The 288,358-nt window shown below is 39.3% G+C and overlaps 5 protein-coding genes and 1 long non-coding RNA gene across 7 annotated transcripts; 2 read left to right on the forward strand and 4 right to left on the reverse strand.

Moving 5' to 3' along the window:
• Positions 1 to 4,547: 4,547 nt before the first annotated feature.
• tob1 (transducer of ERBB2, 1) lies at positions 4,548 to 8,222 on the forward strand. The gene is made up of 2 exons (XM_004071497.3): positions 4,548 to 4,894; positions 6,038 to 8,222. Exon 2 carries the CDS (start codon positions 6,259 to 6,261, stop codon positions 7,279 to 7,281), a length of 1,023 nt encoding a protein of 340 aa, XP_004071545.1. The 5' UTR covers positions 4,548 to 4,894; positions 6,038 to 6,258; the 3' UTR covers positions 7,282 to 8,222.
• A 1,436-nt stretch (positions 8,223 to 9,658) lies between these two features.
• LOC110015486 lies at positions 9,659 to 10,112 on the reverse strand. Its single transcript, XR_002290694.1, has 2 exons — positions 10,009 to 10,112; positions 9,659 to 9,718 (listed from the first exon to the last, which is right to left on the reverse strand). It is a non-coding gene; the product is annotated as an uncharacterized LOC110015486 (long non-coding RNA).
• Positions 10,113 to 41,081: 30,969 nt separating this feature from the next.
• On the reverse strand, positions 41,082 to 45,246 carry wfikkn2 (WAP, follistatin/kazal, immunoglobulin, kunitz and netrin domain containing 2). The gene is made up of 3 exons (XM_004071714.4): positions 44,754 to 45,246; positions 43,924 to 44,240; positions 41,082 to 43,408 (listed from the first exon to the last, which is right to left on the reverse strand). The coding sequence occupies exons 1-3, from the start codon at positions 44,967 to 44,969 to the stop codon at positions 42,208 to 42,210; spliced, it is 1,734 nt and encodes a 577-aa protein (XP_004071762.1). The 5' UTR covers positions 44,970 to 45,246; the 3' UTR covers positions 41,082 to 42,207.
• Positions 45,247 to 49,863: 4,617 nt separating this feature from the next.
• On the reverse strand, positions 49,864 to 56,158 carry ankrd40 (ankyrin repeat domain 40). The gene is made up of 5 exons (XM_004071715.4): positions 55,592 to 56,158; positions 54,844 to 54,992; positions 52,504 to 53,136; positions 52,094 to 52,275; positions 49,864 to 51,919 (listed from the first exon to the last, which is right to left on the reverse strand). Exons 1-5 carry the CDS (start codon positions 55,723 to 55,725, stop codon positions 51,776 to 51,778), a joined length of 1,242 nt encoding a protein of 413 aa, XP_004071763.1. The 5' UTR covers positions 55,726 to 56,158; the 3' UTR covers positions 49,864 to 51,775.
• A 1,957-nt stretch (positions 56,159 to 58,115) lies between these two features.
• Positions 58,116 to 63,964, forward strand: luc7l3 (LUC7 like 3 pre-mRNA splicing factor). Of its 2 annotated transcripts, none has more exons than XM_011478290.3 (11): positions 58,116 to 58,345; positions 58,907 to 58,973; positions 59,058 to 59,097; positions 59,172 to 59,316; positions 59,475 to 59,549; positions 59,778 to 59,882; positions 60,108 to 60,269; positions 60,422 to 60,777; positions 60,883 to 61,061; positions 61,499 to 61,660; positions 63,288 to 63,964. In XM_011478290.3, exons 1-11 carry the CDS (start codon positions 58,247 to 58,249, stop codon positions 63,335 to 63,337), a joined length of 1,440 nt encoding a protein of 479 aa, XP_011476592.1. In that variant the 5' UTR covers positions 58,116 to 58,246; the 3' UTR covers positions 63,338 to 63,964. The 2 variants fall into 2 exon arrangements, with proteins under 2 accessions (XP_011476592.1, XP_004071546.1); XM_004071498.4 differs by having other exon boundaries at positions 58,118 to 58,345; positions 61,499 to 61,713.
• Positions 63,965 to 84,653: 20,689 nt separating this feature from the next.
• Positions 84,654 to 200,217, reverse strand: LOC101169039 (voltage-dependent T-type calcium channel subunit alpha-1I). Its single transcript, XM_023957619.1, has 35 exons — positions 200,106 to 200,217; positions 193,357 to 193,490; positions 186,716 to 186,813; positions 177,875 to 178,034; positions 171,593 to 171,941; positions 171,428 to 171,520; positions 167,536 to 167,860; positions 166,923 to 167,305; positions 157,855 to 158,006; positions 157,565 to 157,750; positions 156,099 to 156,216; positions 155,793 to 155,948; positions 155,538 to 155,628; positions 154,568 to 154,722; positions 152,501 to 153,205; positions 151,911 to 152,011; positions 147,960 to 148,083; positions 147,686 to 147,754; positions 145,271 to 145,449; positions 142,615 to 142,741; positions 141,857 to 141,982; positions 141,659 to 141,748; positions 141,301 to 141,493; positions 140,320 to 140,471; positions 139,418 to 139,527; positions 137,310 to 137,443; positions 137,057 to 137,127; positions 128,471 to 128,549; positions 126,883 to 127,004; positions 124,278 to 124,724; positions 118,342 to 118,491; positions 98,215 to 98,349; positions 89,054 to 89,270; positions 88,050 to 88,249; positions 84,654 to 87,833 (listed from the first exon to the last, which is right to left on the reverse strand). The coding sequence occupies exons 1-35, from the start codon at positions 200,193 to 200,195 to the stop codon at positions 87,105 to 87,107; spliced, it is 6,750 nt and encodes a 2,249-aa protein (XP_023813387.1). The 5' UTR covers positions 200,196 to 200,217; the 3' UTR covers positions 84,654 to 87,104.
• Positions 200,218 to 288,358: the final 88,141 nt, after the last annotated feature.

Below are 288,358 nucleotides of genomic sequence, written 5' to 3' on the forward strand. Positions count from 1 at the left end.
CATGCTGCGTGACTCACCGCTGGCCACTGGTGCATGATGTCTGATAGGCAGCCCCAGCTGACAAGCTGTTCGAAAGCTAAAAGAAAATGAAATTGTGTCATCTTTTGCCTACATCCTAGATGTTTGTGATTTGCAAAGAGATGCCACACTAAGTGGGTGACTTTTGCAGGAGTTCAAGCTATGAAATAAGAAGATGTTTTCCGATGCATTCAAACTAATGCTGATCAATCATGAGCTCTGATTTCTGTCGCTCCTTTCATTCCTTCTTTACGTTCCTCTTGTTGAGCTTCAGTATTCTTTTTGCAAAGCGAAGAGGCTGAACCTGAGATCAAAATATTGTACCTGTTGGCTGGAGGTGTACTGTCACAGATCCAAAAGGACATACGTTTTCTACTACATTTACACCGGGTGATGCACATTCAAGAACGCACTAAATGGGCATTCTTCAGCAGGCTTTTAGCATATGGTGTTCAAACCGGACTGTCGCTGCCTGCTACTAGCGCATTTATCTACAATTGGAAGAAGCTTGGCGCAAAATGTCAAAGTGGTGCAAACCTGGCAAATCTTACTCCAGGCTTTTTCTTTCACAGCTCTATTCCGAAATACGAAAGACTTGGTGTTACATAATCTCGGGCGGGCAAAACCCGCAACTATTAATATCTCCTCCATGATCATGTTTACAACGGTTAGCACATCTGTGTTTTGAAAAGGACACTGCCCACAAGTCACTACCATATCTGAGTCTCCAATTGGTCAAAGGTATGCGTTTTTATGATTGAGTGAATTTGCAGTCAAAAGTTCTGCTGGTTGAACTCCCAGTGCGTGATTAATGAATGCCTAATTTGTACGTAGAGGTCCCGACCATACTTCAAAAAATTGCATAGCGGCGCTTCAACGTGAGAATTGCGGAAGCCTGAAACAAGAATTTACTTGCATTTGCATCGAATTTTCCTTGCAAGTGGTCACTTGAACGCACTTTGCTGATGGCCATGTGGACGCAGCCTTACAGTGCAGCTTAGTTCACTACCAAGGATTATTTTTTCCATGTTTGTTTTTTTTTTTCCAACAAAAAATGTCACAAGAATGCATGTTTTGCATTATAAAAAAATTGAATCAATGTCATATTTAATCAATTCTTTAAAGACTAATATTTACTAAAACTCCCCACGGGGAGAGTGGCTCTATTGTTGCTCTGTGGGAAAATTTAGATTCTGAAATTCATCTCAGTTTAATTTTGGCTCCATGAAATGGGGGGAAAAAAGACTCCAGCCCGACCCCCCCGTTTTAACCCGCAGTCTTCGTCTCAATTTGACTCCTGGGTTGCTTGTCTCGCCCACCACCTCATTTGCTCTTCAAAGGGGAAAGCAAAGCATCTGTCTATTACGAGGAGCCCAGGGCGCTCTGCAGAGCTGTGTTAAGTAATAACAACCAGTGACGTCAAAGGCTTTCCGTCTGAGCTCGAGAGGGGAGGGCAACCAGGCAGGGGGAAAGAAAAGGGAAAGGAAGGAGGCAAAGCAGACATGGAAGTGTTGTATACAACGGAAGAGGGATCTTGTCTGTTTAGGTGCCATTTGTTCGTTTTCATGTAGTATGTGATGATGTATAAATCCAGCACATCCAGAGCAAAGAATCAATTGATTGCTTTGAGACGGAGTTTGAGCTTGACAGCTCAGAGCAAAACAAACGTTTTTGCAAATATTTAACATATTTCTTAAAAAGTGTGAAGGAAAAAAAAGGTAATTTAGCATAATAAAAATATAAATCTAAGACCAGTTGTTGATAGAGAAAATATTTTTTTTATTCTTTGACTTCTGGGTGAGATTACAAAGGTGAGGGTTTTTTAAAGATGTGTTTAAAGGATGTGATGTCTGAACAGCATGATTTCATTTCCTCTTTAAGGTGTTAGCAGTTTAAAAAAAATCCTCAAATGAACTCAAACACTTTGTAAATGACTTTTTACCTTGTTTCTGGCTCTGCCCACACTTGCATCACTGGAAACAGACTAAAGGCACTGACGGAGGGGAGGGAGATTAGATATATTTAGGTGTTACACTTCTTCATAAGCAGAAGTGACAGAGGCTGTAGTGTAGTGGATGCATTAGGCTTTAATCATTAGAGGATTACACCCTAAGACAATATAGCAGTCTTAGCATGCCTCATTATGGCTGCCGACCTTGCTCTGTCAGGTGACGGCTGTTTATTACTAGTGCAAAGAGGTTTAAGACAGCTTGAGTTTCACAAAATGAGTAGGAAGGAAGTGGAGTGTTTACATCCAGAAACAGAAAACAACACATAGGTGGTGTCTGAATTCCCTCCCTAACAACTAAAAAACTATGTAGTGCCCTGGATTTTCACAGCAATTTGGACACCATTCTCACTATTATTTTTTATAACATGTCACTGATTTCATTAAGTTAAAACCTAAAAAGTATGAACATTTTACCAAGATTATTTATGAGCCCACTCTTCCAAAGATAAAAACTTGCATGGTTTATAAATATTTAACCAAAACACTTTATTTCACATGAAAAATCATTTAACATGCAATGCATTGTGGTCTATATTCGCCAATCTAGTGAGCATTGTTGCACACTATTGACTGTATAAGAGAACTGGACTGAGCAAGTTTGCCATCACCCGTAGAAAATTAGGTCGATTCAGTCGCCATTTTTTTGCGATGCGGACGTTAACATGTTGGAACCAGATGAAAGCGGACTTGGGAGATTCTGTCAATAAAAATGTTTTGAATATTCAATGCGAGACCACCTACTTTTATTGAGGGCATCTAATTGACCAATTTATAGCTTGAATAACTTGCAATAAAGAAAAAATATGGAAATAAAATTAGCAAGATTGGTTAAGAAATGTTACTCTGACTGATATAATGATTGAGTAATATTTGGCTTATTGGGACCAGTGGGTACTTGGAACCTGAGGATGGAGGGATCCCTCAGTCCAGTTTCCTTATACAGTCAATGATGCACACTGGCTTTTTTACCGATACTTTTGGGAAATTTTTAGGGCACTAGATTTTGGAATTGTAGATTGTGTTGAAATTTTTTAACAACTCACTACAGTGCACTATAAAGTCTGCCATTTTGTAGTGCTGTCAGAATCTATCGATACTCACTAGATTGGTGAGTGTAGACCTCAATGTTTTGCGTTTGAAGAATTTTTGTGAAATAATATGTGTTTTTTTAAAACCCTCCACATTTTCATCTTCAGAACACAGTGGATTCATAAATAGTCTTCGTAAAATGTTCCTATTTATTAGGTTTTTACTTTGTGAAGGCCTTGACGTCATGTTCGCTGTTAAAAAAAAAAAGTAGTGAGCATATAGTCCAAACTGCTCTTACACTCCAGAGAACTAGATAGGCCCGCACAATATTGTTTTTTTAATAGTTAGGGAGTAGGAAGGGAATTCGGACATAGAAAAGCCATAGAAATTCACTATAGTGCACTCAATTGTGAGTAGTTAAAGAACTCAGACTCAATTATATATACTTTTAATTGATCCTAAAAATTCACTCGCAGAGTGAATATCTAAGGGTCCAATGTTAAGATATGGTGTGTCTTTTGTGTTTGATCCATACAAAGAAGGCCTTTGCACACACTTATACAACAAGCACATGACTCCACTCAAGTCAAAGTCCACTCTGTCCCTTCCATACAAGACAGACTGCTGTTTTCCATTACGGAGTTGTCTATGAAAGTAGCATTCCTCCCTTTTAACTGCTCGACTGTGTTTCGTCTACAATATTAGCCCCTCACCATAAACAATAAAAACACTTCTATGTGTGTGTGTGTGTGTGTGTGTGTGTGTGTGTGTGTGATGCATTACTGCAGCCCCCGAGCACCGAGTTGGTGTCATTAGCATAGTTTGATGTGTTAGTGCACTTTAAGCTGGGCGACAGCGTGCGTTTACCAGAGCGATGACGTGCGCTGCCTGCATCAGCACCTTGGATACGGATACACCAGTAGGACTCCTGCCCCGTTTTCGACCAATCAGCGCTTGTGTTTTCTAGATAGCACACGGCACCACCCACACTGCTGCCAGCTGTATTGTTCCGCTGCAGGGAATCTCCTTTCAGGCATTAAACCTGTATTCATCCCCATTCCTGCTGCGTTTCAAGCCAAAATGAAATAAATAAATAAATAAAGAAAGAACTTTCAGGGAACACTACCGTTATTGAAACAGGAATAAGTTAATTTAATTCATGTGATTAAAAAAACACATAAACTGTCCATGTCCAAAGCTCATTGACTAGTATTTATACTATTATATATAACGGTTTGTCAAGTTTCAGGTAGGAATAAAAAATGTATCAAAACTACATTATTTCCTTCGCATTATCAGTTTATTTATACCCTTTTCGTTGTCAGTAAAGACCTATGTTATCTCTGACGCAAACCCTGTGCATGAGAGTCCCTCCCATTTCTTGGAATCAAATGTCCTGATTGACAGCCTGATGAGCCAATGAACGCTCGAAAAATGCCGGGTTCCGAGGGAGGGACTTCTCGAACAGGCCAATAGCGTTCGCCAGTATTGTTTTGACCTCTGAAACCGCATCACCGCCTCCCTCGTGCCCATGGCGGAGGAAATCTATAAATAAAGGCAACGCAACACAAGAAGGGGACGAAGTTGCGAAACTCCCGTGTAGGAGGGAGCTGCTCTGCAAGCCTGCTGAAAGAGGACTTTAAACACGCAAAATAACCTTAAGAACAGAAACCGAAGCAAACCGTAAACGCCAATCCTCCGAAACCTACATTTACTGGAATATTTTTTGTAAAACTGATAATATATCCTATGTAAAGAAAGTATTTATACTTTATTCCTATTTGCACTAACCAACGGTACTTCAGAACTACTGAGAATCTTTATTTTTTACGAAAAGTAAGTATGCCCGACTTCTTTTTCCCGTCTTGTAGTGTCTGCATTTATGTTTGCTGTCGTTTTATAGCCGTGTTCGCACTTTCTAAGCTGATTTGCTGCGTCAGTCCTGTGGAAGTTAGGGAGGGGTGTACGTGCAGAGACGGTCGGTGTTTGCTATTCGGGTGTTATATTTTCATGGAAAAACGGCACCGGCTGTACAAAAAGGGCAATTAATCCCCCATTTTTGACCTTTCTCAACCCCGAAAAGCGACATATTTTGGTAGTTTTTCTCCGCTAGAGCAACTGGCACAACGATGGCGCAAGATTATATCAATCAACGACAATAAATTCATTTTGCTGTCACACGGTTTTGACGTCACCACCAAGTCGTATATTTTTTTGTCTTTCTATTTTTAGGAGCTCTAATAATCGAAATGGCTCCTAAAATAGTTTCCTTCAAGCTAGTCGTGAGTCGAGTAGAAATGGGTTCCACCTCCTCATTGAAAATAGTTCCCTTCAGAGTAAAATGACCGTTTAGAATGTTCTAGATTTTGGTCTCTGAGCCTATCAACAGGTCATTGACAGGCTTTTATCAGATCAGGTCGCGTGCCGTGGATGTCCGTGAACGTTTGCACATCATTTTTTTCCACCAAACATATGCTCCAGAGGAAAGGATGTCACCCCCCCCCACTCCCCTTGAAACCACTAAACATGGGTGTCGACACAGTTTGCCAAGTCTTATTTGGACATTGTTTTCAGTGTGGGGAAGCTCTAGCCTAATGAGATCTCTACACACAGAACCAGTCCCGTGACAGAGGTTTAGGAGCTCTGAAATCCAGATCGTTTCCTCACTAACTTGGCTTCCAGCGGGTATTATTGACTAGGCGTTAACTTAGCTACGTTGACTGTAAATAAATGCACGGTCCTCACCGTACTTTGTCTCCATTCTGCTTTCTGGGGCCACTCTAGCTTATTATGTAAGAAGATTCCCAGCTCTAGTGAAAGATGGATCTGTGCTCTACTATGTCTGCATACCGATCAGCCATAAACAGATTTTGATTTCTTTATTATATTTTGTCCTCGTTTTTGGTCATTTCAGATACTTATTTGGTGGATAAGTTGTCTTTCCTCGAGTATTTATCCCCTTTCTTTGTTTTTTTGCAGGAAAAAAAGTACTAAACACCCTGTGGAGGGACACCACTGCATCACAAAACCAGCACTTTTTGATTTTCCAACCTGTTTCACCCACGTCCCGGTCGCTTTTGCCACCCTGCCTGGAGCACGTCTGTGTTGCCAAACACGGATAAACAAAGCAGACCCGGTGGACACGTTCAAGGTCAGAAGAAGCTAATCTTCACACATCTGGTACACTTCAGCAGTCCGCTATGCAGCTTGAAATCCAAGTAGCTCTCAACTTCATCATCTCGTACCTGTACAATAAGCTGCCCAGGAGGCGGGTCAACATCTTCGGCGAGGAGCTTGAGAGGCAGCTGAAGCAGAAATATGAAGGACACTGGTACCCAGACAAGCCATACAAAGGCTCAGGATTCCGATGCATCCACGTGGGGGAGAAGGTAGACCCTGTGGTGGAGAAAGCAGCCAAAGAGAGCGGGCTAGAGATCGAGGATGTTCGCAATAACCTGCCCCAGGACCTCAGCGTGTGGATTGACCCCTATGAGGTGTCCTATCAGATTGGAGAGAAGGGGCCCATCAAAGTATTGTATGTCGATGACAGCAACGAAAGTGGAGCCAACAATGGAGGGCTCGATCTGGACAAGGAGATCAAGAACAGTTTCAACCCTGAAGCGCAGGTCTTCATGCCCATCAGTGAACCTGCCAACGGTGCCTCTCCGGGCTCCAGCTCTCCTTCTCCCCCATTTGGCCACTCGGCGGCAGTCAGCCCCACCTTCATGCCCCGCTCCACTCAGCCTTTAACCTTCACTACAGCCACTTTCGCAGCTACCAAGTTTGGCTCCACAAAGATGAAGAGCAGTGGACGCAGCAGCAACAACAACGGCGGCAGCAACGCTGGGAACAAAGCGGCCCGTACCTCTCCCACCAACCTGGGCCTGAATGTGAACAGTCTCCTCAAACAGAAAGCCATCTCCACCTCCATGCACTCGCTGTACGGGCTGGGCCTTGGCCCACAGCAGCACCCAAAGCCCTCCGCCTTGTCCCCGAATGCCAAGGAGTTCGTGTTCCCTCCCCTGCAGGGCCAGGGTAGCCAGAGTGCTCTGTTCCCAGGAGACAGCTCGCTCAGCCTCAGCCCGCTGCAGTACAGCAATGCCTTCGATATGTTTGCGGCCTACGGTGGCCTTAACGACAAGTCCCTCATGGATGGCTTGAATTTCAGCTTGAGCAACATGCAGTATTCTAACCAGCAATTCCAGCCAGTCATGGCCAACTAGTACGCGTAAAAGTACTACTTAAGCTACTTCATGCAGAAATGACCAGAGATAATGTGATGGGGGGGTAGCAAAACAGATGCACATTTTCAAAAAAAAAAACAACTTAAAAAAGTGTAAACAAAAAAACAGAATGTCAAAGTAAAAGATAAAAAAAAAAGACTTGTAAACCTGTAAGATCTCAGTTTCGAGTCACAGCATGAGCCCGAGGGAGAATTTCTTCGCCCCCTTGAGTTATAATGTTTTCTTTTTTTTCTTTCTTTCTTTAAACAATGAAGCTTGTAGTACAAGATGTCCAAGCTTGGTTACCTAAACTTACGAATGCATCGTTGTCATTTCTTTTGCCAACCAAGCACAAAATATTTTTTTTATGTAACTGTTTTAAGATATATATATTAAAAAAAAAGAAGAAAAAAAAGAGAGACATCATCACAAGTCATGGCCTCTTTCAGTATTTAAAACATAACTGGACATCGCCAATTTTGTCAAAAAATTGGCAGAAATAAGTGGGATTTCCTGGTCTTTTTCTAATTGTATAATTTAATTTAGTACAAGAGTTTGTAAAATATCAGAGTATCTATTGTTTCTACGACATGGTATTGCATTTATATCTTTTTACTACTCCAGTGATCTGTGATGGCTGCAGCAACTTTATGTTTTTCTTTTTTTTTTATTAAAAAAATATACAAAAAAAACCTGAATTCATCTGTTTAAAAAAAATAAATAAAAAAACAAAACAAAAACATGGACTACCCTGAAGATTGTGTACAGAATATTCCGTAGTGGTGGGATTTAAGAATATTTGCTTTTTTTTGAAAACATAAGAGTTGTATTTTCTGTTAAGAGTTTAAAGATTTTTGCTATATAATGGACAAAATGTAATCGTATATTAATTTTGTACCTACATTGTGCAATACTTGATAAAAGCAAACGGTATAACAAAAGTATTGAGTCAGTGTCTTACACTTTATTAAGTTAGTTTTAAAACCAAAAGCTTGGAGAGAGAAAAAACAAAACGCTTTATTTTGGTGGTGTTTGGGAGGAAGTGAAGACCAAGCCCTTTCCTTCTTGGGGCTGAACATGTCCAGACAAAACTCCAGCTCCTTTCCCTAAAGTCATGAATCCGGTTATTCCTTTTTAATCATCAATTTCGTACATTATGTTCTTGGCTAACATCCATTCACCTCTCCTCAATGCTGGGGTTCATGAATATAAAAGCTATAGATCACAGCTGATCCATAGGAATTTAAACTAATACCAGATAATAGTATATCTCAGCACAGTTTATTTTCTGTGCTTGTGATGAAGATTTACTGGTCTCAGCAGCTTAACACTCCATAAGAGTGCTTACCAATCTGTTGCAACTATTAAACAGACATTATTTCTCTTGCTCAGTGGGAGTTGGTTTACGGTGTGAGCCCCGTGAGCTTAGAGCCGGGCCCCCTGGTTTTACAGGTTGGTGAGCCTGGCAGTAGCAGGTTCTGGAAGGCACATAAACCTCCAAGGAGCCCGCTTACATGATCCCAGTGCGTTGTACGCAGCTGGAACAGAATGAGGGCAGTTCAAGTGTTAAATAACGGTGTTGATCACTGTGTGACAGAAGGCCAAGCTGACTGCTTGCATTTCACCTAGTGTCCCAGACCACGAGGTCTGTTAACAAATAACTGGAAGGACTGTTTTTTTTATGTGGACGGCAGAATTTGATCCACAACTTTTCATTTAGAACTATAAAGTAGCTGGAGTGAAACCAAGAGGCTGCAGTTTTGTATTCTGCTTTTATTTTCTTAACAGAAAAGGAAAGAAAGCAGATTAGTTACATATACATTACATAATAAATAGGTATAATGAACATAATTGAGTTGGTTCAATGACCTACAAGTGCTGACAGCTGTGAAAAGTTTTAAACAATTTTTAAATAATATTTGACTATAATCTGATGATTCCCCTAAAAGTTGAGGCTAGTTTGGTCTCACTGCTGTTGACGAGAGGCGTTTGGACGTCGGGTCGCTGTCACCCTGACCCCTGCTGCCAAATTTGGGCCCCGCCGGAGCTGGCTCATCACGGCTCGTCTGTCCCACCGTTCCCTGACGCGCTCGGGGCTTGATACGACTGAGTAAAGTTCACGGCGTGTGCCGATAGCGGGACGGGGTGGGGAGGAGAATGTTTGTTTATGCTTCTCCGTGACTCTGTGTTTGTGCGCACGTAGGCCTCTGAAGGAAAGGCTGCGGGGAACGGGTCACCCTGAAATACCCCTCCAGTGGGTGACGGTTTTGCTGTAAATCACATGTGGGACTCCCTGTGTGGGGAATGAGGGGGGGGGGGGGGGGGGGCAGAAAGGAGACCCTCGCCCCCCCACCATATCAACTGCTCCATTTTTTTCCAGGCTGTCACTCCACACATGCTGTGACTTATCAGGAGGTTGACACCAGGGAGGTCACTTCTGCCAGAAGGGAGAGAACAGTCAGCAAACCCACTTTAACTTTATTTATAAGCAGTTACATTCATTTTACTGTTCAAACAAACACCAAGATGAGTGTTTTGAGACACAAATTGAGAAGAATTTACTAGAATAAAACATATTTTAATAATTTCACCTCTATTTTCTTAAACACATGATTTGAAGGCATAAAAAAAGGAGAAAACACAAGAAAAGATCAGGTTGGAGCAAAAAAAAAGAAACAGCAATAAAAGAGGTTTTAAAAAGACCACTGAAACGTGGCCCGAGCTCACCCCCACCTCGCCTTGGCTGTCATAAAAACAGGTGGAGCTCAGCTTGCCTCCCTGCCAGCCAACCAGGCCGTATGGTAATGTCACCTTCCTCAGCAGAAAACAGTTATTGGCTCTGCCCCAGTCCAACCTCACATCTATTTCGGGAAGCTGATTGAGCAACGATAAGCTGGAAGATACTGAGCTTTTCTCTGACTATTAGCTCACCACGCCTTATCTGTGCCCCGCAGAGGCAAGCTGAGGCCCCAACCCAGAGAACCTATCCACCTTTATTTCCCATTCAGCCTTAAGCAAACCATTGTTTACATCTTTTCTAGTTTCCAAATGATCCATCCCTGGTGTTCTCGTTTGTCTGTCCTCCATCTGCTCCTTTCTGCAGAGGAAAACCAAAAATCTAAAAAAAATAAAAAGAAAACTACATCCTTCTTAACTGCTGTTCTTTAGTTTCTGATGTCACACCTCTCCCTTTTTTGTCAGCAGCTCGGTAAAAGATAACCCCAACAGTTCAGGGGTAAGACAGGATAATTGTAGTCCATGTGTAATAAATAGTAATCTCAAAAAAAAAAAAAAAAATCAGCATTTCCAGATATAGATATAAAACCAAGGATCAGAACCTCCATACTTTTCTTATCAGTTACTTACTTGCACACCTGGGTTCAGCACCGGTTGCCACACGCTTGTAGTTTTCAGCCCCACCCAGATATACTCAGCCTTCACAGCTGTGTAACATTTTCACAGCTGTGTAACATTCACTTTGGGGGGAAAAAAACCCAAAAACGAAACAATCCCTTTATCAACTAGAATTATCTTCTTTCTTCTTAGAATTTTCTTCTGAATTTTTGTGATGCACGTTCCTCCACAAATGTAAAAAAAGAAATAAATAAGCATAACGTGTGTCACGATATGCATGTACATGAAGTTGATTGCAGGGATCAAAGGTGGTTTTAAGGGGAGGAAGGGTGTAGAATCCATCGAAAAATACACATTTAAAAGATTAATAAAGAGAAGAAGACATAGCCAGCTTTGTGCAAACACCAGCTTGTTTCTGTGCTGGAGCGAAGAGGGAATTTATGAAATCTGAAGGCAAAAAAATTATTTCCTATAGATTTAAATCAAGAGATTATAGAGAATCTATATCAGAAAACTGAAAGAATCTTGCAGATTTGGAAACCTCAAAGAGTAAAAATGGAAACGCAAACAAAAATGTCCCTCAGGAAAAAGCTTTTTCTGACTTAGTACCAAAAAGTCTGAAAATCCTGCTTTTGAAGCATGCCCACTTAAGAGTTGGGTTAGATTTACTCAGCATATGGGTCTGCTTTGGACAGCTTTAATGAAAAATATTTACTCAAGCTAAAGAGAAAAAGAAAGCAGGGATAACTGGCCAGCCTCCAGTCATGCCTCAACTCATGAGGCCTGCACTTTGTTCCCTTAGTTTCCATATTTGGGTTGCGCAAGAGTTGAATATTTTTCCAACACAGTTGTAGGCCCAGGTTCTTAATAGAAGCTTTTTTTTAACCCCCTCTCTGTTGATTCAAATGCATAATGAAGGAAGTGTTTGCAAACACACCTTAGATTCATGCCGACCCCTGGGGCAAAGAAATGCAGAGAAAAAGGCACCTGTGTGCCGTTCGCCTGCACCAACGCAGAGACAAGGCTGTAAATGGATGCTTCTGTGTCTGACGGGCAACCTGTTGGGGTGTGAGAGGGGCAGAGGAACCTCTAAATGAAAGGGATTTCGCTGCTGCTGAGCATTAAAGGAGTTGATCGACAAATCGACAAGTGTCAGCAGGTAATAAACCTCCAGGTAAATTCTCTTTTTTTTTCTGCAAGGCAGTTAAAGTTAGAATAACAAAAGCTGAAATGAAAATCATAGGGAAAAATGTCAGCAGCTGGAACAGCATTGCTGGACTTAAAGTTGAGGAATTTCAACTATCTCAATAATAGGGCTGTCTGGGACGCTCATGTGCAAGTTTACTCTCACTGCCGTAAAGCTACTTTCTAAAAAGAAATAGTTACTTTTGAAAAAATTGTTTCTATTGTGGCCAAGAGTTTAAATGATGACTGAAGCCACTTTTTTTTTTTACTCAGAGTCAAAACACTCGTTTACAACTGTTAACATGTGTCTTTGAAGAAAAACAGGTAGATGTTTAATGTCTGGAACTTAAGTTGCAGCATCGATGGAAACAAACCGGTTGAAAGACTTTCAATGATTAAAAAGAGGTGGGGCCGTTCATTTCATAACTAACAGTACCTCGTGGATTCTCTAAAAAAGATAAAACCAATAAAAAAAAAAGAAATGAACAACCAGTCAGAAACCTGCTTAATAAAATGCAAACGTCTGACTGAGCTTTGCAGGCCTTTCTGCAGAAGGAAAGTCGCTGTTACTGCACCACATAGGAATGAAAAGTGGCTCTTACAGATTTAAAAGTTAACCAACTAAAACAGTGAAAAGAACAAATAAAAAATAAAAATAAGTATTCTTTAATAAAAGTAGCATTATTCAGAAGCAGGTAAAGAAGGTAAAGAAACCATACACTCATACATGTGACAGTAGGAACCACAACTACTACTTTCCCCATTGAGTCACTCTCAAGTTGAAGTTTCAACCATGAAACCATTAAATAATCCGTTATCTCGCTTTAATCTTATTTTGCCTTTTGGCTTACACTTTATCATTAGAGTACATGCAGACATTAAATATGTGCTGATGTCCCAGGATGATGATGATGATGATTATGATATTTTATTTCGGGCATATACTTTAAAAAGAAAAAAATAGGACAAAAATGAAAAATATATGCAAAATGATCCGAAAGACATAAAATAATTTTGACTGCTTTAAGATTCTAATGTGTGGAACAAAGAATATTGTCAAAAAAACAAAGAAATAAAAAGTTAACTGAGTAAAAGCGCATTAATAATAGGTTTTAAAAGGCTGGGTTGTCAATTAAATATGCATTTCCTTTTCTTAAGCACTTTATGTATAAATTTGTACATTTTTTCTTAACTATTTTAATGTACATAGTGTTTCTAGTCAACGGCAACTGTTTTTTAAATATTTTGATCTGCATTTATACTTTAGTTTTGAATAAACGAGTATTAATAGAGTGAAGAAAGTGGGAAATCATCACTGGATGCTCAGAAATGTTAAACATTGAAAGTGTAAAGCCAAAAGCAATCCTTCAAAAGTATTCCTTCGATATTCATTGTTACGTGTCTTTGCAGCTACGTCTGAAGAGCTCTGCTGCCAAGAGGCAGACTTGCTGCCATGTTTGAAGTTTGTAGTAAATGATACACATTTTAAAAATTCAGTTATCCCAAAGCGAGTTCTATATTTTTGTTTGTGTAAATGAATTTGATCCCTTTGGTTGTTTTTGGTTTTTACCTATTCTATTTTCCTCCACAGAGAGGAAAACTGGCTGTCATATGACACACATCAAAGTGAGCTGCAGAAAACTCATACCAGATCATATTTAGCCATCAGAGGAGAAATTTGTCAAATGGTTTGACCCGTCAGGTAAAGTATCTCCAAGTCATATCCAAAAAGTATTTTTACTGCCTGCAGCTGTGGTTAAAGTCAAAAACAGCTGTGAAACAGATGCTTTGACTCCCTCATCTTTAAAAAATCTATGTTAATATGTATTTTATTTGTTTAATCATCCTTGTTTTTTTAGGCTTCTCTACAATCCTAACTAGTGTTCACTGAAAATGTACACATTGCAAAGATGTATTTAGTCAGCCACAAAATGCGCAATTTCTCCCACTTAAAAAAAACGAGAGGCCTGTAGTTTTCATCATAGGTATACCTCAACTATAAGAGAAAAAATGAGAATTTCGGATTCTTATAGAATTTATTTGTGAATTATGCTGGAAATTAAGTATTTGGTCACCTACAAACAAACAAGATTTCTGGTTCTCCACCATAATTTACAAATACATTTAAAAAAAATAAAGCAATGTGATTTTCTGTATTTTTTTCTTATTTTGTGTCTCATATTTAAGGTTTACCTTTGAAAATTACAGGCCTCTCTCATCTTTTTAAGCGGGAGAACTTCCACATTGGTGGCTGACTAAAAACCTTTTTGCCCCACTGTATTTTAAAAACAGAGATTCGTTAAAAATGTCAGTCTTCCACCTCCACCAGCATCCTCAGGCGCATTTGCTCAAGCAAGGACTTGGGAATGTGGCACACACCTGTCAGCCAAGAATATTCCACACAGAAACACTAATAGGCCCAGAGTTTGCAGTAATGGTAGAGATTCTTCCATCCATCCTGCTCTGTTTTGGTTTGCATTGCCAGGAAAGGAGAGTTTTCTCCCCACTAGAAAAAAAATGACTTACTTGGAAGCAAAGGTTTTACAACTATGAAGGGAAATTTACCAAATAAAAACCCTAAAATGTGATATTGAAATAATTTTAAGTAATGTAGAACCATGATCAATTACTTAGAAAAAAGGCAACCGTTAAAAACAAGCGATGGGTTAGAAATGGTGTAATAGCAAAAAGATCCACCCATTAAACTTCATTTAGCAAGGTTTTTGTTTGAGTTGTGGGCGGGACCATTAATGGAGAGTAACCCCGCCCTCTCCTCCAGAGCAGAGAGCTTGTGGCCCGCCCCAGTGTATTTTCTACGTCACAAAATTAATCTTTTTTAAACTTCACAGTGATTTGAGTAAAGAAATACTCAGAAATGCAATTTAAGCTTAGTTTTCTTTATTTATGTCCTGTATTATCCAAAAAAAGTCACAAAAACCATCAAGCATTACCTCAAAATTATGATTTTTTTGATATATAGTTTTAGCTAATGTGAACTAATGAAGAACATGGAGCTTGTTGACCTACTGTATGAAGAAAGGCATCATGTCATCCGAATATCCATCACAGGAAGTCCAGCTCATGCATCACTCCCTCCTCACATGCTTAGCTGCTGAGACAAAGAGGTTGGGTGGATTTCTGTGTGTTTATTTGTTCTTATTGCTAAGCTTTAAGTTATCGTACTCGTGATTTTACGCCTTTCTGTAGGGTCATGAACATTATGTCAGGTTCCCCGTCTAACTCTTTAGGAAAGCCTGCGTCCCAAAATGTCAACAATAGCTGGTTGTCTTCTAACAACTGAAGTAAATGGACCTGATATCCATCTTTGAATAGCCCACACCTTGTTTACACCGTGGTGTTTGATCTGTGGACACAATGCAGGCAGACTTGGTGATGTCGCCTCTCCCCCACACAGAACAAATATGTTGTAAGTTAATTCTTCTGTGTGGGTTGCATGTGTGCGAGTTTGTGAAGGAGGTGTCACTGGGACCTCAGTGGGTGGCGTTGCATAAGAGCGTTGGTGCTCAAGTGAGGTTTGACAGAGAATTAGATGGGTGGAGTTTTGTTGGTGCTGTTGGTGCGTCTCCCTTCTCCTCTCTGTGTCACGGTGCAGCATCAACATGGAACTCAGCACGCGGTGATGTGAGTCATCTGCGTGGAGATTTGTGTGGACATTACGCCTTGGGGCAGCATGTGAACCTGATTACAGATTACATGGACAAGCTGAAAAAAGTTTGGAAAAAAAAGCAAAGATAGAAGTTTGATAACTGTTGTCTTTTAGAGGAAGTTTAACTGAAGAATTGTGAAATTATGTTGAGGTTTTGGACTGTTGCAACTCAACTTGCTGTGTGATTCAGCTCTAAAACATTTGTTAAGATGTGAAAAACAACAAGAAAGTTGCTTAACTGCACAGGTCAAGTTAGTTAAGTGTAGAGTTTCTGCTTTTTTTAAAATGATTCAATCTTGATTTAGATTGGGATCTGTAGAGGGAGCAAAGGGCAGGGAGAGGAACATTTACTGATGTGGAGGTTTGCTCTGGAAAGGAGAGGATTGAAGGTCAGCCGCATTAAGATACAGCATCTGTGTTTAACTAAAGTCATCAAGTGGGAGGGTGAGGTAACAGAGATCAGAGATGAAGAAGGTGGAGGACTTAAGCACTAGTGAGTCCAGAGCAACAGACGGTGGAAAAAAAGGTGGAGAGGTGTGTGGAAGCTAGTTGAAACAAGTGGAGGAAGGTTTCAGGTGTGATGTGTGACCATAGAGTGTCTATAAGTATGAAATAAGGGGGAAAAAAGTCTGATGGAAGAACAGCCGTGTTGTGGACAGTGACTTTAGAACAGGGGGGTCAGAATTGAGGCCTCAAGGGCCGGTGTCCTACATGTTTTCCAACCAAACGGCCATTGAAGCTCGCTATTGGCTAAACACACCTGATCTAGGTAATGAAGCAGATAAGGCTGGATTAAAAAAAAACAAACAAACAGCAAAATGCCAAAGCCTGAAGTTGGACACCTCTGCTCTAAAAGGTTGTTGAGGTTGGAGCTACAAGGAAAGAGGCCTTGAGAAAGACCAAAGATGAGGATTATGAATGTAGTGAAGGACGATGTGTGGGTGGTTGGTGTGAGCAGGAAGGATGCTGAGGTTTGGGTTAGATGGATGATTTGCTATGGCAACCCCTATGTTCACACCGGGAAACGCGCGTTCAAGTGATCACTTCCAATAAAAAGTGTATGTAATTGCGTGTATGTGCGCCATTTGGGGTTTCTGCGTTCAAAAGTCTTGCTGATTTTAAGATTTTAAGTCTGTTTTCGGGCTCCACATGCAAAACATTATACATGCGTTGAAAGTTAAAGCAGTTGAACTCTGACCCATCAGTGACTCTGATTTGGTAATGACGTGTGGATGGCGTCCTTTTCAATTCACAGAAGTGCCAACTGTTTAAAAATTGATCATGAAGGATAAACTAATAAGTGTGACACCAGTATGACACCAAGTCTTTTATATATTGTAATAGAACTGTGAAAGAAAAACCCTGGAGCAAGATTTACAAGATTTGCACCGCTTTGACATTTTGCACCAAACCTCTTCCATCTTTTGCTACATGTGCTAGTATCGAGCAGCAGTGGTCCAGTGTGAACACCATGTGCTAAAAGCGCGCTCAAAAACGCCTTTTTAAGCGCATTTTTGAGTGTGCATCACATGCACAGTGTGAAAAAAAGGTTCAGATGTTGGTTTGGCTGATTTTCTTCAGCCTAGAGAGCATTGGGGTCATTTTAAAACCCAAGATGACCATGAAAGTTTAAAAATGAAGAGACATTTAACTGCTGGGTTAGTGGTTGGGGTACTGATCTGTTTCAAGACCAACTCAATGATGGTGAATTTAATCTTCTTAAGCCAAACTGCCACAAAGGTACTTTTAAAAATCTCTTTGCCTCATGCTTGTGAGATGACTGCTATAATGAGCCGTTGTCCGTTTTCTGCCAAATCCTTTGAAAACGTCCCCTTTGACAGAGACTAAATATATATTGGAAAGCTACTTTATGTTCCAAGTGATAGCCTGGTTCAAAGAGAGCATCTTTGCTTACCATGGCTGTGGAGATGCACATTACACTTTTAAAGCACATGGACTTCATTACACAGCAGTTCATGTGTTCCCGAAGATTCAAAATGTCTGACTTTCAAAGATTTTCCTTTAAAACTATAGATGAGTGGCAGATGAGTGAGTCTTCATTTAACTTAAAACAAATACCTTTCAGAATCAAATGTTTTCTCCCTCAGTTTACTGTTGAGCAGTTAATACAGATCCAGAAAGATGGGGAATTTTATTTTCTCCCTTCTGAGTCATTAGCACAGGAGGCTGGAGCCGCTTATTATAATGAATCTATTTGACTTCATTTATGAAACTATATATAACATTGGGGGGACGATAGGAGTTTCAACTTAAAAGCTAACGTGTTGGAAATGCAGTTCTTGAGAGTCCCAGAATGCAACGCCCCAGATATTCCTGGTAAAAGTTATGTTCAGCATCATGTTTTTTATACTTTAGAGGGGAAATGCCATTCAAAACAAAACAATGTATCAACCAGGTGAAACAATTTACTACAGAATTTCATTGAAATTCAACTTAGTTTCTCATGTCAGCCACTAACAGTGGATTTAGATTTATAGCAGTATGTGCTTACTGCAAACTATTAACAGGACCCTCAAAGTGAGCCAATATTCAAATAAAATCTCTTAACTTACAGCAGGTGTTTCTCAGTGTGAGCTCACTTTCCATGAAACACATTTCAGGGGACCACAACCAGTTTTTTGTTTAAATTCTTCTGAGAATAGCAGGTTACTGCTTTGGTGTTGATATCAATACTACGTGTGTTTTGGACTGAAGTCAGGTGAATCTTGGCAAAATAAAATCACCTGCACCCTCTGAAGATCTGAAAATCTGAAGGTTGAGAATAAAGACAAATCTGCTTGTTTCTAAATGGCCACATAGTGTCAGAAAGGGTGCATTTTTATTGGACTCATAGCCCAAAAGTTTTTATTCGTTTATGTCTTTTGATTGTCTCTAAAGCTACATACACAACGGTCATCTGAGGAGCGTTCAAGAACGTGCGTTTAGCGCATTCTTGAATGCGGGTATAGCCCATGATGTTTAAACTGGACAAGCAAGGAGGGGTTTCTTCCTCTTTTTCGTTTTCTACAGTTGGTGCAAAATGTCAAAGCGGTGCAAATCTGGCAAGTTGGGCACAAAACGGAAACAGTTTGGTTCGTTGCTAGCATCCTTGCAATGGTGGCTATGGATCACCAACATCTCAACGAGGGGCCTCAGTTTAACTGTATTTGAAATACAAACACAGACGTCGTCAGGCTTTTGTTGTATTTGATTTCACCAGTCAATACGAAATCGGAGACCCTGATTGGTCAAAGTTCGACCTTGTTTTGCTTGCAACGCATGTTCAATGGCATTGCTATTGAACGTAAAACTCTTGCATGAATACAAGAGTTTTGAACAAAGCCCGAAACACACATTTACGAGATTTAGATAGATTTTTATTAGTAGAGGCCACTTGAATGCCCATTGGGTGAGTACGTAGGGTGGTGGGTATGTAGCATGGGCTATGCAGAATCCTCACGGTACCCCTCACAAAAGAGGGCCAAATTCCAAATGCCCAAATACAGCACAAAACCTGGAAGGAGGCGACCTTGTGGATCAACAAAACAAAATCAAGTCGAGAAAACAGTTAAGGCTCCTGCAGCCAAACAGAGGTGAGGGGTCAACATGGTGAATTACTCCTCAGGAACAGACAGCATGAAAAAGCAGTTCAGACGACTCTATCCAGGGACTGGATGCATAAAGGGAAGCAATCTTGATGATGCTCCTCCTGGACGGGAAACATGACCTTGGGGGATAAACAGCAACCCTCCTCAGGAACAGACACATGAAGAGGAGCGGCTCTGGTGTCACTCCATACTAGCAAACACAGGAACAGGACAGGGAACATTGAGGAGGAGCGGTCTCAGAGACCTTCCTTAGAAAAGGACACATGAAGTTGAGTGGTCCCAGTGACCCCCCAAAGGAACAAGAAACTTAAAAGAAGGCCCCAGCAATCAAAACCCAAGTATAATGGATGAACATGGAATGGCATGACTCAATGGCTGCAGGAAAACCAATCTGAAATGGCATGGTGTCAACTGTAATGGCCGAGTTTTCTACCACTGCAGCAAAATTTCTCCTACTGTGTCCAAAGTGGTCAGGTTATTCTGTCAGAAAATGGTGCAGCTGATAAATTTAAATGTTCTGATAATTTAAACCATGAATACTCGGCTGCTGGGTGTGAATTAAAAAGTGATACTGCACAGTGATAATGCACACCTAAAAAAGAAGTTCTGGTCCCATAGCTTAAATGTTCTATATAACTGCGCTGGCTTCTTTAAAACAAACTTTTGTTTCATCATCTGGACAAAAACGAAAGAGGTGAACTTTCTCTGTGAACTGATGCTTCATTTAACCCATCATGACAATCAGCGTATATCGCTTTCTTTGCTGCTGCAGTCGAGGTTGTTGCTGGCTCAGCCGGCTAAGCGGCGCTTTGTCATGTTTCTCATGTTCAACATCTCAGCAATTGGGAATGCCTCCACCAGGGCCGAACCTACAGTCTCCCCCTGGGCCAGACATGCCCATGTCAACAACAAACAAACACCTACCTCATCTCATTCATCACTGAAAAAGCTCACACCTGTATCTTTTGTTTGGTCTAATTCCACTCCCGCTCCAGAAACCAAACCAAAGACACAACCGGTATGGACTGATATTAAATAAAGAATACATTTTATGTTTATTGCTGGTTATTGGTTGCAAGTTAAATTTAAGAGCATTTTGATATGTGTTTGAAATGTTCAGTTTATTGAAATGTTCAATTGAAACTCTGATTCATGTCTTTAAAGGTTTTCAACCTATCATGTTTATCATCTATCAGACAACTACCTGCCAAAATAAACAGAAGGGCAAAGCAAAGTAGACAAGTGATTGAGTTGATTACATGTCATTTAGAAAACAAGGTCTATCGAGTCGGACAGGAGCTGGAGGAGACCAAATGATTCGACAATGTCATTGTGACAACGCACCACGTAACAAATAATCTGCTTTTTATTAAAACAGCGTCCCAAACCAAAAAAATAAGAAGAATAAAGTACTAAGACATGGTTGAATGTTTATTTCTCACATGACCAAAACCAGCAGCACAACTGGAAAACCAAAATATAGCATAGAGTCCTCACAGTGAACACCTTAAAAAAAACAACTTTAGTACATTTAAGTATCCCCCCTAAGATACCTTAAAGACGTTACTCAGAGATTTATTGCATCCAGTTATAAATGTCAGCATATCATTTAAATGCAGTAATGATCACCCTTAGATCCTCTGAGGTGAGAAAACTGACACTTTAAAATCCTTAATCAGCAACTTTACCACAGAAAAACCTCAGGTAATTTCTGGTTGACCAACCTTGCCTAAAAATGAAATCGGTTTAGCTCTTAGCTGGACCGTGGAGACGACTTCTGCCTTGTGATTTCTGGGGTAGTGTGTGCACCAAAAACAACTTTGTGTTGTGATGAGCTTTTCTCTGATGATTTGAACCTGTCTGTCTTGTTATTTTCCACGTATCCCCATCACATGGTGTGATGTTAAACTGAGAAATGACACAATAACATAGTGGAGCTGCATGTGGGAGAAGGTTGAGACTTTTTTTTTTTTTTTTTTTCCAGTCAAGGAAGATTAAACACTCTGGGACAGAGAGGAGCTTCCGATTGGCAACCTCCACTTAATCTTTGCTTTGGTACAGAAATCCAGAGTGATAGCATTAGAAACTTTTGCACTGATAGGAGCGGATAACTTTTCCAACGTCTCTTACAAGGCTGCTGGATGTTTGCTTAGAAAAGCTTATTCCTCAGACACTCTCATTGCTCCTGTGTGCTGCAATGGGCTCTATGTTTCTCTGCTGATTTATTGAGCATCTCCCACTCAGGCTTTTCCTTTCTCCAGCTGATAGCAGAGCACAGTAGGCCTTTAAAACATCCATCCCATCTGGTGATAGAGTGCCTATTGCGCTGTCAGCCATCGCAGAAGATTACTGCGAGGTTTCTGACGGGGAAGGAGGAAGCGTGGATAAGCTGCAGAAGGGTCCGGCCAGGCCGTGTCATTGCGTATCGCTAAAATATAATCTGCTGTTGACAGAATAAATACAAATCAGCTGGAAACATATTGTAATGTCGTGTCACTACATTTGGGAAAATACTTTTTATCTAATTCAAAATATCCTGTGATGTTTTTCTGCCAAAAATGTGGGGCAGGGGACACTTTAGGGCGAAGCAGCAAAGTGATACCTTGGTGGAAAAATAAAATATAGAACAGATGGCTATCTTCTGTGTGCAGTATTGAAACTGGAGCCAACTGGTGGATGCTTTCCAAATGTTCTGAAAAACAGGAGGTGAGCTGAGATCCTGCTGTGTAATGATACTTACAAAAGCAGTGTGCTAGTAAATCCACTGTGATTTGGAGTATATTTGTTATTGTGTAAATCCACTTTTAAGTTTTCCATTATTATTTTAATATGTATTTTATAAGAACAGGAGAAATGACAAGAAAATGACCATTTCTCCACAAAACACCAACAAAGTGAAGAAAAAAAGCAACAAAAAATGTAAAATGTACTCAGATTTTTAAAATAAATCAACTACAACAAAATTTTAAACAATGAAATATATAAATTGATTTTTTTTTAAGTGGAAATTTGCTCAAATTGATTTGCAAAACCGAATCCTTCAAAACAGTTTTGGTCCCAACTAGTTGATTTAGAACAGGTGCCTGCAAACTTTAACAGTAAAAGAGCCATTTGAGGCTGTTTTTTTCCTAATAGGAGCCACAAAGTCTTCTTTCACCCTTTAGGTGAAATCGACACTGCTTTGCATTCATTAAATTGTTACTTTTATAAAAAAAAAAAAAAAAAATCTTTTTTTGCTTGAATGAAAACAGAAATATAAATAGAAACTTGCAGTTTGTCAAAATGTGAAATACATTTTGACTTCTGACTGAAGTTCTTATGAATTCCTTTTAAAATAAAAGACTTCCTGTGCAAATGTTCTCCTTTCCGTTTCCCTCAGGTCTACTTTGGTGAGTCATCATGTCTTTTCCTACTTACTACTGCTGTCAACATGAACATAAATAGGAATTAATTGATTTTTGATCCAGTAGAAACATTATTTAAAATGAGCAATTCCTCTCTGACCATTGTTCTGCAGTATAAGGGGGTATGTGCTTTAAACTCATCAAATAAACTGAGCAATCAGAAAAAAGTCAAACTTTTGCTTAGTATTTAAAAATGTGTGCATCCTGGAAGAAGCATAACGCAAACAAGACCTCTTGATGTCAGCAGGGATGGATGGAAAAACCTTTACGTAGTTCATCTGACTTCTAGGTCCATCAGTCATATGTTTATAAACGAATCTAAATTAAATCAATGCTTATTTAGTAACTCTTACTTTTAAAAATTACTATCATTTTATTTTCTTTTGCCGCATGCGACTCCGGAGCCTCGGGTGGCAGAAGACGCCTGATTTAGAAGCTTGTAACGCAGCAACAGGACCACGCCCAAGCTGAAAAAAGGTATTCTCCAACCAGGACCTTCCAACATAAAAAAAAGGTTGACTCTTACCAAGAACTACAAACAAACATGTGAGGCTTTGGGACTGCGCCAAAAAGTGTCTAATTTTGCGCAACTACCATGCTAGTACACAACGAAGCAACTGTGCTATCGCCATGTTTGCATGCTCAAACTGAACAAACAGCTGAGCTACACTGGCTCTCTCCTGCAGCTCTGCTTTAGTGGATTCAAAGGCTGAGGATTACCCTCCTTCCTGTGTTTTATTCTGCATGCACTTATGCCAGCTTCCCCCACCTCAGTGCATCACAGACAGAATAACAGACACAAATAGTAAGTAGTTCCTCCTTGAGCAAAGTGTGTAAAGAGGGCTTGTGTGAACACACCTGTCTGTTTCTGTGCCAAAACTTTGTCTGCAGCCTGACAGACACTTCCAAATGACTCCTGTGAGCCTTTGTGGTAAACATCTTGTGAGAACTTCAGTCTCTGGAGTCATGATTTGTATAATCACACACCCACACAAGGGTTAAGATTCGTATTTTTTAAAGTACTATGATCTGACACACTTTATAATAACACCTGAGCCCTCACTTTAGAACCTTACCAGTGCAGTTATTAACCCTTTTTTCAAGAATGACACTTCCACTTCCTCCCACGTCTCTGTGAAAAGCGTGTTTCGGTGTTTGCTCGCTGATTTACATGGGTGTACCCTGTTGAAATTGCACAAACATGAGTGTTAAATACACAAACAGACGCCTGGCAACCCCCCCAGGGCTCAGGGATGCATCTGTGTTGCAAGCTTTTCCCCAGGAATCAGTTTGATTTAAAGCATTTCTTGGCTGTTCTCCCTTCCAGCTGCTGCCAACAGCAGCATGGGCAGCTAGCTGAGACGAATGGGATGGGAGCTGTAGATAGTTGGAGGGCGGAGGGCAATAAGAGCCAATGACAGTGAACCCGGAGTAGTTAATAAAAAATTGAGCCACTGCATGAAGTTCATAAAAAAGTGGCTGAATGGACAAAGAAAAAAAATGCGGAAAAAGGGACTGAAAAGTTTTCACAGTGCAGCAGAGTGACGAGAACCAAGTAAAAGAATAGGCATAGGTGTACTGACAGTGAAATATCAGGAAAGAAAAATGTAATGAAACTTAAATAGGACTTTTGAAGACTTAATCCAATGAATATTGTGTTTTTGGTGTTTTTAACATGTTCTTGTGAATTTTTTCTGACAATGGATGACACATATAAAGTAAATTAAGCTCAAAATTGCATTTCTAAGTTTTTCCTTATTCAAATTGTTTTGAATCAGAAGCAGACAAAAAATAGCTGTTAGAAAAGATCGTATTTGCCACGTAGATGAACATAAGATCCCTGCTTTAGAAATGGCTAATTCTTTCATTTGTTCAATAATGTCTACTTTATTTGGAATGTTGTCTGAGAAAGCAACAATAAGCATTTCTCACATTTTTGCAGAAGCATTTTTTTCTGGGGGGGGGAGTCGATCCCCTCTTTTTCTTTCATAATGTGCTGTATTTAAGATCAGTAGTTTTGCACAACAGCAAAACCTAAACCTCTCTGGATTACAGATTATGCTTTTTAACCCTTAAAAGACATTATTACCATGCTACTGCATTCAGTTTCTTTCAAAACATTCATGCACATGCACAAAAAACCTAAATTGCTGTTAGATTCTCGATTGTTTAGATTTAAAGTTGCTTCATTTTGGTCACGGAAGCAGTTCAGAGTTTTGCTTTTTGCACAATTTCTTTGTAAGTCAGTTTTGCATCAACCTTAATTTTAAGAATGTTGCAGAAAAGGATGTTTGGGTATGAATGAATGTAAGAAAATACACCAATTGAAAGATTATTTTTGTTATCATTTCACAATAAACTAGTGGACAAAATGTTACAAAAATCCCACACATATATTTGTTACCGTAACAAAAAGTCATTTGCTTTCCGTTCAAAGCTTGCTGTATGGTTTAGATGTTTGTGAAAAAACTTGAAAAACTTTTAAAGACAAAGACTGAGTCTGTTATATACAGGTTCTCTCCAATCTAAATGTAGTTATCAAGCTAAAAAAAATGAAACAATTCAGTTCCTTTTACTGATCAGACTTCTAGCTTGGAGAAAAAAAAAACATTTTAAAAAGTTGCAGTTCACAAACACCCAATCCCTCAATGATGGCAGAATGCAGTTATAAATGACCTTTGCCGTGCACACACACACACACACACACTCTTACACAATTTGCCAAAGTGAGTCAGGAAAGTTAGCGTCCTCTGTGGGCAAACAGGTACGCGTGGGCTGACAGTTGAAAGCACAGCAATATAACAGCATGTGACAGGTTGCAGAGTCAGAGAAGCAAGAACCAGCCCAGTCCCCAGCAGGAAGGCACTCTTTAATGAAGCCAGTAGCTGTGTTTTCTCAGGGGAGAAGCAGTTATTAGCATAAACCTGCCAGGGTTTCTGCTATGCTGCAGGTATGGGAAGAAAAAGGGGGAAAAGGACTGAAATGCAGGTGAAAATTCCACAATGACAAGACAACATTATTATTAGAGATGTTCATTTTTTATGTTGTGCTGCATAGATGTTGATGTTATTCCAGTAATGGCTGCAACTGCATTTCAGCAGCGCAACATAAGGTTCCAAACAGTACAAAACTCTTTTCAGGTCAGAAATGTGAATATAGCGTTGTACTCCTGCCAGAAGCTGCTGCTTCATCACCAACCCTGCAATTGAAACTCCCGTTGTGTTCACATTGGCTTGACAGCTCCACACAATGGACACAGTAATGACTCACGTCACAAACACACACACACACACACGCACACACACACACACACACACACACACACACAGACGATCAGAGAAAATATACTGACTTAAGACCACAAGGTTTCAGAGAACCACAGCATAAAGATCATCATTTAGACTCTGCCTTCCCCTCCAGAGGAAGCTGCAGGCGCTGATTATGTGCTGTTCGTCTGCGCGTCATATGGGCTTTTATGTGTGGGACCAGAAAGAATTTACACATGAAAATTCCAGGGTTTGGAAATAGAGAATGCCTAAATTAAATCTAGTAGATTTTGAGAATAAGACTCAGGAGTAAAACAGAAAGAAATCCCAGTAAATTTGTTCATTTCAGACTATTTAACATTACTGCACTTCATAATAAGTTGTTACCAATAACTATGTCTTCATTGTTATTACTATTACTTGATAGCTTCTTATTTTCTTAGCCTTTCAAGCCTCTTTCCAAAACAGACAAGCTGTTTCAGCAGGGGTAAACTTTAGCTATAAAATCTTTCCAAGTTTGGGATCATTTTGTTTTACATTCATAAAGTTTTTCAACTTTATAGTTAATGTTAATTATTCTTTCAAATGATAATGTAATAACTTTGATTCAATTGAAAATGTGAAAAACTCATATGCACTTAGAGCAGGGGTCTCCTTTAACATCAAATAGCCATTTGGGTCCATTTCCTACTGATAACAACCCGATAAGAGCCACAAAGTCTTACTTTATTCTTCAGAAAAACAAGACAGGACTTGTATTTTACTCTACTATTGTGTGAATGTTTTTTTTTTTTTTGCATGATCAAAGCATAACAATAAAGAGAAAACATGATTTTCTTTCAAAATATGACATAGTTTATACATTTGGACAGTGGTTCACATTGCTTCCTTTCAAAATAAAAGACACCCTGTCTGGTATAGGACCATCTCAATGCAGTAAATGTGTCAGTGTAATGTCAGCAGTGATTTAAAAATACGTTTATTTTACTGTTTGTGGTGCACATCAGTCAGAAATCTGTAAATCTAACTAACCAAATTTAAATCAGAGCTAGTTGAGTGACTCTTAAAGTAATTTTCGAATATGTAACACTTAAAATCCTTGAATTTGTTGGCCTTTATCTGGTTTATCATAAGTTTGTTTGTACTCACTGATCTCCAACTGATTTTCTGTGGTACATGCCAAACAAAACAATCGACTTGTGATAAGTACTGTCTTTCAGATGTTTGTGAATGATTTGAAAACAGTTTTAGTTACTTTGTTCTTTACTACTTACTTATTTTTTACCTTGAAAGCTTTTTTTTAATGAACCAGAGATCGACAATGGAGGAGTAAAGGAGCCACATGAGGCTCTAGGGCCCCAAATTGCACGGTCCAGTTGGAGTACTGTGGCCGACACACAGCCCAGCTGGGCGTGGATTGGTTCATTCCCTCCCTTTGGTCTGCTTTGCCGCTTGTCTGCATTTGATCATCTTTTGATCCAACGTAAAAACGTTTTTTTTGGTTGGCGAGGACCCAGATGCAGGGAAAGAGGCTCAGACTTGAGTCAAAAAGTCCAATGATTTATAGAAAAAAACTTTACCAGAAAAAAAAGCAAAACTAAGTGAGCAAGCTGAACTGACATACACAGGGTGAGCATACAAAACGAGCAGACAATGAATACAGAAAACAGTCAACTAAAATTGGGAGCAAGCTGAATCCGCTAAGTGCAGTCAGCTATGCTCTCCTGTGCAGAGATCAGGTGAGGGTGTAGACAGTCAGCCTGCACAGAAAGAAAAGGTGAAATGCCAACAAAAAGCAAACAAACACATGCAGAACATAACTTGTTCCCAGTCAAATTTAAATAAGAATGTAACGGTTTTTTGCCAAAATAAAAAAAAACCTGTGTTGTTTTCTTAGAAAAGGCTCCTGCAGAGCAGCAATATCTCATTAGAAATTCTCCTCTGAGTTGTAGGCGGGACTGTTGGCGGGGACCAACCCCGCCTCCCCTTTCCCTAGCCATTACTAAGACTTGTCAGATACCATTACCGGTGCAACAAAAATGGTGAGCAATATTGGAACCATCCAGCAGTATAGTTTTGAGCCGGATGACAGCTCAGACGAGGAAAGCAAAGACGTACATGGATCTATTTGTCTAAAGTGGATGCATTAGAATGGAGCATAGCAGGTTGCTCAAGATCTGCCCAGCATATCTTCTACATCACTAATAAGTTCTTCTTTAATCAGCGTTTTGCATCTGTTCCTGACTCACGACAATTAGAATGAAGAAATACTCAGAAATGTAATTTTGAGGTTAATTATCTTCAAATAATTCCTCTGTCATCAGAAAAAAAGCCACAAGAACATGTTAAAATCACCAAAATCACAATTTTCATCAAAGTGGGTCTTTAAGCTGCTGCTTTCAACGCACCAGGGTTCACTTGTAAATGAACCTTTACACATCTTACACATCTCAATACCTCTTCGCTTACAGGTTCTGCTGTTTAGTCTGAGAAAAAGATCAGTATTTTCAAAATGAAGATACATGAGGAACATGGCACATTCATCTTTCAGGAAGGCACTCTACGATGACAACTTTGTTATTTTAAATTCACTTGTCCCTTTCTAAAAACATCATCAAAGTGTTTATGGTGCTGATAAGTTACAGATTAAGTTGCAGGAGCTACAGATCTCCTGGGATTCATTCTGCTATAGACCCCAAATTCTACAGTGCTGTTTGTTTATAAATGAACATTCTTTTGGGGCAACATAGCAAAGTGTTCAGCCATAACAAAAGATGCTAATAAAGCCAAAGGAGAAAGGCCTGCCAGATGAAAGTCATCAGACAAATAGTTTCTGTGAAAGGCTTTCAGATGAAATGCAGATCTCCAGTGTAATGAGACTGAGAGCCTGAGGAATTCACTCCTAAAGGGATATTGATTTCAGCGCGTATGGAGTCACACAGTTTGACTCACAGTTAATAGAGGTCTTGATTATAAATTATAGTGGTGTTCAGGAGGCTAAAGCAATGAACAAATTTAGCTTCTGCTGTCCAAAGGAAACTATTTAAGGCACTTCTTCGTTTCCCTGGAAATAGTGATGTCTACAGTTCTAAAAGCCTTTATTTGTAATTTAAGTTCTCAGTTGTGCCAAAGGGACTAAATGACACAAGAGCTACTGACGGTTTGGAAAAACACATGAAAACCCACAAGTGCTGATGTAGATATCCCCCCGATGTGGATGCATACTTACTGGATCACATTTGAACTAAAGGTATTTGTGACTTTTAGACCGATACATGACTCAATAGGGAAAAAAAACTGTTTTCCTCCCACTCCTGGCCTTTTGGGAAGAAGTTAGGTTAGGTTAAAAGAAAATCTACATGTTAGAAAAGAAGGAGTTTGTTTAGTTTTACGAGTGTGCTACTTTTTGTTCCCTCTTTAGATGGTTCGTACCATTTTTTGTGTGGCAGAATTAAACTAGAATCTTGGATTTCTCTATTTTCTTCTTATGTGTTTTGTTTTTGTCCCACTTGTCAGTAATGACACTCTGTGCCAGTTTATGAAAGTTGCTTTCACAACCACTCATTCTTTTTCTCCTTTCGTTCCTGTCAGTTTGACACTCGTTCCCACCAAGTGCCATCCATAAGATAAGAACTAAAATAGACAAAAAGACTAGATGAACTATAAAAAGAGGAGACTGATGCAGTGTAGAATAAAGACATGAGTCAACGGTACTATTTCTAGAGAAAATTGACAGACCCCATTGTGGGCCTTTTTCTACCATATTAATCTGGTTGTGTAATGCAAACTGTGACCCAATCTACCTTTCATAAATCTATCCCCAAACCTGTGTTGAGTTTACTGCTGATGCTTGGGAAAGCAGCCACAGGGCCTGTAGCAGATTTCCCGAGGCATTGCACAACATTCCTCTGAAAAGCAGGTCAAGCTCATTTGAGACCTACCACACCTACACTCTCACAGATACACTCCCCAGGTCCCAGATGAGAGATCTGATTCCAGCTACTGATATTTCAGGAGAGCCTGTGCTCTACCAAAGATAGCGCACACATCATTGGATATCTTATTGTCGCAGAAGGTGCTACTGTGGCCCAGAATACAAATAGAAGCAGGAAAAGAGTTACTTTGCTCTGGTTTATTTTTTTTTTGTGGCACACATGTGCTCTGCTCTTTTCCTCCTGGATTACAGTTACTCTTTCTTCTTCAGTGTTAATCTTTTTAGTGGATCTACTCTAATTCCCACCATGGTCACAAAGTGCGTCTTCTGTGACGCACTTTGTAAATATGTCAATGTAGAAACGTAAAAGAAAAAAAAAGATTTGAAAAAAGGTTTTGGCTTCCTTTTTAAAAAAAACAATGTCACTTGCCTTGTGTTTTCCAGACAAAAAATTAAATGTCTGGATTCTTTTTTAATTATTGTTTCATTTAGCTTAAAATAGGTTCATAAAAACAGAAAATCTTTAATTTTTAAAAAGACCAAGCATACAATTTATGAATGAAAGTTATCAAAATCTGTTTTATTTTGAATTTGCAAAGTTTTCAAAAATAATTAGGCAATAAGAGACAGTAATAATACTCTAGTACAATACTTACCAACATGTAAGTGTACAAGACACATGTATATCTTTCTATTTATATTTGATTATTAATTAATATACACAATTTTTCTTATGTAATTTTTTTAATCGTCAAATGGACAAAAATGCAAAGCTCTTTTGTCTAATTTGATTTAACTTCATAATGAATTCCTAGTACATTGGCAGAAAATGGTTGTGTCTTGACCTCTGATTACTTTTTCTTTTATTTTGAAAGTCCAGTGGTTCTGGTTTGGGGAATGCCCAAATTGTCACACCTTCATTTGCTTTTAAAAGTGGCTGCAGTGGTCTTAACCACCTAGAATACCCTGAAAGTCTTGTTTTGAGGTGGTGTTCTCTGAAAAAAACAACAGATCAAGATTAAATAAATAATTCTGATAGTTCAATATTGTATCCTATATATATAAAGCAAAGTGCTCCCTGTTATTGTTAGCATTAAAAACAATTATTTTGTTGTTTAACCCTTTAACATCGAAGATGTTGCTGGTGATGCCTAAATAAAAGATGCTCTTTGCACACTGTAAGTTTTCGTCCGCTGACATGATCAACATGAATCAGCTGATTCTGAAGAAACGTAAAGTGTTGCATAACAGCCCAAAGCCGGTTTTTCTCTGCGTTTGAATCAGATTTGTTTCTGAATCGGATCAGATTGACGTAGAGGCTGCTTTTCTCCGCTTCAGAATCTACAGGAATTACGCTAACTGCATAAACGATTATAAAGTTGCAATAAAAGAATCTAAACACTGGAGCTAAAATTTTGGTGTATAAGAGTCAATGCATGTGAGTATGGGTCAGAATAATATGATCTGGATAGCTTGGCTTTGCTTTGTTGTCCAAAAGGACCCAATAAATTAAGTAAGAGAAAGAGTTAGCTGTGTGCTAAATATTACCATCCCTCTTTCTAAATGCCTCGAAACATTTATTTCTATTATTGCTAAGCTCCGTTCGGGTTGTATACCAGTTGTCTTGATGCTCCAACAGTAAAACAGCCTTTTAAAAAGGGGTTTACATGCTGCAGCCAAGAAGCTCAGATTTTCAGCTTCCTGCCTCTACTTCAGTTTTCACAAGACACAAGAGTTTTGTCAGTGAGTCGGTGACAAAGATCTGCAGAGCATCAATCTTTCCAAAATCAACCCTTTGGTTTTGGGGAAACTATACTTCCGGCGTGCTGATTGGTTGGCCACAGGTCTCTGTGTGCCCTATCCTATGAGACTTTCTGCATTCTTACTGTCAATCGCCCCCCCCCCCCCCCCCCCCCCCCCCCCTCAAAATGACATCCTCTGGTGCCAAGTGTTGGTGATTCAGCTGACTCACAAGCATGTGGGCTGCCAGCTACTGTTGCTCCCTCCAACGCACATGCTCAAACACAGATGTTCCAAACACAAGCAGTTAGAGAAAAAAAGATATAGCTCAGAGCCTCGAGACTATACTACGCTTTAATCATTTAAATTCATTCGGCTGACCGTGTAAAATGGATTTATTTAAACATTTATCATAACTTACCCCTTCAGGGTTTATTCCTTTTACTTTTCTGATTCTCTAATTTGCATGGAGGCTCTAAAATAACAATTTCCTCCCCAGAGAGCACCAGACGGAGTCATTCCTCCAATTACAACGTAAACAAAGTAAACACTAGGGCATGGAAACATAGGCATAGAGCTTCCCGACAGGCAAACCATCTCCCCCTGTAACATATCACATGCATGCAATAACACACACCTTACATTTGCATTTGTCTAATATAACAACAGGAAACACAACTCTTCTCCTCTTTCCTTCAACAATTACAACTGTGTTGTCTGACGTTGGAGAGAAAGGTTGGTTTAAATACTTATAATGACTAATGTGAGGTGTGCAATAAGCAGTTCTATGAAGGAAGTTGGCAGAGCTAATGAATGGTGTGCACGCTGTGTTTAGTTGATACCCTGGTATCAAGTACGGATTGATCCGTGGGATGTCGGTGGCTGGGCCTCATTAGCTCCAAGGGACAAGGTTGTCAACTTGATACCACACACACTCCCTGCATGTGACCTAAGTCCCTGTGAGTGGGTGTGTATGGGTAGGAATAAATCGTTATTTTTATGCAGAAGCACATATTTAGTCTGAGGTGGAGCAAGGTCATTTATGCGTGTGCTCAGATGCCTTCCATATATTTTGGTGATAGTTTACTGAAGTCACTGGAAGCTGCATGTCATCTCTTGTACAGCAATAATAAAAAAATGTGTTTTTTATCTTTCTCCCATTCGTGTATTAGCTATAACTGATCATCTCTGACGCAATATCTTATGCTTAAAACTTGTATACGTGATTGCGAAAGTTTAGAACGCCAGGCGCTCTTTGAATTACCTTAAATCGTTTGCACAATTAATGTAATTTAGCTTTTAAAAACCTTTGAATTGATGTGAACAAACGGTCAAAGCCTTACAGTACTTAGAAGAGTGTCAACTCTTTAACCCTTACTACCTTATGAGGTCAAGGAGTTGCTGGAGCCTATACCAGTTACTGTTGGGCGAAGGAGGGGTACACCCTGAACAGTTTGCCAATTTATCGCTGGATGCAAAGTTTGACTTTTTAACTTAAAATTTAGACTCCAGTGGTCACTTGAGGAACTGCGGCATTTGAGACTTTTGGATTAGCTTTATATTCAGGATTAAAAGGTAAGGGTTTGCTCATTCATAATGAATACAGCATCAATTTCCAGAAAAAAAAGCATTTTTTTTTTTTTTACTTTACTCGCATTCTTTTGTTACCACACTACAAACTTTGGGATTTTAATTGCAGTGTGTCAACAAGTTTAAAGCAAATCCCAAATAAAGCCTTCCATTACACACTGCGTCCCAACTCTACCGACTGGCCTGCCGAAACCTCTGGTGCCCCTCCCTCCTAGCGCACAAACACACACCCGTCCCACCTCACCTCCCCACTGACCAAATACCCACTCCGTCAGGCTATAATCAGAGTTGCAGAGGTAAGCAGAGTGAAAGCACAGGAAAGACAGTGGGGGCCAATGTTTGACCCCCCATTCAGTGCAGTCAGAGGGCCGGACCGGGCCCCGAAAGCTCAGATTACACCCCACATAATGAGAGGCCTGGGTCAGCAGGCTGTGCCTCTCTGTCTCTGTATCTGTCACATAGAAACACAGGCAAACCCGCAGTAGTATCATTGTTGAACTCCTGCGCCGTTCCGTTCCCCTCTCTGGTTTCTGCACCGACAACTGCCAGCAAAGCTGCTTTATACGAGCCTGTGTGGCCACACACGTATGTTTGACAGGTGTCATTCAGACCAACAGATTATGGAGAAATTGAACATTTGCAGCCAAATCTTCAAAAAAACAAGTAAATGTTTGATTTTTTAACCTAACTCTGTGATATCAAAAATCATTAGCTACAACATCTCGTTTGTGTTGCTCTCATAAAAACTGGATTTTTTTTTCATTTTGTGTTGCCTCCATATTGAGAAAAATGTGCACTTATAAAAATGAAACAGTAAACTTTTATATTATATTACTAGAAATTGTTTTTTTAACACCATTTTGTCATTGGAGTTAGAGCTCAGTTTTCTGTTTATAAAATGACCATTACCGCTTGTTATAGAATTTGTCAAGGAAACAAGATTTATTGTTATTTGGAATACAGTGAACAGTTTGTCCTCCCTCAGCTGTGGTGAGTAAAGCATACTGAAGCAGAGCTTTTTCTGGAAGCTCCGTGTGTGGAGAGCTGGGGACAAAGCCTGGCTCCTTCGCAAACACATGCATTCACAGCAGCACACACAGCCTCACATGTGGGTCCACATTGTGTTGATTCCTGCACGCTGCATCCAAAGTGCAGCAAAACTGAGCGTTTTTCATCTTTTGGCCTTTTTCTGTACACTAAAGGGGGGCTTGCTATTGTGTTTGCTTGCAAATAAAGTAATATTACATGATTGTGGATGTTTTTATTTTGAGCACATTCAGAAGTTTCCCCCTCAGGAGTCTGTGTGCATGTAAGGAATAAAAGGAAGGAGTGAGGTCACAGACTTTTGGCACAAAGGCTCACAACCCAAGGTCTACTGGAGTACAAGCAGCCTTTGTCCAAACCCTGTGTGGAGTGCTCTGTGCTGCATTACAATGAGTCCAAGAGGGAGTGGGGATGTGGAGGAGGAAGAGGAGCAAGGGACGTTCGTGGTCCTGACTGATTAGCAGGAAAAAGTTTCACCTCCGACGACACCCGAAGCACCCAGTGTGTCCTCAACTTCAGGAATTCATTTTTATGACTCAACACTTAGCATCTTTGTGCAATTTTCCGCTTATCTATCATTTGTCCTTTGCATGCAAGTAGGAACTGAAAATATATTCAGATTCCAGCCTCCTTCATAGTCTGCAGGAAGACTATTGTTGAGCAGGAGGTCAGTGACATGCACCCAGACGTTTGGCACACGTGTTATGATATGAGATAATGCAGATACCCCTTACAACAAACAATAGAAATCAACCAGAAAACAGCTCAAACTGTGGATGCATCACAGAAAGGTTAGAAAAACTAAATGAAAATGGTAAAAAAAGAATTATTTATTGAATGCTGCTCTAAGCATGCAACCTTCTGTTCTCAAGGCAGGAACTTTAGCTGCAGGATTCTTTGAAAAAAAAAGCAACAAAAAATGTAACAAAATAAAATAAAAACAGCGGAGTCTTTCAAACAACAGTTATGTCAAAAACCACCAATTTTTAGTTTTTAAGTTACCCTTGCTATGTTTAGCATTAAAAGGCATTAATGCATTTGATTGCTGCGTTTGATCATTGCTGCAGAGGAAACCTTTCACAGAAAACACATGCCATCTGCTGCCTCAAATAGAGCTGTTACTCACATAAACAGCCAAAAAAAAAGTAGAAGAGATTAGTCTAGGCGCCCACAAAAGCTTTATGTATATATTATTTTAGCTTTTATGGTCACTTTTGCCATTCCAAATGCTCAGCAAGATGAACAAGCATCATTTTATGACATATTTTCTGTAACCGGAGGTGGAAACTAATAGAAAAGGGATTTAGGCTTCTGCTTGATGTTACCTAATGTGTTTGCTATAAAGCCTGCTTGGTAAAAGGCAAAAAAAGAGGGAATTAGAACCATTAAGGGGAAAAAATGAAAGTAGTAGTCATCCCTTCAAAGGACACACATAAACAGCTTTTAAACTTGGGGCCTCACATGCAATGACTGATTTTATTTTTGCTTTTTATGACCAAAGACACTAGTTAGTTGAACATTTGACAGTTTTTCAGGATAACAGGTGAGAAATGTTGTCTACTTTGAGGTTAATAAGTGCCAGTCAGCTCCACCCGACACCTAAAGCTTTTCCTATTTGTTCTTCCTATTCCCCTTACTTCCCATTCTTTCTCCCTGTCCCTGTTTCACCTCACATGCACACATAAACGCACGCGTTGCTGGCTGGCTTCATACCCTTCTATCAGTATCCCGACCAGCTGAGAGGTCAAATGTCAGGCGTCATGTGATCCGGATTTTTGATTTACACTAAAATGCTTCCTAAGCTGCTCAGGACCAAAACCGTGGGGTCATGGGATGTGCCAAACACGCTAGCACAATGCACTCACACAGAGACACCCTAGCCTTGATTAGAAGTGAGCTGCACGTGAGGATTTCAGCTGACACTAAGCGCATTTGCCCACAAGCATACGCAAGTGTTCTCATTAATGTGTACAGGCTGGAAAGACTCGTGTGGAAAAAGTTCATTTATTTTGCTCTTCACGTGTTGATCACTAATCACCCACGCTCTACACAACCTGGAAAAGGGTAATAATTCAACCCCGCGGCCCAGTTTCCGTTCCACACCGGCAGCTTTTGTGTCCAAACAAGAGCTCTGCTTCCTTACTCTGAGAAATGTTTTCTAGTTTGTGTTCCAGTGGGAGGCGAGACCACGGCTTTCCTGAGATTCAAACACAGTGGGAAACTTTGGATGACAGACGCTAAAAGCGCCAATTAATATTCATCCTCTCTTAGGGTAGAGAGGCTTAGACCATGGGGAAGGAAGCTGACGGCAGTCCAAAAATAGTTCAGCGGTACTCCAATGTTCCTCCGTCTCTAAAAAGCGCAGGCAATACCTTTAAAGGAGTGTACACTTATGTAATCCGTCTCTGGAAATAGGGTCAGACTCCTTAGTCTTTAAATAATCAAAGTGCACGCCACTAATTGCGCAACGTCCCACCTTAAAGCAAAGCTGGCTCTAAAACAGAGTTCAATAATCTGTTTTTTAAAAATGTAAATTTGCCTTTGAAAAAAAAAGTGTATTAACAAAAGGTCATGTTGGGAATGTCATTTTTAAAAAGGGTTTCCAATAGCATTTACTATCGGGAACGTTATTGCATAACTTCCGCTCATTAAAAAAAATACTTATGAACACTGGAGAAAATGTGGATTTCAGGACTTTTTTTGTGATTATAAAAGCAACAAAACCATGAAAAATACATGTTTTAAAAACATCTATCCAAATTATTAAAATTCCTGCAAGAGAAAAAAAAAGTTCTGGGGAAAACAACATTGAAATGAACAAATAACACCTGGAAGAGTTTTTGTTGGCACTAATGACAGAAAGGAGAGTTGGTGTGAACAAAAAAACACACACGAAAAGAAAAACACCCAGAAAAAAACTAAAAGAGTTTCTAAATAGTCAATAAGTTTAAATATGGCAAGCAATAGATTTGTTTGTTTCATCTGACCTAAAGCTGTCCAAAGAATCTGTTTTTCTTTTTCTTTTTATTTGCCTCCTATTTCTACCCGTTCACCAGGAGCAAACAAAGTGGCTCAAGAGTTATTTGAGAGTGGATCTTTGTATCTTCACGGTGTTCCCTTTAAAGGCTGATGACTCTCTGAGGAAACTATTTCACATGCACATTTCAACCCATGGCACTCCGTGTCAAGCCAGGGTCTCAGTGAGAGTCTAATTATGTAAGGGCCAACTCTGGTCACATGTTACAAAGGCTAAAACGGTATATGCAGGGATGGCTTCCAAGTGCAAAAACAGGGTTTTTTAAATGGAAAAATGCTTTTCTACTTCTTTTAGTTTCTATTGATCTTCGGAATTTTCCATATTACAGGCATTTAAAATCAAATATTATTTAAAATCCCATCTATACATCTGATCTGACATTCATGTGTGCAAAAAGGTTCAATAATTGTTGTCAGTTTTCAATTTAATAAAACACTATTACAATATTAATACACTTTTTCTGCATTCTGCTTGATCCAAAAAAGGTTCTAGAGTGTCTTTTTACACTTTTACATAGAAATATTATTAATAGATTTACATCTTGCAAAGAAATGACATGATTAGACACACTGGCATAGTCACAGCACACAAGCAGCATTTCTTTTGCCCTTATGTAAAGTTCACCTGGCTCAAAACAGTGGTGTTTGGAGAAAGTATCAACTTAAAAACAACAGACCCCTCCATCATGAGAGGTGATAGTCGAGCACTCCCCCTAGTGTCTGCAGAGTTCTTGCAGCTTTTCAGCTGGGACGTGCATCCACGGGTCCCTCTGGTGCCACAGCAACAGGGGCTGTGAAGCCACTGCAGCAGCAAGCAGAGGATTATTTACAGACTAAAGTTCTCCTGCAGATGAGCTCAGGAAATTGAACCAAAACGTTGTACTTCTAGTGTAGAATTGGGTCTTTATGTCATCAGAGCACCTTCTTATTTTTCTTTTTTAGATAATATAATTCAAATTCTGCATTAAAATAAGCTTTACTCTACTTTTTTATTTGATGTGTGAAAACTGTCCATGTTTATCAGGTTTTCTCACAATTTAAGTGATTCCTTCTAATGAATATTCTTTTGACATTTTTTTAAGCATCACTGTTGAAGTAAAACTTCTGGGTTTTTTTTCTGTTGTAAGACATCTTAAGTGACAAATGTCGAGCAGCAGGATTGCTCTGGACAGTGCTTAGAGGCTTCCTCCATCTCTCCCCTCACATGGGATCAGCCTCATCCACAGTCAGGCTGATCTGGGCCGCTATCATGCTGGGTCACGCTGGGACAACCGTCCTTGTCCCAAAAAGAAACAATGTGAAATTCCCAAACAACTCTTTGTGATGCTAGCTCAGGATCAGAACATTTTGTCCCAAGCATCCCTGTTATCTCAGCCCCCTCCTTCTTTCTCCTTGTCGCTCCTCCCACTTATCTCCCTCTCACCAGCTCTATTTCCTCCCCTCCTCTCTCCGTTTTTCCTCTCGCTCTGCTGTCAGGTTTTTTTCCCCCCTTTTTTGTCTTTTTTTTTTTTGCTCTCTATCATTATCTATCATTACTGACCGCAAAAGAGACAAATATTGAATTTCCTTTTTGTAGCTGGCGCATCCGCCGATTGGCCTTTGTGCTACTTAAACTCTGGATTTCCATGCCAGTCGAGATAAAAAAGGAATGCATGTGTGTGCACCAGCAAGTGTGACGTGAATCAAAACCAGACTGGTGGTGTGACATGGAATTAAAGAGGCAGACTCGGCAGCAGTGCCTCACCGCTCACATAACTGAAAGCCTCACGTCTTGTTTCAGTAGAAAACAGGCAGGAGGAAAATGTTGGCTGGTAGAAACAAACATGGAGACCTGCTGATGTACCTTAGTTGGAAAAGAAAGCATTAAGTGACTGTATATGTATATATATTTATATTTTATAGGGTCATTTTTCTTATTGTACGTGTATGTGGCAAGCAGCAGGCAGAGTCTCCCTATCTGATAGAAAAGATCTGTCTGTCTGACATCAATCTATCTTGACTTAGTGAGACAGGAAATGAGACAGTGTCCCAGTTTCTCCTCTCCACACTGAGCAGCTACTAAATTTAGGAAAATAAGCAGGAACCGGAAAAGTCCACCACAGCACTTTCTTCACGCTCTCCTTTTTTCCCTCGTCTTCCTCACCACTATTCCTTTTCCGAGCTGCTGCTCATTAAACCAGCAGCTGAGATCAGAGAGTTTGAAAACTTTGTGAAACAAAAGTTATGAGGACAATAAAGATCCAAGGAGAATAAAACATTTTTGTTTTATTTTTCAAGACAATTGACTCGACTATAACAGTTTATGTCAGCTCATAAATATAAGCCCTCTTTAACTTGAGAATTAAAAGCAAAAAAGGAAATGTTGTTGCTTCAGATTCACATACCCACTTTGATTAACAATGTGTTTTAAACACATTTTTGTGGCACACATAATAAAAATTAAGGTTAGAAAAAAAGGATTTCTGAGTCTTTCTTTTTTTAAATCATCACAAAAAAATGCTGTTTGGAAAAAGATTGCATTTGTGACGTACCTTTAACCTTTAGCAAAAAAAATATTTCAACATAAAAAAGTAGGAATTTTTTAGCACAACCTTCACAGTTTTTAAGGTGCTACATTTGGCATTTTCGACCATGAATTATGGAGTAAGACTGTGTATGGAGTTTTCTGAATGGAATCATTTCTACTGCAGTTGGTTGCACAACAATGCATAGCATTTTGCAGTTCTCAGGGAGAAGACTCTGACCTTGGAGCTTTTTTATAAATCCAGATGGTGGCTTACACCACACATCTGAGACGGCTCCCTCTGCTGCGCGGCTATAAAAAGAAGCAGTTTGGTTCCAACTTGACCTTTTGTTCCTTTTTTTATCATTTTTACCAAAAGTAGTTTGTTGGATTTTGTTTTAATATATTAAAAAATCAGCAAAACAAACAAACTAGCAAAAAAGCAAAGCTAAGAGTCAAGATCACCACTAAACAGTTGTCTTTGAACAGATTAGTTAGGGGTGTTTTAGGCTAAAATTGGATTTTGGTGAGGCCAACATGTGATAAGTGCACAGACCAGCTGCTAACACAATGTACATCTACTCTGCTTGGATGATGAATACACAAAGTGCATGCAGAAGCTGCTTTGTTTCATATTATTCTTTGTACAAAGACTTTTATATCTAAGAGCCTGAAAGAGACCAGCTGTCCTATTAAAAGCTGCAAATCTGTTTGTGTTTATGTGTATAATAGCTTTTTTATAACCATTGCATTAGGCACATTGAACAATATACCATCTGGCAAACAGCTGACTGGACCTCACAAAAATCTGCAGCGCCGTGTTCATCTGTTTTCAGAGGTATTCTGCTGCCATCTACTGGATGAGTTTATGTATTGCACAACACGATAAAAACCATTTACTGTCATGACTCCCGTCATATTCACATTATAGTGCTGATGATTTATTTCAAAGCCTTGTTAGGTTTGCCTTATTGCACCTTTCCTTTTTTATGTCTATCTTGCAAATTTATTCTTAAAAGTAAACTTTTATAGAAGTTGGCATGTTGGGATTTGCTCTAAAATAAAATATTTTTACCCATAAATGTAAAAAAGGCTCAATCCCTTCTAAAGATCACTAACTTTTCCGGTTAGCGCACCATGCTCCCACTACTTTCTGCTTATTATTATCCCCGTCTGTCTGCTGGAGGTCTTCAGGTGAACGACATCAGCAGCTGACTGTGATGTGTAAGAACATCAGTGAGGCTGTGTGGCCCTCAGTCTGGAGTCCAGCCAGTCACTTAACACTTGTCAACAGTTTCTGATGAAAGTGACCTTTTCCTTTGCGGCCTCTTTTTCATTAGGAGGGTCAGAGGTTGCGGCTCAAGGCTCGTTGTCTGTCAGTCCACGAGGGCAAACGGTTCAAGAAGCAGGGGATGTGAGGACAAAGAGGGGGAAGGGGGAAAACATTTGACGGCTGCAAACCTTTTTTCTTTTTTTTTTGTGTATGCTCAGCTGGATCTCAAGGCAAATTATTAAAACGCAGCTTCAGCGTCCACCCAATTTGATTAATATTAAGGTTGGATTTGATTCAAGACTCCAGAGTGGCCCACACTAATAACATGCTGATTAAAACTTGGAGCTCTCTGCTGGCGTGCTCATTTAACGGGCTGCCACCCTCTCGTTCCTGTTTAACTTTTTACTTCCCTTCCTTTCAACTTTCTGTTTTCTATTATGTCTGCTGAAACAGATGTGGAGCGAGTCAAAGACAGAGGATCAGCCAGCATCCCTCTCCTCCTCCTCCTCCTCCTCATCCCCTTCACCCCGGCCTCTCGCAGATGAAAGGGGCCGCGCAAGGCCAGTGGACGGCCGGTGGGGTGTGTGCTATGCGAGGGCCCCAGACCCAGACACAACACAACCCACAGCTCTGCGGGCCACCACAGCTGGGCTGGAATGTGACCTGCTTCAGAATTTAATGCCAGACAAGGCCCTGTGTGTGTGAATTACAAGTCCAAAAGGAGGGCGATGTCAACGAGAGAACAAGCGCGCTCTGACTGTCGGAGCTTTTTGACAAATTGCAGAAAGGCCTTGGGGCTGTTTCCTCCATCTCGGCGAAACAGATAGAAATGGACGAGCGTGGAGCTTTTCTGATCCTCTTTATTCATCAAATGATATATAAGGCAAAAAAGAAAAGGCATTAAAAAATGTATATGAATTCGATTTTTACTACCTTTATCCACCATCCTAAAAATAAAAATGACAAATCAAGTAAAAATAAATATGAACCAGTTAACATAACATATTTCGTTTCTGTAAATGAAAACAGATTCCACAAAAAAGTAGAACCAAGGAGCTTATTTGATTCTGGCGGATAAACTGAGGCTTCGTATGGCGTTACTGTGAGCGCAGCTGCTCAGGACAACAGATACATGATAGTAAACGAACTAACACTACTAAAATAGGCATTTAAGTTTTATTATGAATATCTAAACGTCAACATATAAGGCCTTTAGTAGGCTTTTGGAAAAAGTGTTTTTCTGAGATGTGTGTCTTGCAGGTGAGGTCACAGGATCTTGCTGGGATCGTAAAAATTCCGCGTCGTCGCTGACTTTTGAGAGTCTACTGAACTGAGGAGAAATCTTTCAGGAAGTCGCAGGTTTTCTTCTGGATCACCTCCCGCAGCTTCCTAACCCTGCGAGTACTGGAAGAACCCACGAAGCTGTCGGGCTGCAGGACGGCCATTCCGTTGTGAACATCCCCCATGATGATCAGCTGCCCATCCGTTACCGTGACGTTGGGACAGGGGCAGTTCCAGTCCACGTTCAGGAGAGTCACCTCCAGCGGCTCTTTGCCGAAGAACCTCAGTCCCATCTTCTCGTCCTTTAAGATTTCCTCCACCGTCACTAGAGCGTGGCCGGACTCTTGCTCCTCCGTCAGCTCCGTCACACGCCCCAGGATCACAAAGTCGCTCTTGCAGAAGCTGGCCACCATCTTGCCTCGAGGTTTGCACGTCTTGCAGTTGTGGTTCTTCGGGAACGGGCACATCTGTTCGCAGGCCTCTTTGGACTCAAAGTTGTTCTCATTGCCGCCGCAGCCTCCGTACACAAAGGACTGGCACTTCTTGAGGGTGCTGCTGTACGCCCAGCGGGGCTCGTAGGCCTTGCACGGCCCCTGAAGGCTGGGGAGGCTGCAGGGAGCTGCCAGCTCTCCTCCACACGCCAGCATGCAGGCTTCATATGTGTCGAAGTGGTTTTGGTTTTTGTTGCACTGGCTGTACGTGAAAGTGAAGCAGTTGTTCCTCTTTGGTTCGTAGTACCAGCTGATGCTCTCCTCTCCGCAGTCGTCGATGTCCGGACTCTTCAGGCACTCTGCAGCCGGAAACGGCAGGCTGGTATTAGTCCCCTCCGCATGTTGGCCTTTCGAGTCTCTCTTAACCACCATCAGGGGAAAGTGCGACGACATACTTCCGCCAACGTTTTTGGCTGTGCAGGTATAGATCCCAGCGTCCTGAATTTGGGCGTTGTATATAACCAACTGGCCGATGTTGGTGACAACAACGTTCCCCTGGACATGATTGGGCTTCATTATGATGTTATCTTTGCCTTTCAGCTGCTTTTCCCAGGTGATTTCCGGTTGGGGCTTTCCAGACACCTCGCACAGGAAGCTCGCCGTCTCGCCTACGAAAACCGTCTGTCTGGTGGGTCCGTTGTGTATGAGAGGCAGCTGAATGTCAGTTGGTAAAGTGGTCTGGAGGGCAGTCGTGGGTCGTAAGGTGGTCTCCATTGGCACTGGGCTGGTGTGCGGCCAAGTCAGGTGATACCTGTACGAGCGCCAAATAGGATCTAGTTAATATCAGATTTGACTTTATCAAAAATGATGACACCTCACTAATTATTTTCTTAACTTGTAAGCTACGTTCAAACCGCCCTGGGCAACGTGCATTCATGTGGCAAAAGTCTTCAGCGTAAAAAACTCTCTAGCTACACAAATTTTTACGATGGTCATTGAACGCGCAGATCTAACTTTGACCTATCAGGGACTCAGATTTGGTGGTGACAAATGGAGGATGTCACGGACGTGCCAACCATTTAAAAATTGATCATAATAATTGCGTTTTTTCCCGGTTTGACATTTCGCACCAAGTCTCTTCCAACTTTAGGTGGTGGACATGCGCTAGTAAACAGAAAAGAAAGAAGAAGAAGAGGAAGACCCTCCCTGTTTGTCGAGTGTGAACACGCATCACAGTCCTGGTGTGAACGTAACTGTAGAGTTAATGCAAGAGAACTTTACCTCTTAAAAAAATTAAAAAAATGTCCAAAATACTTAACATGTTACCTGCAGGTGACCTCAGAGATTGCGATACCCTTGGAACAGGCCTCTGCGTCCATGTAGCATTTGTTATAATAAGTCATGCCATCAGAGGCACAGGTGAAGTGGGGTTCCCGCTCGCAGCGGTCTCTGCACTTACAAACGGGCTGCCCATCCCAGATGTCACACTCCGAGCCTTGCTGGCTGCACATGAACTTGTCGCAGGTGGCGCCCATTGGCATTCCAATGGGGCCCTTGTTGCCCTTGATGTCTATGTAGCGAGCAGCCACACAGCTTTTGTTACCACACACATTAGCGCAGCACTTCTCGAACGTCTCGCAGTCCTAAAGTTAGAAAAAGATTGTTGGAATTATGGTTCAGTAATATTAGCAGAATAAAACTGCAGGTTTCTGCTTTGGTTAATTTCGAGCAATCGAAAAAATTCATACATGCAATTCATTTTTTTGAATCTCCAACACAATTGGAGCTGTTTTTGCTCATCTAAAAATTCATATAAACTCTGAAAAGTCACTTAAAATAATCTAAAGTAAAAGGTCTTTAAAAATATGTCCAATAGATTTTATTTTCTTAATTTCCGGCTGTCATAAAAGTAAATAAATGTTAAAACAATGAGCATAAATACTAAATATTTACCCTTTTATGTGATTTTGTAACTTGTGTAAAATATGGACATGAATATAGTAAAAATATACGTCAGATGACTTCGAATTTCTTTTAAAAGTACATAAAAATGTTGTTTTTTTAAGTTTCATACTTCTACCAAGACCTTCCAGATGCAGACTGGCGTTTTCAGGTCTCCGCGTGCGTCAGGTTCAGCCTCCGACAGGTGAACTCACCTGGTCTGCCTCGCACTCGCGCATGCAGGTACTCATGGCATCCACCCACAGGTTGGGGTTCAGGTCATTGGGGCACATCCCTGCATGAGAGTACACCACCTTTGCCACCGACATCATGGGTAACGCTCTCACGCGGCAGCTGCTCGTGCACAGGAGTACAGTGTAACACTGTCCAACGAGGAACCAGATCCATCGGGGGAACAGCATCCACCACATGTCGGCAAAGACCCGAAATGTCCCCCCCGCCCCCCAAAAAAATATAATATCCAGAGGGATTGGCACGATTTAAAAGTTTCCAAAACAAATCCTTCAAAATGTTCTGCTCGGGACCCGCAACTTGGATCAGAAGAAAATGCGCGAGTGCGCGTTCTGTGGAGCTCTCCAGGTTAAGAAGAGTTTGGCGCTGCGGAGCGCAAACCCCCTCCAGGTCTGGCTACATGAATTACAGTGACCTGTCTGTTCGGTCAGCAGATCCCAGCTGAGTTACAGTCTTGATCAACTTAATTAAAAAAAAAAAAAAAGTTAGAGGGAGGGAGGTTTGCAGCAGGCGCTGCTTCAGGAAAGACTGAATGACACCTGTGCGTTCAGCCGCATTAACCCTTAACGCGTTAGAATCTGCGCGTGAGATGTTGTAGAGCCATTGTAGAGTCAATAAAAGTAAATGTTTCAACTTAAACCTGACTTCAAATGTTTAAAAATCCTCACATTAAGACAAATGAAACCTAAAAAGTTTTACACTCCCCCCCCCCACATATTCAAGCTTTCATTACAAATAAAGATTGTATACCATGGCCGATTATTATTATTTAACTTTATGTTCTAAATTAGATATGTAGATTAGAATTTTGTTTGAAATGTATTTTATTTCGAAAAAAGTGGAATTTTCCCTGTTTAATTGGAACATGTCCAGCAGATGGCGCCAAATCCCACGAATTCAGTATTTATTTAATTTCTGCACTAAAGAAACTTTGAGTTCTGTGTTTCAAAAATGTGGCTTTTTAAGTAATCCATCGTCAAAGAAATCTAATAAAATGTCACAGTTTGAATATACTTATTTAATTATTTATGAAATAATTGTGCATTTTATTAAAAGGCACATCTTTTTACTTTGTTCTGCGCTAAAGTAGCCAGGCTTAAATTTACTGTTACAGCAGAAAAGTCGGGTTTTAGGACAGTTCTGTTGGATTATTGACACGCACGTCTCGGATAATAAAGACACCTTGAAATAATACTGAGAAAATGGTGCATTCCAACTAAAGGCGGGTCCAGGAAGTGCTGCAGAGAAAGCAATAATGTGGTGGTGATGCTGTCTCAGGTATAAGACTAAGAGGGGGGAAAGGAAAAAAATGACTTTTTATGCAATCTCTCTCTCTCCATTTATATATATATATATATATATAAATACAAGGAGAGTCCCTGCAGAGTTTAATGAGGCCCAGAACTCCTCAGGCCCTGCAGTCTGGCCTGCTGCCTGTGAGGGCTCCCACTTACATTCACACAGGCAGTCCCAAACCACACAAAGATGTGCACATCCAGGATCAATTATTATTATGAGGTCATTTGATGTAGCAATCCGTTTTTAGCAAAGTGGAGGTGTGTGCACACGTACACGTTTAAATGAATTTGTGCAAAGTGAATCAAACGATGTTTGCACTGTCTGCTCACCCCCTCCTCTCAGCCTCCACCCCCCCAACCTTCACCCTCAAGACCCTGCATTCCCAGCATAGTCGGCACTGGGGGCTGCAGGGTGTCACATATTGGATAAAGCCACACAGAGGACCTCACGTGGAGTGCTTCAACCGCTCCATGAGCCTCCAGCATTTGTGTCGTCTGCAAGGAAACCACCTTGACTTTGACCTTCTCTCTACACTGTCAACATGTTTGTTAGCCTCTGAAAGTTGTGATCAGCCCATCTGAAGTGGGTTTAATATAATAAATAGGATGCCTGAGGTTAGAACTGCTCCTTAACATTTGTTTATGTTTCACAGAGAAGCTTTTTATACTCAAAGCATTAAAAAATTGCTCTTTACATAGTTTATTTTTATATTTGTCAATATGATAAAGACTTTACCTTGATCTGAGATGGAGTTTGAGTTTTTAATGCAGCCTCAGGTTAAACACACCCAATCCAAGGCTGCAGCAACAAAGTTAATGTATAAACATGTTCAAAATCAGATTTTTATTGGTTTATATTTCGGTAAAATGTCAGCTTTTGGAGACTGATCTTCGTGCAATAAGCTCGGAACTTGTAATAACTGATAACTTCTCCATGTGAAGACAGACAGATTCTGATCTCTGACCTGCAGCTGGTAAGGAAAGGAACAGGTTTTTAATAATTTCACAATCCAGAGAGTCAGTGTAGATTCCCACAGTGGATAAAAGCATTCCTAAAATTCTTCAGTTGGTCTCAAGGATTTTGTCACTTTTTTCATTTGTCTGTTGTAACAGAAGGATTTGTTGACTTGTGCTCTCTGACACGTCCTCTGGTGGAGCTGGACCTGCAGAAAGTCATGTTTAATGTATATTCAAACTTTTTTTGGACCGATTTTTGAGTAGATGGATAAACATGTTTGTGCAGAAGTCAGAATGTTGCAGCTTTTAATGCAGAAGGAGAGATAACATCTGTGTATGTGGCGTCTACAGTGACATCAGCTTCAGACTCCTGGTCTGAAACGTTCTGTTACACCTTTAACCCTTGTGCTATCCTAGGCACTTTAACATTGGGAGTTGGGTCACCTAGACCCATTAGACAGTGCTCTGAACCTTTTTTCTTCAATGATTTGTGATCTTCACTGGTGTCCATGGATTACATGAAATCTTTCCACCTTTATCCACCTTTGTCATGGTAGGGAGAACACGTCAACGTAAGGGTGGGGTCATCTAAGATAGCACAAGGGTTAATGTTTGGTTGGGGTCAGAATCATCATTTATTCACTTTAAAATTGAAAATTGCAACCAGACTTGAGCAGCTCGAGACAGTCAGATGACGGAAAGTGGGGGCGAGCTTACACCGTCCCAACACTCCCTTCCAAAACTCAGAGGTGAATCTCTAAAGCAGTGTTTTTCAACCAGTGTGCCGCGGCACACTAGTGTGCCGTGGGAGATGGTCAAGTGTACCGTGGAAAATTGCCCTCATTAACTGATCTAAAAACATTTCCCATCTCCAGGATTTCAGCTCTGTGTTCATCCAAACAGGCCCTGATAAAACACTGAGGAGTTAGGAATATAAAAGATCGTAAAAAACGTTTTCTTTGCATTTATTTTATTTTTATTAAAGACATTTTGATAAGAATGACCGTGCCGCGATTCAGCTGCAGCTCCGGTGTATTTGGGAAAAGTCCCGTCCCTTTAACTGTCTCCACCAATCATTCTTGAAGGCTTAATCACATGTCATCAGTCTGACCAATCAGAAGTGCTTAAAGTCTTCACTTCCTTGTCCCGATTTAGCTCGTAAAGTCACTCAGTTCTAACAAAAATACCAGCTAAAGCTCGTCTTTTGCGCTGTAGCTTTCCACAGAATCCGGTATCAGACCGTGGAACAAGTGAACAAAACAATGAAGCTCCGAAAACCGATCTCCGGCCGTTTTATGCACTACATCTCCCATGATGCATTGGGTTGTGAGAGTGACAGGGCACAAGGAGATCTGTCGTTAAACGTCTTGAAACCAACGAACACACATCAAACTATTTTTAAATCTTCTAATTTAACTTTTATTGAATCTTTTAGAGAAAAAAAACAGCTGCAGTTTCCAGCTTTTTCTGCAACAATTATCTCAAAAATGCATGTGAGATTGTGGAGGGAGGGGCTGTAGATCAATACAGACTATGAGTTTCTCCTTTTTTTAAATTTTTGGATGCTGGTGTGCCGCGGGATTTTTTTTAAGGTTAAAGTGTGCCGTGGCTCAGAAAAGGTTGAAAAACACTGCTCTAAAGAACTACTGCCGCTCTGAAAGAAACTAAAGAAAGCGCGTTTATTTATTTAGCCTAAAAACTGCTAAATTAAAAGACCACTAGGAACACTTTCGGAATTGATCAAAAGACGATCGGATTGGGTCTTCGAGGCCAGTTTCTTTGCCCTCAGCTCTACTCAAACTTTGTTCCCAAAAGACCCATCTCTGCTTTAGTTGATAATTGAATTCAGAACAGCTAACAAACTAGCTAGACATGTTACAAAAGGATTTCCTTGATTAGAGAAGAGGCTGGCAGATGTGAGCATGCGGGTTCTTCTGAACCTTCAGGGCTGAATCTGCATTTAACATCAGCCAACAATGGCTCCTCTGAAAGTCCCGTCCTTATTCCTGACACTTCAGACTAAGATGAATCCCTGAGCTTCAGTAGATGTACGACAGGTGTGCCCAAGTGTCCATGAGTTACACTTTTTTTTCAAAAAAACACGCCGACAGCATTCTGCGCAGATGATGCAGTATTTGTGGTGTCCAGATGGCAGCGTCTCCACATCTGGCTTGTACATATTTGTATAACTGAGGATTTTGCCAAAACATTAGCACCCACGTTACTGCAGCATAGTCATTGTTTGTCTTCTTTACGCAAGATGGAGAACAAAACAAATTCTCATGTTAGGTAAGTTCATTACAGAATGTACAACAGTGGTTTGTTGTGCAACTGCAGGTGAAAGGTCAGCAGAGAGGTTGGAGTCCAAACTGCAGCTGGAGGCTGCAACAGCAGCATTCTGTTGAATCTTTTGAAATATTAGCTGATGTCTGAGGTTCTGACTCGCCATACAGACTGCTGTCTTTACAGAGTCCGATTCCTCAGCCTATGGGTTAAGCAACTCAAGACAAAATATATCTATATATATTTACTTTATTAGAATAATTCTGTGCATTGAATCATCCAGATTCTCAGTTTCTGTCATTCCCCTCCATTTATTCAAATACTGCTCACTTTGACCGGAACTCCATAAAGAAACGGTTCATGCAACAATTCAAGATAAAAAGCCGCCCATAGTCAAACGTATGACAGTCAAAACGGATGACGACTCTTGACTTGACATTTCTGAAGGGTTTAAAGCAGCAGGAGCAAATATTATCAACATTTTTATGTATCCATCTTGAATTGCTGTCTTAATAGATGGATGTAACAAAACAGATAAGTTTAAATGAAGAACTTTTATTTTTGAGTCAACGATGATAGATTACAAAAGCTCAATTCCATCTGGTCTTTTATTGATGCCTCAAATGACTGCAGTAGACTTGTGCTCGTGGGCTCCCTCTTGTGGCTGAACCATGAAACTCAATTTAGTCCATTGGAGAGATCCAGAAAATATGACGTCACTTCCCTTTATAGACTGTTTAGATATTTATTATGGTGTAATTGATTAACATTGGTAGACGTTAGGATGTTTTGATCATACAACTAAAGAAAAAGAAAACAAAAGTTAATGTATTGTACTTTATCAAACAACATAAAACAACTTCAAGTGTTTTTTTTTCTTCTACAGTATACAGAACCTGCTTCATATAAAAATATCAAACTCTGAATGCATAGGTTAATTTCAACTCCATGATGCAATTTCTGCAATAACTAGCAACCCACAAATCTCTTTACAGAAACACAAAGATCCCCACCACCCCAAAAAAAGCTAACAAATTACAAACATGCAGCTGTTGTCGCCCGCCGGGCACGAAACTGTTTGATTTCTTTGACTCCACATCGTCCAACTTTCTTGAGGGAATTCCTCCCCAACAAACGCAGCACAGCTTCCAGCAAGTGTTTCATGTGGTTGGAAAGGAGGAAAATAAGCACTCTGTGGTCCTGATCTGCTGGAACACTTCCATCGCATTGCACTTCAATGATAAGACCTCCAAACTTTCAGAATCGCCGCTGAGCCCCTGCACTATAAAGACGTTCAAAATAATAAACCTAACATGTTAAAAATACTCAAAATGATGAAAAAAAATCAAACAAGAAGTAAACACTTGTTAGATGCTGATTGTAGGGCATGTGCAACATCTCTGAGGGGAGGGAGCCCCCGCTTCATGCTTTCACCTGGCTGTGGCGGTCCACCTTCACCACGCCGTCGCTGACCGTTAGTGTCAAATCCCCAGCATCCCATCTTCTGAATTCCAACAAGGCTAAGGTCCATGAAACAGCTTTGGGAATTCAAAGAAAAGACCGGAATGTCTTCAAACGTTGGACGAACAGAAAAAAAATCTTTTTAGAGTTATATTCTTTTTTTCGGGCGTGGGGGGGGTGTAAAAGCTTTACTAAACTCCGTTTTGGTTTCCATTCTAAATAAATGAATGAACGGCAACTAAAGTTTCAGCATGTTTCACACAGAACCTCTGCTGTCATCTGATCGCCTCTCAATCATTAATATGAATAAACTCTAAATTTATGAGTAAATACTTTACAACTGATTTAACATAACACACTGCAGACTGAGGGTCTGTATTTGTTCTTTATCGTGCCCATCTGTGTAGGAGTGATGTGATCAGCCAGTAAAAGATCCCAAAAGCTCAAATGAGAGACAAATTTCACCTTAAGAGCAGAACTCTCTGCAAGACACTAAAGGTTTCTGCCAAGAGCACATAGAAAAGTGTCGTTGGAACTGCAGCTGCTACTGCCAATCCTTCCCATCATCCTCTGCTTCTACATCTTCAAAAAGTCTGTATAAGGCGATTGCAAAAGTCCTAATTGAGTCCAGCCTACAAGGAAGACAAGCCAACCCCCCCCCCCCCCCCCCACATACACACACACCCCAATTGACCCACTAGATCCTTGGCACAAAGTGCAGTGGGAAGAGAGTGATAAAGAGAACGGAGGGCATATGCTTTCACACATAATGGAGGGCGCCATGCATCAGTAGTCGCTTGGAGCTGGTTGGATACATGAGAGCAGCAGGAGGGCCGGTGGAGGACAGGAAGAGGGCAACAGCTACAGTGGACAAACAGATGCCGATCGGTTCAGAATCAGGGACGGACGCAGGCAGCAGGTTCAGGTTGCTTATGGGTGGCTACAGAAGCCCATCAGAAGACCTCAGGAAAGGGGGGGTTGCAGCTTTAGTAGGTGAGCCGGGAGGCCTTCATGTTGTAGCAGGGTCTGTCTGTCAGACTCCCACCAGAAGAAAAGAGGGACAAACTCTCGCCTTTTTCCAGCACGATTTCCAGCTCCTGAAAGTCCTGCAGCCGAGCCACATCTTTGTCCTGGAAAGAAAAACCACGAGCAAATAAAAAAAACTGTCTTTATTTGGGAAAATGTCACTTTGTTCAATTTCATTCTAATTCTAAATTGTACATTTTAGAGGCGTGAAGCAGCTCAAGACACAAAAATCTGGTCTTATGAGCATGCAACTCTATAGAAGAAAGCCTACACTTCACCTTTCTCAGCATGGTGTTGGGGAGCTTGCGGATCTTCTCCACGTGCTCCGGACTGATGTCTAACTCCCGACAGCAGACTCTGAGAAGGGAGCGGTACGTGAGCTCCTGTCGGTCCAGCTCCACCTCAATGAAGTCGTTCTCTCTGGCGCTGGGGTTCTGGATCCGAACTTTCAGTACCAACTCTGCAGATCAGAAGGAGAGTCATGCCACTGAAAGCTCTTTTGAGGAAGCACTATGATAGAGGCACAGATTCTTCTTCGGCTGGTCTGTTTGACATTCAAAAGAATGCTGTGAAGCTGGGACGGGGAGCGCTGCTTCACGCACCGCGCTTTCTTGGTTTAACTAAGTGGATGGATCAAATCAAAACCACCGCTGTCTTTGATTTTCTTCAGAAAAGCAGAGGAACCCACCTTGTACGTTAACAGGGAAGGTGCTGGTGAAGAAGAACGGCTGGAAGGCTGGCATGGGCCCGCTGGCCTGGTTGTAGCTCAGCTGCTGTGGGACAGACGGTTGTCGGTTCAGGTTCTGGTTAGAGCTGGCCACCTGGGCTTGAACCTGACTGCTGCCGCCGCTGCCTGCCAAATTGGGGCACGGCGAGGCCAGTGGAGAGGAACACATGGTTCCGTTGTGGGCGACGGCGCTGGAGTAGTCGGCGTGATTAACCAGGTGAGGCTCAACGGACAGGTCCATGGGCACGGTGCAGTTAACCACCGTGTGGCTGTGAGGCGAGGACGCAGTGGGTGACGCGCCATTTTGCTCGTGCACTGGAATGAATTCACTAGCTTGACTGTGGTTGACGGTGGGTTTTGCTGGAGAGGAGCTTTCAGAGAGCAGACTGTGAGACGTCTGGATCCCGTCTGCTGGAGGAGGAGAGGCGGAGTCGCTCTGTGCGTCTTCAGCAGAGCCGTTCTGAACGTTGTGCTGTCCGAGGATGAGCTCAGACTTGCTGTCCATCTTGGAATACATGAAGGGTGGATTGGACAGGTAATTAGGGATGATTGCTAACTCCGGCTCCTTGAGTTCAGGCACGTCTTCCCCCTCAACTGTGGCAACAAACAAAAAGTCCTTTTAGGTTTACAGAAATGCAGCAGTCTTGTGTGCAGTTGCAATATCAGTTTTTTCCAAGTGTAAAAAGTTTTGTGGCTGCAACGAATTATTGAGCATCTATGAAAAAACGATTTTAAATGTTTAAAAAGTTTTGGCCACTTGCAAAATTGCATTTATAACAATAATAATTTTTCCAACACTGCAGACTAAATTTAACTGAATCTCACCTTATTCTCAGTAGGTTGAGTTGTGAACATCAACCTTTGTGTTGATTTATTTTGTTAATCAAAACCTGGAATTTTTACAGTTTTGCTCCAATTAACACAAAACTACAAACTAGTTTGGTGGTTGCAGGCAGGGAAGGGGAATTTGTTACGGTGTGCGCTCCTGATGGTTTACACGGTTTCTCCGGACGGCGTAGCAGCATTTCCGCCTTCTGTGGTCCGGAAGCCTCGGACCGCAGTCCGTCTGGCTGCAGTCCGAAGCTTCATCCGGACTAGCTTCGTGTTTGGACGGAGCGCACACCATAACAAAGCCCCCTCCCCGGCCTGCAAACACCAAGCAAGTCCGGAGGAGGCTTCGGACCGCGGTCAGTCTGCGCAGTCCTGAGAAACCGTGTAAACAATCATGTGAATTTGTGGTTCCAGTGTTGTCAAGACAAAATAAAGGCTGATGTTATTCCCACAAATTTACATCCAAGAGACACATCGCGGCATCGCCCGCAAGGAGTTTAAGTTCATCACAGCTAAATGTTGTTGTTGGCACATCTTAGCCTAATGCTAACCTTTCTTCCCGGTCCTTGTAGCCAAGAATAAAGCACTGGCCGCATGAGCGAACAGGTCCTTAATAATAATCGTAACAATAGTTAAAGAACATTTAGAAATCATCTCCTGCTGTTTCCCGCTAATTTTGCCGTCTGAGGACAGCTGCAGCCTCCCTCTAGCACAGATTTTGCCATGCTGAACTTTAGCTGGTAGGACCAACAACGCAGTAGAACAGCGAGCACTGAAGCCATCGCCCCAGCGTTTTAAGTGACAGAATAAGCGATGTAGAAGAAGAAAATGAAAAAGCGGTTTGGCGGATTGCTTTTTCATTTTATAATTTTGAGTCAACAAATGCAGCTTCATTTTGAAAATGAAAACGCATTTCTAGTATTGACTTTTATTTTTAATTATGGTTTTAATAATGAAAATTGTAAGAAAAAAAACGTATGAATGAAGAAATACAACATTTTTGCAGAGCTGGTACACCGATTGGAAAGAAAGGTGCTGACTGGTTGATCTGCAAAACTCGCGTCAAAAGTATGAGGACGTAACTTGAGCGTGAAGAATTTTGTGAACCAAACACAAGATTAAGACTTTTCTGAGCACCTGGAAAATATTTTTACAAGTGGAAAAATTAGATTTCTACAGGTTTACCTTTTTTTTTTAAATATATATATGTACATAAATGTTGTGGACTTGCAAATATTTTTGCAACTAACTGAAGTTTTTCCTTCCACATGTAAATATCATTTATACATGTAGATATCATTTTACTGCTGAAAAATACTATAGAAAGACAAACCCTATAGCTCAACTTTGGAGTGTATTAACCAAAGACAAATGTATTCTATAAGATACAATTTTTTAACTGACGTCTCATCTGTCACAGAGTGGATATCATATCCTGGGGAATAAAAAAAGTAATTAGAAGAACTTTACCGCCTAACAGTCGCTTGATCTCTGGTTTGGATGTTAGTTGAGACGCCAGCTCATCTTTAGCCGTGAGGACTTCTTTGTCTGCCCCACAACTTAGTAAATAGGTCACTACATGCTTATGGTTCCTCTTGCAAGCCCAGTGCAGGCATGTCCTAAAGAAAACAATGAAAGAAAAAGCATTTAGACATGAGATGTGGCCCATAGCATAAACATATTTTCACTTGAAAGACCCACTCCAAAGAAAATCGTGTTAATTGTGTTTTTGACGTTTTTGTTGCACCACTAATGTTAGGTGTGGGCTGTAAGCTAAAGGGAGAAAGTGTAAACAAAGGGATGATGGGATATCAGCAGAGGTGATTTTTTTCTAATTTCCGCTCTGCAGAAACTATGGCCTAGAGCACAACAGGTTTTTGGATTTTGCCTATAAATCATAATTAAAAGACCACTCTGAACTTTTTTACAAAAGATTGAAATATAACTGGAGTGGGACTTAAGGAACACTGATTATAAAGACAACAATTCTGGAAGTTAGAGTCCTGGACAATCAGACAGAAGCTGATAGTGAAAACACAATTTGATAAGCAAAGGAAAAAGTCGCAATGTTGGCGGTTTAACAAGCTCTGCTTTGTGTAATAGGATAACAGTGAGCATTTTTAATCCTCGTTACATCAAGGACACGTGATAATTGCTGATCGTAAAACAACACTGGGGACTCATTTTTGGTCAGATTAAACATTTTCGTAATACTTACCATCCATTGATTTCGTTTTGGGAATTGACGTTTACTCCACTCTCCACTAACGAGCGCACTTCGTCCAGATCCCCGATAGCAGATGCTTCTCTCAGCCTCTCTTGTAATTCTTTATCCAACGAAGTCGTGGACATTTTGCCACAAAACACTAGCGATGTTAGATCATATGGTGCAAAACCGCCGTGCTATTTACATCAATTGTCAAAACACAATCCACGACCGATTTAACAAGTGATTGCACACAGCTCGGGCTGAACAGACTCTCCAGCTAACTGTAGCTACCCCGGCTAACCTTACCTACTGGCTAGCTTGAGGAGGTGTTAGCTTGTAGCTTCAGCTAACGTAACTTCGTCGTGGCCGCCATTTAACGGGGAAACAGCTACTTTTCTCCTTTGTATTTATGTATGCTGCTGGTTGACGCCACAGAAGCGCTGTCGTCACCCTGAACACTCGTTCAGTCCTAAAACTGTGGTGACAGTCAGAGGTCTGCCGGTGTAAAACGCCACCGTCTCACTAGGGGGGGAACGTTAAGATGTGACAACTGCGCACAAATGTTCGTTCCCATGGTAGCGGTTACTTCACGCAATAACCTTCCGTGTTTTACTTTTTAATTAATACCAAACTTAACGTCAGATTCTTTGTTTTTGCCCTCAGCGTCACGAATAAAATGATAAATTTAGTGCGAACTTCCAAGCATGGTAACAGGTGCAACACTGCTGTCAGTCTCGGCTTGTGTATGATTGTATCGTAAAAATAATTATAGTTTCTACACGTTATTTGGGAATTGTTTCTTGATAAAATATAAAATAATAATTTGACTAGTATTTAACAACAAATGTAAAATTCAATTTTAAATGATGGATGGAAATATTAGAGCCCTTGGCTGACTAAATAATGGGGTTGAAAACAAAGTAAGTATAATATTATGAATGCATATATTCACAGCTGAAAATAATACATGTATATAATTAAAATAAACATCATAGTTTACAAAATAATTACGATTAAAATAATTTCATGGAAAAAGTAAATATGAAAAAGTTAAGCTGAAGCCAAATAAAGCAAATTTAAAAAAATAAATAAAACTTAAATCATTGTTCAAGAAAATGAGAGAAACGTGCTCTAAATAAGCCTAAATAGTTAAACATAACTTTAAGAATTTTTGCAAAACAAACCGGAAACTGCTGCCGAACAGGTTAGCGTTTCTACAAAATTTTCAATTCCCTCAAAAATGTAAACCCTTTTAATAATGATATTTTTTAAATACCAGAAGCCAAAGAAAAGTATATGGTTAAAGTAAATTAAATATATTTAAAAATAAATAAAACAAAAATGCAACACCTAGCTAAAAACACATTTATTTTCCACCCGACAACTGAAAAAACCTGTTTGCACTGAATTGCTAAACGTTTGATTTGACATTACTAGTTGAAAGTATTCTAAAGTTATAGCTCCTAATTAGCACACAGTTTGCCCTTTAATGGCTCGTTTTAAATTCTTACCAAAAGAAAAACTGCAGGAGAAGCCAAACTTTTCGAGACTAGAATTTCCTGAAATACCTTGTGGGGGGCAGAAAATTAAATTATAAAAAAATTATATATTATTTTTTTTGCCTGGGGAAAAAAACACGGGGAAATCAGAAGAACTACCAGGCTAATTTCACTTCTAACATTGATTGGAAAAAAGTCTGGTCTTTACCACAAAAATACTTCTTAACAAATAAAGTCAAAGAAATCTCTTTTAAACTCCTACACAGATTTTATCCAGCAAAGCATTATTTAACTAAATTTAAGGCTGACATAAACACCAGTTGTACTTTCTGCCAGAAACAACCTGAAACCTGCTCTCATTTATTCTGGTCTTGTGAATTTACATACAGATTTTGGAAAAACATTCACAAATTTATCACCGATTCTATTTTTGCTGACATACAACTTTATTATAAAAACATACTTTTTGGTTTTCATAGCGTTGATGTCAAAGACCGTGATGCTTTCTTTTGTGTAAACATGGTATTATTTATCGCTAAATTTCATATACACAAAAGAAAATTTTCCAATAAAAAACCGGATTTCTTTGTGTTCAAACTGGAACTGCAGCGTTATTTAAACTTAATTTCTGCTTCAAAAAATACAAAAGCTCAAAAAACAATTAGCATCTGTAAATCTTTTGGACTGCTGACATAGATTTACTCTCGCATTTTCTCTTTTCTCTTTTCTCTTTTTTTTTTTTGTTTCTTTTTATTTCTTATTCCCTTTTGTGTTTATTATTAATAATTAGTATTTTTTAAAGAATGCAACATGTTTGTTCTGTATTCAGAATTCTATTGTACATTATATGTGCATAATTGTTGTATTTTCTTGTTTTGTATGTTGCAATTGTTCAATAAAAAAAAAAAAAAAAAAAAAAAAAAAAAAACAGGCTTCCCTGCTCTCCTCCTGTTAGCGGTGCTCTTGTCGCAGATTTTATTCTAATCGTAAAGTGAAGCAAAACGAAGAAGAAATAAGCGACAAGTACTTCCGGTTCAGGTGGCGCTTTGATTATTGTCAAGAGTCTGCCATTTTGATCAGGTGTACTTTGCGCAGTATATGCCGTGGAAGTGATTCTTATTATTCACCTCAAGGTTCCGAACAAAGTTTCTATTATTTGAGGAAAATGCTGTCAGCCGCCCAGTTACTCGACGAGTTAATGGGCCGAGACAGAAACTTGGCCCCTGACGAGAAGCGGGCCAACGTGCGATGGGACGACGAGAGCGTAAGTTAGCCTGTTAGCTAACTTTAGCCTAGATATTGAGTTTGATAAGGTTACACAGTTGAGATAGGATGTGAGCACTGAACTTATTATTTTTTAACATTTGAGTCAAATATATTGCACAATCCTTCAATGAAAGCGTTAGACTCGGCGAGGATTTGGCAACATTGGCGGGAACTTTGGTCGCGTGGTGACCCGACGTAGCCTCATTTTTGCTAATCGCTCCTAGCGGATCAAAGATGAAGTTTATTTCCCCGTTATGAAGATCAGACCGGATTTAATGTTAGCTACATTAGGCTAGCATGTGTTAAGAGTAAACTAGGTTTACTTTGATGTACATAATTCAGGAGGACGGAGAGATTTTTTTTTTTTTTTTTTGCGAATGGTTGGCTCTTTATTTGTAATCTTATTGCACAACATTGGTTTGTTGTTGCAGAGTCCCTATAAAAGACGTATAAACAGTGAATTTATTTTTTATGATTATTTCTGATTGAACTCATTAAAAATGTGTAATATCATTATCCCATTAAATGTAAAAAGTGCTCACACTATTTTTTATCATAGGTTTGCCGATACTATCTGTGCGGCTTCTGTCCAGCTGAGTTGTTCACGAACACTCGTTCTGATTTGGGTATGTCTACAATTTACATATTAACCTCTCCCCCACTCATATATTAACTGTTAGGTTAACAGTATGTTTGTCTTCCTCCTCTAGGACCCTGTGAGAAGATCCATGATGAAAATCTTAGAAAGACGTAAGCTGGAAGCTTTTAGTCGCCATCTTTCTGCAAGCTCATCTTTCTCTAAACGACTGATTGTGATGTTCCAGGTATGAGAAAAGTTCTCGGTTCCAGAAAGAGGGCTACGAAAGAGACTTTCTGCGGTATCTACAGTCCCTTTTGGCGGAAGTGGAGCGGCGGATTCGTAGAGGGCACGCTCGCCTCGCACTTTCCCAAGCTCAGCAGAATTCTGGGGTTGGTGCTTTATTTATTTATTTATTCTTAATAAAAAAATATGCAGTTTACATGCTTGTTCCTTATTCTAATTTCCTGCATTGTGCTGGAGCTTCAATCACCAGCTTAGCAGGATTTTTACTTTTATTGTTATTTATTTATTTTTTTCATTTCTGCAGGGACCTGGTCCGACAGGGAAGAATGAAGAGAAGATCCAGGTTCTAACGGAAAAGATTGAGGACTTGGTTGTTCAGGTTAGACAGTAAAGAATGAAAGTATGCTTTTAGTATGACCATTAATAAAAATATAGAAAATTGGAAAATGTACATAATGGGTTGTTGCACCTTTTAGTGTAGAGTTGCAGCAATTAGGATAATAAAAAATACTGATTATTATGTTAAAACGTGTTTTTCTTATGCATTATTTTTCACTATTTAGCTATTTTGCTGCTAAGCTGTGTCTGTTTCTGCACGTTTCTGCAGATCGAGGAACTTGGGTCTGAGGGTCGCGTGGAGGAGGCTCAAGGAATGATGAAACTGGTGGAGCAGCTGAAGGATGAGAGGGAGATGCTCAACTCCACCCCTTCAGTGAGTCATGAAGGAGGGGTTGTCCTACAGTGTGCAAACATACATTTTTGCTTCCATTTAAAAAGTGAATGCAGTTGACCTATGAAGACTAAGACTGGTTAAAAAAGAAAGAATATTGTTCGTTCACAATCTAAGTTGATTCCAAAAGAAAGCTTTCGACATCTAAACATGTGGGGAGAAAAGATAACTAAAAAATATATATATATTTCTCTATATTCCCTGCAGACCATTGAAAGCTTTGCAGCTCAGGAGAAACAGATGGAGGTGTGTGAGGTGTGTGGAGCCTTTCTCATCGTGGGTGATGCTCAGTCTAGAGTTGATGACCATTTAATGGGCAAACAGCATATGGGCTATGCCAAGATCAAATCCACCGTGGAGGAGTTAAAGGTAACAGGATCACATGATTAAATCAAAGCTGAAGACAAAACAATGAAGATGTCTTCTTTTTTTTTTTTTTTTTTTTTTTTAAGAAAAGTGTTTTTAGTTTTTTAAGTTTTCTTGCAAGGACTAAAGTGTAAGAGGCTCTTCTTGGTGTACAGGAGAAACTGCGGCGTCGCTCTGAGGAACCTCAGGGGGAAAATCCGGCCGTCAAGCGGGACAGAGAAGACCGTGAGCGTGAGAGGGAGGAGCGGGAGAAGAAGCGCAAGGAAGAGGAAGAGAAGGAGAAGGAAAGAGAAAAAGAGAAGGAACGGGAGCGGGAGAGAGAGCGGGAGCGTGAGAAGGAAAGGGACCGGGAGAGGGAGAGGGAGCGAGACCGCGAGAGGGATCGGAGATCCCGCCGGAGCCACTCGCACAGCCGCCACTCCAGCCGCACGTCGGATAGGAAACGGAGCAGATCGCGTGATCGCCGGAGATCAAGGAGCAGAGATAAGGACAGGGAACGCAAGCGTAGCAGGTATGCTCCAAGTTTTGGAACTTTGCACCTGAAAATGTTTAAGCAGACTACAGTAATGCTTAAATTGACTGAACTCTCCTAACGTCTTACTTCGTTGTATTGCAGGAGCCGGGACAGAGAAAGGAAGCGCAGCCGTGACCGCTCGGACAGAAAACGCCGCTCCCGCAGTCGTGACAGGAGGAGGTCTCGCAGCCCCGAGCGCAAGTCTCACCATCGGCGCAGCCGCAGCCGGGACAGAGACAGAGACAGAGGAAAAGAAAAAGAGCACTCATCAAAAGACAAAGGTATGGGGTACTCTACTCGTTAAAGACCCTCTCTGGTCATCCTTTGATCTATTGATGCGTTCCCACTGGTCTTTTATTCAGGATTATGCCATTTTTTTTAGGCAATATAAAAAACAGTGGTTTTCTGGGACATGTTTCTGTAGAGCACTAGTAGTTCATTAGAAATTCACGGGCCAGACTTTTTGTATGGAGCAACCTCGTCTTCCTTCCCCTCACAGTTGCAGATGAGGTTGTGCCCCCCCAGTATATATTTAAACGGAACAAAAATGCTGTTTTTCAAATAGCATTTTTGTCGTCTGCTACCGAGTCACAACGATTGAATAAAAAATACTTAAAATGCCATTTTATCTGAATTTTCTTTATATATTTCCTCCATCAGAAAAATGCAAACCTGAGTGTGATTGATGTAGACCTAAATTCATGTGATGTTTTGTCAGATCGTAAGGGGACAGAGGAGAAGAGCAGTTCTAAGAAAGACAAGCATGCTGACAGTGATGCAGCTGCCGTCAAGCCTTCATCAGAGGTGGAACCCATGCAGAGCGAACCAGCTTCCTCCTCCCCTCTGCTTAACGGCCAGCAAGAGCTCCTCCAATCTGAAGGTGACACTCAGTCCAATTAAAACTGATCTGATAGGACCTCAGATCAGGCTCAGGTAAGTGCGGCTTCCTCAGCACTTCCCCCTGGCTCTCAACCCACCTTCACGCTTTCCTTCCCCCCCCCCCTCCCCCTTTCCTTTTCCCTCCTCGTCACCCTCCCTCTTCACTCCTGTTTTTCAGTTCAATTCTTATCATTTTCTTTTTTATAATTGTCTTATGTACTGTATGCAAATATCTTTATCCTGTTTTTGATTAGTGCATCGTAAGTATGCACTGAAGATGAAGGACTAGGCCCGATGATTGAGAAGGATGTAGAAAACATTCACAGAAAGCCAAGAGGGAAAGACCAGTGTAGCCCTGAGCAAACATGCCCAGAGGTACCCCCTTATTTTGTCTCGGTTTTTATTCTTTTGGTCCGTATCATTGTATATTCCACTTTTTTTTTCTTTTTGCTTTTGGACGTAACGGCAAACAAAGTAATTCAAGCTTCCCTGCCTGCATTGACGTGTCTTTATGTCATTTTTCTCACTGTGAAACAGGAAGACGTAGTAACTGCTGTTTTAAAGTCGCACAGCCTTCCAGCCAGGCAGCAGCTGTAGTCTGTCTGCTTTGTACACTTTGCATATTTTGGGAGAATGTTTTTTCTTCTCCTCTAACAGTAACCCACTCCAGGCTTTGTCTAAAGGTGTACGCCGCAGACAAGTTAGTAACAACGTCACAACTGCCATGGATGTGTTGTCCAGCTTCCTGTGCCTGATAATGCCATGCACTGTTTTTTTGTTTTTGTTTTTTTTGTGGGGTTGGGAGGGGAGCCTTATGCCGCTAACTAACTGGAGGGTAGGGCTTATGGAATGAATTGCAGCTGACTTCCATACCTCACACAGCGTTGGTGTTGTGAGCGAGACCACATGAGAAAAGGGCAAATTAAAAATCATGGATACTCTGACTGTCAAACTGTGCAGGTACTCACCCCAGGTACTCCTTTCTCTACCCACATCCATTTCTGAATGCTGTTGCTTGTCAGAGAACACATGCTCTAGAACTTGGATATATCTGGATTGTTTAATTGTCTTGCTGCGGTTTTTTTTTCAGTATTGTGTATTTCTTTGGGGCGGAGGTTGTTAGATTTAATTATTAAAGACTTCCCACCTGATATACTCCTGCCAACAGCTGAAACTGTTACTGACCTGCTGTTTTCTTAGCCTTATTAGTTTTTTTATGTATCTGATGTAAATTCCTCTTGAAGCTATGATCTTAAAATCTTTATTAATCCACTTAAAGGTAAATGAAAAAGTAAATATTCCAGTTTCAACTGTAAGAAAGCCTGGTGTGTAAATGAGAAATTGGTTAGCACACAGTACACTTTCACTTTGGCAAAGGGAATATCAATTAGTTTGGCCCACTAATTCAAATATTTTGATCAAGATATTAGGTCACAAGCTTTAAACTTAAAAAAAAAAAAAAAAAGGAAGTAAAAGAATCCTTAAATGATAGGCGGTGTCTGTATGCTCCACATCCTGGTCAGTTGTTTTATTCTAAATGACGTGTGTGGTGTTGTATTGTTGCTCAGCTGTCAGCAGTTTGGGGGTCTTTGCTAACACGCCTCTCTGTGACCGTTTCTGTCCCACAGGGGAAGGCGGTGGAGGAAGACACGGAAGAGCATCCTCATCCTCACCCTGAACCTGACACATCGCTGCTTAAAAACAAGGTGAACCACAAACGTGTAGTGGCTTATTTAAGAAATCAGCATAAAGTACATGTGTTAAGGAGCGAAGCAATATGTTTTGGTTGTTTTCTTTATCTTTTCGCTGCCTGTATCTGTTTCGGCTGGATGAGGGTAGCCGTGGTTCATCTGCTTTTTCATCAAATTCATTGATTTAGATGGCAGCCAGACATCACCTAAATACCAAAATTAAAAAAGCTCCTTTTGGGTTTTTCTTTTATTTTGAAAATCTTTACACATCCTCCATGTTTCTTGGTATTTAGTACAATTGAAATCTAAAATGAATACAGTGCTTGTGATTTGTGTTAATTTGTCAGGTTCCTGACCTCATTTTTATTATCTTTTTTTTTTTTTTTAAGTCGGTTAAAAGCGTATGTACAATGTAAAGACCCTTGATAGGGAGCGTTTCTTTGCTCTTCCACCTAGATCTCACGTGGAATGCTCTTGTCCCATAACTGTAAAAATATTCTCACTTATTTTTGATCAAATGAGAAGTTTTGAAGATGCAACATTTGTTTCTTTTTTTGCCTTCCTTTTTATGTCCATGTTGTAATGTTAAATAAAAATGTTAAACCAAAATAAAAGTCTTTTTCTTTGTGTGAAGCAAAACTTCCTTCTATACAGTGTTAGGATATTTGTTGCTGCTGCTCTGGGAAGAAGTTATAGACCCTCTTCAATCATCTTTACGTCTGTTTTAAAAGCATTCAATTATGCAGTTATGATTATGGCGTTTGTAGCCAAAATAGACACAAAGTCATTTTCTAGGACATAGTTCTTGCAGATCGGCAGTAGTTCATTAGAAATTTGCCTGAGTTATGGGTGGGATTGTTAGTGCAGAGAGACCCCGCCCCGTTACTAAAAGCAGGGAGCTTGTGGCCTGTCCAGCATATTTTCTACGACACAAATAAGCGCTTTTTTTTCAAATGCAATTTAGAGCATAACCTTCTCTTTATATGTCCTCCATCAGAAAAAGTCACAGACACAAAGGTTTATTTACAAACATTAGAAATAACCATATAATTACCAATATTTATACACCTTCCTCAAAAACAGTTTTATTCTTATTCTGACTCTAAAATAAACTATTTGTTATTCTAAAATCTGCCATATTAAAATTTTACTGATATAAAGTTTTCACATGCTTGAAATTGACCTGGTAAGTTATAAACTCCAAATTTCAAAATAAAGCTCATTGTTAATGTGTAGATTTAATAATTGTATTACATAATAAATCCGAAGTCTTATAATACTTGAACAGTAGGGGGCAGTATAGACCAATAAACTTGATATACTCTGCTGTGCAGTGAAGGGAGTCAAGGCGATGCGTTTTTTTATTTTTCTAAGAGAATTAAACTACAGCACACGGTGTGTAAAATAAAAAACTTCTATTTGCAGAAAAAGGAAGTAGATGTGTAAATAAATGGCAAGAAGATCACATGCACCATTTTATACAAAGAAAACAGGAGGTGGACCCTTGCCTGGTGCTGAAGAAATTAGTTTGAAAGGAAATCATTTTCACGTACCCACTTAATGTGAATGTAGGTTAAAGCACAAGCGATTCAGGCCAACGAGGCAATTTGTTGGTGCTAATAACTGCCCTTTAAGTATCTGCTTATGGCACTTGTCACTCAAGTGCTGATGGATGGTCATTTTTCCCCCTTAAGGTTTGCACTGAGCCTTCAAGGAAAGTGAGCTGTTTGCAACATATGGAGTGACAATATTTTCATGGTGTAGTCGGCATTCACAGGACAGCTCCTGAAAAAGCAAAAAATGTTTTTTAAAAAGGCATCTTTTTGTTTTTTTAATGTTGGGGAACCATTCTGAGCCTTATTCTTAAGGTCCCTAACCCTGTAATGACCCAGTTGTTAACTCAACTAACTCTTAAAAGTGCAGAGGTGGCAACAACACCTGGAAATCTGTCGGATCTTAAATCTGCTGTTAAAAGACCTGCTGATAAACAGGAATCGGAACGGACTCAATTTGTTTCCATTTCTTTCTCGTTATAACAGAAAACATTAACCATTAATGCAAGTTCAGTTCAATTATTTAAGATGCACTCAGGAACCGAAGTTACCTTATTGGTCCAACAAAGCTTCCCAGGGATTTGGAAACCTGTCCATGCAGCTTTAGCTGCATTCAGCTACCATTATTTTTACTATTATTATTTTTAATGGCTCTGGGTCAGACAGAGCAAGACTGGGTCATTACAGGATAAAAATAATGTGACAAAACTACTGGCTTTCACCTCTAGCCTGCAACTTTAGTAAAAGGCTTTATTTATTATTATTTTTTTCTACAAAAAGACATTTTAAAATAATACATAAAAAAGGTCAATTTTGAGCAGTTTTTTCTCCCTTGTCTTTATTATCTGCTTTTGTGCTGATAACAGTGGGGCGACTATTGATATTTTCACAAACCCCATCTTTCTGTCTAATTTACATGAAAAGGGAAGGCATTCATTGCACACTCATCCTATTAGAGCACAACACCTGCGCCTCTTTGACGCGGTGTCAAGTGCAGTACTCTATTACACAAAGCTTTGCAAACAAGTCTGATTTATAAATTTGTTGCACTCCCCAGTACTGCCCTAAAGGGTAAGAAAAAAATGTACAAACACAAGTTTCAGCAATCAAATTTCTTAAAACAGGCTTTGGGGGTTGTTAATAACAAATGCTTTTTGATCATATCACAGAAAGAAATCTGCTGCTTCTGTCAAATTTTTAGTTGTTTAGATCAGGGAAACTCTTCCTGAGATACACAGGATTGGTTGCAGATTCAAAGCACAAAGTGTTTTCCACTACAGGTAAGGATTGTCTGTTTTGCTGAAATAAATGCAGAGTTTTCCTGTTGGCTGCACTGCTCTGTCTGCCTTCAGGATTTCATTTCACATCGTCTTTGTTACTCCCTCTGCAGAGGGACACAACAGGACTGGGCTGAGAAGTAACAGCCCAGCAGCTTTGCTTTTTTCGTTTCTTTTCTGACCATCTCCTCCTCGGTGCTTTCTGTTTTTATTCCCCGCTTGCTTCCTGCAGTGTTAGCAGTTCTGGCACTGGATGAGCCATTCAGAGCCAGGTAGGCAGCTGGTGAGAGTGCTCAGTCCTCCCACCTGGGCATCAAAGTCGTTTGCTGGGTGAAAGACTGAGCCTGAACCTGGTCCTTGTTGAAACAAGGGTCAATCAAAATGGCACAATACAAAAAATATAATAATGGGAACTCACATTGCATTGCATGTTTTGAGTACAGTACCACAAGCTCTGCGTCAACGATCCATTTCTGGATATAGTTTTTAATAAATGTGAGACGGAGGAAGCTGACAGGGGTGGATGTATTTTCATTCCAACTGTTTTTAAGGACAAATCGGTGGAATTGATGTGTTGGAGCAATATGTCTCCCTATACATAGCACACTGAGATTCAGGGCTACACCAAATCATCCCTTAACCTTGTCTCCATGGCAACAGCTAAGGCTGACCTTGCCTAATTTGTGCCATAAAACTTGACAGTTATGCACAACACAGAATCCTCTCCAGGTGGAATAAAAGGTAATTCTGCACGCAGAGCTGACACGACTCCTCTCCTTTCAAACTGGGATGAGATCCGCTGCAGCTCAGCAAATGGCAGTCAGCAAGTCTGACTAATGGAAAGCAATGGAGGTAATTTACAGAACTGTATGTGCAGATAAATATAAACCATTTTCAAAGCTAAAGCTCTTCTTCTTCATAATCTTTGTCAGCCAGCACTGATCATCATCCAGAAGATTCATCAGCATTTTTCTACTCATTCTCTCTTATTTACATTGCATTTAATTGCTATTTTTCCTTTAAATTACAACCGACAATCATAAGCGCAAGTTTTTAACAAGAGAAAACACCTTTATCTAAAGTTAATCTAAAAGCAAAAAAGCAAGTTTTACTGGAGACAGGAGGCAGCTCTAAGTATTTAGATTTTAATTCCTACTTTAGGACAAGTTGATCTGATGAGCGAACCTGGTCGAAAAAGATAACGAGTCAAAACAAGTAAGAAGCAATTTTAAAACTAAATAAGGGTAAGATAAAGGAAGTTCAATGACTTGGATTCAAATAATCAAGTTGTTTGGAGATTATAAAATAACATCTAAATAGGCCTACATATTTCCTGTTTTTTAATTATTTGAATCTAAATCTGGGTCATTCTTAGCCTTTGTTTGTGACTTAGTATTAAATATAAGAATAAATAAATAAATGTTGTCCGTCATGTCCTCCTTTCCTTGCTGATGGTGCTCCCCTCAGAGCCGTCTATTTTTTTTATTTATAATTATGATTAATTAGGCTCATCATTACAGCACATGGTCAGCTGGAAACTCCCACTGTGCTTTAGTTCAAACAGGAAGCAGACTACCCCCCCCCCCTTCCATGGCCGCCATTGTTGATTTTGTGTTATGGATTAGAGGGAGGGCCCTGGGTATTTGCTGCACCCCTGGAGACGCTGCACGGCCTGTAGCGCTGGGGAATACAAAGAAATAGCGTGATAACAAGATAAAAGCCATGTGTTGAACTTCAAAGGGGAACGGCTGCTTGAATGAATGCTGAGTGAGACACAATCTGAGCCTTGAAGAAAAACATAAAAAATAAAAACCTGCATGGAAACTGGGGGCAGTGTGGATGCTGTGATGTAGAAAATGAAAAAAAATTAACTCTGTTATATATGAAAATGAGATGAAATACCACTGCTCCCTCTGTTATTTCTACACTAACATGGATTTTTTAAAGACCCACTCCAATGTGGGGCTGAAGGCTAGTGGGAGAGATCGTACATAAAGGGATGATGGGAAATGAGTAGGGGCTTACCCCAAATTTACACTGGTCCTTCTGTGGTGCGTCTCAGTTGCTTTGCATGTGTGGGGAGTCCGTCTCACAACCGTCAGTTTGTTTTTCACTGAGTTCTTGTAAAATGCATGTTTTTGTCATGAATGATGTTATGTTTTTGTACTTTCAAAAATTCTATTTTGACGTACATGGATGCTGGTGTTATTTGTGGTGTTAACCTAGGTTATCGAGTGGGCATGTCTCCATCCATCCATCCATCCATCCATCCATCCATCCATCCATCCATCCATCCATCCATCCATCCATCCATCCATCCATCCATCCATCCATCCATCCATCCATCCATCCATCCATCCATCCATCTTCTTCCACTTATCTGGGACTGGCTCGGGGGTTCAGCAGTCTAAGCAAAGATGGCCAGACTTCCCTCTCCCCAACCACTTCCTCCAACTCCTCTAGGGGAACCCCGAGGCGTTCCCAGGCCACCCAAGAGATGCAGTCTCTCCAGCGTGTCCTGGGTCTTCCCTGGGGGTCTTCCCAGCACATCACCATAAATGTAATAAATCTATAAAAATACATTTTATAAAGGTTTTATTTTGAAACTGAGAGCCCATTTCCCGTTTCTCTGGCTTTTTACTGTGACATTCATGGGTCAACGGAGAGGAAATGGAACTCCTGCGTAAAACTTCTGCTGCAGTACGGAGAAACAGATGTCAGAGGTAGACTTAACTGTTTTGTGTTAACGCAATGGAGACCAGTGTCAATCAGCCTTTGCTACACACCAACAGTCCCACCCACAACTCAGAGTCAAATTTCTGAATGAACTACTGCTGCTCTGCAGAAACTATGTTCTAGAAAACAACACGGGTATCTTGATTTGAGGTTAAAACAGCACAATCCTAATTAAACGACTAATGGAAAGCCTTTGACAATGGATCGGAGTAGGACTTTACAGAGCCAAAGAACCTTTGACCTCATTGCATTTTTCATTGGCTTCTCAATCGCATGTGTTCTTTGAGCTATTTTGCATTACTTATGTAAACCATGGGTCTTGGCAAGCAAGGTGCTGCCTTTGCAATATATTTTTACATTAGCTATCGATCTCTGCTGTGCTCCACTAAAGTACAGTAGGTGTGTTTCCTGGAAGGCAGCTCTGCCTATGACAGGCGAAAGCCAATATTCGTATCTGTACAAACGCCAGTGGCAAATCTCAGTTTGCTCTCCTTGACAAATGTTCAAAGACACACAGACTTCAGGCACAGCTTTGGGGAGGTATTTGAAGAAACCTCTGTGCTGGCTGGCGTTTAATTGATCCAACCCTTCGAAGCATTTTTGGATCAAACGTAGATGAGATGCTACAGCTTTGTTAAGGAAGGTCTGACAAGCTAGATTATTATGCTAATTGGGTCTCAGAGCAGTGGCTCCTAAAATGCCTCAGAGTTTAAGCGTCTGCAAGCAGAAACCAGTGAGACAATGCATGCCTGGGAGTGCTATCATCACTGCCACTGCTCAGCGGCAAACACTTGTCAGGTGGCATTACTCTGATGTACAGTATTTCTCTGCACCTGTGTGTCTCAGACTAGGTGGGTTGTGGTGCCTGTGTTTGTATGAATGCGCGCTTTCACTCATTTTCCTGTAATCACCTTGTGTGCGGTGAGTAATGAAGCGCTGTCTGTCTGGTGGATGCTGTTTAATCATGCAAATCCGCGCTGCGCTCGTTCCCTGCAAGGATATTGCAGCCAGCGCCGGGCAGCGAGCGGCGCCGACCTCCTCCTGGCTGATTTACTCTGCCCTCTTCACACCTCCCTGGCGAATGATACCACAGCGTTAATGTTGAGGATGACAGGGAAGCGGAGAGACACAGAAGGGCAGAGGAGTGTGGCGGCGGCGGTGGCGTGGAAGATATGAAACACAAACACACAAACTGAGAGAGAAACAGAGATTTCCAGCAGCGGGGAGTATAGAAGCTGATTCAGGCGGTACATTTCCATCCATTTTGCATCGTCACTGAGTGTATCACACAATCTGTTTTGGAAATCAATTTGTGAGTCACTCATGTGTTTCTTGCTTCCAGTGCAGCAAACAGTAGAAAGATCCGCAGCAAATGCCAAGACAGATTTCATCTTCTCTTTTGTTTTAGCAACAATTTTTTGGATTACTGCGTGAATGCAGGTGATCAGCTGACTTGCATGCGGCTGGACAAAAAACCCAGCTGAAGAAGAATGTGTTTCCACCGCTGCTGTTTTCTATGGGAATTGATTGTTTGGGTTGCTGTTGTGAACCATTGACTCGGTTGTGTCAAAATGTGAGGACTTGCGCATTATGGGATCCTGAAGAAGATGAGTGCTGACATTTAAACCAGTGAGCACTGATGTGAAAAATTCAGGAGCAACTGACACACACCTGATTCGCACCTGAAAAATCCTGCAGAAGCAGTCAGTCCATGCAGATGCACACAATGACATACACAATTCCACACAGCACTTGAGTAAACCGCACTGTAGACGTGAGTACTGAAGAGCTGAACGAAAGTGGAAGAAGGACAAGCTACAGGTGTCACTACAGATGTTAAAGGACAGCTGGCGTCATTATCATACTGTAAAAGAGGCAAAGAGGGAACATCTGTCAAATGCTTTCCTGTTATGGGGTCCCGCAGGGTTCAGTCCTTGGGCCTCTGCTATTCTCCCTTCACTTACTCCCCCTGGGTTCCATTCTTAGAAAGCACAACTGTGCTTTTCATTGCAATGCGGATGATACCCAGATATACAGTATGTGCCAATGACCAAGAAGGATGCCCATGAATTAAGACCCTGGATGGCTCTCAACTTTCTACACTTCAATGAGGAAAAGACTGAGGTGATTGTCTTCAGTCCCTGTGGCAACATTAATAACATAAATAAATAAAGTTGACTTGACTGTACAGAAAATGTACTTAGCTCAGTTTTTCTTCGGCAACGTCAGATCATGTTTTGGTGTTTCTATCATTTCTATCATTTGTCACAGCATTCTGCTGCCTCCATTGTAGAATTGAAGGGGTATTATGGATCCTCGTGGAACAGAAAACATGGTTTCAGTAACAATAGGTTTATATTTAGTTGAAAATAAAGTTAATTATTATTGCACTGAATAAGACACTGCAAACTGCACAAATAGACTTGTCTGCCATGAATTCAAAAGCTTGTTTTTACTGATGCTGTTAAGCTTGAACAGTTGAGCAGATTTAGTTCTGAATGAGCGGAAAATGTGAAAATTTTTTCACAAATGGAATTGGTTTGATTCGTTTTTGTGCAGCAAAACAAACCCTTTGGAAGTTTGGAGGTCCCTTTTTTTTGTTTTTTTCCTGATTGAAAATACCCAAAAAAAAGAGGAAATTTTCAGACATTTCGGACAAAGAGCAGGTAAGATCTCTGCAAAGGTTTCAGATGAACGTTGTCAGTTATAAAAATTATACATGTGAAAAACAAGCTCTTTTTTTAGGGAAGTAGGACATGCATGTGTGTGATGTTATTGGACCTGTTTACTGCTTGTCGTGTCAATATTGGTTTTGTGTGGGTAGTGATGCCTTCAACAGCCTTTTAGATGAGTTTCATCCAGCCACTTTGAAATGCTGTATGATGGAATAAAAGAACCTGCATGACAATTCAAGTTAATTGATTAACTGGGTTGTTGTTGTTCACATTTTGGCACTTCCCTTCAGGGGTTGCCATGGCAGTAACAATAAAGGGTCTGGTTTAACCCACACTGGATGAAGCTGACTGCAGCCCCTGGGAACTGAACCTTGATTTTGCATGCCAATCCTGCACTTAACACATTGAGCTATCCAGCTGCTCTATTGAATAATCAGCTTATTTTAGGTAATTAAAATGTTTCAGTCAAAAGAAACGGCAAAAACAAGCACAACAAACAAAAGAATAAAAGAAATTGGAAAATGTTATTTAAATGGGCAAAAATAAAATCTGCCAAATGGGTAAGAAAGATGTCTTACCATGAATGCTCATGTTAAGAAACTTAAGCTAAGATTTTTAAATGTTCTTGATTACATTTTTTTCTTGCAAGACAGAATATAAAACTTTATTGTTTCAAACAAGGGTTGTTTTACTTTTTTAAGATTCTGTTTTTGCAGTGCAGGCATCAGATCTTTCAAATTGGGTAAAGAAGAAAGTACACTCCAGTTTTGTGATCATCGCATACAACCATTTTACCACAATTTTTTACATTTCAATTGGGTTTAGAATTTGTTGGATTTATTTTCTGCGGACATTTTTCTCACCCTACTGGAAATAAACAGTTTACTCGCCAAATTGTCTTTTTACTTGTGCTGATTAGTTCATCTGCAGTCAGACTGTCACCGAACTGCTCAGATTTACTTCAATTAAATGAAACCAAGACCTCTGTTTTCTTCTTCATCAGGATTCACATTTTTATTCAAAGCAGAGAAAGTCATTCTGCTGTGGACCAAACAGCGCATTGTGAAAGTCCTCTTCAATTTGAATAAAAAATAATCATGAAAGATGACATATTTTCTTTTCATTTTTTCCCCGCCCCCTTAATTTCTACTATTAATCATTTGCACTTGATGTCAGAGTTGATGGTAAAGGTCTCCCAGTAGTAAGTGTGGTATCGCATTACTAAAAGTAGTTATTTATACCTCTGGCTGATGTCTAATACTGCTGACATGCTAACCACATCTCATCATGGCTTATAACACCAAAATAACAATGCCAGCAGTGGTATTACCATCCCTCCATGCTGTCACTTTCTGTGTTTCCAAGCATGAGCTGTGACTAATAAAATATACAAAACAAATTTTATTGTTTTTTAGATGAGTGTTTACCGTATGTGTGAGAGTGTGAACATCTGTTGCAAATGGAAAGCACTGTATCAGCAAGTGGATAAGACTCCCCCAGGGATGGGAGGAGGGTCACACTACATTGGCCACTCTTGTAAAACTATTAAACCAGGCAAATTAGCCCATAGTGTCACTTTGGACCATGCCATAATAAAAGAGATGGCCCAAAGCCGATCTGTCACCCTGCCACGCGTAGATAAGCATGAGGCTATTTAAAAGGCTAAATTGGATTTTATATGGAATGGAATACATTTAGATCAAAGTGAAGTACGTCTAATTGGCTTTTTTTTACGGCAGAGGTAAATTTGTGATTGTCTTATTTATTTTGCCACCATGTTCCAAGATGCTGCAGACAAAAAGAAGGTAATTCTAATAATAATACTGGATTCAGAACCTCAGTTTTTCTAAATGTTCAAAGCCACATTTTAACAGGATCTGGTATAAACTGTTGAAAACTTTTGGGAATATGCCATCATTGTTTTGATGAGCATAATCCACTTAAATATGTCTAGTGACTAGCTGAGAAGGTGCAAAAATGTGCATGTGAGTGTGTGACCCTGCAACAGAATAGGGACTTGTTTGGGGTCTACCCCACTTACACCCAACAGTAGATTTGTCAATTATTTTTTTCTCATTCAATCATAATTATGGATATTTCCTGATTTTTTTTTTTTTTGTTGGTAACTAACAAACACCTTGCTTTAACAAAACATTCTGGGTTTTTATTTAAATTTTAGTTGTTACGATAAGACTATTGAGATTTTTAATTTTCTTAACCCTTGTGCTATCCTAGGCACTTTAACGTTGGGAGTTGGGTCATCTAGACCCACTAGACAGTGCGCTGAACCTTTTTTCTTCAGTGATTTGTGATCTTCACTGGTGTCCATGGATTACATGAAATCTTTCCACCTTTATCCACCTTTTTCATGGTAGGGAGAACACGTCAATGTAAGGGTGGGGTCATCTAAGATAGCACAAGTGTTAAACAACTTTGCTTTATGCGGCCAAATGAATAACTTCCATGGAAATCAGAAATCAGAGCAGCTTAACCATCAGTATTCCTATTTTATTTCCAGAATCAAAAGCCTTGGACTGTAGGTACCACAACAAACAAAATACAGCACCTCAAACAAACCTGCTTCAATATAAAAAAAGAAAAGCTTTTAATGAATTTATGACTCAATCCAAAAGCATGTCAACAACTGCACAAACAACATAAAAACAGTGTAAAAATGGGCTGAATTCATGTTATATGACTGATCCTCGTGCCTCGATATCAGTCATTCAATAAATTCCTCTCCTTGTAGCAGTTCCGCTTTAGATCTTTCCTGTTTTTGTCCCCCTGTGCCAGTTTAAATCCGCCCCTTGTCTGCCTTTATCTAGCATCAGCATCAAAGCCGCACACATCAAAAGTTTTCCACATTCATTCATTTCAATGCCCTTTCCACCTCACTCACGCCCCTAAGACTAAATAAAATACAAGTGTACATGCAATATTATGCCATGGTCCGGTTGAATACTCGATTCTGATTGGCTGCTGGGTATGCATTAAAACCTGATAACCGCACAGTGAAAAAAGAAGTTCCGGTCAGCTAGCTTCAATGTTTTGTATCACTGCGCCGGCTTCTTTAAAACAACCTTTTGCTTCATCATCTGGACAAAAACAAGTGGTAAGACATGAACTTTCTCTCTGAACTGATGCTTTATCCAACCCATCGGGACGATCAGCATATATATATTCCCGAATCTTGACTGCAGCGGTGGTGCTGCGCGACGCGGACTATATGTCACGTGATGCGGCGGACGTTTCAGGCTTCCACGGCGTGCGTTAAAAAGTAATAACTGCACACTTCGTCGGCCATTAACCGTTAGGGATCATATTGTTATGAAACTTAGAAGTCTTAGGGATCTATTATTGAAAATGCCTAATATATCTTTTAGGTAAAGCTCATTGAGAGCGAAAGCTTCGTTAAATGGGAAAACCTTTAATCAAAAGTAATGACATACTATTTAAAACCACTAAACATTTAAACAGATAAACTCCAATTTGAAGTCTAGTTATTGGAAGTTCTGCTCTTCGTAGGCCTGCATTGATACTGCACACCATTACGCACGATCTGCACTAACTCTTCGAACAATAAATGCATGCATACAGATTTTCTGACACAAAATAATTGTCAGTGATTGTCCGATTAAGAGGTCAAGATGAGATGCTTTTCAGAGCACAGCTGCCATCAGTCTGCACACAGTAGACAGTTTGAATCTGTGACAGATTTTGAAAGACAGATTAGGCTGATTATGATGTTGTGACTTGAGGAATGGTGGTTGTCTCCTGCAAAAGCTGTCAGTGCTGGTGAAGTGTTGGACCAAAGGCAGAGTGTCGGAGAAATGAGTGCCATTAAAGTTCATGCAGACTAAGTGGCTACAACTTTTATCTATCATCTCTTCCCAACTTTTTTGTGAATTGGTTTTTATTTATCAACTATAATGCATTTCCAAAGACAAACTCAAGTCTGCAACTTTTCTGTTCAGACATTGGTCCTTCAATTCGAATCCCCATTGTGTGATTAAGAATTTGATCTGGTTCATTTTTTCAATTTCTCATTATTTTCTTTGACACAATGATAAAAGGAAAAATCTGCATGCACACATTTGCTTTTCTGTCTTGTTCATTTTGCTCAAAGCTAAAAAAAAAAAAGTAGAATTTACAAAAAAAAACTGGTTAAACATACTTGTTAAATGAGGAAGTGTTGTCTGCTCGCCCTCTCCCTGTTTGTTATATTTACTTACAGCCAGTGTGATAGCAGGAATTAAAGTGGCGAACATACCAGACATTGTAGTTGTGGATAAAGAACGGAGGAAGGCCGTTGTGGTGGATGTGGATGTGGCTGTACCAAGTGACGGAAACATTATTGTCTAAAAGATTTGTGTATTTTCCTAAAATACTTGTCTCGGTTTCCTATGTCGGAGAGTCCTGCGCTTATTTGATTTTTAGTTTTCTGGTAGTGGCACTCGGCAGCAACTGGGGAAACCATAATGCAAAATTGGGTCCAAATCCCGACCCCTAGTTAGTGACCCCTACTCTATAGTATACTTGCTATGGTTTTACTCAAGTATACTTAGTAAAATACACTTCAAATGTACTACTTTTTGCTAGGTGTATGCTCAACTGCTGAACTGCACAAGTTACAAGCAATTTCCCAAATCTAAACAAATGCTACTTCCTGCTTTCCTGTTAGTTGTTTGTTGCCACCTTCTGGTGAGGAGGTGTCCCTGCAGTTTCTTCCATGAATTCTCCAAAGTTACATTTTTAAAATCTTTTTACTTGCTTTCAGATCAAATCAATGGATCAATAAGGCTTTCCTCAGATTGACTGAAACCTTGTTATAATTTTCTAAACAAGATTGCCAGGATCAGTACACATAGACTTTAGTCAGATATATAGATTTTTGCATGGAATAACCAGTCACTGCTTGTACTTAAAAACTGAGCATTTGTTGACAAAACATTTTTGCTTTTGCATGACTGATCTTTGGGTGTTTAACTTCACTTCTCTCTGGTAAATAAAGTGTTGGCCATCTTTTTTATTTTAAATCTGCCCTCTAACTTCTGAACTGCATCAATACAATATTTTTTATTCTGTTCATGATTCCTTGAAAGCTTTTTTCCCCCTCTTGTTGGATCCAGGCTCATTCATCTTGCTTCGTGTTCTTTAAACCCTCTTCACTGCAGCTTTGTGTCCCTGTCTCTGCCTCTAACTGTATATATTTCAGTCAGCAGCCCTGCGTGTCAGAGATATTGTCACTGTGTATGAACACACACCTGCATGTGGCAAGAACAAATGACAACATTTGTTACAACAGGAGCTCTTCGTGCGGTCTTGATCCAAGGCTTAACAAAAGAGAAGAGCACTTGACAATCAGCAGGTGCTCAGGATCCCATTTGCAGCACAGGTGGCTTTAAGTCGCTTTCTTTGCACACTTTTGCACTCACAACTTCACACACATACACAACCCTCCATATACACAAAACTATTGGAGTTGCCAATCAGCCACTTGACCATGCATGCTAAGCAGAACAACTAAGTGCTGGTATTTGATGAGAGGAATGAATAAAATATGTTTTGGAATGCAAATTGGAATAAAATTAAATTAAAGGACGTTATCATCCTTAAAGAGACTACTGCAAAAAACGACTATTAGTGATTTTTTTGCCACTAAATAAACATTTTATTTGCAAAACATAATATCCAAAAACAAATATACACACTCCCAGCTTTCCTGAATGCAGGAAACGCATTCAATTTCCCTCTGTTGTGGAATTCCTGAGGGTAAAAACCAGCCGTGATTTCGATCACTTACAGTTTCCGGTTGAATTTCCATTGTGTTTTTGCAGTTTGTTTTTCATTTGAGTTATCTGTCATGGTTGCATGATGCAGCTTGTTGTGCCCAACCATAACCTGATGTGTGCAGCTTCTCATGGTTACTTTCTGCAGACGTTCATGCAGGCACTTGTGAGAGCCTTGATGTAAAAAGGCAGACAGGTGGAAAAGCCGTCAAACGCAAACACCTCAAGATTAAATCCGTTTGTTTTCTTGTAATCTCCACCCAGTGGTTTCTCCTAAGTCTACAACAGACATTGGGTGGATGTTTATCAGTGCAACTATGTTAAGTCATTCCTTAAACCAAAAACAAAAAAACTGATAAGAAATCTCTACGTTGACAGCATTTTGCTTTGGAGAATTTCTTTGAACTGTCGACTATTTTTCCAACCATTTTTTTTCCAATATGTTACCTTAATGATGTGGACTAATGATGGATCTAGTCTTTCTACAATGTTTCAGTTTTTTTGTGCATTTTGCAAACTAGCAAGACAAATATTTGTCATTTGTCCTGTATTCTGCTCCTGCTTGCATGCTGCAGGTACAGCTTCCTCTGGCATCATCAACGAGAAGACTTTCTCCCACCCAAACACACATTTTTAAAGCGGGACTTCAGTCTAAAAGCAACTCAACTGCAGCAAATCATTGCACTTTATGAGAAGTGACACCTTCCGCTGACGAAAAAAGCTCTCTGCTGCTCCTGTAATCCTCTTATGAACAGTCGCTGAACCTGCTCTGGGAACTGAGAAAAGTTTAGGTTTCTGATATGTTGCATTTTATACATTTTTGATTCTTATTCCATTTGTTATTAAAGTACACTGGATTTTTTAGTTGTTTTGTTTAAGTAAATCACAATATTCTGTGTTTCAAAAACAATTTTTTCACCTAGAAATACTTATTTCCCACAAGTCACTCCCAATGTGTGGTTATTCATTTGATGTCATACTTTTTTCTGTTCATTTGTCTCTGTCTTCCAGTTTTTTTTTTAAATGTGGGTTTGATCCTTCACTCAGCTGCAAATGGGAAAAGTTCAAAAAACATTTTCCAGACATCCAGCAATAATTTCCAAATCAAATTTGGATTCGTGTACGCTTTCACTCCAAGACACAACTGCTCTACGTCACTTTAATAAAGCAATACAATGCTTGTAATTAATTCCTGCTTTCTTTAAACAAGCAGCACACCAGGTTTTCAAAGAACAAGTCAATTATCCGTCATTTGGAAGGCGCAGCCAGGCTGAAAGTGGCAGTGTCAGGGCTGGTCTCGGTCCCATCGTTTCAGTTGTCACAGCTTCTCTTTCTCAGCTAATGGCTTTAGTTGCAGAGGGAAAAAGCAAACATGGGAAAGAGAGTGAGAAGAGGGGGAAAATGCAAGCTGTTAAGGGACAAGCCTCAACCATTAGCACTGACAGGCGTGCTCCCTTGGAGAGAGGGATGCTGAGTGCAGCAAGGGAGCACATTTCTTTAGTTAGTTTATGTGAAGCCGAGGATGGGAAGAAAAAGCAAAGGCTGATGCAAATTATACAGAAGTTATGGAGCTGTCTGTCAAGTGCAGACGACGACAGCGGCAAATATAGTGTAAGACTTAAGAAATAAAAGATGTTAAAAGAAGAAAACTGGAAGCTATAAATGCTTTTATAAGCCTTTTACAATCCTTTTTGAATTTCAGTCATTTTTTATCCATTCTTCTGTTGAGCTATACTCTCATCCCACCTTATCAGACTTTTTCTCCCGAGCATGAGATGCTATCAGTGGATCAGGACAACTCCCTGGGCAGTTGGCCTTGACAGCTGACAAGTGCTGATTTCCACACGCCAGCTTGATGTACGAGTACTTCTCTGTGAGGAAGGTCTCAGAAGTGCTCTGTGGGCATAAGGCTTATGGGGCCATCATTATAGAAATACAACCTAAAAAAACAAGTGAAGAAAGGTGAGACATTCTGTCAATAATATTCACACATAGCAACAGGTTTAACCACATGACGCCTATTGATGCAATTATGCATCAAACCACTTTGGCTCCAGAATTACCTTCATTTAGCAACTATGTGAAAGCAAAACCCTTTCTTTCTTGGCTGGTAATTAATTTAGGCGACACGGGGTTAAAAATTGGTTTGTTGGTGATTTATTTAAAAAGGTCTAATGACCACAGGTTTAAGGGTTTCCTGTGGCCCAATATGATTACTCTCATGATGTCTTTTCATTTTTCCCTCTGTCTGGAGGGACTCATCTGACAGAAATCCTTAAATAGAACACAAATATTTGTGTTTTACAGGTACACTTCATCTAAAATAACACTTTTTGTGATAAATCAAAATCTATAAGATACACAGGTTAAGGTGGAGATGTAATCAAATGGTTTCCGAGGGAGGTAAAAAAAAAAAAGGCTTGTTTTGAAGGAGGCTGGATGTCTCAGGGGCTCTGTGCGTTGCTGCAGGAGGTAATCAATCTCATTCTGACCTTTGGAGTTTATGTTGCAAGAGGGCGCTTCAAGAGCACGCTCGTCTCCCACGGAAACTAAAGTTAAAGGCCTAAATGACAGGACACATTCTTTTAAGACCTTGTAAATGAACAAGATGTTCACAAATCAAGCCCACCCCTGTTTGTGCATATTTCCCCCACTCGCTGCACACACCTCAAACCTCCTGCGGTGACATTTGAAGGACAGGGGCCTGGAGGGAGAGCTGGATCTGAGAGGTCTGATGAGGTAGAAGGGCTGGTTGGTTGAGGGGTGTGAGGTAAACAACACCTCTGAGTTCAGCTTGCATGTTTAATGTGCTCCCTCGCTCTGACGGATCCGCTGAGCAGTGCTGCCGATGACAAGCTGTCTGAAGAGGCGGCCCGCTCCTGCAGCATCTCATCACCTCTCACACTGTGGGTTGGCTTTTTTCTATCAAGCCATCCATGTCATCTTTAGACACTTCCTGCTCCAATCCCTGTCCTGTCTCTTTGGTGTATCCTCCTCTCCATAAACTCTTTTGACTCACCCTCTTTATTCAGCTCACGTGTTTCCACAATCCTTTAATGCAAACCACAATCATGAAAACTATAGATTCTATCTATCTATCTATCTATCTATCTATCTATCTATCTATCTATCTATCTATCTATCTATCTATCTATCTATCTATCTATCTATCTATCTATCTATCTATCTATCTATCTATCTATCTATCTATCTATATACACTTTATATAAGAAGTGTCTGTTAACATGTAATTTTTGCATGTATAATATAATATAATATAATTTAATATAATTTATATAAAACATGCTTCATAGGTTAATTGGGTACTCTAAATTGTCCCTAGGTGTGTATGTGAGTGCATGTCGTCAGACTGGTGACCTGTCCTGGATGTCCCCTGCCTTTGCCCAAAAGTGGCCGGGATAGCCTACGGCAGCCCCGTGACCCCGAAAGGGACAAAACAGTTTAAAAAGATGAATGAATAATATACCCCGTAATAGTACTTTGCATGATTTAGACCTTTTTTTTTCATACTGATTAAACACAGCCCTTTACCTTTGTAGATTAGAGTACATGCGTTAATATATTCATAGTTGAAAACTATAGATATTGACATTTGTGAATTATACACCCAAAAGACTAGTTTATGTCACTGGGTGTATAAAACAACTGGACCGAGCGAGTGTGATGCCACCCATAGATAAGGGTTTACTTCCGGTTCCAACAAAATAACTTCATTTCAGTCTCCATTTTTTCTGGCTAAGGACGTTGCCCTGTTGGAACCAGAAATTATTGGTCCAAGTCAGTCTGAGTCAACATTTCCATGGTTACCACTCTTGCCAACCAGTAGTGAGTTTATTGGAAGGCCACACCCCTTCTACAATCTAACGCCTTAACGTGAGACTGTATACTTTTATTGAGGCATCTGAAGGGGCAGTTTAAAATTTGATAACTCTCACTGAACAAAAAAAATATCATTAATAAAAATTAGGATTAGCAAGAACATTTTTAAAAAGATAACAAAAATGGTTATTCTGACAGATAAACTGACTTAATTAATTGTATATCTCAAGAGAGGTCTATGGGGTATCAGCTATTTGGGACCATGGTGTGCTTCCTGTTTGGAACACGGGGAGGAAAGGGTCATTCAGTCCTGTTCTGATATACAGTCAATAGTTAAGACCAAAGATAAGGAAAATCCATTTAAAACAAACCCAATATCTTAAATGTTGTTGTAAGCTAGGAGGCAATGTGATGATTCACATGTTAATTAGAGTCAACTACTATATTTAACCGGAAATGTCTAAGCTAAATGTGTCTGAAAAATCACTGAATACACTGTTTTATACCCAAACATCAGTGTAGTATCAGCCTGACCTGACCATATGCTTTCTATTCTACCCCATGTGGCGCAGGACGACAAATTGATTAAACCTTGTGATATCCTATGATCCCACCCTTACATTGATGTGTTATCCCTACCATGACAAAGGTGGATAAAGGTGAGAGGATTTCATGTAATCCATGGACACCATGTGAAGATCACATATCATTAAAGAAAAAAGGTTCAGCGCACTGTGTCTTGTGGGGTCTAGATGACCCAACTCCCAAAGACTAGGATAGCACAAGGTTTACGATAATTCTCTGCACAGAGGCATCTGCAGCAGAGTGGAAAGACATGCAAAATCTCCCCATAGTTTTCTAAAGATGATACTTTGGAGTCTATCTCTTTATTTTGTCTTTTAATGTTGCTGCTAGAATCACACTTTTCTACTGTGGAGCTGCTGAACTCAGAAACAAAACGAATAAAACAAACTGTGAGATAGAAATTAATTATTTGATGTACTTACAATTCCTCCATTTTAAAAATAAGACCAACTAGATATTCTGAATTCATCAAAGGCACACTTTGCTCACACACACAGTTTATGTAGTCTTGCATTAGATGCATGCAGCTTTCTGTAATGTACAGACAAAAATCCAGCAGCCATATTTTCATACATCAAGTGTAAAGATCACAACTTTATAACTATATTTTACGATAATTTATATTTGTTTAACCCTTTCACACCGGAGCTTCTTTACATTCTGTCGAACACCACAGGGGACTGCTACCTTTATTATTAAAATAAACATTTGGGTCAGTTTCCTACTGATCAAAACTGTCAAGTCTTATTTCACCCTTTCTAATACTTTGATACTGCTTTAGATTTGTTGTTACTTTTGAAATATGTATACATTCTGTTTCTATTTTTGGAATGAGACATCCTTTGCCACATATGATCATCCCACTGAGATATTGTCCTCCCACGAATAGTATTAAACAATGTAAGTCAAAAATGGCATTTTCTCTTCTTATATCATAGGTTTAGTTTGGTGGGCTGTCATCCTTTTCCTTAATTACTACTGCTGTTTACCTGAACATGACTTCACTGGTTTATTTATGATTAAATAGAAATAGTACCCTAAATAAAGAATGTACACGTTATTTTCTCAGCAACTCTCTTAATTTAGCTAATGAACATTAATGTATATATAGGATTAAACATTTAATTTAAACTTGTAACAAAAAAGAGCAATTACAGAAGATTAAGGTTGTTACCAAAGTTTTGATAGTATTTGAAATCTCAGCAAAATGCTTACGGAATGCAAGGACGTCAGCAGTGGTTTAAAAAAACGTAACAGTTTATCTTACTGTAGGAGCATCTCAGGCATGTGTAAACCTAATTCATAGAAATCAAACATTGCTTTTTAAATCCTTTTTTAGTGGTCAGGACTACTATTATTTCGTCTTTCTTTGCCCAGAGAGACACAATGGAGAGGTAAAGGAGCCACATCTAATGCTGCATTCTTATCGGCCTTGGCATGAACTTTCACTGTGAAGTCTATGTAAAAGGGTGTATATGTGCGTTTCAGGCTTCTGCATTTGAAACTCTCAACCTCACGCTTCACTGCAAAAGTTGTTAAGTCCATTTACCAGCTGAACTTTGACCCATTAGGTACTTAGATTTGGTAGTGACGTATGGTTAAGCGTCTTTTTCAAAACACGGAACAGTGAATTGTTTGAAAATTGACAACGAAAGAGCAATTAATAATTCTGCTTTGGCAAATCTGAATTTCTTCCCTGCCCCTCTGACTCCTGCCTATTGCTCTAGTTTGTAGGGACATTTTAAGTTGTAGTGGTGTCCAAATAAATCTTTTTTGTAAGGTAGAGCCATAGGGACATCGGTTTGGCTATTCTTTCGCCTGTAGGGTGACCCACATCGCGTTTGTGCACGAAGGAGAAAGACAATTCTTCACATGCTGTGAGGCACTGAAGTTTACATTTAAATATAAGTATTCTTGTAAATCAACATGACTCTTAAATAAGTATTTGTTTTTGCACGACTTTTTAAAGTTATAAAACCAATGTCATGTATTTGGCAGCTACTCAAAAATGTAGATGACCGCGACTATTGATGACATCATCAAGCGGTAGTAAAATCTGAATTTCAATAAACCATTTTTTCCATATCCATATTAGGATACTTAAATGTATTCATATAATGGATAAATGTAAGTATAGGCAAAAGCTGTAGGGTTACAGAAGCAATTCAGATTAATATATCAGAACAAAGCTGTGAAAGAAAAAGCCTGGAGCAAGATTTACGACATTTGTACCACTTGGACATTTCGCACTGAGCCTGAGTGAACAACATATGCTAAAAGCGAGTTCAAGATTTCCTGTTTAGCGCGTTCTTGAACGTGCATCACATGCCCGGTGTGTACATAGCATTACTCTTCAACCATTTACGAATTAATGAAATTCCAGTGGATACTGATATTGTGCTGATATGCAACACTTTACAGTATTGAAGTGTTAATGTAAGAAACGCAATTCAGCTGATTCTGTCGCGGAGTACAGAGGCTTTGGGCTGTTATGCAACACTTCACATCAGTAATGTGTTGTATGTTGATGCAAAGCCGTTATGAAAAGCCGCTTTTCTCCGCGTCAGAATGAGCTGATTTCCGTTGATCGCGCAAACAGTTGAGGAGTATGTGATAGAGTGTGAGTTATTTAGGTGTTGCTGGCGACATTTCTGATGTTAAAGAGTTAAATCGCTTGACCTACATTCAATATCTTTTAGTTTTTTGAACATTTTCCAGTTGGAACTATTTTCCTTTGTTACCACTCGCTGAGTAGGCAGATTTGCCATCTGGATAAGAGGAGGCTTGGATAAGTAGCAGAAGGCAACAGATTCTCTTGTATTCAGAGGAGATAAAAACCACATCGACATCATTTACTTAGGGCATACACTTAGAACATTTATTGCTGTGTTGTCAGGCTTTAACCTTTGATGCTATATTCATTGACACAAGGATTTGTCTCAGAAAGATAGAAAGGTATATCTTTGAAGCTAAAACAGCCCTTGGTTGCTTCGTGTTTTTCCTCTTCAATCCTAAACCTCAGCAATCCTCACTGACAAACAAGACACTTCAGGAAAAGACAACTTCTTCAACTCACTCGTACAGACACACGCACACACACACACACACACACTCGCACACACACACAGCTGCCTCACTCACACATATCAAACACTGCAATAAAACATTGTCATAAAAGTGATTTTGCATGATCAACGAGGTCAAACCCTCAGATTTTCTCACATCATCTCACTCTTTTCTGAGAAATTAATGTTGAGAAATAATCTAAACACTAAGGATGCAACAGTCTAATTATGGGAATCAGGCTTAAAGATGGGCATCTCCCTCTTAGATGGCGTAAGTCATCAAGCGGCGAAGCCAAAATAAGTTTACATTTAAAACAATATTGTGTTGCTACAACATAGTGTATGTTTTGGGCTAGAAAATAAATTTAAGGTTTCATTTTTTTCTTTTAAAAAAGCATTCTGTATTGCAATCCCACAACCATGCTTAAAGAACACTAAAGTGCCCATTATCGATATGTATGATGATGTGAGAATTAAAATAAAGCTTTCATTGAGATGTTTCGTCGCAGCTCATGGTTTTCAGCCAGGGGGACCACAAGCAAACAAAGTTATTTGTGCACATCCAGATGCGTAAGCTGTGTCCCCATGTTGTGAATGAATATGGCTGCTCCCATTTATCTTTGACTCCAACATCTTGGAAAAATAAAAGGTCCATGAGGAACGGGTGTTCCCACTGAGAAATGTGCTGCAGGGAACGGTGACTTCGGCGCACAAAAGGTCAGTTTGAAGTTTTTTTGCTTTGTTGTTTTGTATAGTCCACCTTTTAAAAATGTTAAAAAACTGGAAGCCACTGGCAGACAAAAAGTCCCAGACGACAGGTTAAAGACACTGCATGGGTTGAGACAAATAAGGACAACACTTGCACGTGCCTAATCTCTTTTCTACAAAAATATTTGAATAGGAATCACATGGTTATCACCCAACATTGACATCTTGATACACCTCTTTATATAGATAAAAAAAAATCTTGGTTAAATGCAATCCCATCATGCAGTCAAGGTCCCCTTGTGATTTTTGTCCATTCATCTGTAATCCTTGAGGATGTAGAGAAGGAGTCGAGTCAAAAGAAGTGTGCTTGAAGTCTCACTGTTTGTGAGTGATGTTTTGGTGCACGGTGCACACATTGCTGTGCCCTATGAAAGGGTTTATTTATCTCCATTCAACCTGCCTCTCTTTCACACTTATTTCCTTGCGTTCATGAGCAAGAGATCCTCAAGATAGAAAGAAAAATAACCAATTTCACGATTCACTCCATGCAGAATCATCCCTCCACTGTCAATCAATTTCTTTTAATTTTCTGCTCCTGCTGAAGACAGGGTTGACAGATGCACAAAGTCAATACCTATCTCCTGTTTCAAAACACTGATGTATGGGTCAGTGGTGAGAATGATTTTATTCATGCTCTGGATACCCGAGAAAGTGCTGTCTTACACAGTCACAAGCGACGGGGACACATTCCGCAGATCTCCTCCACCTCGTGTTTTGCTCTGATCACAGCAGAAGTCCTTTGCCAAAATGAGTAGGACTTATTGTTTCCGTCTGCCAGAACAGATGGACATTATATCCGCTTTCTGCTTTTCGATCCAAAGGACAAAAAAAAAAAAAAAAAAAAACTTCCTTCCTCTCTCCCAGCCTCCCTTCCACCTTGATATATTCTGCCATTGCAGATCCTCCGCCCACTAACTTTCTGTCCTGCCTCTGAGACACAACAAATCAAAACAATCCCGATCGGCACAAATAGACCGTGTCAAGTTTGGGTGCTTCTGTTCTGTCATTTCAGCCTCGTTGAACTCGGCCCTTTACAAACTAAAGTCGACCAACGTTAAGACTCTTTGTTTTGTCTTTGTCGGGTAGACTTCTGTCGACTCCCTGATAAGACTGAGCTTCCTGATTTTCCTGTATGAGCAGAGCCTACCACATAACGTGTTCCATAGCTACAACCCCAAGAGGATAGAGGGACCTCTTCTTAGCCCTTGGACCTTCAATCTGCAGGGTGATTTGTCTCCATAAAACTGTAACTAAGACCACAGCCCAACATAGCATAAACAGAGCACAGGCATGTCATAAATGTACATAAAGAGACTGAAGAGGAGAGTTAAGGGTTCGCTTTTGGGATGCGGATCATCGTGTGTCATCAAATATCTGCTTTGCTGAAGAAGCAGAGAGACTGAGATGGGCAGCAGTGGATTTCGTTCCAAGGAATGGAAAGACAAGGAAAGATTGATCATCAGGTTTCATCTATTTTTTCGACAGGGCCCCAAGGTTGTTTGGCTTGAGCTCTTTCCTTTCAAACCCTGCTCTCTATCTTCCGTTTCCCCTCCTCCTTCTCCTCTTCTTGTATCGACTAATACCCCCGTCCAGGGGTTGGCCAAAAAACCCTGGGGGTCCATAAGCTCAAGGCCGATAATCTCCTTGCGGTTCTCCCTGCTTCGGGAAGACAACATCATCCCCCCCTTGTCCAAGCTGCCTGTGCTGTTGCACTTCTTCACGGCCCCTCCCTGATACACAAGGGAGCTGGGCGACAGCAGTGAAGTCAGTGACAAGCTGCTTAGCGCCTCTGACAAGTGTTCACTGTTACCAGCTTGGCTTGAGCCACAACCCCCGATAGATGACCCAATGCCTATGCCGAGATCCTCATCTGAGGGGTCAATAGAGTCATCACGGGTGTATCCCGGGCTAGTGCTGCCTCTCCCGCTGCTTTGGCTCCGCTGGTGACCTTTAGTGGCCAGTAGGGTGACAGTGGATGATGGTTTCAGCTTTGGGCTCATGGTCTGAAGTGGAGAGAAGATCGAAGTTCTGTCTTCATGGGGTGCGACTGGGCACATGGGAAGCAGCGGCGCTGTTATGGGCACATCCACGTTGTGTGGTGGGGAGACACTGAAGCTCAGTCCTTCTTCCAGGGTGGTCTGAAGGCTGCCTTCAGAGCTTCCAGTAGCAAGGGATGAGTCACTGTGGGATGGGTACTAAAGCAAAAAAAATAGAAAAGGAATTGGTGAAGTGAAAAAATGTTATAAAATCAAAGGATAGTAATCTTCTTTTCAAGTAGACTAGTTTGAATAATATTATTAACACTTTTAATTTGAAAAGGGCCTTTCAAAGCATCCAGTGATGCTGTACAGCAGGTAAATTCATCTTGACGTCTACAATGTCTGTTCGTTAAATATGTCTCTCTTTCTTACTTGTGCACAAAGCATCTTTCTTTGGGCTACAGGGGAGCTGAATGAAGCCCAGGAGGATGGAGAGGTCATTCTAGAACCCCTTGACAAACGCAGGCTCCTACTACGGTTGGGTACTGGGATGGGGGTTCCTGCAGAGTGGAAGGGAGTAGAAACACCACTGGCTTCTCCTTCCTCACTCGTTTCCTTCCTGGAGATAACACCTAGAGACAACAGACACTACATTAATATCCTTTACTGGTTCATAGATCAGTGGTCTTCTGTGACTGATTGGTCATCACGGTGGGGCATAAAGGTTTGTATTCTTCTGTAGCTACAGCAATTCAATAGCTTTTAAGAAGGAATGACAAGCAAACCTCCAATTCAGTCAGCACAGATAATTATGGTGCTTTCCTGTGCTGAGCTCTTCTGCTGCAGGGCAATGGTCAGAAACTCAAGCACTCTCAAAGCTGATAAATATGCAGTGTTGCTAATGAATGAATGTGTTGTTCACATAGATTTACCATGCATGGAAGTTCCCGTTTATCAAGAGCTTCTGCTCATTGGTCTCTTTTTCTGTTTTTCTTTGTGTCCTTTTTTTATACTTCTGGATGTATATTCTTGTTCCTCCTTCTGTTATTCATGGCTCATCGATCCATCTGAATGCTGCTCTGGTTGGATTTATTTATTTTGGTGTTAGTCTTATATAGTTTTCCTTAATAATTCCCTCTGTACATACCCTTTAATCAATGGTCTGCCATTGAGTCTTCTTCCTTAAACTTCTGTAACCACTGTATATAAAGATGATTTGACTTTTCTTTTGAGTTCTGCAGTAATAACTATTTTAGACTTTCTTGTGTAAGGTCAGAAAAATGTGCTCTGCAATATTATTTGTTTTTTTTTTAACTTTATGTTGGCAAGCAAACCACAACAACTGTTGAAAAGAATAATTATCAAGGAAAAAAACCTTGCAATACATAAACACATGCAAATCTTTGTACAAATAATCCATTTGTGGGTTCACTAACCAGAGCTGTAGGGAGGCGAGCACATATGTAACTGGTGTGTTTGCATTTCCATCCTCTGTGGAGCCATCCTTGTATCTGTTCCAGAGCTGAGGGCTCTGCAAGGCTGGCAGGACCCTGCCACCTGGTCGTGCACCTCCATCTGAGCATGGTGGTCCCTGTCGTGACCTCCTCCACCATCGGCCTCCTCAGAGCTGAGAGAGTCACTATTGGACCTCTCCTGAAAAATACCACAATTTCCAACATTGAGGAGGAGTCTTGAGGCTTAAGGTTTCTATGACAACATCTGTTAAAGTCTGTCAAATTAGGGCATAAAAAATCTTTCCAAAGGGTAATTTAAGAGTTAAGATTCACATTATATATGAAAGTTAGAGTCCAAACAAAGCAAACATAAAAAATACAAATCACTAGCTTAGTTTATTCTTTTTGCTTTTTATTTCAGTTAAATGGTCAGGACTGCAACTTCCTCAAATATCCCATTAATAGCTGGAAGGCAGTAATTTTATAAATGTGCATTTGAAAGGTCATCCATAGTTTGGAGTGGAATGGAGTTGTAGCTGTTGGGGGGTGTGCAGCTTCTGCATGTATTTTGGTACAGGAAACTTGAGTTTATACATAAAAAACAGCCAGGAGGTTAATAGAGGTTAATGCAATGTCATCCATGGAGATTAGAACCCAACTGCTTTACCAATGCTGTACCATACAGCGAGGCAATAAAATATTTGTCAGTCACCAAGCCTAAAAGTTGTCCCGCTTTAAAAAAATAAGAGGTCTGTAAAGATACACTCCAGCTGTGAGAAACAGAATGTAAAAGCATTCAGAAAATCACATGGCATGATTAAAAAAAAAAACACATTTGTATAATGGTGCAGAGAGTAAGTACTTGCGTAAAAAAAATTAAAATGTAACCCATAACGTTTTATGTAGGTCTTCACCAGGTCTGCACTCACTCATTGATATCTTGGTCCATTCTATCTCCTCAACAATTGTGTTATTTTTGGGGTTGTCAAGGGCAATACAGATCTTAGGCTACGTTCACACTGCAGGGCTTAATGCTCAATTCGGATTTTTTTTTAAAATCCGAATTGTTTGCTAGACCGTTCACATTTCCAAGTAAATCCGAACTTTTGTGATCTCCAGTGTGACCGTGACACGACCCAAACGAGACCCGCATGCGCAGAAGCCAGAAGAATACTCAACGGTGAACGACGTCACTTGTTTGCGGAGCAGATGTCAACTGTTGTGTTGTCTAAATAAACAGTCCTTTAGTTTAGTTTTATCTTGTTTTATTAAACACACCTTTCATTCAATCTTCCAGCTTCCTCGTCTCCTGTCCTTCTCCCTTTCCCGCCCTCTCTATCTGCCTATCTCGCGATAATTCAGGAACTTAACTATACTACATTTTCCTCCCTTGTTTAGAATAAAAACTTCCTACCACATAAATTTTCTTAATAAACAAATCACATTGTTCTCAAACTAAATTTTCTTATAATAAACAAATCACTTTGTTCTCAAATTAAATCAAATTCTTTTCAAATACAGTTGTAACAAAACTTGTCAATAATGAGAACATATACATGTTATTGTTTTGTTTTGTTTTTTTCTATTTAAGTCTCTCTGTATCTGATGGGCTTTCTGATAACCCGGCCTTTCCTGGTAGTGATGACATCAGATGAAGAGGGGTCACGTTCTGGTGGAATCTCAAGTGCTGGAGTAGTCTCCGCAGTTGACGCATCCTTTGCCTCATGATAGTTTGGTTCACTGCAGGCTGATGAAGGCTCTGGTATGTCAAAGTCAACCTCCAATGGTGTTTTACGAAGATGTTTGACATTCCTGATCACTTTAGATCCATCCTCTGTGTTGACCAGTTCAAATGAGCTGTCAGAGGTGTTCTTCAGCAATACATAGCGAGTCTCTCTGAATGTTGGATCCAGTTTTCCATTTTCCATACTTGCAATATAAACTATATCACCTGCTTTAAAATTGTGCTCCTTGGCTCTGCTGGTCTGGTCAGCGTAGTGTTTCATTTTGGTTTGGTATTCCTTGTGATGCTTTCTTACATCGGTTGCTTTCTCCTTTTCTGTTAGAGGTAGATCTTTTTCAAGATTTGGACATTTAGTACGGATGTCTCTTCCAAACATTAACATGGCTGGTGTTTCTCCTGACGCTCTGTGTGGTGTCGAACGATATGCCATTAATATTTTTGGAAGTTCTTCTTTCCATGTCTTTCCTTCACATTTGCTTGCCTTGAATGCTTTCTTTAGGTATCTGTAAAAACCTCTCCACTTTACCATTGCTCTGTGGAAAATAAGGTGATGCTCTGATGTGCTTAATTCCACATGACTTTAGAAATTACTCTAAAACCTGTCCTACAAACTGCCTGCCATTGTCAGTAACAGCTTCTGGGGGATAGCCAAATCTAGAAAATATCTTTGTCAGTTCTGTAACTACAGTAGCTGAAGAAATGTCTGAGATAACAACAGCCTCTGGAAATGAAGTGTAGTAATCGATCACAGTCAGTATGTACTGGTTTTGGATAGGACCTACCAGATCCATACCAATCTTAGTCCATGGTCTTGGTGGCAGTTCCAGTGGTTGGAGGGGTTGGTCTTCATGTAGTGGCTGGTTGAGAACACAGGCGGAGCAGTTTCTGATCAGTCTTTCTACATCTAAGTCCATGTTGGGCCAGTAGAATTTACTCCTTAGATATTGTTTGGTACGAACCACCCCTTGGTGAGTCTCGTGTCCAATCTGCAGTGCTTGTCTTACCATTTCTCTGGGTAGCACTATCCTGTGTCCTCTCAGTAGAAGTCCGTCATATGTACATAACTCTTTTGCACATCTGTTATATGGCTGCAGTTCCACCGGAACTGGATTTGGCCATGTTCCTGTCTAAATGATTTCATGTAGTTGTTTCAGTGTTTCATCCTCAGCTGTTTTCTGCTTTATGTCCTGAAGGCTCATAGCTTGTACTCCATGCATGGTTAATGACAGGACTTTGTCTACATATGTTTCCACATACTCGTTATACTCAGTCTCAGGTAAAGGAAGTCTTGAGAGTAAGTCAGCAACATTAGACTTTCCAACTATGTGTTCGATCTTGTAGTCGTATGGTTGTAGTCGTAAGCCAAGTCTTTGTATTCGTGGAGGTGTCAGCGTCGCTTTGTCTGGGTTGAACATGTAAATTAGAGGTTTGTGGTCCGTTTGCAAAGTAAACTTGCCTCCCCACAAGTAGGTTCTAAAATGTTCCACCGACCATACACAACCTAAAGCCTCACGTTCTATTTGGGAGTAGCGACGTTCAGTGGGAGTCAACGAACGACTTGCATATGCTACTGGCTTGTTCTGTCCATCTTGCTGAGTTTGTAGCAAAACTGCGCCTAGTCCTACTGGGCTTGCATCACTAATGACAACTGTAGGTGCACCTAGTTTAAAGTATGCCAAGCATGGTTCACTCACCAACGCTTCTTTCATTGCTTGGAATGAGCTCTCTGCTTCATTCGTCCATTCCCACACTTGTCCTTTTCTAGTCAGCTTCCGTAGCGGTTCTGATAAGTTTGCATAGTTCGGTATGAACTTCATCAGAAATCCACAGGTGCCTAGGAACGAGCGGAGTAGCTGAACATTTTCAGGCCTGGGTGCTTTGGAAATGGCTTCAACCTTTCTTGGGTCTGGTTTGATTCCTTCCGCAGTGATTACGTGTCCAAGTATCTCAATCTGCTGTAGTCCAAAAATGCACTTGTCTCTGTTGAGGGTTAGACCTCTGTCCTGAAATCTCTGAAAGACTTGCCTCAGTCTCTTTTCTAGCTGCTCTTCACTCTCTGCAAAGACCACAACATCATCCATGTAGCAAACTGTGCCAGGCATTCCACATAACATGATGTCCATAGCCTTCTGGTAGGCTTCTGGTGCACTCGATAATCCAAAGGGAACTTTTCTGAAGCGGTAGCAACCTCTGTGTGTAATGAACGTTGTCAGAGGTCTGGATTCTGGTGCTAAGTCACACTGCCAAAACCCTTTTCTTGCATCTAACTTAGCGAACACTTTAGCTCCTTGAACTGCCTGTAAGATGCTATCGACTGTTGGGACTGGATGTCTTTCCCTGATCACGGCTCTGTTCACTTCTCTGAGGTCTACACATAGCCTCACTTCTTTTGTGTCTTTCTTTGGTACAATCAGGATATTCGAAACCCATTCTGATCCTTCATTCACCTCTTCTATTATACCTTGTTCAAGCATCTTATCTAGTTCCTGGTTTACAGCTTCCAACATAGGATAAGGGACTCTCCTCAAACCCTGTGCTACAGGATGGACTTTTTCATCAACTGTGACCTTATGACTGTAACCCTTAATCTGACCAAGTCCTTTAAAGACTAGTGGGTATTCTGTAACGAGCTCGCTGAATCGTTGCGTCTGCTCTACTGTGTTCACTTTTTCTCCTGTGTTAAATATTTTTAACTCAAAAATTGCTTTTCTTCCCAGCAGTGCTTCTACATTACCTTCAATCACATATATCTTGTCCATGATGATGTTGTTCTTCCATCTCATTTCTGCCTCAAAGTAACCCACACATTTAAGTGGAGTTGTCTGAGCATAAGCATAAAATTTCTTTTTGGTTGGTTTCAGTTCTGTTTTAGTGGACATTATTCTCTTATAAAGATTCTCTCCAATGAAATTTCTGCCACTTCCTGTGTCTATGACCATTTTCAGCCATTGTCCATTCACCTTAATTGTCTCAGTGCCTTCAGAATTCACAGCATGTACAAACTCATCTGAATCAGAGTCAGAAGCATTCTGTACTACTGCTCTCACAGGTTTCCTGGATTTTGTCTTTTCTTTTTCTCTATTCCGGTCTTTAGTTGTGGCGGGCGTGTTCTTTTTCTTTTTAAAACACATTCGCGCGTAATGTCCTGTTTTCCGACAGAAAAGACACGTCGCTGTCTTTGCACCGCATTCATCTGCTGTGTGAGTGTTCATTCCGCATCTGTGACACTGGGTGTCGCTGTCGGCTCGCTCGTGGCTGCCTTTAGTGTCGCGCGCCGCTCCGGCTGCACATCCGCCATTTGAGCGTGCACTTTTCTTAGTGAAATTCACTTGATTTTCCCTTGTTCGGTGACCAGAACTCTCGGTGAAAAGTTTAGATTCTGCCTGTGCTGCTTCAAAAGCTCGTGCTATTGACAGTGCTTTGTCTAAACTCAGTCCATCTTCCTGTAATAACTTGTCGCGTAGCCGTTTCATCGCGCATTTCTCCACTATCTGATCCCGTAGCATGTCATTCTCCAGTGCGCCAAAGTCACATGACTTTGCCAGCTCTCTTAATGCATTTACAAACGCATCAACGGTTTCATCCGGGTACTGAGCTCGGAGCCGAAACTTGTGTCGCTCCAGAACTATATTTCTCCGCGGAGTAAAATACGCGTCTAGCGCAGCAACAGTCTGAGCATGCGTACCTTTGTCTCCAGGAAGATTGGCGAAAATCCTCTGAGTTGGCGCTCCTATGCAATGCAACAGTGTGGCTCTTCTTACCGAATCTTGTGCATTAATCGTACCACTGGCAACTTCGAAAAATCTATAGGAGTCCATCCATAGGTTATATTCCGTGAATAAATCTGATGCGCTAAGGTTCAGCGGAACCGGCGGGGCAAGCTGAGCATAGCTTGGTCCTGGTGCAGCTCGTGCAGATCCTTGGTGCTGCTCGTCAGACGACATCGCTGAATTTTCTTTTCTGTCTTCCTTGGCTGGGACGTAAATCCTAATCGTCCTTCTTCTTCATGGGGTCTTTTGAAAAATAATCCTCGTCGCCGAAAATGTTGTGTTGTCTAAATAAACAGTCCTTTAGTTTAGTTTTATCTTGTTTTATTAAACACACCTTTCATTCAATCTTCCAGCTTCCTCGTCTCCTGTCCTTCTCCCTTTCCCGCCCTCTCTATCTGCCTATCTCGCGATAATTCAGGAACTTAACTATACTACATCAACAACAGTGTTGTCAAAAGCGGAGCTCTTTTTGTAATATTAAATTTATTTTCACGGAGGAGCAGCACAATTACAATCTTCTCATTTTAAAAAGGCAATGGAGTTGGGATCGTCTGTACCCACTGTTGTGGAATGGAAATGTGTATGTGTTGGAGCCGCTCGCCCGCGTGTGTGCAAGCGCGTGCCGCGATAGAGAATAGGGGGGGGGGCAGTGTGTGCGCGCATTCATGTTGTGTGTTACGGAGGACGGTAATAAAAGAAGGTTTCCCCCAGAATAAATGCTATGGACTCTTTATTAACCCGTTCTGGAGAATCTAAGGATCAGAACAGGGAGGAGGAGGAGGATCGCCTGGGTCCCCTGCGCTTGAGCACGGTCAAAGGGGAGAAAGAAAAAAAAGTTATGCGGGAAAGGTTCAACACCACGCTCTGCCATTTATCTGGAAATTTTTTCAAAAACCGCCCAGTTGCGATCAGAGCCCTGGAGTTTGGCCTGAATAGAGCGATCAGCCCAAATATTAATCCAATCCGTGACCTGCTTCCCTTCCACTGTCTGGTCTCAGCAGCATCGTCCACCATGGTTGATGTTTACGTTCTCGTTCCCGCCTACTTCAACGCAAAATGATGACGTTTGTTGCGTGTCGATGACGTACAGTTCGGAATCAAGTCGCCTGGCCGGTCAGACGGCGGTCGCAATTGAAAAGAACGGCTACAATTCGGAATCAGGACGGCAAACCCACGGGGCCTGGGTCGCAATTGAAAAGATCGGATCTGTGTCATTCAGACTGTCATGAAAAGATCGGAATTGGGCCGCTTAGGGGCAAAAAATTCGGAATTGGGTCGTTTCAGCCTGCAGTGTGAACGTAGCCTTAGATGTCCTCCATGGATTCTGTATTGACTGGCTAGGTCACTTCAGAACCAAGAAATGCTTTCTACATAGTCAGCCGTTGTGTTTGGGATCATTGTCATGCTGGAAGATTTATATGGCATTTCATCGCTGCCATAAAGTGAAAGGGCGTAAAGACAACTGAGCGGGCGGAATTAGGAACTCAGCGAACCTTAAAACCGCGCAGGCGCAATTCTACCAGAGCGACGCCGCATTTGAAAACTGCACACCTGCAATCCTTACTGAGCAGTGATCCCGCGAGGTCAATTCTCCTTTGCGCCCTCACTAGGATTTGCACGCAGTGTTAAGGGGGCGTTTTTGTCACTTGGGGGGTGATGTTCAGGTGTGTGTTTGTCACTTGGGGGCGGTAACTTTTCTGGTTGATCTGATTGACTGAAATTTGCTGTTCAAATCCGGCGAGGCAGCGGGTCGGGACTTTCATTTTTCAGAGCAGGGGGCTCTTGAGCTGCATGCGGCTCTCTGCTTTTTATCATATTTTCTATGTACCGTACTTTCACACATCAATGCCGTTGTTGTGTGACTTCGGTAAAGAGGACCTAGAAGAGAACAACATGAGAACGGTACAGAGAGAGGTGAGGACGTGAAAGAAGACCCCCCACCCATACTACAAAGGTGCAGATGTGTGCATAATGCAGAACAACTTCGTTTGGGAAACCCTGGAAATGCAAAGAGACACGATTAATAAGCACAGTTTAAACTGCAAGCTATCAGCCACACGGAGGAACACGGGAATAGAGCAGCTGCAGTTCGGTTAAGAGGACTTCCGCCCTCAATAACTCTTCTGATAAATGTTCAAGTGTGTCAGCAGTATCTTAATCATTTTTATTAACACAGTCAGTAAACTACAAAAGCGTTTCAAAAGAAATAAAATCTTTCAAACCATTCAAGGTTATTTACTGGAGTCTTTTTTAGATTTTGTCTCTCACAGTTGAAGTGTATCTATGATGATCATTACAGACCTCTCTTATCTTTTTAAGTGGGACCTTTTCAAATGGGTGATGGCCAAATACTTCTTTTTGACCCATTGCATGTGGCGTCCTTTCTTGTATCTTTAAAAGCTTCAGGTACAAATAAAGAAGAAAAGCTGCAAATGGGATTTTTCTGTATAAAAATAATATCTCCACAAACTAATTTCCACAAGAACCCATGTGTTTTGACACAAACAATGCTTGATTAATAATATCATTTTTCTTATCGACTCCACTTGTTTGCCTTTTTTCTCACCTCTATTCAATAAATACAGGTTCTCTCCGTGGTTACAAGCTTATCGAGTACACCAGGAGCAGGAAGTATTACACATTTGGAGGGGAGGATTTCTGAGGACGACTGATACGGGATGTAGATAGTTGATAGTGAAGCGCAAAGCTTCTTTGCTGGTGTTACCCTGAAGCCATGCTTTAGCGCTGCCCTGTGGTCAAACATCGGGAATGTTAAAGCATAACTGATGAAGTCTAAAAGAGGCGAGGGCAAGTGAGATCCACCTGCAATGTGGCTTGGGAAAACACAGTGAGAAGATTTATTGCTGCAGCAGTTTGTGGTGGATAAAGACCGTCGATTCCTCAAAGAAAAAATATAAGGGATTAACAGATCTTTACAAAATATGGCTTTACTCTGTAAATCATACAGGTCTACAGTAACAGTAAAAATGATTTGGTAATTTGACACTCTTCAGGGAGCAGAAAACACATCATTTGTCAAGTCTGTCACTCTCTTAGGGCGCTCTCACACTAGGCGTTCTTTTCTTGAAATGAACCGGGGCAGGATTAGTCACCCCTTCAAACTCCCCACTGGCCTGCGCTTATATTGTTAGAACGACATTATTCTACTCACTCCCACACAGTGGGGGGTGATAGTGTACACTTTAACTGGTTTCTTACCTGATTTTTGAGGAAAAAAGCCTGCGCTTGGTCAGTTTTAGATTTGACACCCAAAGGAGAACAGAAGCAGAATCTACTGAACTGTGTTCAGGCTTCTCAAGGCAGCAGTGGCACAGGGCACTCGATATTGGGGCACAAAGACATGAGCACAAGCACCTCAGCCTTGTTCAGATATTTTTAAACAAGGAACAGCAGTTCTTCGTGATGCCTGGGCTTCCTTTAAAACTAAAATCCCAGTTTTTTCACTGAATTTTTAGGGAAAGTTCATCTTCTTACAGGCATGACATAAATCCGAGCACAAGTATTGCTCATTCTCCAGATTATACATGGATTAGTTCAGATATTTTCATGTTCCATTCAGAATTGTACCTCTTAGTATCCTCCTTTAACCCCACTGTGTACGTACTCACCTGGCTCTCTTGTGCCAACATGTGAAAGGTGGGTTCGTCCAAGCTGAGGTCATCTGGCAGAGCAGGCGATGATGACTTGTCTGAGAGCTGCTCTGACTTTAGGGAGGCTTGCTCAATTTCTGCCATTCTGATCTGCTGCAAAGAATTTGTTCAATATATCAATGTCTGTAAATGACAAGGATTAGACATGGTGACCCTGTCGGCCGTCCTGGCATTACATATACGAGAACCTTTGATACAGAGGAGTACCTAATAGTGTGTTTTTGTGCTTTAGAGATGCAGCAAAAACCTAAACTGTTAAATTAGTACCACAAAGTAGTCACAAAACTGTTGTGATTGTATTTAAAAATGAAAGGTATTTTAAAGTACTACAACATTTTTAGGATCCTGAACTACAGAACTATTTGAGGAGGCATTAAAATACCTTAAATAAATTACCTTACAAATATACAGTAGGAAAATAGTAATGTGCTGTATTACTTTAAAGTCACTTTCTGTCAGAAGTAGAATATACCATCTAAGGAGACAAAAATAATGTAAAGTATTTCATATTTATATGAGGGGTAATAATAATAGATTCTTGCCCCAACAATATTTTGTTACCAATAAAAGAAAAGAAATTGATTTATATGATTCATTCATTTTACCCTGTGAAACTCTTCTTTTTACTGTTCATTTTGCCTTTCCCCACCAAGCAGTGCCTAATCTATTTTGGAATTGCACATTCACTAACTTTAGGAAAGATTTGAGTCATTTTACAACAACTCGTCTGTAAGGATCATAAATTATTATATGAATATATCGTTTTTGAATAATTTATTTATGAGAAATTTAACAGAACATTTATTTATATAGTTAATCCACTGATAATCATGGCAAAATATTACATTCACAAATGTAAATATCTTAACAAAACATCTATGCTTTATACTCTTTACATAGAGACATACAAAGCATTGAATCATGCACTAACAGAAATTAATATTTTTGTTTTTCTTATTTCTGTGTTTCAATCTCCTGGGCAAGTTCAATAATCTGTTGCTATTTTAATCAAATAAATTTGAATTAGATATGGGGTGTCATACATTGTATGATATTTTGTAAGTGGAATATTTGTCAATAAAAGACAAATAATACATATGCAGTATATATATTTTTTCTTTTTTTGGTAATGAAAATCACAAACGGGTAACAACTGTCAGCATTAGTAATTTAAACATAAGATGGTACACTATTTTTATTATTTAGTTTTTATCATTTATCATCTAAAAAATGCTCCTTAATAAAAGCAGGTTAAAATGACTGTAATCTGGCTTACAATGACAACATAAAATGCTCCGTGAAAAACGCAGCTCTAAACACACTTGTGTTCAGGTCTATGAAGGCTAACAACAAATGCAGCTCATAAACCAATAATCTATACAAAAATTGTGTTTATCTGCAAGTGCGTCATGGTTTGTCCTTTTTGAACAGATTAGTTTTAAACTTGGAAAACAGTTACTGAACATGTCATGAATAAAATAGGACACAAATGCCTTAGTAATGCCCTGCACTTTGTTACAGTAAAAGTTTATTTGTCTCTGTAATAGATTACTTAAGTAATGAGTAACTGGCATTGATGTGTGAAAAAGGTTTAATCAGTCCATGTATGGATAAGGTTTTTGTTCTTGCTTCGAGTGTCGGCTGAGCTAAAACTATTTAACTCTGTTAAACCAGCTTGTAAAATTCTTATGTCATGTTCACACCGGACATGTGACGTGAGAACACGGGTTCTTGAACACACGTTTAGCTTATAGTGTTAACACCGGTTCACATTGGATGAGAAGGGAGGGTATTCATCTTCTTTTCTTTTTCAACTATTTATAGTGTGTGTCAGCCACCTACAGTTACAAGCTTGGTGCAAAATGTCCAAGCATTTGCAAGTCTTGGTAATTTTGCTCCAGGCTTTTTCTTTCACAGCTCTATTCCAATATTTTAAAGACTGTGTCATAGAATTCTGTCCGGGCACAAATCGCAATCATTAATTTTCCTCCATGATCAATTTTAAAACAGTTACTACTTCCATGAATTAAAGGGACAGCATCCACACATCACTAACAAATACGAGTCCCTAATTGGTCAAAGTTTGACCTAGTTTAACTTTGACTGCACATTCAATGGCCATGTGTTTTTGAAAGTAGAGCCCATAAACAGTTGAAGAAACTAGCACAGCGATGGGAGAGTTTTGAACATGGATGCTCGAAACGTGCAAATATTTGTGCTTATCCCATAGTCAGAAATTCCAAAAAGCCATTACGCGGCCAAGTAAATGTAAGTTTTTTTTTAGCAAATTTAGCAGGTTGCCGCATTTGTAAAATGGAAGTTATTACAGGCCACGCGGTGGCTGCTGAGGTTTTAAGAAAAAGTTGCAATCTTATGGCGACAGGACAGTTTTTCTTTAAAAGTTGACATCAGTCAGTGGCTGCTCAGCCATATTTCAAGGTCGCAGCCAGTGATAGTCAGAATGGCCCACTATTGTACTTGATATGGATGCCTGACGTCGTGGGACATTTATACTCTGTCCAATCAAAGTTGCTGCCGGCCGGCGATCCGGCTGCCACAAGCCTGTAGCCGCCCAGCTGTCACCCGATTTCGTAATGGCATCATCTCCATCTATCTGACTCCCTACCTGATAGCCGTCTACATTCATGACCACTCCAATGATTTTCATAAAATTGGCCGGCGGCATGAAATCGCGAAGGTTCTGCTGATGCCTCCCTATCGCGCGTTGGCATGTTTTTGTGATGGTAGCATTACAAATTCTAGACTTTCTTTGAAAGTGGTCACTTGAACGTGCGTTGCTGAGGGTTGTATGAACATAGCTTTAAGATTAATATATTTACCAGTATTAATTAAAATACATTCTAGTACAATTAGCATCATTAAATTGCCTTCTTTGTGTTCCAGCTGGTTCTGCTGATAACAGTACAAACATGTTCCACACGCCTTTCTCACTGAGCTCAGTGGTTTCGGATCAAAATTCGGGCATGGGGCTGCATCTTTCATCTGTATCTCATCAATTGATCTCCAGGATACAGTTGCTTCCTAACGCAACTTCTCAAATAGGTCATGCCAGCTATTTTTTGCTCTGCCTTCCCTGCATCAGTAATCAATCTCTCTCAAATCCAGCGGAAGAACTGACTGTTTTCAAGCATCTCCACACAGACAATCCCCCCTAGATGTCACAGATTTAGATAATTACTGGCTCATTCCCAAATGTATCAACATAGTTTATATGAAGTTGTCAGTTTGAATAACTTCAGTGATGTACTTTGCAGTTGTCAGACACATATCACATGTTTTAGTTTTTCCTTTCAAGGCCCAATAAACTATGCTTACTGAGTGATGTATCAACAACTAATTCTTTATTCTCTACAATTTTTCAATTTATCATAATTTTAATCATTTTTTTCTTTAGTCTTGCAAATCTGATACATCTAAACACACACTTATACTGTCACAAAACAGGCTAGTTCCAACCGCAGCAGGTTTATTATCTCAGCAAAAAGTCCACAAAGCTAAATCAGGGTCAGGGAGGCAGGGGTCAATAACGAGCATGGGAGGATCAGAAACGAGAGTAGTCAAGATCCAGGCAAGATTTTGGGCAGGAGGCAGGCAAAAAGAGTCAAAGTCAACACAGGGTCAGAAAATCTGAAGATCAGGTCGGGATATAACGCTCAGTAGTGCAGGCAGAGTGGCACAAACAATACTTTGCACTGAGTGAGGCTCAGTGCAGTGTTTAAGTGTACAGTACTGTGAGTGATGTTTAGAACTCAGAAGATCGGTTGCCTCGCCATCCACCATCAAGGTGGGCATGTCGATGTCAGCGGGTTCAGTCCCCAACCCCCCATCCAGGGGTTCACCGGCGGGTTTCAGCAGTAAGACATGGATGGTGGGCGAGATGCAGTATTCATGAGGTAACTGAAGGCAGTAGGACACAGGGGTGATCTGTTTGATTACCTCGAATGGTCCCACGTACCTGTGACCTATAGCTCCCCTGCTTTTCGCAGGGGAGCTATAGACGGAGGTCTCAGGTAGAGAGTCAGACCCACTGACCGGGAACCAGACTGGGACTTTCCCGTCTGCGCCGATTGGCCTGGTCTCGGGCAGATGACTTGCTGGAGCTGTACATGAGCCACCTGCCATGACTTGTCAAAATGGCGGAACCGCTGGTCCACTGCTGGCAAGTTCGTGGGTTCTTCCAACCAGGTATAGAACGGTGGTTATCCCCATCACACACTAAAAGAGCGAGAGCCCCGTGGTAGTATTTTTGAGAGTATTTTGGGCGTAGTCAGTCCAAACCAGGAAACGACTCCAGTTCTCTTGATGTCAACTGCAGTAGGTAAGAAGGAAGCACGTGATCTCCTGGTTTAGGCATTCCATTTGGCCATTGGACTGGGGATGATTGCCTGAGGTGAAAGCAGACCCTTACACATTTCCCGCCACACACATGAGGTGAACTTGGGGCCCCGGTCAGACAATGTCCTCCGGAAGGCCACAATGCCGGAACACATGGTTGATAAGTTGTTCCGCTGTTTCCAGAGCTGTGGGCAGCTTAAAGGATCAACTGACATAACTTAGAAAAGCAATCAATAACGGAGAGGATGGTGGTGCTACCTCTCTTTGAGAGATCTTTGATAAAGTCCACTGTGATGTGTGACCAGGGGTGCCGTGGTACAGGCAGTGGATGCAGGAGGCCAGCCGGAAACTGTCTAGGAAACTTAGCCATTTGACAGGATGGACATCAAGCTACGTATTGAGCTACTGTACATCTGTCTGCAGTGTGGGCCACCAGAAAAAGTCACCGCTATTGATTGTGTGCTGGCCATATCTGGGTGTCTGGCTGTAGGCAAGTTGTGTACAAGGTGGAGAACCCATTGCTGATGGGACAAAGGAACACACACCCTATCAGCCGGACAGGACAGTGGTGGAGCCTCAGCAGCATTGTGCTCAGTCAACTCTGTCATTATGTCCCACTTACAGGAGCCAGGATCATCGACCAGGGCACGAGTTCTGGTGCAACTGGATCTTTAGCCGAGGTGTCGAAGAGATGAGACAACTCATCTGCCATTCCCTTCTTGGAGCCTGGGCGATATGTGATTTGGAACCGGAAGCGTGAAAAGAACAGGGACCAATGTGCCTGCTGTGGGGTCAAACTTTTGGCGGACTTGATGTATTCTAGGTTCTCATGGTCACTTAGAACCAGGAGGGATTGAGCCGACCCTTTGAGCCAGTGCCTCCACTCGGAAAACGCCTCCTTCATAGCCAGCAGTTCCCGGTTGCCTACTCATAGATTTGCTCCACATGGTTAAGTTTTCTGGAAAAGTAGGCCCACGGGGAAGTCTTGGCTGGCTGACCATTGCGCTGTGAGAGCACGGCTTCGACCCCTGTGTTAGAGGCATCCGCCGCCATGATGAAATGATGACTGGGTCTGGGTTATGGAGGATGGGCGGCTGGGTAAAGTGCTGTTTCAGCGCCCGGAATGCCTCAGTGGCTGCCGATGTCCAGAGCAGTTACTTGGGAGCGCCTTTCAGGAGAGAGGTGAGAGGGGCTGCCACTGTGCTGAAGCCGCAAATGAAACACTGGTAAAAGTTGGTGAACCCGGGAATCGCTGCAGCTCTTTTACTGTGGTTGACTGGGACCACTGCAGTACCACCTATATCAGGATGTTGTCGATGTAGACAACAAAAAAGTGTTGCAGCACGTCACGGAAAACACATTTGACAAAAGTCTGGAACACAGAGGGGGCATTACAGAGACCAAAGGGCATGACCAGGTACTCAGTGTCCTGCGGTGGTTGAAAAAGCGGTCTTCCATTCATCCCCTGCTTGAATACGGATGAGATTGTAGGCACTTCTCAATTCCAGCTTTGTAAATAAGCTAGCTGTGCAGAGCTGCTCCAGAGCTGCTCCAGAGGTGCTCCTGATCTGCTGCAAGAACAGGAACCAGAGGCAGTGGATAACAGTTCTTCACAGTCATGTCGTTAAGGCGGTGGTAGTCAATACATGGCCTTAGACCACCATCTTTCTTCTTAATAAAGAGGAAGCTGGGTGAGGCTGGGGATAAAGATAAAGCTCTTTGCCAACTCCACTCGGATATAGGCCTGCATGGATTTTGACTCAGGCTGGGAAAGCGAGAACACCCTTCCTCGGGTGGGCATAGCTCTGGGCAGGGGGTCGATGGCACAGCCATAGAATCGGTGTGGAGGGAGCAGTGAGGCAGGCTGTTTGTTGAAGGCCTCCCGCAGATCCTCACATTGAAACAGCAACCCTTCTCCTATCATGCTGATCTCTGCGAAGGGTGGTGACTGCGATCTGCCTCGACGGACTACAGTTATCAGACTTTCCTGTGATCTGAAGGCAGTGAACGGAGGAGAACTTGAGTCTGTGCCATGACCAGTCTATAGTGGGATCGTACCTCTGCCAAGGCAGACCGATGATGGTGGGACAACGAGGGGACTCGATGGCGAAGAGGCAGAGCTACTTTTGATAGTGATCTAATGTGTTGACTGCTATATCCTAAGTCAGGAACAAGATCTGACCTGACCCCAGGGGCCTTCCCGTCTAGAGCAGTGACAGCCACCCGCTCAAAGCAGGTGAGCAAAGGAACAGCATGAGACTTAGCAAAAGCCAGGTCAATAAAATTCCCCGCCGTTCCAGAGTCAATCATAGCTTGAGTTTCCCCTACGCGGTTTTCAAGCATAATCAGCAGAGTAAAGGTGATCATGGGTTCACTCACTGGTTCTGCAAAGCGTTGTGTGTGGCGATTGGGGCAGGTGTTGCGAACGTGGCCTGGCTGGCCGCAGTAGAGGCAGAGGTTCTCCTGGAATCGCCTCACTCACTCCCCTGGAAAGAAATGGGTGGAGCCGAGTTGCATGGGCTCCTGGTCGAAACTAGAGGCCCCTGGGAGAAATAGCGAGGTGGGCAATGCGATCGCAGATGCTGTGTTACGTGGCCGCCAGGTCCTCAGCAGGTTATCAAGTTTAATGGTGAGGGAAATGAGTTTATCCAAGGGTAATCCCTCGTAGTAGCACGCCAGCACCGCTGCGGTCAGTCTTTCATGGTAAGCAGTCACCAGCGAGCCGCTTGTTCAGTCTGTGAGTGCCGCCTGAATCCAGAATTGTAGCAAGTAGGTGGCTGCGGTCTGCCACCTCTGCTTGATGCAGTATAACTGTTCCCCAGGGGTCTTTGCCATCTGCTGGATGGTTAAACACCTCGCATAACTGATGTGTGAGTGGAGTATAATAATGGAAGGGTGGTGATCCTCCAGTCCAGAGTGCGGCTTTCCACTTTTGCGCTTCTCCGGTCAGGAGGGAGCACACCGGTTACACTTTAAGCATCTTCTGTAGGATAGAGGCTTGGTTTTTGGCGCAAAAACAGGTAACACTGCATAAGGAACACCACGCATTGCTTTGGGTCCTCGTTGAATTTTCCGGAAGCGCCATATTGACGATGACTGAGCGACCGGAGGTGTCGCGGTGTATGTGTCGCTGACAGTTGGGTCAATTTGCAGGCGCAACATAATGGCTTTGGACGTGGAGGTTAGACAATGGAGGTGGCGACCGTGCTCCAGCAACAAAGTAACAAACGCCGCCGGGTTCGTTGGGCCAGGAACTCCTGCTGCTGGATCCATCTTTGGTAATGTATTCTGTCACAAAACAGGCAGATGGCTGGTTCCAACCGCAGCAGGTTTATTAGCTCAGCTAAAAATCCACAAAGCTTAATCAGGGTCAGGGAGGCAGGGGTCAATAACGAGCATGGGATCATCAGAGAGGAAATGTGCGTAATCAGGATCCAGGCGAGATTCGGGGCAGTCCTAGTATTCAGCCTTGATAGTTTCATTTACTCAAGTATTAAAGCCCAACTCCAATTATTCTTTAATGTAATGTCAGTCTTTAGGATGGTCTTTTTACTATGATTATGCAGTTTTTGGACAAAAATAAAAAAGCTTGTGTCATATTAGAAGGAATATTTCCTTTTACATATGTTCTCCATTGTGAGAAAAATGCTTCAAGAACACGTAAAAATGCCAAAAGCATGATTTTCATTGAAGTGGGTCTTTAATTTCACATTTCATTTATTCCTCTATCTCTTTCAGTGAAAATATGTCACACTAAGTTAAACTGATGTTTTCAGAGGACCTACTGGAAACTTTTACACAGACCTGCTCTTTTCAACATGAAAATAATTATCCTCATTACTTGCTTCGTTCAGATATTAGACCTAAACCATTGCTGCAACACTTGTTGGAGCAATTGGGGATCCTGTTAATAATGTCTGATCATAGTTGGTAAAACTGGGACTCACCACACATTTGTCTGAAGTTTTGTTGGTGCTTTGCTTCAATTTATGACTACCGTAATTTGAACAATTCAGTAAATTTGTATAAGAAATTGCATGGATACTTTTGCATGCTACTGATTTGCTGAAGGTCTATCCAACCTGTGTTCTCTGAAACTTTGAAAAGAAGACTTTTTGTTTTTTTTAGCAGACCATTTAGTCAACACATAAGTGACGATTATGTTTAGAGTTCATTAAGTTAACTCCAGTTTGTGCTGGTAATAGTTTTTGGTTCCTAACTTTAGCACTAACTAGAGCAAGGACAAAATGGGAAATGTAGATGGAGCAAATTTGCATCCATTCATCAACCTCAGAGGATATTCTTGAATGATTTATTAGCTCTTTGGACAACTTTAGCAATTTATTGCTTTTGTTTGGTGGACAAACTAAACACTTTCCCTCTTTTTTTTATTGCAAACGCTCCCACAGGTGCAGAAAACTTTGAAACTGTCTTGGGAAATTGGCAGAAAGCCACACAAAAGGGTCCATGTAAGCAACCAAGCGAGTTTTGCAGAGTGAGTTTGGAAATATTTAAGGACAGGAATTTCAGGGCTGTTGGTCTTTTCTTGGCTTAGATTTGAAGCAGTGCAGTAAGATTAGCTGCAGTCTTTGGGTTGGCTTTCATAAGAAGAAAAACACAACATCAGCACTAAATTTATGACCTTTGCATTTTGTAATGTTTGTTTGAAAGTGATCCTTTTTGTTCTAATCCATGATTTTACCCCTTCTGGTGTGATTCCAGATGTTTACATTATATTATAACCTTAAACCACATCTCATAATTGTAAAAAGCTTTAAAATATGTCTTAGAGTTGCAGAACAAGCAAATTTCTAAAATGACAACCATTATGAATAGTGAAAATGCTTGAATTGAGGAAATCATCGAGCTGCTGTTGAAAAAAAAATCAAAATTTGTTTAAACATTTAGAACAATCTGACTGAAAACAGAAGACCTAACTGCAAAGGTTAACAATGACAGTAAGAACATTTGACAAAGACAATTTAAAATAAAACAAATACATTTCTAAAAAGATATTGGGTTAATCTGTGCTGCTTTTGGATGCCTATTAAAAAGGCTGAAAAAAGCTCACAATTTCTTGAGGATTTGATGTAAGAACTCTAAAGCAATGACAACTGGTGATGTGGTTTGATGAAGGGAGCATGTGGCATCAGTCCAGCTGTAGTCTCATAAGAAATCAGGGATTTTATTTGTGTATTTTCAACATTTCTTGCAATTTATTTTTATAAAAAATTTATTTTTGTAAATAAATGCTGTGTCACACTGTTGCTACTTAAAATTTGCACATTTGGCACGAATGAAAGGTAGTCCATCTGTGAATATATATGGAAAAAGTCAAAAAAGTTGGGTTTCTTTACATGTAATTTTCACAAATGTATCACGAATAAACCACGATAAATACATGAAAAGTGTGTATAAATCACGCAAAGAACACGTAACTTGTGCTTCATTTGATTTCTTCACTTTCAGTGCACCGTGCTGAAAACACATTGTGCCAGCAACATGGTCAGCGCCCGCCGCTGGCCCTCGCAATTTCGCATTCTAAGTCTGTTCTCCGTTTGCTGCCAGGTGCCAGTTGAGGGCCCGCCGCGCGTCCAGAGTTGCATCGGTGCCCACATTACCAGCCCCCCCTCCCCCGACCTGCCTTGCGTGCGGCACAATGCTCCACCCGCTCGAGACCTGAACCCCTGCCCGGTAAAGTCAGACAAGGGAAGCAGGAAACCCTCACTCAGTATAGATTGCTAGAGGGATGACAGATCAGCCGAATACGACACACAATACGCCAATCATGCATGGACCATGCGTGATTATTGTGGTTTTTATATGCAATGAGTTAGTGATTTGTGTGTCAATTACATATTTTGAACGTGATGTGATGTGTGCCGTATATACGATATAAAAGTTATACATCTGTGGTGCATTCATGAAAGGTTTGTTAAAGACATATGTGGAAAGTTTGTTGAAAGCCACAAATTTGTGCATGGATCTCGCAAAAATCACAAACAATTGAATAAGATTTATGTAGTAACTGCGTATAGACAACGTAAAGTATGCGTAAACTGCGTAATTCTCAACTGAACAAAACTTCTAAACAGCTCAAAAAGAGCAAAGACCCATCGGCCAAAACCCTCGATGGATATCTGCTCACATCGACAAATGACGAACTTAAGAAACACTTAAGAACTACATATATAACGCATGTATACCACGAAAGACCAAACTTTCATACGTGGAAAAGTGCAAATTGTTCGTACCGGCAGTTTGACACAGCCTTTAAGAAAATAACACATTTATTTCTATACAAAATCTTCTAGAGAATGCTTTGAAATGATGACTTAAGAAACATTATGGGGGGCTCTAAAAAAACAAGTGATTCCAAAATTCGATCAAATTTATTGGACAGAAATGTCTCTTTACATGGCTGTTGATTTTTTTTCTCTACTCTCCCATTTTTGAGCACTTTTGAGCATCATTTCAAACACTGAGCTTGAGTGGACTTTTAGGGTTCTGGGGGAGTTCCAGCCATGCTGCTTTGGAAAAGCAGTGCCAAAAATAGCCAGAAAAAGGAAAGTGAACAAAAGTACTAAAAGGGGGCCAAATGCAATTAAATAAAGTGAAGCTGGTTAGAAATGTATTAATACTTTGAGAAAGGTGAGAAAGACAAATATCTTCATAGAAGAAGATTAATCACTGATATGATAGAGTAAATCACCACTGCCACTGGCCCCCAAAGAGAGGCGGAAGGAGAAAGATGGGATGAAGCCAAACAAAAAAAAGCACATGCGTAGCCATTCAATAATTCAAAAAAAAATCTATTTATACATTTTCTAATTGTTATTTTTGGGGGTTTGTCATTTAACCAGCCCCCCCCCCCCCCCCCCCCCCCCCCTTTATGCAAGAATAGACTGCATCCTGTATGAGTTTCTCAGTGCCTAATAGCTGGGCTGGATTTGGCTTTAACTGAAGGTTCTGCAGGTCGTCTCGGTGCATTCAACGACACATCACAGAGAGTGCAGCTTCTAACCTTCACGATTTCTCACTGTACCTCCAGAGACGACACGCGGCACAACAGGAGGACTTGTTCTTCTGTTGCCTCATAGCTAACTCCAGAAATATTGACAGCTTCACTAACAATAGCAGGGGCTTCAGGCAATCTGAAAGTGTTCTCTGCAGCACGAGGGTGCAGAAACAAATAGTTCTACTGACGGGAGAGCTGGAAGGGAAGCAAAACCAAATGCTTAACACAGAGGGGGCACTATGACAGAGTACTAGGGACACCATAAAAGTAAAAGGCATACAAAAATAAGGTCGTAGAAGTCTGACAAAGAGTAGAAAAATTAAGAGAAAAAAAGTCAACATTTTACAAAGATAAACTTGAAGACTTAAAGTAATGAATTAATGATGCAAAAGGCTGTTTACTAAGACAACAACAAAATAAGAACCAAAAGTACGTTCACACTACCCTCTGCAACGTGTGTTCAAGTGACCACTTTCAATGCAAAGTCTGTGTAAACACCCGTAAACATGGATTTTGGGCTTCTGCATTCAAGTCTTTCGTTCACGTCCAGTATGTCTGGGTAAGTTTCTATGTCTCTTTTCGAAGTCTATTCACAAAACGTGCGGCCACTGAACGCGCGTTGCAGGTTAAACCAGGCTGAGCTTTGACCAATCAGGGTCTCGGATTTGCTAGTGATGTATGGATGGCGTCCCTTTTAGCTCACGGATGTGCCAACCATTTGAAAATTGACATTTCACACAAAGCCTCCAACAACTGTAGGTGGTGGAGATGTGCTGGTAAACACCATGTGTGAAACCATGGGCTAAAATATGAGGGGCCGTATAAGACATTATTTATTCTGAACCATTCACATTCATACATTCTTGCTCTCACAGTCATATATACTCTCTTTCGCATACATATATTCTCTTACGCATCCATATATTCTCTCTCTCACATTCATACATTCTTGCTCTCACAGTCATATATACTCTCTTTCGCATACATATATTCTCACTTGCACATCCATATATTCTCTCTCTCGCATGCATATATATTCTCTTACGCATTCATATATTCTCACTTGCACATCCATATATTCTCTCTCTCGCATGCATATATATTACTTTACACATACATACATTCTCACTCTCATTGTCACTCTTAAAAAAGAATGTATGTATGTGAAAGACAAGTATATATGAACGTGTGAGGAAGAGTTTATATGTGTGTGTGAGAGAGGAGTATGCATGAAACGGAAGTTACTTTGCATGAAAAGGAAGGCACTTTGAATGAAAAGGAAGGCACTTTGAATGAAACGGAAGGCAGATGATTTCTCGTGCTCTGATTGGACGAGAGGCCGCCACCTCCCATTTTGAACACACTCTAAACCCTATCACTTGTACTGACTCATAACTATTAAGGTTACACAACTTAAATGTCATTTTGTAGTTGATTCAACTATAAAGTATTAAGCTCTATCAAGATTTTTTAAAATTTAACTTAACAGTGCTAAATATTTTAAAGCTTATTTGTATCTGGCACTCAAAAATTTTAAGATCCGTGAAGTAGCGTTATGACGTCATCACGTACTGGTGGGAGGGTCTTTCGTTTTCTCTACGTTAGCTCAGGTGGCCATGTTGGATTTGCCGAATGCGAGTATGCGACGTTTGAAATTGAAAGTCGAGCATTTTATTATTCTGCAAAGCGTTGCGATTTCGTCCCGCTTCAAGACGCCCCAACCTCGGGTTTTTTTTTCATCCGCCTCATCGCTGATGGTGCCGTCTTGTCTTCAGCCCTGATTTAATTTGGTAAGTATCGTTCATGGTTTATGAATGAATGCTTTAAAAATGCTCTTATACTACCGTAAATGTGGTTTACTGTTGTTTAAACATATGTGTGTTATGATTGTTTTAGAGATTAATGTGGAAATGTATACATGATTAGTTTGTCATAGCAGACGTATGGCGAGCCAAACCCAAAATGCATTTCTGCCCGTAAGTTACGACAGTGATGAGGTTTTTTTTTTTTTCAGAGGTAGAAATGATCTGTTATGCTGCAATCACACTAAACATGATCCGCGTGTGAAATTCGCGTTGGAGGCCTCTGTCTGTGGCTAAAGTTTGCTGCTGGACATTTGTCCAAAAATGTCACTCAAAGCCTCTAACGGTTGTGTGGGAGGAGCTACCGCCAACAGTTTTAAGCCTGGTTGCTACATGGAAGCATTGGGTTTTGAATGCAGCTTTAAGCTTTTATAAATCACTGATCTCCGTTATAAAAAAGGTTTTTGTAAAAATAAATTAATCAACGTGCTCGTGTTGTGTTCAGGTACCGAACTACAGAGTGTTCAGTGTTTCACCTCCAGGTAGACGCCAAGGCCAGCGAGGTAACTTGTCTCAGTTATTTGTCTAGAGCTATTTTAAAAAAACAAAAAATGCAATAGGTTGTGTAGTGCAATAAATGTTTTTTGATCAGAATATAATTGAAACATTTTTTAACATTGAAAAATCTCTTTTGGACTTTTTCAGATACTGAACTTCAGAAAGTTCACCAGAAAGTCACCATTTCACCAGAAAAGACCTGTCAGTGGGTGAGTTTTATACTTATTTAATATATTCATCCTGAACTATTACCATTATTAGATTTATACGGCAGCATGGAAACATTTATGCACATTTTAACTAGCCAAAGGTCTAAATAGAGCTGAAATTATTTACAATTTAACTAAACATATTTAGATTGCAGGCTGAAGGTGGCACAATGGAATGGAGGTGCAAGTTGTGTTCTGTTACTTTGGCACTATGCAGTACTACATATAATACTGCAGTACTACATAGCCAATATTCCAAAGTGTTTCCACTGCCATGTATGTGGAGACACTTTGGAATATTGTCATGTCTTTATGACAGTATATTACAATAATAAAATGATGTTGCATTAGCACCATTCCATCATTTGAAACCATGAAAACTCATCTGTCAAGATCTGAAATGGATTTATGTAGAGTAGATGCAGTCAGAGGAAATTGTGCAGTTTTTACATGTTTGTGTAACTTAAAGCTGCCCTTTTCTGAGACTAAGTCCACCAAAACAGACAGGAACTGGCCAGCTTGGTTAGGATTTATGACCTCCAGGTGAATTTCTAATGTGCATAATTCAAAAACGGATAACAAATCATTTGTAAACAGCTGTAAGAAGCCAAGGTGTAACTTGCCTTAAAAATGACTTTGGGTCTTTGACCTGAAGTGGATCATGACATAAACACTGTATTGTCCTCTTACTAGAAATAGACATCTAGAAAAGGTATCATTTTATTATTTCTTAAAGTTCCTTAAGTAAATATTGGAAGTGTTTGCTCTGCATTTGCTTCAAAGGTAATGGATATTTCTTTTTATTCTTTTAGGACCAGCGTGACGTGAACATGAGACGGGCACTTGTCCTCCTTGCACTTCCTGTTTATCTGCATGAAGATGCCTCCAACTTCTTCAAGACCTGTACAGTAAGTGCACACGACTCCCTGTCAATGGTTTTCACTAATCCTTTAATATTGATTGAGATTTTATTGAGTGACATAATAAATAGGGCAATTGTTTGTAGTTTGTAAACTGAGTGATATTTTTAAATGGTTTTAAAACTGAGACGGAAGATGAAAGGCGAACATCAGGGACTCCTGATTGGAACGAGTGGAGTTTCGTTTACCTTTTCTGCTCCTGATCCATCATTATTTGAATAAAGAAAAATGAAGCTTTAGTCTTAAATTATTTTATAAATGTCCTCCTTCAGAAAAATGCTAAAGAACTTTTTAAAAACACAATTTTAATTGGAGTTGGTCCTTAAAACATCATAGCCAGTTGATTAAAAGCTAACAGAATGTTAGCATGAAAAGATTCCTATTGACAGATGGCAGGAATGTCAGTTTTGGACATTAGTGTGATGAATATCTTTGAGGGTCTGAACTCATCTGTGTTTTTTGTTTTGTATTTTCCAGAATACCAGACCTCACAGACACTGCTGTGGGTATCTTCTCAGTTGTCGTGGTGACGCTCCGGATGCTGCCGTCAGTGGTCCCACAGATCTGGCTGACTGATCTCTTCTAACTCTTCGGGGACATCTATGCTCTGGACCTACAGCACCCCAAAAAACTTGAACTTGCCTTCATATTTATTCAGAATGCTGTCTTGAGCCTTGAGGACAGCAAACCACTGAAAGGACATTTATTGACGCTGAAGAATGTTTCGTTGAGTGAGTCTTCCAGAATGGACTATTTGTTGGTTTAAGTGTTATGTAACTAATGTGTTTTGTTGTGATCATTTGCTTTTTCTGCCGTAAAATACAAAACCAACTCTTTTTGTCAATATGTTGTGTGGCACTCTTATAATGCAGTTGTCTTCACGTTTGTTGGTTTTTATCAATGTTAGCCTTTAAAATGTAGTGGGGCAGTATCAATATCTCTGTTTAGAATACATTTTAAGCTGAAGAATTTTAAATATTTTCAATGCTACACATTTAATGAGTTAAAGAATTTATAAAGCATTTGAGTGAATTTTACATATTTTATGAGTTGAGTAATATAAAAATATAGTTAGTTAAAGCGTTTTTTAGTTGGAAAATATTAAAAACTTTAAGTAAATAATCTCTCTTTTATAAGTTGAGGAATCTTAATATTTTTTATATGAAATAATACAAATGTAAGCCAACTGACAATATGAATTTTAATAAATGTTAACTTAAAAGTTTTAATAATATAACTTAACTGTTGCGTAATCTGTTACAAAATAATTTTTAAGTTCAGTCAACTCGCTAGGGATTACAGTGTAGACGCTAACATGAACAAGCAAGAAATCCCAAATTAACAGACTTGTGTTGTGGAAAGGTATGTTTTTTAGCTAGCAGGAATAATCAAAGTATCCGTTCTCTGTTTCAAAATGAGATTGCCACAAAACCGTATGTTATCTCATACTGGAACAGCTTTGGATGTAGAATTCAGTGGGAAAAGGTTTGGACCCTGCCACAAAAGTATTTCATCACCAATAAAATCAGAGAAATTTCTTTCAAAATTCTTCACAAATTTTATCCAGTGAAACATTTCTTTACTAAGTTTAAAAAAGATCTGGACATAAACTGTTCATTCTGTCATTCCTCACCAGAAACTGTGCCTCATCTTATTTGGTTTTGCTATTTCACTCAACTATTTTGGAAAGATGTGATACATTTTATAAGAACTCATCTATGTGAAGATTATAGATTATTTTACGAGCATATTATTTTTGGATATTTTACACAAGAAAGACTTAATGCAGAAAAAATATATGTAGTTAATTTACTTATAATTATGGCTAAATACTTTATACACAAGTGTAAATATGCCAACAAAAAAAACGTGTTTTATGTTTTTCAGAAAGAAATGGTTTTGTATGTGAACAGTATTAAATCTTCCACTAACAAAAAAGCTGTCAGAACAGTTGAAACATGGTCTCTCCTGAAACTTTAACAGATTCCTTTGCCTTATTATTTTTGTTTTCTTTTTGCATAACCTGTTTTACATGGTTATCATTATGTTTTTTTGTTCATTCTCATGGCGAACGTGAAGATTGTATTTTGCACACAGTGGAGTTTTGTGTTTGGTATTTTGTATGTGCAAGATATTGTTAATAAAGTTTATTTTTTTTAAAAAACGAACCGGCAAGAAGTAGCCACGGGGGTCCTGCAGCCATCGGAACCTTAACAAATATTTCATCTCCACCTCACCGTTGCCTTTTTTAAGAAATGACAGCTGGTTTTCCCACATTTATATGTAGTTATGGATCGAAAACAAGAGGAATTTGTTTTAATGTAAATGCGTGTTCCAGCGTCTACAGGAAGTGTCGCCCATAATTCACGCAAAGGATCATGGGGGCTAGGAATAAGGTGGATACGGATTTTCTGTTTCGGTGGCACTTCTATTACCATTATTGGTATTTGAGACATTCCTTTGTGTCTCTAGAGATGCAGACAGATTTGTGACCACTTGAGGTGAAGATAAAATATTTCTTAAGGTTCCGATGGCCTTCTTATTGGTTCGTGTTAGCGTCTGTTCAAAATGGGAGGTGGCGGCCTCTCGTCCAATCAGAGCACGAGAAATCATCTGCCTTCCGTTTCATTCAAAGTGCCTTCCTTTTCATTCAAAGTGCCTTCCTTTTCATGCAAAGTAACTTCCGTTTCATGCATACTCCTCTCTCACACACACATATAAACTCTTCCTCACACGTTCATATATACTTGTCTTTCACATACATACATTCTTTTTTAAGAGTGACAATGAGAGTGAGAATGTATGTATGTGTAAAGTAATATATATGCATGCGAGAGAGAGAATATATGGATGTGCAAGTGAGAATATATGAATGCGTAAGAGAATATATATGCATGCGAGAGAGAGAATATATGGATGTGCAAGTGAGAATATATGTATGCGAAAGAGAATATATATGACTGTGAGAGCAAGAATGTATGAATGTGAATGGTTCAGAATAAATAATGTCTTATACGGCCCCTCATACTAAAAGTGCATTTTTGACTGTGCTTCAAACCCCTAATGTGTTCGTACCCATGGGGCTTCAGAGACTATAAAACACCATGTTAATTCAGGTGAAGCTTTTCCCCTCTTGTGACCTCTGCAACCAAATTAACATTAAAAAGTACCCCAGCCTCCACAAACTATTACTGTTTAAAAAAAAGTATGTAAAAGTTGTACTGATTACAAACTATAAAAGGATTTCAAGGACCAGTAAAAATATGGAGGTAAGAGCTGTTACTAAAGGCTTTGCCTGTTATTGAACTGATACCGTTTTATCTCCAAAAAGGCTGCTTTTCTTTCAATTTATTCAAAACTGTTCCTTAAGAATCAGTTCAAACTACTCTTGTAGCCTAAAGAAGTGCCTGCTTACACCAGCTAATAGCTTCGGCCCCCACTGCTTCACTGATCTGCATCCTGCACACTCAATTGCTACTCTCAAGCTGCCGTTCGACCTAGGGAACATCTCAGTCAGTTCCTTGATGATAGTTTCCACTGTCTCTCATTCACTGCACCCAAGTCTCCTGCAGCGCATTGCTTTTCACATTAACACATCGCCCTCCCAGGAGGAAGGACGGTGCGGTGAAAGGCCGTCGCACGCACAATGCCATTTTTATCCCCACCAACACAGAGTTAGGGAATTTTGATGTGTGAAAACCTGCAGCAGAGTTATACCTGGGTTGGAGGAATAAATCAGAAACAGACAGAGGGGCAGCGAGAGAAGTGAAAGTTCAGATGAGGAGTAGAAACATTGTAAGGAGTGAAGGAAAGATTGATGGGTTGACAGCATCTGCAGACAAGCAAAAAGCATAGCCAACAGGTGAGGAGGTGTAGATTACAGTCACTGCTCTCTCTGAACTGACACTCTGCACTGTCATTGTGATGGACAGCACTTTACAAGGACAGGAAATCTGTGAATGTGGGCTCATCGCAGGATCTCGAGTTTAACAGAAACCCTAGATTGTAAAGCTAAGTTTGTGTGTGCATGCTTGCATGCTTCCACAGTGGTTGCAGTTATTGCTGCATGCACATGATCTGCCTGATTCATGCACTTTAGTGTATAAATGAACACGTGTAGTTATTTAGAGATTACCGACAGGACAGCACAATAAAGATACTGACACATCGTTTTAAAAACACAAACTTGAACAACACTTTCCATTCAGACTGTGTACACATATACATATGTCGGTGAAATTTATTAGTCAGCAGTTTAAACAGTAAGATAAACCTAAAACTATGGGTTGGTTCATCAGAAATATCTTGTATTTAAAGAAACATGCTTGATTTTAATGAAAATGTTCATGTTTTACACCAGCTTAGGTGCTTTTATCTGAAAGACCCACTTAGATTTTATTTTGAGCTATTTTAGAATAATAATTAAAAAAAACCCTGTTGTACTCTAGGACTTAGTCTCTTCAGAGCGGCAGTAGTTCATAAGAAATTCTACTCTGAGTTGTAGCAACCCTGCCCCCCCTTCCCCTCCCTGTTGTTGAGAGCTCATATCAGAGAGCTTGTTGCGCGCCCAGTGTATTTTCTATGTGAAAATTATGATCTTTTTAAATTTCTTTTTTTTTTTTTTGTCTGGTCCTGATTCACAATGATTTGAATAAATGGAGACTCAGCAATCCAACGTAGGGCTCAATAAATGTCCTCCATCATGAGGAAAATACTGCAAAAAACATGTTAAGAACACCATTTTCCATGGTAGTGGGTCTTTAAGACACATTAAAATGATAAATATAAATATAGATATATATCTATATATCTATATATATAAAAAACACCTAAAGTCTGTATTGATGTAAATTTACTAAAAATACTAATTGGATCTACTTTGTAATTTTTCTACAAAATAGAAAAAGACAGAAACAGAAAGGTGTGGCTCACAACAACATTTTTGTCCTTTTCTAAAAATCAAATAAGTTAACATTTTAACATTCCCGTTTTTGGGCATAACGAGAAAATAGTGAGCCTCTGTCTTGAACTCTGTGAATGCACAGAAAAAGCACAGAAAACCACAACAGAAGTCATCATGAATGAAACGCAGATTAAAGTGAAACTGTGATGTGAAAGGGTTTCCATTTAATGAGAAGGCTAGTTTTAAAATCCACACATCTCCTTTGTGTGTGTGTTCATGCTGGAAACACATATGTGTAGTATTTTTTTCAACGTGGTACCTCTAGTGGGTGGCCCTTGCAGTCTTTGCAGAGAGGTGGAGGAGAGGAGTAGTGGTGGAAAACAGAACCGGACAGGTTGTCGATCATCAGCATCTCCCCCTCTAAAGTATCCTTGATTAGGAGAGATACGCTGTCCAACCACTGGCTCTCCTGGAACACAAACACGCACACACCAGACACACACCACGGATACACACACACACACAGGACGCAGGCCGGCAGACCAGTATGCACGCAGGCGCAAACATGCGCACATGCGGACATGCGAGGACAAAGAACACGCAGGGAAATGCATACACCACAGTAGGTTATAGTAGTGCCTGTGTGCAACCTGCAGGTTATTTTGTTTGCTCAGTCACCCTTAGAGTGTACATTTCTACTTTATCATTAACCCTTGTGCTATCTTAGATGACCCCGCCCTTGCATTGACGTGTTATTCCTACCATGAAAAATGTTGATAAAGGTGAAGAGGATTTCATGTAATCCATGGACACCAGTGAAGATCACAAATCATTGAAGAAAAAAGGTTCAGCGCACTGCCTAGTGGGTCTAAATGACCCAACTCCCAATGTTAAAGTGCCTAGGATACCACAAGGGTTAAACACATTACAGTATATAAAATGAAGCATCTTCATAAAGGCAAAAACAGAACAAGACTTCACATCATGCCTAGTTGGCCTTTAGGGTTAAACACTTTTGGTAAAAGAGACCTCAATATTAGGCACTCATTAGCAAAGGAACACTGGATTTTACTGTCAAGTCCTTAGGCACTGAGAGAAAAGCAATTACATTTGATTTATCACCTCACTTAGCTTATTCAATACTGAAAGAATTTAGGATTTAAGCACTTACTTTCTGCTTAGGATAATTTTGGCTTGACACTAAATTCAAGTGAATTACTTCAGGCTTTTCTGAGACGTAACAGCTCTCTTTTTGCTTGATTTTTATTATAAAGGTTTCGGTGAGAAAATTGCAGCAAGCAAGCAAAAAAAATAAAATAAAGTAAAAATAGTTCAGTTTCTTTCTTGGATCCTGAATTTTCCATTAAATGTGCCTGTAGCAAATCTCCAGCAGCCAAAATAACTGCATTACATCAGTAGATATTTCCCAAAAGATACTGTGAAATAGGGTCACTCCTCTTCAATCCCCCACATAAGCCTTTATTTATAACACAATTCTAAAACACCGCTTATGGGACTATACTTGGATCTGCTGTGTGCGTACACACATTTCATAAGAATCGGTTGTGTTACATTAAACCCTGACCTACCATTTTTGAATAAGAGGGGGAATAAAAGCTCAAAAGTTACTGTACTAGCAGCAGTTTAAGTATGAAAAAGCTTATTGTGCCTGCAAAACAAACAAACAACACACTCCTTTTCTGACTGAAAAACTCAAGAGAGTTTGTTTTGTGTAGGTGGGGAGGTTAATAAAAAAAAAACAAAAAAAAAAAAAACGTTTGATTGACTGTGGTGGCCTATGTGCTAGCCCCCATTAATAACTGTATTAGTGGACAACAATAGGGCTTGTCTGCAGGGAATGGAACTAAAGAGTGAAGGAGCAGAGAGCTGAAATTAATTACTGCCTTTATCTGACAGTCACTGGCTCGGCCATTATCTCCTTCCTCTCTGTGCGTGTGGACTTCCCATATTGTCTGCTAAAAGTGCGGGGAGCTGGCTTGTGTACTATCGAACTCAAACGTCTGTGTACCTAAAGGCATCTCGAAATGTTCAATATCAACATCATCAAGTTTTGCTGCAGACCTTAAAAGGGGAGCAGACTCTCCATCTTTGCTGCTTATAAAGATACATTTCAGTCACATAGTAAAGGCATGCCCAAAATTTTGTGTCATTATATCTCATAAAGTTCTTGTACGGTGTCTTTTGCACACAGAATAGACAGCCATCAGTTTGGTGGGCATGTCTGAAAGCCTGCCTTCTATTTCTGAACACGTTTTTTTTTCTTACCAAAAAGATTTTTTTTTTTTTTTATGATCGTTATTGTAAAACATCACATGTTTAACTGCACACACACATTTCAAATTCCCACAAAGTGCCTTTCACATAAATTATGTTGCTCTGCTATTTTCCCTCCACTGCAGCCCTTTTGAGGCACAGAGAGGAGAACTAAGAGAGGAAAAAGCGGAGGAGGATGCTGCCAGTGTGTTCTCCCTCGTCTGCATTAAGTTCCTCCGTCAGCCAACACCAAACTAAAAATGGCAGCGTACCACCAAAATTAGCTCTACAAAGGGTGAGACTCCTCATGGCTGAGGGTGAGAGGTCTTTATGTGAGGGAGGATATCTCACAGCATCATTAGTGATTTCATTTTGGAAACCTGTGTCTCTGTTGACCGACTTATAGAATTTGCAAAGAAAGGATGATTATCCAAGAGGGAGGAGCCTGCAGACTACATCTCATGTGAGTCCTGTGATGTTAATAACTCTTAAACAATGTAAACTACTGATATAAGATGTTCTCAGTTGACCGAACAACAAATGTTCTTTCAAAAAAACAACAACAACCAATAAAAGGAATAACTATTTAATCTGCTTTCTATTGCTTTGATTTCCTAGTTTAGCTATTTTGGTGCCTTTGGGAGCTGCTTATTTCTTTGCTTTGCTTCCCCCCCCCCTGTAAATGTTGAAAACACTTTTCTTTTTTCCTTTATTTTTCTACAAAACCTCTAAAGTGAAAAGACCAATTTGTATTAGAAAATGACAACATCGTGCTGGTTGAAAGTTTCACAGAAAAACCCAACAAATCAGTCCCATTGAAAAAACAAATAAAAGAAAATACTGGGATATCGACTCAATTGTCTAAATTCTTCCAGTTTGTGAATCAAAGCTGTCTCTGGAGGAATTCCTTCAGAGTTTAAAGAGACAAACTGACATACTTCTGCTAGGTGAACACTATAATAAAAACCTTACTGCATGAAATACAGTACAACAAATGTATTAAATGATTTTCAACACTATACATTAAGGGTCCATTTAATATCTTTAGTTAATGACTAATGAAGTATTATTATTTAAGTGTCTGGGTAAATATTTGATTCTGATTGGCTGCTGGGTGTGCATTAAAAACTGATAACGCACGCCTAGACAAGACGTTCCTGTCGCATAGCTGCGCTGGCTTCTTTAAAACAAATTTTTGCTTCATCATCGGGACAAAAACAAGCGGTAAGACGTGAACTTTTTCTCTGATTTGATGCTTTATTTGATCCTATCATGATGACCAGCATATATATTGCTTTCCCTTGCCACTGCAGTCGAGAACGGAGGGCGTAACAAATAGCCCGCTTTTTGTGAAAAATAAATCCAAACCGAAAAAATGAACAAGAATAAAATACAATAAAATAATTGAATGTTTATTTCTTTTGTAAGCGACCATGGTATAAGCGGGTGGATGGCCTTCGAGGTGTGCATTATCAGAAATTAACGCACTTCACGGAAGCAACAGTCCCCTGCTTCACGTCGGATGGTTCAGGGTTAACCCTAGCCATTAACCCTGACTTAAAAGAGACTTTTATTTAATATTTGCATTAAATAATTGTATGCATTAGTTATCACCTAACTAGTGTTTATTATTTGAGCTTACTTATGCAGTACAAAGTGTTAAAAAAGCTCTCTTGTGCAAATTCTTAGCATTAGGTATGCATTAACTACAGGTTAAATAATATTTTAGTAAAGCTTTAATAAAATCTACAGTAATCACTTAATGTGCATGTTTTTATTTATTTATTTATTTTTAAAATTAGAAAGCACGATGTAATTAAAGTTTTTTGTTGAATGTTTAGCCTGAACTAACCCTTAATGAGTGCTGAAAGACCTCATAAGCATTACTTAACCATTACTTAACATTTGTTAATATTTATGAATTGAAAAGGGCCTGGTTTGGGATATCTTGAAGTAATAATTCATCGGTGAGGCTTATTCATCACCGGTATGTGTTTTGGAAATATGCAAAAAAAAGCTAAATGGAAAGTAAATCACGTTTCATAACGAATAACAAAAGTTGTCAGACATTTATTACGCTTTCTACAGTGATAATTGCTCAGATTTTACATATAGATTCCAATAATCAATTCCTTATGATGAACTAAGATTAGGTAAAGTAATGTTTCAGCATTTATGTAGGGTATGGTCAGGGTAAAAGTGTTACATTAAACAATACTTACTTATTGCATTTGCGTAAGGCCACTTTTATTAATGCTCTGTAATACATTAAGTAGGTTAAATAATGAACATTGGTTAACTGCCAACTGATGCATTAAGTATATACGTAGTAAGGCAAAGTGGTGCATAAAAGTGTCTATTAACATGTTATTTAAATGGTATTTAATGCTTAATTGGGCATTAACTAACGTCGGTAAAGGCACCCCTATTGTAAAGTGTTACAGAAAAAGGTTATAATATGTTTATACGTTGTTTCTATTTCATATTTACTAAAGTTATGACTTTTTTATGTATAAAAGCTTCATGGAATTCATCAGACAGTATTGTGTCTTATAGTACTAAACAGAGTGAAACCTTAAACTTAAATTTTTTTTTCACTAGGTTAACTTTTAATAGAGGAATTATAATGAAAAACAGGAAAAAGAAACATGTGAGCAATACTAAGTACCCTCTTAATGCATCCATGAGATTTTAATACAACACTGGATGAACTGATAACCAGAAGATTTGAGAACTTTAGAAAAAGGGAGAAGTTGGACAGATTTTAGTCTGAATAATCAGCTGCATGATCATAAAGACAATGATAAAACAAAGCAGTCATGGTTTTGCAACACAATAATCTACAAGTGCTTTCAAATATCTCAAACATTAATGTAAGATTATTTTTTACACTTGGTCTTTGCAGCACAAAATATTACCAAATGAGAAAAGTTCCTTCTGAGTATGTCACAACGTTCATGAGAGAAAAGCTTTTAGCTTCTGCAGTGGTGGAGCTAGAACATTTTATATGGGAGGTGAGGGGGGCAGAAGATGTTGGAAGGGTGGCTCATGAGAGCATTTGAGGGCATTTGCAATGCTTTAAGAAGCCTGTATTGCTTGTAATAATGATACTAATATTTGCTCAAAAAATGGGGGCAAGTGGTACACCTGAAAACTACATGGACCCCCCGTAGCTCCGCCCCAGAGCATCTTTGTGTTGAAAGGTTGCTAAGAAACAGCCGCATTTGCCTAAAAGGTAAGGCCCCTCAAAAACACACTCGCAAACAGGACACAGGAAGAGGGATGATATGGGCTTTTTTTGAAGCCACTGGACCCTCCCACTCATATTTGCTGAGAAGATAAACCTTTCTGATTATGTTTTATTAAAAAAAAACATAAAATTCTCTGTATTAAAGCTCCAGTTTGGTCAAAATGAGGCTTTGCAGCCAGAAGATGATCAGAAGAGCAGAAGCACATCTACATAAGAATGGCTGCAAAATGACAACCAGGGTTCTGGGTGTTCTAATCAAAGAACTTTGATGCAATAAAATGAGCAAAGAATGAGCCAAATTATATGATGGATTTTTTATGTGAAAGTATAAGGCTGTACTTAGTATTGCCCACTGTTGTCTCCTCAGAATTATTTGTTATTTGTTCTTATTAGTACCACAAAAAAAAAGTTGAATGAAAGCTAAATGGACCACATTTCTTACTTCTACCTGCTTCCTTCTTCTTTGAAAGACAGAATATCAGTTTGCTTTAAGCACTAGCTGCACTTCAGCTGAATCTACAAAATCTCCTGTAGCATTGAAGGAAAGCAATAAAGCAGCTGAAAAAATAGTTTTGAATTATTTATCTTGATCGCCTTGATCGATCAGAGTTTGTACGTTTGCTTGGATTTGCGAACACAAGCTCACCCAAAAAACAAACAAAATAAGCTTTTCTCACTATAACAAATTAGTAAAAACAAACTTGCAGTCTCACACTCTCAAAAACACTCACTTGTGTTGGTGAGTAGAGCGTCTGGTTGGAGTCGCAGCAGTTATACGTCTCCTGGTGCGCCGCGTGTCGCAGCCTCCTCACTCCATCGCCCTTGTCTCCTCTGGCCCCTGATTTCTCCTTTCTCCCAGCTGCTCCTGCTTGCCCTGTTCCAACAGCTAGCAGTCCTTTGTCCACCCCTCCGCCCCCAAAAATAGGGGTGCCCATGCAACAGAGGGTGCCCTGGGCCAGCTCCAGCTCAATTTCTGCATCCATCTCCGCCTCCTCCTGGGCCTCCTTGTTGGAGTCGTCCAGGTGCTTCATCAGCACGGCCACCACCACATTGATGAGCACAAACTGGGCGGTGAGCACAAAGGAGACAAAGTACATGGGCGAGATAAACTGAAGGCTTGGATTGCAGGCATAGTCCACGCCAGTGCTGTGGTCTGGTGGGCACTCCCGCAATGTGTCCTGATAAGGCAGAAGAAGAGAAACACTATATTTAAATGAAGAAATACAAAATCAGAACAGAGTATTTTTTATGATGCAGTATAGAGGGCAACCATAAAAGACAAAAATACATAAATATATGAATAACAAATAGATGAATGTATGAGAAGGAAGTCATAGAATTCTAAGAACATAGTCCTAATATTAGGACAAAGAAGTTACAATTTTACAAAAATAAAGTTGTAAAATAGTGAGGCAAAAATTAACAATATGCACAAATGAATGCCTTCTAATTAAAATAATTTTACACGGTAAAGGTTTTTAGAAAATGAAGTGAAAATAAAGTTTACAAAAAAAGTAAAGCTGATTCAGCAAGATTCTTGAACAGAGTGAAAGCCATCTGATTTCTACAGTGTCTGCAAAATAATATAACAGGCAGCGTTCAACAAAACATTTTAAAAAAGCTAATTTTAACCTTTTATTTCAATAAAACATTCCTTTTTCCTAATAAAATCAAAACCTTTTTCTCATTTATTTATTCGCATACAATTTTGACTTTTTTCTCATCAATTTATGACTTTATTCTTGTAAAATTGCGATGTATTCCTTAAAATAATTGCTGACTTTATTCTCGTAACATTTTGACACTTTTCTCATACATTGATGACTTCATTCTTCATCAAACTTTGATTTTTCTCTCATACATTCATGTCTTTATCATTGTAAAATATAAAAAACTAAGATAATTTTATTGTTTTTCTTTAGAAAATAACTTTATTCTAGTAACGATTTTGACATTTTGTTATAAATTCTCAAGTTTATCCTCGTCAAATTTCTGCTTTTTCTTACAAATTTATGATTTTCTTCATGTAAAATTTCGATTTTGTTTTCTCATAAATTCACAACTGTATTCATGTAAAATTTTGACTTTTTCTTAATTAATGAATCTTTTACTGAAAAATTCTTACTTATTTTCATACATTTGTAACTTTAGTCTTGTAAAATGTTGTTTTTTCCTCATAATTTCAAGACTTTATTGCTATGTTTGTGTATTTTCTTTCTTCACGGTGGCCATAATACTCTGTCCTAATTTTTAGAATCTTTAAAAAAATAAATGAAAAGAACAATTTCATTAAAAAAAAATAAGGAAGTGAATAAGGAAGTTTTTTGCAAAAATATCACCTTTATGTTTTAGTAAATGTCCCAATCTCTTGCATAAATTAGTATTTATATATATGTGCCTTAAATGTACAATCAAGTCAGTTAGCTTATATCATACATGCTTGCATTCCTCTCTGTGGAGCATGGCTTTTGTACAGGTTTCCCCAACTTTAACATGTTCACTAAGAAGTTTTATTACAAAAAAACTAAAGTGACAAGAGGAAGTACACCTATCTCACCCAGTCTGTGACCACACATAACAATTCCAGCCCTGTGAGCAGAAGGTGGTCTTTTCTATTTAATCTAGCTTGACATTTACACACTGTGGAGAAGCCACAGAACGGATCCCATTTTGCCGTGCACCCCATTTACATCATATTTCTTTGCATATTTCAATCTTAACTCTTCTCTCTTGTCATCTACCTGAAGCGGTACACCAATTTCTTTTTTATATTTGTGTTTTCTTTTCCCTCTAAACAGGGAGAAATCGTGATAGATGACCCTCTTAACCCCATTTTTTTCCTCTCGTTTCCTCCTGTGCTCCTCCTGACTGATGTCTCACTTTTGCCTGACTGCACTTCCCCTCATTATTTCCTCCTTTTTCCTTTTAAACCACTAATTCCAGCTCAGCATCAATTGCTTTCCACTAAACTCAAGAACCTGTCTCACAGCCCAGGTAGTAAGTTCATTTTCTAAAATAGCTAAGATTTACTCAGAGGGGTGGCATCTGCTGCACGCTGGCTTACTTCACATTCTGCTGTCATGTGCACTGCATGGACTGAGCGCGTGTCGGCCCCCTCTAACATTATCCGTATTGCTTTTACAGCACATAAGGGAGACGGCACAGGTTCAAGTGGATAAAAGTTCAAGGGAAATTAATATTTTATGGGCTAGAAATTCACCTCAGAGGTGGTATGGATGATTGAGGGAAACAGGTCGTACAAAAACACGTAATCTTGTGAAGCTAATTCGATTCGAATAAACTCTATTACTCAACAAGATTGTCACCGGTTTGTACCTTCATAATGCCGTTCCAGTTGTCGCCCGTGGAGACTTGAAACAAGGTAAGAAACGCCATGCCAAAGTTCTCGAAGGTCGCGTGACGACTCATTCCTTCGCACGGATAGTCTTCGTTGCAAACTGAGTGTGAGAGTAAGTTTGGTTGATGGAGCAAAATAAAGAGAAACAAGGGTTAAATGTGGGAGGAAAAAGGGAAGAAAGAAGGCAGAGAAGGAGAGATAGTAGGGAAAAAAAAGTGATTTTTTGTAATTTTTTTTTTGGAAGAATCACTTGTCATTTTGTTGAGAAACAAGCACTGTTTCTGTACGGGAGCAGCTTGGATTAGCAGCAAGTCTCACTAGTGCAGAAACAGCCTGTTAGCAAATCAATAGCAATGTGATCAAAGATTGTGTTTGTTGTACAGCTTCTATGTGGAGATAATTTGCAGAATAGCATCAAGAATGCAACAGTAGAATTAGCCACTAATCCTCTCCCCATGCCAGCAGCTGCAGCTGCGCCACACAAGGGAAATATGACAGTTTGGAACAAAGACCTTCCACCTTGAATGTGGATATTTTGGGAAATGCATATGTTCCAGAGTGGTGGATATACTCCTTAATGGTTGTCTGGTATAGCTGTGGAGCAAGTCATTTGAGGTGAGAGGAAAGATGGATATATAATGATTTTATGAACATGTACCCACAAGAGTGGAAGCCCTTTCAGATATTTTTTTTTTCTCTAAAGTAATGGGTTATAAATGTGGAGGGGGAATGAGACTAATTGCATTTTGTAATAAATAAATGAGAGCGGTGACCAAACTGAGATGAATTTCATTATGAACTGCTGCAGCTACCGCGTTATTTTACTCCAGATAAATGAGAGAAAAATGCTGGAAGGGGTTTTGTTTTTCTGATCAAATGTTCTACAACACATAATCTGACACACTGCATATTGAAAATACAACTTTAGGAAGAGACAATTTAAACAAAGAGGTTTATTTATATGCTTTTAATATTTTTACACCTACATTTAATCATATTAAGAAAAACTAAATTGACAAATAAAAGATTGTTCATCAGGTTTATCAGTAAATGTTAGAAAAATAGCAAAAAAGTAGTGTGTATGTAATTTTCTGAATGTGTTGCATTATGGGTGGAGCCAAAAGTTAGAAATTAGAAAACTGAAAATGGGAAAAACAAGTATGTTAAAATGAAAAAATGTATTGCCCTGTGAAGCATTTTCAGATATAAAATTTCAATATATTATTTCAGGTGAAAACTCATGAAAGGAAGTGATTTTTTGTAAAAACTAGAAATAAATTGGCCAATTTAACAAAAATATAATGAGTAATAATTATAATTTGAAGTGTTTAGTATAGTATTTATATGTATTAAAAAATAGAATAATAAATAAATAAGTACAAATTGAGTAACCTGTTTTTTCAAAGGATTTCATCATCTGCAAAGAATCAGTGTTTTTACGTTTTATTAGCATATAACTTAAAACTTAGAGCAACGTGAGTTGATTGATGTTAGATAGGGTTTATGTAACTTTATGTTAAGGTTGTTTACATGTTTTCTAATCAAGACGAGGTTTTAGGAACTCACCAAGTTCTCCAAAAAGCTCTACTCCTAAGGCGGCGTAGATGAAAAACAGCAGCATGAAGAGCAGGCCCAGGTTACCCACCTGAAAAACATCCACAGATAGAGAGCCTCATCAGAATCTTGTCTTGAACCGTTTGGCAGTTCTCAAGCAGGAGTTTTGAATGTTTTCCTCAGGTTTAAATAAATCAGCATTAAGTGTTTTTAACATTTTATTATCTAATATCTGGGTTTTTTTAGGAAGCAGCTGCAAAAACAAAAGCAGAATAAAGATGAGCAATGACAGCATTTTGAGCTCATATATATCTTATCTTAATGTTATCTTTCAATTTTTCATCTTATCTATTTTATTATGGAAAGCACTTTTTAGATGCTTATTGACAGGAAAAGTGCTTTACAATTAATGTTGAATTTGAATATAATAAATTGAAATGTAAAGAAAAATTCAAATTTTCTCTTATTTCTAATAATGGCAGTGACAGAGTTGCAATCTTTTTTTTTACATTTTTTATGAAGTGTGAATGATTGCCCAGCAGAAAGATTCTTTTTCTGTAAAAAAAACATGAAATTTTGGGTATTACAGCATCATGTTTGTCTCACTGCTTGGGTTAGTCGATCGCAACACATCATCCTCTGAGTTTTTAGTAAATGAACCCCAGACACTCTCATTTTTGTTGTTGTAATTTTTGGGTTCAGCATTTTGGAACGTGAATCAATTCCAGCACAAAACAGCCTTTTGTTGACATAACGTAATGAGATGATGATGCTGTGCGGCAAACATGAGGTGCACATTGTAATCCTATTACAGGGACATCAAACTCTGAAAATGGCAGTGACCCACAGATAATGATAATGGGCTTTTCTCATGGTTAGTTGTTATTTTTGTTCCTGGGGGAGGTCTCAGGACTTCTCCCAGTGAAACCTTCTTTTGATTTAATTTGTGATATCTATGTTTAAAGTTTGGAATTCATTTTTTTTAAACAAAAAGTGAAATTAAAAAGATCAACACTTAAAAATGCAAATATTCTATTCAAACTACACATGATTAGAATCAATTATCAACACTAATGTACCTAATTCCCTACCCATTTTTCTTATTTCACTTTCTTTGAATTAGAGAGTTCATTTACTTAAGCTTGTGCCAATGGACAGTAGTGCAGTGGATGCCACAGTCAGCAGAAAGCAGATACTGTAAAAGTTACAAATACTTTGAGGTATAGTTAACCCTTATACATTTATAACATTAAAAGAAAAAGAAATCATTTTTAAATTTTCCATTTTATTAATTTTATGTCATTTTATTTATTGAGCTGTTTTTCAAAAAACCCAAGCACAAAACAATCTATTTTCTTTAATTGTCTGAGATGCTTGTTTCTTCTTGAAATATTATTAAAAATTCCACCTTTGGATCTAAAGAGTTTAGGATTTCTTTAGAAAAATCTAAAGAGATTGTAAATTCAAGCCAAAAAAAACTATCATATTCGAAAATGTAAGAATAGACGACAAAAAGAGCTCCTGATTGCTTTAAATGTAAAAGTTTGTCTGTAAAACATGGATGTTTCATGGATGATACCATCTAACTCCAAGATAAAATGTTATATTTATGTTTTTACATGAAAGAAAAAGTTGTAAAAAAAGGTTTCAGGCAACTGAAAAAAAAATGCTGTATACAAGGAATGATTTCGTTCCTTTTATCAATCATCTAAACACATCTTTTAGGTACACTCCGTTTTTTTTAAAGAACTCTGCTGTTAGGTTTTTCCAAACCTTTTTGAGAACTAATCACAGATATTATCTAGAAGTTTTTACATCCTTCTGTCTCTCCAAGTATTTCAAGACACAGTCACTGTTGAGGTCAGGACTGCGGGGACCATGCATTAGCTCTAGTACATCCTGTTCCGTTTTAGATTAATTTTGGCGCCAGTCATTTGCCTCTCTGATGCATGATGGGTAAGTATCTGCCAGTATTTCTCAGCATGAGAATGCCATGCATCCTGACTTAATTCCAACTCCATTTGCAGAAATGAAGCCCCAAATGTTCAACGAACCTCCACCATGCTACACCTCTCCAGTCCTTCAATGAACAAGCTGCCTTCTGCTACAAACACATTTCAAATTTGAGTTTAGCTGTTCCTCACAAGCTTCCACACACAGTGTTGCCAGATTGGGCAGTTTGCCGCCCAATTGGTTGGTGTTAGTTCTGAATTTGCGGGCAAAAATGGCTTTAGGCAGGTTGACATAATTTCGGCGGGTTTGGGGTCTGTTTGGAGGTTTTTATTCCTCATCAAAATACTTTTCAACCAGGGGAGTGCAGTCAGGGGAGGCACGTGGGACAGTATCACACACTCTTTATCCTCCCTATCATGAGCCACTAAAAAAAATTAAATATGTGTCCACTAATCTGTCTAAAAACAAAAGACAATGTGTAATTTTAATCCCTATTTTACCTAAAATATGTGTATTTTGCATATTCCCTGTTCACGTATTGCGCAGACAAGGTGAAGCAGCACAAAGAGCGCAGCCTCATATAAACTGGGTTGAATTTTGGCCTTTAGTTTACTCAGCGCATTCTGATAATATATTGCTTTATTATTTTTTCATGCATTGTTGGCATTTTGTATTACATGTCCTCACTTACCATTTAGGAGTTAATATATTTCACACTTGTCTAACGTTAGTTTAGTGTTCTGATCCGACATGAAGCTGCTCCAAAAAGACGTGGAATGAGGAAAACTAAGGTGCTTTTTGTGATAAAGAAACAGTAGATCTGTTGTTCATAAATGTATAAATATTTTTGAAAGGATTTTTACTGTTGGTGTTGCACATAATTAGAAAAACACCAAAAAGTTTTTGAAGTAGTCTCAGGTGATATTTGAGTTTGTTTTAAATGTTTTATTGATACGCTACTTAAAAAAATATATTAACAAAGGATTTTAAAAATCCAATCGGTCTTTAATACAATTCACAAGGACATTTGCTTAAATTTTATTTCACTTGAATACACAAAAAATAAAAAGGCAGGAAACATTTTTACTTTTGATGATGATAGTAAGTTACCAATAGGCTTTTGTTTTTGTTTTCCTTTACTTATTGTTTTCCTAGGCTATGTCTATCCTAGGCTATGTCTAAATTCCCATAATCCCTAACTACTAAAAACTATTTAGTGCGGGACTTTATTTAGTGCCCTGGATTTTGAAAGCAATTCGGACACCATGCTCACTTCTTTTTGTTTTATAATGGCGAATATTACGTTATAAACTTCACAAAGTGAAAATCCAATTGATATGAGCGTTTTGCGACAACTATATATGAATCCACTGTGTTCTGAAGATACAAACATTGATGGTTTATAAAAAAAAATATACAGAAACACATTTTTTTGCAAAAATTGTTCAAACGCAATTTATTGTGGTCTATATTCGCCGATCTAGTGAGCATGGATGCGCACTCGGTTTTCACAGAGACTTCTGGGAAATTTCTAGGGCACTCGATTACGGAATTGTAGATTCGGACAGCAAAATGGTGAATACATTATATAGTGCACTATGCAGTGATTAGTGAAGGAATTTGGATACAACTGTTACAGTTATATAATTATCATTTGCTTGCACACTATAATCTCCATAATATGATTGTCTCATTTCTATCTTTCAGTAAGAAAACAATGACCTGAAAAGTTCTGATTATACGAGAATATGATGTTCTTGTTGTTTCTGATTAAATGACCCACATTCCTGTCTGCAACCTTCAGTTTTCAATAAAAGAAGGCTCCATGCACTAGGATGGCAGAACTCCTCTGTGACAGTTCACGCTGTCACAGACCGATTCTCCTTCTGCAGAAGTCTAGCAAAAGTTCTCATCTCCTGTGTGGTTCTTCTCTTTATTAAGGAAAAAGTCAGAACCCTGACAACAACCTTAGTGTTTTTAATATTTACAAAAAAGGTTGGAGGGACTCACATCTGATCTGTGGTCATTAACGAAGTTTGATGGGAGTTTTCCTCTGACTAGCAGCAAAATTGTTGACTTAATGTCATTAAAAATGTCTCAAAGTTGGACTTTCAACCATAATGGCAAGTAACAAATAAAGGATGAGTATTTCTGCTAATTTTAGCTACTTAATCACTGATTACATTTTGGAGCGTTATTTTGTGTTTCCTGGCGGTTTTTAGATGACTTTTAGACTTCTGGAAAACTGTGACTCTATATGGCAACACAGCCTACACAACTGTTTGAGTTTCTGTTTGAGTTCAGGACTGGGTTTCAACCCTCGTGCAACTTTTTTTAAATCTTTTTTTTCTTGTAACATTTATGATCATAAGCATCTGTTTATAATATGTTGACATTTATAATCTTACAAAGCCCTTTTCTGTTTGAAATAGTCCCTTTAAGAAGTTGTGCTGATTTGAAAGCACAAAGGTAGTAACACCAAATTTTAACTTGATTCCAACTTTATTTTGTTTGCTTGCATTTTCCTTTGTAAAACAGTAAAAATAAACAATAATTATTACGTTTTTATTATTCTATATCTTCGATTCTACTCTGATATTTTCTACTTCATCCTTATATGCTATATGTTGCCGTTAATTATAAGTGGCTTGCTTCAGCCATTTCATCACTACGCAGGAGCAGAATGAGTACAATATTTTCTCATTTCACACTTTCTCGAAAAGATGGGCTATGAAAATGTCTTTTAATATCACAAAGTCTTATAGGCAATAGGAGTTTTAATAATTAAAATTGGTATTAGGTCATCACCAAGTCCCAACAGGACCCATTAACTTCTTACCGGGGTGTAGAAGCTCTACAGTTTTCAGAATGTGCTCTATCTTTATTACTTATTATTCTGACAGACATCCGTCCCTGTGTGCCACAGAAACTTTCAGTCTCATTCTCTCACACTGAGCATGCGGCGGTTTTGTTCGTCCACATCCGAAAGGCCTTTTTAGAAATGCTGTCCACGGTATTTCATGTGGTGTAATAAAATAGAACGGGCAGCTCGCCATTTCATCATAACTGTGAAATATGGTGCAATAATGCCGGATTAAAAGTGTCAGCAGGTGAAGGTCTTTTGTTCACATTCTTTCAATATCTACACATGTGCAGATTTACCCAGAGACCCAGCTTGACTTTCAATTAGTAAAAAGACTCTATTTGATTAGGGACTGACCAACAGAAACCTGGAGCAATCACATTCAAAACTCTCTTTTTAACATCTGTTTTGTTTCTTGAACTTTATTGGTGGTCACTGGGTCAGAAGGGACATTATATTTGCACATGTTAAGCAGTTTTTGCTCCGTGTCTTTCTGTTTGGGGAGAGTATTTTTTCACTTCAGGATTTGTTTGACGGTTTCAAGAATGTTTTTTCTTTGCATATGAGATTTCCTGTGGAGCAGATATACAGATAGAAAAACAGGAAGTGGAAAAAAGGGAAGAAACTAAAAAACCTAAATTGACAATTATTCATAGATCTTAGAAGGGAATGTCTTATCAAATGGCCAGAAACCTCAAACCACCATATTTTTTGGGGGTTATTAAAGTCAGGGGGCTCCGGCTTAGCGCTTGGAGGAAAAAAAAAGAAAACGGGCCATTATTGTTTTTTTTATTGTCTCCTATATCACAGGGTTTGGAACGGCCTGCAACCAGCAAATCAGCGCCCCCTGCAGCTGCGTGCACTCCTGTCACGCCCAGCTGCATGCTCAGCCAACAGGAGCGCGTATAGCGTGTAGACAGAATTAGTCCACAACTGTGTGGAAAACACCACTCTACAATCAGTTCACCAATTTGAGACAAACAGGGCAAGCTTCTCACAACAGAAGCAGAACAAGACGCACGCTGCGCTGAACATTTTCAGGAAGTTTTGATCAGAGGTTCACCACCAAAAGGAACAGATAATCCAGAAGGAGAGACAGACTTGGACATCAACACTGACCCACCAACAAAGGAGGAAATTGTTTCAGTCATCAAGTCACTGAAAAGCAATAAAGCATCAGGTCATGACAATTTGAATGCAAAGCTGTTTAAGACCGACCCAGAGTCAGCAACAGAACCATTTTTCAAGACCGTTTGGACATCAGCAAGCATACCAGAAGAATGGGCTAAAGGTATAATTATCAAAGTTTCAAATAAGGGCACACTCAGCAACTGTAACAACTGGCACAGTATCACCCTTTCTGTTTATCCCGAGCAAGATCCTGGCCAATAATCATCAAGAGGTTATCGGAAACTGCAAATGTCACACTAGAAAGGTACAAACTGGTTTTAAAAAAAAGGGAGGAGATGCACAGAACAGATTTTTGATCTGAGAAACATCGTAGAACAGAGTGCTGAATGGCAGCAACAGCTCTTCGTTAACTTCATAGACTTTGAAAAAGCTTCTGACAGTGTGCACAGAGACAGCTTGTGGCGAATCTTGAGTGCTTATGGAGTACCAACCCACATGATACAACTGATTAGAAGCTTCTTTAACAACTACAGATGCTATGTGGGAAGAATTGACATCTGGTTTGAAGTGAAAACTGGAGTCTGTCAAGGCTGTGTGATGTCAGCTCGTCTCTTCAACCCTGTGATAGACTGGGTGATGCGGTGCACGACTGAAGCTGGACCAACTGGCATTAGATGGACATTCTTTTCCACCCTCGAGGATCTCGACTTTCCTGATGAACTGTCACTGCTCTCTCATATTCACTGACACATGCAGGACAAGACTGACCGGTTGAGCGGATTTTGATCAATTCGGTCTCAAAATCAACCCAAAAAAGTCAGAGATCTTGACCTTGAATGCTACATCACAGTAATAAGGACATACAGAACAGGATTAACAAAGCAAGATTTTCATCAGCATGAACAATATTTGGAAGTCATCACAGTACAGCACCAAGACCAAACTGATATTCTTTAACAGCTGTGTTCTGTCAGTGTTACTGTACGGAGCAGGGTGCTGGAGAATTACACAGCAAGACTTGACAAAACGCTCTATCTTCCACACCAGAAATTTGAGGAGGATATTGAGAATTTTCAGGCCACAAGAGATCTCCAATCTATTGTCCTGCAGCAATCAAGAAGACATGTCAACAATTATCTTCAAAAGACGCTGGATATGGATTGGACATGTACTCAAGAGTCAAGAAAACACGATCATAAAGACAGCACTACACTGGGCACCGGATGGAAAAAGAAAAAGAGGACAGCCGAAGATCACCTGGCACAGAACAGTAGAAGCTGAGCTGAAGGAATTTGGACACACATGGGGAACCACACCTTGGCCCGCGACCATCAGAAATGGAAAGATTTTGTTGCTTCCCTAAGCAACAAAATTAGGTCATACATGAAGGCGTGTATGTAGTCTGCATGTATGAAGCTTATTTTGAAAACAGCAACCATGAGATGATTTTCATTCTTTGAACTAGAGATCGATATATTATGTATTATATAGTGTTTGACGTGTTGGACGAACAAAATTCAGTTGTGACTCTAATGGGGTGGGGCGTCACTTGGGGAGGGTCTCGCCTGGGGAGTAATTCAGTATAGAACCACAACTGGTCTCACCTATTTAAAAATAGTAATAATATAAAAAATTCACAGAAACATCATCTCCGTACGATCTTATTGAGGGGTCTACAATCTTGTTATTTTGTGCAGACCACCTGCACGCCTCATACAGGTTTGCCCACAGACTGTAGGGCAGTTGTGACTAAGGCATAACTTTAAGCACTGACTCCAAAGTGTACAGAGTAGAGTTTTCCCATCGATTGTTTGGCTAAAAGAAGCTGAGCCCTCTGTATTTTGCTGGTTCCAGTTGAGCTGTCAGTCTTTGTAACCAGCAGCAAACGCAATGCGGTGAGTCAGAAGCAATCCTTCTCTCTTCTCCTGGCTGCACAGTGTGCTGTTTCAGAGGTGAGTCAGCTACAGGGCAGCAGCTCTCTGCATTAGGGGGCTGCAGCATGAGTTCAGCACAAATGGAAAAACCAAAACGGATCCAGTTGGAAAATTGTGGTTTTGGTTTCAAACTTAGTAAATAACTTTCCAAAAGATTAAGTAACGACTAAAGACTTAAACCCTCCATGACATTTTGACAAGATCTGACAGACATAAAAGGAACTTTGGTGCATTACTTTCTGGACTGATATAGTGATAAAAGCAACGTACCATTTCTGGATTAAAAGACACTTTACATTTATTTCAGGGATTGTACTTTTTGTTTTACCTTGTAATTTATTTGATGTATTCCATGCTTCGATTGTATGCCCTGTCACACATTTTTAATAAAGACATACTAATTGGGTAAAGTCTTGATTTTTGTCTAAAGCGGATACACAACATCCTTTTCATCCAACGGGCTTTTATTGGGAGTCTAAATGCGTCAAGCTGAAATGTAAAAATAAGACAGTCTCTGCACCATCTGACTATGAGGATGTGCATGTAGATTCAGTCTTTGATTAGTCTTCTGTCAGAGTCATCTAAAGGCCAGCAGAAATTACAGCAATCATATCCTCCCATCTCCCCCTTCTCCTGAGTATTGACTGACGCTGGTCAACTTTTTCTTTGGGAGAGGGGGGTCTGTATGTGTGAGAGTAACAGAGGGGGCAGTTTTACCTGAGGCAGGGCTTGGACTACTGTATCCAGCAGCGCTCTCATTCCTGTTGCCATCTTCAGTAGCTTCAGTACTATGCGACCATGAAAAAACAGAGGTGGGCGTGGTTAACTTTCATGCAAAACCATGAAACCAGTAAATAATTGACGATTTTTGACACACCTACTGTTAGCATTCAATACTTCAACAACACCAATCAATCATTGCTGTTTGAGACATACAGAAAAGGACATGTGAACATTTCCCAATGTGTACCTCGAGCTATTCTCAGGACCCTCATGATCCTGATGATAGTGGGGTTGATGGGCAGGGCAGCACTGATCTCAATCTCCTCCAGTGTGATCCCCATCACTGACAGGAGCACGATGGCCAGATCCAGCTGGTTCCACCTAGCACAGACCCAGTAGACTCAAGAACCCCAAACATTGCACAACAAATGTTGACATCTATGCCAACTTATTAGCCCGTTTCCAATGCAAAATTGTGCATAAAAATGATATGCAATATGTACAATTAGGACTTTTTTGGGTTGTGGGTGTATTAAGGAGGAATGGAGCAGGCAGGTTGTGGCCAGCCCAGCGTATTTTCTATGTCACAAATACAATCTTTTTCAAACTGCATTTGTTTGTCTGCTCCTGATTCACAATGGGTTTGAATTATGAAATATTCATTACTGTAATTTTTGGCTTGATTTTCTTTTTATATGTCCTCCAAAATGCCACAACAATATGATAAAAACACTAAAAACACGATTATAATGGGAGTGGGTGTTCAAATATAGGTAAATAAATCACCACCTAAACCTTTAGGAAAAGGTTAAATGAGAAATAATTTCTCTTGAACATCAGGTTTTCTTGATTGCCTAGGTCAGACGAACGCATTTGTAAAATAAGAAGATAACTTAAGTTTGGAAATGTAAAGCAGAGACGGAAATTCAGCAGAAAAGTCTTGAATTAAAAACTATAAAATATGAATAAGTAGATTCGTGAAAAATGTGTTTTTGCAAGAACTAAACATTTCCAGCAAAGATGTAGAGTTCTGCCTTGAAATGTAATAGCAAGGACTGACATAGCAGACTGATAACCATACAGAGGAAATTATTACTTATGATTATTGGTTCTAAGGGTTCTCTAATGTACTAAATCATAAGATACTCTGAATTTACCCCAATCTGCTCACACATACTGTTATGGTCTTTATTAAACGCGTGATAAAATGGTGTAGTAAGTCAAGAGTCGTGTGAGTTCATTATGATGTCAATCCCAAAATGGGAAGAGGTTGTGCATGAGGTGTAGCTTAATTTTTTGTAGAATAGATAACTTTTATTTTAAAAAAATAACAACCATGTAAGGAAGACCATAATACAAAACAAAATTTTGTAAAATTGACTAATTTTGGTCATAAAATAAATACATAAAAACAAGGACGGTGATTGCTAAAGAGAGAACAATTCTTTAACAGCCTCCATATTTAGTGCTTTTTAGAAATGCAGAACCCATTACCGTATCAAAAATGTCCAAAGGCTATCTCAGGCCTTATAGCACATCTCATAATCCGGGATGGCATTAAAGCTGTTGCTCCTCTTTCTATTTTTATTGATCAAAGCAAAATGTGGATTTGTGCAGCAACACTTTGAACTAAATAAGTGTTTTTTGTGGCACAATTACATGCTGTTCAGTCAGGAGATTAAAGCCTGTGCCTAAAGCTCTGATCGGCACTTTAATGTTTAATACCTTTGTCGTCACAAGTGTGACAAACGACTGGAATGAACAGGAAGGAAAAAAAAGAGAAACATATTGTAGATTTTAAGATGCAAAATAAAATAAACATATAATAATCCAGATTATGTTTTTTCATTGGAAACAAAGAAGGGATATGCAGACTTCAGCATATAGAGCAACATTTGGGTTGATTTCTCACCAACCCAGTAGGAACCATAAAGTCATACTTCACCCTCTAGAAAAAGAAAACACTGCTTTATGTTATTGTTATTATTATGATGAAAGTAAATGAAGAATTGTGTTTTTGGCATGAATAAAACATAAGCATACGGACAAAATAGCCTAATTTCAAAATATAAAATAGTTCATAAATTTTGATGAAGGCTCACATGTCTACCTTTCAAAATAAAAGACACCATGTGTCACACAGGACCATCTCAATGCAGCAAATGTAGTAGTAGTAGGTAATGTGTTGTCAGCTGTGATTTAAAAGAAATGTTTATTTTACAGGTTTTGGTGCATCTTAGCCAGAAATTTGTAAATCAAAGTAACAAAACTTTAATCACAGCTAATAAAGTGACTCATACCATGTTTTTTTACTCTAACCAGAGATCTAGAAGGGTTAAAAGAATCACATGGTACCTGTCCTTGAAGAAGCGACGGAATCCAAACGCGATGAGTTTGAGTACAGCTTCCAGGACAAAAGTGGAGGTGAAGAAATAGTTGCAGTACTTGAGGGCGAGATCCAGGGACTGCAACGAAACAGGAGAAGATGTCGTGTTTCAATGCATGAAAGTGTTTGTATCTTTGATGAAGGACCATCAGCAGAGAGGGAACACAAAATCTTATAGAAGAAAATCAACTTTTCTAAGGCCGAATGACAGCATTCTGCTTTCAAAGCACCACAAATGTTTCCTGCAAATTTAAGCAGGATACTCCAATGTTGCACAGTGAAAAGCTCTAGATCTTTTTTGCTTGTCGAGGCTACATCAGTTCACTTGCTGTTTCCGCTTTTCATAAATAGAGCAAGGCTTTTTTTTTTTTCAAGTGGGAGGCTGCCAAATGTCAGGCCCAACAGCTGACAAATACAGCCAGGACCTGTGATATTTATCTGATACTCGGTCAGTTTGAGAAAGCTTGCTCCATATTAAAGGTCAAACGGCCATCTTATCTCAAGATAATCACTTTTTCACTCTTTCAGAAAAAATGCAATCAACCCTGAAGCTTTGTTTGCCACGCACGAATGAACAGATACATACAGCAAAAGAGCCATGTGACACTGGCCCTCGATAAATCAGAAGTGCAATCGCAGCACTTTTTAGTGGGACACGGTGACTCATCACACAGGCTGTGCGGCCGGGATAATACAGCCTCCTCACGGTATCTACGTGCCTTCAAAACGTTTATGATCAAGCAGACTCATACCGTGTTGCACAGAGAAAGACTTTCTGTTTTACCCATTGCAACAAAAGTTGGGCTTAGATCCTTAAAAAAAAAGAGCAAACCATAAATCTTTGCACACTCTAGAAATATTTGTCTCTTACATGAGGTTGATTGTAGTGCTCCAAGGACATCGTGATGACATTAATGCAAATGATGAAGGTGATGATGAGGTCCAGATAGTGGTTTGTGCAGAGTGTGTGGATCATCAGACGCATTTGGCCATAGCTGGCAAAGTAGGGAAGCTTCTGGGCCTCTGCAAAGAAAGAGTGGAGATTCTTCCAGTGAAGTGTATTCCAAACAGTCCATGTTCTGTGTCAGTGCAGATCTAAACAAATATTTACCCTTTTTAAAAAACAAAAAAAAACTACAACGCAATGTTCAACTGAGTTTGTAACCATGTGCCTGGAGTGCAGTGAGGTGTGGCCTAAAGACGCAGAAATGCACACAGACATTTATGACCCTGGTTTTGATTTTTAAACACGGCTATTTTAATACAAATTTTTATTTTAATTTATTCATGTACGTTTACAATGTAAGAAAAAACAAAATTATTCTCATCAACATATTTTGTTTTATTTTATCTTTGAAAATCCTTTTATTTTGCAGCATTTCCCCTTATGTTGGAATATCCATTTTTTTGTATTATTTCCATTACTATTAAAATTAAGTATATTCCATATTACCAGTGTTTTGTTGAGGAATATTAAAATATAATGTGAAATCAGAGGTAATCCCTGTTTGTTTTCAACACTAAAATCATTTCAGATCCTTTTCCTGAAAATGGTAGCAGATGCTCTATAAATTAAAAAGCTGAGACTGAAACAAAGTTCAAATTGAAACGTGTGTTGGTCCAATTATCAATACAGTGGAATTTGGTACTGCATCAAATCCATTAACTGTAAAAAAAACAACCTAAAAGAATTAAAAAACACAAATTGGATACAATTTCTGTAAAACATTTTTTCCACAATTATTTAAGTTTTTTCCTCCATATTTTCCTCTTCATTTTTAAATTTTAATGTTCTCTATCCTTTTATCTGATAGATATTTGATCACTGTCCTGTCTCGGTCGTTGCTCTTACTCCTCCTCTTCTTTTCCATGCGACGCTGACGCTTCTCCTCCCGCCTCTTGGCTTCTTCCACCTCTTGGTGTTGGCGGCACTTATGAAAGTTTTCCACCACCACCCCAACAAACATGTTGAGGACAAAAAAGCTAACGATGAGGAGGAAAGAGATGAAGTACAGCAGCATCCATGGATTGTTGTTGGTTATCGGCTGTCGTTGGAGGTTTTGGTTTTTGATGTAGTTTTACATGAGAGAAGGAAAAAAACAAATATGAAAAGAAACAGAAAGAACATTGGGTGGTTATTTTAATGCAAAGGAGAAAAAGTTTATTTGTGTCCAAAACATTTCCACTTTTTCATGTTTACGTTCACATACCTGTTGATCCACACCCACAGCATCCAGGCCGTGGTACATTATATTGACCCAGCCATCCTTGGAGGCCAGGACAAACAGAGACATCAGAGCCTGAAAAGCAGATGAACAAAACGTTTCATATAATTTTCTAGAACATACCGTAGTTAAAAAAAAAATCTTTTCTTGGGAAAAAAAAAAAAAATCATAACAGCAGCATACCTGTCCCAGATTGTCAAAGTTGTACTTATGGTGAACCCACTTGTAATTAGCTTGAAGACAGTCAGATTTGTTGGTGATGTTCTTGACATCAGGGCCAAGACAATAGAAGAACTTTCCTTTAAACAGCTGCCAGCAGAGAGCATAAAACAAACAAAAAATCTTGTTAGAGAAATCTTAGACACAGAAAAAGCAAGTGTAGGCTTCTCCAGTATGGTAAAAACTTTGTGGATCAGTGATGGGTCTTTAGCAATGAAGAGTTGAAAAATGCCGCTTTATTTTAGAGAGATAAAGCTTGAAGTGTTTGTGGGTTTTAAAAGGGATGAGACATAAGGCGGGCTGTTCAATTTCCAATAAAAAGTCTATGTAAATGTGCATATTTGTGCGTTTCGGGTTTCCACGTTCAAAACTATCATGTTCAAGTTTTTAAGTCTAATTTTTTGGCTCTACGTACAAAACACACTGAGCATTAGTTTAAACATAAACCAGGTAAAGTTTGACCAATCAGGGACTGGGATTTGGTGATGAAATATGGATGCCGTTCTTTTCAAGTAACAGAAGTTTCAACTGTTGGAAAGTTAACAAATAAGGTGAAATTAATAATTGCTGTTTATGTCCAGCCAGAATTATAGAAAAACCCTGGAGGAAGATTACCGTGATTTGCAGCACCTCAACATTTTACACTCTTTCAACATGCCCAGAGCTGTGTTTTAAACATGTAGCTTAAGTGTCATTGTGCGTATGTAACAGCTCTGCCGTACCTGTACTCCAAGAATCCCAAAAATGATGAAAAATGCACAGCAGATGAGAACAATGTTGCCAATGGGCTTCAGAGAAGTGATGAGCGTCTCCACCACCAACTTTAATCCTGGAGCTCTGCTGATCACTCTGAAGGGGACACATGGAGAGCAAGAAAAGTCATATTTAAGGGTAATTTTTTTAAATTAGACAATACATTTAATACAACAGCATTGTAAAAGAGTGATTCAAGTTGTAGAAGTTTCCTTAAACATGAGGGAAAGCATATATTCTGCAGAAAAATGTAAAACTATACTCTCAAGCACTGTGAGACACATGCATTTGATTGATTTCTCACGCTCTCCCGCCACACTTCTATTTCTCAGAAAAAAAAAGAACTCACAAATAATCAAACACCGGGAATTCTGGTAAAAGGCCTATCATAAACAAAAGTGGAAATTGTTTTTATTTTTTCTTTTCATTAATTTAGGTGATGTAAAATACAAGCAAATCTATTTGTGAAATGTAATTAAAAGGGTTTGATTTTCAAAAATCTTTTATTGTGAATAAAAAATTTCCAAGTAATAAATAAAATTTTGGGAACTAAATTAAATATTACCTGAGATTACTACAATAAATATTTGGTGTTTTTCTATTTGTGTATTAAAAGGAAATTTTATGCAACACCAACAGGAAAAATCCTCCCAAAAACTGCATCCATAAAACAAATGATGTATTAGTTTTATATTAATATCACAAAAAGCACAGTTGTTTTCCTGTCTCATTCTGTCTTTTCATCGCAGCTTTATGTCTGATCTGTACGCTGAATAAACGACAGACAAAAGCAAAATAAATGGTAAATACCTATATAGCGCTTTACTACAGTCTCAGTGCCATTCATCCATGCACACACACACACACCCCCACACACTCACACACCCACACACACATTCACACATCTGCCTAAAACTGGTGTCAACCTATAACCACAATGGTTGCAGCTGTATTTGCTTTTTAAATAAACTCCAGATGTTCTTTTAAATACTTTTGGGGATGTTGGAGTCCTGATGGCTTGCTGGATTTCATTCCAGGTTTTAGTGAACACAAAAAAGAAGGATTTCTGATTGTAGTAGGTCTTAAATGCTGGTAAAGGCAGGAGTCCATTTGTGGTGGATCTTAGTGGAGCATTCAGATCTGGGGTTGTGAGCCATTGAGTGCTGCTGAAGTGTGTCCATTTAAAACTTGATAGGACAGTTTGAGTCTGTGGCTTATTGCATATTTCTGACAGTGATAATACACAGCAATAGTGAATCAGCCATGGCAGCCTATAATGGCAATTATAGGCTCAATTGGTTCCCAAATTTTGGTTTTTGTAAGCGATCAAATAGGCAGACAATAAGATACAGTGGACATGATTGCATAAAGATATGTTTCAGAGACAAATGTGGTCTGTTTTTACTTGTAGCCTGCGCTGACATTGAACAGGAAATACACAAAATACAGTGATTTTGAGATCTTTTTAAGATCTATTAAATAAAAGTCATAGTCAGCCATCCCGTTTGTGATTGCTGAAATACAGAGATGAAAAAAGTTAACAGAAAAATTAATTTATTCATCTTCTAAACCCAATTTGTCCCTTTCTGGGTCACGAGGCTCCCTGAGCCTATCCCGGCCCATTGTGGACAAAGGCAGGAGACATCCTGGACAGGTCGCCAGTCTGTCAGAGACTGGGGACAGACTGGTGTTCCAAACAAATGGATCTTGTGCCTATTGAGTAGTGGAGGAAACACTGCACCAATGCTTTTCTTTACAAGGAAAAGTAAGTAAACTAAAATAGTTAAGAGCTTATTCCACTGTAAGTGATTTATTTCCCACAGGTTACACGAGCAAGATTGGACCAGAGACTCGTCACCACTGCAAAGCTGGTGATGTTTGGGTCCTGATGTACTGCTCCACTCAAATGTAAGTGGGCCTAAACAAAACCAAGGCTAAGAACAGTTTGGCCTTGAATGGAACTTTATCATCAATAATGACAATTAAAACAGCAGGCCTTGAGCCATGTTTCAAGTGGGAGCCATCCCCTGAAATTCTCAAAGCTTCAAAAACGGCCAAAGGCTGCTACTCTACAAGGGACAGAGTTTTTTGTTTTTATTTTTTTTTTCAAAATGCCTTGTGTCTTGTCTTAGTATGTAGTTTAGTTTGTCTCTCATGTTAATAAGGTAAATAATTTATTTGGGTTTCTCTTTAAAATTTCATTTTTTTCTCATAACTTTTTAATTAACTTTTCTTTTTTTTTGATTCATCTTATGACTTGCCGACGTATGGAGTGACTTCTTTTGCCCGGGTCTCAATCCAGGCTTTTACGAAAAGTCGGCAGCACTGATATATATGTTTTTACTGCTGATTTTTTAAATATAAATTGTTTAAATTAAATTGTATTGAAGCTTTGACTTCAATTCACATTTACTCTTAGGAAAACTCTCCACTTCTGACTTTGCTGTTTATTTTTCTTTAAAAAATTCTGACACTGAAGCCGGATGACCCATTGCCTCTTCTCCTTCTTTTTGCAACACAAACATTCACCAGAACTATTTCAATCATGTAAACTCAAATCTAAGCAAAGACGTACTGAGTGAGTGAGCGTGTTTCGGCAGAAATCAGATGAGCATGGGTGCATACCTGAGAGGCCGCAAAGTTCGGAGCAACCTGAGAACTCTGAGCACGCCCAGGATCTTGGCCCCTCCCGCCATGGACACAACTATATCAATCAATGACACAAAAACCAGGAATCCATCCAGAATGTTCCAGCTGCTCCGCAGGTACGCCTGTTCTCCGATATACAAACCCATGGAAACCACCTGAAGACAAAAAAACACAGCAGTCAAGTGAATATCGAATTCATTTCTGTGACTTTTTAACTTCATAAAACCCAAGACACTTAGTGGTTGTCTCAACTTTGGATGATAAAAGGCAAAAAAAAGGCTAAATTTGGCATCCTGTAGAATTAATGATGGCTGCCTATAGAAAATATATTGCATTTATAACTGAAAATCAACTCTGAGGTTTAAGATTCAAAGAGTGAATATGTGTGTGTGAACATCAAAATGAATGAGAGATTGGACAAACGTCTTAAAGAAATAAAAAAAAGGAGGCAGGATTTTTTTTGTTTGGTGCCTAATAAAAGGTAAACAAAAACCTCAAATGAACTGTTTTATATTAGAGATTTCAAATATTTACTAAATTAACTTATTATAGGCAGCAGTGTGGAAAAAAAAGGCATAACAGAAAATTGTAACATTTTTTATTTTACTATACGGGTGAGTGGTACCCATGTACTCATGTACAAACTCACAGGCCATGAATTATGGAACGGTGTCAGTTTCTTTACTTTTGTGTCTTGGTTCTCTGTTGTTCTGTCTTGGTTTGAGTTCACTTCCTGTTTTATTTTTGTAGCTTTTCCTGTTGTGGTGTTGTGGTTGTTGTTTCTAGTTTTACTGTGGTCCCTATCTGTCCTGATTGTGTTCACCTGTGTTTCGTCTTCTCTGTGTGTATTTAAGTCTTGTCTTTCCCTTCCTCCTGTGCTGCTCCATAGTCTGTTATTATGTTGTTCCCGTGTAGTTTGCTGGTTTCCCTTTGAGTGTTTTGAGTTTTGTAGTTGTCTTGCCTGCTTTAGCAGTGATTTTTGGTTTTTAGTTTGTTTTGGTTTATTAAAGCTTCTGTTCCCCCGGAACCTCCTGCCTCATCCTCTCTACACCTGGGTACTCCCCCAAACCCCACCGTAACATTAACCGGAAGGTTAGCAAATCCAAACTCCTCGAAAAAATTAGTCAGTGAATACCAATCAAAATCTTGAAGAAGAAATTCCTGAAGCTTACCAATTTTGGAACGTTTAGTAGTTTTCAACAGATGGGAATTAGCTAAACAATGCTAATTTACGATCGGAAAACAAAATATTCCCGATTTTGGGGGAATTCTCATATGAAAGAGAAAATGTTTATGTGCAATGTGAAATGTTCTTCTTATGTGTGAAAAATAGATATTTGTCTATGAAACACATAATATTAGAGATCATGTCTAAAAAAAAACAAAAAACACTTGACACTGATTATGCTGCATGGAGGTGGAGGAATGATGGTTTGGGCTGTAGCTACATTAGATGAGAACTTTGCAGTCATTAAATTTTATGTTTTATGAAAAATGTATGAACCAAAATTTGACTGAAACTATTTGATAAATGTTGATAAAACTCAGTGATGATATAGATATGATATGATAGAAAAGCAAGTTTGAATAATAAATATGGAAACAGCAGAACACAGTTGGTATAAATTAAGCAAATTCTTTGAGCTGTTTAAATATCTCATAAACATCATAAAAGCAGTAATAACTGGATTCCCAACATTATTTTTTTATTTTCCCAGCATTCTCACATTTTGGCCAATTTTTTAATGAAGTATTCATTTGTGAATTTCTTCATTTGAGGCTCCAGTCCTGTTATGCAAACGGTTGATTGCAGCACTTTGGGGATGCACAAGATTCCAACCCAGACACGAGGAGTGATACATGCACTGCTGGGCCAGGGGGGGTGACAGGTCCATGACTCCTTTACGGGCTGTGATCGCTTAATAATTGATTGTGGGAGTGCATAATTGATGCCCCTCTCTTGCCAGAGGCTTTCCCAGAGAACAGAGAGAGAGAGAGCAAGACAGAGGAAGTGTGCAAAGCCAGGAAAAAACAAGTATTGGAGCACAAACAAATCAAGAGTTAGAGGAAAAAGACATAGATGAGAGCAGACAGGAAGTAGAGGCAGATATTTAAAAAGGGGAGATCTTAATATAGGGGGACTGATGCGTGGGCTGAGTGCTGGACAACATCTATAACAGCAGACAAACCACTAATTAATGACATTACTTAATTGCTCCATTCTGTGAAGCAACGTGGGAACTGCTGAGAACGAAGGGAAAGGGTGGTGGGAGAGCTGAAGCAGAGTCAATTCAAAGAGACGGACTTACAGGAAGACATAGGAGGAGACAGACAAACCAAAAAATGAGGTTCGTATCTGCGGGCCTCCATTGACAGGCTGTGAAATGTTACCTTGAGAGTCATTTCGCCCACAAAGATGGCAGTAAAGATGTAATTGGATATGGTGAGAAAGACTCGTTCCTGCACAGAGAAAAGCGAGGAGGAGAGAGCGGAGAAGGTTAGAAAGAAGAAATGGGCCAATGAGGAGTTCTAAAATCTCCTTTACTGCATCTTTTAAATGAAAAATAAAAAAAGGGGAATTTATCTTCAGAGAATACAGTGTAAGCACAAAAATCCCTTTCAGGAGCCATACTGTAGCTACGACATGCACTGATGTTGAACTCACCAAACTGCCCTGTAGTATCTTGGGCCTCTCCAGAGCCACTGTTATGCAATTGGAGAAGATGAAGGCCAATACCACATAATCAAAGAGCTTATGGGCAATGATGGTTTGGCAGATCTGTCTAAACCTGCAGTTAGAGGAGAAACACAGTCAATGGTGCATGTAGTCAATTCAAAAAGCTCCCAAACTTGGAATCGGCTCCTGAATGCCAAACCTACACAGGGTTCGGAAAATGTCAAGTCCCATTAGCTGTCACGCACCTGGGTGTGTGAAATTTGTTCTCTGCATTTGACCCATCCCATGGGGGAGCGGTGAGCTGCAGACACAGCCGCGCTCAGGAACCATTCAGTGGTTTAACCCCCCAATTCAACCCCTTTATGCTGAGTGTAAAGCAGGGAAGCATTGGGTCCCAGTTTTAGAGCCTTTGGTATGACTCGGCCGTCGATATGAACTTGCAACTTTCCACTCTCAGGGTAAAAACTCTACCGCAAGGGCACTGAGGACGTTCAAGCGGCCACTTTCATTAAAATGTCTATGTAAACGTGTGTAAATGCCTGTTTTGAGATTCCACGGTCAAGACTTTTTGCATTTAAGCGTAGCTACGCATGTTTTTAAGTCTGTTTTTGGGATGTACATACAAAAGGTGCAGCCATTGAATGCAGGTTAAAAGTGAAACCAGGTCAACATTGACCGAATTTTATTACTAGGAGTGTAACAATTCATTTTAACAACGATTCGATTCAATATTTGAGGTTGCTGATTCGATTCCCTTTTGATATTGGTTCATTTTGAACAATACGATTCACTGACCTAAAATCAATCAAGGACAACTTTAGCAAAAAAATTAACCAGTGTGACTCAGAGATATAAATTTGCAATGCTTTTACATTTGGCACAAAACCTCTTTCAACTGTGAGCACATGCACTAGAATTGGGTAGCTACAGTCCAGAGTGAACACCAAATGCTAAAAGCATGTTCAAGAATGCCCATTTCCCCGGTGTGTGTGAAACATAATGTACAGCAGCTCTCTAAGATCCTGCCAAGTCAATAGCCCTTTCCAGGCCCATGTTGATATTGCTTTTAATTCAAAACTAATCACATTAACAGCACTCTAAAAGGCAGAAAAATGCAAGGTTTTGCATTCCTGTGGGAGAACACAAACAAGAGTTATGAAAGAACCTCAAAATAAAAAAGGGGGGTCAAAAGACACAAAACAAACAAATAGCGTTTTAAAAATCTGACACATGGCGCTGTTTCATGCCAACAAGTAATTAAATGTTTTCACTGTGTCTGTTGGAACGGAAAGAAAGCAATTGAAAACAAACTACAAGAAAAAAATCTAATTTGTTGTAAATAGAACACATTGAGTTATTCAAATGTTTTTTTTTTATTTTTTTTTTTATTAGACTGCTCGGATGTGTCTAGTTTAATCTTCTATTTGAACACAATAGCGGAGTTTCAATAGTGAAATAAATTGTTCTTGCATCAAACTTTACCCCGTCTCTTTTCTTTTTACTGTGTGCCAGTTGTTTGTGTTAGTACACATATTGCATAGGACATATACATGCATACATTCAACTAGGGTAAAAAATATTTGTCTGTCATTAATTCTGCAAGTTACAAAGATTAGAGGTCTGTAATGTTCATCATAGATATACTTCAACTCTGAGAGACAGAATCTAAAAAGAGAATCCATCCCCAGAGTCACATTTTCTGATTTTTTTCGAGTTTATTTGTATTAATGGTGCAGAATATAGAAATTTGATCAACAACAAAAGTTCACCTAAATATTTTGTAATGTAACCTTTGTTAGTACTGATAGAGTTCAAATGTTTCCTGTGGGTCTTTACCAGGTTTGTACACACGGCTGCTATTTTAGTCATCCTCAAGAGCTGTGATGTTTTAGGGCTGTTGCTGAGCAACATGGACATTCAACTCCCTCCATAGATCCACCTTTGGACTGAGGGCCAGACTGGCTAGGTCACTCCAGAACCTTGAAATGCTTTTTACATAGACACTTCTTTGTTGCCCAGGTGATATTTTTGGGGTCATTTCCATGCTGGAAGATTCTCGAGGCTCTCACTGATGGAAGGAGGCTTTTGTCCAAAATCTCACCATACATCATTTGTGTTTTCTTTAGCATCCACAACGCATGACATTTCCACTCCCATGCTATGGAGTGAGTATAATCTCTTCAAGATGTTACTCAGTAATTTCCCCCTCCTAACATGGTTGAGTGGTGTTTATAACGAAGAGTTTCCTTTAGGTCTCATCTGACCACATGAGATTCTCCCAATCCTCCACTAGATCCAGTTGATATCTGGGAAACCTTTGGGTCAGGACGTGTGCTCGTTTAAGCAGGGGGATCTTTAGAGCACTGCAGGAGTGTGTTACCTTCTGTAACCTTTATTACTGTAGTGTCAGCTCTGCTCAGGCCATTGACTAGTCCCTCCATGTAGTTCTGGGCTGTTTCCTCACCATTCAAGATGATTTGTATCCAACCAGGAGATCTTTCGTGAAGCTCCAGGTGGAGGGAGATTGTCAGTGATTATACATTTCCTAATCATTTCTTCAACAGTTGACTGCTTCTCAACAACCTGTTTTTTTTATTGTAGATTGGTTCATCCTAATCTTGTTTAAGTCTACGATCTCGTCCCTGGTGTCCTTTGTAAGTTCTTTGGTCATAGTGGAAAGGTTACAGTCTGACAGTTAAGGGGTGTGGACAGGTGTCATTTGTACAGGTAACCAGTTAAACAGGTGCCAATTATACAGGTAACAAGTGGAGGATAGAAGAACATCTTAAGGAAGACAAAACAGGTCCAGAGTCAGTAGTTTCCATTTCACGTATGTGCAAACCTTTATCGAAATTATAGAAATGTTGGAAAAACCCAATTTCACAACTACACTGCTTAAAAAAAATCTTAATTATGCAAATAAACAAAAAACAACTTGTGCGATAAGTCATTTAAAACCTGGTGACGGATGTAAGCAATACTTTAATTTACAGCAGATACATTCAAGTTTCTGCCACAGCACTGGCGCTCATCATCATCTATGGAAGGAGACGTCAGTATCTTATTCAGGCCATGGAGCGGCAAGCTCCTTTACAAGTAGGAGCGGCTACGGATAAAGCCATTTTGGAAAATTGTGGTTGGTGATTTTACAGAAGAGCTGTGGAACCAACAATTCTGCATGACACGCTCAACTGCTGATGAGCTGTGTGACGCTGTGGGACCTAATGTGGTGCCCGCTGTGCAGTGCCCAAGGCAACCAGTTTCTTCCAAGAAGCGCATCCCCATCGCTATCTACAAAGTGACTCCTTTAATTCGTAGAAGGGTTTCCATTGCAGTTTTGCAAAATATGTCAATTTTAATACACCTCAATAACTACCGCCCCCAAGCACAAAAAATTTTTTTTTGATAAATGCAAGGTTTTTCAAAATTGTCGTATTTCTATTAGGGAAATTTAGTATCGCAAATTGCAATTTTATAGTCAATCAAAACTCAGCTAGTGAAGGACAGAATTTCTATTTGTTAGTAGTAGCTAAATAAATAGTTTCTTCGCCATTATATATATAAACAAATACTTTAGAAATCATAGAATGTGATTTTCTGCATTCTTTTTGTTTACATTCAGTCTCTGACAGTTGAAGTGTATCTATGATGAACATTGCAGACCTCTCACATCTTTTTAAGTGAAACAGCCTGCAGAATGAGTGACTGACCAAAACTTGTTTCCCCCACTGTGTGTTTTTACATATTTCTTTTATGTGCAAATCGATATCCATGCTGAGCAAAGCTGAACAGAAAAAAAAAAAAATATTACAACTATCTGGGAAGTGCAATCCACTTTTGCATTCATTTTCTAAAACCATCAAAAGATCGATGGAAACGTTTCAATAAGTAAAATCCACTGTACATGCCGGATACTGCAGAAGGTTAACCATGGCTTACTTGTTCTGAGGGGAAAAGAGGAAAACAGACCAGTCCTCTCTTGTCTCGCACCAGTCTGGTCTGTACGCCTCCAACATCTTCTGAATGCGAAAGCACAAACTCTGCAACAAAAAGCGCCAATCAAAGCACATCAAGACGCACACAAAACCAGCAGAGACACAAGAACTTCAGAGAAAATGCCTAATTATATTCAATTTTTTAATTATTTATGCAAGTGAAACAGTTATGTAGCATTGACTCAAAGGCTCTTGCTGCATAACCATCTGTGCTGCTCTCTCCCCTTTCTGTCTTCGCAGTCCTTCATTATTTACCTTGTTTGTTCAGAAACAGACTTGTTTACAGTAAAAGCAATGCAGGACTCAGGGGACACAGGTGAAAAGGAGTGCAGATTTATAGAAAGTGCATAAATATCCCACACACAAAGGTTAGTCTGTAGATTCGTTTTTGGGAATAAATGTTTTGTGTTTATTTTGTTTTTGTGTTTCCTCTCAAAATGCTCTCAGTGTCTTGGGGATTGTAACTGAAGTATTAGATTAATTCTTTACTTAAGTTAATTAGTCATTTGTAATTAGAATGAGTAATTTGCCTACATAGTCGATGTCTTCATCCAGGTCCTCGCGGTCTTTGCTGCGCGTGTTCACTTGAGGGAAGACATCAGCCATCAGATGACCTTGGGGATTTGCGCCCCCTCTGTGGCGTTTTGAAGGTGGTGGATGAAGGTGTGCCTGTGGCGTCCTGCCGTTACAGTCTTGGTGAACTGCTTCCAAATCATTACCACCTTTGATGACCAGCTCTCCAGAGAGGCTCTTTTTGCAGTGGTGGGCAGGGAGGGTAATGGCAGGCACTGGGTGGTGTGTCTGTGGAGGCGTGTGCGCTGTCCCAGCAGAGAGCTGGAGCACGTGGGGCAGCTCTAGAGAAAGAGCCCTGCGGTTTCTCCGGGGTGCAAAGTAGCCGGGGAGTACAGGATGGGGAACATGGAGCGAGTGAGGAGCAACAGGAGGAGGAGCAAGGAGAGATTCCTCCTCATCTGGGTGCGAATAGCGGCAACGCCGATGCGTTGAGGATGAACGGGGCCCGCGGATACGGAGGCTTCCGCCAACTACTCCACCTTTTCTGCCCTGGTCACAGCTATAAAAGGGTCTTGCAGAGGTAGGATTGAAGGCTGGACTGGCAGAGGGAGATGACGAGGAGCAAGGCTGGCCCCCCAGGCTCCCCCAGCTGGAGCGACGAGCCCAAATTGTGTGAGGCTGCGGAGGAAGTGGGCGACCCCAATTGTGGTAACCCCGACCTGGATACTAATAGAGAAAACAGCCTGATTTACAGTATATTTAAAATGTATGGGGTAAGAGAAGTGTCATAAGGACACATGGCCACAGTCAAAGTTGTGCATACTTTGAACAAAAAAAAAAATGCAAATAATTGGTTTTACGTTTGACATGTCTTGGATTTGAAATGTCTCCTGTTAGATTACTGTCACAAATATATCATAAGCATTCATATTGAGTCCTGAAACATCTATTCAGCAAAGTGTGCGTGTGTACTGAGCACTTCTAGACAGATCGTCAGGAAAAAAGACACCTCCACAATAAGAACAATCAGCTACTGATGAACAGTTGACATGTTTTATTTATTGATTATTTTTTTAGCATTACTTTATTAATGTTATGTAAATGTAGATCACTGATCACAATAGACATCACCAACCTTCATGTGGCACCTGTGACATCATGAACAAGAGACAGTGTAGTTTTAAGAACAATACTATCCATCCATCCATCCATCCGGTGAATCACCTCAGGGCTCATAGGGCTGCCAGAGCCTAACCTGGCTACTACAATAGAATAAAACAAATACACCACATCTATGGGTGTGTAGATAAAGCTACAACAGAGTAACATCTGCCAAATGCCAGCAAAAAAAAAAAAACAATCAGTAAAGAAGGAAAGTTGGGTATTCTGATCCTACTGACAGTTAGCCTACTTAGCCTTCTAGTTATCTCACTTATTTTTGTTATTTTGTTTAAGCATTCTCTTATCATAATTGCGTTTTTTGATGAAAATTGACATTTTATACCTGATGAGTGGTATACCTGCTGCTCTTTTTTGGTCTATTTTTCTACCAATTGTGGGTCTGACACAATCAGCGGATGCATCAGATGTCGCCTGGCAACAACAAAATACAGCTAGAGATCGCTGTTATTAATACCTGTTTTTTTTTGTATTGTTTTTACAGAGCTACAAAATCATTTTCCTATTATGGGATCAATAACATCCAAATAAGTTCTGTTTTATTTTTGTTTAATAAATGAGCCTCAATACGCACACACACTTTGTTGTGTTTCGTGACTCGATGGACATGCCTATGACCCTGTGACATATTTTTGATAGTAAGTAAGAGGGGAAATTTTGTTTTCAAGACAAGGGAAAGTCATATTCAAATCAGACATATTAAATGTAAAACTAAATGTTCCATTCATTTTATTTTTTTTGCTAAGTATTTTTCTTTTTACAGTCATCTTATTCCATAGAAATTGCTGTTTCAAAAAAACACTCAAATCAAAACCAATGTGACATCATTTTGGACGTTTTTTAAATTTTTTTTTTACAAAAACTTGTCAACTGGTTAAGAAGGAACTAGAAACATTGAATGTCACTCACAGCAGCCTTCTTCTCCATGTCCGCCCTGCCAAGAGAAATGGCGCTGTTCTTCCTTGAGCCAATCGCAAAGGTCAACCTCTCTCCAGGAAATAGACCAGCGGGCAGCAGGGACAGGTCTAGGTGTCCATTAGGGGTCAGTGTACAAATTTTTGGGTCTGTAGCAGAAAAGGAAAAAAAAAAAAGGAGAGATAACACCTAAAATGAGCCGTGGTCGTAAATGAAAGAAACAAGAAAGAGGGATGAGAAAGAAGCTGTCAAATGGGAAAGATGGAGTTTGAAATAAATCCCTCGCCTCCCATTGTGTTCCCTCTGTTGCTGCCGTGAAACGAAAACTTCTTCATCACTGAACACAATAAATGTCCCGAAACTAATTTCTTCCTAACTTTAACAAAAAAAAAAAGTATCAAAGAAATACAAAAAAACTCACAGAAGTCAGCATGGCAGTCACAACACAGCACAAAAGAAGAGGACGGTGGTTTATCCTTTTCCCGAGACTGGGGCAACATTAAGATTCCAAACGGGCTTTTCTCCACGCTGACATTTAAAAGGTACATTTGAGCTGGAGAACTGTGATCAGGCGCGTCCCTAATGTGCCATTAAATGCGGCTTCATATTGCCGGAATATTTTGTTGGTTCACTTCGGCTATAACAGAGGATGGAAAAGTGGCATATTTAATGTTTAATCAGCTTGCAACACATTTTCAGCTGGAAAAATGCTCCTTGGCAAGTATTGCTATGTAAATGAAACAGATTTTATTTTTATTGCCGGAGGTCCAACAATTCAGCTCCTATCTTCAAATGCTTTCCCTCCCGATTGTGACATTCTAGTATCGCGCACTTGACATCAGGTAATGCATTTCATATTCACCATTTGCCAGATTTTTACAAATTTTACTTTGGAGGTTTTGTGAATTTTGAAATGGACATATCAGTTTTGCCGTGATATTGCAGAAGATAGAGGCATTCATACCTGACAGATGCAGGGAGTCCTTTTGCTTATCATTCTCATCAAAGTTACAGGAGGACCTGTCATCATCCGAGTAGGAGCGGTTTGCATCGCCCTGCGGGGGGGCAGCGAGGGAAGAGGTGCAGAGACAGAGACGTCGAGAAGGAAGGAAAATGAAGCAGACCCCGAGAAGAAATAGGAAGGAGTGTGGAAATAATAAGCAATTACTTGCTGACCTAAGTAGGAACTGTCAAGAGAGGAAGGAGGAAGATGTCTCACCTCAGCTTGAAAACCTTCAACCAGGATGGCGACTAGTAAATTGAAGAGCACGTAGTTTCCAAATGTCATAAGTGCTACAAAGTAGAGAGCGGCACAGGGGGAGGTTGATGCCATGCCATTGTACAGCACCATATTCCAGTCTTCCTGAGTCAGAATCTACACACAGAGGGGAGCACAGACTGTATTTTTGGTGCGCGTACAGGACAGTCATATCATAAATCCATTTAATAAGGCCGTCTCAAGAAAGTGGGAGTCTTTTTTTTTTTTTGAAGGGGGGGTGTATTGTGTCAGTCCAACTATAGTTACCTGAAAGACTGTGACTATGGCCCAAAGCAGCGAGTCAAAGTTCTTCCTGTCAGGCACCGTGTCTCCAGCATCTGTCTTCAAACTGAACTTACAGCCAAAAATGTGCATCCCCAGGATACTGTGATGTGAAAAAAAAAACAATCAGGACGTCATTCACACTGACTGTTAAAATGCAGAAGATGTTGCGATTTATTTAAGAGCATATTTGAGGAAAAGCTCAAAGGTTAGAGCATAAATTCTTCTGATGTCTCTAAAAAATGTGCTGCTTTCACAACATCTGATTTTAGTGACAACAAAATGCATCTTTGCACAATTTCTGTTTGTGCAAAAAGTATGCTTTTTTTATTTAGTTAAATTATATAAAAGGGTATTTACAAACAACCTCCAGCAATATACAGTCACAAAGCTCCAAATATAATCAAAACAAAAAAAATTGTTAAAGTTATACAATAACAGATTCACAGATTAAAACAGTGTGAAGCTTTGGGTTATTCGTTTTGGTATTATAAAGATGTTTTACATAGCAGACTGGGATCAATTTTCATTTTATTCTTTTATTTTGGAATATAAAAGGCCCGTTTTCTTGATCATAGAATGTGTGTAAGAATTTTATTTGGTATTCATTTGTCAATATTGTAAAAAAAACAAAACAAAAAAAGAATCAGTGAGAATTTATAGCAAAATGAACTTCATTTAAACACTTTTTGTAAAATCTGTTCTCTATAGAAAGAAGCTCCTAATTTTATGCACAAATAATAAAAATTAATATATCAATTAAAATGTTATATTAGTTAATGAGATTTCTGTATGGTAATTAAAATATATATATATATATATATATATATATATATATATATATATATATATATATATATTTGCGTTGTGTATAAAAGACTCAAGCACACTTCCATAAATTAAGCTAAATTAGACTACTTAGGATTTTTTTTTTAATGTTTTTATAGAACACATCATAAATAAACACAAATTTCTACATACCAGACAAAACTTTTAAAACTTTCTTAAAAAGTAGTTGTTGCTTTGCATGATTCAATATCTGTCGTCACAAGCACATGACAATATTTATAAAAAAAGAACCAACTCGAGTCTATTCGATTATTTGATTTCACAGCTGACAGTGTGAAATAATGAGGGTTACTGACAACTATAAACCTATTAGTGTGCTCCCAATAATAACAATAATTACAGTTGGTTTTGTCACTGGTATGCGGCCCACAATGGTGTCTAATTTAGCAGATAATCCACAGTTATAGACCACAGAGACTGAATGTACTTTAAGGCACTAGGTAGTGGGAAAGAAATCTCAGCTTGGACAATTTTGGAACATAAAAAGGAGAAAATTAGGCTGCACTATTAATAACTGAAAGTCAGTAGTGCTATAATAATATCATAACGGCAGTAACAGTAACTGAGTTTCTCAAGCAGTACAGAAGAGATGGTAAATTTACCTAAAGATGAAGATGAAGAGCATGAGCAGCATACAGAATGTGGCCACATTGTCCATGGTCTTCATCAGCACGACAAGCTGTCGCCTGAGCGCCGGCATGAACCGCACTAGCTTGATGACCCTCAGCAGTCTGAAGGTCCTCAGCACCGACAGGCCTCCGTCTGCCTGCCCGATGATCTCACACACGCTGACGTTTGTTTCAGTGTCCGAAGAATAATGGAGAAAGCGGGAAAAATTATGAAAATTACAGCAAAAAACACGACTTTATGTTTCCGCTGTTACTATGCAGACCTGATGATCACAATGATGCCGTCAAATATGTTGTAGGGATTCCTCAAGTACTCAAAGAAACCGAAGGCGGTGAGCTTGAGGACCATCTCCAGGGTGAACATGCTGGTGAAGACGATGTTGCAGATCTCCAGGACGTTTGTCAGCTCCTCTGGCTTGGGGGTTCAGTCAAAAAAGCACCAGAAACAAAAAAAAATAAGAACGTTTACCACAGGTACTATAATCACCCTCCCCCCCTTATCTGTCATCCTTCTCTCTTCTTTCCTCCTTTTCTTTTCCGTCCGGTCCAACAAAAAATATTTACAAATATAGTTAACATGAATAAAGTTTAGCTGAAATTACAAAAGGGGTTTATTTAAATATACATCTGGTGTTTCATAAGATTCATAACCCCTGTTGTAAAAGTAAAATATGTCCAGCACAAAAGGATTTCAGCTCTCATCTGGTTGCTTAGGTGTTGGACAGGACAAGTTAAAAAAAAAAATATATAAAAAAAAGTTATCACATGAAAGTTGATCAAAAAGTATCAGACATGGGGTTAAATAGAAAACCCAGCTGAGTGGGACATAAACAATCTCCAGTCAGGGACTTGCAATTTCATCTGCTTGTATCAAAAGACACAGGAGATGCAGTGATAAACAAACAACAACAAAACATTTGTGACGGCGTCACATCCGTGCGAGCTAAAAAGGCAGCCGCTCAAAGTGTCGATCTCTTGAAAAGTGGGTTCGCGTCTACAAGGCAAATCAAATAAACATTCAGATAGCAAACAGCCGAAAGGGAGGAGCAGGGAGCGAGAAATAGGGAGAAGAAATTGTGTTTTTTAACACGGCGATGTATGAGAAACTGTAAAAAGGAAATCGGGCATAAGCAAAAATAGGCAGGAAATTAGTGTAGATTATCTGCAAACACGCTCAGAGAAAGAACCTGTTATCTGGAGTTGGCAACAGCGAGCAAACATGTATGAACTGCTCTATAAGAAGCAAACACACAGTCAATTGTGGATTTTGTTATCCATTTGTATTTCTGTGCACACACTTTATTCAAGTTTGCTTTGTGTGTGACTGAGTGTGGCATGCTCGATATGGATCAGATGCTTTCACTGATACCCCCTGTGAGTTTCTGTTTCAAAGCCAGCGGAGAAAAAGGCCAACTCGCCTTGCCAAAGTTAGCAAACCATGACAGGGAAAAACACATTCTTATCCCTCCCTCCTTTAATCCGCTTTTGCTCCAAATCTATCCCAGTTCCCCTTGTTCTCTGTCCCTTTTTTTTTTCTTCTCTCTTGCTGAGTCTCATTATCAGGCAGTCCCATCTCTTTCCAGTCAATATTCTGCAGTCGATCAGGCAGAGCGGAGCAGGAGAGGATGGAGGGATGAGGAACGACAGTGGATGGTGACAGAAAAGTTAAGGAGAGGAGACGAGGGCAAAACAAGAATTAAAGGTGAAGATTATGACTATAGGATTGTTGGAAATAAAATCATTAAGCTATCTCTGTCTGATGATCCTATTTTGGTAAGTTTACCACTGAAAACATGTTTTGAGAAAGGCTAACAACAAAGGAGGCATTTTGATTTTGATAAGAGGCTTTTTGTTATTAACATTAAATATACAGAACTTTAACTGTTATAAAACGGAAAATAACGAACTAAAAAAAGATTTAAAATGAAGTTTTCTTATGTAGTTAGACGCATCGCTCCAATTCAGGGCAGGTCTGCAACCTGCAACTCCGGAGCTGAGTGGGGCCCCTCTATTGTGGACCTCTAGTTATAGAAAACGAAAAAGAAAAGTTTTTAATTTGAAAAAGTAGCTGTGAAGGAAAAAAATAAGCAAACAATAAAATAAAGTGATTCAAACTTTATTCAACTCCTTTTGAAACAGTGGAATGACAGTATCACAAGTCGAGCCAAAACCTTTCAACATATTTTTGTGCGCTGTGTACTGCAGAATTTCAAATGGAGGTCAGTAACCACAAACAGAATTAAGGCACAAATGATTTTAAAGCAGATTCTTCCCCTCCCCCCACCAAATTCAAGGATTTAAGTGTGACTTATGATTAAAAAAATACAGTAAGGGTCACTTTATTAGCTCTGGTTTAATTTTAGTTTGTTAGATGTACAAACCTCTGGCTGAGATGCACTACAAAAGGTAAAATACTTCTATATTACACAGGGTGTCTTTTATTTTGAAAGGAAGTCATGTATACCTTTATCGAAAGTATTTCATATTTTGAAGGGAAAAAAAACTATTTTTTCTGTGTATTTATGCTTTTTTTATGTAAAACTACAGGGCCCTTAAAGGGACATTAAAGAAATGGAAGGAAAAAAACAAAAAAAACAAACAAAAAAACTAACGGGTGAGTACAATATACTAACTAATAGCCTCCGATGATTTTTGGGTCACTGCTAGTCGTAAATGCGTTCATATTATTTTCTGTGAATATCCGTCGATGCAGCCATTAATACAAATACAAAATGGCTTCAGATGGTCATAAGAATCCAAATGGATATAATTCGGCCCCTTTACAAAGTGGCGATGCAGACATCTGGCTCTTCGGAGTTCAACACCCTGTAGGTCAGGTTCTTGTAGAATGAGACGGACATGTTCTTTCCTTATGTGCAGCCCATTTTGAATACACTTTACATGCATCCACTAATATCCATTAAGTTATGGGTGATCTTATTTCTTCCTAAATAAAAGTGGTAACCTGATATAAACTGGTGTAACCCCTGCACCGCAACAAACCACATAAAACTCATTTAAGATGACGTTCAGAGAAAGTTTTATTGTTACGGTGACCAAGCAAAGCGGCAACTTCTTTGTAAGCAAGTCCGAAAGCAAAGTAAAACTCAATTAGCTCACGTAATGTCATTTTCAGGTAACTTGTGAAAATGCTTCTGTGTGCAAATGACCAGAAATTGCAAGATACTAACCAGTTACTTACTGGCGCCCACCACTTAATATGTTCTGCTTACTAGTTAGTAACGGGGGCACACCTGTTAGTATTCTTTTTTTTAACTTCAATTTTTTTTCTTTAATGTCCCTTTGGGGGTTCAGTACAAACAACCAATACTTAATATATATAGTATACTGGCAACATTAATATAAATACAAATAAATCAGAATCTTAATTTTTCTAAAGGTTGGGTTGTGGTCAGTGAGACATCGACCCAATTGGCTCATTAAGTTTTGAAGGTTGCAGACCCCTGCTCTATAGGTCAAAGGATCAACACAGAAAATGAAATGTAATGCTGTGAACTGAGCTTTGACACCATGGATGAACTCAGACACAGCACCATCATCTCTCCACCCTTCATTCTCTGGTGTCTGATCCTTCTCACCTACCTTTCCTTCTCCAACCGCATGTTTCTCCTTGCTCCGTGTTCTTTCCTGTTGTGTTTTAAGTTGTTCCCGTGCTGCCCGATCTCTGAATTTTTCATGATCTGCTCGGGAACAGACGTTTCCTCATCCTGTTCTTTAAATATGTAGCATAACTGCTGCTTTAATATAAAGATGAGGCTTTGAGGGTCTCTTACGACTGTGTACAGGAAGCTTGTTGTCAAACTGAATTTATTAATAATAGTTATCTGTGGCCAAACTTAAAGAGAAGCTTCTTCTGGAATGGGAACACACAAAACCAGTCTGTGAATAGAAAAATAGAAAAATGAAGCCGACAGCTGCCTGATCGTTGCGATTCTTCATGTTTTGGACCTCAACGTTTGGTGTTTTAGATCACACTCCCAAGAGTTAACCCTCCTGTCGTGTTCGGGTCAAATCTGACCGTTTTACAACTTATAATACTCATAAATATTATGTTTTACATCTGATTACCTCAAGACCTTATGATATCCTTCACATTGTGTACTTGAACATATAAAAGTGATGATCACCTATTTCATTCAATTTTGAGTGTTTTAATCAACCTTGTTACACCTGTGGTGTTCCCGGTCAAAAGTGACCGTCATAGGAAATGAATGGGTATCCAGAGTAAATTCATTCAACATACAGAAAACATCCCCATACACACTGCCCCAGCTCACACACACACTCTCTCTCACACACACACACACACACACACACTCTCACACACCCACACACACCCACCCACCCCCACACACACACACACACACACAATTTCTTTTGTGGGTACACATGTCTTTCTGCTTATGTGCCGATCCTCTCACGTGAACCAACTTCCTAATGATACAATGTATCATATGTTTACACAGACTAGACAGGTGTCTTTTATGTGAACCCATTTCTTTCCCACGCTTCTGTACCTATCACACGTGAACCACACCTTCCAGACTAATCAATGTATCATTTTTACACAACCCCATACTATATATAGCTCGATGTTTGCCTTGCATTCCTTTTACTCTGAGCACAATGAGTAGACGACTGAAGCGTTTTTCTGTGGAAGAGGTTCTGGTCCAGGTTCTTGGGCATGATGAAGAGGGCACTGAAATTGAACCAGAGATAGAGGAGGATGTCTCGGAATTGGAAGACATCACAGATTTTGAACCAGACTCTGAGGAGACTGACCAGTCAACAGATGGAGAGGGAAAGGCACCTGAAGAACAGGCACCTGAGGAAACATTTCAGTCCAAAAGTGGACACTTGCTCTGGTCATCATCCCCCCAGGACCGAGGAGGTAGAGCGAGAGTGGAAAACATCATAAAGATGACACCAGGACCAACGCGTTATGCAGCATCTCGTGTGGATGACATCAAGTCCAGCTTCCAACTCTATTTACCAGAGTCCATTGAGGGAATTATACTTGAGATGACAAATCTGGAGGGGAAGCGTGTGTTTGGGGACACCTGGAGAGAAATCGACCTGGTAGACCTCCAAGCCTACATAGGTCTGTTGATTTTAGCTGGAGTGTTGCCAGAAAAGGAAGCGTTGTGGCCTCTGTGCCCCTAGAGACATCAAAACGAGCCTGACATGCTGCAAATGTAATCCTTATGTTTGCAAGGCCCACTCTGACCTGAGTGTCACATGCCACTCATGTGCATGAATACACACACAAACACACACACACACATACCCACACACACCCTGTTGAGTTTGGTGTTTGGTTTTCCATTTATTTTTTGTATTATATGTTCATTTTGTAGTTCATTTTCAGTGCCCAATTGTATTTTCACTGATGTTATTTAATGTTTACATCTACAAATTGTCGTTAGACACTACTTTTAAATGTTGTTCTCAACTAAAGAATGTTGAATAAAAAAATTGGTGGTGAAATTTTTTTTGTGTGCTAATTTAAGACCAGTTAAAACAGACCGGTCAATTTTGACCGGGAACACTAAAGTAGGGGGCTGAATGCGAACACGACCGGAGGGTTAAAGGCCTACCCCATGCAGGGCACAACTGCACCCTTTCATTAGTGTTTCTTATTTTTATGTTTTATTCTTCTGTCAGTCTGCAGAAACTCTGCTGGAAGAGAAGCTGAGAAGGCACACAAAGAAAGAATAGCTGTGCGTGTGTGCATGCAAACGCCTGTGGGTGTTTTTGTGCACACGCCCACTTTGAAATGCACACATACACACACACACACTTGCTACAATCACAGGGAATTGAGTTAAAACTGCTGCGTAACTGCAGTCTTCCTCACATCCCGCTTCTATCCTCCCCAAGAACCCCTCGTTTATTTTTAGAGACAGAGATGAGAGAAAGCAACTGCTTTGTGTGCTGTCAAAGACGGAGCCAGTGAATCCAGGGAGAAAGGGGGGTGGGGGTGGGGGGGTGGAAGTGGGGATACAGAGGGTAAAACTCAGGAGATGGAGAAGAGTCAAAGAGAAGACGAGACACTGGGATGTGGTGGGAAGGAAGGAGATAAGGAACAAAAGATCAAGTGGAGAAAACGTGCAAAGCAGATTTAAAATAAGGAGAAAGAGGCAGAACTGCAGTGACAAAGGAAAAATAAGACGCATGATATAAGAGAAAAATTAAATTAAAGACACACTCCAATGAAAATGATGTTTTTTGTTGTTTTTAACATGTTCTTTTGACATGTTGACATAAATAAAGAAAGTTAAGCTTTACATTGCATTTATGAGTACTTCTTAATTAGGTCTGCACAATAAATCGCAAATTTATCATCACGCTGTGCAATATGCATATTGCAAAAGTCGGCAAAAATTGCAATAAATGGCAACCTTACATGTGTTAAAAAAATCTTATGCCAGCTTGAATTTTTAATGAATCAATAAATCCCTTTATGTATTTGAGCGATTGGATGGTCCTTTACATCATTGACCAATCAGATGGAGCCCTATTATGATGCCCCAATTGAATTCTATGACTTCATGTTCTTTGTGATTTCATGTTTATTATAAATTTACTGGAGGAAGCTAATTCAGACGCCTATAGTTGTAGTATTGGACTATATAAGTAAAATTGATTTGAATTGAATAGATGCTCCCCTCCTATGTAGACAAGTGCCACTTGGAGTGTAATTTAGGTTATGTTGAGCCTTTTTTTTCAATTAAACTGTTACAGTGAAATGGAAATTATGTTTTTGGTTGTTTTGCTATTTGTTCATATATCCCAAGTTATATCATCATCGCAATATTGATCACTAATATTTCAAATTGCGAGTTTTCCTCATATCTTGCAGACCTAATTTTAATTCAAAGCATTGTGAATCAGTAGCATAAAAAAACAAAAAAATGCCATTTGAAAAAGCTTGTATGTGTATTTTCAAAGCTTCAACAAAAGGACACAAGCACCATGCTCTGCTTTATTCTGATGCATCCACTTGCAGTCAAACAATCCGTGATTGTTTTTACTCGTCCGAGCTGGCGTCTGTCTGAAAACTGTTCAATACTGTTCGCTGTTTTTGTTTCACCAGTATTGTTAGCTTGTGGTTGTGAGGGGCTGTAAGCTAGGGACAGAGCATGCATCCAAAGGGGGAGTGGTGGTGGGCTCACTCTGCACCAACAATCACAACTCAGAGGAAAACGACAGATTTTTTTAAATTTAGGCTAAAAGCGGCATGTTTGTTTGTTTTCCCTTTCGGCTTTTCCCATCAGGGGTCGCCACAGCGAACGAGTCGCATGGTAAACTTGGCAATGTTTTACGCCGGATGCCCTTCCTGACGCAACCCTCTCAAAGCAACCGGGCTTGGGACCGGCACAGAGGTAGAGAAGCGAACAGGGAGCAGCCCGGAGTCGAACCCTGGTTCCACGGATGGAAGGCGCCGCAAACCAGCACGAGCTAAACCGGCTCCCAGGCTAAAAGTGGCATAATCATGACAAAAAAAACCCCACTGATTACACTTTGAAAACACATCAAAAGAAGATGAAGTGGGACTTTAAAGCGACCTGATTTTGTTATGTTTACCCTCATTGCCTCTTTGGAAGATATTTTTTGTGCTGAATAAAGAAAATTAATTTCTATGGCAGCCCCCCCCCCTCTATCAGGAACCCGCTTCGTCAGCTTCTGAGGAGCCTGGCCAATGTTAAAAGCCAGCTCGGTGTTGTCTGTCGCCAGGCTAAATGTTTATACCTCTGCTAAAAAACTGCACGGCCCCGATGCTCCTCTCCCACTCTCCTCTGTCTGAATGCCATCTGTCATTATAATATTTCTTTCTATTGATTTGTCGGGAGTGAGAGGGGAGTGAGAAAAACGATTACGCCAACACACTCTGTTGACACCATAGTACTATATGCCAGTCTAAATAATTGAAGGCAATATTCCAAAACAATCACCAGCAATGTTGGTTTAAAGCAATAAGTGCAAAAAAGAAGTGATGAAGATGTCTCTCATAAAAACACCCTGAAATCCATCATAAAAAGTGAGAAACTGATTGTCAATTTTCCTGCATAACTGCGTTTTAATTTCTAAAATCAACCATACATATGGGTTCTACCTCTCCAGGGAAATTTTAATTTTTAGTGTACACTAAAATCACAGAATGAAACTATTTTTTTTCTCACGGATATGTCACACATTTAGCATATTTTCCATGTATAAAATGTCGATCTTTCATGATACATGTGTGATATATTCACGTGTTTGTCATTCGTCGATGTGCACAGATGTCCTTAAAGTGTTTCGTCCGACGGGTCTTTTGGGAATTCGGTTTTGAGCTGTAAGAAATTTTTCAGTTGAGACTTCTGCAGTTTATGAGTATGTAAATTATGCAATCGATGCACAAATCACTAATTACATATAAACAGTGAACTAGTCATGCACATCTCATGTTCTACATCGATTTAGGTGTTTTTTGGTGATTTATTTGTACTTCTTCTGTTGTTTTAACATGGTTTATTTGTGATACATCTGTTAAGATTTCACGAAAAGACAGCAACTTTTCTCACTTTTTTCATGTATATTTGTATCAAAATCTAATGACTCGGAATTGGATCTTAGACAAAAAATTCTGAATGTGACATCCCTAGTCAAAACCATACTTAATGCTTACTCAGCTAAAACTTTTCTAAAGGCATCACTAAAAGGAAAAGCTCCCCTTTTATCTCCCAGCAGTTGTGTTTCTAACAGCTTTTACTGCTTCATGTTCATTTTGATTATTTATTAAAACAAGGTTTGTCAGAAGATTTGTTCTTCCTATATGAGCTAACATGACAGAGGATGTCTCATGTGACTAATGTTTGCTCAAATGTCTCCTGTCCTGCATCAACAGAACTACACAACACAAAAGCGGCATAAACAGACGGCAAAGAGAATCCTTTATCTTCAAAAGCAGTTTATGATTTAAAAGGTGTTCAGCCTTTTTGTGGAGGCTTGGAGTGTGACTGTCTGCAACTAAAAATGCCTGTCACAACAATTAAATCCCACAAATATTATGAAAAAGTTGAACAAAACCATCTGCTGCTGCTTTATAGAACTAGATAGAGGATAGATCTCCACCTTCTCAAGCTCATACAAGGAAACATGGTGGAGAAGACAGTAGAGATATAAATTTGTTCGGTTTAAACTGCTAAATTTGTAAAAAATCACAACATCTCCACTGAAAAACACCTAGAAAGCACTAAGCAGATGTCCAAACCACTGAGAAAGTAACAAAAGAACAAAAGCCAATCAAAAACAATCAACACTGTACCTGGTTATGATGCTCGATGCCCATGCTGATAGTGTTTATGAGAATAGCGATCATTATCCCCCTGTTGAAGTACTTGCTCTCCACAATGCCCCAAAGTTTTTTCCTCACGCTGGCCCAGAGATCTCTGCAGCAACCAAAGCATGTCCTCCTCGGCTTCTTTTCTCTGTCTCCCGTCTCCTCCAGGTGGTTTTCCCCTTTGTCAGTTTCGTTAACGGCATCGTCTTCATTTTCTTCGTCATTAGCCGAGTCCCCCACATCCCGCTTGCCTTCCTTCAGCGACAATGCGCACACGGGGCAGTCCTCGGGGTTCTGTGGGACAGACAGACTGATGGAGTTGGCCTGTGAGCGGTGGTCCAGCTTGCTGTGGTGCTGACATTTAGGTGCTACAGGGACACAATAATAGCAACATGTTTACCATACATGGTCTCAATATTTGAACATGATACATGTCTGATAGAGGTTTTGTACATTATCTTGGAAAAAACAATATTTTGAATTCTTTAAAGCTCACACACACAAAGGCAACATGTGTGTGTAAGAGAGCTGCCAAACGTTGCATAAAAATTAACTATTCAGATGCTTGTTTTTTTCCTCAAAAGGGCCTCCTACTCACATCTTGGGTGCTTCAAGTGATGTTGATCTCCATTCACCTTCCCCCCAATCCGCCTGTTCCCCCTGCCTCCGCCAGCTGGAGGGGTCTTGCCCCTCAGTGTGTAGTAGAGAGCTGCTGATCTCCTCTTAGCTTTGCGGAGAACATGGCAAACCAGTTGAAAGAGCTCCTCGTAGCAATCTCCTGGCTCTGCCATGCTAGCCAGGGTGGAGGAGGAGAGGCACTGCGCCCTTTGTTCCTGCATTAGCTGGTGTTCCCGCTGTTTGGTCTCAGAGAACTGGGTAGCGATAACCACCAGGCACAGGTTGATCATGAAAAATGAGCCAATCTGGATGAAAAAAGGGGGGAAAAGGGTTGTCATTTTATGAACGCAACGCTTTTTGGGGGGCTAAGGGCTGTAGATTCGACAATATGAACTAAAATTGAATTCCATACCCAAGCAATATGACAGAAGGGTAAATTCTACATACATAAATAGTCAATACACCTTGCTTTTATAACAGAACGTTCTGCATTAAAAAAATAGAAATAGGGACAACAGACTTGCAACACTCGTTCCTACATCAAGCTCGCATACTAGCTGACTCCAGTATTGTGAGCCAACCCGCCTGTACAAATGTTGCACACATGCTAAAGGTCTTAAAGGGCTGGCCTCTTCCCAAAGTAAGGCTGACTGTCACAGACAGACTGAGCCAACACATGCGGAAAATACAGTTCAGAGCTTTCTTTTTTTATTCGCTGACTTGACTGACTAGTTCTGTGGAAAAAAGGGTCTTCTGAACATTGTAACGTCTCCAAGATAAGCTCAGCAGTAAGCGTCAGCATTATCGAACAGCCACCACAGAATTCTTGGACACTTAGAAAGAACTCCAATTTCACTCTAGAATTACTCTAAAAGTGCTTGAAACCTCGGATAAGCAGGATGGAGAACGGATCAGAGATTCTTAGCACCTTGAATGAAGGATCTTACTTTTACACAAAAAATCTTTACCTTTTCTTGGATTTAATTTGGTACATTCCCACTTTAACATTGTGTTTGGGTAAAGTGGTGGGTTTAGTTGGTTTTAAATGCTTTTCTGCACAAAACCAGACTTGGACCATTAAACATTGACTTAAGGGTTACTTCCTAAATGCCAATGGTTTAAGAGATTATACAACCCTCATGATGAGGTTGGAGTATTCTTATTCACATGAATGCCTTTCCTGTTTGACCTCACTTTTAGTCAAATACATAAAAGTTCCCTTACTTATTATATGAATGAGATGAAACAGAGTTTCCATTTGTTTGATATGTATTACCCCCAAAGTTAAGACAATAAAAAGATGGCACCAAATAATAAAAACTGACTATTTCAATAGCAGGTATTTCCACAATTTGCTTCAATGACAGCTTGACACTACCAGTTGTGAAACAAACACGTTGTTTACGACATCCACTGAGTTTTTCACAATATCCCTAGCTTAATGTGAGTGATTTCAAACAAGATGCTAACAAATTTAAGGGCTTTATACAAAAATAAAGAAACCTATACTGTGTTGGTACTGAGAAAAAAAAATTCTGGTCATTCTGGAACTGATGCATACAGATTACTAAATTTATTTTTTCACATGTGAAATTCCTTTTTATTGTTAGTCATACTGAATTATGAATGTGCATATGATGGGTAGAAACAAAATCATTAGCTTAATTGTGAGTGGTACATGTAGACTGATTGTTTGGTTTGCAGTCATGGGAATCACTGGGGCTCCTCAAGTGGCTTTTATTGGAGCACTCTGTGTTTGGCATACAGAAGACTGATTAGATCAATAGTCCAACCTTTAGACTTTCATCATCTGATCAAAGATTCTGGGAAAAGTGAAAGCGAGAGTGAATGCAAGTCAGAAATATTTGCAGAGAACCAGAAAGAGGGAGCATGGATGGGAGGTGGGGAAAGGAGGAGAGGTGCCCATCTGTGGCCTGTGGGTCAAAGCAGGTCTGCAGGTGTGTGAAGCTTTGATTTCCCTCCAGGCTTGCATCTGTGCGAGTAGCTATTCTGTGATACTGATCAGTAGACAGCTTTACGCATAATTAGGTAGGGCAGCCCAATGTCACACATTCAGATGATCACTGCATTATGCATGGATGCAAACAAACACACACGCATGTGGGGACATATTCGTACACACACACATATTTACATGGTGAGCCTGATTGCAAAGACAGGCTTTGGTGTCATCTAAGTTGCATTTATGTCTATTCATATTTTCTAAACACGCTGGAAACTTTTGCTAGCTCATTCTTATTAGCTGTCAAAGATGAATGGCCATCGAAGGGGCTTTTGTATCTTACAAATGTAGGACCACTCACATTTCCTCTTGGTTTGGTTTTGGTGGATTACAATTCAATGTTTTTGCTTTAGCACAAAGGTGCAAAACTGCCATGACGTTCAGAGGACACAGTCATATAATTGTCAGTTATAAAAGAATAGAATTAAAAGGGTTGAATTTGATTAAAAACTAAAATCTTGGAAATATGTTGGGAAGTCACACAGCTGTTTAAAGATAAGGATGTGCAAAATGAGCTGTTAGGAAAGGACCTAGCAAGCTCAGGGTGGCAACTCAGTGTCTGCTGACATCACCTTTACTAAAAATGTACAAAAATCCCCAAATAAACCAAAATAGTTACTATCTAATAAAAAATTAAAACGGTGTATGGATCTGTGCCACATAGGACTGAGTTATTCTTTTGTGGAAAAGTCTTTGTCTGCAAGAAAACATTTGAAATAGAATCTTGGCCGAAAACAAGGACATTTTAACAAAGTACCTCCTTCTCAGCCTGTTACCTTTACAGTACTGAGCAGAGCTCTAGCTTCCTTACCCCTCAGGCTCCTACCTATTGCTCCCATTGTGGGGGCATTTGAAGTTTAAGTGTTCTTTTTTTTTTTTTTTTAAGGAGGCTGGCTATACCTCCGCTGGTAGGATGGATGATCAGTGTTGCACTGTGGCACGGACAAGAAACGCACATTTTTTTTCACTACGTTTACATTTAAATGTAAATATTGAGTTTTTGTTTTTCCATGACTTTTTAAAGTTATAAAAACAATGTCATGTATTTAATGAGCGCTGGCAGCTACACGCTAACATAGATGACTGGCGACTTCTGATGACATCATCAACCGGTAGTAACATGCAAGATAAAAGAACGTAGCCAGAAAGGCCTGCGGTTGATGAAGCAAAAAGATTTGGGGAAGTCCTACTGCTGTTTAAAGGAGAAGATGAGCTAGTAAAAAAAGAAATCATGTTCAGAGTGACGACTCTGCCTCCCAATCACTGCCTAGCATTCTGTTGACATCATGTTTACCAAAAATGTACCAAAAGAAAAATTAAAAAGGATCAGATGTTACCAAAACATCTGTTTTTTAGGAAGGAGGCTGTCATTTCGATGGCTTAGAACTAGTATTAATCATTTGTAACCCAAAAGAAACTATTTTGCTGTGCAGGTGTTGAAAAAACAGAGAACTAGAATGATTGAATTCTGTACCGAACAGAGTAATACAACTCCCTGCCCTTCACATATTGACTCTGGACAGTCTTTCACGGCACTATCAGCTTTCTCAAAGCAATCTCCACTTTAAATCACTGTATTTGAGAAGTCGGTTGGCCACAGAGAGAAGGAACCTGCTGACCACAATGCAGCTGAGCAGGATGTTGGGAACATGTCCTCAACCACCAGGATTCCTTTATGTGGCATCAGACACAAAAATGAGCTTTTAAATTCACAAATGTACTCATCATTCTCACTTTTTCCTAGCCTCCCTTTTTTATTTGCGGTTTTCATTATTAAAGGGCAATTGATGCAGTACTAAATCACTGTTTGCTTTGATTCTTATTCAGTATTGATAAAAGCAATACTTACAATGATGAGTAATATGAAGTAGATGAAGTTGTAGAAAGAGTGAGCGTCCATCACATAATACATAATTTCCACCCAGCCCTCCAGAGTGATCACCTGTCAGGGAAGATTGATGGTTAGAATAGTTCATCTTCGACTGTTATCTGCTCTGGCACAGACGGCACATACCTGGAAAATGACTATCCAGGCATAAACAATGTTGTCAAAATTGATGGCTCCTTTGTGCGGGTTAGTGTTGCCAGTGTGGCACCGGGTGTAATACTGGTTCCAATTGATGCACAGACCTAACGCTTCACCAGCACCACTGCCATTGTTCAGGGGCTCGGGACTCAAACCCAGAGCCTGCCTGTGCAGAGCGTCCTCTTTATCCAGGCAGCATATTCGACCTCCTTCGCGCCTCGTTGGCACGTCAGAGCATGACATGATACCATTATCAGAGGCCAAGGAGCAGATGAAGGGGCGCTCATCATTCTCTTCTGGCTGATAGTACGGAGTTGGCAGGGTCATCCCTGAAGGGCTGCGGGGGAAGACGAGGTCAAGAAAAGTTGATTTTAGAGACTAATATAGAGAAGTAAAATAATGTTCTTGCTTTGATGTTTCTGTATAGCAAAACAGGGAAATGAATGAACTATTAAAGGCTATTTAAAAATGAATACATTAAATTGCAGAAATGCAAATAATCCTAGTAAAGACACAAGTTTGTTTACATTCCATGGGTAGTATATCATTTTTCCTAAACATAGTGTTAGGAGTGGCACTTGAGAGTATTGGGACACATATATACAAATATATTTTGAAAATGTTTCTTAACCTAACAAAGCACTTCTGTGAAGTTTCACATAAATCTGAAAGTAGCTGTATGTGTAAAAATCAATGTTAAATATTTATTACATAAAATGAAAAAATAAGACAATAAGAATATAATAAAAATAAATTTTAAGATAAGTAAAAAGTGGTTTAGTATAAAATAATAACCCACTTCTAAACAATATAAAATAATAATATAATAAAAAGTATATAATACAATAAATTAATAATAGAATTTAAAAAATAAGAAAATGCTTTACAATAAGATTCTTTAATAAAATAGTTTTAAAACTACAGCAATCATTAGTAATGTTGTATTAAGCTGCTTATACAGACATTAATTACCATAATTAAAAAAAGAATTATAATAAAATAAAACATTTTTCTGGTAAGAGGTTGCCTTAAATCTTTTTTTAAACACAGGAGAGAAAAAAAGAGAGAAGAGAAGAGCGTTTCCAAAAGATGCAGCATGTGTGCACAACTAAAATGCCACAACTGGGAGGAAGCAATACACAGACAAGGCACGGGGAGAGTAAGGATACAACATTTTATATGAAAACAAGGCAGAAGAAGGACAGAAAATGGGGGCAAACACTTTCTAATACACCATACAATATGACGTGTCAGAAACCAGTGGAGGTGGAGCCCAAATGCAAGGGATTGGGCTAGTTGCTGGAACTTAAAGCTTTATGAAAATAAACTTCAACAGGAACAAATAAATGATCCAATTAAAAAGAAAATATGCCAAAACACTTGATCTGACAAGGATGAACTGGAAAGCAGACACTTAAATACACTGAAGATAAATAACTTCAATGAAAACAGCTGTGAATATTTAAAAACCTGAACCTGATGTGACAGAAACAAAACATGACAAAAAGGAAGAAAACAAAGCGTAAAAGCAAACAACACAAACAGCACAATTCTAAAACCAAGAACACAAAACTATGTCAATAAGTATATTGATCGTTATTTAAGCATTATCAATTGTTTCTCCTGACATATTCCTAAATTATTTTGCTTGTAATTTATTTTCAAGAATTGAAATTCATTTTTAGTTACTTTAATAATAACAAATCTTAACGAAAAAGTTTCAAACAAGTTATTATTTTAACAATTATAAATTTATATTAAAAAGGATTTGCGGTATAACTGAACCTTGAGAACAAATGTGATTGTGTGTGAGCTCCTTTCAAGAGTTCAGGAATCAATAATTGCTCCTTATTTTATGCAGGTTTTGTCGTCTGGAAGTCAGACAGCTCTGGGACGGGTCTCACTGCCTTGTTGAACACATGGACCTCATTTAACAAGAAGTGTGACAGCCAGAGATAATCATAGGACATCAACCTTCTCAGCTGCACGGCGTTCAGAGATGTAGGATTTTAATGAGTGCCAAGAAGTTATCCAAAGAAGAGCTCTGCAATGAGCATTTCCATATTCTTCATGTTTGAATGTCTTTCATGCACATGGATGCCGCTGGGGCAGCCTTTTGAGGACGCTTTTTACGAATATGTGAAATATATGTGTAACTTTTTCCACAAAATCTGAGAAACAAAGTAGTGGAAGGAGTAGTTACATAAAAAAAATACAGGAAAAGCTGCAAAAATAAATCCTAAATATTAAAGCGGCAGAAATTAAGACGCAAATGTAAGAATCACAACAAATAAGGTCTCAGAAAGTTGAAATTCCAAAACTCAACCAAGAGTAATGTGCGTTAGTGAGTGATGGTGTGGGTCAAAAGAAATGCAAAACCCCTGCAGCCCTATTACTGAACACACATTCAGGGTCACCAGTGTTTTTATTGTGCGGATTCTTCCTTTTTTCATTTATGCAGCATTTAAAGCGCTAACATATTTAGCCATATTTAGAAAATAAAAGATAAAAACAAAAAACTGCCCGATATTCATCTTACAGATGCTCTTTTTATATTAACATGACATTTTTGGAGCAAAACTCACCAAATATGTGTGAATAGGACGATATTGTAGCAAGATTGGATCTTCAAAAAGATACAAGCGGACAGAGTATTGGTACACGAATAAAGGTTGTTGCTTATCTGTGGGTGACTTGGCACAGCCCAGCATGGCACAGCAGAAGCTGGCATCACACTGAGCAAACACCTGCCATGGAGAGCAGCACGGAGAGGGAGGATCAAGGTAAGAATGAGGAGGGCAGACAAGCAGCGCCGCTTCAAATGCAGAGTTTGCAGGTTTCATACTTTCTGTTAAAATGTTTTGGGGTTAATCGGCAGGGGTAAAAACAATTTTTCTAGGCTATTTTTTGTGGTGGTTGTTTTTTATTTTTTTATTTCACGATTTTGCTATTTGTTTCAGACATTTAAAATGTCTGAAACAAATTATTTATGCGATAGATTGCTCAAGATCTAATAATATATATATTTTTAAACAACATTTGAGTGTTTTATGTGTTTCTGGAATATGTTACATGCTAGAAAAGACTGAGGTTGCATTTCAAACTGGCCTAGATAAAATAATAATAATAAAATAAATCATAATTCATGCAATTTGGAACACAGACTTTTATTCTGCGGGCAGCATCAATGCAGTCAGGTTTAATAAGATTTTGAACAATGATCAACAACAAAGTCTTATTCAATCTTTACATTACTTGACAGACTTATTGATCAATACCAGACGCATCCTTTTATTGAGGCATCTGATTGGCCAATATTTACCTTGAATAACTTTAAATAAAGAACTTCTTTCATGAAAAAAAAAAGATAAGCAAAAACATGTTTAAAAAGGTATCAGAGCAACAGATATTATTCTAACAAATAGAATGACTCAGTAATAGCTGTTTATTTCTTTATAGTCTAGTGGGATATTGGCTTCTTGCAGGTAGGGGGTAATTCCTATTTGGAATGCCATGGGGGAGGGGTCACTCAGTCCAGCTGTTTTATACAGTCAATGGAATGACCATGGCAGTTATTTGACTGCTAGGAACTTATTTGGAGTGAATTGAAAATATCTTAGAGTATTTGGGAGAATAGGTAAAAACACATCAGGACACTAACTTACATCAATGATAATTGAGTGTTCTGTCACCAAAACAGTAAACCTAATTTATTTTATTTTATTGGAATCTTCATTTTATCTACTTGTAATTTTTGTCTCTCTTGGGTTTAAATCAAAGCTATAACAAGCTTTTAGCTTCAGAGAGCATAAACAAGACAAAAAGACAAAGTAGTAGGAGAAAAAACATGGCGAACAGTGAAATATGACACCCCCTGTATACAGCATGGAGTCAGCTCAATTATTATGGTCATTTAAGGTAGTAATACTCTGATCTCTATTGTGTTTTGAAATTTTCATGTTAAAGTTAAAGTAAAACAAGCCCATGTGACAAACCACTACATACATTTTGTGAAATTTTGATGTTTCATAACACATGCATGATATACATAATTCATACATGTGTCTTGCGTTGGTCATTCGTTGATGCTCACAAATGTCTGTCAAGGGTTTCGGCCAACGGGTCTTTAGGTGAATTCGGTTTTGAGCTGCTCTAGATTTTTGGCGGGTTGATAATTATGCAATTTATGGGTATTTAACATAGTTTAAATATAATTATAATGTAAATTTTATGTGATCGTGCATAATTTTTTTTAGATGCACACGCAAACTTGTGGCTTTCCACAACCGTTCCACGTATGTCAAAGAGATTTTTCACGCATGTAGCACCGCTGAATAACTTTTATACCATATACATGGCACACATAACACGTTCAAATTATGTAATTGACACACTAATTATCAATGAATTGCATTTAAACAGCGCAGGTTCATGGCCTATGTTTATTTATGTGTTCTTTGCGTAGTTTATTCATACTTCTTCCGTGGTTTTAACATGATTCATTTGTGACACATCTGTTAATATTTCACGTAAAGGCCACACATTTTCTCACTTTTTTATGCAAAATGTACATAGTGGCTGTATGACATGGCTTTTAGAATAAAATATACACACATTTAGGAAAAATCAGTGTCCTATCGATCCATAGGCAATTTTTTAACCAATTTATGACTGTCTCTGGAGTTTTATTGTTAGATTTATGTTTTCCTCAAAGGATCCTAAGAGTTATAATGAACGTTGTGTAAGGTTAGAAGGCAGGAGTGGGGAAATCTACCATTTACTTTCTTGTTTGTTTTCTTGTGCTGATAAAAAATCTATGACAAGGTTTAGACATCATGACAAGCTCAACCCCTAACAATCTCCATTTTTGGTTTGTTTCATTGTTTTTTAAACTCTGAAATGTAAAAAGTACGTGACTGATTGAATGAAATATTTCACACTAGTTGGTTTGAAGGCATAAGTGTGCATGTGTGAACACTATCTGTATTGTGTACATGTTGACATGTGGACATTTTTGCAGCTAGCAGGTGTGTTTATAACATTTGAGTGTGTGTGGACAGGCCCCGCCCTTTGAGATTTGTATTACATCTGAACCTCACTGTAATGCCGTAATGATAAAGATCCAGTAGCTTGTTGCTTTATGCTGCTTCATGGTTTTACCCCCCGCCCCCTCCTATGATCAACCTCCTATCCCCCCCCTAACATCCCTCTCTCTTCTTCCCTCCTTTCCTTTTCCATCCGGTCCAACACAAAAGATTTTCAAATACGATTAAAATGAATAAAGTTTGGCCTCGATTACAAAAGGAGTTTATTCAGACATACCTCTGGTTTGTCTGAAGATTAATAACCCCTGTTATTATAGTAAAATATGTCCAACACAAGAGGCCGCCAGCTCTCATCTGTCTGCCCAGCTGTTGGACAGGACATATTTATAAAAAAATATATACATATATATGAAATGTAAAAAGTAAGCATGTAAAGTATTCTGTATGAAATCTAAAGGGGAAATCAAATACTTCGCTCTATTAGAACAATACACATCCATAATAACCCTTCAAAGATGTTTTTATTTAGTGTAGGAGCCTCGGAAAACCAACTCGCAGCCTTCTAATCAAGTACCCAGACCTCTTGAGCATCAAATGTAAGATTTAAAAAAAATGTTTTATTTGGACAGTTTTTAGGAAAGCTGGTCTGAAATAATAAAGCTGACAAAATTTAAAGAGACACATTTCAACTTTTAATATAAAAAATAATTGTAGGACTAAAAATAAAACCCAAGATGTGAAGCTGGTGATATATAAACCTTCTGGTGTGTTTAAGTGAGGCACAAATCAGGGCTTGCTGGTGGACATATGTCCCCTTTTATGTGGTTATTAGATCTGCCATTAGGGCCGGCTGCGTCAGCACAAACAAAAATATCACAGGAAAAATCACAGGAAGGTGCTGGGGAATATGTGTGGCTTATTTACATATCGCAACACACAAATACACATCACAGATGTCTTTCAAGTGAGCTGATGCAAGCATAAAACGGAAACTGAGAGAATGTAATAAAACCCCATTGAACACCAGTGAATGCATGTCACGCGGACAGACGCAGCAGCTGATCCTGTAATGTAGGGTCATAAATATGGACACTGCTGGATACTGGAGGCCTGCTTGCAATATGGGAAAAACAGCTGTTACAGTTGTAGCTTATAGCCCAGATGGAAAAAAAAAAAATCGTGTAGAATGGCAGATCGGTGACAGAAGTGTTAGTTTTTTACTCACAGGGTAAAGTTCTCCTTGGGGTAACAACGGTTCCTCAGAAGCCCCGCCCACAGCTGCACACCGATGATGCCGAAAATGAAGAAAACAAAAAAGCAGAGCAGCAGCACATTGCCCAGCATGGGTAGAGTATCCAGCAACAGATTCACCAGGATCCGCATACCTGTGGATTTTAGGACACCTTTCAGTCAGAGCTCTTGGTAAATCAACAACAAACACCAAAAATTACCTTTATGGTGAAAAGTACAGTAAAAGATTCTTGTTGCCAGACCTTAAAATGAAATTCATGCAAGATGTTTTTGTATGATTCACCAGCTGACAGGAAATGGGAAGTGCACAACTCCTGAGAAAATACGTGAAAAAAAACTGGAACATGCTGAATCTCTTGAGGGATCTCGGGTCTGTCTTCCATGACAGATAGTTTTAGCTCAATCACAGATAATTTGATGGTTTCAGAGAGCGGACATCAACCTCAGGCTCCCTCCACAAACACAGACCTGGGCCCTGAAAGACCCTCTGTCAGCTGATGAGTTCGACATCCTTTAAAAGTTGTTAGATCAACTTCAGTTTTGAGCTATCGACTTGCTGGAAGACACAGTTGCAATGTGAAGCTAGATCAGTAGGAGAACTTTATTTTTATTCTTTTTCAGTGATCCCAAAAATCTAGTCAAGCCTCTAACGTCATCTTCTCATAGGTATCCAAAACCATAAGCTGTAGTCATAAATGTTTCAGTGTCCAGATTTTAATATGCAACAATTTGAATAAATAAATGCTCAGAAATGCATTAAGAACTGCCACGAGAACATGCTAAAAACACCATTTTCATCGGAGTGGGTCTTTAAGCACACAGAGACAGAGCAGATGAGAAGAATAACATCTCTTGAAGAAAGATCTGGCAGTTTAAAGTTACTGTGGCAGTGACACAGATGTGTAATCAGACTGCAAGGGGTCGCGTTTCTAAACAAATGGTGCCTAATTGCAGAAACACAATTGAGCTCTGACAAAAAAGCCATGACCCCCTATTCCCTCGCTGTGATGCCACATTGAGAGTGTGATTACTGGGAAATAATGACAGCTGATTGGAATAATGATGGAGCAGGGATGACACCTGAAAGAGGTGTTTTACTGTAGTGCCAGTAAGAGTATGACTAAAAAAGTGTGAACATGTCATCTTTTTTTGTGTGTGCGATCCTTAAGAGCATTGACATTACTGATCTACTCAACAGTTGGTTAATGTGTCACAACTGCTAACAGAACGAGCAGCAGATATGAAGAAGTGATGAAGTTCAAAGCTGCTGCTCACCTGCCTCAGACACACAATAATGCCTACAGTAGAAAGAGTAGAAACACAGTGTAACCCTTGCGCATCCTAGGCACGTTAACATTGGGAGTGGGGTCATCTAGACCCCACAAGTGTGTTAAAACTTTTTTCTTCAATGATTTGTAATCTTCACTGATGTCCATGGATTACATGAAATCCTTTGCACCTTTATCCACCTTTGTCATGGTAGGGAGAACACGTCAACGTAAGAATCGGGTCATCTGGACCCCCTAGGATAGCACAAGGGTTAAAGACCCACTCCAATGAAATTTGGGATTTTGGTGTTTTTAACATGTTCTTGTGCCATTTTTCTAATGATTAAGGACATGTATTAAGAATATGAAGCTTAAAACGACATTTCTGAGTATGTCTTTATTCAAATTGTTGCAAATCAGGAGCAGATGAAAAATACTTTTGAAATAAAAGCTTGTAGCTGTAGCTACAACCGATGGGCCACAAGCTGCCTGCTCCGCTCCATTTCGATGCATCCACTTCCAGAGAAATAGATCCATGACCGTCTTCGTTTTCCTCGTCTGAGCTGGTATCTGGCTCAAAACAGTACAGCTTGATTGCTCCAATATTGCTCAAAAATCTTGGTTGCACTGATAATGTTAATTTGGGGTTGTGAGGGCAGTAACATTGACTTAAAACAGCTTACTTACGGCTCCAACCATGTCAGTCTCCATTGGAGCCAGATAAGGTTAGGAAGCAGTGATTGGTCTGAGTTGGGGGTGTGTGTTGGCAAAATCTTGCTATATGATATGTATCATAATACAATTCAAGTGTCATTCGTTCTAATCTGGGGCCCACTTCAAAGTACCACAAGCCGCATTCTAATATGGTACTGGCAGCAACTAAGTACATCTCTCATAACAACAAAAACTGTGAGGCTGACTGAACATTTAGCAATCAACACAAGCTGATTCTCATGGGATCTTGTTTGTTTTTTTTATATATTTTTTTACTTATCCTGTCAATTAGATCTTGTTGTTTAGGTGCGGGATAGAACTGCTCAAAGAGGCTCAGTGTACTCTGCTTCCAACTAGCAGTTGGGGGTTTAAGTGGAAAGCAGGAGTCAGATGCTTAAGGACGCTCATAAATAATTAAATAAATATTTTAAATTGATACAAGTATTGCCAAATGAAATATCGCGATACATCGCCAAAATGATTTTCCATTACACCCTTAGTCTGAGTCAGCATTTCTATGGCAACTACTGTCACTAGTCAGGAGTAAGCTTGTTGTTAGCCCAAACCCCTTCCGGTGAAAGTCTATAGCAGGGGTCGGGAACCTTTTTGGCCAAGAGAGCCACAAATGCCACATATTTTGAAATGTAATTTCGAAAGAGCCATACAATAATGTAGTGTCCCTTTCCCACACTGAGGCACGGAGACTTAACCTCTTTTAAAGTTCTTTATTCCGATTACTGTAGACCGCAACAAACGCCGTACAATTAATTCAGCAACTCCTGAATCTCTCCCGCCGACACGAGAGCGCTTCTCCCAACTTTATATTCCCCCCTCCCGCTCCAGCCCTCCCATTTCCCTTATTCGGCCCATAGCTGAACCCCATTGGTCCAAACTACCTAACAACAGGCTGAGCGACAGAACTGAGGGCCAATCAGATCTCTGCTTGACGCGTTCAATGAACTCCAGAACTTTTAACGCGGCCCAACAGCCACCCAACTCAGTCCGCGACAATTTGTTTAAAACTAAATATACAAGTGAATGTGTGCATTTGATTTAATTTCAACATTTTTAAAGTACAATAAGTCTGTGGATTCTTTTTAATAATATTGTTATTCTGTTGCTAATAAATGATGAGTATTTCTCGTGGTAGTTTTGCTGATGGTCTAGTCTGGTTGATAAGTGGTGAGTTTCTGCTTCGTTCAGGCGTTGAGACTTTAAACGTGATCTTAGGTCTGAATGTTCTGTAGATGTGAGACAGACTGCTCACATGCAGACGGGGAGCCAGACACACACTCACACGCCGCAGTGAGTGACGGGAAGCGGGTTTTACGTTTTTACAATCCCTGCGCGATTCACCTGCTGCCTGTCCCCACAACCCCTCACCCCCACCCTCTGCTTTCTTCCTCACACATCCCGTCCTCGCATCTGCGCGCACTTTCTCAGAGACGGGAGCGCGTAGTTTTAGGCACGGCAATTCACAGGTTTCCAGCTGGTACAAACTCTGTGAAATAATAGATAATAGTAACTGATAGCGCTGGCGCAGATTTCTCTCTCTAAGCACTGCTACTACTGCGCGCCTCTGGCATCGCATCGCGCCCGAGAAGGACTGGTCTAATGAAAAAAAAAATACTATAATTAAAGATTTGTCTGCGAGCCACATGTGACCATCAAAAGAGCCATATATGGCTCGCGAGCCATGGGTTCCCGACCCCTGGTCTATAGGATTTGGGTTTTTGGAGCCAGAGGGTACTTCCTAGTTGGAACGCAAGGGGGGAGGGGTCACTCGGTACAGTTTTCTTTTAAAGTTAATGGGGATGTAAACTAGTAGGAGAGTGTGTAAACAGATGGATTATGGGAAATGAGGGCAGGGTTACTCCACTCTAAAAGTCCCACCCACAACTCAGAGGCAAATTTCTAATGAATTTGTGCCGCTCTGCAGAAACGTCCTAGAAAATGACACAGTTTTCTTTTTTAATCCTGGCTAAAAACTGCATAACTTGGAGTGCTTTTACAATAGTTTGAAAGATGATTGGAGTGGGACATGAGTTGTCATAAACTTGAGCTTTTTTTATCATAATCAACAAGTGGCATAGATTAACAAACTTTCTCAGAATTTTCCTCTCTCGGCCTTCTTGACAGAAATGTTTTCCAACTGCTGCAAATTTTTAGAGGGATTTAAGTCTTTGCTCTTTGCAGATGGTGTAGTTCTTTTTGGCTTCATTAAGCCATGACCCTGGCACACGCTGCAGGGTTTTGCAGAAAACTATCAAGAGGCAGGAATGAAAAATACAGAGTCTAAATCTCCTTAAGGCTGCGGTTTGTTCACAGGCAACTGAAGGATGGAGCACAAGATTTAAAGCAGTGTAATTTAGACTTTGCACCGGTGAGATGTGGTAAGGGAGAGTCCAGATAAGAAGCAAAGCTTCGGTTTAGCCTCCCACATTCACCTACAACTATAAGCATGTAGGGTTATGAACAAATGGGTTCACAGCAACAGGCGGCAGAAATAAACCTTTCTCACATGGTGGCTGGGGTTTCCATTAGAGATAGGACATGAAACTCAATCGGGCGAGAGGAGCTCGAAGTGGAGATGCTCCTTCTCTACATTTGGGAGGTGGCCGGGCCATCTGAGAGGATAGCCACTTGGGTGAGATTTTCTTCTCCGGTTTAGTTCAATTTATTTAAGATGATTTTTTTTGAGTTTTTGTCGCCAACCCTCCACTTTTTCTAAGTTTCGGTTCTCCACAGCATGACAGCAGAAACCAAGTGGAGTGACAGAACCCAGATAAACTTAAGTTGGTGTATTGGATGTCTTTAATATTTTTTTTAGGCCAGGTCAAAGTCAGTCTTTGTTAGTATAAAATGTTACATTTTTCTAAGGAAGCACTGCTTACATATAATATTTTCATTTCAGCTGTTGCTACTATTTGTATGTCGAAGTTAGACGCAAGTCGTAATGTATTTGTTCCCAGAAGGTCTTGTCATTAGGCCACTTCGGCATTTACCCTAATTGGCTGTACAGGACCAGAGATGGATGGAGGGACACAAAGAGTGAGATAATGAAATGGTGCCCAAGGGTGTACCAAAAAACAACGAGCGTTAGAAGCAGGAATAAAGTTCACATTAAAAAAATCGTGAAGTCAAACACAGCTTTAATGAAAGGAAAAGGGAAAGTAAATAAAATGTGATTAACGTGATCAAAAAACTAAACCTAATTCTGCTTCTTTTTATGTCATTCTTTTTCCTTTCTAGCTGCTCAAATAAAGTGTATTTTTCTGCCTTTTGTCTTATTTCCTTCTCTCATTTGTATTTTCTCATGCTGACTAAAGATGATTGCCTCTTTTTTTTAATAATGTATAATATATAATGCTTGTGGCTTATCTCTGTTAGGATTGCTCACCACTTTCTGGACACCAAAGCAGCTTCATATAAAAAAAGCTAAAAGCACACACACTCTGGCCTAATATTAGCCACTTTGTTGGGGTGTAACAAATTGAGGTGTGTGAGGGTGTCAGGATGTGCTCATGCTGCTTTGTATCTGTGAGCACCGATTCAACTAAAAGGATAAATAGCTTTAGCCCCCTTGTTTCTTCAACAGTAATGGGGTCACACAAAGGGGACAGAATCGGGCTGCCACACACTTGTTACACTAAAGTCACTGATAACCTGCAGCAGCAATGACAGTTCTAAAGTAATGTCCCTGAAGGAGGCCTCACCTCTAAACTACTTACATCTATTCTTTATGCTCACAGCTACTGTACATCCATTATGCATATGCTGACAAACGGGTTTTTATGAAGATTTGTGCCCTGCTGCATAAATTCACATGAGTGCCCTTGTTGAATAACTAGCTCTTTTGTCCCCAAAACATCCTGCAGACTCTAACAGTTTACAATCAGACATTTACTTGAGCTTCTGCTCCAGATGTTTCAAACGTTGGAGAAGACGTCTATTTCAGTGCCGAATGACGGGAGTGTGTGACATGAAAGGAGATCAGCTGTGTTTGCAGTTTATCTGATCCAGAAGCCACAGAAAACCAAATAAAATAAAGAAGTAACCCCTTCACATAGGGGTCCCTTAATTAATGTTAATTAGTGCGTTATTAAGCATTAATTGAACATGAAATGAGTATTAAAAACTGATATTATGCATTAACTGGCACAATTACAAATGTAATTGAATGATGTATTATAAAAATAACCAGTTAATTACCTAACACTACTCAATTCTTACTAAGAACTACAAAAATTGCATTTTTAAAAAGTATTTATCATTTCGTGAGGGTTACTTTGCATTAAATAATAAGGTTTCACTATACCCCTAATATTGCCCAAGTACTTTGGTTGTCCATTGTGCTGTGACTGTGGTTGTTTGATGAAAGCAAAAAATTCAAAATTCAGAGAGCCGTGGTTTGATGTCTAAGCAAGTAAATTGTAGGATACGATGGCGAATACACATTTACTGAGACATTCATCAAACACAGAAATGAAAACTTTAATTGCTGCAAATTTTTGCTGTTTAGTAATTATGTCTATGAAGACTCTAATTCATCCAGGTTGGTTCCATTATAGTAGATTTAAGGGGATGTCATCTGGACTTGGTTTTAAAGTTAGAAGACGTTTCACCTCTTATCCAAAAGGCTTTGTCAATTCTGAATTAGCTGGTCGAAGAGCTGGTGTATATGCGCTCATTGGGGAGGAGTCAGACCTGAAACTGGATGGTATTGTCAACTTAGCCTACATGGTTTCGGGTCGTTAAGAGTCCTTTGTCCTCAGCTGGGGGTTGGGGAGCCAGTGACTCCCTCCCCAAACTGGTCATCTGTTTCAGCTATTAACAACCCAGGTGGAACTGGTTTGGTTTGTTTAGGTTTAAAAACACTGCCGTGGATGAATGGAAGAATAAACCTGAGACCACCATTATTATTAAGAGAATGTTTATCCTTCTTGACAAAAATGGCTTCTTTCACTCCTCGCTCAAACCATCCTTTCTCTCTGGCTAGAATTCGGACTTCACTGTCCTCGAACGAGTGGTTTGTGGCCTTCAGGTGGAGATGCACTGCAGACTCAGGTCCACTTGGGTTGGCTCTGCGATGTTGGTAAAGCCTCCTGTGTAGAGGTTGTTTGGTTTTTCCTGAATACTGTTCCTTGCAGTTCTCTTTGCAGTGGAAAGAGTACACAACATTACTCTGTAGCTGGGATTTTGTCCTTTGGATGAACCAGTTTTTGTCTGAGAGTATTAACTGGTTTGAGATGAACTGATATGTTATGTTGTTTGAAAATCTTTTTAAGTTTTTCAGACAGGCCTGAGATATACGGAATTGAAATACTGTTCCCTTTCGGCTCTTGTTCCTTCTTGTCTTGTTTTTCTGTATGTTGGGATGTGGTGAATGCCCACTTGGGATATCCACAGGTTCGGAGGGCTTGGCGGATATGTTGCTCTTCTTTCTTCTTTCCGTCAGAGCTTGTGGGCACCTCCTGGGCTCTGTGTTGTAGTGTCCTGATAACGCCGAGTTTGTGCTGTAAGGGGTGGTTTGAGTCAAATAACAGGTACTGATCTGTGTGAGTAGGCTTCCTGTACACTTCAACCTGGAGCTGTCTGTCCTCTCCAATGATCACAGCACAGTCTAGAAAGGCTAGGGTGTTGTCCTTTGTGTCTTCCCTGGTGAACTTGATGTTCTTGTCGACTGCGTTGATATGATCTGTGAAAGTCTCCACTTCCTGGATTTTGATCTTGACCCAAGTGTCGTCCACATATCTGAACCAGTGGCTTGGAGTAGTGCTTGGGAAAGAGTCCAGGGCTCTTCTCTCGACTTCTTCCATGTACAAATTGGCCACAATGGGCGAGATTGGAGAGCCCATAGCACAGCCATGCCCCTGCCTGTAGAAGTTTCCCCTGAATTGGAACTATGTGGAGTTGAGGCACACTTCCAGCAGTTTGCAGCCTTTTGGACAAGAGGTGAAACATCTTCTAACTTTAAAACCAAGTCCAGATGACATCCCCTAAACCTACTACAATTTTTAGTAATTATGTAAAAATGAAAGATAACAAAGGTTTTTGAACAAATTCTACACTAAAAAACTGAAATGTTGGCATCTTTGCTTTTGTTTTCGTGTTAGCTTTTTACATGGAGATAATTTTATGTTTGTGTCTTTGTTACAGGCAGACATCAATTGTGTTCAATGAACTCTAAAGGATGTACACTTTAAATATATTTTCTAACTTTTTAGTTTCTTTCACAATTCATATTAGTAGATATTTTCTGCCATTGTCCATAAAGCCATTCCTGTCACGTCATGTTTTCTTTTTCTAAATCTGTGTGAGTACTAAAAATTCCTCAAACTACACCTCTTGGATCAACTGAATGTTCAGAAGTGTTAATATGTGGGAGTAAGACTCCATGCAGCACAAATAAATGTATTTAACTTGATAACGTCAGAGGACTGCGTGTAAACTTTTTTAGTTGAGTACCCACAATCCTTCACTTAGTACAGACTGAGGTTATCGCAAATGGAAAACCCTACGCTACCATGAAAGAGCTTTAAGACAGTTTGTCCAGGAACTGTAGATGAGTTGCAAATGAGAAGAACGGGGTCAAACACTGAGAAATGAAGCAGCATAGAGGTTTGTAAATCCTACACAGCCATGAGCTGACTGTACGATTAAACACAAGCTAAAAGTTTAATAATGCCCACTGGGAGAAGGTGCATGAATTTTCATGTGGAAGCATTTGTATTTAAAATGGACTGACAGCCTGACTAAAATATACAAAGAGAAATGCGAGGATAAATGATTTCCACTCCCGACCATTCATGAAAAACTTTAACGGTTCTCACTTGGTACTCTGTTGATGGCTTTCAATGGCCGAAGAACCCGTACTGTCCGAATGGCTGACAGATTGATGTTCTGCAGGTCCAGAGAGTACTCCACCATCCTGAATGAGAAGAAAATGTAAAATGAGCTTTATGTCTAAAATATTTTACACTTTAATGGCATATTGTGTAAGTAAGTAACATGTTATTTGTTCACAGACAGAAGTCACTAGGTGTATAAATATATACACACACATATATATATATACATACATACATATATACACAAATATACACCATCTCATTCAAAGAGCTTTCTTTATTTTCATGACTATGGAAATTGTATATTCACACTGAAGGCATCAAAACTGTGAAACAAATAAAAATATGTCAAATTGTAGGTTCTTTTTCTTCTTTTTTCTGTAGTCACCTTTTGCTTTGACCACTGCTTTGCACACTCTTGGCATTCTCTTGATGAGCTTCGAAAGGTACTCACCTGAAATGTTTTTCACTTCACAGGTGAGCCCTGACAGGTTAAATAAGTGGGATTTCTTGCCTTGTAAATGGGGTTGAGACGATCAGTTGTGTTGTGCAGAAGTCAGGTGGATACACATAGTCCTACTGAATAGACTGTTAGAATTTGTATTATGGCAAGAAAAAAGCAGCTAAGTACAGAAAAACGAGTGGCCATCATTACTTTAAAAAAGGAAGGTCAGTCAGTCTGAAAAATTGGGAAAACTTTGAAAGTGTCTTCAAGTGCAGTCAAAAAAACCATCAAGGACTACAAAGAAACTGGCTCACAATTCGGCCCGCCCCAGGAAAGGAAGACCAAGAGTCACCTCTGCTGCGGAGGATAAGTTCATCCGAGTCAGGAGCCTCAGAAATGACAGGTTAACAGCAGCTCAGATTAGAGAGCAGGTCAATGACACACAGAGTTCTGGCAGGAGACACATCTCTACAACAACTCTTAGAAGGAGACTGTGTAACTCAGGCCTTTATGGTAGAATATCTGCTAGGAAACCACTGCTAAAGAAAGCCAACAAGCAGAAGAGACTTGTTTGGGCTAAAGAACACAAGGAATGGACATTAGACCAGTGGAAATCTGTGCTTTGGTCTGATGAGTCCAAATTGGAGATTTTTGGTTCCAATCACCGTGACTTTGTGCGACGCAGAAAAGGTGAACGGATGGACTATACATGCCTGGTTCCCACCGTGAAGCACAGAGGAGGGGGGGTGATGGTGTGGGGGTGCTTTGCTGGTGACATTGTTTGTTGGGGATTTATTCCAGATTGAAGGCATACTGAACCAGCATGGCTACCACAGCATCTTGCAGTGGCATGCTATTCCATCCGGTTTGCGTTTAGTTGGACCATCATTTATTTTTCAATAGGACAATTACCCCAAACAAACCTCCAGGCTGTGTAAGGGCTGTTGTTACTAAGAAGGAGAGTGATGGCGTGCTGCGCCAGATGACCTGGCCTCCACAGTCTGAAGGCAAAACAAGTGCTCAGCATCTTTGGGAACTCCTTCAAGACTGTTGGAAGACCAACAGCAAAGCAGTAATCAAAGCAAAAGGTGGCTACTAGAACCTAGAATATGACAGATTTTCAGTTGTTTCACAATTTTTTGTTATGTATATAATTCCACCTGTGTTAATTCATAGTTTTGATGCCTTCAGTGTGAATCTACAATTTTCATAGTCATGAAAATAAAGAAAACTTTTTGAATGAGAAGGTGTGTCCAAACTTTTGGCATGCATGCATGCCAAAATGCATGCATGGCATACATACATACATACATACATACGTACATACATACATGCACACATACGTACATATACATACGTACATACATACATACATACATAAATACATACATACATACATACATACATACATATACATGCTTTGAAAAATAAAACTTTTTTAGTTGACTTTTAAAAGAATTCACAGAGTCTAGGGAACGCAGGGACAATGGGAGCTCATTCCAGAGTTTAGGAGCAACAGCCCGGAATATCCATCTCCTCTGGTTCGGATCCGTGTATGGTGCAAACTTATATAGCGCTTTAGAAAGGCACAACACGCAATACCCCGTATATACACTGGCCCATCTGCGATACATCTCCGTGCACTCACGGCCCTCAATTTACATTGTCTATATTCCGTCTCGAGTCGGTCTCCCCACCCCCTTGGCTCCCGGAAGAGTGGTTGTCCTGTCACCCCTGTATTGAATAGCCTATCCAGCTCTCTACGTTCATCTGAAACCTAAACAATCAACCCCATGTCTCCTTCCTCACTGAGTCCTTGTAAAATGCATATTTTGTGTCATTAATTATATTATGTTTTTGTACTTCTAAAATTAAACTTTATCTGTGGTGTTAACTTCCATTACCACATGGGCACATCACCTTAAATAATTTTTTAATAAATAAATACATTTACTGCTGTAAATCAGCCTTTACAGGCACAGTCCCACATTCACATACTGATGGGGGCTCCACTATGGTGTCAAAATAGAGTCTAAAGTATTGCGCATCAAAACAGTAAAACCGCGCATCAAAACTGCCAAACAGCAAGAAGAATGTGGGGTTTTGTGTCTTGCCTAAGGACACTTTGACACATTGTCGGGCAAGGCAGGTACTGAACCTTTGATCTTCCATTCCAAGGTCAACCTCTCTACCTCAGTACCATGACCGCCCTATTATAAATGATTGTCTGATTTAAGATCTGAGACTGGTCGATTTCTAAAGCAGATGGCCAATTCAAATTTTAGCTAAATTAATTTTTTCCTTTTATAATTTACATTTTGACACATGCTAACTTTTAGCAAATAAGGCCCCAAAGCATTGCCTGCAGGTTGCTATGTCTTAGTCTTGGCAACAGTTAGCAAGTCAATTCCATAGAGTGGCTAGGCTGTTTGTGCCCCCAAACCACTTTCACAGAGGAGAAGCTATTGTTTTCCTCGTGTGAAAGCAGTGTGTCAGCCTCACTGGTACACACAGCTGCAATCAAAAAGTCAGAGAAAGCTCAAGCAACTGAAAGGGCTCCGCTTTTTTGTACAGCAAATGAATGAACAGCGTATGAGTGTTTGTGCAAGTAAATATTGTGCATTATGCTGGAAGCATCAAGCGTGTACAATGTGTGTGCACGCCTTTTTACAGCCCTGGGCTTCAGTGGTGTCGAGACAGTGCCATGCCAACCCACTGCATCAAAAGCTAATAACACCCAGAGCTCCTCTACTGGCTTTGGCAGAATGAGCTCAGCTCTTTGTTTCTTGCATAGAAACACTTATGAACCATGTTATTTACTATAATGTGACACTTTATCGATCCCACAGGAATCTGCCCTTCAAGCAGTGCAGGGTCATTGATATATTAACAGCCAAGCTCATGTTCAAGCAGGATTAGCTTGTGCAACAAGGTTTGAACAAATCCTTAGTCAACACAAAACCTTTCAAAGCCAAAAGCAATTTATTCGGGTAGTAGAGACATGTAACACCTGGATCAAACCTGGAGGTGAAATCTATTTTCTCACATGCATCAATAGTTTCATATCTATTGTCCTTAAAGCTCATGGGTCCTATGGTTGAAAGAATCCATTTTTGCAAGGATGTAGAGGAACGCTGCAGACCAATTTTCTCTCCCTGCCTCCACTGAAGGTGCAGAAATGCCACAAAGCGCCTTGATGAAAATGTCAAAGCAGAAAGAAGAACAGGCGTTTCAGACTGGCACAGGTGATTCTAGTACATCATGCCTCAAAAACAGAACAAAAAAAACATCCCAAGTTCATTTTAAATCAGGCAGCTGGGAGACTGAAACTGAACAAGTCCAAAGAAAGCAACTGAAACATCGCTCACATGTGAAGTTCTGCAGATTTGCTTCCACTGCTTGATGGGTCAACTACGACCCTGAAGTACGAATCAATAAATCACTCAACGCAAAAACACATTACAGATCACTATGGGAACACAACAAAAAGGATACACATTTTTCAGAAAACAAAAGTAATTTCCAGAATTCAAAATTAAATGTTAAAAGTACGTAAAAGTTAGTTGGATGATGAAATTTGAGTTTTAGAGGGAAAGCAGGGGATGTTTAGCCTGAACTTTGGTAAAGACTTGATAGAGCAATCACCAAACTTTTGATGTTTAAATAAAAATCTTCTGTTGGAAGAAACTGCCATGCCAAATAACTTAAGCTTAATAACTTAAAAAGTTGGACACACGTCATCATCCAATCAGAGATGTCCCATACAGTAATACCCAGCTTTTCCTGCTACTTCTTTTGTTGAATTTTTTTAAACACTTCATTTTGAATTCTGGAAATTATTTTTTATTTTCAAAACGTTTCCTTTTTATATTGTTTCATTTGAAGTTTTGTTTAGTTTTTTTGGAGTCACGTTATGGTTTCTGAAATTTTGTTTTATGATATATGATTTTATTTTTTAATTATTTGTTTGGCTTTTTTAATTGTCGTTGTGATCTTCATTATGTTTTTGGTATTGCGTGATTTGCACCTCAGGGATACCATCTTGTACAGATGCGATCTTACAAATGTGTCTGAATGGATGTGGGTCCTTCACACGTGTTATTTCGAGTGCAGCACGGGTCTGCATGACTAGGTGGAAGCGTGGATTCTTGTGCACACCTTCAAGCAACTGATGATGCTTTGCTACGTAAAAAAGTAAAACATGTAAAAAGAAATGGAGAAATTTTGCCTTGTCTGATCCGACAAGGCATACAGCTCAGAATAATTTCAGCTCATTTACCGTAGTTTTTCGCACTATAGTCTATTTGTGAACTTATGTCATATGTAAGGCACTCCAATCTATAAGGTGTATAAAGTGAAAAAAATTGTCAGAGTTCAGTCAGTGAGACTTTCTTGACTGCATTCACTCTAACGTTTGAACATGTTTGTTGGACACGTTAGCCACATTCGAATAAATTGCTGCGTTTGCACAGTCACAATAAGTAACTACTAAAGTTGTATGCAACATGTAAATAAACAGACAAATCACACTAAAACAAATACTACTGTGACTACGGTAACTACCAACATTGTAAGTATCATGTAAAAAATACAAATTCCGACATCGGTGCATGTTAGCAGTGTTAGCGTGTTCACAAAAACACCCAATCTTGTCTGCAATATGTAAACAGAGTTATACCCCTAAAACAAAAGTTACTGTGACTACGCTTCTTAGTACCTTCTTAGTAACAGTAAAAACAACACAGCCCGACACATCTACACTTTAACCGCATTGGTGTATTTACAACATCCAACCCTGTTGGCAACTCGTACAAAACAGACAAACAATTTGACAGAGCGCTGTGCACTTCTCAAAATCGCTTCAACATCAGTAAATACAACAAGAATTAATGCGATGTTTTGAAAAAGAATTACAGCTTTTAGGTGTGCCTTATATTACGGAAAATAGGGCAGTTTGTTCTGTTTTTATGCTTTTAAGTGGATTTGTCAAAACTAAAGAGGAGATAACTAAAGAGAGACTTCAGCTGCATCTTTGGGCGACAGACTGAGTGAGGTTGACACATGAAGAAGAAGAAGGGATGAGTGGGAGGCGTTTTGAAGAGGAGGGTAACAGACAAGGAGCTCATACCAGATTATCAGCTGCTATTTGACCTGGCACTACAGGCTGTGTCCTCTGTGATTAAGCAAGACACTAATTTAATATATGCTGAAGACAGAACAACAAAGACAGAGGTGTTCACATCAACACACATGAATATTAACTTGACTCTAAAGGTATAAGCTGACAGACAGTGATACCCTTATAGCACTGCTGTGCAACACAAACAAACAGCCAAAGAGAGAAACTCCACACATCCACTAGGGATAAACTGATTCCGCTTAAATGAAGATGAATGTCCCTTCACCTCACCTGGAAAGTCTGCAGCTCTTAGTTTTCTGCTATTATTCCAGCCCATATTCCCATCCATCTCCCCATCTTCCTCTCCCACAAACCCCCTCACACACACCTCAGAGGACGTGACCTCTACGTCTGCTCGTAAAACACTAATCCTTACTCTAACCTTACTCTGGAGAATACCTAACCTCACTCTTAAAGTCTTTTTACTACAATGTAGTTGCTATTTAGGTTAAAAGGAGTTCCCTTACAGGTTGCGTCCACCGATTGGTTCCCACAAAAAGGCTTTAATGCATTCATGTAGGCATGCTTTATCACCCATGTCTGATTGGCTCATTCCTCATTGGCTGTAGCAGGTGTTTGAACAGATGTGTTTGCTTCTCGTGTGCGCGCGTGCCCATGTGTTAGTCTCCCATGAGAACAGCGAAGGGAACTGCAGGAATAGCTGTGATTATGCAACAACTAACTCTTTTTCAAAATGTATACCCTGTCAATCAAACCAGTATACTGGTATACAGTATTTAAAATAGTTGTAAAAGTGTTTGTTGTTATTTATATAAATAAATCAAAAACATATTTTAGGGAAATTTGTGTTTTTCATTGAAAACAATTATATAAATGTAATTTTAAAAACATCTTTTTATGCTTTGTCTTAAATTATTCTTCCTGCAGTTAGTTTCATCTCAATTAAGGATTTCCTGGTATTTTATGTCACTACCACGTCATTCTAAACATGAAATAGAGCTCAAAAAGATTGAAGTGACTGACGTAGATCATGCTTACCCTGCCATGACAATGAAAAAGTCCAATCTGTTCCATGTGTCTCCCAGGTAGCAGCGACGGCCAAAAATCCCAAGAGCCACCATTTTTATTACCATCTCCAATGCAAAGAAGATGTAGATGAATGCATCGAAGGCCTGGAATCAGAGAAAAGGAAGCAAAGGTGGAGAAAAGTCAGCAAAAAAATAGATTTTTTTTTTTTTTAGGAAATAAAAACTTGTGTAAAGCAGATTTTTAGTGTTTTAAGACACCCAATATTCCTTCATGAAAGCTGAAGACTGCAGCTGTGTATCGGTGTTTGTGTGGTGAACTTTTAAAGGCACTTTCAACACTTTAGGTTCAACAGGCTCAAACCTCAGCAGATTTGGCCCGAAGCTCACAGAACCTGTCACCTTAGTTCTTTTCAAACCAACTTCCTCTGAAATCCCAAAGGACTATCTCATAACGCACAAACAAAACGATGAATGATTTTCCACACTGATGCATTTGATTACATTTATGTTTTTGCATTCACTGGTGGCTATTTATGAAGATTTACTAATGACGTAAGCAGAATAAGTCATCCAAATGTATATTTTAATGTGCACCAACTATTCTGCATAATGTTTTATGAACACAAAGCTTTCCTTCTGTGTTAGACAAAGGTCCAAAATGTGATTTCTTTTCTTTAAGTACTGGTAAATTTAACCAGGCAAAACATAAAGATATAGTTAAGTATTTTATATAAAATATGTTATGTAAAATAGAATAACAGAGTATTCATTAAAAAAGAATTTCAACATGAATAGGTTAATGCACTTAAAAAGTTGCAGGTTCCATATAAACATTTAAGAAGAAAAAAACAGTGTTGACAAAAATAAAAATATCTGGGCTTTTACATTAACATGTGTGCATTTACAAACAGTTACTACAGTTTCGAAGGATTTTTGAGAAAAGGCCTGTTTAAAGACCCACTTTGATGAAAATGTATGTTTTTAATGTGTTCTTTTGGCTTTTTTTCCTGATGATGGAGGACATATATAAAGCAAATTTAGATTAAAATGACATTTCCAAGTATTGCTTTATTCAAATTGCTGTGAATTGTGAGAATACACAAAAATGCCATTTAAAAAATATTCTATTTGTTAAATTACACTGGGCAAGCAAACTGCTCCGCTCCATTCTAATTCATCCTGAGACACACAGGATTTCATCTTCATGAATAAAAGATCACTGGGAACGCTTTAAATTAGATCAAAAGATGATCATAGTCTGAATTAATCCCCTTGATCTGAGAAATAGGCTTTAAAACCATCAAAAATATCATTTGACTCTTAAGTTACATTTTTATTTATTTTTCAGATAATATGATACAAATTCAACCTATAACACTCATCTAAAAGACTCACAGTACAGCAATAAACGATTAAAAACACCTGAAAAAGCTTTTGCTGAAAAATCAAGAGAAAAGCTGCAGCATCAACATGACATACAGTCACATTTTCTGGTATTTTCTCCTTTTTAAAATTGTAAACTGATGCTTACAGGATTTAGCTGTGCATAGACAGTAGCTGTGTTGCCATTACACATATGAGCAGAACTTTATTAAAATTCTACAAATGTTGAAAAAAACCACAATTTGGCAATGACACTGTTTCCATTAAATTATGCAAATAAACACAAACGCACTCAATAAGTCAGTCAAAAACATGTGAACAATACTTTGATTTACAGCAGTTGCAATCAAATTTTCGCAACGGCACTAGCACTCATCTATCAAAGGAAAGGCCATGGAGCGATAAACGATAAACGCAAGTTGTTTTATTTTAAATTGGCATGTTCCCACTAGGCAAATTGATGATCGGAAATCCAATTTGCACAATTTCATATTCAATGGAAACACAGGTGATGACAACAAGAGTATGCATAAATCCCACGAAAGGAAATCTTGAATCATCACCAAAGTTTACCCAAAAAAAACAAAAAAAAACTTTTGGTTAGGCTGCAGCTCTGCTTTTGTTAGGAAGGAGTACACTGCAAACATTGTGTTGGTCTTTAATAGTAATAAACACCTTATTAAACGATTTGCTATATTTAATAACATTAGTGCACATGTATGCATAAATGAAACTAAATAGATAAAAGGTGTTTTTTTTTTTAATGTAAAAGCTTCCAACACACCTCTCCTCAGCAAGCACAGAACTGTTGAAAATCAGTGGCGAAAATGAGAAAAGCAATCCTGCATGTGGTTAAAACGATGTTTGGATAATAAATGTAGTCGGCACGCTTCATTTGTGTTTTGACATCGGCTGCACCTGTCAGATTCGTGTCGTCGTCTGCTCTCAGGGAAAGGTGAAGGAATTCATCTACGCTGTGTCACCGCTGCATGCTTCCTCTTCAGTCAACCTTTCAGGATTCATCATGGTGGTGATTTGTAAGGAGGTGGAAGAAGTCTCGTGATGCGAGGTTCATGATTTGATGGCTAAAGTGTTGAGGCTACTTTATACGCCGTCATCGCACCACTTATTTAGCAGAAGGAGAGGACGCGGCAAGTGGGTCATCAAGGCTTTGATGGCGGATCATTTAAGGAATAAATTATGGATCTCACTTTCCTTGTGAGTGACAAAATTAGCAAAAAAAATGCCCTGAGGAGAATCTCAATCATAAATGGGACGGGAAAAAAATAACAGACTCAATTATTAAAACATGCAGGATTCTAAATATATAAAACCCAACAAGTTTTTTTAAAATTATTTTGCATATTTAACTTTTTTAATAAAAAAAGGAAAATTATTTTGCTGTTGTAAAGCTAATCCTTTACTGAGCCTTGTTGCTGTGGCTTTAAAGACAATGAAAATCAATTTTTTTTGTGTGTTTTTAACATGTTCTTGTGGTCTTTTTCTCATGATGGAGGACATATTTATGGAAAATTAAGCTTAAAATTGCATTTTTGTTAGTAATTCTTTATTTGAATTGTTGTGACTTGAATAGAAAAAAAGCAGTCAGAAAGAGCTAGCTGTGATAAAGACAGTTGACAACTCCCTGGTCTGCTCTATTCTGATGCATCCACATGCAGATGGCCACATCCAGGTACCGATACGTCTGGCTAAAAGCTGTACGGCTGGATAGCTCTGTTATTTCTCGCCATTTTTGCACCGTTGATGTTAGGTTGGGGTTGTGAGGAGCTGTAAGCCAGTGGGAGTGTTGTGTGAAAAGAAGGATTATAGGAAGCGAGGGAAGGTTTACTCTGTGCCAACAATCCTGCCCATAAGTTAAGCTACTGGCCGCGGCGTTCAAGTGGCCACTTTCAATGAAAAGTCTGTGTAAACGCCCGTAAACCTGTGTTTTGGAGTTTTGTGTTCAAAACCCCTCACATCCATGCATCGTAGCGCAAATTTTTAAATTCGTTCTCAGGCTCCACATTCAGATTGGGTGTTCATTCAGCTGATCTTTGACCAATTAGGGACTCAGATATGGTAGCGACATGTAAAGAGAGTCCTTTTCAAAGATCTGAAAGTGCCAACCTTTGTAAACATGATCATGACAGAGAAAATAATAATAATGGTTTTCGCCGGGGCAGAATTATATGACACCAAGTCGTTCATACATCGAAATAGAGCTTTGAAAGAAAAAACCTGGAGCAAGATTTTCAAATAGTAATAATCATTCATAATTATTTTATCCCACAATGGGGAAATTCTGCTCCGCATTTTGACCCAGCCCCTGGGAGGAGCGGTAAGCTGCAGACTAGTCGCACTCGGGGGGGGGGGGCAGCTGGCTGGGGAGAGCGGGGATCCATCTGCCAACCCTTCGGCCGTTGGACGACCTGCTCTACCGCCTGAGCTAAACTGCCGCCCGCTGCCGACCTCTTTAACATTTCACACAAAGCCTTTGCCGACTGTGGCGGACATGCACTGATAAAAAGAGGAAAAAAGAACACGAAGCCCCTACTTGCCGCTGCCTGCTCATTCATTCGATGTGACCATGGGCTGAAGGCCCATTCAGGAAAAGCACAACACATGCCTGGTGTGAACGTAGCATCAGAGGGGAACTTCTAATGAATTCCTGCTGCTCTGCAGAAACTATGCCCCAGAAAACGACACCAGTTTATTGGTTTTGGCTAAAAAAATGGCACAATAATGATTAAAAGACGACTGAAAATGCTTTTACAATAGATCGAAAGATGAACGGGGAGGGACTCTAAAATTACGTTTTATTTGTAAGAAGACTCTACCACATTTTCATTAAAAAACAAAAAATAAAAAAAGTATTTGCTAGACTGTAAATCCCAGATTGCATTAATTATTCTCAACAGTCAGCAGGTGCTCCAGTCTGCACCTTTGCCCCTCCCACATCTCAATGCAATTACTGCACAGTTGCAACTTACTCACACACTAATTTATGCAACTGCTTTCGTTCTGAGCCACAAATGAAGAGGAGAGCAGTTTTTTTACCGTGAGCACTTTTGCAGGTTCACTCAATCATGAAGCCTTTTTTTTACAAAAATATTAAAGAAACAAACAAACTCGCTTATATTTAGTGCATAGTGCTGCATTTGTGTCATGTTTGTGTGTGTTAGTGGCTTTTAATGAAGAGAACCTAATGAGTCCAAATGCTACGTTCAGGCAGGCCTTAAATCCGCAGGCTGGCTCATCCATTCCAGTAGCGCTGTACTTCGTAAAAGGCGCCTTTAAGGGACTGTGTTAACTGTACACTTTCTGTCCTCAAAATCCCTCTTGTTTCTATTAGCAACCACCAGAAGAGGAGTTATCGCATTACCTGGGGAGTCAGTGTGCTCATTAGAGAGACAAAAGGCAAAGGAAGCAGAGAAAGAGTTTGGTCGGATGGGAGGAAGGAGGGGCAAAGATGACATTAAAAAGTAGAGGGGAGGGGTAGGAACATAAAAAGAGATGGAGAGTTGTAGTGAATGCTTCAAAATCTGCAGAACAGAAGAAATCGGACTGGATGAATAGGCGGTTCTGCGGCTTTTTTAACATTTTTTTTGCTTTTATGATGAACCCTAATATGGTGCAGGCAATGAGATTAGAAATATTCTCAACATCTCAACTCAACATGAGTTTGCCAAATTCATCAAACGATACGGTCAAACAACTGCCGCCCCTCAATTTTTTTTATTAAAATTGTTGGCTTCTTATGAATGCAGATGATAGCTGTCAGTCAGGCGGGGATGATGTCATTACGTAATCAGGCGGATCGCCAGCTGGCAACAACTCTGATTGCACGATGTGTAAATGTCTCCGGAACCCGCTACCCGGCAACTGTGGGATTTATAAAAAGCGGGCCATTCTGCACCACTCGTCATTCACAACTCAGATTTTTAAGCATAAGAATCTTTACAAATATAACCATTTTTTGACAACATGCCTCTCAAGAAAGCACCATGTTCGGTCTTCTTTTATTCTTCTCAGCATCAACCGCATTTCGTCAATTGATCGCACACAAAACTCAACGCCATGATGAGTTTTGAGTAGCAGCAAGGTTTTCTCCCCACGTGGACCCACGGTGGCCAGGATCGCAAGATTGACGTGTGGTCATCGCAGAGTGGCCACGCTGCTACCGTACGATTTCTAACAATCGGATGATGGCAATGGGACAGCAGCACGGGAGCAGAGGGATGGCGGTCTGAAACCGGACCGATCATCAGACAATTTTGGGGATCGTGGAGCCCTTCCTTCAGTCAATTATGGTGCTGCCACCCGCCTGCCGCTGGACCGACATCCAGATGTATAAAAACATCCCGATGTATAAAAAAATTGTCCGGCCGCCCTTTAATTGACCTTTTCTTAAAACCTCTGCAGCTGCTGCACAGGGTGCAAAACTGCAAATGCCGCCTACGGATTACAAATGCCGCCGCCCAGCTACCTGCTGAATTTGCTAAAAAACTTGCATTTAGGCTGCCATCTGGCGGCATTTTGCCATATGTGACCATAGTCCGAATCAGAATAAATAACCCACTGAGGCTACAACCAGCAGAGATAACCCAAATCGATATGGCACAAATCACATCAGCTTACAGGAGTGACGGACAAATATTTCCAATTTGATCATTCTAATTGTACACGTGTCCTCCATCTTCATCATGAACCTTAGAGGAATCAATGCCGAGCAGTCAGTAATCTTTTTTTTTCTTGCCACTGTTGATGAGATGTGCGATCAATCATCTCCAAAAACCAATAACACACGAAAGCAAGCATATAAAAAAATGAAGTCCCTCTCTAAAATTAGAAGCACTGTGTTCCATTATATGAACGGCTCTAATTAAAGAAGCAGCCAGCTGAATGCAGATGGCAGCTGCAAATATGTGGAACATTCTCCACACAATTACACGTAAATGCTTTTGGACTTTATTTTAGCTCTTAAGCAGAGCATAACATTAGAATTAGCCAGAAATGGCAGAGAAATCAGGACTACACCCTGCTGGTGTCGGCTTTGCCAACTGTGAGGTTTTTGATCATTTACAATCCCGAATTCAGCTCCTCTTCTCCTGAGGTGTCAAAAAAATAATAATACAAGCACACAATGCAGCTCTGCAAGACTCTATTAATGCAAACTGAGTCCCAATTCCCCTGTCAGAGAGTTGCAGAAAAATAAACATTTCAGAGAGGAAAGAATTGTATCCTAAGTGTGTGCACCACTGTGGAAAGAATATTCCCAAAATGAGGAAGGTTTCTTTTAGCTGCTTCTCTTTGTTCCTTCTTTATTTCGGATCCTCATTGTGATGCTGCTGTCAGTTGTGCAGAGGTTGGGCTTACCTGCAGGATCTGGCAGCGGTCCGAGGTGCAGTCGATGTTCTCGCAGGGCTGGTACATGCCCAACGTCACGCAGTTTAGCAGGATCACCATGATGCTAATCCTCTCGAACCACGTGCTGACAAAAGTTGGGTTAAGGAGGACTCAACTTTAATGTGGACAAGTCAACATTTTGCTTTAGGAAAACAATAAAATAGGTTAAAAAAAAGCCAACAAATGACTTACCCCATTTGCAGATTTTCTTTAAATATGCACAAAAATCTGTCAATGGGGTAAAAACTAGGTCTTGCAAAAACTTTCTTGATAAGATTATTTTTTTGCAAGACAAGAAAAAATAAAACAATTTTTTATTAAACAAAGGGTCTTTTTGCTTTTTTAAGATTCAATTTTTGCTGTGCTTCTGGAAAAATCTTTCCTCCAACTTTCCAGCAACAGCTCCTTTCTTTGAAATAGGTTTCTAATTCCCCTTCAGTCACTTCTTTTTGGTCCTTTTTCATTTAAATCTCTTCTCTTACAACGTTGCAGCAATTTCCCCAAACTCCCAGCATTTTCCATGTTCCGTCCCCAAGAGATTTAGTCTTTCATTGCCAGGAAATGATGGACAATTTCTCTCTCGCAGAGCAAACAAAACACAAACACGCAAAGGCGTGGAAGACTTCGATGAAAAATCAGGCTGCACTCATGGCCACGTTGGAGCTTGAGCAGAACATACATATCACAGCATGAGAGGTTCTGCGTCGGGAAAGCAGTTGACAATTCAGGCATGAACCTGCAGTGAGAGGAGCCAGACAGAAACAGAGAGAATGGATGCTGGAAAAAAAATAAAATAAAAATAACTGTCAGGGTTATTTATGACTCTTATTGGCTGTAAACAAAGAGGGCACAAAGACATGTCAGTGACCATTTTGAAAAGCTACAATGATGTAGGGACACTTTTTCTTCTTTTTCAGCAAAACACAGCTTGTCAGACTTCAACACACCCCTAAGGGCCAATTTACTGAAGTTAGCAGCATAAATAGCGTTTGCATCATCAGGTGGAAGTGAGTCGGTACTGATGTGAGTACAGTTTCGCTGTCAGACTGACCCTTCCCCTCCCCAGGCTGTGCAGGCGCCTGACTCACGTCCAGCTGACTCCAGAGCACTAGCTTATGCACGGTCATGTCACTCCCTAATCATGTCGGGCGGGTGCTAACTGGATCTGACATCAAGGATGCTTTGAGGTGGAAGAAAAGGAGGCATGCTGTTATTGAAGTTCAGCATTTAATTTGATTGTTCTTTTAAAGCTGTTAGACTCAAACAGTTATCCACCCAGAAAGCCTCCACGCATGACTGAAGATGCTGCGTCTGAGTCCTTTACTTCCCTTTAGCATCACGACTGCTTTCCCTCCTCCGCCCTTGCTGTCTACTTTTCTAAGGTTGCTGACAGGACCTCTACTTTTTTATTTCCTGGCTTTATTCCTGTCTGATTCCTTCCCTTCTTGTCTTGTCCATGCCACCACGCATTTCTTAGCCTGTCTTTCTGCCTCAACTGAGATTTCGTCAAACACTCTTTTCCACTTTCCTTTTTTTCCCAGCCCTATCAAGCCAGTCTGTATTTTTTTGAAAGAAACAACAATGCAAAAACTAAATTCATCATCTGTAAAGATACAATCCAACGAAAATGGTGTTTTGGGTATTTTTAATATGCTTTTTTGGCATTTCTGTGATGACAGAGAACATATATAAAGAAAATTAAGCTCAAAATGGAATTTCTTCATATTTATTCATTCAAATCGTTATCCAAATCAAGAGTAGACGACAAAAGTGCAGTTTGAAAAGATCGTGTTTGTGGGCGAGCCACAAGCTTCCTGCTCCAGTCTGATAACTTCGTTTTCCCCTTCGAGCTGGCATCTGGCTCAAAATCACACGCTTGGATAGCTCCAATATTGCACCCTATTTTTGTTGCAGCAGTTATGTTAGTTAGGGATTGTGAGGGGCTGTAAGCTAGCGGGAGAGATCGTAAACAGATGGGTGATGGGAAGTGGGGTCGGGCTTGCTCCACACCAACAACTCAAAGGTAAATTTCTAATGAAATCCCACTGCTCTGACTTTTTTTTTTATGAAAACAACATAACCATAATTAAAACAATTTGAAAAAAGATCAAAGAAAGATTTGAGTGGGAATTTTAAAGCTGATGGTTGCAATTCAAGCATGGAAACCTGCATATTTCTTTTTGAAACTTGTTTTGCATTCAAGGACATTTAGTTTTTTTGACCAATTTTAACTAGAAAAAGAAAAGTTTTTGGTCAGTGCTTTAACCTTTGATTGACTCCTTCCCTTCTGATCATGCATGCAAACACACCCATACACTGCAGATAAATCAATAAATAGTTCAAAAAAATGGCGTATTCATTCACAGATGGCTGAAAGAGCAACATATCTTTTACTGCCAGTTTTACATGGAAATATTAGAGTTTTTGGGAAGATTTATAACCTACTGAAAAACCTAATAAAGGTTTTTAAAGCTCAAGGTCAGGGATGAAAAGCACTCAATTTCATTTTTTTCATTCAACTTTCCTTCAATTAACTTGGCTTTTTCTTATTTGCATATTTATTTCGTGAACAATCAAGGCCGGAACAAATGTCGGGACCGGCTCTGACAGATCATGGCTGCCGCCTCGCCTCGAAAAACACAGAAAAAAAGCAAAACAAAGACAAACATTTCCCTGTGGAGATCCTTCACTGCTCATCATCACTTCAAGTTTGGTGCCGTTTCACGTTCCACCATCCATTTTAGAAGAACATAAAACCTCACCTGAGCACTGGTGTTAGCTCACCTTTGCACTAATAGCTTGCATGACTGAATGACTGAAATATTTCACACTAGTTGGTTTTAAGGCATAAGTATGCGTGTGAACACTATCTGTTTTGTGTACATGTCGACAGGTGGACATTTTTGCAGCTAGCAGGTGTGTTTATAACATTTGAGTGTGTGTGTGGACAGGCCCCGCCCTTTTTGTACTGCATTTGAACCTTACCATAATGATTAACAACCAGTAAACTTGTTGCTGTATGCTGCTTCATGGTCTTATCCCCCTTCCCCTCCTATTATCACCCCCTACCCCCCCCTCTCTCTAGCGTCCCTCTCTCTTCTTCCCCTCTTTCCTTTTCCGTCCGGTCCAACACCAAAGATTTTCAGACATGATTGAAATTAATAAAGTTTGGCCTCAATTACAAAAGGGGTTTATTCAGACATACCTTTGGTTTGTCAGAAGATTAATAACCCCTCTTGTTAAAGCAAAATATGTCCAACACAAGAGGCCCTCAGCTCTCATCTGTCTGCCCAGCTGTTGGACAGGACAAGTTAAAAACAAAAAAACAAAAAAAGTTTGGTGCCGCCGCAGTTGCAGGAAAGGGATCAGACTCAGTTGTGGTGTTTACACACTTTATCATGCCGCGTGTGCAGTTTTTGCCAAAAATGTCAACAGTACATCTTTTTATTCTTATCTTGATCCAATTCTCGGGAAAGAAAAATACTCTGTCGATGGCAAGAAACAAATCAGATGTGAGCAAGATGTTCCATACATCCCGTATATATGTACATACTATTTTTTATGTCCCTTTTTATCTAATAAATGATTCATGAAAGACTGAACCATGAACATTTTTACTGAGCCATGACCTTTAAATGTAATGCTTTTTTTTCCCACTGGCAAACATTTGCCCCTCCTTTTGCTCCTCCTCTACTGCCCGCCATAACCTTGCCCAGCTTCTGGGATCAGAGAAGACGGAGCAGATCCTCTGTGATCTGAGAACCAAAAAAAGCAATGTGATGTTTACAAATTACAAGTATACCTTTGTTCACCGGTGTGGACAAAGGTAGAGCACAAATGTCCAGGATGTGACGCGTTTCAGATTTGATTTTGTGGGACGCTGGGGACACTGAGCTGCAAATCTGCAAGGACTTTCATTCATCTTTGATAATCCCATAGGTGATCAGGACTTCGTTTTTTTTAAGTTGTAGATGTTTCACCTCTTATCCAAAAGGCTATTTCAATTCTCTGCTTGTCTATTAATTCTCAAAAACGAGAAATAAGAGATGACCCTATTTGTAATCTTTTTCAACAACTGTATGTCATTTGCAAGTTACACATTCACGTTTAAATTTAGAGTTTGACGTCTCTTTTGGTGCATTTCCAGAAAACAAACTTTTTCAGCAAAAAAAACCCAAAAGATCAAAAATGTAAAGAAATGTGTTTTTAACCTGTTAGAAGCGATCATTGTAACAGCAAAATATCAGAAATGTGTTCAGTGAGGATGGCGCAATTGGGTGGGGGTCTGGCTTGGATTGGCGGGTGGTCTTTTTGCCTGCGCTGAGGGGGCTGGCAGGGGTCCCGCCCTGTGGGGGGGCTGCCTGCGCAGATGGGCTGCCTATAGGGCTGGGATCACTTTTTCCCTGGCTCTGGGGCAGGGTAACCCTCTTGGGGCCTGCGGTTTGCTCTGGGCGACACCTACCATGGCCACAGGATCTGGGGGAGGCAGGTAGGCAGGCTGGTTGGCCCTGTCCAGGGGGCCGCTGTCTGAGGGAGGGGGTGGGTCCACTATCCGTACGAGACCTTGGAGGTCTGGCGGGTTAGGGTCTCCACTGAGGCAATCGGTGGTTACCCTAACTGGTCGGCTGCCTCGGTACCGTCGGTGCCTGATCAGAGCTCTCACAGTGGTGACACTTTGGGGCGAGGGCCTGGGAGCTAGGGGCCTGGGGGGTGGGTGTTTCACCAATTGGGGGTCAGTCTAACAGCTGTCCCTGACTTACCCTCTTCCTAATATAATCATTATTAGGGTGGTGGGGGGGTGCACCTCGGGGGGAGGAACTACTTGGCAGTGGTCCCCCTCTCATGGTTGTGATGGATTTAATTGTCATTTCTTTTAATTCCTCCTTAGACATTTAGGGCCCCTTGGTGAGAGGGTGCTTGGCCATCACTGTGAGCAAGGAGATGTGGTATTTGATCACTTCTCCGCATTTCTGAGTATTCCTCTAAAACCCTGCTATCTGAGCACCAGCCGCTCCTAACCTATGAAAACGAGCGGGTTCTCGCATTGTGACATAGAGAACAGCCCCTTCCAGGAACATCTGCGCTGTCAGCACCGCCCCCAGACACACAAGCACCCACTTTCTCCACAGAGATAGCAATGATCGGTGCAAAACATTTTCATTTTATATGAACAACATGTACACCCATCTTTGGAAAATGTTGATGCTTGTTATTGTGGGCAGGACACGCTGCAGAGGTCGGCTTTAGGTTGATGTCATGAAATGGGTGGCACCCACACAGAGTGAAAGGTGGAAATGAGTCTTCTTACTTTCGAGGAAAAAAAATCTGCTGCGAAAATAACTCAAATTACATAAAAAAATAATTCTTCAGTGTGCCAAAGGTTATATTTTATCATATATTGGATATAGTTTACACTAAAAGGCTTAAGAAAAGCATGATATAGGCCCTTTAAATTACATTTTTAACCTTTTACTGTAACTTAATGAATTTATTTACTAAATATAATTTTGGAGAGTGTTAGAAAAAAAAATCACATCAATGTGAAAAAGCTTTACCTAAGTAAGTTTCATTTAAAAATAAATAAAAAAAATTAAAATTTGTCACTTGAAACTCAATAATAAAATCCAAAGTTCAAAATACTTTCAAATTCATTTTTTCAACAAAGTTTCAGGGCCACCCAAAAGTGAGGCCTAGATGAAAAGACAACTTTGGTGTTTTTTCTTCTTTATTTATTAGGTTTTTCTAATATATTTCTGACTTTTTCCTGGGAAAATTATGTCGTTTTTCTTGTAAATGTAGGTGTTAAGACGTAACTTTACACTAATTAAAGTCATAAATGTACAACTTTTAAAACACGTATGTTTACAACTTCTATTCACATAAATTTACAACTTTATAATCGTAATTTAAAAATCTTTTTCTTTTTGCTTTGTCACAGGTTACAAAAAACTACAAAACTGCATTTTGTGGCACAGGGATGAGGAGGAACCAATCAGAGAACGACCTAAAAAGTTGCTTCAAAAACCAAAATTCCTCGTTTGAGACATAATTGTGTGTGAATTAGTCTGTGAAAAGAGGAGAGGGTGTGTTTTACAGTAAGTGCTGGAATGCATCAAAGAAGAAAAAAGAGATAGCTGGAAAAAACACTGTAGTGCACGGGTGGGCAATTATTTTACCACATAAGTTCTAAAATAGTATTGAAGGAAAATTATAATTATTGAAAATTATGTTCTAAAACAGAATATTCTAGAGTTTAAAAACTTTTGTTCCCATTTTAGATCAATTTTTTATTGTGAAGCCCTTTGGTACCTTCAAGGAGTTGTAAAGTGCTGTATGAATAAAGTTTCATTCATTCATGATCCTTTTAATAAAATAAATAACATTATTTATGAAATAAAACAATGATAAATTAACACTATGATTTTCAAAGACAAATATTCAGGAAAAATATACTGATACATTTAAAAAACACACACTAAAAAAACAATAAATAGTCGATCCTCTCCCGTCATAATCCTAATAAAGACTTTGAGGGCTGCAGCTCCTCACGTCTGACAGTTTGAGCAGCTGCGCTGTGTCCTGCACGTCTGTTTCTCATCCAGTAATAATGAAAAAGCAAATTTCTATGTCTTCTGCTGCAGCTACGCATATTTCTGCATTACCTTTTCATCAGTACAGAGTTCCCTCGTTTATTGCAGGAGTTACGTTCTAAAAATGTGAAATCCTCGTAGTCTGATTACAGACGTTTATGGCAGTAAAAGTCATCACTGCCTATATACACTTTTCTCAGACAGACGTGAACATTTTCTCCCTTTTCTCTCTTGTTTAAATTCTCAAACCTTCCTAGAATTTAGGTCCAGAATCTTAGAATGAAAACAAAGATCTGATACTTCACAGATTTCTGATATGAAGAGCTCTGTGTTTCTGTATAGGAGACACGGCACGTAGGAGATTGATTGACAAGTTCTCCAGCCAATCAGGACACAGAACAGGGTGCACTGTTTATAAAAGCAGCATAATCGCTCTAAAAGAATGAGCTAAACCAGGAAAGATGAACTGCGACGTAGAAAGGGAAAACTGTCTTCTGTTCTGTTCAACAGAGATTTTTAGAGGGTTTCAGGTTGGAGCACAGACTGCAGAAGGAAAGAAATGTCACGTCTTGATCCTGTGGCCAGATTAAAAAACAAAACAAAACATGGGTCTGTGATATTGTTCATTGGGCCGGACCAAAAATGGAGGCGGGCCGGATCCAGCCCGCGGGCCGTAGTTTGCCCACCCCTGCTGTACTGGGTTGGTGAGGATGGTTGGTTGTCACTTCAGAGTCTGTACAGTGGATGAAGCTGTCAGTAACATCATCCTGTCATCTTTATTTTCCAGTCTCTTTCAGTTATAAAACTCTGAGTTTTTAAAATAAAACTGTTGGATTTAAGAGAACTGCAAATTCCATCATTCGATGACCTCAAATTTAAAGGAAAGAGAAAATAATCTGTATTTTTTACATTTTTTTTATTTCTGCTTTTATTTTTAAATATGTTGTTTCTTCGACAATCTTTTCCTTTCCTAATGCATCTGCACTAAATAGGTCACCCTTCAGGTCTGTCTGTGTGTTGTCCACGTAAACACACAGAACACATTAGCTTATATGTCCTGTGGTATCTGCAATACATTCAGCTTGACTGGTAGCAGCAACGTAGTGGAGCAGAGCTCCAGCTGGGCTGAGCTGATATGAGGGAAGAGACATGGTGATACTGAGACACATTACACAGTTTTTGGGCAGCAAAATGCACACAAACACATGAGGTGGAACACTGACATTGTCCTCTGTCTGCACATTTTAGTACTTTGCATCTGTAGAGGCTTATCAGCTAAAAGAGAAAGACTGCAGATGGTTAGGTAGTGCATTGTTTTATCATATATTTTCTTTATCAGATATTGTGTTGGACTGTAAAACAACTATTTTATTTAACAATAATATACTTATTTTATAGCACAAGGGAACAGTGGATTCGGGAGAACTGTATCATTAAAAAAAATTATATACCATCACCAGTACATGTGGTTTAAGGTAATTTTAAGTTACATTTATAACTTATAAATCTATAAGACTTTTTTTAAAGCCATGCATAACAAAAACTCATCGTATTACCCATTTTATTCACTTTTTCCATATGATCAAAACTTCTTATCTTTGCATTCTGAGGTGTGATGCTTTGGGGTGTTTTGTTTTTTCCTTCTTTTTTTTCCGCGCATTGGTGCATAACGAATGGTTCTGCATCTGTTTATTTCCATTATTTAAACAAAATAATTGTGGTGAAAAAATTACATTTTCAACCAAATAGTGTTATGGAAACGTTTTAAGCAGTACAATTTTAAAAGTCTTAGTTATCAAAATTCAATACTTTTGAAGATATTATTTTCAAATTCATAAATTTAATGCTTTTGAGACTTTTTAAGACCCGGCAGAAACCTCGATTACACAGGAAGATGTGGAAAAAAACAACCCAAAAACCAAAAAACTGTCAATTTTTAAATCCTAGGAGATTACACATTCAGACATCTACGTAATTTTAAAGCCACCCCTTCACAAAGAGAAGCAGAGGCCAATATTCAATTCTTCCCCTGAGCTGTCACTCTAATGAACTCCTGACTCCAGACCATTCAAGAACACGGAACAAAACCACAGGAACTGTCACACCAGAACTACTGCTACATTTTTACTTTTACTGTTGCATTTTTTATCTAGTTGAGTTTGAATATTCCTATATCTACTTCATAGTACTTTCTTATTTATCCTCTCCTGTCTTACTCATTTAAACTTTTTCATATCTTTCTAGTTTGCACGAGAGCACAAGACACCAAAGCCAAATTCCTTGTACATGCACTGTACTTGGCCAATAAAGCTGATTCTGACATATATTCGGTTTTAAGAGCTGCATAAAGTGATGTGGAAAAATAGCCCAGAAAAAAACAACAACAAACAGGTGAAAAGTTCAAAAAGAATAAAAAAAAAAAAAATCCTTTTGGAAGGACCCTGCAGGATCTTACTTTCAAGTGAAAATGTGAAATTTTACTTTGAGAGCTTTTTCGGACCAGATATGCCAAGAATACTGCTGAGCCTGTCCTCATTCCTCCTATTCCTATTCCTCCTATCAGGATAACCATAAAAGGCCTTATCACTGCGAATACATATTTAATGAGTAAAATTAAGATTTTTTAACGCTAAAAAATCTTGTATAAATAGTCGATCAAATTTCAATACTTAAAAAATGTCACTATGTCACATTGTTTGACGGGTCTGAAGATTTTTCCAAAGAAATGTGAAAACATCACACAACCACACATACATTTAGACACACACATGCAAAAAAAAAGCCTTGACACATACAGTTTATGCTGTCTGGGGGCTGGAGGCAGCCCATCTGCTCTGGCTGTTGTGGTTACAAGCCAAAGGCCTGTTTTGAGAGGTGCCCCAGGTCCCTGTCCGCCATGTCAGCCTGAGTAGTTGGCACTGTGAGTCTGTCTGTGTCTTTCTGATTTACATAATCTACATGTTGGACAGATTTTTGTCTTTTATGTGGCCTTTTCTGTAAGTCTTCTGCAATCCTTCCTTACAATTGTTTTAAAAATATTCATTTAATTAATTTTTTTTTAGTTGAACTCAAGTGTGGATTAACCCCTTGATGCCTATTGATGCTACTAAGCATCAAACCACGTCTGTTCCATTTCAGTTTAGGTTAGCATCTACACTGTACTATTTCTTTTTTTTTTTGTGGGAAATAAATGCAGCTGTCATGGGGTTATCAATATCAAGGGGTTAAATACAATGAAAATGGTCTTTTTGGTATTTTTAACACGTTACTGTTCATTTTCTCATGATGTTGGCATATACATATATATATATATATATATATATATATATATATATATATATATATATATATATATATATATATATATATATATATATATAAAGAAAATTAAGCTTAAAATGCATTTATGAGTACTTCTTTGTTTTGAATCAGGAGCAGATAAAAAAAAATGCTGTTTGTGATGTAGGTGCTTTAATCGATAAAGGCAGCAAACAAACAGATTCATCTACTTTTTCATCTTCCTTGTCTGAGCTGGTATTTGGCTCCAAACTGTATGGCTAAAGCACTGGTAATACTAGATTACCACACTAGTTTACAGGGAGAGTGATTTCGGCAGATGGATGACGGGAAGTGGAGGCAGGCTTACTCCACACCAACAGTCCCGCAATTCAGAGGTGAATTTCTTTTTATTTTTTAGCTTGCCCTGTCCAACAGCTAAGCAAACAGATGAGAGCTGAAAGCCTTTTGAGTTGGACATATTTTACTTTAACAACAGGGGTTATGAATCTTATGATACACCAGATGTAAATTCAAATAAACCCCTTTTGTAGTTTCAGCTAAACTTTATTCATGTTAATTATATTTGTAAATATTTTTTGTTGGACCGGACGGAAAAGAAAAGGAGGAGAGAAGAGAGAGGGATGACAGATAAGGGGGGGTGATTATAGTAGCAAGGGTAAGATCATGAAGCGTGAATTCATAATGAACTACTACCGCTCTGCAGAAACTATGTCCTAGAAAACTACACTTTCTTTTTTTTTTAAATTTGGCTAAAAAGCCATAATCATTTCTAAAACACCTCTGGGAACGTACAGAGTGATTTTTATGCCAATATTCCAAGAGCAACAATCACAATTTTGTGTGCTCAAAAATAGTTTTTGCACTTGAAACCGAAAAATGCAATTGAAACTGAGAAAATATGTTCAGACAAAACAATTTTCACTCGAGAGAAAATCTCTCTCTTCTGCGCTGGAAACAGAGCAGGGCGCCATGTTAAAAATGTGCCACATAATTATTCCAATTATGTCATAGACTGGATCCGGTTTTTGAACGATTGAAAACGTTTCCGACCAAGCAGCATCAACCTTCATGTCAATGTCTGTGATTGTCTGGCTTTCGTAGCAGATTTGGATTTTTTCTCGAGTAAGAATTGTTTTGTTTGCACGTATTTTTCAGTTTCACGCTCAAAACAGTGGGTGGAAAAAAATGGCACCAAATATCATTCCATACCAACGCTTTTAAAATTGATCAAAATTTGATTGGGTTGGGACATCTCGTCGAGCGTCACCTGCAATTTAGTCCAACGACAGACAGTGTTTGAATCAAAGTGCTGCAACAATGACAAGGCATGTATGCACCGATATTAAGGCCCAATGACCTGACGTCAAGTTGGGATAATCCAAGCCCTAATGGAGGTTACCAGGGGATTCGGTACCAGCACCACATAAGCTTTGACATGGATGTAAATGGATCTTTTTCACAGCGTCGGTGTGTATTCTCGCTCTACCTCCACTTCGGCCCACATGGGCCTAACATTATTAAATGCTACTGAAAACGCTTGTGGGAATTTCCTCCGTTATCAGAGGCAACTGTGCAGATCTCTGTAAAGTGATATGCAACACCTGTAGCACCCTCAATTTCCCTTTGAGCAGACCTATAGGAGTCTTCAATTATTCATACCCCAGCTTATAACATTTACTTTATTTCATTTGTTCCAGTGTTATTGCTTTTCCTAATTCCCCACGAGACAGCACGTTTTACAGGAACATACCTGCACTGATAACCAACTTTCACTTCTTATCTATAACTCATATCCACATGACTTAACTGTAGGAAGTGCTGAGATGGGGTTATGGGAACATTGCAATCCTTGCATTATCTGAAAATATACATTAGATGGGATGCTGCGTTCAATTTGTGACAAAAATGTGGGAAAAAATGTCCCCTTAAATCCATTATCTTCATTTTTCTTGCATTAGAAAACTTAGGTGTAGCACTCTTCAGTTGATGAGGTGATTTGAAATAAAGCAAATGTTTTTTTTTATGTCTATTTTACAGAAATGTGACCCTACTCCACAATAAATCTGATAGTTTGCTCATAATCAGTTATTTGATTGCCTATCTTCTATGTCATTATCCTAATTAGTTCTTGCTACTGATTTAAATGACCTTTTTATATATAATGACTCAGAAATAATGCTGTGCCATCAGATCATGACCTTGGCTTTGAATTGTGCACTCAAAGCACAATGTGATTCTGTGTCATTGACCGACTGAGACGGGCTAAGACGTGCTGAGACGACCAAGATAACCACATTTTAGGCTACTGTATATAGTATCATATATACCATAGTCAATTTTTTACTATATTTGAAAGATCCTAACCTGCATTGTTATAGATTTTAAGAACGTGCACACACAGGCATGTGCATATTGATCCAAGTTACATTTCCTTAGGCAAGCCTATTGACATGTGACGTTCTTGAATGCTTAGCCCATGGTTTTCACACTGGACAAGCAGGGAGGGGCCTTTTCTCATTGTTCTTTTGCTTTTGCAGTGTATATATGGCAAATCTTGCTATTTGATGTCATATAATTCTGTCCAGGCACAAATTGCATTTATTAATTCCTCCTCCATGATCAGTTTTCAAATGGTTTGCACTTCCATAAATTAGAAAGGAAGCCATCCATATGTCGCTACCAAGTCCCTGATTGGTCAAACTTCAACCTGGTTTAGCTTTCCGTGTGTTTTTGTTTGGCCGAAAATCCAGAAATTTGTGTAGCAACACATGAAAACATGGGAGTTTTGAACATGGAAGCCCCAAAAAAACAGCATACATGTGCTTACATGCTTTTCAATGAAGGTGGCCGCTCCTGAGGGGTGTGAGGGATGAAAACGGGTCTTACTTGAATATATGTGGAAAAAGTCTTGGTCTTCACAAGACATTTTCACAGATGTATTACGAATGAATTACGGTAAAATCACAGAAGCATGTATAAATCACGCAAAGAACACAATAGTTATTATAATTAATGATTATTATGCTTTTCATATGCAATTTATTAGTGATTTGTGCGTCAATTATGTAATGGTTTGAAAGGGATTTGTGTGGCTTATAAAAAAATTATACATCGATAATACATGCGCGAAAAGTCCATCAGACGGTCATGGACAGCCACCAATTTGCATATGCATATTGCAAAATTCATGCACAATTTACGCAATGATTGCATATACACTACATTAAATAACTCCAACTGCGTAATTCATGACCAACCACAAATTTGGAACAGCTCAAAACCAAATTCACGTAAAGACCTGTCGGCCAATGCCCTCGACGGACATCTGCGCACATCGAAGAACGCAAGAAACACACATGAATTATATATGTCACACAAGTAACACTAAAGACAGAAAACATGGATAATGTGCAAAACTGTGACTTTAGAGAAGCTACATGGCTCAATTTTCTTGAGCCTTAAAGATGTTGGCCGGGGAGCCTTTATTCGACCGTCACGTATAGGAAGGAGGGTTTTGAGAAGAACAGAATCAACATGTTCACCTGTCATCATTAAAGGTTAAGAGTGAGTACCTGAACAGGTGCTTGCATTGATTTTGTTATATTAAACATATATTTCTGGTGGTTTTAGCACTTCATTAAAAGGTTAAATCCTTTGTTTAACATAATGGTTTCAGAAAAATCACGCTAAAGAAGAAGCACACAGTTACACTCATTACTAGGTTTCCTCTAATGTACGATAGACATGAGCTGAACAAGTAAAGTGTGAAACTCTATGCCCTGTTGCCTTGCTTCACATTTCTTGAGGGAACATTAAGAACGGAGGCAACAGGAGGAGAAACAAGAACACAACATTGCAGTTATGGAGACAGACGTGATACAAGGACAGCAGCAGAAACGCGGTGTCAGTTTGAACACTAGCTGACCGAGGTTCCTCACAAACTGTACCGACAGATACCTCCTCCAGCAGCTGGGGCCTTCAAAACTGTGTCACGCACAGTAACAACAGCTGTCACAGAGGCCACTGGAGGTTTTTCTTTTTAAGAAAAAACCTTCAAAAAATTGGACTCTACTGGATGGGATGGCGGTTGTCACCATAGCGGTTCGGGTCAAACATTTTTTCTTTTTCTGTGTGATGTCTGAAAGGAGACTCCGGTTTGCAGGAACTGCATGCAAGAATGTGTGAATCTGTGCAACAGCATGCGTCCTGTCATGCTGTCTTTTTATTAGGAGCAAACGCAGGGACAAGCGGCGGTGCCACAGTCAGACGTCACTTTGATTCCCTTTGAATGAGACTGATTGTAGAGGCGCTCACAGGAACACAAGCACACTTGTGCGTGTGCAGCTAGTCAGGCCTACAACAGGGCTCTGTCAAAACACCTTACAGTAGAAAACATTACAAATTTAAGATCTAATCTACCGACAGCTTGTTTGGGTTTACAAACTTAAAAAAAAATCACACCAGTCTGTGTCACCAGACAAATCTAAATCCATACAAGCACTTGCAATGATAGATTTACTCCTTCAAAAAATCCTAAATCTGAATTTTTCTCCCCAATTTTCAGATTTTTTTGTTAAGTGACTGGATAAATTATGTTTGGAAAAAACATGATTCCTGTTGTCACTTTTTCTAAAAAGATTTGTAATAATCATTCATTTAAACACTTTTTATTTTTGTAAAATGTTATTCCTGTTATTGGATAAAAGAAAAGTGCAGAGGCTTTATTTGAATTTGAGATAAGAGCTTTTACACATAACACAGTGATACAATGTAATTATCATGTTGTTTAAGACGAAATGTTTTCTGGGACATAGATTCTGCAGAGCGGCAGGCGTTCGTTAAAAACTTGTCTTTGAGTTGTCCCTGTTTACACTCTCTCCTGCTATTTTACACCCCCTCACATTCCTAACCATTGACAGTAAATAAGAACTGGACTGACAAGCCCCTCCCCCCAAAAAGGAAGTACCCACTGGTCCCAAAAAAACTAAACTCCTATTGACTTCTAATGAGAAATAAACAGCTATTACTCAGTTAATATGTCCATCTGAATAACCTATTTTTTTCCATGATATTTTTGCAGTAGTGTAAGTGATTCATGTTGTTGTCTTTGTTTTTTCTTTTTAATTTGTCCAACAGCTGAGCACACAGACAAGAGCTGAAGGCGTCTTGTGTTGGACATATTTTACTGTTACAACAGGGGGTTCTAGATCTTCTAACACACAAGGTATACATTTCTATAAATCCCTTTGGAATCCAGGCAAACATTGTTCATATCAATTACATTTGTATCCTTCTTTTTGTTGGACCGGACAGAAAAGAGGACGCTATTCAAGTTAGAAACTGACCATTCAGATGCCTCAAGAAAAGAAGGTGGACTCGCGTCGAACGTTTAAAGCGTTTGATTGACAGATTCTTCCCATCCCACTTTCAGTGGAAGGGGTGTGGCCTTCTAACGCGTGCAGTCCTAAATGCAGAGACCGGTTGCCGTACACATGTAGACGGACCAATCACGGCTAACTGAGAACGTCTGGATCCAAAATGGCGACAGACATATCACAGAAAAATGGTTTTGACTTAATTTGGTTGAAACTGGAAGCAAGGCATTTTCTACGGGTGACATCACACGTGATGCATCCAGTTCTATTATACAGTCAATGCCCCCAACCCAACCTAACATTACTAGTGCAACAAAACCCCAGTCAGATTCCAGCTCGGATGAGAAAAATAAAAGACGTACAAGGATCTAGTCTCTTACAAGAGGATGCATCGGAATGAAGTGGAACAGCCTGCCCCGCCTATTTTCTATGATCTTCTTATTTATTTATTTAGACAATTTAAATCACAAATGGGAGGATATAGCCTATTGAGATGAAACATCCTGTTTTCGAGAGAGTCCTCTCAAAGGATATTTTTAAACGTCATTTTTTCATCTGCTCCTGATTCACAAGGATTTGAGTAAAAAAATACTTAGAAATTGATTTTTACTTTTAATTTTCTTTCTATATGTCTTACATCATAAGAAAATGAACATGTTAAAAAACTATTTTTCATTTTTAAAAGGAAAGTCAAACTGACGTGGCAAATTTCAGCCAACAAAATATCAACATTTAAATTATTAAGACACTTTAAAAAAAAAGGCGTATAATCATTTAGAACAGGATTTACTTCCCAGTGCAAATAAATATATTTGTCACCCTTTTAAACAACATCTCTGTTGTTAAACCAGTCAGTTTCATTTTACTCAAGTCAACTTTCAGAGATACCCTTCTTAATGGTTGTTTTGGTGAAAAGAACAATCTCACATTCAGCCATTACCATCCTGGTGTCTAATGAGTTTCCCCATCCTGCTTTCCCACACCCTCCGGAGTGGAACGGCAGGGTTAAAAACAGGAATTTGAATAGAGAACATTACTCTTTGCAGCACTTTCTGTTCAAACGATTCAGGCGTGGAGCAGCTGCCTTTTTAGGTCACATTTGACACCTTCAATCAGTTTACTTCAGATCTTCTGAACGACTTTTATCTCCTAATGATAAGGATTCACAAGACAGTACAGTGAGCTGAATTTCCATGGAAACATGCATCCTTGTAATGCCCATTCATTAGATTGTATAAGGCATGATAGAGTTTTATATGCAATACAATTATTCAAACCAATTCGCTTTGAAATTTTAAATCCTATGAACTTCTATTGGCCAATTCTGGCAATACCCAAATCAAACTACATCTATGAACATTCCACTTTACATGCTATATAAAGCATTTGTCGCCCACAGAAATATTTTATTTTATTGATCAACCAACTTCCTGCACTTTAAAACAATAAAGCTTATAAATTAAGATTTTTATGAAATTAAAGACATTTTTCTGTAATCAAAATGCGTGATACATGGACTTATAGATTCAATTTAGCTCAGAAAGTAATTTAAAAAATAAATAAATAAACTAAGGGAAATATAAATGCATCATCACACTATGTTAGATAAACCCAAGAACTGCCTTGCTTGATTCATGCAGCTGCTGTGTTTTTAAAGTTTTGGCTTGATTCAAACTTTTTATAGAACTTGAAGTGTTTACTTTAAGCAAATAAAAACTGACAGTCTTGTAATATTTGTGTTTAGTTTTTACATAAATTTAAAATTGTAGTTAAAAAAGCACAAAGTAAAGGCCTTTAAAAATCTCTATTTGTATTTACGAGGTACAAAAACTTTTTCCATTTTCCAAAAGCACACTTCAGGGGCAGGAGGGGAGAATGTGACACATTTCACACTCTGATACTGAAGCAGTGACTTTAATCTAAAGCATCCAACTTCAACTGTAGCGGTTCTACACTAACTTACTCCCTTGGGCGAGACCCCTTCACACACACACACTCCTTGTGGCATAAATTAGTATTTTATGGAATGTATCAGAAATTTTTGGGCACAAATTAGCTTTTTTTGTGGTCAGAAATTAGTTTTTTGTAGGTGCAGATTAGTGAATTGTAGAAACAAATTAGTATTTTGTGGGTAGAAATTATCATTTTGTGGGCTTAAATTTGTAGGTCCAAATGAGAATTTTGTGACCACAAATTAGTAAACTATTTTGTAGGTACAATTTGGTATTTTGTGGGCATGCATCTGCATGTTATGGGCAGAAATTACAAATTATGGACACAAATTAGCATTTTGAAATCAGAAATTAGTATTCTGTGGGTACAAAACAGTTTTTTTTGTTTACATTTTTGGGTACAAATTGACATTTTGTGGGCACAATTAGTCATTTGTGGGCACAAAATAGCAAATTGTAGGTACACATTTGCAAGTCGTGGATACAAATTTGTCAATTGTGGGTAAAAAATTTGCATTTTGTGGAGACATTTTAGCATTTTAAGGATACAAATTAGTATTTTGTGGGCAAAAATTAGCAAAATTGTGGGCACTAATTAGCATTTTGTAGGCACTTTGTTTTATTTGGACAAAAATTAGCATTTTTTGGCAACAAGCTGGTATTTTATTTTTTCATTTTGTGGGCCCAAATTAGCATTTTGTGGGTACAATAAGCATTTTGTATGCACAAATTAGTATTTAAGTGTACTAAATTCCAACTAATAGAGAATACAAATTTGTCCCTAAAAAATATTAATAAAATACTAAACAGTGTAATGCAAATTAAATGGTTGAGATGACGAAATAAACCTTAACCTATTTTACTTTTTATTTATATAAAGAAAGAAGTAATATGATCTCAGAAAAAACAGGCTCCATAAAGAGATTTTTTTAATTGATTTTATAGAATTTCACAGCGTTAAGTTGCACATAAAACAAGCGTTTAAAGCTCATGGCATAAATTCAAGTTTACAGTTCATTTTTTAGCTTTTTTGATTAAGTGCTTCCACTTCCAGACACACCACAAATAAAATCCTTTTAAATACAGAGAATGGGACAGAGTCCCTTCCCATCCGTTCTAAGTGTTCTAATTTGTATGATAATACTAGAGTCTGTATACATTCCAGTTCTTCCTGAACAATATTTGCAATCTCTTGACATTGATTGCTTGCCTTACAAGATAATTATTTTCATTGATCATTTGAAATGAAATGACTTTTGAATATCTAAAATGCTATTATTGCTAAAATGCTATTATAGCAAAATATTATTTTGTTTGGTCATAAAATGTTTTAACCCCTTCATGCTGAATGTACCGTACTTCTAATGAAAGGGGCTGGGGACTTAACAAGCACCATATGCCATTCACAATTTTAAGAATTTTTTTTCAAGGTTCACCAAGGTTCTTGTTATTTAAAGACGCTGCAGCAAATTGCGCTTTGTTTTTGGTATGTTTTAATTTAAAAACTTACTTTAAATATTACCTTCAATTGCATGTATGTTAAGAAAAACAACAGTTTTGACAGCAGCTGTAATCAGAACAAGTCTATTTATTTTAGTGCTAATGAGGAAAAACTCCTATTTGGGGAGTTTTTTTACTTTTATTTTGAAGATCATAAATAATCTTTATTTCTACCCTCTTAATCAGCTGCCAGAGATGTTTCCCCTTGACCACAAAAACAGCACAAACACCTTTAGTCATCATATGAAATCACAATAGGAGTCCTTTCCATTGCCCTTGTCCCTGTTTTCTATGACCTTGCTGTGGCTGTTTATCATTCCTTTCTCATTATGGGATGTATTCTAAACCAACACAACACCCACTTTGAAAGTTATTCCTGCCTGCTACACAGAAGCATTCCCATAAAGCTTCAAGCAGAATGACAGTTGAGACTTTTTAAGCAGGCTCACATTCAGGATTTCATAATTAAACTGAACGCTGTTGCATTTTTGTGAATTACTGTCACGCCTCAGTCAAAGCAAACTTTTAAGCCTCCAGCACATTACCAGAAGTTATGAATTCAGCATCCTAATAATAAAATATTCAAACAAAAATAGGAATAAAGGAATAAAATCAGAGGACCTTTTCATTATTGTCTCGATGAAAATAAGAAAATTATCATAAAGTTCAGGAGGAGAAAAACCCTATTTAGGACTCGATTACATCGATTACATCATTAAAAGCTGAGTCTTAATTTCTGCCATGCTGTTGTGCTGCCCGGAATGTGTTGCCGCTAGACCGTGCAGCGGGTGACTCCTAAGACATACAAGACCTCTGATTGCATCTGTACATTGACTTAACATAGAGACGGTCACCCGTGACGCAGCTTTGGAGTTTGTCTTGGTTTATCATTTCATATATTTTATAGGTTATTCAATCAAATTGGTCTAAAAAATGTTTAATCTTTAAAAAAAAAACTTTACCAATTTGTAGAGTTGTGTCTCTAGTTCAGCAGCTGGAAAAAAATCTTCCTAATTCTGCTTATGTGGATATTTCTACTGGTGGAAAGGGTGGAACCGTAAACACACAAAGAGACCCAATGTTCCTGTCTTTAGAAATTACCACCTGACACACACTCAAGATACAGTCACACACCCTCACAGACTTTAACAGTCTCACCATAAGCTGTTATACAAATAAAGCCGTATTAAACTTTTATTGAAGAAAGCAGGGTCTCTCAAGAAAAATACTGCTAGGGATTTTTAGAGTTGCAGGTGAATGCTTTAGAGTCAAAAAGAGACAATGAATTTATCTTAAGGCTGACTCGTGCTATTATGACATATGCAACTGCCACCGCGATTTTTTTTTTGAAAGATTGTTGCCGTAGTCATGAATGTAGACAACGTCAGTCAGGTGGGGATAATGTCAATCGGGCGGCCACAGGGTGGTGGCAGCCAGATTGCCGTCTGGCGTCCAGAGAGCAGAGCTCATTGGAAGATGTGTATATGTCTATGTACTGTCCAAACAACACTATGTGATGAAACCATGGCCTCACCCCACTATTTATATTCTTCTTTGTCCTTTTGTGCATGTTGTTCTGTCTTTGTGTTCTTCTCAGCATCAACCGCAATTTGTCAAGACGCAGGTCTCAGAGCCGCTGTGCCGCTATCAAAACAAAGATGAGTCTCCCCAATTATATGCAGGACCCCGGTCACCAGATTGATGGATGGTCAGCGTCGAGTGCCTAGCTTATATCAACAGCCCTTGTCGAGTTCCCACGCTGCTACCATATGACTTCTCACAATCGGAGGGTGGCAGTGTGTTGGCGGAAAGACGGGTGGCTGGTGGGTGGCAGTCTGAAGTCGCCTGGTCATCAGACGATTTTGGGGACCTTGGAGACCCTCCCATCAGTCATTTATTGTGCTGGAGTGTTTCTACCACCCGCTTGTCGCTGGAATGCAACCTCCAAATGTGATCAGGCGGCCACTGATGTCAAAAGAAATTGTCTGGTCACTGTAAAATGTTAATAAAAGCTCAGTGATTGCAACCTCGCAATTACAAATACCGCTGCAGCCACCTGCTGATTTAGAAAATATATACTGGTAAAAGTCAGAACAGGAGACAAAAAGGAACATTATATTCTTTGTTAAATTTGTATTCTAGTAGTAATGTCATGTTTTGCTGCATTTAAAGAAACATTGAGGAATTTTTCATTCATCTAGGCAGCATAATTAATCGATAACAATTAACTTGTAAATTATTTAATAGCTAATTAAATGTTAAACTGTTAAGAAATAGTCTTAAAGTGCAATTACTTAACACATAATGGTAAATATATATTATTAAGCCAATTGCTAATACTTATTTAAGTAGGAGTGATGCTTTGTAAATGATTAGGTGTTTATTTATCCTTAGCTAATTTCATATTGATGCTTTCAATTTTCCAATTCATTTTGTGATATCAAAATTATTATGTAAACTATACATCATTGTTTTCTAAAACATTATGTTCAAAAAGGACATAAAAGAAGAAAAAAAGAATTAGGAACATCCTTGCTATATTTTTCTTTTTTACGTATTTAATGCTCCAGCCACCAACGCATCGCGTATATAGAATATCACATGACACATTGGATTTTTATTTTTTTACTTTAGTTTGTGGTGCCAAAACTCCTTTTTAAATCAAGACTCCCAAAAGAAGTTTTAAAAGGATGTACAATTCTCATGTGACACTGGCCACAGGCAGAGCATTTGTTGAAAAATGGGAGGTTTTTCCACTGTGCCAAATTTCTTTTCTTTTTTTTTTTTTAAATCATTTTAATCACAGTCAATATAAAAGTCAACTTGCCATTCTTTCATTTTAATAGCCGTAATAATTAGCTTCTTTGTGAAGGGCACAACTTAAACACAGCTGCCAGAATATTCAGCCAGATGGGTACAGCAAAATGTTAAAACACAAGAGGGCTAAATGGTTTAGCCTTCACTCATTAAGACTAAACATTATAACCCATTTCATCTTTTAAACCTTCATTTTTGAAGCAGGAATGGGTGTCTAAAGAGGCTGAATACAAGATGTTACCTCAATCATTTAATCATTAAATGACTAAACAGGAGTATTGAGAAAAAGTTGTCCACATATAAAAATACAACTTCTGATCATCATTTTGCTCAATGCCATGTCACACAGTCACTATGTATATTTTGTGCATATTGCACAGATAAAAATTGGTCATCCGTAGAAAAAGTGAGAAGATGTATCGGAGGATCGAAGGAACGACATTAAAACCACAGAGGTACGAAAAATCCATGCACAGAACACGTAAATCAACGTGAACATTGCTCTATTTATATGCAGTTCACGCGACATTAAAAGTTATACATCGGTGGTACATGCGTGAAAGGTCTGTTTGACATATAAGTAGAACGGTTGTGGAAACCCACAAATTTGTGCACGCACCTCGCCAAAATCACACACAATTGCAGAAGATGTATAATTGCGTATAAACTACGTAAAATACTCGTAAAAGGTGTAATTCTCAGCCGACCAAAAATTTTGACCATTTCAAAACCAAATTCACGTTAACCCTCAACGGACATTTGCGTACATAAACCAATGACGAAACGCTAAAAACACATAAAGTGTATATCATACATGTATCACGAAAGACCAAAATTTAATACGTGGAAAATGCGCAAAATATACGTAGCGGCAGGAATTTCAGACAAAAAATTGTCCGCAGTGACTCATCTATGCAGCAAAGCAGTGAGTTGTTACCAAACTTTCCAAACACTAGATTAGAAAAAACATGTTCACAGGACACAGTCTTATTTTTTTAAGCAGTAATTCCAGGCAGATCATCAAGGGCCTTTTTTCTATCTTTTCTCAGAGTTAAGCATCATTTTCCTGCAGTGCTGTGGCTGAGTTCTTCCTCACAGCAAAGTCGGTTTTTGAGGAAACTTTGGAGAAGCACTCTGCATTTACACTACCTGTTGGAGCATCCCCTACTTTATCAGCATTTACTTTACTTTAAGACATTCTTATTACCTTTTTTTAAAATATTCTGTCAATAATCTGGCCTGCAGGAAAGGCTCAGTTGTACTGAGAGGAAAAACTAACTTTATGATGCTACTTCTTCAGCTTTGATTTCAACCTATGGTTTACACTAGGATCTAAATGATATTGCAAATCAATCAAATCAATTAAAAATGTTCTCACTATGCAGGAAATCTTTGATTTGCATCCATGTCAATTTAAATGATTCGTCTAAAGATACTACTAACATAAAAAATAATACTAAGAAACTGTGATTCTTTGGGAAAAGGCCATCTTAGTCACAAAAGAAGAAGCTGTATCAACGTATCAGAGCGAAACTGCACGTTAGGTCATCATTGTTGTCTTCCATCAAGCCTGCCTCACATTTTTATTGTATAATAAAAGATGAATTTGGCAGAAGCGCCACACAGCTTTCTCGATTTCATCTGATTAAAAAGAATATAAAGATTACACTGAAACGGTCCCTGCAAAGCTATAAGAGAGCATCCATTAAAAATGCATGTGCTTCCAGTAATTATGGTCCCAAACATCCACCACATCAAACGGAAAAACAAGAAAGATCCAAGAAATGCGCTGTAGGACAGAATCCGAGTTGGCCGAAAGAAGACGGACTGAATTTGAGCGTTTGCAAAAAAGATGATCGTCAGAGCAAAGATTAAAGCTGAAGGACAACACTGCAAAGAGGAGAGGGAAATATAACAAAAAACACTGTATTAAGATGCAGACATAGTTAAGAAGCAGAATCAATTTGACTGAATTTAATAAATGTAATATATCAAACATTTTTTTAAGAAGAAATCCCAAAAATGTGTGTTTTTGCATTTAAAATATAATATACAAAGGAATCACATCTATAAATATGATTATAAAACTTTATTTATAGATCTTATCATATTACTTTTTTTACAGTAAAGTTTAATTTAATAAAGTGGGCCAACAAGGACAAAAGTACAATTATAACTATTATTAAGGACAAAGATTACAAGCTAATAAATTAAATTGAGGCAAAATAAAAACAATGTGGGCACTCTTCCAAACTAATAAATGATAGTTATTGTATTTTCCTGAAAATAACTAGATAGATAGATAGATAGATAGATAGATAGATAGATAGATAGATAGATAGATAGATAGATAGATAGATAGATAGATAGATAGATAGATAGATAGATAGATAGATAGATAGATAGATAGATAGATAGATAGATAGATAGATAGATAGATAGATAGATAGATAGATAGATAGATAGATAGATAGATAGATAGATAGATAGATAGATAGATAGATAGATAGAGCTATGTGTATATATATATATATATATATATTTAACCTTAAGATATTACAAAATCTGCATTCAACAAATAACTTAATCTGTGTCTTTTTTGTATAAAAATATTAAATCCATAGCTATGGCATTGCAATGCTTAAAGTCAAGTACAACCAGTTGTATGTGTATATATATATATATATATATATATAAATCTTTATTTTGTTTTTTACCAAATTCCTCTAAATTAAAATCATTGTAAAACACTGCAACACAACAATATAAAATGCTTTGTGTGAGAAATGCTTGACTATTTTATTTCATCAGATAGGAGAAGCAGATCCAAGGTCACTTATTGCAGCTCAAGTGGTTCCATTGATATTAACAGGCAGTGGCACTGACTGCACCACAGTGGGAGTGCATCTCTGCAAGTTGCCAAGCTCAGGTGCATGCAAGTACAAAATGCATGAACACACACTTACCTGGCAGGCCAAAAGGACAGAGGAGCAAACCCTCTCATGTGATTTCAGGAATAAATTTAAAAGCAAAAAAAAAATCATTCCATTTTGAAAAGCTAACGCACTAAAGTAGAGCCCAGCAACAATATTTGATTGAGCAGAATTGAAACAATCAAAGGCTTTTCACATCAAACTGGCAAAGGACCAGAGAGTTCCAAGAGTTCAATTAATCTTTCCAGAAGATTTTGTTTTATGAGAACCGTGTTCCTTTTCTTTCAAGGTTGAACTAAATTTAGTGGAAAATCAGTCAAAGCGAGACCCTCTGCTGACTTGTTTAAACAAAGCTGGTTGTGGTCTTGGTTATTTCTACGAATAACAATGTTATATATAAAAAAAAGGGTAAAGAACATCATAATGCATAATTTTAGTGATCTTTTTTTTTATAATTTACAACTTTTTTGATTAACTTGTGTGTTTTAGGTGAGATAGTTTGAAGTTTTGCAGCAGATTTTAGACAGTTATCTGCATAAAACCTTCCACATCAAGTGTTTGGTCACTGATACGATATATGGGACGCTCACAAAACTAGTACAGTCCTTGGAAATGAACAAGGTCCTCCAGAGCTGTAGGCATTTTCTTTTAGATCAATAACTTATTGAGGCACAAAATAGCTTGAGAGGATGGTCTGCAAGATGCTGAGCCAGATTAGAGAGGTCCAGTGCATCAGCGGCATTTATGAGTCATGTTATTTGTGTTTAAAAATATGACATTTCTGAACTACTATCTGGGCCACGTATCTTAGGAGAAATAAATGCAATTTATTTAAGCTTGTGCAGAATAAAAGCCCATACATGGACTCAATTTCAAGAGGTGCTCTCACAATAATTGTAATGCAAAAGAGAGAAATAATGAAAGCGTATGAGCGATGAAAAGCAGGGCTGTGCCTAAGTGAGACAGATTGAGTGGAAACAAATGTATTGTGATAACATCGTTTAAACAGTGCTTGGCTCTCTGGAGGCCATGGCTGCCTTTGCACTCACACTCATTTGACTGGGAGAGCGGCCAAAAGGATGGGCCAAAGGGACACTCGCATTCTCACCCGACAGCCTTCACGTCCCTCAACTACCCCCACCCCCTCCCACTTTCTTCTGCCAGGATACTAAATTGTACAGAACTGTGCTGTCAGGTCTCATTTGGGAGAAAAATGATGCGTGAGATTTTACCTGAAGACAGCGGTGGTCTTTCTTTTTTAAAGTTGTTACTTTGCACAAAGCACATACAACCTTTTCATCATACACTTCCTTCACTTTTTTTAGAATTGGTGTGTTAAATCACTGTTCAAAGATATCACAGTTCCATACAAAGACTTTTGGTCATTTCTGCTTTCCAGGTCGGCCTGAACAAACCGCAGGATTTTATTCTTAAACCAAGGAACCTGACATGATGATGCATATTTCTCAATGTGCATAATGCTTAATGCACTGGACTGTAAGGTATGAGTCGTGCGACTTTAAGTGTCCTCCAATAACTAAAATGTTGATCAAATCCACCTCTTTTTTTGCAGGGAAATATTTATTTCTTGGGAAATTGAGCAAAGAAAAAAAAGTGTGCGGCTGTGTCTTTTAATCTCACTTGTCACCATCGAGTTTGATACATCAGAGATGTATTCCTTTCTAGTATTAGTGTCTTTGAATTGCAATGTGTCACATCATTCCTGTTGCTACTTTTAAAACTTGCATAAACAGAACAAAACACCTCAAACAAATGTACAACAAAGCATCAATATGCATAAACCCAATGGATGATAAGGAATAACAAGAACTAGAAACAAGGTTCATAGAAGGCAGCATATACTTTCTCTGTTAATTGTACACAGTTTTACATAGTAACTCTGAGTGCACTATGTAGTGAGTAGTGAAGGAATTCGGACACAACCTCTATGTCAAGCACCTTATGTATTCCAGCATGTCGATGACAGGTGCTCTATAAAGAAAGTGATTGACTGAAAGTGATTGCCGATGTTACACAAGCGTTAGTGAACATGTACTGAGTAAAAACAAAAAAAATTCAAACTGTATGTGTAGCCTTACACTGTTTTGTAACAGCAAGAACAAATCTGTTCCTGTCAGACATTACTTTGAATTACATCACTCCCGACATCTTCTAGCTGCAAGTTACTACAGCGTTGATGTGGTATTCTATAGACAAGAAAGACATGAAAGTTGTACAAATGGATATAAGTTTCGGCAGCGTGTGCTAAACCCAACATCCTGCTTGTTTTTTCCTCTTCTGTTGTCCTTTACTTTTCCAATATCAACTCCACTTTGAAGCTGAAGCTGCAGTTATTTCAAAGAAAGTCTGAAGCTCTGAATTAGTTACATAAAAGTCTGGAGAATTTCACTGGAAACTCACCAAGTCAGCTGCTTGGGGAGAATCATCTAAAGCTTTGCTAAGATATGTGCGCTTCTGTGTGTTAGTAGGTTTAAAGCTCGTCTTTAATGACCTAAGCCTCAAGGCTCATTTGAGCGGTGGATACCAGCAGTCAGCTAATGTACAAACATCAGGGTGGTCCTTAGCACACACATCCTTGCAAAGATTGAGCTTTTCACAGTGGCCAGGGGAAAGGTTTTAGCGTCCGCCCTGACAGATGCCTCACACACATCGGGATACACACACCAACCACAGCCAGTGAGGGGAAAGAAAACACAGAAGAAGGATTTGAGGCGGAGTATGATCTATTTATATGTAACATATATCTGACAGCTCAGATTATGTGTATATATGAGAGTGAGAAACGCTGTATGTGTTTGTGTGGGCACGTTTGTGCTTGGTAGACAGTGACAAAGCGGGATCGTTTCATCCGGTCCCCTTGTGGTCACTAATCCTTTCCTCTTTCTTTGTTGCCTTTATATGAACACAACTCCTGTCTTTCTTAGACCTTCCTTCTAACATTAAATCTATACCTCTTTTTCATAAACCATACTATTTAACCCCGTAAAGCCCACTATATCAAAGAATTAGCAGAAAATTCACATTTTTTAGAATTATGTTGGTTTAAAACCCCTTTTAAAACCTTTTTTTAAGATATAGATAGTATCAATGATCTGTTGTGTTATTTCGGTAACTTTTTGCACAGAACAGTTTCTGTGTTTACATTGACAATGGAATTGTGCAAATTTGCAATAGTAAATTTGCCTAATGAAAAAAACTGCAATAGAAACTTTTTTTTTTAACTAAATGAGTCCAACAAGCGGATGCCAATATAATTCTTGGTAGGAACTGCCTGCCTTGGGCAATGCACAGCAGGCACCACAAAAGGGCACACAACATTACACTGCTTGCCAAAAGTTGAGCGTGTCATGCAGAATTGTTGGATCCATAGCTCTCTGTAAAACCACAATTTCCCAAAATGGCTTCATCAGAAGGCCTGAAAAAGACGCAGACGTCTCCTTTGATGATAAGCGCTAGTGCCGTGGCAGAAATTGGAGTACATCTGCTGTAAATCAAAGTATTGTTTACATCCGTCACCATGTTTTGACTAAATTATTGCGCGAGTTGGTTTGTGTTTATTTGAATAATTATAATTTTATGGAAATTGTGCAATTCCAAAATTTCTAGAATTTCTAGAATTTCAAAAACGTTTTGCACAGCTATTTTAAGATGCAAAAATATTGACAAGTTCAGAAAAAAACCTACCTTTTTTTTCCACACGCTGCAGCAAGTAGTCATTTAACAAAATGAATAACTTTAGTTGAGTTATTCTCACCATAAAGTTTTGAAAATTAGGAAAAAGGTTTCCAGCCCAAAGTGTTTTGGGGATTACACAGAGGCAGCCATTTTGAAATGAGCAGGAAAAGACCTTTCTACTGTCTCTAGTGGAATGATGATGAACTACAGGGCAGAAAACATGGACCAAGTTCTATGAAAAAGGTTTTTAAGGAAAGTTTGCACTATGGTAATGAGATAGTGGTCTCAGACATATGTGTATCAAAATTTGATCTGAATGCTTATATACAGTTATCCCAATAAAAATGAACTTAAGAACACGACAAGAAATGTAGAAAAGTGTATTCAAACTGTGATAATGGATTACATTAGAAGACACCTGTTTCAAACAATAGCATTTTTTTATTGCAAGCAAACTATTTTTCTACAGATTTTGTTGGTTTCTACAACTAACCATTTTAAGATGATAATTTGGCATTCAGCTTTACACCGTCCTTCTGTGAAAATGTCTAAAATCAAACCAAAACTTTCTGGTAACCCCAGAACTGCATCAGCGGATGAAAACTTAAAAGTAGAGGACATTATAATTACTTGTTTGATTTCTTATGCTCTTAGTGACGTTTTTGTGTCATACATGTCAATATCATGTAGACATTTAACATTTAGACCAATAAAAACAAACCAAAAAAAAAAAATATACAGAGGAGATCCATTACTGCATGTAATCTGTCTTTTTTATGAAGTCAAACTGCTGTTGTTTCCCATGATTGTGGTAAAATAAAGAGTAATTCACTGTTTAATGCAACATGTTGCAAGTTAAACATCAAGACTTTTTAAAGCTTTGCTTGTTCACATTATTTTCTTTAAAATAAGAATAAAAATGTTTCCATTTCTTTGTGATTTTTATGTGTACTTTTTTCAGTTCCACGGTTCATAAAGGTCTGATTTAGAAAAATCACTTCTGATTGACTTAAGATAAAATCTACTGGATATAAAGATCAATTAAAAAAACGTATTGTTGCAAGGATGTCTAATTACCAGATGAGAACGCTTAACAACATTACAGAATGGAATAAGATAATAATATTATTTTACACATCCTGCATTTAATTCTTATCATACCTTTAGATTATGAATGCCCCATGTAAAATAAAATACAAAAATGAAGTAAAACTCAGCATCCAGTGGTCAAAATATAATGAGTAGTTGGTGGCCCATCCCTCCCTACATCCATCCATTTTCTGCATTCACTGTAACCCTTTTGGGGTCACAGGGATGCCAGAGCCTAACCTGGCTATTATTGGGCAAAGGCCATGGTCACCAGTCTGTCGCAGGGCCACACACCCATACACACTCTCTGTTCAAACCTTGGGACAATTTTAGAGTCATCAATTGTGTGTGTGTGTGTGTGTGTGTGTGTTTATTGCTTGGTACCTTGTTCCCGTTTTGGCGCCATTCTTAGAAGTATGTAATACTGCAATACTTTGTAGGCAACTTTAAAAGAATAAATAACAGTGACTTTGGAAATTAAATTCTTGGTGGTTTTTGTTCAACAAAATGACTTTTTTCTGTTGACAAAATTAAAAATTTAGAATTACTCCTCTACACAAGTAAAAAAAAATATATGTATGTAAATGTTTTTTTCATTGGTGTATTGGTAATTACCTAAAGTCTGTGGTACTGAGGCATGTGATGGAAGGCTGACCTTTCCAAGGTGTGCCCAGACCCCGACAGCTGAGACGGACAGCAGCTCCCCTGTGACATCGAGCATAAGGGTTCAGCAAACGCAAGGAGTTAAAGAAAATACTCAAAGTGTTTGTGCGCAACCGGTTACACGTACATGCAGATTTGGTTTATTTTGAAGGTCTGGAAAAAAAATGATAACGACATTTTAAAAGGAATCCATTTATGTTTGATTAAAAAGAAAAAGTTTTATGACAGTGTTGTCCTTTTCGGGTAAGATTCCTTAAGAATTAACAGAGTAAGCTTTGCTTGGTAGAAAGACACAAACACCAATGTCTAAACCGGAACCCACATAGCGACTCTCTGTTTGGTCGGAGACCCCTTTGGCTTTTTTCCTTCTGATCTAGGTGTGAGTGTACCCTCCCTCCTGCTCCGTGGCTCTCACCTTCACAGAGGAAGGAGTCTGAAGCTGCAGTCACCAGAGCAATTAGAGACTTCATGTTCCTCCTCACTGTCAGGAGAAGCCAAAGATACACACATGCACACATCAACACACGTGTTGTGCGCGCACACAGGGTCCGTTCACTGTACTGACAGGCACTGGGCAAAAGTTCAGTCTGCCACTCTGCTAACTATCTCCCTATCCTCCTCCTCCTCCTTTACTTCTACTCTCTGTCTTCTTATATGTTTTCAATAATATAACCTGCAAAAATCTTATTTAGTTACTCTTAAAATCCATATGCAGTTATATTATCTCGTTCTTACTTGTCTTTTTTTGGGGGGGAAAAAGTCCCAAACTTATGAAAACTTTGATCTTAATTATCCTGCAATTCTGCAGACTTTCTCTTCTCTTGTGCCTTTTTTTTTTCCTTGTCAGTATTGCAGCTGAATTTTTTTACTAATAAAACTGAATGTATTTAAAATGCTCATTTGGTCAAGGTGGATAAAACAGGTGATGTTACAGTCAATACGACGTCTTAAAGGGCCTATATCATGACAATTCACATTTTTGAGCTTTGAAGTGCACTACTCCTCACAAAAAAAGAAATCCCAAAGCAGTATTTGGTAGTGATGTGCATGTAGCATCAAAACACGGAAGTACCAACCCTTGCAAACATGATCACGAAGGAAAAATTAATAATTTCTTTTTATGCCCATTAATATGACACCAAGATGGATTTTTAAAGGAACAGAGCTGTGACAATAAAAAGCCTGGATTTGCAGGATTTTACTTTGACTTTTCACATCAAGTTTCATCCAGATGAAGGTAGCAGATGAGCGCTAATAAACAGTAGAGAAACAAAGTAAGAAGTATCCCCCTCCCTGTCGCTCCTTGCGTGCACTACACACAGTGCGTTCTTGAACGCACCACATGCGGCGAAAATGCAGCATAAATGCAGCATTACCTCCGGCTAGGAAAATGAACTGCGAACATAATTTATTTTTGATTAAAAAAATCATTCTTTCATGTGCCAAAGGTAATATAATATTATACAAATGGATATAATTTACAGTGAAAGTCTAAAGATGCATGCTATGGGCACTTCAAACAGACACATCTCTACACAGTCATGAACTTGAGATAAATTCTCAAAATTATTTGACAAACAAGATTTCTTTTCTTTTTAACATTTTATGTCAGTCATTTTCTGTAAATCTCTAGCTAAAATGATGTGTGGTAAAATAATATGCCATGTAATCTATCTCAGACAACCAATTAATTAAAGTTTGTACACTTATTGAAATCTATTTAAGCTCTGATAGAAATTGCATTGATGGCAAATGTATCAGTATGATGAAAAGTCTAATATTTTCAAGCCACATTTCTCTTTTGCATCCTATCAGTGTCTCATCATATGCCTTATTATGATGTGTGTGTGTGGGAGGGGGTGTTATGCATATGTTTTATAATTTTTCTTTTTTGTCTTTCTTTTCGGTTTTACATTTGGAAATTGTTTATATGTGCAGCACTTTGGGCTACTTTCATCGGAAAAGTGCTCTGAAAATATAGTTTTACTTGATGTGATTTTCTTTAAAAATACAAAAACTGCGATATTTATTGAGTTTTTTTTATACAAGCTGGCTAGTATATGGATACTTCTATACATTTGCATTAGTATGACCCATACATTATTACCATAAAGCTTAATCACCATAAAAAAGGGACAAAAAGGATTGAACCCTACACTTATGGGAACTAAAAGGATGTGAAACCTGCTGGTCTCCTTGATATTATAATAAATGTTCCTGCTTTGCTAATGTGCTAATAAGTATTCATTACTGAAAGGTGGACCTCAAAGCCTTGAGACTAGTAAGTTCACCAGCATAATAACAACCAATCATGAAACAGATTATTCAAAAACATCCCTTGGTGACTCACTATCTTCATGCTTTGTTGTTTATTTGATTCATTACATTTTTTGTCCTTCTTGTCATAGAAGATATTAACATTTTAATTAAAGTTAAGGTAGTTTATTTGAAAAAAACAAAATCACTTCTAAATCACTGATGTAGTTTCTGAAATCCGAGGCTGCAGAGGAGTTTAAGCTCTACCCAGAACCCTTACGATCCTTTTGTGCAAATCACGTGGTTCAGTATGGCCTTATATTTTAAAAAAGAACCAAAGAATAAAAAAAAATATAAACAGAATCAATGCTGTCGGATGAGTAAGGGACAACACCCGACGAAGTGTTCATTATCCTGCTTATTTGATGATCATTTACAAAATAAATGAATTATCAATCAATTTTTGGTAATTGACTCTTGTTATTTTTTTGGTTTAAATCACTTTTTCACAAAAAGCAAACTATTTGATGCGTGGTGTGGAACATTGTCATGGTAAAGGCTGAACCTGCACCAACCCCGACTGCAGCGGTTGAGAAAATAGGAGATATATATGCTGAGCGTCATGATGGGTTAAATGAAGCATCAGTTCAGAGAGAAAGTTCACCTCTTACTGCTTGTTTTTGTCAAGATGAGAAAGAAAGAAACAAAGAAAGAAACAAAGAAACTAGCGCAGTGATCCAGAACATTTAAGCTATGGGACCCGGAACTTCTTTATAGGTGTGCATTATCGCTGGGGTTTATCACTTTTTAATGCAAACCCAACAGCCAGTCAGAATCGAGTATTTAACAGCTTACAATACAATTTAACAAGTTGTCAATTTTACAACAAATTTTTAGTACGCTGTAGAGCGTAAACGTCCACGCATTTGTTTTCTGATCTTTAAACATTCGTTTGTTGATGTTTGAGGACCTTGCATTAAGGCAGGGGTGGGCAATTCCAGGCCTCGAGGGCCGGTGTGTCTGCATGATTTCCAGATACTCTTGCCCTACTCATGGCTGATTACCTGGTTCAGGTGTGTCCAGCCAATCAGAACATGCCAGAGCAGGGTATGCTGGAAAACATGCAGGACTGCGGCCCTCAGTGCCCACCTCTGCTAAGGCATAGTGACCAAAACTTTTTTAGTCAAGTCTTACAGCGCATACAGATATTCTGTTTCTTTGTTTTGTAGATTTTATGATACTATTATGATCAATATGAATTGAACTAAAGAAGCAGAATTCAATTGCGTCAAACTGCATTTTATTTGATTTAAAAATTGCGCTGATATGCAACACAGTCAGCATAAATCAGCTGATTCTGTCACGGAGAAAGGTGGCGGATATGCAAATCCAACGGTCGAAGAGTTATAGTATGTCGAAGAGTGCTAAGTGTTATGGGGTTAACTAAAAATACATATAATGTAAACTGTATTTTGTGTAAATAATTCACATCAATTCAAACTAATTAACATCCCAACTAAAGTGTATTTTTGTTTTCTGTTCATTTTCATCAAAAATATGACTGGTTTGTCCCAAAAAAAACTATCATCATTCTAGAACAAGCAAGACAAGCTGATTTTCAACACCATTTTGTTTTATTTATGGACAGGTATGTTAAATAATGTAATATTTCATATTTACCATTTATGATGCATTACCCACAGGCAAAACATCACAATATGATTTTTAGAAGAATCTGGTTGATTTATTTGGAATCCTGTCCTTTGGCAGTTTAGTTTAGCTTTTTCAAAGAGTAAGACCATTGTAAAACTTCTTGAAATTGTTAATGTTTTGAATAAATAAAGTTTATTTTTATATTTCATACACATTTCCCTTCAGCTTTAATTAATCTGTGGTTCCGTTTTGGTTCTCATTCACAAGTTGAATGAATTTAGACAAATGTTTTCATCTTGCCATGCTTCAGTTGAGTCAACATCTTGTATTCATTATGCAGATACATGCTTGTGCACTGAAAAGAGTCTGATTCCTAATATGTGCAGTAGATCGTAGATTTTGTGATGTGTCATTTAATTTTAGGGGAGGTTTTTGACATAATTAAGAACAAAAGATGGAAAGGGACTCCAGTTATTGCACTAATAATGCATTCTTAGTTGTTGTGTTCTTGCCAAAATGGAAGATGACGTTCAAAATGGCATATGAAGTGGCAGATGTTCCTCCACGTCCTTCCTTTGCTGAGCAGAAGTCCTGCAAATGTCGGTTAACACAGACTAAGACAGACACTTTAGATTTTTGATACATGAGAGAAGAGTGTCTGTGCATGGGGGATCTATCAGTGGTGTGCAATGAGGTTCACTGCTGGTGAGGCACTGATGTCATCAGTCAGATTTACACACACATGAACCCTACATAGCAGCTTATTCACCATTTGATTGGTACCAGTTAAAGTGTGTTGTTTAAATTTTAATTTTAACATTTCGCTTCTGTTTACAAACTATAGCATAGAAAAAAAAAGCCCAATAATGAATATTATTGACTTACTTTTACTTATAATTAAAGTCAATGCACCGCTCCTTCTGAAGAAACACATGGAAAACCTGTTTGTTAAGTGTTCCTTATCTGTCTTCAGTTTTAAAAGTCTCTCTGTCTCAATGGAGATCACTGCCAGTGACGTTTCTAAACAAATTCCTGAGTTTAAACATATAATTCTCCGTTAAGAAAATGATGCTAAACCATATTAAAGACAAACTGAACAGCTGCACTTGACTTGCTACTACTAATTCTATTATTCTTTAGCTGCGTTGTCACATTCTCTGGGATCACCAGCGCCCTCTGCCCTGAGGCAGGTGTACTGCGTGCCTCTGCCAGTGTATTTCTAATGCAAATTTTTTGTGGACAAAAAAGACTAAATGGTTCACAAACTGGCCCCCATGAAATCACACAGTTGGCGATAGATAGAAAAATTAAGTAATTAAAAATAAAGCATCTTTTATGACAAAAGAAAGATGGTTTAGTAAAGTACATACATCAGCTGCAGTTCAATCGGTGTGTGCGGCGCATTCTGGGAGCAGGGAAGGGACAGGCTTCCGGTGTCTCACCTGCCGCTTTCTCATGTATTTTTTTTTAATTTAATTTTATTTTTTTCACCAAAGAAACGTTGAAAACCAACACAAAAACTGTATTTTTATTTTTAATAAAAATGCATAGGTGAGGCTTTGCCATCCCTGACTGTACATCACTGTTTGATACAGTGTTGGATGTTACCTTTGATACAAGTTAGATGTTACCTAAGTCATTTATCCTAATTCATTTAAATTATTTCAAGATTTACCACCAACACCAATCCAGTTTATATGTAAACTGGCTGTGACCCTTTTGAGGTCACGGGGGTCACTGGAGCCTGTCCCGGCCACTGTTGGGTGAAGGCTGGGTACACCCTTAACAGGTCACCAGTCTTTTCCAGGGGCCATCAATCACACTAACACATGATCGGGTCAATTTATAGTCACCAGTGAATGACTATAAATTGCATGAAGGATGTTTTTGGACTGTAGGGAAGAAAACCCACATACCCACTGGGAGAATACGCAAACTCCTCACACAAAAAGGGTCCAGCCAGGATTTGAACCAGAGACTTTTAGTGTGAGGTGACAGTGCTAACCACTACACCACAGTGCAAGCCAATTCAGTTCCAAATGAACTAAAATGACATCCATTTAAATTTCAATATTCACTTTGGTTAAAATAGAAAATTAATGTACGTGTGTGTGAGGGGGGTAATCGAGGGCAACCAATAGAAACCTCCTTTAACCATAGTTTTTAACTATCAACCATTCTATCAAACTGCTGATTCTATTTCTGGGAAGACAGAAATGTTCAGATTGTTTTTTTATCAGCCAACAACAAACCAATTCTGTGCATTCTTACCACAAAGTATTTCTGTCGACTTGTGAAACCACTAACCACACCCTGTTGGACAAATAGCATCATCCTCATTACTGATCTACTAATGGTTCCACTGCAATCCTTTCATGTCAAATGTTTATGTATTTTCTTGTAATATGATTTTGTGGTAAATTTCAGTGGAAATTTAGATGAATAGCAATGTTTACAAGCAAAAGCTTGGTTTGAGGCTGCAATAAAAGTGCATTCGTGGAGCTTGGATGTTTTCCAACAATGTCGTTCGGAGTTCTCCACATTTCTTCAAAAGTCGGAACCTTGTCACATTGTCAACTGGATTAGGAGTCACATCAATGGACATAACTGGAGAGTACGATTACAAAGGTTGTAGACAAATAGGACGCCACTTGTCCATTTTGGTCATCGCATGTGAGAAAACCATAAACACCTTTACGAAGACCTCATAAACATCACCCCCCAGTTGGTAGTGAGTTGGTGGTGAGGGAGCTCTTGACTGGCTTGTTGTAAATGAGTGTAACGCCACACATTCAAGTGTCTTCAGATCCTCACACATCAGATGCATCACAGCGTGTACTTTCATTTGACACTCAACATTAAGTGTCCTTAACACAAAATAAGAAGAATGGGAAATGAAAGCAGGACATTATGAGGTTCCATTTGTGCCTTAAATATGTTTTTGTGTCCACTGTCTATGTCTTTGGTCCATTGTCTCTGTCTACTGAACGAGTTCATTGAACATTGGTTCATGCGTTATGTTTAAAACTTTGCATCTGTCTTTGTTATTGTCGTCTCACCCCCTGTCGTCTCACTACATTGTCAGGAAAATCCTTAGCAACCGTTGCTAGTGTCGTTAGCTACGACGTTTCCCCATGTCGTGTCGTTAGATCTTGTCGTTTTTCAAATTTTACCAAAGTCGTCAGAAAAGTCCTTTGTACGGCAGGTAAATTGTTTGCTGTACTACCACGGAACGAAAAAAAAAAGTTTATTAAAGCCGGCGCTAGCGTTAACTATGACAAACACTTTTTTTAAAATAAATTTTATTGATATTCCTGCAAACGCGCATTGCCAAAAAGAGGGGGGGGGGGGTGCATGCGCACAACGCTTTCACGTTCCCAAAGCGACTCTTGCCAATTGTTTCAAGTTATTCAGAGTATGGATTCAATTAAATCTAGAAATGAAACTATTATTTAAGTCTTTTAAAAAATAACTGATCTTTATCAAAAATGTGGTCTCAAATTAGGTGGATAGACGAGGAGCAGACAGGCCAAAATCTTTGACTGGATTTTGATCTTTTCTTTTTAATCTGTTATGTATTTATTTGACCATGAGGTGGCGCTTTTGGGACCAGTATAATGCTCTTTTAGGCGCGTCTGCTCCTCGTTTATCCATCAGATTTGTAACATGTTTAATAAAGATCAGTTAATTTTCAAAAGACTTCAATAACAGTTTCATTGCCAAATTTAATTGAGGCCATACACTAAATAACTTAAAACTATTGGCAAGTCACTTCGGGAATGTGAAACCGTTGTATGCCTGCCCCCCCCCCCCCCCCCCCCTTCTGGCATTTGCAGGAATATCAATAAAGGTTTTAATGTTTTTCTTTTTTTTATGTGTTTCGTTCCGTGGTAGTACAGGAAAAAATTTAACGGCCGTACAAAGGACCTTTCTGACGACTGGCAAAATTTGAAATACGACAAGATGTAAGGACATGACATGGGGAAACGACGTAGCTAACGACACTAGCAATGGTTGCTAAGGATTTTCCTGACGACAAGGGGAAACGACGTAGCAAATGACAAAGCAAGCATATACATCACAAAGCAAATACAAAGTAATAATCAAAGAAGCATGGGCACGGAGAAGATATTTCTTAGTAGTACATACACATGTACCAATGTTCAATCAACTCGTTTAATAGACATAGACAATGGACCTAAAGCATAGACAGTTGACGCAAAAAGATGTTCAGTAGACATAGACAATGGACCCAAAACATAGACAGTGGACGCTAAAAGATATTTTCATATTTTTGGCACAAATGGAACCTCATAGGACATCACTGACTGTAGTGACATTTTAAATAAAGATTTCATGATTTAGGATTAAGGTTATTTGCATTTTTACAGGTTCTTCAACTTGGCACACGACGCATCAGCCAGCACTGAGTTACACAGCTGGTTTTAGTTGAGATTTTTATGTTGGATGCCCTTCCTGACACAACCCTATATTTGATGTTATTGTATTAGTTGGTATGAAGCCCGTTGAGATGACTATTGTTGTGATACTGGGCTATATAAATAAAATTTAATTAAATTGAATATTTTATCTGGGCTGGGGACCAGCGCAGGGAAACCAAGACTTGGGCCCCTTGTGGCTACATTTGCCATTTTAACAGTATTGTGATAAAATACAATAACATTCATTACATTTAGACTAACACAGAACTAGTAATAAGTATGCTAGCAAAAAAATGCTGATCCATTCAGGCAAGAAAGCATTAGGTGATTCATGTAAAGCTTACGTACACATCAGGCATGTGATGCGTGTTCAAGAACGCACTAAACAAGTTCAAGAGTACGCTAAAAGCACGTTCAAGAACACATTAAACACGCATTTAGCCCATGGTGTTCACACTGGACAAGCAGGGAGGGGCTTCTTCTTCTTTTTCCACAGTTTACCGCCACATGTCTAGCGCCTAAAGTTGGAAGAGACTTAGTGTGAAATATCAAAGCGGTCCAAATCTTGCTCCAGGCTTTTTCTGTCACCGCTCTACTTCGATATATGAAAGACTTGGTTTCATATAATTCCAGCTGGGAACAAACCACAACTATCTTGTTCACCTTCATGATCGATTTTTCAATTTTTGGCAATTCTGTGAATTAAAGGGTTCACTCCAAAATCCAAGTCCCTCATTGGTCAGAATTTGATCTGGTTTTACTATCAACACATGTTCAACAGCCACACGTTTTGTTTGTAGAGCCCGAAAATGGTAGTAGAAACTTGCGTACCTGTGCAAAAATTTTGAACACGGAAGCCTAAAACGTGTGTTTACATAGACTTTCACTGGAAGTTAACTTTGCATTAATCTGCTCAGTAATGTTTTTAGTCGCCTTTTTTAAAATAAATTGGTCATTGGAGTCTTCCAACTCAGTAAAGTTGGGGATAAATCTTGTAGTTAGCATGACTCCTGTAAACATGCATGATGGAACATGACAATATTGGCTTTGAATAACAAAAACATCATGCTTTTATTTTATTTTGCGAGACAATCTTAAAATAACAAGTGGGAAATAGAAGACTCCACCATTCCATCATTCACATTTCGAAGTGGCTTTAAATTAGCCAGTTTCTTGGTTTTAAGGCAACTTAAAACAAGACAAGACATTTATTTAAATGAAGTTTGATGTAATTGAAAAAAAAATGACTCAAGCTTTCAAATGACTGCTTTTTCATAGCAAACTCGGTCTGTCTTTGGCAGGCTCACAGTCTATCAAAGCCCATGAGATGCACATTTCAAAGCTTTTTCTCTCTAGAATATTCAAGCAAATTAGTTACAATGGGCTTTCCCACACAGTTGCTCTATAAAAATCGAATAATTGTGAGAGTTCTGGACTGGTTTTTGGCAAAAATGATTTCCCAGTGTATAACATGGTTAAGAGATAATCAGTTCATGCGTTGTGGTGGAGAGTTGGATATTCAGGTTTGTTGTGGCAGACTACAAAAACCTGAAAGGAAATGCTGACAGGGTTTGGGAGAAAATAATGCAGAGATATAGGCATATATGACCTCTTAAGTACTGTTATATTAACTATGTTGCCTTAAAAAATGTAAAAATACAATTGTGACCATGTGACCACAGTGACCATGGAGGGAAATGCAGACCAGTGGGAAAACACACTTGCAGACCTATGGATTTGCCATATGAAAAATCAGCTCTCACCCTGTAATTAAATCTTAAAAGTAATCGCTTCCAAAAACACTAAAGGGTCAAACAAAATGCTTAAAATTCACAGAGATGCTAAAACAGCCTGTAGTCCATTTATACTGTGTCATTAACGAAAGGTCCCCCAAAGATTGCCCAAAAGGAGCATTCCTCTAAAGTCTCCACTGAGGTTCTTAGATAATCAGTTCAATTCACAATTGATCATTATCAAGGCGAATAAAATGTCAGTGTGTATTGAAGCTGAAAGGAATAAGAAGAAATGAGAAAAGAAAAGCAATATCATTTGCATACTTTATGTATTCATATTTTCAAATTAAAGCCTTAAATTGTGTTTGAATCAAAAGTACGAACATGGGTAAATTTTGACCTGATACAATATAAAGGGTTAAACTGCAGCTTAAAAACCTTTTAGAGGTTTTTCTGAGAGACTCTGGAAGGGAGAAGTCTTAGATAAAATGGAAATTCAAAACTTCAATTTAAACAATGTATTTGTCATTAGGCAAAAATGTTTAGCCCTGCAACAAACTGGCAAACTGTCCAGTGTGTAGCTTTGCCCAACAATAACCCCATGAACCCAAAGGGGATTAAGTGAGTTAAAAAATAGGATGGATGTTTAGAATAATGTAAATATATCCAACAGTGATAGCTATCTCACTAAAATGACTAACTATGAACTTGGCAAACTCACATGACTTTATGGGCATCAATTATGATAAAATAAATTATGGAAAGTGTGTCAGTAACAGATCATGCTGTTATACATAAGGTTATACATGTACATTTAGTTAATTTTTTTCAAAAGGATGAATTTTTTTGTGGGAAACAGATTTGAATAAACACCAATTATGGTTTAAGCCAGGGGTCGGCAACAGGCGGCTCCAGAGCCGCAGGTGGCTCTTTCATACCTGTGCTGCGGCTCTCTGTGTTTTTGTAAAATAACTATCATGTTGTAAGATTGTAGTGCTGCCTTTAAAACCGTCAGGTAGTGCCAGCAGGCAGGAGGAATAGGGCAGCGTGAATGTGCAGGGGCGGCGTGTCTGCAGCTGTGAACGGTGACCAGAGTCTGTTTAGGGATGGAAAGTTTTTCTGGAAAGACAGTCAGTGGCGATCTCGTAAGGGACACATGAGCGCCCCAAAATAAAAAGCCTTCTTTTCCCCCTAGGCTAAAACCACCCATTTCCGTGTAAAAAAAAAATTAATTTGCGTTAGGGCGGCCCTACTATCCTATCCCCTTGCTGCTACGATAACCGTATGTTGCGCTGTCTGTGTAGAACACGCTGGAGGGGGGGTTGCACGCGGGGGAAAACAACGAACAGGTAGAGGAGCGGGGCTTAGACTAACTGTTTATGATTCCAGACCCGCAACAAACTAACAGCTGTTATCCAATAAAAAGTAGTTGTAATCCATAAAATTAATATAATTTATCAGGTTTACTGGATTTAAAGAAAATAAACAAATAGAAAGGAGTCTTCATCAAGGTGAATTTGTTTCCATCATCTCATTCATCTTAACTCTGGGTGTTTGACAGACGCAAAAGTCTATTCAAGGTTGTGGAAAATGGAAAAAAGATCAAAGGAAACATCACGCTCACAAAGTATAAAAATAATTAAGATAAATAATCAAATAAATATCCTGACAGCATTTTGAATCAATACCAGTATGGCCAAATGAACTATCGCAACACATCGGCAAAAACATTTTTTCCAGCACACCCAGTGTTGCGGCTCCCTGGGCTTTCATCTCAGTGGGAATCTGATCCGAGAGGCTCTTTGAGAGGTTGCCGACCCCTGGTTTAAGCAAACCTACAAAATTTCAGAGATGAGCCCATTTAAGTAAAATGGCCTCAAATTCTCCAGCATGTTATTGACAGTATGTCACTATACCGGCAATAGCATAGCTTGGGTGGTTTACTAAAGTTGAAAAGCTTTAAGAAAAGTAAAGGCATTCAGCTAAAACACAACACTCTGAAGATAGAATTGCAATAGTAATGATTGGTAAAATGTCTGAAGGAAATAAGGAAAAGGAATAAAAGGAAATAAGTTTTACACAAAGCTCTCTGGTTACAGACCAAACATTAATTCTGTAAAAGGCTAAAGCAAACGTCTCTAAGAACAAGTGAAGTGGGCGACCTTGTGTAGTTACTTTGACATTACTTTAAGATAATCATTTAACACTGAATCGTGTTTGGATACCAAATACTCTAATAATGCGCTGATGTTGAAACATCACAAAGGTTGAGGTTATATGTATACATTTGTACATCTGTGGTAGCATCGTAGGGAAGGTGGTCCCTGTAGATTATGTGTACTTGTGCTGGTGCCATTGGTCTTACTACTTGTACACTGGAGGTGTTGCAAGCGACACCAAAATAAAACACGCTCTTTGACATACCCTAATTCCTCGACTTTTCACGCGAAACCGTAAATCAGCAGAGAACAGTACCTCAGTCACAACTGCTCTCTGTAGTCTGTGGGTCAAGAATAAGCAACGGTGAGCCTGTAGAGGGAAAGTGTTCATGCACATTTTTTTCTGCTACGGACAGACACGTTATTCAACCTGCCGAGCCCCGCACAGTGTGCACTTCTTGTGCGTCCCTTGGGCTCTGTGTGTGCAGCCTAACAGTTAGAATTTAGGAAATTAGACAATCAGAACCTTGGTTGTGTGGGCATCCTACTGGCACTGACATGTCACCTGCACATCTCGTGGGTGTAGCATTTGGTTACTGTCAGTAAGGAACCAGTACATGTACCTTACTTACAACCAAAGTGGGGTGTTGAGGCACCATATGACTGCATCACCCATACTTAAGTGCTTGCAATTTACATCTTTTTCACAAATACTTCACAATACTCTTACCAAACACATAACAATTTTACATTCCGTTTTCATTAGGTGGCTGCATAGCTGTGTTTCTTTTAAGATATGGCTGCACCTCCCTACAACCCTCCATGTGCTCGGACAACCCACACGGCTTGACTCTCGTACAAGTGCATGTGACTAAGGGATTGAGTATTGCATATCCGCACAAAGTAGCTTTTGTAAGGCTGCTTTCTCCACTTCAAAGTCCGCTGGAATTACGGAAACAATGTAAACACTGGAACGAAAGCTCCTGTGTAACAGTGTTAAAGATGTGCAAACAGCTTGGCTCCAAGCAGCAGGAAATTAAGTAAAATTACAGAGCAGGTAGGTAGCTCAAATATTTAGTATTTTCAAAATAAAAGTTGATTTTAAAAAAATCTGTTTACTTTTTATCTATTTTACTTTTTACCTGAAGTTAGAACCCTCAGCAAACACCCCCTTAGCAGTAAGTTTTGCATGTATATTTGTTTTAATCATTTGCCTGAGTGACTGCAAGAGGGAAAACTTTTGTCATGCTAAAAGGACAGGTTCAGGTCAATCTACCCTTGAAGAGTCATTCATATGAGAGAATAGAGCATACATGGAGACTTCAGCTGTCATTAGAGTCAGCCGAAGCCCTCCATCTCCTTTCTCATTTCTCTCGTACTGCAGAGAACTAATAGACTTTGTGTAAGACCTGAGGGAGAAAAAAAGATGAGAGTGGAGAAGAAGTAGTGCGGAAGAGTGATGAGGAAGTGGGGATCATTAGAATTAGCATCGGTACAAGAATTAACATTAGCACTGGGATTTATTTTAGTAGCATAAGCTTTAGTATTCTAATGAGTTGTGTTTATTTTAAAAGGGGTTTGTCTCATTAATATTTGCACCTCTTTTAAAAGACGATTCCCTAAAGGAAAAGGACAGCAGTTCAGAATCTGCTGGAAGCACAGGCTCATTAAAAGTGGAACACTAGTAGACGAAATGGAAAATCTGGAGAAGAAAACATCACAAGTGAGGCAGAAAAGATGAATCCAAGCAAAAAAGAAGAGTTGGAAGCCATTGTTGAATAAGCTATGTGTACAAATCAATACAATTTAAAAAAATGTTTTCCATGATATGTCAAATGAAAATAGTTAACAAAAACAGAACAATGGACAGGAAGCAAAACAAGAAGGTGAGAGAAGGGAGGCTGTGTGTCCCAGGTGTGAGTTCCATCCTCAGCAGTAGTTAGGAGCAAGGCACGGTTACGCCTTGGTCATCCGTCACCATGGCGATAATAAGCTGTCAAGGCCAGAGAGGATCATGGGCCACAGATGCTGGTCGCTATGCGTGAACACAACAAAAGCCAATCAAAGTGTAAAGGAAGACGGGGAGCTGGAGAAAAGGGGAGTTTATTGATACTTAACTATTGTGGACAAAGTAAATAAAAAAAATTAGAAAAAAAAATGAAATGGTTCTGTCTGGAGCTTGCATGTTCTCCCCGTGCATGCGTGGGTTTTCTCTGGGGACTCTGGCTTGCTTCTACCATCCAAAAACATGCTTTATAGGTTAAATGGTTGCTTTAAAATGCCCCTAGGTATGAATGTGAGTGTGCATGGGTGACCCCGAAAGGGACAAAAACGGCTTAGAGGATGAATGAAAGAATGAAATAGTATAAGCATAAAACTGAAGATTCATAAGGTTTATAAAGAGAGATGCAACGATTGATCAGCTGGTTTATTTTTCTTTTTTTGTAGAAATCATACAAGGGAATGATGCATGTCGCCATGTTCAAAACCAGGTCAAAAACCCTGTCCTTAGACCCCCCACGAAGGGGGGTCTAAGGACTAAACTAAACTGGGATGCCAGTTTAGTTTAGTCTGTTTAGTTAAAGTGTTAGTATTATCCTATTGAATTCTATGCATTTATGATTCTTTTTGATTGTATGTTTACTTTACAAGACTTACAAAGCCCACTGAGACGACTGCTGTTGTGAATTTGGGGCTATATATATAAAATTGAATTGAATCTTTTTGTGTTTAAATTACATCATATTTGGGTAAATCATTGATTGAATACTTGTGCAAATGTGCACTTAAACATTTAAATTGGAGTTTTCTAAAAGTGTGCTGGCAGAAATGTAACATTCCTTTTGAGTCATAATTGTATTACAATATGATCCTTTAATCAGGATGATAGTGAACTCCAAAACCTCAAAGTATATTCTAGTAAAAAAGCATAAACTTGTACAGTGTTCCCCTGCTTATTTATGTTTCAATATTAGCGGTGACTCCAGTTCATCACAGATAACTCAAAAGGCTTACATGAGACTTTGGCATCTGAGGTAGGTGCTGAGCAAATTTCTGAGGAAGGGGAGCAGAGATGAAGAGCATCGGCATCAGCTGACTCAGAAGCGTCCGACAGATATCCTGATAGAAAATAATCGCTGCGAATAGTTATTCGGATGAATGAATAATGGATGAAACCAGCCTCTTCTGCCCCAGACCACCACGCCGTGTTCGACGCTAGAATTGCATTGCGGAACCTCTCGGGTGGAGGTGGTTCTCTGTGTTTGTAGATTTTGTGTATTCGCGGGTGTCTGTGGTCCTTAACCCCATGAATACGGGGAAAACTCTGCATTTATTAATAAATGCCGTGGGCAAAATCTCTTCCTAGCTTTGGTTTATGGCTTAGTAAAAATGTTTTTAATATCAAAACCACAGGAAGGAAATTGATAATTTGAAAAAAAGCTGCTTTAGGTTACCCATATTTACAATTTTTTTGTTTTGTGATGGATTACATAAGTGGACACACCCACATGAGTCTTGGATGCAGTGGGAGCATCCTGCCAGGTGCTTGATGTGAAAAAAAACGTGTTATGGTACTTTGTGTCCTTGTGTGCAAAAAAAACTGTGCATGGTGTTGCATGCAGACAAGATAACAGTAGCCCAAGCCTGCTACAATATCAAATTTAAAGGTCACACTGTTCTGTTTCTGTCTCTTTGTCTGCTAACATCTTGTATCTTTCCCAATGAATTTGCGACTGCTTGTTGTTATACAGACACAAATGAGGAGGATCTCATCAGTTTCACCTCATGACTTCTTTAAAAAAAGGGATTCAACAACACAAACTTTTCACCAGAATGCAAGAGAGATGCTTTAATTTATGCTTAAAGGACGCAATTTACCAAAAATGATGATCAAAAATTGAGTAAAGTTGCACCTAATGTCACAATGTTTTAATTTTTCTTTTTCTTTTTACAAATTAAACTGAAAATAGTTAAATAGTTCCCAGCAGCTTGACTTCCTTCCACCTTTAACGCCGTGTCACACAGCCACTATGAACCTTCGGTCTTTCGTGATATATGCGTGATTCAGATGCAAATTTGTGGCTTTCCATGTATTTCTAACAGACTTTTCACACATGTACCACCCATGTGTATATTGCGTATACAATGCACATATCAGGTTCAAATTGAGTGATTGTCGAATCACTAATGAATTGTATATAATCAGCACAATAATCCCACATGGTTCAGGTTTTAAGTAGATTTATGTGTTCTTTGTGTTATTTATTTATACTTCTTCTGTGCTTTTACCTTAGTCCATTCGAGATACATCAGTGAAAATCAAAAGACCACAACTTCTCTTACTTTTTTCGCATATATTTACGTATGACAAATTTTGATATGTGAAATATGCCCAAAACGTACTTAGCGGCTGTGTGACATGACCAAATATAATTTCCCAAGAATAAAAAAAACACGAGTTTAAACATGTCAACAGTTGAGAAACTCAGCATTTTTTGATCGCCCTTCCTCCCACTGCCACTAGCAGAAAACACAACCACCTGTTTAGAGCCTAAGCTGAACGTTCATCCACAAGCATAAGCATACAAAGGAGCATGTTAAACTTTCCAAACTGTGCAATGCTGCATTTGGTAAGAGGTAAAAAACACACTTACTTTGAAAAGCTGACTGACGCAGTTGCAAATCCACAGGATAGGGAGGTCAAAGTTGATGAGGAGGGATGTCATGATGGAGGACTCAAATCTATGAGGAATAAAATGAGAAACAGTGGAAGTGGGGGAAAAAAAACTCTTGATGTTTGAGAAGAACTGCAAATAAAGAGTGTTTAAAATGATGTGAGTAGTTAAAAGCACGGAGATGAGCTGGGAGAACAGCTGAAAGAAAGAATGACACATGAAATGACTTTGTTAAGGGCTAAATGAGCCATTTCCATCAGGAACCAAAAGGATATGGGCTGGAGACCATACGGATGCACCAGTTGCGAGGACAGGTGGTCTGCTTGAGGCAGAAGAAGACGACAGGCGCCAGCTCAGGGTACGGCACAACGAGGGTGCTTAAGTCGCTGACAGTACTGACATCATCACCAGGAGCCACTTCCTCAATGATGTCATCAGCCTGAGCCAAGCTGTATTCCTCAATCTGCCCTGGCCCTGCCGGGGAAATGCATCCCGGCGGCACAGGACCGTCCTCGCTCGTCATGGCAACGCCGTTGATATCTGAAACACAACGGGGAGTGACAATGAGATTACAAACCAAAAAAGCTACCAGCATTTGTTTGAAGTTTTTGGTCATTTGAACTCATACAACAGGAAAAAAACACATTTCTGTCGGATAATACTGAGGTCACAAACACAGCAGGGATCTTAAAACAGGGTCAGAGGTCCTTACAGCAAGGTGTGGTAAGGTCCAGATTAGAATGGTCCCAATAATTCAGGTAAGTATTTGCACCCAAAGCTGGCTCAATTTTTCTATGGATCTGTAACTGATGATGGCCCAATTGGTCCATTTAAGGGTTCAATTTTATAATGGAAACACTCAAAATACCAGACTGGACCATACAGTACCACTCAGTGAAGGGTTCTAAAACTTGATGGGTGGTGTGGTTCGGTAATCAACCTCATAGGAGAGAGAAAAAAACATGAAATCTGGACATAGACGTGCTTTAATTTTGATAGAAAATAAATATGTATGTTTTACAACAACACATTTTAGAGGTTTTATTTCAAAACTGTGGCTGTTTTTTTCTCGTTTTAGAGCCAATTGAACCAATAGGTTGATGTTTCTCAGGGAAAAACGCAAACTTTGAGAAATGCTGCATTCATGTGGTGGTGGAATGATCGGAAAGATGACCCAGAAAACATACATGAGCATCAGAAAAATAACAAATCTTCCAACACTACATTGAATGCACCTAAACAGAGGTGGGTATTTGTAGAGCACCATCTATGGGGACAGACCAGAAATACAGGGAAAATAAAACACTGAGAATGATTATTAATATAATTTATTCCACTTTGGCCAGATTAAATCATTTAACGGGTTTCATATGGCCACAGTTTGTCCACCACTGGTCTACAGGATGCCCTGTGACAGACTGGCGACATGTCCAGGGTGTACCCCTGGGGGATGCATGGATGGTCTGTAGGATACAGCATGCAGTCAAACACAGAAAAGTAAGCATAATATGTTGTATTTTATCAGAAATACAGGGTCCTTCAGCTCAGACCAGTAACACTTCAGCGGCTAGCAGCCACAGCTTCACTGAACGTTCATCAGCACACAGGACTTGCTGGTACTCATTCTTTAAACTGGCAGCCAAACAAGGCAGCCGGCAAAAGGCACGCAGCCAACTAAAGACTGGACATATGCACCGTCTTGCGTGCATCACTCATTCACTCTAAAAACACACACTTTCTTCCTGGTTCCTTCGCCCAAACACATATGGTCAAGTCATTAATGTTTGCCAGAATTGGGTAGATGCAATATTAGGAGGCAGATGTGTTATTATTTGTGCTTTTTCTCAGTTTAGCGCTACTGTTTTGGTAAAAAAAAAATATATATATATATTTGTGTGAATGTTTGAGAGCAGCAGTAAATGTTGTTTTGGAAAAAAAAGTAACAGGACTAATTGCCTAACCCAGAAATTAACATGTTCTTTTTAAAAATAGGTTGTTCATCCACAACATGGTACAGCAATGAGTTAGGTAAGTGGTCCACATTCTTTTTCAGGCCACAAACCAGTTTACTGTAACATTGGACAATATTTTCATGGACTGGTCAATCAAAAAAAAATGTTCAGCCTCTAGTTTCTCTAACTTTAGTGGGTAAAGTTTACACCCTAGATTGTGTGCAGGAACCAATAAAATATTATATACTAGATTTTCTCTTAACCCATAGCTGTCAGTGGAAGCTACAAAATTTGACACCAAATTCAACCTTATCACCACGGGCGGCCGTGGTGCAGCAGTAGGGCGGTCGACCCATGATCGTAAGATTGCAGGTTGGATTCCCGCCTTGCATGCCCATGTGTCGAAATGTTTTTGGCAAGACACTGAACCCCACCTTGCCTCTGGCGGGAGTTTAGCGCCAGTGTTTGGCAGCGGAGCCACCATCAGTGTTTGAATGGGACTGTGACTGTAAAGCGCTTTGGGCCTTCGAAAGAAGGTAGAAAGTGCTATATAAGTATGCGCCATTTACTAAAACTGGTATTTTCAAAATATAGAAATAAATATGAATATACTGTTTAAACAACTTTATTAGCAGCCTCCTCAGAACATTAAAGGGCTGGTTTCGACATACTATGCGCTATTATTATGGTGTGTGGGAACAACTGTCACAATAAATTCATTTTTACAGTATAGGCTCCTGGATTTGTCTTTAAAAGGCAGTTTTCTTTTATTTTGAACTTAAGTACTCTTCTTGCGTTTCCTCACTGGCTCTTTTCTGCGAAAACAAACTTTCCAAATATGTTTGTTTTTAGTTAACTTTGATAACTTCGGGGGTTTCAATTTAGCGAGCAGCGCAGCCACATTAAGAAAGTAGTGGATGGATCTTTGACACGAGATGAGCGACTTGACATGCGTCAAATGGTGGGGAAAACCCAGTACTTTTTTAAAATGAAACTTCCTTCAGATTCAGAAATTAGTATTAAACGGAAAAAATGTAGGTTTAGTTTTTTTCCCACGGACCGGTACACAACCCAGGGGTTGGGGATCTGAGTTAAGTCCCAGCAACGCACATTCAAGCAACCACTTCCAATAAAAAGTCTATGTAAACACAAGTATATTACGTGTTTCAGGCTTGTGTGTTCAAAATTCCTGCGTTCACATGTCGCTACACAAGTTTTAAGGTAGTTTTCAACCTCTATGGACAAAACATGCGGCCACTGAACGCGTGTAGAAAGTTAAACCAGTTGAACTTTGACCAACTAGGGACTTGGTTTTGGTAGTGACGTAAGGGTAGAGTCCTTTTTAATTCACAGAAGTGCCAATGGTTTGAAATTATAAATGGAATATCAATAAATTATTGCAGTTTGTGCCCGGCTGGAATTATCTGACACCAAGTCTTTCATACATTGGAACGGAGCTGTAAAAGAAAAAGCCTGGAGTAAGATTTACAATACTTGTACCATTTCGATATGTTGCACCAAGCCTCTTCCAATTGGGAATACATATGCTAGCACCGGGTAGCAACAGTCCAGTATGAATGCCATATGGTAAAAACACATGCAAAAACCCGGGTTCAATCAGATTTTGAATGTGCATTACATACCCATTGTGTAAGTTGCATTATTTGACAAGAACTGCTCTAACAACCAGATAGGCACCACAAAAAATATATATATATATATATATATATTTATACTGTCTGACATTAGACAGTGAGATATGTACAAACACACAAAACAGATAATTTCTAAATTTACATGTGCGATTCTGCTGAGTGAAAATCAAGACTGAGGTGACAAAAACTTTTGACAGAATTTTGCTTAACCCATTGGACCACCCACCGGCAAATCATAAAAAAACAACAATCCCAATGCTGTAAAAATTTTAGCCCAATCAATCAAAGTAACTGAATACAATTGCATTATTTTGGTTTAAAGTTTGACTTTTTTACATTCATTGGGAAATTGCTTCCTTCTAAAACCAGCATGCAGTGGTCTTTTGAGGAACCATAACATTTGCTACCTGTTCCAAATTTAGTAACAAAAGAACAAGGGAGCTCGGAAATGTCAGTATTTACCAGGTAAAGTGATCATATTTGCCTTTTTCTATGTTACTTCTGGTAAACAAGCCCTGGAACCAAGACATGGCTTTGTTTATTCTAATTAGGCTTTTATAGTCGATTAGCTATGGCAAGAGCTGCGTCCCGTGGAGGTAGGAAGTTTACTCTTACTCTGTTGTGTTTTATTTCCCATGATAAAGCCACTATATAACCAGACCCTGCAGCTATTTTGAGCAACTACGTCTAAGCAGAGCCCAGCTCAGAAATGCCAGACCAAAGCTTACTTCTTTGTCACATTGCGTGCGTTTTATAAAACATTCCAATTAACCGAGATTTGTTTATCCAACTGCAAACAGATCATATTCTTGTTTTTTTGTTTTTTGTTTTTTCAAGTTAGGTAGTCTTGTATTGCTGCTGTTCAATAATGATTGATTGATGTGTGTGAGACAGAGAATCTCAGTGAGAGATATTCAAAGCCTTAAATGGATGTCTTAGCGCTGACACACACAACAGATTCACACTCTCGACATACACACTCTCACACATTAGCACCCTTAATTGCGAAAGCGGATATACAGTCACCCATTTTGCTGCACTATGAGCTAAGGCCTGCGATGAGCCATGAAAAAAATTGGTTCCCCCTCCCACACACACTCACTGCGACAGTGTGAGACAGGCGCAGGAAGAGGCTAGAAGGAAAACAACAGCAAAAAACATAGCATGAGAGCTTTAAGAAACGCATTGTTCTTTTGTCTCTTAAAGTATGGACTAGTCTAAATGAAAATAAATTTATTAAATCGTGTTTTTTATGTGGGAGGCTGTTTCAATGAGAACAAAGTTTTCATTAAGCAAGAGAACGGAGATGTTACCTTACTACAAAAAGAAAATGTTAGCTGGTACACAGAAAAATCTCTAAGTACCTCAAAACAAATGTTTGGGACCGTTTTAAACTATGCGGTACAAAATTCAGAATTTCTTGTCTTTGGATGAAAATGTTGCAGTTTTACCCCATATTGAAATGCCTTCCTAGTGGTCTTTTAATTATGATTATGTAGTTTTTAGCCAAAAAAATAATAAAATAAAATAAAAACCTGTGTTTTCTAGGACATAGTTTCTGCAGAGCGGCAGTAACTCATCAGAAATTTTCCGTGAAGTAAGCCTCCCCTCATTTCCCATGACCCCTATGTTTAGCCCCTCTTATTATATATTAGAGGTGCAACAAAAATGGCGAGCAGTATTGGAGCTCTCCAGTCGCACAGTTCTGAGCCACATGCCAGCTCAGACGTGGAAAACAAAGACGTACACGGATCTATTTGTCTGCAAGTGGATGCATCAGAATGGAGAAGAGCTGGGAGCTTGCCGACTGTAGAAGTCTACTCCTCACTGACCACTATTTTAATAAAGAAATACTTAAAAATGCAGTTTTCAATCTTAATTTTCTTTAAAAATGTCCTCCATCAGGACATTTTTTAAGAACATGTTAAAAACACCAAAAACACAATTTTCATTGGAGTAAGTCTTTAGGCAGTAGCATAAAAAAAACTAATATTGATATTTTACACACCCAAACATAGATAATTACTAGAACTAATTGGTCAAATGGTTTAAAATAATTATTATTAATTATGATTCTACCTTGTGGGAAAAATAAATGTTGTGTAAATGGAAATTGGGGGGAAAAAGAAGACATACTAAATCTTAGCGCTGCTGCAATGAAGGCTGTGAGCTATTTGTGTTCATAGTGTTGAACGTTGGCACACGTAATCCTGTTTCTGCCTGCAAAGGTTATTAAAACTGCACCTCTGTAAAGCTGCATTATGACTTCCAGACGTTACACAGACTGGTTTCAAATAATATGGAAAATTAAGAAAAAAAAATTGTATTAGTACCGTGAGTCTTTTCCCTCATCTGCTGAGAAATTAGACAATAACTGTGTGATGAAATTTGATGGTTGTCCAAATAAAATAGTTTTGACTATTTGGCGGGAATACAAATCCTTGATTGAAGTATACAGTTTTCAAAGTGTGCACTAGAAGATGCTGAGTAAGCGAAACAGCATGCACTTACTATCCCAAAGGTGGGGGAGCTTTGCCCAATTTTTTGTCTGTTGAAGGACCATAATGAACCAGTGGACCATTCAAACTCTTACTGTGGTTGACACTGTTAGAATCCCTTGAGGGCAACGTTCCTCTGAGCAAACAGCTTAGGCGACACAAAAAAGGCAACCTCACTTCGATGTCAAGCTGTGCTTTATACAGTGACCTAAGTCAAACCAAACTCAAAGCCTATTGTTAAGTGATCAAAACAATACATCATTATTATCCAGAGACTTTCAGAATTTCTGGAGATGGAGCGTGATGCGTTTAAAAAGCTGTCACTGACAGGGGGAGTCGGAGCTTTATATGATGCATTGCTTTTTGACTGCATCATAAAATTGCCCTGTAAACTTGATGAATGAGCTGCTCCTATAATGGAGATGATACTAACTGCAACTGTGCATCTTTACTTTGCAGAATAGAATTTGGTGTCTATTGTTATGAACTGCTTCGTTATTTTGTTTAGTTGTTTTGGGAAACATACAGGCCAGTTTAAAGAATTCATATGTATAATTTCACTAAATATGAGGAAAATATGTCTTAGCGAGGCTCAGGTCTACCCGTAAGTGTATTTTTTGTGTTATTCTCTTGCCATAAATATCTGTGTATCAACAAGGTCTATGTAATATTAGTTGGGTTTCAACACTGGGTGAGAAGAACAAATGACTGTGTCATGATGACCCACTTCTGGGCGAACTGCTTCACAAAGACGGGACAATGTCCCAGTGGCTCAGATGCGAACAGCTGTAAGCATGTAGGACCCGGATCAAAATGGCTCCCCATTTCTAAACAAAAATGAGAGCACCCAGTTTACTTTCAAATGCAGGACAAATTTTAAAGTCTTAAATAACTTTTGGGAGAAATCACACAAAAATTTAAATTGAAATATCGATTTTAAGCCAAAAGAGCTGATTTCACTCGGTGTGTGTTGGCGATATAATATGTATCGCGATACGCGTCATGATACAGTATATATCCCAAGACAGTGCCACAGACAATATTTCACAACTTCTTAAAGAGTAGGATTTAGAAAGCACTTAGTTTGAATATTAATACACCTTTCCAACATGTTCTCACCCCAACTCGTCATATATGGACGCATGGGCAGGGACCCTTCACTGTGACACATATCGACACTTTGGGTGAGCCCAACTCATCATTTTTTGACATGCTGACAATATGAAATGTATGGTGGAAGTGAGAATCTGTGAAACTTTACCGAAGAAATTTAATCGCAGCAGACAGAAAAAATGAAATATGGTGAATTGGGCGTCAAAATTTGACACGGAGGAGGGGCCGTACCATGCATCCTTCGGGGTGAGAATATATTGACCTTTCACATGTATAAAACTGTAACGTTCTTTGGCTTTATTGATCAGAACATTAATCACTGCACCTTTATCACATCTCAAAGTATATTATAACCAAGCAAATATTTAGTGCTTTTCTTTTGGTCATTTGAGAAATATATTTTTTTAACACTCAACATTCTCTTTCAATAAAAAAAATGTCAGCAATTTAATATGTATTTGTGATAAATAAAAATAAATGTTTTTAGTTTGGATTTTTTGTTTTAATTGACAACTTGTTGCTTATCATCCAAAGCAGTTTCAAAGACTCACATGGTCTTCAGCACTGATAAACCCTGCCAACCTAAGCAGGTGTGGGTCCGGAGTGCAGGAAGCAGGAGACTGAATTACACTGCTTCTGCCTCGGAAAGAGGCTCACATCATGGATGAAAGGAGCTGGGCAGGAAAAGAAGGACTGGGATGGATGACTTGGTGCCACATTGGAAAAATTGAACTACTGCTTCAAACTGGGGAACGGATTGTGGAGGGGGTGCAGGTCTTTAGCCACGGGAGCTAGAAATGTCAAATAACCAGAAAAGTGAGTAAAGGAATTTAAGATGTTTTTTTTTTATGTATTAAAGAAATTAAATTTTACACGAGTTTTCCAAATAATAGCAGAACCAACTTTTCCTGCTTGTCTGACCTTATTTTCTCTCCTAATAAGTAACAAAACTGTCATTAATAGCAGGTGCTGCCATTGATGGATGATACACAGTATTTGCCATGCAATGTGTTTTTATACATTTTATTCAACCTTTTTTTTCCCTGATATTATTTAGAGAAAAAAGTCTTTCTGAAAAACAAAAGAGGTTTGGGCAACCAAAGGCAGTGGATCATTGAGTAACTTGTGGACTAGAGGTTTGAAAAAGGAGTGTTCTAAGCAGTCAGGGCATAAGATTTTTTTTTTTTTTAAGTTGCTCAGCAAAACCACTGTTGTGAGAGAGACCAGATAAAATAAATAAAGAATAAAAAACGACAACAACAGTAAGATAGAAGATTTATAAATAAAAATGAGAGATTTAACCTCCTGAGACTCCAAGAACACACCCGAGGACAAAAACACTAAAAGGAATAAAAACATTCATTCCAAACAAAAAGATCCGGTCTCACGAGGATATTTTCATTAAGCAAATAAAAGAAATGTGAACCAAAATAACAAAAACAAAAAACAGATGGAACAAACCAGAGAAGATCATCAATGTTTGTTAAGTATCTGCCTGAAGCAAAAGGGTGAATCATGAAGAATGGAGTATGTAGGACACTCCTGCTGTTGGTATCAGGGTTCAAATCTGCTCTGATGAAGATCATTTTGAGTTCAACAGCCAATCAGGAGAAAGCTAACATCAGCTGAGCTAAGATCTAACAACAAGTAAAACAAACAATGCCCCTCTGTGTGTTGCTAATGTATTGATACTGTGTTGAGATATATATATATATATATATATATATATATATATATATATATATATATATATATATATAATCACTGAAATGGCTTGCCTAAAAATGAGAAATGTATTAGTAACAACAGCAATTATAAGTGTATTCTTTATTTCTGAGTAATTCTCTGAGGTGTCTGTGTGTGAAAAAAAATGAAAGAACATCTGTTTTGAGCTGCTCCTTTAAATAAAAATGTGTCCTCATCAATTCCTTCTGACTAAATGTAGCAAACATGACAAAAAAAAAAAAACGCATTTTAAAAGATACTGGATCTCCTGCAGGTGGGAGAAGCATGAATCAAGTGTAACCTAAATTTGTTATTCCAGCCAGGATTTTCTTCACTTCTGCAGCCAGCAACCAGAACTAATTCATTTTTTAGTAAGACCCTTTAAAAGAAACCAGTAGCAGGTAAACATTAGGCTTCTCTGCAATCATTTTTTTTCTTCTACTCTATGAAGCAGTGACCATCTCCATTCTTTCCTCTTCAATTTGCAGATAGTTGTCCATTGTTACAGTTAACAGTCTGTGCTGCAGTATTTAAACCTAACTAATAAATAAAATAGTGATGCATTGTGGGAGAAAAATCTCCAGCAAACACAAAACCAAGCTTAATTTTGATCTTGTAAAGACAAATAAACAATTAACAGCACACACAGCACTAACACAACTGCATTTCTTTTCTTTTTTTCAGTTCAACACAACATACAAAAAGAAGATAATTAAAAATCTTAATTACACAAAGGATAGATTTATGCAAATTAAATTGAAGCTCAGAGCTAAGCCGCCTGTTACAAAATTCTCGTTTAAATTATGTTGTTATTTATTGAGCTATGGTACAATATGCATATATAGAGATAATATATATAGGGTTTGATTTTTACGCCCCCCTTTTATTACAATGTTTTGCTACAACCAGCATAAAACATTTGCCTAAACAAAATATCAGTACCATAGTGGTTAGTGATTTTTTTTAAATTAATTGAGAGTAAAAGTATATTTCTTTTGAGGGTCTCATATTTAGAACTAGACTTACATTTAGGTAAAAAATGAACGATAAATATTCACACATTCTCCGATGTCAGGGCTTGTGACAATTAGAGAAGACTTTTGTGAGTATTAGGGTTACCCATTGATATTAGGCATCAAACCCATCTTTGTGATCTAGGATTTAGCCGAAATATCATTACCAAAGGATCTTAAGACGAAGCAAAATTTGTTGGTCCTCTTGAAATTAAAAGTTTACAAAATGCAAACTGTACTTGATATACACTGTGTGTGTGTGTGTGTGTGTGTGTGTGTGTGTGGGTGTGTGTGTGTGTGTGTGTGTGCATGCAGGCATATGTAGTTTGAATAATCCAATTAGAGGCTCCAAAAAAGTTTTTAAGAGTCCGATTTTATAAAAATGGGAGAGTATTGCATTGCGTTACCAAAAAAAAAAAGGTATTTTTGTGCTAATTTTTTGTGTTTTTCATGCTAATTTCTTTCTGTATTTGATAAAAAATATGAGCATTTTTTTAATTGTGCTCTATTTTCAGATATGTTATAGAATGCTTTGCTCTGTAAAAATTGTAAGTAGAAAGAACAAAAAGAAATGAATTGGAAAATAAACTTTTTTTTAAATGTTTTTTTTAGTTTCTCTTCAACATTTTTTCTGCTAAATTTTAGAATTTCTTTCTATTTCTTTCATTTGCTCTCATCCTGTCCTACTATTGCTGAATCTCGAGTTTTCCCTCATAAGTCCCACTCACTGTATCTCCGTCTGTAATGAAAAAAAAACTCTGAGCTGTTCGTCCGAAATCATATTTAGACTTGCTGTCAGTGGATTACTCTGAAGCAGTGGTGCCATCAGTTTAATCTGTTTTAACAGCTTTAGCTTTAACCAAGCATGTGAATGCTAAGCATGTTTTGGTGTCTTAAGGTCAGCAATATCTGTTCTGTTTTTGTAAATCCTCACCAGCTTTAAGCCACTGACAAGCCACCGCTGACACCAATACAATACCTTGCACTGTAAGGGAGCAGAAGCTATTTGCATTAGCATAATGCTAATAGCATTTGAAGCTGAGCTATATGAAAGTTCAAGTCTAGTTCCATAAATTAATTGGATTGCAGAAGGACTGACAGACTGGGAAATGAACACAATTTTAAATGAGACTGGAGCTGAGTATGGAATGTCACATACTGTTAAAAGAAGACTTTTTAGAGCTTACAAGCTCAGATCTTACTTTCCAAAGCAACATTTCACAGGATCTATGTTTTCAACTTTCACTTTTCAGGTAAAAGAGCCGAGGAAAATAAAAAGGTACACTACATGCACTCATATAGACAGAAAAAAAGTATTCATTCCTAGATCAGCATCTAAAACACGAGTTCGCCTTTCAGGCAGCCAAAACTCTCTAGTCCCGAACCTGAACACATTCTGCACTGCACATGATACAAGGCACAATGAGAACTGATTGACAAAACATTACAGCCAATCAGGAGGCCGAACACAGGGAACTGTAAAAAAATACAAACTTTTAAAAATTGTGCCAAAAAAAATCAGCAAGACTGCAAAGTGTGAACTATGTTATAGTGCTGGACTACAGTTTTCCTTTAAGAATTTGCTGTTTTGTTGATATTAAATTACCACTCTCCCGATTTTCTAAAATACAATATTTTCTTACGTCAATGTTGCATGATACTGTAAGGCTACGTTTACACTGCAGGCTGAAATGACCCAATTCCGATTTTTTTCCCCCTATGCGACCTGTATCTGATCTTTTCATGACAGTCTGAACGACACAGATCCGATCTTTTCAAATGTGACCCAGGCCACTTGGGTATGTGGTCCTGAATCCGATACGTGTCCGATCTTTTGAAATGCGATCTCCGTCTGACCGGCCAGGCCATGTGTATCCGACCCGTACGTCATTGATACGCTACAAACGTCATCATTCTGCGTTGAAGTAGGGGTGTGAACGTAGTAACAGGTAACAGGTTCATGTTAGACAATTCCCTCTGTCACAGGCTAGTTATCATCCCATTTATTATGATCTGTGACGAATAATCTTTGGAGTAAATGATGTAGTCCTTGGGGATTTGACCTTTAAGCTTTACTCATGCATTGTGGAAACTATTCTTCTGTACCCTTCTCTGCATTATTGACTGATTTATTACAGACTCTCCCAGTTTCCCAACGCAAATCCATATTGGTGAAAGAAGGGCAGCCCAATAATGCTGCCAATGATTTACTATCATAGCTCTTGCCATCCCTCCTTCACCCTGATGGATGACATGCATTTGCTCCTGGACTTCCCGTGTGGGAGGCAGGGAGAGCTCCTTTTCTGTGAGCGTGCTTAATGAAACAAACGGTCATCCTGAAGGTTTACGTGCCAAAGCTTCCACCTTCCCTTGTTATCTAAGGTGAATCTGCATATCGACGTGTGTCTTTTTTTCCCCCCTTTTTTTAACGGATCTAGAAATTGCCTGCTCTTTCAGTGAACACTGACAGTAGTAGGACAGAAAACGATCAATTCAAATTAGGGACGGTTGGCTGCACATGCTGCAGGTGCAGATCTAATATCTGTGCAGCTTTCAGATTTTTGTGTGTTTGAGAGGCTGCCCTCCATTTCGATTTCAGTTATTCATACATTTTTTGTATCAGACTTGTCTTTCCTCCTCCTAAATGCTTTTAGTTGTCACAGGTACATTCACACTAGGCTCGGAAACTAAGAAAAATCTAAGAAAAAGCGCTCATATACTTGTTCCGGACTTCTGTGTTCAAAACTTTCGTATTCTTGTGTCGCTTTGCAAGTTTTTAAGTCCGTTTGCAGGCTCTCCATATAAAACACCCAGCTATTTAACATGCGCCAAAAGGTAAACCAGGTAATCTTTGATCAGCGTGCTGTGTTTTTGATTGTATTGTGCTTCTGTGTTTAAATATTGTATTTTCTTTTCTTGTATCAATACATTGTACACAGTGTTGAGTTATGACATTTTTTTTGTGCCACAAATGACTTTACCCTCCTCTTATAATCCATCTACACCCATACTGCTTAAGAAGCGCCTTATAAAGTTGAGCTGAAACCATAGACTGTATAGTGGAACTGGAAGAAGCGAGCCCTCCCCCTTTGGTTTTCAAATAGGAAGTACCCCCTGCCCTCAAAAAGCCATAATCCCATAGACTTATAGAGAAATAAACAGCTATTTCTCAGTCATTATAGTCATTAAAACTGAAAGCAAAGAATTTCTTTATCTACCACTTATGTTTTTGCAAATCCTATATTTTGTTTCATGATATTTTTGCTATAGCACAAGTTATTTAAGTTATAAACTGACCAATCAGATGCCTTAATAAAATTACGTTCTCTTTTGTTGAACATTTGAAGCCTTTGATTGACAGATTCTCTCTAGTCTCCTTTCAATAGGACTTCTAACGTGCTTACAGAAATGTAGACGGACCAACAACAGCTGACTGAGGACGTCTGGTTCCAACATGATGACAGACAAAGTGGAAAAATGTCAACTAAAATGACTTAATTTTGGTGGAACTGCAAGTAAGGCGTTTTCAATGGGTGACATCACACTCCCTCAGCCCAGTTCTCATATACAGTCAATGCCTGCACTGCAGACAATCTTGAACTGTATGTGTGAATTTCTGTTAGCCGTTTTAATCTAGGTTGTACTGAAAACAATTAATTTCCTTTGGGATCCATGTAGTACTATTCTATTCTTTTATTCTATTCAATCAGGGACTCAGCTTTGGTAGTTTCAAAACACGAAAGAGCCAACCTTTTGAAAATCGATCATGGAATATCAATAAATAATTGCGGTTTGTGCTCGGCTGGAAAAATATGAGACATAGTCTTTCATATATCGGAATAGAGCTGCAAAAGAAAAGGCAAGATTCGTGAGATTTGCACCGCAACAACATTTCACACCAAGGCTCTTCCAACTGCAGGCTCATTACACAAAGCTCATTAAAAAAACAACATTCTTGAATGCGCCATATGCCTGTGTACAAACCTCAGGAGTAACGACATTCAGGGTTTGGTAATCTCACTTCCTTGTTTTTCAGCTCCATCACCTAAAACCTTCACTTTATTAAAAAAAAATCACAACTATTTAAAATGTTCGATGCTTACAGATCAATGTTAGTCCAAAATAAATGTAAAGTTTTATAAAAATAAGATTAAAAAAAGATTTTAAAGAAGTCTAAAGAGGAAGTACCGGTAATAGTTGAAAGACACAAAGTGTCATGTCACACAGCCATTAAATGCATTTTGCGCCTTTTAAACGGATTAAAATTGGTCATATATGAATATGGGTGAAGAAAGTGAGAAAAGTTCAACACTTTACATGACATTTTCAAAAAATGTATCACGACTGAATAAATTAACCACGTTAAATCAACAAAGAAATACGAATAAAACATGCAAAGAACACAGAGATCTACGTGGAAAATGAACCATGTGTGATTATGGCGCTGTTTCTATGCAATTCATTAGAGATTGGTGCGTCAATTACGTAATTTTTATGTGATATGTGCATCGCATACGTGATATAAAAGCTATACATCAATGGTACATGTGTGAAAAGTCAATTAAACGTCCGTGGAACGGTTGTTGAAAGACACAAATATGCGTATGCATCTAGCAAAAATCACACAAAATTATGTAAGATTTACAGAATAATTCTCAATTGACCTAAAATTTTGAAGAGGACATGAAAACTAAAACCCTCGATGAACATTTGGTTATATTGACGAATGAAAAAACAAAGAAACGCTTATGAATTACGTATATCAAACATGTATCACGAAAAATCAAAATTTCATACATGGAAAATACGGAAAATGTACATTGTGGCTTTGATTTGGCGTAAAAGTGATGGAGGAGAAGTAACAACAGAACTGTTTCCCCCTCTAGAAGATGCAAAAAAACTTTGACATTATCCTCTGTTACTGTTCCTTTCCTCTTCTACTTCTTTTTTTTATTCTCCATCTCTTTACCTTAAAAAAAAAACTCCACCACAGCTTTCATGTGGCAAAAGAAAGCTGCCACCCAAAGTTAGAAAACTTAGGGAGAGAGCACATATGTGCGTGAGCACAAGCATGTGTTTGTGTGCAGCTCTTTTTATGTAAGTGAAGAGGAAAGAACAAGCGAAAACAGTCAAAGCTTTGCCGTTAACCCTGAGGAGGTGAGCTTGAGAAATGACTTTCCTTGACAGAGTGTGCACGTGAGCTCATGTCCATGTGTATGCATGAGACTTCAGTATTCATGTTTGCTGGTTTATCACTGATACATTCATGCACTCAAGCAATGCCGGGAAGGGGATGACATAAACAAAAAAGGTATACCCAAGGCATGTGGAGAGCCTGTGCCCGAAAGCATGGCAACAAAAAGTGGAGATGACATCAAGAGAGGTTTTTACACCGTTTTTCTTTTATTTTGGATGTCAAATCAACATAAAATAATACCATATTTCAATGATGCATCCCTCAATTGAGGTTCTGCTTTGATCTTTCTTTATTTCTTTGTGAGAGCAGTTTGTCTTGCACATGTTTTTAAATGATGTGCATGCATCACAGAAAATGTCAAGTTTCTTCCCCTTTGCCTCGCATTTCCCCTGACAGAGACTATTCAATTTAGTAAGGTTTTTTTTTTTTTTATAACAGAAAATATGTAAGCCTCACTTCATTTCTTCTAATTCTGAAGCCTATGAAAAAAGCTAATCTTTCTACTTTGTTGAAAAAGCTTCATAACCTCATATTTTTATGGATTTTTCTTCTTTGGACTGGTCAGAAATGTATTTGACTTTTAGTACATTTTGTAAACAAGGATCCTGACTTTGGGGCAGGACACTGTCTCCCAAAGGTTGAAGAATTATTCATTAGGAGGGATTTCAAATCCATTTCTGTTGTGGGTGACACTGAACCTATGTGAAATTTCTTAAGATTCCTGTCAGAGGCCAAAGTTTTCAAGAGACAATTTTGTTTCAGCAGAGTAAAATTGTGGATCACTAGGTTTCATGACTGCAGCATAAGGCCATGGCAGCAAATCATTTTTGAAATCCGCTTGCTCCTTGTTTTGTGTAAAGTTTGCGCCTTACTTTGACAGGCATGTCTTACCCAAATTATTTCAAAATTCTATCTGCAAATAGTTTTGACACAACATATTAGAGTAAAGCTTTAGTCACGTTGTAAGGCCATGTCACACAGCCAATTTCGGTCTTTTGCGATATATGCGTTATATACGTAATTCACAAGTCTTTCTTGCATTTGTCATTTGTTGGTGCGTGCAGATGTCTGTTGAGGGTTTGGACCAACGGGTCTTTAATCGGTTTAAAACTGTTCAAAATTTTGGGTTGGTTACGCGTATTGTACATATTTTATATGTAATCATTATGTCAATCTTACGCAACTGCATGATTTTGACGAGATGCATATGCATATTTGTGGCTTTCCACAACCATTCCTTGTATGTCTAACAGAATTTTCACGCATGTATCACCCAATATAACTTTTATATTGGGTGAACAGCGCACATATCTCTTAAAAATTAAATAATCACTGATGGATTGACAAATTATTAATGGTTTGTATATAAACAGCGCAATTTCATGTTCGACTACTACATTTTGTATGTTCTTCATGTATGACCAATTTTTATCTATGCAATATTAGGTGTGTGACATGGCCTGAAGTGGTCCACACAAAATATCAGAGTCGTAGACCAGTTGGTGAGTTGGTTTCGGCACACCCCTTCAGGGGTCGCCACAGCAACTCAACTTCCACTGGTTCACGCAGGTGGTTCTGGCAGTGATTTTTACGCTGATTCCCATCCTGACAACAACCATGTATTTTGTCTGGACTGGGGACTGGTACAGGGAGACCTAGACTTGGGCCCCTTTGTGGCGAATGGTCTAGCCCAGGGGTGGGCAATTCCAGGCCTCGAGGGCCGGTGTGTCTGCATGATTTCCAGATAGTCTTGCCCTACTCATGGCTGATTACCTGGTTCAGGTGTGTCCAGCCAATAATCTTGCCCTACTCATGGCTGATTACCTGGTTCAGGTGTGTCCAGCCAATTAGAACATGCCAGAGCAGGGTATGCTGGAAAACATGCAGGAATGCGGCCCTCAGTGCCCACCTCTGGTCTAGCCCAAGGACCCACACTGGATGAAGCTCAACGCACCCCCTGGGAGTTGGATTCCAGCTGCCTCTGCAGGGCAAAAATGTTCAAGCAATTTTTTATCACAGACATGCTACGGACGACAGGTCATAGTGAACACATTTTCAACACACAAGGGTAAGAAAGTGTTGAAACATAATTTCCAGTCCTAGAGCGTCTCCCCAGAGTTCCATTTTAGTCAAAGAGGAAGCACAATCCAAAAGGTCAAATTACCAATTTATTTGAAGATAGAAAAGATTTTACGAAGCTTTGGAGACCAGAGCCTGCTAAATTCCAATCTGGTGTAACTTAGTCCCCCCAATGAGTCAAGCCTTGCTGTCCTACAGCATGTTTGTACCTACAGATCATTGGCTTTCCTGAGACCCAACACCCGGACTTCTGACCAATGCATTTACATTCGTCAGGTCATTGAACAAAAGAAGTCTCAGTAAAACATGAAACCCACTTAATGATTATTACCATAAAAAGGCAAAATGTAAATGTTAAAGAGCAAAAAGCAATTAAAGCAAGTAAAAAAAAAGGAGTCATTGGCACAGTATAAAAGTCATATAAATGTAAAATCAGTTCCAAAAGCATTTATGAAAATATGGAAAAAAAAATTATGAAAATAAAATCTTCAAAAGGGTGAAGTAAGCGAGACGCAGGCATGCAATACGTTTTTTTAAAACATTTTTCAACCCCCCCAAATCCTGCCCACTGGGCAAGGGGCCAGTTAGTGCAGTTCAAGTGATTAGTGTGTCACTTGTGGTGCAGGTCGACTGTTAAAAAAAGATAAAATTAGACAACCACAATGTAATATGTGGAGGCTTCCTAGAACCGCTCGTGCAGCATTTGCGATGTCAGTAAAGGACCAGTACGTGCACCTAACTAACAACCTAGTTTGGCGTAAGCCAGTATATCATAAGTAATAGTATTAATGGATGGAATTTTCTGCGCTTTTCGAGATCATCAAAGCACTTACAATGTGTGTCCATTCTTCATTCACTCCTCATTCATACTTGGTGGTGGTAAGCTGCTTTGGTGCAGACTGGCAGAGGCGTGGCTGCCAGTTAGCGCCTCACCATCACCGGGACATTCTTATGCCTTAACACACAAGTGGAGCCACAGTGGAAGCAGGGAGGGTGCAATGTCTTGCCAAAGGACACACCGACAGTTGACTGGGTATGGCGCGGATCGAACCGCCGATCCTTCGATCTTTGGCTGACCTACTCACCTGAAACTACTGCAGCTCAGGTGGTTGAGCACATGTAATTTACATTATTCTTACAAATACTTCACGTTACATTTAACCCAGCCCAAAAAACCTGCAGCCTACGGATCCATGCGGATCAACCCCCCATACATGCATGTGACTAAGGCTTAAAGGTGGTTTGTTCAAACTAAACACTTTATAACTTGAGCAATTACTTGGATTCAAAACTCAAGCAATTAAAACCATAACTTTCTGGTTTAACTTCTTCTAAAAGCGGTCTGATAAAAGTCCTCAAGCACTCAGCAGAAAAGATTTCGGTTTGAGGTGAACTAGTCTCTAGACACCTCCACACAGTAAAGTGCATTTTTTTACCCCCTTTTTTCCTCCCTTTTTTAATTTATAGCGCATTCTGGGTATGCAGAAATGCAATAAGGCAGCAGGTAGAGAGAAAAAGTGTGTACATGCCAACAAGAGATGTGATTTAAAAGAGGGTAAATAAATAAAGAGAAAAAAATAGAAGTTAGACAAGTTGGCCTAAAGAAGTTTGTGAAAAAGATGTTAAGAAGAAGAAATCAGCAAGAACTGAGACAGAAAGTGAAGTTAACAGAAAAAAAAGCTGAAGATGAGAGACAAAGGTACAAAGACCAATGCCTGAATCATTGTCTTCACACTTTTTTTGTCTTTACACCACAGTGCAAACTCAAATGAAGCCGTGCAGCTTCCTAATTACCTCATTTGAAAAAAAACATGGAGCCTGGGAGGACAAAAAGCACAAAACAAAAGTGAGCAGGAAGGGAAAAAAGGTTTTGCTGAAGTTATAAAGAAGACAACAACTCACGTTTATGTTGGAGAAAATATCTGTTTTTAATCAATAGATTTAGTCTCTTTCTTTTATGTTTGCCTCACTGTAGGTAGCTCAGTGCCAGGAGCCATTATTCTCCTCCCCCATGTACAGCTCCTCCACTTTTTCACCATTGTTTTCCTGCCGTTTGTCACGTTTCTTCCTTCACGACTTGAACACTGTCTGCCTCTCTTCCTCTCACTGCCTCCCTCCTTCTCCTCACGGAGTGCTGTGTCAGGTCTTTTCACCCTCAGCAGTGTGAAATGAGATTTGAATATGGCTCTTGGAGCATCTGTGGCCTGCCTCAACTTCCAGACTCTGGTCACAAACACGCTCGGCGGCGTACAGACTCACTCACAAAGAGAAGAAGGCACTGGTAAAGATAAAAGACTGGGACGCCGCGTGAAAGCATGTCAAGAAAGAGGATCAGGGAGAGAGGGTGTTTAGGAAGCTTGAGGAGACAATCAGAATGGTGAAGTAAAGGGTGGAGAGGACAGACGGCTGCTGCAGGAGTATCAATAAAGAGGTGGGCTTCAGGAATGATAGGGCCCAAATTAAATGATATTGAAGGATAGTTCGAGGATCAAGCATAGGATAAATGGAAAGTGGGGGATTAACCCTTACTGGCTTTCTTCGCACATTCTTTTGCATAAATGTTGAGCAATTGGTTCCCCTCTTGATTTAAACAAAAGTTGTTTAGAAAATAATAAAGCCCTTAAACTAAACTTTGTTGACTTTGAATGACTCTGTCACAATGCTTTAAAAATTATAAAATATCAATTTCTTTTCTCCGTTATGCAACCAAATGTTTCTAAACAAAAGTAAGAGACTATTTTGACTTTTCGTGTCAATTCATGAAATGCTAGAAACTGTAAAATTAGGTGTGTCATTTCATCGGAGTAACTGCGATTAATACAGACAAATTAGCGGGTTATTACTATTTAATTCTGTGAATCTCATTTTTAATCCATATAACTATATTCTATTTTTTAAGAAACAATGCTAGACGAAGTGTCCATTACCAGAAATTTGTGTACAACTTGATAAATACGGACGGTTTCCTCATCAAAATCCATTCATTTAGTCATTGCTCTTGCAGGTCTTTTCTGATCCAGGTTTCTTTTTTTCTTTTCTTCTAGGAGCCATACAGAGATAATTTATGATGTGAATAATGGCATAATATGATTTATTATATTGCTTTAATTCACATATTACTTGCATTGGTTGAACGTTTTTGTTGAAAATGAGTTGCTCTCAGCTGCTCCTTGGCAGCATCGGTGGATTTAGGATGACAAATAAAAGAAGCAACATTTATGAAGATCAACTATTATTCCATAATTATATATGTTCTGATTAGTTTTGAGTTTTACTTTACTGGATTTCAAACCACCTTGAGGCTTTTGAATTCTTAGTTATTGGTGGATACAAACAGTATGGCTTACCATTTATTTAGTTGTTTACTGAATATACACAGTGGGGCAAAAACATATTTGGTAGTCACCCATCCATCTTCCATATGTTTAAATACATGTTTTGATTAAATTAATAAACATTAGCATCCCCTTATTTTTTATTTGGCCTGATGTTTAGGGTTTTGCCAATTATTACACCTAAAAAAATGAGAGGTCTCCAATTGAAAATGTTTGACAAGAGTTGAAAGTCTGCTTTTCCCAGCGGTAAAACATCAGAGCTCTTGAGAAGATCTGCATGGAAGAATGGGCCATAATAAGAGCTACAGTGTGTGCAAACCTGGTGCAAACCTACAGAAACCTACAATTTGAATGAGAAATACTCGAAACACAAATTGAACCTTAATTTTCTTTATATGTGAAAAAGAATGCCACAAGAACATGTTAAAAACATCAAAAACACTATTTTCATCGGAATGGGTCAATAATATATGTATATAAAAATCTACCTGGTTCTGAAAATTATTAAAATATGAAAACCACCGACGTTTATAATTTCAAAACGTAACTTTTGGAAGAAGTCTGCTTGACATTATCACTTTTTCTCATTTCAAAAATAGGTTTGTGAAAAAGCAGTCTCAGGTACTGCAGTTACTTAAACAAAATGCATGTCAGAATGCAGTGATTAATGTTAGGTAAAAACGGTTCATGTTACAAGCCGAGAGCCTGCAGGCCAACTCTGGCCCTCTAATCAACCTGTGAGAGCTCAAAATGCTTATCTTAAAATAAATTATGCCTCCCTGCCCTTCAGCTCCTTGTGAAACGTTGGTCATCCACGACAACACTCCAGTGTTTCCAGGCGGTTTCCTCAAGTGTGCAGCTAACTCTTTATGCTATGTACGCTATGTACAATATTCAGACTATAAACTTGAAGCCCCACAAGGCATGTCCGTTTTGTGACCCCCTGAAGTGACAAGCTGCTAGAAATTCTTACAAAAAGGGCAAGAGGTGAAAAATAGCCTGGAACTAAAGACAAATTGATAAAAAAAAAAAAAAAATGTTAGCGTAAAAATGTAAGTCTTAAAAAAACTGATGTTTGTTGGGTTTCAATGCTGGAAAACTGATAAAACAGGATATTGGCATGAAGTTTACCAAATTAGGTCACATGAAAGCAAAAGAACGTTGAAGATTTTGTCTGTGAGCCACAGTGCAAACTCAAATGCAGTTTCCTAATTACCTCATTTGAATAAATATGCAAGTATTAGTAAGACAAGTTAGCAAAAAGAAATGCAAAGAAAAACAAATCTCTGCTTATCTACAAACGGTTTGAACCTTTAGAATTTAAACAAGAGAGAAAAGTGTGAAAATGTTCATTTCTGTCTATAAAAAATGTATAAACGTTGTAGTGAGGAGGTTTTAGCAGGTTTGACCTATTGCAGGTTAATTTTAGAACATAACCCCCACAACAAATGAGGTAACACTGTATTTAAATATGTGGCTTTAGTTTTATCACAGCTTACATTTTGGCATCATCAGAGGTGTGTCTTTATGACTGACAAGTGGGAGGACTCATGGGAGGCCTTCACAACCCTGACTTTGTCCTGCCAAATAGCAGTTTTCCTACAGTTGTTAGTTGGGCAGAGTAAAAGTCGGTCAATGTGCCTGTTCCACTTCAGGTTTTCCTTCCTCCAGTAGGATATGCCAGAGTTTTTTAGTTCTCATTCTTACTTAAACATCAGAAGCACATCAGTAGCAAGGAAAAGAAAACACATGAAAAGGTTTAAAGCTGTGTCTGTAGAGATTTTTCATTCATTCAGGTTGTGTAATCAAAGGATTTCTGTTCTTCACGATGACTCAAAAGTTTCATTAAAAAGACTTGCTGCTCATCCGATTCGATCTTTTGATCTATTGTATAAGGGGTTCCCAGTAGTCTTTTGATCATGATTATGCTTTTTTTTTTGGACAAAATGGTAAAAAATCTGTGTCGTTTTATAGGACAGTTTCTGCAGAGCAGCAGTAGTTCATCAGAACGTTGTGGTTGGGTGCAGAGAAGGCCCACCCACACTTCCCAGCATCCATCTATTTACGTGCTCTCCCGCTAGCTCATCTTAAAATAATAGGTTATCACAACACCAACCTATTACCGGTGGAACAAAAATGGCAGTCTAAATTGAAGCACCCGTACAGTTCAGAGCTAGACGCCATGCACCTCAGATGAGGAAAACAGAGAATGATGAATCTATTTGTCAACAAGTGGAGCTAGGAGCCTGTGGCCCAATGATTGTGGCTTATAAATCCCTGTTAAAAACACCAAAAACAAGATTTTTATCAGAGTGGGTCTTTAAGTCCATTTGCCCCTTCAGAACTTAAATCCTATTTAACCTTGATCTGCATGGCAACAAGAGAACTTACAGATATTTTTGTAATTAAACACAGTTAGAAAAGGTCATGCAAGTTTTTGCTGCAACAAATATTTGCTATTGGGGTAAAATGCTAGAATCCATCTAATTCTCTCTAACATCCAGGAAAAGTTTTTTTTTTTTTGTTTCCCCTTAGCTCAAAGTCTTTAATTTCTCCGGCTGTTATGGGGCTTACTCTCTCTGGTGACGCCTGATAGCTCCGGATGCAAACAAATTGACATTAATGAAGCCATCTGCAGCTAAATTTTTCTCCAAACAAGTTAAATGCTTATTGACAGGCTTCAAATTATGTGACTCCCTCTCTGGCTCTTGAATCATTACTTTGCTCATCTCTCTCATTTCCACCTCTCACCTCTCATGTGTGTCCTCCATATTTTAAACTCTTCTTCTTTTATTACATTATTTTTTGCTTTAATAAAAGGAGCGTCTGGTTTTGTTTCAGCCTGTTTGATGTCTTGAATATTTGATAGATGATTATGAAAAATATGTTAGCGAGTCACAGATTTGCGGAATAACACCTGTTCAAACACTGAGTCAGCAATGTGTTGTGACGCACAGAAAGGCCACAACCCGAAAATCAGAAAAAAGCCATGAAGTAATGATCTAACGATGAATTTTCCTGCAAAGCCATTAAAAACAAAAAAAAACAACCTATTTCACTCATCTATTCTTCCAAACAAAAGCTAAATATGCGTTGAGTAATCCCTAAGGAAACATCGAAATCAATGCTAAATTCCAACATTAAGTGGTACATGATGTTCTTTTCTCAACAAATCTCATCTCTTTATCTTTATGAAAACAGCAGATGGGCTACTAAGGGCTAACTCTATACTCTCAAACACTTATGTAGTGTTATTGCCCGACAGTTTGATTAAACGTCTCCAACGTGAAGAATTGCATCACTACTCATGAAGCCCACCTGCTGCCTTTGCAGGAATTTGTCTCCACCTTTCATTAGCCTGTTGTTCTGTACAGCTTTGATGGCGTTGAGAAAACATTTCTATCACTCTTCAAACGTATATCATCCAGCTAATTGGCTCAAGCAGATGCAGCAAATGCTAACTCCAGTGAAGCTGCTTTGTCTTAGATTTTCTCTGAGGTTGGCGGAGGAAAGCTGCAGCCTTCCCGAAAGGAGACTGAAGGTCAAGAGAAACTGAGAGAAAGATAAAGGCGGAAGGATTGTAGGGAACAGGATCAAAGGAGGACAAAACTGTAGAAGGTACAAGGAAGCTGTGGATACTTTAGATATAGACTGATAGGTCACAAGTTTGAGGGACAAAGATTTGATGTTAGAAACTTGAAAGACGTGATTGATGGCGCTTGTGTCACTGACACTTGAACTGTGAGAGAAGCCTGTCAAGCTGCCCGCTCTTATCCCAGTTTTATCGTGCACTCTGCAGGCTGGCATTTGAAAAGAACTTTATCTAGTCCTCAGCAAGCTAACACAACACTCTGATCATGCTGAGCTGTTTTGGCTCTGCTGTCCCCCCCCTAAAAAAACAGGCACTGGCTGCCAAAACTAAGACAAAATATTTTTGGTATCCAACGCTGCATTCACACTGGACGCGATTCGCGTGCCACATCCGTGTCGGACACCTCTCTTTTGAGGCGCATCGAACTTACTGTCCTCAAAACGTGCTTGACAACTCAACACCTACTAAATGTTTTCGCTACGTGAACTGGTGTCTGTGTATATCTAATGGAAGACACGGAGGATATTTACAGATTGAATTTTATTTATTTTAAAAAGCTCTACAAAAGCTTCTGTAATCATGTTTCCATGTCTGGATTCATGAGATGGTTCAGAGTCCCTCCCGGTATAGAGTGAGCTTCACTCAGCGGCCAAAGCTGGGTCTGAATGATGGCTGCTTTCTGCTGCTACTTCAGTGTCCCTGTGACCCAGTTTGATGACTTAAAGTCCAACATAAGTTGAAGAGGGGCAAAAAAAAATAAAAATCAGGAATCAACCTAGAGGATTATTTTATTATTGTCTTAACCCTTGTGCTATCTTAGATGACCCCACCCTTGCATTGACGTGTTATTTCTTCCATGACAAAGGTGGATAAAGGTGGAAAGATTTCATGTAATCCATGGACACCAGTGAAGATCACAAATCATTGAAAAAAAGGTTCAGAGATGTGAACGCAGCTTAAGAATCAAAAACCGAGGGACACAAAAGTGGTTAATAAACCAGGCGGCTGAAGTTCAAACAGTTTCCTTTTACTAATGTGCTTTTAATGTCATTTCCACAAGCACAAGGGAGACGGACAGCGTTTCATGTCCAGGTGCTCCATTCGAATGAATCATCCCTGTCTCACATGTGGAGAGTGTGTGTTACATAACTTCAGTTACACAAAGGCTGCTATGACCACTGGAATAAGGAGAGGGTTTCTATGGTGTCAATGAGCAGAACATTTTGGGCACGCACAATTATTCCAGCTGATCTCGCTCTAATTGACCAAAAGATAGCTCTGTTCAAGAAAGAATGGAGCGTCAAACATAAAAGGTCTCGTAATGACCCAAGGCTTTTACGAGCCACTGGAGGGAAAAGATGAGAAAGAAAAGCTTCAGAACAAAAATAAAATGTTTTTTAAACGGAAGCAGCTGTTTAGTTGTTGCGTTCTCTGTTACTTTCTAGAACAAAAATATCTTAAGCGTGCTGTTTTTGACTTTAGAGGAACGATCAAGTAAAAGTGTGGCACTGAACATTGATGCAGAAAGAAAACATTACTGCAGAAGCTGCAGGCAGAGAGGCTAAGTTACGCTGTCAAGCACCACTTCCCTCAGGACTTTTTAAACACATTAGACTCGTCCACTGGGAAGCAGTGAAGTGATTAGCTTCAGCTTTACGATATAGGGCGCACATCCCCGTAGATGCACACTCATGGATACGCATCTAATGACACAACGTAGATGAAGGGGATAGAATTAATAACAAGGTACTAGTGCATTTCTAAACGCACATAATCAGGCTTTAATGTAACAGAATGAACACTAATATTTAAGCCATACATTAAAAGGGGCCATATGATTACGTTCATGTGGTTCAATGTGAAATGAATAGGTAACTAAAACATGCAGCTAACAGCCAAGTAGAAGATTTGGTGTGTAATATCACACCTGCTATCTTAGACTACGCTCAAGGGGAGGCCTGTCAGTGTGAGTAGCTCACATGAGTCTTTTTGGCTGTGAAACCAGCTCACATGATCAAGTTCTATACCCCAACTGAAAACTGTAAAGGTGACGGAAGAATAGCTGAGTTTTTTTAATTCCACCCGGTCATTTTTGCTTGACAAATAAGCCAGACACTAACCTGATAAACCGGTTTATTGACCATTGCCACCATAAACATGCATGTATGCACTAGACAAATAATCATTAAGTTTTGAGCCAGATGCCAGCTTGGGCGAGGAAAATAAAGACATACATTGATCTTGTCGTCTGCAAGTGGATGAATCGGAATGGAGCGGAGCAGGGAGTTTGTGACATACCCAGCACATTTTCTGTGTAACAAATACAATGTTTTTCCAATGCATTCTTTTTTTGTCTGCTCCTTATTCACGTGACTTTAAATAAAGAAATACTTAAAAATGCAATTTTGAGCTTGATTTTGTTAATGTATGTCCTTGAACATCAGAAAATGCCACAAGATCCTGGTAAAAACACAATTTTTATCGGAGTGAGTCTCTAAAAAATACGACTCACCAACGACAATGAGTGTCATAAGTAGGAAATAAAGAAGAATTCTTCAAAAAAAATAACACTTAAACCAGGCTGGTGACTTTTTAAACGCAGGAGTCAAAGAGAAAGTTCTCATTGCTGAAAAATCAGAATGATATTGAATAATATGGATTCATTTTATTTAAACAGTTTACCATCACATCTAAAAAACAATGCATGTCTAAGTTAAACATAACCCATGGAGGAATAAAGTCAGTTATTTTTTATGTTATTTTACACATTCATTGGGTCAAACTTGTAAAAAACAAAAAAAACACTTCTTTCATTCAAAATGATTAAAGGGTTCTCAATTATGTATTTTGCACATCACTTCTGTTGAGTTTAACCTTAAATATAGTAGATTTTTATTTATTTAAACGGTATTCAGACTCAGAACTATTTGTTTGCCAGGTTTGTGAAAGCTTAGACTCTCCTTTCAGGACTCTCGAGCCGCTTTGACACCCATGCAGCTTAAGGATTGTGGTGGTCTGGAGCTTTTGGCCATGTGCTCTGCAGGCTCTGAACGTAATCAGGGAATGACTGTAGGCAAAACAGCACCCAAAATTCAATTACCTCAGACTTGACAGTGGAGACTGTTGAGCGATGACCTTACAAAAATGCCAAACCCGAATAAATGCAGTTAAATTTGACATAATATTAAAGTCTTCCGAAGGACTAATTTTAATATCCAGCCTGTTTGTCAGAGAGCTGCGTGAGCTAAGTGGAACTTTCATGCATGTTGTTAGAAGTCCCTTTTGTGACATAATGCAATGAGTGTCCTCAAACCACACTGCTCTGAATTCCAATGATGCTATCTCCTGAAGCAGACGTTCTGGCAGTCTTGGTGAGATCAATAAATCCTTGGAAAAATGTTGTTAACTTAAGCCTGCACCGAAAAGAGACCCTTTGAAAAGGACCACATGATGTAGCTTCTAGAAAATAATAAATATTTTAAATTCGTCTCTTTGAGCTGGGAGTTTCAGTCCTAGAAACTCCACGCATAAAACTTTACGGAGAATATTTACACACTGTGGTATTTCCTTAAGGTATTGATCAATGGCTTGTTAGGCCCCTCAAATACCACACGATCAGGCTTCATTATTTACATCCATAATTCAGGGTTACTGGCTCAAATCATCCACAAGGACTAACACTGAATTACCCTTTACATTTTCCCAAAGGGACACATAAGCATACGCCATCTTGCTCTTTGACACAGCAGCCAGAAATGTAAAATGTGACTAGCAAATTATGTTGTTTAGCAGGATTATTATGTGAAGTTCGTTGGCTGCATTATTTTAATAGGTAAAAACCTCTAAATGCTACAAACGAATAAAATGACCCCTGACCTAACAGATGGGACTTTCAGATCACGTGGTACTGACTTTGGGTTCGATTAGGATACGAGGAGTAGGGCTGACCGCTGAAACACATGATTCTAATGCCCTCCTACCAAAAACAAAGCAGTATGAACACATGGACTTTTTTTTTCTAAGGCTTCATGCTGTTTTCAATTTTTTTGGCCAAATTCTGTCCCTACCATCTGTGAATGGCCACAAATCTGATCATTTTTTCCGGACAACAACTGTGCAGCTTAAATCCAGATTTTAGAATTGTGCTCAACAGGAAATAGAGTTTGATGATGGCCAATATAACTGCAGCTTAAGGTTATACAACGTCTGTGTTTATTAAAGGTTTTGTATTGTTGTAAAAGAGCAAGTCCAGCAACTCTAACTAGTATCTCCCAAAAAAAAAAATCTTAGTGGTAGTTTTGCACAGGCGTAAATGAGCTATAGCTATATATCACCAACCAGTGAGCACCAAAGTCCCAGTTTCCCTCAAATGGATAATCGTGTGCATCTAAAGCATCTAACACACGCATTTAGCCCACACTGGACCAGCATGGAGGGGTTTCTTCTTCTTTTTGTTTTCTTCTGTTCACTAGTGCATGTCCGCTACCTACAGTTGGAAGAGGCTTGGTGCAGAATGTCAAAATGGTGCAAATCTTACTCCAGGCTTTTTTTTCACAGCTCTTTTTCTATATATAAAAGACTTGCTGTCGTATAACTCCATTCAGGCACAAACTGCAATTAATAATTTCTCCTCCATGATTAACAGTTGAACCCTGCGACAGACTGGCGACCTGTCCAGGGTGCCCCTTGCCTTCGCCCACAAGTGGCCGGGATAGGCTCCGGCAGCCACGTGACCCCGAAAGGGAATAAATGGAAGAAGATGAATGACTGAATGAATGATTAACCCTTGTGCTATCTTAGATGACCCCACCCTTGCATTGACGTGTTATTCCTACCACGACAAAGGTGGATAAAGGTGAAGAGGATTTCATGTAATCCATGGACACCAGTGAAGACACCAGTTAAGCGCACTGTCTAGTGGGTCTAGATGACCCAACTCCCAATGTTTAAGTGCCTAGGATAGCAGGGTTGACAGTTGGCACTTCTGTGTATTAAAAGGACGCCATCCATGCATCACTACCAAATCCGAGTCCCTGATTGGTCAAAGTTCAACTGGTTCAGCTTTCAACATGCATTGGCCACGCAGAGCACCAAAATGGTCATAGAAACTTACGTTGTTACGCATCAAGGCAAGAGATTTGAACGCAGAAGCCCAAAACGCACATTTACACGCGTTTACACAGACTTTTAATTGGTCGCCTGAACATGCATTTCCGAGGGCGGTGTAAACTTAGCTTAAGAGTTTTTTAGGATTGCAGACACACTTTTTTACTGAACTGCAAATATTTTAAGAGTTTCATGTAGTTCCCTGATTGTAGATTTCCCATATGCTCTCATGCAAACGTGCACACGTGCAATGTTCAGAGCTGAAAAGTTAAGAGGTATATAAAAGCATGTGAATCACTCAAAGTACTGATTCACATGCTGATCTTAAAAGGTTTTCCCTCGTTTGAGCGCACCTCTCATTTCTCTTCCCTGCTGCATCTCCACTTCTCCACCCATGTGTCCTTTTGATGTTTTGGTCTTTTTTTGTCTAACCATCATTCTTCCTCCTGCCTTTTTCTTCTTCTTTTCTTTTTTTTTAACCTGCCACTCTTAGTGTGAGAGCTTTTTTGCACCTAGCTATGTTCCAGAGCAGCACACAAGAAATGTTGCCTGTTAGGAATAAGCATTCAAAAAATAAAAAGAGAGAGAAATTGATTTCACTTGTCAGTCTCTATGCCCTTCCTTGTCTGTCTCACTTATCTTTAGAGTTAAAGTTAGAGCTACCTTTTACCGAAGTCTCCCACTGCAGCATTCTACAACCCACTTTTGCTTCACCCATGTTTTATGAACATATAACATTTAGAGATAGATTAATTGAAAAATGCACTTCAGCAAAAATGAGATATCATTTTAAGTATGTGATCTTTTGAATAAGATTTGAGTACGTTTTAACCCATTTTTAGCCCATCATAAATTATTTGCTCCCTCAGTGGATAAAAGCCTTCATGTGAGCAGTTAGTTGCAGCAATACTGATGCAACCGTGCCCTTTGACTCATTCCCATTATTGTATGTGAATGCAGAACTTCTCCATCTTGCAGTTATCTCTGAACAGGCACCACAGACTGAAAGGTGAAGCGCATTAGAAATAGCCAATCACAAAATGACTCTGTGCAATGAAGCTAAAAAAAACTGATTCTCTCCTGTAGCGCCTGGAAGTCTCAGACTCGTACATGCATCTTTTAGTAGTCAAAAACACAACTTACAATTTTTTTAGGGTTCCTTGAAAGCCCAAAGTGCTTTACAGTCCAATTTACACATTCACACATAGATGCCGGCTCCTCTGCCCAACACATCCTATATCCACCAGGAGCAGTCTGTGAGTCAGTGTCTTGCCCATGGACATTTTGACCTTCTGGTCACCCAGGACAGGAATCAAACCTGCAGTCTTCGGATGTTGGCCACTCTACAGCCGAATCTGAATTGCTCCCTACCCTTGCAGCTTCTCCCTATCTCTACATGTATCCCCCCAAGAGGAGAGATAAGGAAAAAAATAGTGTCTTCAAATTCAGACGTTACTACCACTCGATGATGTCATCAACAGTCGCCGGTCATCCACGTTAGCGCATAGCTGCTTGCGCTCGGAAAATACATACAATTGGCCATATTTTCTTCCGGCTGAGGGATAGTCAGCTCCAAGTTGCTACGGCTTCTCCTCCTTAAAAAAAACACTTTTGGGCACAACTACTGTTTTAAATTGCCCTACATTTCGAGCAATAGGGAGGGGCCAGAGGGGTTGGTAAACAATTTGGATTTGGCCTACCTTTTTCCACAGCCAAGATTGAATACTTCCTAAGTGCATTATTGTCACCGGCTAATGCTTGAGCATTTTTTACTTTTCTATGTCTTGTGGTTCAAATCTACCATTATTCTTTTTTACCGGCTGTAATTCTGGGACACATTAATCGACACATTTGTGTGAAATACATCCAGCATGTAGCGTTAACCTTTAGCAAGGCTCATTCGAGGCAAAACACTGTTTTCTCAGCTCAACACGAACACTTTACCCAATTAACGACTCAAAGCAATGCAGAAGTAAAGGATTCAAATCAGAAACCAGATACAAATACTGCTGTATGGGATTACACAACAGCAGTAGAGTTTTATATTGTATAGTAAAAAAAAAAAAAATTCCAGTTGAAAACCGGAAGATCTCTTGGTCTGCAGAAACACATGAGTCCTAGAACAAGTTTCACCTCAAAGAGCTTTTAGGCGATCTGCTCCATAATTTAATAAAGAATTGCATCAATATTTTGGATGGAGTATCGATTAAATTTGATCTAAGTAAAGACCAACCTGCTGGAGCCTCTTTGCATATATACACATCATCAATGTATTAGCATGTCCTCAAACAGCCGTTTACACTCTCTGACTTTTGCACGTGTGCATGCCACGGTCTCTGGATGCCAGACGCCTCTCTGGGGAAGAGAAGCCTCGTCAAAAATAGAGAGCTTTTATGGTCTAGTTCACTGCCAGGATCTGCATTCACAACATTTTCAGGCCTTCCTCCTTAATTGCTTGATCTAATTCCTAAATAGTCATAATCACATTGTGTTGGATATTAGGGACACATTATCTTTACTTGACAGTCGACGGGAGACTTTCACATTTATCTATCCCTCCATCCATAGTGGATGTGTTTGTGGGAGGGAGAGGCAGAAGGAGAGACGGATGGAGCCGGTGACAGATGGTCTCTGGTCATCGTCCCAGAGGAGTATCCGCTCTACAGATGCTGCCGCCAAGCAAGGTGTCAGCAGCAGTTTGGCCTGCCATGCTTCTGTGTTCACAGCACATGAACAATGCCTTCCCTGATATGCATTCATCACTGCCCCTTACTAACAGTCTAGAACTTAAATTAATTACTGTTATTTCAAGATTTACCTTTTCGAGCTCCGTCCATGAAAACATCGTTTTAGGAATAGTTTTCTGCCTCCTGCAGATAGAATCCAACAAATCATCCCACCAAAAATAACCTTTTGTAGCACCATACTGTCAAATCTACTTATGCTCTATACATAGAAATGCCAGACACCATTTTTGATGTTAAACTAAAATATACCCTTTTAAAAACATTTAGAGTACAAAAAAACATGAAACCCTTTGTCAACAAATGTATAGGCTCCATATTTCTAGGACAAAAGGTGTTGCATGTTTCATCGTGTGACTTTTGTTGCCATTTTCCCAGCAGGACAGTTGCTCAACTACAGCAGTATCACCATGATGCTTGACGGGATTCAGGTGCAGCACAGGCTTTAACCCTGCAGAGAGCTCTGAGCTGAGTTGTCAGTGTCAATCAGTCTCATATTATTCAGAGGGCAGTATGTGGCTTTTGATGCACTTGTCTATTTTCCCCAATTCCTCCTTCAAACCTCAGGGTGTGCGCCCACATGCAGACATCTCGACATGCCCACCCGCCCGTGAACACTTAATATGCAGCTCAACTATTCTGTGCAACAAAGCCGAGTCTCTCACCTTTGGTCTTCGCTTCTGTCTCGCTTTAGTGGGACAACTTGATAGAATTCATAAAAACAAAGAGGAGATTGATTAGTAAATGAGACATCTAAGGGGAGGGGAGTGGAGTAATTAATTTCCAGACCTACACACTCTATGCTTGTGATCAACAAGCTTGGACCTGTGGAGTCCTTCCTGTGTAGGTGTGTGTGTCCGTGTGTTTCCAATTAAGGCGGTGAAATTGAGAGACACGGCCTGTAGGAATCTAATTACCAGAATCCTTAGAGGATGGAGTCCCTTCAATGTGTCAGCGCATCCTTTCGAAAGGCGTGTGTGCAAAGATGGGTGAATGCTTATATATTTTTATTGGTGAGAAGATAAATTCATTTTTCTGCATCATTAGATTGGTATTTGCACACCTGCTTTCTGTATATTTAATGTTTGTAATGTACGGATGGCCTTTTGGCAAAAGTGATTTAAAAGTCACACTCAGATCATCTTTTGATCTGTTGTAAAAGCCTTCCCTGCAGTCTTTTAATTAGGATTGTGTCATTTTTTATCATTTTTTAGGACACAGTTTCTGCAGAGCGACGAGAATTCATTAGAAATATATCACTGACCTTTTTCCAACTGCATTTTTTTTAAATTTATTTTAATAAAGAAATACTCAAAATACAATTCTAAGCTTAATTTTCTCCATTTGCCCTCCATCATGAGAAAAATGCACAAGAACATGTTAAAAACACCAAAAACACAGTTTTCATTGGTGTGGGTCTTTAAAATGCAGGCGTGTGTGTGTGTTTGTGGTGAGCGGCCTTTTATGAGTGACCGGAGGCTATGAATCAGGGCAGGCGCAAGGTGCTTTAAAGGAACCACAGCGTCATCGCCATCAACAACCACAATAGCTCCATATGCCTGTCAGCCTCCGCTTTGCCCCCTCTGAACACAGCTGGCCTCAGAAAGGCAGGCAGAGCGCAAGAAGAAGAGTGATAGATGAGCATTCAGATGGATGATGTCATTTTCTGTCTTTACAAAACTCTAGAAAAGAAGACGATGTTCCCGTAGTTTGAACAGTTTAAGGGGAAATTTATATGTTTTGAGTTTTGGAACATAGAAAATAAAACTACTGTAAGAATACACTTTTTTAACAAAAATACTAAAGAATATAATACAGAAGGAAGGGAAAAATCTAGTTTCCTGAGGAATAATTCTTAATACTCTTGCTAACATGTAGCACAAACACTAAAAGCTTTTTCAGTTGTCTTGAAAAAGACACACAAAGGAAAATTGCCCACTAGAAACTGTTAGTGTACCGTAAATTCCGGACTACAAAGCGCACCCGATTACAAGCCGCACCCACCCATTTTTACGTGTTTAATTAATTTTATACATACACAAGCCGCGTCAGAGTACAAGCCGCGCATGTGTTAGGCGATATTGTCATCCTGACAGATCACGGCCAGCATCCCAGAGTGAGTGCAGTTCATTAGTATGTTGTGGGTGTAGCCAGCTTTGCCTCTGACCCATGCATTTGAGTGTATCAACATCTGTCAAACAGCATGGACCTGTATTCTGTTCACAAGTTCCTCAGTTATGGTGTTTTTATTTCATTCTTTTTTTTCTTTTTTTTACCTATTGACAATCTAGGTATCATACATACAATTACAAACAGTAACCATATAATCAACATTACATCCCTCAGTTATGATGAGGAAATTTACATCCGCGATTCCACATTTCCCATGAGTCTTAGGGGCTAAAGGCGGGGCCAACGCCCGGCTCGCCATACTGTTGTATGTGTTTAAGAATGAGCAAGTATCAGCAGTGCATGGAGGGGTGAACGGGAAAAGCTCTCCTTCCGCTTGTGTCGCGGCAGCGTTATGGGAGTAACAGGGCTGGTTGAAAAACACACCGGTAAAATACAGCAGCGGCGACTGAAAAGCGCGCGCCTCAGCGCGATACGCGCGCCTCAGCGCGATACGCGCGCCTCAGTGCGGCGCGTGCGTCAGAATTCAGAAGCCTCTGCACTCCGCGGACGCCTCTGCGCTCCGCTCCCGCCCCGCGCGCTCCTTGTCTCCCCTTCCTATCTACTCCGACACCTCTGACCAGGGCGGCTTCAAGGAGGAGCACTTCGTCCCCATTGCGCCGGTGGACCGAGCAAATCGTGTCTGTGCAAAGCAATCGGACTTAATACTGTACGTTTTGTGTATGAGGGGCGGATGCGTTGTTACGTGTGGGAGCCATCAGACTGCCATCGGCCCCGCAGCTCTATAAGAGCAGCAGGAGAAGATGTCTCCAGCTCACACGGAGGCTGTGAGCTTTTCAAAGCAAAATTCCGCTTTTACGGTTTCCTTAGAAACCGTAAATGGAGTGTACATTCACTCCATGCGCTGTTCTCTCCGTCACGCAGCAAACCGGCTTTTCCAAACCCGTTGGTGATGGTGGACTTTTTTACGCTGCTTTTAACGATTGCTTTTAACTTGAAAGCTTCATCATATTGTAGTGGCGATCACGTGCACGTTGGGTCTAATGGCCCCAAAGGATTCTGGGATGCGGCCGGGCATGCGTGTTTCGTTTTGTTGAACCATGACTGAAGTGTCTAAGACCTGAAGCCAAGTCCATGCTGTTTGGCTGCCAAGAGGTGTGTTGAAAAGAAATGCCTTGTGCTTGGAGTTGGATAGAGAGTTCAAACTATTCACTGAGTTCAAAAGTACATACATGGCGGCTGTCAATGAAATCCATAAATTAGCCGCGTCACTGAAAAAGCCGCAGGGCTGTAAGCGCAGGAAAAAAGTAGCGGCTTGTAGTCTGGAAATTACGGTAGTTTCCAGTACAAGCGAGATGATTTGAAATTAGAGACTATTTAAGACAGTTGACTTTTTCCTTAATGCTACGGTCACAAATCCAATTGCCATGGCGTGATAGGGAGGCATTGACAGAATCTTTAAGATTTCATGCCGCCGCCCGAATATTTGAGAATCATTGGCGTGGTCATGACTGGAGACCGTGGCCTTCAGGCATCAGTCAGTCAGGCGAATTGCTGGCTGGCAGCAGCTCTGATTGCATGATATGTAAAGGACTCCAGACGCTATACGTATCAAGGGCCACCGTCCGCCAGCCGCTCGGTAGCTCCGGGGGTATATCAAAAGCAGGCAATTCTTCACCACTGGTCATTTGCAACTCAGATTTTGAGCACACATTAGAATTCTGTGAATTTACACATTTTTAGACAACATGCCTTCCAAGAAACCCAGCAGGGGAAAAGAAAACAAAGGTCCAAGCGGTTCAACCATAGCAGGAATCCTCATAAGATGTAGCGCATCAATGCATTAATGCAGCATCAATACCCATATCAACAGCCTTCATCAAGTGCCCGCTCTGCCACCGTACGATTTCTAACAATCGGATGGTGGCAGTGGGATGGCAACACGAGAGCAGGGGGGTGGCTGGAGAGTGACAGTCTGAAACTGGACAATCATCAGACGATTTTGGGGGATCCTTGAGACCCTTCTATCAGTCAATTATTACGCTCCTGCATTCCTGCCACCCGCCTGCCACAGGACTGCCACCCCACAACCTAGAAATGTGCCTGGGCGGCCACTGACCGATGTCAAAAAATTGTCTGGTCGCCAAAATTTTTAACTTTTTCCTATTTTAAAAAACCTCCACGGCCACCATGTAAAAATGCGACTACTGTAAACGCTGCCGAGCGGCCGAACTTGCTGAAAATTTGCATTTAGGTTGACGCATGGTGGGATTTTGGCACGTGACCGTGGTCTTCAGAGCCCCTCCCAACAAATTTACTTTAAAGACATTTAAAGAAAAAACAAAATAATTAAACAATTTTGAGTCCTACTTTCAGATTACACAAAAAGTGGACAAGTAGATGGAAGGAAGGTATGACATTTTGAAACAAAATGTTGTATGAAGATCACACGATCCGCTTAAAAACTGAAAATGTCTCAGTTTAATTTTATGGCAAATGGTTTAAATAGCGACTCGTCGCATTTCGGGCAGACACTCGGCAGAATTGCAGGTTACTCCCCTAGGGCGGGTCAGTTAATTAACCCACCTGCTTAGTGTCCTATTTAAGTCAGGTGTGCAATTGTTCATTCTCTCTTACCTTCAGCGCTCATTCTTTGCAGTTCCCTGTGCTCGCTGTTCTCTTTTCACTGTCCCACCGGTCCTTGTCGGATCTTGTTGGATCTTCATCCTTTTCGCAGCAGCGCTGCGTTCCTCTTCCCCAATTCTCCGTGTTCGTTGTTCTCCTTCTGCGTCATGGTGTCCTCCCCCGTTCTTCTGTTTGTTGGTTCCCCCCTTCTTACGGGGGGGGGACATCCGTCTTCCCCGCGTCTGCCCCTGTGTTTCGGCTTCCGGCTCGTGGCGCGTCTTCGGATCCGCGGCTCTCGTGTCGCGTGCCTGCGTGTCGCGTTGCGTGTCTACGGAGCAGTGTCCTGCCTCAGTCGGGTTGTCTGTGGCGATCGATCGGGAGATGTCTCGGCGTTTTTGGGTGCCGTTGTCGCCGGAATGCTTGCACCTCTATTATCGGATGCAAGAATCGAATCCGGCCGAGCCGCACTCCGTTGCTACGTGCGATGTTGACCTTCCTCATCTACAATCTCCTTGGTTCTCGGTTATACTTCCCAGTGCCTGCTCCGTGACCTTCCGCAGGTGCGTCCCTTTGGAACTTTTGAAGGTTACTTCTCTTACCACTGGTGTACATAAAATTTGGTGTTAAGATTTTGTGCAGGTTCTGTATTTCACTGTCACTTCTCTGTTGGAAATTTTGATTATGGTGGTTTCCATTGTGCGATGACTCCACAATGGGACTTTTTCTTAACTTCTACCGAATTTCGCTTCTCAGTATTGTTCTTTTAAAAGCAGTGTTATTCCATTTTGTCTCAAGCATTTTAAAACTGATCAGTTTCTGAGTTATTTGTATGTTCTTTGCCAAGACTAATACTGGTTTTGTCTTTATCTATGCATCGCATCCTGAGCCTGCGAACGCCTACTCCCAGGTCAGCTGCTCCATTTCTGCCGATTGTCACCCCTGCATTCCCTGGTCTGGTGCTGCAACGATGACTGCTCAACGCACCTATTGCTGCACTGAAAGTGAAGAGGTGGTGGACCTCCTCTGCGTTCCAAGGACATTTCTGGCTTGAATCAATCTATGTCAGCGGCGGAATGAGTGTGAAATTCTTGGATTATAAATGTTGAAAGAAAATTATTTGTCAGGTGGAAGCCTAAAAAAAAAAAAAAAAAAAAAAAAAAAAAAAAAAAAATTAAGGATGTTCTGGGTTTGTATTGGTATGCGATGGAGCTACACAATTGGTTCGTAAGTTCATTTATATGTTAGTGTAACGGAACTCGACTTCATGGAGGTTTGAGGGCGTTTAATTGGTATGCCAAATGGGAGAACTTTGTGGCCGTTAGGCTCGTTGTGGAATTGTCGTTGGGAGTTCGCAATAATGGAAGTTACTAAGCCTGCGTGAGTAGCATGCCTAATGGATGTTGTGGCGTCGAGCCCGTCATAGTGTGATGGCAGCTTAGATTAATGGATGTTACTGAGCTTGTGTGAATATTATGCCAGATGAAATGTTTATGGCCGTTAACCCCGTCATAGTATGAGATGGAAGCTTAGTATATGGGGTTATTTCAGCATGGCATAGAATGTCATGTATTGGATGTAAGTTTGTGTCATCCTAGGGTCGTTCATGGCGGCTAAAATTGAAGTTCCGCACAGCGTTTTGCGGACGTGGGCTTTACGTTCTAAAATCAGGTATGAGTACTTCTTCTGTCGGCTCCCATTTCATTTCTTTCCCTTTCTCTTTTAGGTAGTATGCTCCCCTGGTGAACGGGAGCGGCCCAACGGTCAATGGTGCCGGGGTAAACACATAGCAGATACACTAGATAGCATGTTCCCTTCGTAGAGTGGTTATCGAATGGGAGCGGCCCAAACGGTCAATGGTGCCGGGTAAACACATAGCAGATACACTAGATAGCATGTTCCCTTCGTAGAGTGGTTCTCGTATGGGAGCGGCCCAAACGGTCAATGGTGCCGGGTAAACACATAGCAGATACACTAGATAGCATGTTCCCTTCGTAGAGTGGTTCTCGAAGGGAGCGGCCAAACGGTCAATGGTGCCGGGTAAACACATAGCAGATACACTAGATAGCATGTTCCCTTCGTAGAGTGGTTCTCGAAGGGATCGGCCAAACGGTCAATGGTGCCGGGTAAACACATAGCAGATACACTAGATAGCATGTTCCCTTCGTAGAGTGGTTCTCGAAGGGAGCGGCCAAACGGTCAATGGTGCCGGGTAAACACATAGCAGATACACTAGATAGAATGTTCCCTTCGTAGAGTGGTTCTCGAAGGGATCGGCCAAACGGTCAATGGTGCCGGGTAAACACATAGCAGTCATACTGGAAAATGAAATGAAATGAAGTGAAAATGGAATGCCGCCGAAAACACACCTCATCTTATTTACACACTGATTATACATTCACATTTTCTTCTTCTGGATGATCTTGGGTTGGGGGTTTGTTACCCTAAAGCGTAAGGAAAACAATTATCCTAAGAGAAGTCCTTCCTCAAGTGGAAGCCGCGAATGATGAGTTTAAAATGCATGGTTTTTAAATTGAATCAGGTTGTGTAATCTCGTTTGCTCCCCTCCAGTCTTCTCTCTTTCTCTTCGGATAGTATGCTCCCCTGGTGAACGGGAGCGGCCCAACGGTCAATGGTGCCGGGGTAAACACATGGCAGATACACTAGATAGCATGTTCCCTTCGTAGAGTGGTTCTCGAAGGGAGCGGCCAAACGGTCAATGGTGCCGGGTAAACACATAGCAGATACACTAGATAGCATGTTCCCTTCGTAGAGTGGTTCTCGAAGGGAGCGGCCAAACGGTCAATGGTGCCGGGTAAACACATAGCAGATACACTAGATAGCATGTTCCCTTCGTAGAGTGGTTCTCGAAGGGAGCGGCCAAACGGTCAATGGTGCCGGGGTAAACACATAGCAGATACACTAGATAGCATGTTCCCTTCGTAGAGTGGTTCTCGAAGGGAGCGGCCAAACGGTCAATGGTGCCGGGTAAACACATAGCAGATACACTAGATAGCATGTTCCCTTCGTAGAGTGGTTCTCGAAGGGATCGGCCAAACGGTCAATGGTGCCGGGTAAACACATAGCAGATACACTAGATAGCATGTTCCCTTCGTAGAGTGGTTCTTGAAGGGAGCGGCCAAACGGTCAATGGTGCCGGGTAAACACATAGCAGTCATACTGGAAAATGAAATGAAATGAAGTGAAAATGGAATGATGCCGAAAACACACCTCATCTTATTTACACACTGATTATACATTCACATTTACATTTTCTTCTTCTGGATGATCTTGGTGTTGGGGGTTGTTACCCGAAAGTGTATGGAAAAAATAAGTGTCTCAAGGAATTGAACGGAGCCTTATGCCAAAACGAAGTTGTGAATCAAATTGTGAATGTCAACCTAAAGATGTTGTGAAATAAATATTCTTCTGCAAGAGTTGTCTGACTGAAATAGCGACTCGTCGCATTTCGGGCAGACACTCGGCAGAATTGCAGGTTACTCCCCTAGGGCGGGTCAGTTAATTAACCCACCTGCTTAGTGTCCTATTTAAGTCAGGTGTGCAATTGTTCATTCTCTCTTACCTTCAGCGCTCATTCTTTGCCCCTCCCTCCTCCCCGGCTTCCACCTGTGGGCTCCGTTACGGGGGTTGTTACCCGAAAGTGTATGGAAAAAATAAGTGTCTCAAGGAATTGAACGGAGCCTTATGCCAAAACGAAGTTGTGAATCAAATTGTGAATGTCAACCTAAAGATGTTGTGAAATAAATATTCTTCTGCAAGAGTTGTCTGACTGAAATGAGCTTTCAGCTATTGCCTTTAAATGATTTTAAAAAAATGAGTATAATTAATCTACTCATAAAGGTATTAGACATTTTAGCAAACCGCAGCATCATTACTATAAACAAATAATAAGAGAAAGAGTCAAGTTTTAAACAATTATAATGGACCACCCAATGCTGCTAGCTTGAAGCCATAGATTTGTATAGTTTATGAAAAATAATAAAAAAATAAAATTGAAGTTTACTTGAATCAATGCTATTTTATACTACCTCTCATATACACAAGCGCACAGTGCAGCTAAGCTTAGTAATAAAATTAAACTTTTTAAAAAAATATATTTTTATTTTTTAATCCTTTTGATCAAAGTTGATGTGTAACAAGCCATCTCTAAATATTGGTGCTCCAGACTATTTGTAGCCAGTGGCTGACTTTACATGCATTATAATGTGATTGACCTTTTTCCAAGATATTCTGACTAGCCACTCTGCGAGAACTTTTTGTAGGACATTTAATTCCTGTTCTTGTTTACATGTCATGGAGCATCTTTTGATTAATGACTCACATGTAGATATGTCCCCCTGCATTGTTTGCACCCGTTCGACGCCTTCATTGAATTTTCATGCACCAAAAGACAGACTTCTCCTCAGGTTTTTCACAAGTCTGCCTTCTGTTTTCCAGTACACGTCCTGTTCTCCTCCGGTGGAGCCTGGGGTCTGAATTTTGAAGCAGCACACTCACAAGAGTTTTACTATTTCTTTTGTAACTAACAGGGAATTGTTCCTCAAAGTACATCTACATACATTATAGCAAACCTAAATACATAGATGGACACAGTAATTACCATTAAC

The sequence above is a fragment of the Oryzias latipes genome, chromosome 8 (genome assembly GCF_002234675.1).
Source record: "Oryzias latipes chromosome 8, ASM223467v1".
NCBI lineage: Eukaryota > Metazoa > Chordata > Actinopteri > Beloniformes > Adrianichthyidae > Oryzias > Oryzias latipes.

Bases quoted from the DNA above. Each gene is read 5' to 3' on its own strand.
- tob1 (XM_004071497.3), top strand. From the start codon at position 6,259: ATGCAGCTTGAAATCCAAGTAGCTCTCAACTTCATCATCTCGTACCTG.
- wfikkn2 (XM_004071714.4), bottom strand. From the start codon at position 44,969: ATGTGGTGGATGCTGTTCCCCCGATGGATCTGGTTCCTCGTTGGACAG. The intron at 44,241-44,753 runs GTGAGTTCACCT...TTCTAACTTTAG, and splicing joins GCGAGTGCGAGGCAGACCAG to GACTGCGAGACGTTCGAGAA. The intron at 43,409-43,923 runs GTAACATGTTAA...GCGCTCGTACAG, and splicing joins ATCTCTGAGGTCACCTGCAG to GTATCACCTGACTTGGCCGC.
- ankrd40 (XM_004071715.4), bottom strand. From the start codon at position 55,725: ATGTCCACGACTTCGTTGGATAAAGAATTACAAGAGAGGCTGAGAGAA. The intron at 54,993-55,591 runs GTAAGTATTACG...TGTTTTCTTTAG, and splicing joins CAAAACGAAATCAATGGATG to GACATGCCTGCACTGGGCTT. The intron at 53,137-54,843 runs GTAAAGTTCTTC...TTGTTGCCACAG, and splicing joins GATCAAGCGACTGTTAGGCG to TTGAGGGGGAAGACGTGCCT.
- luc7l3 (XM_011478290.3), top strand. From the start codon at position 58,247: ATGCTGTCAGCCGCCCAGTTACTCGACGAGTTAATGGGCCGAGACAGA. The intron at 59,550-59,777 runs GTTAGACAGTAA...ACGTTTCTGCAG, and splicing joins TTGAGGACTTGGTTGTTCAG to ATCGAGGAACTTGGGTCTGA. The intron at 60,270-60,421 runs GTAACAGGATCA...CTTGGTGTACAG, and splicing joins CCACCGTGGAGGAGTTAAAG to GAGAAACTGCGGCGTCGCTC.
- LOC101169039 (XM_023957619.1), bottom strand. From the start codon at position 200,195: ATGGTGATCCTGCTAAACTGCGTGACGTTGGGCATGTACCAGCCCTGC. The intron at 142,742-145,270 runs GTATGCACCCAT...TGTCCCCTTCAG, and splicing joins CGAACTTTGCGGCCTCTCAG to AGTGATCAGCAGAGCTCCAG. The intron at 137,128-137,309 runs GTACACATTGGG...ATGGTCGCATAG, and splicing joins GGTCCTGAGAATAGCTCGAG to TACTGAAGCTACTGAAGATG.